The 259310-nt window shown below is 54.2% G+C and overlaps 70 protein-coding genes across 70 annotated transcripts; 33 read left to right on the top strand and 37 right to left on the bottom strand.

The window, feature by feature from the left end:
• Positions 1-718: 718 nt before the first annotated feature.
• BZA05DRAFT_332228 (ThiJ/PfpI family protein) lies at positions 719-1556 on the top strand (the record flags this gene model as incomplete). Its single annotated transcript, XM_051480638.1, has 2 exons — positions 719-1156; positions 1233-1556. 2 exons carry the CDS (start codon positions 719-721, stop codon positions 1554-1556), a joined length of 762 nt encoding a protein of 253 aa, XP_051343123.1.
• A 335-nt stretch (positions 1557-1891) lies between these two features.
• BZA05DRAFT_167395 (uncharacterized protein) lies at positions 1892-3638 on the bottom strand. The gene is made up of 4 exons (XM_051479160.1): positions 3375-3638; positions 3022-3312; positions 2610-2960; positions 1892-2558 (listed from the first exon to the last, which is right to left on the bottom strand). The coding sequence occupies exons 1-4, from the start codon at positions 3460-3462 to the stop codon at positions 1981-1983; spliced, it is 1308 nt and encodes a 435-aa protein (XP_051343122.1). The 5' UTR covers positions 3463-3638; the 3' UTR covers positions 1892-1980.
• Positions 3639-4013: 375 nt separating this feature from the next.
• On the bottom strand, positions 4014-6365 carry BZA05DRAFT_387405 (amino acid/polyamine transporter I). The gene is made up of 8 exons (XM_051482577.1): positions 6009-6365; positions 5775-5951; positions 5716-5722; positions 5502-5663; positions 5167-5444; positions 5040-5115; positions 4374-4977; positions 4014-4315 (listed from the first exon to the last, which is right to left on the bottom strand). Exons 1-8 carry the CDS (start codon positions 6092-6094, stop codon positions 4137-4139), a joined length of 1569 nt encoding a protein of 522 aa, XP_051343121.1. The 5' UTR covers positions 6095-6365; the 3' UTR covers positions 4014-4136.
• A 2408-nt stretch (positions 6366-8773) lies between these two features.
• BZA05DRAFT_348337 (aconitase family-domain-containing protein) lies at positions 8774-11822 on the bottom strand. The gene is made up of 3 exons (XM_051481230.1): positions 11573-11822; positions 10067-11518; positions 8774-10016 (listed from the first exon to the last, which is right to left on the bottom strand). The coding sequence occupies exons 1-3, from the start codon at positions 11630-11632 to the stop codon at positions 9144-9146; spliced, it is 2385 nt and encodes a 794-aa protein (XP_051343120.1). The 5' UTR covers positions 11633-11822; the 3' UTR covers positions 8774-9143.
• A 555-nt stretch (positions 11823-12377) lies between these two features.
• Positions 12378-13608, bottom strand: BZA05DRAFT_387402 (P-loop containing nucleoside triphosphate hydrolase protein). Its single transcript, XM_051482576.1, has 4 exons — positions 13422-13608; positions 13225-13370; positions 12931-13160; positions 12378-12863 (listed from the first exon to the last, which is right to left on the bottom strand). Exons 1-4 carry the CDS (start codon positions 13459-13461, stop codon positions 12575-12577), a joined length of 705 nt encoding a protein of 234 aa, XP_051343119.1. The 5' UTR covers positions 13462-13608; the 3' UTR covers positions 12378-12574.
• A 1085-nt stretch (positions 13609-14693) lies between these two features.
• Positions 14694-17695, top strand: BZA05DRAFT_387399 (uncharacterized protein). Its single transcript, XM_051482575.1, has 8 exons — positions 14694-15066; positions 15123-15265; positions 15317-15610; positions 15666-15854; positions 15906-16069; positions 16125-16832; positions 16891-17279; positions 17338-17695. Exons 1-8 carry the CDS (start codon positions 14791-14793, stop codon positions 17533-17535), a joined length of 2361 nt encoding a protein of 786 aa, XP_051343118.1. The 5' UTR covers positions 14694-14790; the 3' UTR covers positions 17536-17695.
• Positions 17696-18444: 749 nt separating this feature from the next.
• BZA05DRAFT_167292 (uncharacterized protein) lies at positions 18445-21066 on the bottom strand. The gene is made up of 4 exons (XM_051479159.1): positions 20515-21066; positions 20169-20455; positions 19974-20114; positions 18445-19923 (listed from the first exon to the last, which is right to left on the bottom strand). The coding sequence occupies exons 1-4, from the start codon at positions 20749-20751 to the stop codon at positions 18588-18590; spliced, it is 2001 nt and encodes a 666-aa protein (XP_051343117.1). The 5' UTR covers positions 20752-21066; the 3' UTR covers positions 18445-18587.
• A 1597-nt stretch (positions 21067-22663) lies between these two features.
• On the top strand, positions 22664-24193 carry BZA05DRAFT_387389 (zinc knuckle-domain-containing protein). The gene is made up of 3 exons (XM_051482574.1): positions 22664-23095; positions 23238-23466; positions 23525-24193. The coding sequence occupies exons 1-3, from the start codon at positions 23020-23022 to the stop codon at positions 23991-23993; spliced, it is 774 nt and encodes a 257-aa protein (XP_051343116.1). The 5' UTR covers positions 22664-23019; the 3' UTR covers positions 23994-24193.
• Positions 24194-25222, bottom strand: BZA05DRAFT_387387 (cwf18 pre-mRNA splicing factor-domain-containing protein). The gene has a single exon (XM_051482573.1). The coding sequence runs from the start codon at positions 25006-25008 to the stop codon at positions 24418-24420; it is 591 nt and encodes a 196-aa protein (XP_051343115.1). The 5' UTR covers positions 25009-25222; the 3' UTR covers positions 24194-24417.
• BZA05DRAFT_167272 (uncharacterized protein) lies at positions 24709-28028 on the top strand. Its single transcript, XM_051479158.1, has 3 exons — positions 24709-25185; positions 25293-25568; positions 25636-28028. The coding sequence occupies exons 1-3, from the start codon at positions 25110-25112 to the stop codon at positions 27945-27947; spliced, it is 2664 nt and encodes an 887-aa protein (XP_051343114.1). The 5' UTR covers positions 24709-25109; the 3' UTR covers positions 27948-28028.
• Positions 28029-28178: 150 nt separating this feature from the next.
• BZA05DRAFT_441778 (uncharacterized protein) lies at positions 28179-28502 on the bottom strand (the record flags this gene model as incomplete). Its single annotated transcript, XM_051486695.1, has 1 exon — positions 28179-28502. The coding sequence occupies one exon, from the start codon at positions 28500-28502 to the stop codon at positions 28179-28181; it is 324 nt and encodes a 107-aa protein (XP_051343113.1).
• Positions 28503-31430: 2928 nt separating this feature from the next.
• On the bottom strand, positions 31431-34710 carry BZA05DRAFT_460380 (uncharacterized protein). Its single transcript, XM_051487659.1, has 6 exons — positions 34397-34710; positions 34145-34295; positions 33602-34049; positions 32432-33542; positions 31754-32382; positions 31431-31699 (listed from the first exon to the last, which is right to left on the bottom strand). The coding sequence occupies exons 1-6, from the start codon at positions 34466-34468 to the stop codon at positions 31507-31509; spliced, it is 2604 nt and encodes an 867-aa protein (XP_051343112.1). The 5' UTR covers positions 34469-34710; the 3' UTR covers positions 31431-31506.
• A 1508-nt stretch (positions 34711-36218) lies between these two features.
• On the top strand, positions 36219-37375 carry BZA05DRAFT_387379 (Ctr copper transporter family-domain-containing protein). Its single transcript, XM_051482572.1, has 3 exons — positions 36219-36870; positions 36945-37115; positions 37195-37375. Exons 1-2 carry the CDS (start codon positions 36476-36478, stop codon positions 37042-37044), a joined length of 495 nt encoding a protein of 164 aa, XP_051343111.1. The 5' UTR covers positions 36219-36475; the 3' UTR covers positions 37045-37115; positions 37195-37375.
• BZA05DRAFT_387378 (CHAT domain-containing protein) lies at positions 37334-42022 on the bottom strand. The gene is made up of 4 exons (XM_051482571.1): positions 41350-42022; positions 39197-41255; positions 38489-39132; positions 37334-38432 (listed from the first exon to the last, which is right to left on the bottom strand). The coding sequence occupies exons 1-4, from the start codon at positions 41806-41808 to the stop codon at positions 37617-37619; spliced, it is 3978 nt and encodes a 1325-aa protein (XP_051343110.1). The 5' UTR covers positions 41809-42022; the 3' UTR covers positions 37334-37616.
• Positions 42023-42119: 97 nt separating this feature from the next.
• Positions 42120-43584, top strand: BZA05DRAFT_387375 (uncharacterized protein). Its single transcript, XM_051482570.1, has one exon. The coding sequence runs from the start codon at positions 42284-42286 to the stop codon at positions 43385-43387; it is 1104 nt and encodes a 367-aa protein (XP_051343109.1). The 5' UTR covers positions 42120-42283; the 3' UTR covers positions 43388-43584.
• A 464-nt stretch (positions 43585-44048) lies between these two features.
• Positions 44049-44967, top strand: BZA05DRAFT_387374 (ribosomal protein S10 domain-containing protein). Its single transcript, XM_051482569.1, has 4 exons — positions 44049-44095; positions 44183-44337; positions 44432-44597; positions 44659-44967. The coding sequence occupies exons 2-4, from the start codon at positions 44235-44237 to the stop codon at positions 44741-44743; spliced, it is 354 nt and encodes a 117-aa protein (XP_051343108.1). The 5' UTR covers positions 44049-44095; positions 44183-44234; the 3' UTR covers positions 44744-44967.
• Positions 44968-47451: 2484 nt separating this feature from the next.
• BZA05DRAFT_331828 (amino acid transporter) lies at positions 47452-49552 on the bottom strand (the record flags this gene model as incomplete). The annotated part of the gene is made up of 8 exons (XM_051480610.1): positions 47452-48041; positions 48094-48105; positions 48156-48318; positions 48375-48561; positions 48620-48636; positions 48715-48825; positions 48891-48961; positions 49045-49552. The coding sequence occupies 8 exons, from the start codon at positions 49550-49552 to the stop codon at positions 47452-47454; spliced, it is 1659 nt and encodes a 552-aa protein (XP_051343107.1).
• Positions 49553-49921: 369 nt separating this feature from the next.
• Positions 49922-51556, top strand: BZA05DRAFT_167004 (Alpha/Beta hydrolase protein). Its single transcript, XM_051479156.1, has 5 exons — positions 49922-50179; positions 50247-50255; positions 50309-50363; positions 50429-50745; positions 50800-51556. Exons 1-5 carry the CDS (start codon positions 50025-50027, stop codon positions 51272-51274), a joined length of 1011 nt encoding a protein of 336 aa, XP_051343106.1. The 5' UTR covers positions 49922-50024; the 3' UTR covers positions 51275-51556.
• Positions 51443-52385, bottom strand: BZA05DRAFT_332391 (putative methyltransferase-domain-containing protein; the record flags this gene model as incomplete). Its single annotated transcript, XM_051480646.1, has 5 exons — positions 51443-51556; positions 51615-51713; positions 51772-51835; positions 51896-52039; positions 52108-52385. The coding sequence occupies 5 exons, from the start codon at positions 52383-52385 to the stop codon at positions 51443-51445; spliced, it is 699 nt and encodes a 232-aa protein (XP_051343105.1).
• Positions 52386-52450: 65 nt separating this feature from the next.
• BZA05DRAFT_387351 (acyl-CoA N-acyltransferase) lies at positions 52451-53474 on the top strand. The gene has a single exon (XM_051482568.1). The coding sequence runs from the start codon at positions 52573-52575 to the stop codon at positions 53071-53073; it is 501 nt and encodes a 166-aa protein (XP_051343104.1). The 5' UTR covers positions 52451-52572; the 3' UTR covers positions 53074-53474.
• A 1042-nt stretch (positions 53475-54516) lies between these two features.
• BZA05DRAFT_387347 (phosphatase 2C-domain-containing protein) lies at positions 54517-57139 on the top strand. The gene is made up of 7 exons (XM_051482567.1): positions 54517-54926; positions 55187-55499; positions 55591-55664; positions 55723-55807; positions 55864-56070; positions 56123-56383; positions 56444-57139. The coding sequence occupies exons 1-7, from the start codon at positions 54891-54893 to the stop codon at positions 56797-56799; spliced, it is 1332 nt and encodes a 443-aa protein (XP_051343103.1). The 5' UTR covers positions 54517-54890; the 3' UTR covers positions 56800-57139.
• BZA05DRAFT_387346 (putative hydrolase) lies at positions 57140-58518 on the bottom strand. Its single transcript, XM_051482566.1, has 2 exons — positions 58196-58518; positions 57140-58134 (listed from the first exon to the last, which is right to left on the bottom strand). Exons 1-2 carry the CDS (start codon positions 58433-58435, stop codon positions 57280-57282), a joined length of 1095 nt encoding a protein of 364 aa, XP_051343102.1. The 5' UTR covers positions 58436-58518; the 3' UTR covers positions 57140-57279.
• A 5195-nt stretch (positions 58519-63713) lies between these two features.
• Positions 63714-64486, bottom strand: BZA05DRAFT_166924 (phosphatase inhibitor-domain-containing protein). Its single transcript, XM_051479155.1, has 2 exons — positions 64085-64486; positions 63714-63994 (listed from the first exon to the last, which is right to left on the bottom strand). The coding sequence occupies exons 1-2, from the start codon at positions 64299-64301 to the stop codon at positions 63759-63761; spliced, it is 453 nt and encodes a 150-aa protein (XP_051343101.1). The 5' UTR covers positions 64302-64486; the 3' UTR covers positions 63714-63758.
• A 1995-nt stretch (positions 64487-66481) lies between these two features.
• BZA05DRAFT_387336 (uncharacterized protein) lies at positions 66482-67299 on the bottom strand. Its single transcript, XM_051482565.1, has one exon. It carries the CDS (start codon positions 66955-66957, stop codon positions 66694-66696), a length of 264 nt encoding a protein of 87 aa, XP_051343100.1. The 5' UTR covers positions 66958-67299; the 3' UTR covers positions 66482-66693.
• Positions 67300-70644, bottom strand: BZA05DRAFT_368447 (BRO1-like domain-containing protein). The gene is made up of 7 exons (XM_051481585.1): positions 70415-70644; positions 70336-70351; positions 69359-70286; positions 69057-69306; positions 68430-69004; positions 67965-68370; positions 67300-67880 (listed from the first exon to the last, which is right to left on the bottom strand). The coding sequence occupies exons 1-7, from the start codon at positions 70429-70431 to the stop codon at positions 67619-67621; spliced, it is 2454 nt and encodes an 817-aa protein (XP_051343099.1). The 5' UTR covers positions 70432-70644; the 3' UTR covers positions 67300-67618.
• Positions 70645-71097: 453 nt separating this feature from the next.
• On the bottom strand, positions 71098-73123 carry BZA05DRAFT_433761 (uncharacterized protein). The gene is made up of 2 exons (XM_051486279.1): positions 72224-73123; positions 71098-72159 (listed from the first exon to the last, which is right to left on the bottom strand). Exons 1-2 carry the CDS (start codon positions 73057-73059, stop codon positions 71259-71261), a joined length of 1737 nt encoding a protein of 578 aa, XP_051343098.1. The 5' UTR covers positions 73060-73123; the 3' UTR covers positions 71098-71258.
• Positions 73124-74227: 1104 nt separating this feature from the next.
• Positions 74228-74515, top strand: BZA05DRAFT_318583 (ankyrin repeat protein; the record flags this gene model as incomplete). The annotated part of the gene is made up of 1 exon (XM_051480409.1): positions 74228-74515. A coding segment is annotated over one exon (288 nt), but the record flags the coding sequence as incomplete, so codon positions are not given.
• Positions 74516-75447: 932 nt separating this feature from the next.
• On the bottom strand, positions 75448-76035 carry BZA05DRAFT_387329 (uncharacterized protein). The gene has a single exon (XM_051482564.1). It carries the CDS (start codon positions 75938-75940, stop codon positions 75653-75655), a length of 288 nt encoding a protein of 95 aa, XP_051343096.1. The 5' UTR covers positions 75941-76035; the 3' UTR covers positions 75448-75652.
• A 1348-nt stretch (positions 76036-77383) lies between these two features.
• On the bottom strand, positions 77384-79030 carry BZA05DRAFT_424058 (NLI interacting factor-like phosphatase-domain-containing protein; the record flags this gene model as incomplete). Its single annotated transcript, XM_051485898.1, has 4 exons — positions 77384-77526; positions 77630-77858; positions 77990-78327; positions 78361-79030. The coding sequence occupies 4 exons, from the start codon at positions 79028-79030 to the stop codon at positions 77384-77386; spliced, it is 1380 nt and encodes a 459-aa protein (XP_051343095.1).
• A 2368-nt stretch (positions 79031-81398) lies between these two features.
• BZA05DRAFT_387323 (chromosome segregation protein Spc25-domain-containing protein) lies at positions 81399-82486 on the bottom strand. The gene is made up of 4 exons (XM_051482563.1): positions 82134-82486; positions 81857-82069; positions 81601-81798; positions 81399-81539 (listed from the first exon to the last, which is right to left on the bottom strand). Exons 1-4 carry the CDS (start codon positions 82336-82338, stop codon positions 81406-81408), a joined length of 750 nt encoding a protein of 249 aa, XP_051343094.1. The 5' UTR covers positions 82339-82486; the 3' UTR covers positions 81399-81405.
• Positions 82487-82631: 145 nt separating this feature from the next.
• On the top strand, positions 82632-84448 carry BZA05DRAFT_387321 (uncharacterized protein). Its single transcript, XM_051482562.1, has 3 exons — positions 82632-82836; positions 82902-83013; positions 83080-84448. The coding sequence occupies exons 1-3, from the start codon at positions 82728-82730 to the stop codon at positions 84212-84214; spliced, it is 1356 nt and encodes a 451-aa protein (XP_051343093.1). The 5' UTR covers positions 82632-82727; the 3' UTR covers positions 84215-84448.
• A 1192-nt stretch (positions 84449-85640) lies between these two features.
• On the top strand, positions 85641-87040 carry BZA05DRAFT_332197 (thioredoxin-like protein; the record flags this gene model as incomplete). Its single annotated transcript, XM_051480636.1, has 3 exons — positions 85641-85676; positions 86243-86507; positions 86631-87040. Coding segments are annotated over 3 exons (711 nt in total), but the record flags the coding sequence as incomplete, so codon positions are not given.
• A 1447-nt stretch (positions 87041-88487) lies between these two features.
• BZA05DRAFT_387315 (formyl-coenzyme A transferase) lies at positions 88488-90062 on the bottom strand. The gene is made up of 5 exons (XM_051482561.1): positions 89863-90062; positions 89786-89793; positions 89212-89708; positions 88947-89158; positions 88488-88889 (listed from the first exon to the last, which is right to left on the bottom strand). The coding sequence occupies exons 1-5, from the start codon at positions 90040-90042 to the stop codon at positions 88599-88601; spliced, it is 1188 nt and encodes a 395-aa protein (XP_051343091.1). The 5' UTR covers positions 90043-90062; the 3' UTR covers positions 88488-88598.
• Positions 90063-90989: 927 nt separating this feature from the next.
• BZA05DRAFT_471222 (uncharacterized protein) lies at positions 90990-92805 on the bottom strand. Its single transcript, XM_051487947.1, has 3 exons — positions 92334-92805; positions 92121-92256; positions 90990-92067 (listed from the first exon to the last, which is right to left on the bottom strand). The coding sequence occupies exons 1-3, from the start codon at positions 92701-92703 to the stop codon at positions 91431-91433; spliced, it is 1143 nt and encodes a 380-aa protein (XP_051343090.1). The 5' UTR covers positions 92704-92805; the 3' UTR covers positions 90990-91430.
• Positions 92806-96621: 3816 nt separating this feature from the next.
• BZA05DRAFT_387311 (uncharacterized protein) lies at positions 96622-97200 on the bottom strand. The gene is made up of 2 exons (XM_051482560.1): positions 97060-97200; positions 96622-96999 (listed from the first exon to the last, which is right to left on the bottom strand). The coding sequence occupies exons 1-2, from the start codon at positions 97172-97174 to the stop codon at positions 96713-96715; spliced, it is 402 nt and encodes a 133-aa protein (XP_051343089.1). The 5' UTR covers positions 97175-97200; the 3' UTR covers positions 96622-96712.
• A 2189-nt stretch (positions 97201-99389) lies between these two features.
• BZA05DRAFT_166652 (serine/threonine-protein kinase sck1) lies at positions 99390-102361 on the bottom strand. Its single transcript, XM_051479153.1, has 5 exons — positions 102036-102361; positions 101390-101967; positions 101029-101285; positions 100283-100965; positions 99390-100227 (listed from the first exon to the last, which is right to left on the bottom strand). The coding sequence occupies exons 1-5, from the start codon at positions 102186-102188 to the stop codon at positions 99724-99726; spliced, it is 2175 nt and encodes a 724-aa protein (XP_051343088.1). The 5' UTR covers positions 102189-102361; the 3' UTR covers positions 99390-99723.
• Positions 102362-103434: 1073 nt separating this feature from the next.
• BZA05DRAFT_166710 (uncharacterized protein) lies at positions 103435-104788 on the top strand. Its single transcript, XM_051479154.1, has one exon. It carries the CDS (start codon positions 103633-103635, stop codon positions 104686-104688), a length of 1056 nt encoding a protein of 351 aa, XP_051343087.1. The 5' UTR covers positions 103435-103632; the 3' UTR covers positions 104689-104788.
• Positions 104789-106567: 1779 nt separating this feature from the next.
• BZA05DRAFT_315846 (Per1-like protein) lies at positions 106568-107587 on the top strand (the record flags this gene model as incomplete). Its single annotated transcript, XM_051480377.1, has 2 exons — positions 106568-106669; positions 106787-107587. Coding segments are annotated over 2 exons (903 nt in total), but the record flags the coding sequence as incomplete, so codon positions are not given.
• Positions 107588-107836: 249 nt separating this feature from the next.
• On the bottom strand, positions 107837-109605 carry BZA05DRAFT_166640 (uncharacterized protein). Its single transcript, XM_051479152.1, has 3 exons — positions 109440-109605; positions 108862-109377; positions 107837-108809 (listed from the first exon to the last, which is right to left on the bottom strand). Exons 1-3 carry the CDS (start codon positions 109497-109499, stop codon positions 107961-107963), a joined length of 1425 nt encoding a protein of 474 aa, XP_051343085.1. The 5' UTR covers positions 109500-109605; the 3' UTR covers positions 107837-107960.
• A 3184-nt stretch (positions 109606-112789) lies between these two features.
• Positions 112790-114345, bottom strand: BZA05DRAFT_424049 (PLC-like phosphodiesterase; the record flags this gene model as incomplete). The annotated part of the gene is made up of 6 exons (XM_051485897.1): positions 112790-112808; positions 112925-113069; positions 113122-113433; positions 113486-113773; positions 113829-114224; positions 114282-114345. 6 exons carry the CDS (start codon positions 114343-114345, stop codon positions 112790-112792), a joined length of 1224 nt encoding a protein of 407 aa, XP_051343084.1.
• BZA05DRAFT_166573 (uncharacterized protein) lies at positions 114034-115354 on the bottom strand. Its single transcript, XM_051479150.1, has 2 exons — positions 114343-115354; positions 114034-114133 (listed from the first exon to the last, which is right to left on the bottom strand). Exon 1 carries the CDS (start codon positions 115228-115230, stop codon positions 114475-114477), a length of 756 nt encoding a protein of 251 aa, XP_051343083.1. The 5' UTR covers positions 115231-115354; the 3' UTR covers positions 114034-114133; positions 114343-114474.
• BZA05DRAFT_166542 (SUR7/PalI family-domain-containing protein) lies at positions 115257-116635 on the top strand. The gene is made up of 3 exons (XM_051479149.1): positions 115257-115995; positions 116046-116159; positions 116214-116635. The coding sequence occupies exons 1-3, from the start codon at positions 115479-115481 to the stop codon at positions 116540-116542; spliced, it is 960 nt and encodes a 319-aa protein (XP_051343082.1). The 5' UTR covers positions 115257-115478; the 3' UTR covers positions 116543-116635.
• A 1658-nt stretch (positions 116636-118293) lies between these two features.
• Positions 118294-118931, top strand: BZA05DRAFT_332073 (uncharacterized protein; the record flags this gene model as incomplete). Its single annotated transcript, XM_051480625.1, has 3 exons — positions 118294-118550; positions 118620-118707; positions 118761-118931. Coding segments are annotated over 3 exons (516 nt in total), but the record flags the coding sequence as incomplete, so codon positions are not given.
• Positions 118932-119386: 455 nt separating this feature from the next.
• BZA05DRAFT_415799 (uncharacterized protein) lies at positions 119387-120912 on the top strand (the record flags this gene model as incomplete). Its single annotated transcript, XM_051485337.1, has 6 exons — positions 119387-119432; positions 119709-120001; positions 120089-120106; positions 120643-120666; positions 120743-120801; positions 120867-120912. 6 exons carry the CDS (start codon positions 119387-119389, stop codon positions 120910-120912), a joined length of 486 nt encoding a protein of 161 aa, XP_051343080.1.
• Positions 120913-121450: 538 nt separating this feature from the next.
• On the bottom strand, positions 121451-121960 carry BZA05DRAFT_387284 (uncharacterized protein). The gene has a single exon (XM_051482559.1). It carries the CDS (start codon positions 121856-121858, stop codon positions 121598-121600), a length of 261 nt encoding a protein of 86 aa, XP_051343079.1. The 5' UTR covers positions 121859-121960; the 3' UTR covers positions 121451-121597.
• Positions 121961-128389: 6429 nt separating this feature from the next.
• BZA05DRAFT_332170 (RlpA-like double-psi beta-barrel-protein domain-containing protein-containing protein) lies at positions 128390-128826 on the top strand (the record flags this gene model as incomplete). Its single annotated transcript, XM_051480633.1, has 3 exons — positions 128390-128525; positions 128586-128656; positions 128719-128826. Coding segments are annotated over 3 exons (315 nt in total), but the record flags the coding sequence as incomplete, so codon positions are not given.
• A 1328-nt stretch (positions 128827-130154) lies between these two features.
• On the bottom strand, positions 130155-131838 carry BZA05DRAFT_428681 (uncharacterized protein). Its single transcript, XM_051486101.1, has 3 exons — positions 131677-131838; positions 130770-131625; positions 130155-130711 (listed from the first exon to the last, which is right to left on the bottom strand). The coding sequence occupies exons 1-3, from the start codon at positions 131698-131700 to the stop codon at positions 130368-130370; spliced, it is 1224 nt and encodes a 407-aa protein (XP_051343077.1). The 5' UTR covers positions 131701-131838; the 3' UTR covers positions 130155-130367.
• Positions 131839-133139: 1301 nt separating this feature from the next.
• BZA05DRAFT_387276 (CRM1 C terminal-domain-containing protein) lies at positions 133140-137484 on the top strand. Its single transcript, XM_051482558.1, has 10 exons — positions 133140-133673; positions 133741-133770; positions 133823-133895; positions 133973-134044; positions 134103-134812; positions 134868-135203; positions 135256-135960; positions 136014-136836; positions 136893-137061; positions 137113-137484. Exons 1-10 carry the CDS (start codon positions 133605-133607, stop codon positions 137351-137353), a joined length of 3228 nt encoding a protein of 1075 aa, XP_051343076.1. The 5' UTR covers positions 133140-133604; the 3' UTR covers positions 137354-137484.
• Positions 137485-139066, bottom strand: BZA05DRAFT_387274 (mitochondrial 54S ribosomal protein YmL9). The gene is made up of 3 exons (XM_051482557.1): positions 138033-139066; positions 137739-137952; positions 137485-137668 (listed from the first exon to the last, which is right to left on the bottom strand). The coding sequence occupies exons 1-3, from the start codon at positions 138609-138611 to the stop codon at positions 137577-137579; spliced, it is 885 nt and encodes a 294-aa protein (XP_051343075.1). The 5' UTR covers positions 138612-139066; the 3' UTR covers positions 137485-137576.
• Positions 139067-142991: 3925 nt separating this feature from the next.
• On the top strand, positions 142992-145043 carry BZA05DRAFT_332044 (uncharacterized protein; the record flags this gene model as incomplete). The annotated part of the gene is made up of 2 exons (XM_051480622.1): positions 142992-143218; positions 143279-145043. 2 exons carry the CDS (start codon positions 142992-142994, stop codon positions 145041-145043), a joined length of 1992 nt encoding a protein of 663 aa, XP_051343074.1.
• Positions 145044-145557: 514 nt separating this feature from the next.
• BZA05DRAFT_166321 (uncharacterized protein) lies at positions 145558-146897 on the bottom strand. The gene is made up of 3 exons (XM_051479148.1): positions 146182-146897; positions 145988-146106; positions 145558-145891 (listed from the first exon to the last, which is right to left on the bottom strand). The coding sequence occupies exons 1-3, from the start codon at positions 146575-146577 to the stop codon at positions 145681-145683; spliced, it is 726 nt and encodes a 241-aa protein (XP_051343073.1). The 5' UTR covers positions 146578-146897; the 3' UTR covers positions 145558-145680.
• A 3748-nt stretch (positions 146898-150645) lies between these two features.
• BZA05DRAFT_424048 (uncharacterized protein) lies at positions 150646-152139 on the top strand (the record flags this gene model as incomplete). The annotated part of the gene is made up of 2 exons (XM_051485896.1): positions 150646-150670; positions 150824-152139. The coding sequence occupies 2 exons, from the start codon at positions 150646-150648 to the stop codon at positions 152137-152139; spliced, it is 1341 nt and encodes a 446-aa protein (XP_051343072.1).
• A 1512-nt stretch (positions 152140-153651) lies between these two features.
• On the top strand, positions 153652-157732 carry BZA05DRAFT_166245 (ankyrin repeat protein nuc-2). The gene is made up of 8 exons (XM_051479147.1): positions 153652-153832; positions 153916-154078; positions 154183-154233; positions 154338-154544; positions 154625-154642; positions 154729-156928; positions 156999-157153; positions 157210-157732. Coding segments are annotated over exons 1-8 (2955 nt in total). The 5' UTR covers positions 153652-153830; the 3' UTR covers positions 157369-157732.
• BZA05DRAFT_441740 (cytochrome oxidase complex assembly protein 1-domain-containing protein) lies at positions 157599-158333 on the bottom strand (the record flags this gene model as incomplete). The annotated part of the gene is made up of 3 exons (XM_051486694.1): positions 157599-157688; positions 157753-158072; positions 158168-158333. 3 exons carry the CDS (start codon positions 158331-158333, stop codon positions 157599-157601), a joined length of 576 nt encoding a protein of 191 aa, XP_051343070.1.
• Positions 158334-162463: 4130 nt separating this feature from the next.
• On the top strand, positions 162464-165987 carry BZA05DRAFT_166177 (uncharacterized protein). The gene is made up of 10 exons (XM_051479146.1): positions 162464-162643; positions 162762-162787; positions 162883-162921; positions 163014-163119; positions 163200-163333; positions 163404-164694; positions 164764-165057; positions 165114-165251; positions 165306-165701; positions 165757-165987. Exons 1-10 carry the CDS (start codon positions 162627-162629, stop codon positions 165854-165856), a joined length of 2541 nt encoding a protein of 846 aa, XP_051343069.1. The 5' UTR covers positions 162464-162626; the 3' UTR covers positions 165857-165987.
• A 755-nt stretch (positions 165988-166742) lies between these two features.
• BZA05DRAFT_387253 (uncharacterized protein) lies at positions 166743-167844 on the top strand. Its single transcript, XM_051482556.1, has 3 exons — positions 166743-167032; positions 167084-167211; positions 167277-167844. The coding sequence occupies exons 1-3, from the start codon at positions 166950-166952 to the stop codon at positions 167561-167563; spliced, it is 498 nt and encodes a 165-aa protein (XP_051343068.1). The 5' UTR covers positions 166743-166949; the 3' UTR covers positions 167564-167844.
• A 2372-nt stretch (positions 167845-170216) lies between these two features.
• On the top strand, positions 170217-171949 carry BZA05DRAFT_387245 (mitochondrial carrier domain-containing protein). Its single transcript, XM_051482555.1, has 6 exons — positions 170217-170750; positions 170810-170995; positions 171062-171096; positions 171147-171248; positions 171302-171408; positions 171466-171949. The coding sequence occupies exons 1-6, from the start codon at positions 170531-170533 to the stop codon at positions 171572-171574; spliced, it is 759 nt and encodes a 252-aa protein (XP_051343067.1). The 5' UTR covers positions 170217-170530; the 3' UTR covers positions 171575-171949.
• A 359-nt stretch (positions 171950-172308) lies between these two features.
• Positions 172309-174919, top strand: BZA05DRAFT_166040 (uncharacterized protein). Its single transcript, XM_051479145.1, has 4 exons — positions 172309-173470; positions 173538-173642; positions 173702-173827; positions 173902-174919. Exons 1-4 carry the CDS (start codon positions 172451-172453, stop codon positions 174613-174615), a joined length of 1965 nt encoding a protein of 654 aa, XP_051343066.1. The 5' UTR covers positions 172309-172450; the 3' UTR covers positions 174616-174919.
• Positions 174920-175206: 287 nt separating this feature from the next.
• Positions 175207-177556, bottom strand: BZA05DRAFT_428672 (uncharacterized protein; the record flags this gene model as incomplete). The annotated part of the gene is made up of 2 exons (XM_051486100.1): positions 175207-175803; positions 175880-177556. 2 exons carry the CDS (start codon positions 177554-177556, stop codon positions 175321-175323), a joined length of 2160 nt encoding a protein of 719 aa, XP_051343065.1. The 3' UTR covers positions 175207-175320.
• A 170-nt stretch (positions 177557-177726) lies between these two features.
• On the top strand, positions 177727-178901 carry BZA05DRAFT_331976 (formyl transferase; the record flags this gene model as incomplete). The annotated part of the gene is made up of 3 exons (XM_051480615.1): positions 177727-177964; positions 178019-178089; positions 178140-178901. The coding sequence occupies 3 exons, from the start codon at positions 177727-177729 to the stop codon at positions 178899-178901; spliced, it is 1071 nt and encodes a 356-aa protein (XP_051343064.1).
• An 802-nt stretch (positions 178902-179703) lies between these two features.
• Positions 179704-180378, bottom strand: BZA05DRAFT_387235 (uncharacterized protein). Its single transcript, XM_051482554.1, has 2 exons — positions 180347-180378; positions 179704-180256 (listed from the first exon to the last, which is right to left on the bottom strand). The coding sequence occupies exons 1-2, from the start codon at positions 180368-180370 to the stop codon at positions 179816-179818; spliced, it is 465 nt and encodes a 154-aa protein (XP_051343063.1). The 5' UTR covers positions 180371-180378; the 3' UTR covers positions 179704-179815.
• On the top strand, positions 180157-181626 carry BZA05DRAFT_165972 (S-adenosyl-L-methionine-dependent methyltransferase). The gene is made up of 8 exons (XM_051479144.1): positions 180157-180158; positions 180233-180291; positions 180357-180412; positions 180485-180488; positions 180549-180759; positions 180822-180897; positions 180952-181411; positions 181476-181626. Exons 5-8 carry the CDS (start codon positions 180556-180558, stop codon positions 181516-181518), a joined length of 783 nt encoding a protein of 260 aa, XP_051343062.1. The 5' UTR covers positions 180157-180158; positions 180233-180291; positions 180357-180412; positions 180485-180488; positions 180549-180555; the 3' UTR covers positions 181519-181626.
• Position 181627: 1 nt separating this feature from the next.
• BZA05DRAFT_165959 (uncharacterized protein) lies at positions 181628-184449 on the top strand. The gene is made up of 2 exons (XM_051479143.1): positions 181628-183145; positions 183207-184449. The coding sequence occupies exons 1-2, from the start codon at positions 182066-182068 to the stop codon at positions 183960-183962; spliced, it is 1836 nt and encodes a 611-aa protein (XP_051343061.1). The 5' UTR covers positions 181628-182065; the 3' UTR covers positions 183963-184449.
• Positions 184450-192014: 7565 nt separating this feature from the next.
• On the top strand, positions 192015-192465 carry BZA05DRAFT_387223 (uncharacterized protein). The gene has a single exon (XM_051482553.1). The coding sequence runs from the start codon at positions 192145-192147 to the stop codon at positions 192361-192363; it is 219 nt and encodes a 72-aa protein (XP_051343060.1). The 5' UTR covers positions 192015-192144; the 3' UTR covers positions 192364-192465.
• Positions 192466-198209: 5744 nt separating this feature from the next.
• On the bottom strand, positions 198210-199457 carry BZA05DRAFT_387215 (uncharacterized protein). The gene has a single exon (XM_051482552.1). The coding sequence runs from the start codon at positions 199395-199397 to the stop codon at positions 198594-198596; it is 804 nt and encodes a 267-aa protein (XP_051343059.1). The 5' UTR covers positions 199398-199457; the 3' UTR covers positions 198210-198593.
• Positions 199458-202988: 3531 nt separating this feature from the next.
• Positions 202989-203839, bottom strand: BZA05DRAFT_165863 (uncharacterized protein). Its single transcript, XM_051479142.1, has one exon. It carries the CDS (start codon positions 203598-203600, stop codon positions 203139-203141), a length of 462 nt encoding a protein of 153 aa, XP_051343058.1. The 5' UTR covers positions 203601-203839; the 3' UTR covers positions 202989-203138.
• Positions 203840-213214: 9375 nt separating this feature from the next.
• Positions 213215-214068, bottom strand: BZA05DRAFT_387194 (uncharacterized protein). Its single transcript, XM_051482551.1, has 2 exons — positions 213549-214068; positions 213215-213471 (listed from the first exon to the last, which is right to left on the bottom strand). The coding sequence occupies exons 1-2, from the start codon at positions 214060-214062 to the stop codon at positions 213293-213295; spliced, it is 693 nt and encodes a 230-aa protein (XP_051343057.1). The 5' UTR covers positions 214063-214068; the 3' UTR covers positions 213215-213292.
• BZA05DRAFT_387193 (uncharacterized protein) lies at positions 213965-214462 on the top strand. The gene has a single exon (XM_051482550.1). It carries the CDS (start codon positions 214073-214075, stop codon positions 214271-214273), a length of 201 nt encoding a protein of 66 aa, XP_051343056.1. The 5' UTR covers positions 213965-214072; the 3' UTR covers positions 214274-214462.
• Positions 214176-214991, bottom strand: BZA05DRAFT_165765 (uncharacterized protein). Its single transcript, XM_051479141.1, has one exon. The coding sequence runs from the start codon at positions 214898-214900 to the stop codon at positions 214289-214291; it is 612 nt and encodes a 203-aa protein (XP_051343055.1). The 5' UTR covers positions 214901-214991; the 3' UTR covers positions 214176-214288.
• Positions 214992-216632: 1641 nt separating this feature from the next.
• Positions 216633-217093, top strand: BZA05DRAFT_165752 (uncharacterized protein). Its single transcript, XM_051479140.1, has 2 exons — positions 216633-216989; positions 217066-217093. Exon 1 carries the CDS (start codon positions 216733-216735, stop codon positions 216940-216942), a length of 210 nt encoding a protein of 69 aa, XP_051343054.1. The 5' UTR covers positions 216633-216732; the 3' UTR covers positions 216943-216989; positions 217066-217093.
• The last annotated feature ends 42217 nt before the right edge of the window (positions 217094-259310 follow it).

Genomic DNA, 259310 nt, shown 5'->3' with positions numbered 1-259310 from the left:
ACTTCAGCGCCTGTCTCAGACCAACTCTCGGGACATTCACGGCCAGGACATCCACGGCCAGGACATCCACGGCCAGCAGACCCACGGCCAGCAGACCCACGGCCAGGAGATTCGCGCCGAACACCAAGAGAGCGAGCCTCGTCGTATGAATGCGGTCGAAGAGTTCCGTGGCCGGATGGCGAGGATGAGGGGGGACTTCAAGAAAGATTTCGACAAGATGGCCTGAATGAGTAGAGTGAGAGTTGTAGGTTACCACGTCAAATTTCGGAGGAAACGTTCTGTTTGGTTCGATGAGGGACGAAGCGGTTAGAATAGTTCTACGAGTGAAAAATGACAACTGGTTACCTAAAAATTTGCAATGTGGCGTGACGTGACTATGTAGATAAACTGAACCCAGAGTGTACCATGATCTACATCTTCACAAGATAAGACTCGGCCGTGAGTGATAAGCAATGTGAGTGACGTCATGATGTCAATGTCGCGTCCGGCACCGGTGGTCCCGGATCGTCGTGCCAACAGGGTCCTTTCAAGATGTACAATGTATGTATGAACTCATAGCAGCGTAAGAGCTCAGTTTAGTCGGAATATATCTATCACCGACCCCTCTATCCCTCACCACCCGGTATGTACAATCCCTCAATTGATGCCAATCACCTGCATCACTACCCACCTATACAAGACAAACACCACCAAGGACACCACCAACACACCCACCACAATGAGCGCCAAAAAAGTCCTCATCGTCCTCTCCTCTCGCGACAGCATCACGGTGACCAGCTCCGACGGCAGCACACGGCAGCAAGCGACCGGCTTCTTCCTCAAAGAGCTAGCCCAACCGCTCCTCCGGCTCCTCGCGGCAGGCTACACCCCGGTATTTGCCAACGCCGACGGCAGCAAGCCGGCGCTGGACCCGCTGTCCGACAACGCGCTGTGGTTCCTCTCGTTCACCGAGAAGGCGCGCGAGAAGGAGCTGCTCGAGAAGATGGCCGTCGAAAGGAACTTCGCGCAGCCGAAGAGGTTCGCTGAGCTGCGGGATCAGCAGCTGCAGGAGTTTGCGGGCGTGTTTGTGCCTGGTGGACATGCGCCCATGGAGGATCTGGGGGTGGATACGGAGCTGGGGAGGATTATGGGCTGGTTTCATGAGAAGCGTCTGCCGGTATTTGCTTCCTTCCACTTGTTTTTTCTTTTCCTTTTCCCCGTACGGGCGGAAGCTAACGGATCGGACGGTACAGACTGCGGTGATCTGCCATGGCCCCATAGCCCTGCTCTCTGCACACTCCCCCGCCGACCCCGACTCCTTCCCGTACAAGGGATACAAAGTCACGTGCTACTCCAACAAGGAGGAAATCACGAACGAGTTTATGTGGGGTGGGAAGCTACCGCGGTGTGAGGATGCGCTGAAAGAAGTGGGATGCGACGTTGAGACGCCAATGGTACCGCTGATGCCGAAGGTGGTGGTAGACCGCGAGCTCGTGAGTGGCAACGGCCCGACTAGTGCCGATCAACTGGGCGAGAAGTTTGTCGAGATGTTAGAGAAGGGCGTGGGCAATGTTTAAGAGATGGTGGGACTGCGTGGTTGCTACCTGTTGTACGATACCTACTATAAATTGCCGTCAAAATGGCTATGATACTTATTTTGTAACTCGGAACGGATATGGCTGCTCTTACTACAGAAAGGACTCCAACAAGACCATCGCTTCCAAGTCTGGAACTTCTCTCCATTCGTCTTACGCTCATTCCTACTGGAAAACCCCATCGTTCCGATACTCAGATTCGATGCCGAGTGACATCATGTGTATCTAACGATGGGCCGATTTCGCCTCATATCCATGAGAACGTTTGAGAGGATAATCATAGAATTGATGTGCAATCTAGATTGCATTTACCTTGCAAAGTGCCGCTTCGTTGCATTCATTCTCATTATAAACGTAAACGCATTTCATCTAACGTCTTGGTGGCGTCGTATTATAGCCGTAGTAATCAAGACCTTGAGCCCTTAATATTTCTCTTCTGCTTCGGCTCGTCAGGCTCAACATCCTCCATTTCCGAGCCAAGCTCATCCTCAAGGTCGACGCTCTGCTCTCCATCACTCTCCATCTCATGATTCTCATCGGCGTCGGAATCGCTCTCGCTGCCGTCACTCCCGCTCGCACTTCCATCATCGTCTCCATCGGCGTCGGGGACATAGTCCTCCTCCTCCTCGTCTTCAGCATCGTACAGCGCCTTCTCGAGCTCTCCCATCCCACTGCCATCTCCAACTTCGTCGCTGTCGGCTTTCCCGTTGACGTTGAAGTGCTTTGCGCGGCGCGTGTCTGCCATCGATGAGTCGTTGAGCTTTCGCGCCTTGATGTAGGCGTCGATACCAGGATAGTCTTCCTGGTCGATCATTGAGAATTCGAATTCGCCACCGCCACGGTCCTCCTGTACTCGCACCGAGAGGTTGAAGGTCCGCTTTGTGATAGAGGTATAGGAGACGGAGTCGATGTCGCTGAAGGAGAAGTACATGAGCGGTTTCTTGAAAGCCCAGAGGATGCCGCGTTGGAGGAAGAAGAGGTAGCCTAGTATCCATCAGCCTCCATTTCCCGCATCTTTAACGAGACGTATGATACCTTCTTTATTCCCCCGATGCGCCTTAATATGAAACGCCTTCTCGCCCTTCCGATGGCTCTGCACCACCGTTGAGAAGAATACGCCGACCTTGGGCTCCTCAACTGCTGAGATCTTCGACTTACTCGGCTTCAATTGCGCATTGAAAAGATCCACCAGCAGCGTCCGGTACGTTGTAGTATCGTATCCCATCCCCATCGCATCGCCGCTCGCCGTCTTTGGTGCCCCGTCGGGAATCGTAAACACAAGCGCGTCTTTTGTGCTCCCCGGAAGCCCGTCCGCTCCAACAGGGAGCAGGCAGAAGTTCCATTGTCGCATGGCCTTATCAGGAACGGAAAGACAACAGGCGTAGTCTAATCTCATCACCATTAGCCCCTACTCCACCCCCGGAAAGACAGTAGCGTGGGGAGGTACCGATATCATCATATAGCAAACCAAACTCCACATCACCGGCCGCGGTAACGGCATTTACCCCCGCCGTGGTGAAAACGAGGTTGAACTTCTTCCTCTGCGGAACACTGAAGCTAATGCCTTCCACCTTGAGGACTGTCGTCGCCATGGACTGTGCCGGTGGTGCTGGCGAGTCGCGTGGTGTGTCGAGCTTCCGTTTCTTCACTACCGGCTCCGCAGTGTTCGGATCGTTGCGGAGGCTCTGGATATATGCGCCGATGTCAGTGAAGAGGCTGGCGGATTTGGGGTCTTTGGCTGTACGGCGTGCTGTGTTAGCAAGCTTGTGTGGAGGAGGTGGTGGTGCGGGAGGTTGTTACCGATCGCGGCGCGTACGGACGCATTGAGCTTTTGTTGGGATGGCAAAGGGAATGCACTGTCCACCCATGACAAATCTGTGGACGCCATTGCGTATGTGTCGTCGGGTGGGTAAGTTTTTTGAGGGTTTGGTGGAGGTGAGGTGGATAGGAGTGATGTGAGGTGTGGACTGTGGTGGGTAAGGTAGAGGTAAGTTCCGGCGGCATATAGCGGCGGCGGCAGTGAGACGCCTCGTCTCGCGTCCTTGGCGCTGTTAGAGCCACCCGCTGCTACTGTCACTTCTAGGCTCAATTGCATATACCGATAATCTAAGGCTCTGATACGTGTGGTCATTCTGCCTGAGTTTTCTTGGAGCTCTCATTTTGGTTGATGCTTTCATCAGGGGCCACACGAAACCTGGCCCCCACCACACGGGTTTTGCTGGAGATCGGGCCGACGGGGTTCCATTCGGCTTCCATCGGCCAGGGTGAGTCGGCTTCTACTCCATGTCCCGCAACCGCATAAATTCCATCTCCAACCACACGCCACCACCACGGGCCGTTGAGGCTGAATAATAGCTGCGAAATTTCCCGTCCCTACCGAAACTCACTCTTCCGGATATGGATAGAAATGCCTTTTCTGGTATTTATGACTGATGGTAATCACCGTTTTTTCTAGATGAGCTAAGGCCAATTTTTTGACGCGACTGGTCATAAATCATGCAAGTGATATCCCATGCAACCGTGAACGTCGGCCCATTGATCATTACATTCCACCTAAACCCATCAAGCCATCCTAACATCCACCGATGGTTTACCCCCAAAAACCCCTACATCTTGCAACCTCTCCAAATCTTCATCATCAAACACCGGTAGCCGGGGCCCCTTGAATCTCCTCTTCCCATCCAAAAAGTAATCGCCTACGGCAATGATAACAACGATTCCCAATGCCAACACCGTATAATCTACCATCCAATCAGTCGTCTGCAAGTCTTCCATATGCAAAAGAGGAAGATCACTCACTCATCGTCTGCTTCGTAACAGTCGGGCCTCCAGGCGGTAAACAGAATAGCACCGTAGTAACAGCGACGAACGCTACACCGATGAAATTCACCACCCAAGCGACGGGCTCCGGCATTCGGAATGGGCGATTCTTGGGGAGGCGTCTACGACCGCCACACATGTTCACGAACGTGGGGAAGGCATAGCTGATACCCAAACTCACGATACTCGCCGAGACGAGGGCGTTCAATGCTGCCGCACCGGCAAAGAAGAGGAGGCCGTAGATCAATACGACGACATAGGTCACTACTAGCGCGTTAAGTGGGATCCCGAGGCCGGTATGTACGTGTGCGAGCCATGGGGAGAAGGGGAGTCCGCCGTCGCGGGCGAAGGCCCACATCAAGCGCGAGGCGGTGGTCATGATCGCTGTGGTGCCGAGTATCAAACAGAGTGTGGGAAAGGTATTGAGCGTTATTGCACCCTGCTGGGACCCAGTGGCCGAGGTGAGGATGTGCAGAAGGGCGCCTTCGGGTGCGGCGAGGACCGACTCAATTTCGGGTGAGACAAAGAGGAGCGCCATACAGAGACAGAAGCCCGAGATTGTACCGATGATTACTGAGCCAATCTATTCCGGAGTCAGCTGGTGAAAGCAAGGAGGTGGGTGGTGGGGAGGGGGTAGGTGGATACCATTACTCGTGGGACGTTTTTGGAGGGATTTATGATCTCCTCGCAGAGATGGGCGGGGGCGTCGTAGCCTATGAGACTGCACGGTATTAATGAGACCTCATGGCCGAGGAATGACAGAGATACTGACGATAGCGTTCCCTGCAGCAATCCAATCGTCCAGGCAAGGCCTGTTGGCCATTCCGACTTGTTTATGACTCCACCAAAGACGAAGCTTGCGGGCAGATAATTCGGGGCCGCGGAAGCAAGTGCAGACATGGTTATGATCGCGAATCCAACAAGGGACCACACAAGGGCTGTTTTGTTGAGCAAGGGCAATTGGCTGTTGCCGAGGGCGTTGACGCAAAATACGAGGGTCGCGATTCCGGCGTAGATCAAGAACGTGTGCCAAGTTTGGTTAACATATGTCTGAACGGCCACGATTAGCAGTCTTCAGCTCACGAGGCGAATGGGAGGAAGTCGTACAGGATTCATCATGGCCGCCATCCCCTCAATCATGGTCGACGCGAAGCTTGCAGCCATGCCCGTGAGGAATACCCAACCGACCAGATTTACCCACCCACAGATCCATGACAGCAGTGGTGCCCATTCCTGGGACGATACAATCGCAACCCAGTAGTATTGGCCCTGTTCACGTCAGTTTTGAAACTCGCCTACCACACCATATCCGGAATCATACCGCAGCGCTACGCGGATTAGCAAGACTGATCGTAACCAGGGAACCAGCTCGAATCTCACGTAGGATACAGTCCCGCAAACTCGGCCATGCTCGCGGCTAAGCACCCGTTACATATACCCGAAACGACAAGGCCCCATAGCACAACCGAGGGGCCACCCCATGGAAGCGCCAGCGAGAACGACGCTGATAGCGCCGTCCACGTGTTTAGAACGATGAAAGCAAGCCCGAAGAGCGACCTATATCATCAGTAAGGGCTTTCTCCACACCAACACGAGAGTTGGGGGCATGGGCACCATGTCGTGTGTGTTCTCTTGAGCTCCTGCTTATATCCCAGGTTCTTGACCTGCTTCGCATCATCGTCCAGTGTTGTGCTTGACATAATTATTCAGAATTCCGTCGTTCTTCGGACCAAATCGCGTGGAATTCGCAGGATATGGGAAACTGGATACTGACAGCGTCTCCTCCCCCGCTATATATAAGAGCCGTTCATGTGTAGGGCGGACGATGTAGCACAAATGGCATCGAATCCGTGTCGTTGTTTTTGTTATGGCTCTGAACTATGCCGGTACTTTAAGCATAACGCCTTACAGGTGTAAGGAGGACCTCAGACAGCTGTCTCGCAAATATTAGGGTACATACCTACCGATGCAACACGGCCGGGATCTCACGGATCGCCGCGAATACCTGTCCGACCCGTCGGATGGCTGCCTAAGTAGCTTCCGGCCGTATCTGCTATCCACAGGATTGGCAGCTCCCCCGTCTTCTACGTTGCATCACATCGGCGGCTAGCCTTGATATCGCAGAAACGATCATAGGTGGCGGCCGCCGACATGCGTGAATATCACATGCGATGTACCTATAACTACGTCCGGGTCCGGATACGTTCTTGCAGAACAAACAGAGGTAAGGGGCATGAAACAGAAGCGGAGGTTGAAGACCTTGGGCTCGGAGTATGAGCCCTTACATTATGCGTGGCCGCGTGGTTGGGTGTGATATATGGTTGGGGACGCCTAAAACCGGAGTGAATTGCGACATTCATTTGGCTGACAAATCACTCGTGATTAAGTGTGTCTACGCCAAAATGAGGGTCAAGAAGTGCGCCGCAGGCAATTTTTCGAATACAGAGCAAGTAATTTTCGTAATTGTGAAAAATTTTGGGCCATATGGCCCCATTTTTGACCTATTTGCGTGTGTTCTGAGGAGGTTCAAGTCGAATAGCACTCATACGCGAGCTCAGTTGGGGTGAGCAAGGATCAATCGGTGCCAAGGCTCGGGTTATAGCTCATTACCTGTCACTCGTATTACCGCTTTAGGAATTTTAAAAAGCGCTAGAGCCTTAGTGCATGCTATTAATTGCGACATTCCAAAATCCTCCCCATACAAATCAGTTTTTTTCAACCCACTTAAATTAATTCACCACGCTGTTTATTTTTATTCCGCTTCTATAGCGACCCACTTTAACCCTTTCTCTATCGTTTTATAGAGCTCTTTTAATTTTAATGGGTGCTGTGGTTGAGTTAAACCGGGGGTGGAGTTGGGCATTTTTTCACTCTTATTTTAGGTGTCCCCAACCATATTGGAATCAACCATTGTTCTAGGTATTATCCGGTGCTGCCAGTTCATCCGATGAGTTATTACTCTGGGGACGCATTCATGAGTAATCACCTACGTGGGTATCTCTATGTGTAAGTTCCACCGCAGAGTCAGCCTAGACTGCATACATGATACCTGTATCCACAAAAAAAACACTCAGGAACCGAAACAATTAAATATTGCGTTCTGACTCTTGGTGATGTTATGTACCACTACTATGAGCCCCCAGTGAAGAATATAGACTCAGTACACCTAAGCACGAACCCAGCGGCAGCCCGCCGGGTTCCACGGGGAGAAGCAACCAAAAGCCTTACAGCGCACCCATAGTATTGTGCAAGTCCTTGGGTATATCGTTTCAATTCTCCCATAGAAGGCTAGAAATAGATAAGAGGGTATCTACAGTCTCAAGTGCAAATAAAGAACACGGGGCAAGGCTTTCGTTGTATGTGCACAGGCGCGTACACGTACACCTCGCATCGGGGTCAAGTCCAGTGGGAAAGCGGGTATCCGGCATGGCGATCTATCCCTCCTCCCAGCATTCCGGATACCATCATGGCAGACAGACCTCCTTATCGTCCGGCAAAAAATTACCGGTTATGTACGTTCCGCAGGACCGCAGTCCTCGGATGAGGAAGACAAAACTCGGGACAAGCCACCAATCATGAACAGAGACTTGAAAAGAAAAGCCCCAGCGAATAAAGCCCGCACCACGTATTCGTTGCCCTTTCTCTTTTATTTTTTGTTTTCCAATGTGTGAAATGTAGGAGTATTGTGATAGGATACTTGATGCTTATTCGTATCGTCATAGAGTAGGTCCTCTATAGTTATACATGTATGCAGATAATAGCTGACGGTTCGCCATTCGGCTCCCGGCCCCGATCGCCACTCCGGTGCCCGAAGTGTCCTCGGTGCCTCTTGGACCATACATACAAATTTCGCGTAAACCCGAACCCCCGGACGACCCCGAATGCAACCCCCGAGACCCAAACACCACCACCGAAACATTTAAGGCTAAATCCCGAGATTCAACCTCACCTCGTCCTCGTCGTAATTATGCAGGTCCCACCGCTCAATATCCTCGGAAAATATGCCAGTTTTCTCGGCATTCTCTGCATCGCTGGGGTTGTTGACCCCAGGCTCGACTGGCTCGTCGCCTTTCTGCCCAAACTTATGGCTGAGTATATGTACTGAGAACTGCCAAACACTCTGTTCACCCCCAAAGTTTTCCGGAAACTAAAATTGAACAGTACCTACTCGGTGTCCCGGCGGGGAACTGAATTTGGCTCTAAAACTGGAACTGAAAACTGAGGCCATCCAAACGGGCCCTTAACGGTAGCGATGTGCGAAGCGGTGCCCAAGTGGTGCGAGACGAGCATCAACCAGCACGATGCATTCCTCTTGACACCCGAGGGTGTAAATGAAATTTGAATGGTGCATGTTTTCTATTGGAGTGGCAGATGCTATTGTGGAAATATTTGCGTGATACAGACCATGAGAGGAAACTCAATAGCGAGTGATGGGTATGAATGGCCACGAAATGAACCAAGCAATTACACGGCTATCACTCATTGTACTTTCCCAGCAGCTGAATTTACCAGATATTCCTACGCACCGCACCGTATTATCGTACGTGCGTTCTCCACGACACGACACGGACTACATTCATCCATCCATCCACGCAACCCATGATATGAAACAACAATATCTTCACTGAAATGAAAAACCAAACGATTCCCTTTTGAGCACCAAAACCAAACGATTCCAAACATGAGAAAAAAGTTCAAAAGATATTCGCACTTCCTTCCTTCCTTCCACACCCTCCACCGATGCCAGATCTAATCCTTCTTGGAGAGCAGGTTCAGCGCGCTTCCAGCGAGGACATAGCCACTCTGGTCCTTGGAGAAAGTGTGCTTGACGGGAATAGTATGCTTTGATCCGTCACGCTTGGTGAGCTCCAGGGCAACCTCTCCCTTGCCATGGTTCTGGAGCATCTCCAACAGGCCGACGGTAGTAACGCTATCGCAGGCGGCCATGAGGTCGTAGTCCGCCTCGTTGGCGAAGGTCAATGGGACGATGCCCTGCTTCTTGAGGTTGGTCTCGTGGATGCGGGCGAAGGACTTGGCAAGGATGACGCGGCCGCCGAGGTATCGGGGCTGAAGAGCAGCGTGCTCACGCGCGGAGCCCTCGCCGTAGTTGGTCTCGGCGACTACGAGCCACTCCTGGCGTTCGGACTGCCACTTGCGTGCTAGCTCGGGAATGCCCATAGACTTGCCATCGAAGTCGTACGCAACATTCACCTCCTCCGTCTCGGCGTTCATGGCGCCGATCAGGGTGTTGTTTGCAATGTTCTCGAGATGGCCCTTGTATTTGAGCCACGCTCCGGCGGCGGAGATGTGATCGGTCGTGCACTTACCCTTGACCTTGAAGAGGACCTTCAGATCCTTGAGCTCTGAGTTTCCAAAGGGCTTGAAGGGCTCGAGGAGAGCGAGGCGGTTAGATGTGGGAGAAACAACGACGGGGGTCTCGGGAGATGGCTCGATGACGCCAGCGAAAGGAGAAAAGTCTTTGTTTCCGGGAATGAAACCGTTGGAGGGAAGCTCGGGTCCGGTAGGGGGCGAAAACTTGAAAGATCCCCCGTCGGAAGTAGGAATGGAATCGGTGATGGGGTTGAAGGTTGTGCTGCCAGAGTAAATCATGGCGGTGACAAGCTGTGGCTAAATGAGCACTTGAACTGGAAATGGGATAGAAACGAACCTACCTCCGGTGAGGCAAGGAAGTTCATGGTTTCGGGGCTTCCGTCGTTACGGGAACGGAAGTTGCGGTTGTAAGAGGTGAAGATAGCGTTGGTATCGCCCTTCTTCACATCATCCGTTCGCTTCCACTGTCCAATGCAGGGTCCACATGCATTAGCAAGGACAGTTCCTCCAGCCTTCTCAAACACGTTGAGTGTCTGATCTCTCTCCAAAGTAGCACGAATCTGCTCACTTCCGGGAGTGACGAAGAAGTCAGCCTTGGGCTTAAGTCCCGCAGCCTCAGCTTGCTTGACTAGGTGCTCGGCGCGCATCATATCCTGGTAGGAGCTGTTGGTGCAAGAACCAATGAGACCGGCGGAGAGCTTCTCGGGCCAGTTTTGCTCTTTCACGACATCCTTAAACTTGGACAAGGGTGTAGACAAGTCGGGGGTAAAGGGACCGTTGATATGGGGCTCCAGCTCGGAGAGGTTAATGGTGATCACCTCGTCGTACTTGGCGTTCTTATCGGCACGGAGGAAGTTGTGCTGCTTGTTGATATCCTTAGCGGCCTCTGCAACGAATCCACGGTTGGTGGCGTTCAGGTAGGCAATCGTGCTCTCGGTCATCGGGAAGAGTGATGTAGTAGCTCCAACCTCAGCTCCCATGTTGCAGATGGTTCCCATACCGGTTGCACTAAGGGTCTCCACGCCAGGTCCGTGGTACTCAATGATGTATCCGGTACCGCCACGCACGGTCAATCTTCCGGCAAGGTTCAGGATCACATCCTTGGGGGTAGCCCACCCGCTCAACTGTCCCTCAAGTCGAACACCCAAGACTTTGGGCGCCTTCAACTCCCAAGGTGCGTCGACAAGAGCGTCAACGGCGTCTGCACCACCGACACCAATAGCAATAGCACCGAGACCACCTCCATTAGGTGTGTGCGAATCCGTTCCGAGCATCATCAACCCGGGCGCTGCGTAGTTCTCCAGCACAATCTGGTGGATAATTCCTGATCCGGGAGCCCAGAACGCAATACCGTACTTCTTCGCCGCGGATTCTAGGAAGTCAAAAACCTCCTTGTTTCCGGCAATAGACTTGGGCAAGTCGACGTCTGCACCGCGCTCCCCGACAATCATGTGGTCGCAGTGGATCGATGCTGGCACAGCAGTGTTGGGGAGGCCACAGGTCATGAACTGGAGCAGTGCCATCTGCGCAGACGCATCCTGCATAGCTACTCGGTCGACCTTGAGCTTGAGGTAGGCTTCACCACGGATTTTGCCATTGAGACCGCTCAATGCTTCCTCGGGGTTGTCGAGATGCGAGTAGAGGATCTTCTCGGCGAGCGTAAGGCCCTGCCCGGAGCCAAGCACACGGCGGACTTCGGACAGCTTCTCGACGAGCTTCGCGTACGGTGGGCAGACATTGGGGCGGAAGCTGGAGGGAGCAGTAGAAGCTTGTCGCAGGAGATTGTGACTTTTCTACAACGGATTAGCGAGGCTTCAAGCAAATTCAATAGTCAGCAATTTCATTACCGTGAGGCCTCCTCTCCGGCCACTGCGCGCCGCCGCTTGTAATAACCGTGTTGACTGCATCGGGCGATATTGTCCTCAAGGAAGGTACAGAGAAGCGAGGAAGATCCGTGGGCCCTTTTATTAACCTTGTCGGAGTCGGGAGGCGGATGCAATGGCAAAATTTCGGAAGCCCTGGGGGCTGAAATTTTAAGAAATGCCGTTTTGCGAGCAAGGTTATTGGTCCGCCTTCCTAGCGTCGTGGCACATTGCGGGGTTCGGGTCATCATTATTTGTCACTCGCAGTCTCAGGCACGCGAGCAATTTTAATGCTACATAGGAATCTGTGGTATCATACCTCCAGTAGACGAAGAGACGCCCGGATGCCCGGTGCGAATGGTGTCGCTACAAGACCCAGACCGGAGAGCACCTATTCAAGTACTGCCCCGAATGGAAGACCTAACAGAATTAAGATCCTATGGGCAGAGGTTCGGAAGGAGACAGTCAAGGAAAGGATGACTTCCAGATTCGAAACCTCTTCGCGGACGAGCGATGCAGCCAGATCATTCTAGACTTTCTCGCCACCAATGATGTGGACAGGCGGGTCCCGCAGGGCGGTGAGAAAGACGCAGCCAGTGAGGCGTCGGAGTGGGAGTTGAGAGCACGGGAAGAGAGACAGGCGGAGAGGAGGCGAGAGGAGAAGGAGGGCACTGAGGTCGAGGAATCGGGGCCACTCCTGCTGTTTCTCTTCAATGAGCCCGCCTATCAGCTGATCACCAACGCACATAGTTACGGCATTAATAATATTGCTCCCGGCAACAACCATGGTTGGGCAGGTAAGTTCAGCCTGACTAGCAATACCAGACAACGGAGACACGACAACGGGATGGTAAAAGCGTAAGCTTCTCAGAGTTGGTATTTTCCATAGGCAGATAGCCAAATCTAACCCTAACCGCTGAAGCTGATGCACCGAATGAGATCCGCAGATCATGACAGCGAAACACCCTTCATAACCCAATCCCATCCTCAAACTATTGCAGCAAAGCTGAGATCGTTTTTGCTCTCGATCACAATGTCGACTGGCACACGATTCTCCAATAAGAACCGCCCATTGGGTATATCGTTTCCCTCAGCTCGCGCCACTCCATCCTCTAAAGTTGCAGATATTCCCGCCGCAACATGTCGTTTTGCCAGCCTTTGCTTCGCCAGGTTCTCATCGACTTCCACGAACCACCGCATGTCAAACAATGCTGATACAGCAGTCCATTCCTCCGGGGCTGAAAGGGAAAGATAGTTTCCTTCGAACACGAGGATCCTAAAGCCGACGAACATTATTTTCCCGCTCTTTCAGGATGCGCATAGGGCTTTGGGTTGTAGCCTACCTCTGGGTGGGTTTGATAGGAATATCGTTCTCCACCGGATCCTTCACAGCGTGATCGAAGCTCGCTGCATAAATTGTTGGCGGCTCCGTCTCCGATATCGGGGCCTTGCAGGCAACAATGAGTTTTGCAAGGCCAATAGGATCGAAGGTCCAATGTGCTCCGCGACAGTAATGGGCCCGCGCGGGATCTGGCATTGCAGAGAGCTGGGCACGGGTATAATGGTATCCATCCTATAACGCGTGGTCGTCAGCGATGTTTACTTCAGCCAGTTACTTTTGTTTCATATGACCCTACCATCGGAACCATGGCTGCAACTGCTCCTCCGAGCTTCTCGTTCAGCCCTCGGACGACATGAGCTGCCAATGTCGTCTTGCCGCTGCCTGGAATGCCAGCAACGGAAATCAAGAGTCGTTGGTTTGAAGGGATGGACTCGAAGCGGGCTTTTTGGTGGTCAGCGAGAATGAACAGGCAGACTGTCAGCGATCACCTACCGGCAGCTTCTTCGACGAGAGAGTGGGCCTGATCTTGCATATCAATACTGTCTCTGACTGGCAAAGTTGTAGTATCACACGGGAGGTGGCTGATTCTCGGCTAGAGATGTTGATGCGGTGATGAAGCTAATTGACGTTACACCAGACTGGTTCGTGAGGGGTGAAATGCGGGGGTGATCAACGCGGGGGTGGTCAACGCGGGGGTGGTCAACGCGGCCGCCAACCTCTCCGCAACGACCTCCCGTCTGTAGGCGACATCTCGTCAAACCACCCCACGGGTCAGACAGCGTGTGGCACGGCAGCGATTGCGTTCAACCAATCAATCCCATCCATCTCTACCCACCCGAAGATGTGGCTATTTCGGGCACTGGTGGACGACATCGTCCTGATAGCGCCTACTCCAACGCTGCACGGAGCCGGGAGAGCTCTGATTTCCGCATCGTTTTGAAGCTGAGATGCTGCACTTCGGTGCAACCCCTTCCCGACCTGAAGATACTCGATGGGCGACTTTTGAAAGGCATGTCTTACTAGCTCCTACTCCGACGCGGCACGTAACGTATGTAGTCGAGACTCGAGCTAGGATTTTCCCATCAACTTAAGCTGAGATGCTGCACCTCAGCACGGGGACATGTGTTTCATTTGATTGGTCATATTGGGCATCACTTGGGTCGGACTGCATGTTTGAGGCGGACAGAAGAATTCGGCTTCCACAAAAACGATGCACGGCATCGTGATCGAATAGCACTCTACCTAGGAGAAGAACATTTCTCTAGATGCCATCCGGATCAGGCCATTTCATGGTGGGCCATTTTGTGGCAACCAAGGCCTTTTTATTACCCCGCAGTGGCAACGATCCCCGCCAGAAATCCCCAGGGAGGGCGGTTGATCGCCGCCTACGAATACATCCTAGGGCCAACTTTACTTTACGCAGACACTCCTGCAGGTTAGCTATAGCGAGCCAATCGCATCGTCATTCTCGTAGGGCTGAATGTACCTCCACGATAACCCCGAATTCAAAGCGGCCTGGCCGGGCTTCGTACGGCACATCTGCATCGATCCTGCAACCCATCCTAGAGGATTTATCTTCTCTACCATCAGCTGCGGGATTCACTGTCTCGGATTGGTCAATTGTTTCGCTGCGTATGAGCTGCTCCTTCGTGCGCCTGCAATCGGAATCGTGATCAAGTTCAGTCGCCACTTCTTGGATGCCCATCATCATGGTAGTTCCCCCACCACTGTCCACATCATATATAAATATGCCCACCAGATCCCCTTTCATTTACATCCTCAATTCCCCTCAAGGATTCAATCCCATCCTCTCTGATTTCCCAAACAATCCAAAAATCGCAGACAGACCGGTCATTTCACAATGGCCACCAGAAAGATCAACATCACTGGTGTCCAAGGCGGCCGCGGGCAAGGCACCAACAACCAGATGCCAGCCCGCATGGAGATCAACACCTATCTTCAGGATGCGGATCGCAAAACCATCCTTCTCCTCGGCCTTGAGCGCATGCAGGCCCGTCCCCATAGTGATATGAAATCATGGTACCAGATTGCTGGTATTCATGGAAGACCGTACACTGTGTGGGATGGCGAAGGGAGGAACGGGCAGAAGCCGGGTGGATATTGCACCCACAGTAGTGTATATGACCCTTACGCATCATGAAAGTCGTCCATGTAAAGCTTACTCGGTCGCAGGTCCTCTTTCTGTCCTGGCACAGGCCGTACCTGGCCCTGGCGGAGACGGTCTTGTACGAGGACATCCAAACAGCCGTCAAGGCGTTCCCAGCTGGTGCAAAGCGTGATCGTCTGGCAGCCGCAGCTGTGACTTTCAGACTCCCGTGAGTAACTATTCCACGCACCAAGTCGCATCCATCCTTACAAAAAGACAGATACTGGGACTGGGCTTCCAAGCCGGCGATACACCCTCTCATCCTCCAAAAGACGGTTCAAGTTGAGAAGCCCACGGGAACAGTCACCATCCCCAATCCGCTCTACAGCTACAGATTCCAGAATACCAATGACTTCCCCCCCGGGAAGTATAGGAACTGGACGCAGACGTTGCGTCATCCTCTTACGGATTCTTCGATGGAAAGTCAGGACGCGATCCTGACTAATATTAAGACGGATATAGAAAGGAGGGATACGCAAGATCGTTTCGGCGGACGAAGGGGTCCTTGGATCAAGTAGGTGCCATCTGTGATGCACCCTGATAATCATACGATGGCTAACATATTGAAGTCTCCGAGAGAGAATCTGGCATCTTTTGAACGTCGAACAGAACAGGTATCCTACGTATGCAGCCTTCAGCAATGATAGGTGGGTGGTGAACGGCCGCTCCTCCGATTACGACTCCATCGAGTCGGTTCACAACTCGCTCCATGGCATGATTGGAGGGAGTGGACACATGGGCGATCCAGGATATGCTGGGTAGGGTTTCCAGTTCGATATGATGACACCACAGTGCTAATGAGACATCAGCTTTGATCCCATTTTTTGGCTCCACCACTGCAATATCGACCGCATGTGGGCACTATGGCAGGCACTTCACCCTGAAGATGATATGAACTGGGACTTCGGTATCAAAGCCGAGACTGAGCACACATTCCACTGGTGGTCAGGAACTAAAGAGGAAGAAAACACCCGTAAGTAACCCCATATTAGTCCTTTTGATGTCCACAACTGACCTTCACGTCTCAGCACTCGTCCCCTTTCACCGGACTGACAGCGCCTACTGGACATCAAATGACTGCCGCGACTTCAAAACCTTCGGCTATACTTACCCCGAGCTGGCAGATTGGAACGTTCCCAATGTCAGCCGGGCACAGCTCCGTACAAAAGTAGCCGCTTCAGTCAAAACTCTGTACGCAAACCAGACGACTGCCGGCTCGCTCCTGAATGCAGCCCGCTCATCGGCACCGGCGGGAAGCCCATTCATTTCCCTTGCATCTGCCCCCGGCGGCGATATGCCCCCACTCGAGCCCCGGCCAGGAGCTGCAGCCCCAACCGCAGCCTCAACCGCAGCCTCAAACGCAGCCCCGGAAAAACCAAAGAGTGCGCTGCAGGCTGCTGCTGACGCGATTCCCCGTGGCCCAGCTCAAGCGGCCACAACCCCGGCTCCACAGCAGCCCCTTCACGCGGCTGCTGCTCCCTCTGGCTCCACTCCGAGAGCAGGTCCCCACGCCGCCACCGCCGCCTCTCCCGCCAAGACCCATCATTTCGGGGTGCGCGACGTCGCTGCTGCAGTATCGAAGGGGGTGGATGCCGCCACCACCGGCGTAGCCAAGGCAACAGAGGCCGCCAAAGCCGCTGCTCCGCCGCAAGTCCGTGCGGCCATCGAATCCGTTGAGCGGGCCACCTCGGGCCCTCTCAAGGCCGCCGGCGAAGCGATCAAGAAAACCGCCGCTGGTAACTCCGCTCCCCGCTCCCCCTATCCCAAATAAGTATGTAGCTAATACCACCGCAGCCTACGAGCGCAAGGTAATCGAACTCGACGTCCCCATCAGCACGATCGTGAAGAACAACAGCCACCGGGAGTACTTCGCGAACATCCGGGCGCCGAAGTACAGTTTCAACGGGTCGTACGTGGTGCACGTATTCCTTGGTCCGTTCACGGAGGACTACCGACAGCGCCCCTTCGACCCCAACCTCGTCGGCTCCCTCCACGTCTTCGCAAACAACATCGAAACCACCGGCTGCGAGAACTGCAAGAAAAACGCTGAGCAGAATCTCGCCGTCACTGGCTCCGTACCGCTTACGTCTGCACTCTTGGAAAGGATTGCCGAGGTCGGATCACTAGAGCAACAACATGTCGAACCGTATCTTAAGCAGAATCTGCATTGGAGAATTCACCACGTATGTGCCCCCCCTCTCTCCTTAATCCTTACCTCGATAATAATGATACCGCCGGCAGAACGATGAAGCCCACGGCAACGTTGACCGCCGCACCTGCGGCGAGGACCTGAAGGTTGCCGTGACCAGTGTGGTAGTGGAGCACCCCGCCACACCGGACGGAATCCCGATCTATCGAGATTGGAACCCGATCCCTGGTATTACCGAGGGGCGGCCCACCGGTGCTGGGTACGATGACGCTGAGGGATACGAAGGCTGAGGGATGGCGGGTTCGGAGGATGGGGATGGGATGGAGGATGGAATGATGGGATGATGGGATGGGATTGTATACGGATATGAGCGAGAGAAGAGAATATGATATCTAACGAACTTTTGTTTATGTTCATGTGTGCGCAACGAATGGAATGTAATTCACCCTGGTCCGTGGGATGGATGGATGGATGGATGGATGGATGGATGGATGAGGGCTCTGGACTGCTGCAGTGGAGTGCCTACATCCTACCAACCTACCTGCCTAGGTAATCAGTGAATTCCCCATCCTTACATGGCAATACGCATCCCCCGCCCTCCCCCCCTCGCCACAGCACCCCACAGCACCCCACAATGCATCATTCATTCAGCACATCACATCACATCACATCACATCACATCACATCACATCACATCACATCACGATCACAGCTCCAGCTTCCGCATCATCCTCCGCTTCATCCTTCATTTTATCCTCATCCTCATGACATTGCACGTCCCCCATACCTACTACCCCATACTACCCCATACTACCTCTTCATCCTCACGCCACCACTGATCCACAGACCCGACAGAAAAAAAATAAGCAAAAAAACACGTACAACATTTTTCCCCCAACCCCCAACCCCCAACCATCGCCTACTAATCCCCATCCCATCCCATCCCATCCCATCCCATCCCATCCCATCCAGACCCCCCTTTGTGACCGACCTAACTCCCCCAAGACAAGACAAGACAAGAAAGAAAGACAGACAGAAGTACCGGGCACAAAACTAAAAACGAATTACAAGCAAAGAAACAACGAATTGACGAATTGACGAATTGACGACGAAAACACAGCCCCCTCCCATTTTGTTTTTGCTCTGCCCAACCCAACTACGTAAGCTAAACTAATAGCTAAGTACCTACAATGGATAGAAAGAAAGAAAGGAAGGAAAAGAGAATTACGCTATCGTACGGTAGTAGCGGGGGTAGAGGGGAGTAGAGGTATGTAAGTAAGGGTGGTGGTGATAGGTAGGTAGGTAGAAGAAACAAAACGAGTGACGGAAGAAGGGTCCCCATCTACATGCGCATATTCATCCCTCCACCGCCACCACCAGCGGCACCTCCTCCAACCGCACCACCGTTCCATCCCCCGTGCTGGCCACCCCAGGGTCCTCCTGCCGGCCCAAACCCGTTCATACCGCCGTCCATCACGTGGTGTCCCGGCGCACTACTAGAGCGTGGGGCCATGGCGATGCCGCCGTTGAGAGGAGACTGCTGTCCGACGTTTCCCCAGCCCAGGTGAGGCTGCTGCTGCTGCTGCGGCATGCGTTGCGGCGTGGGGCTCACTTGTACGTTGAATGGCATCTGGTGCTGCAGTGGGTAATGCTGTTGCTGCTGCTGAAGAGATCTGTTCACGAGGGAAGGCGAGGTTGCGGGGTTGTTGAATTGCTGTGGTGGCTGCATGTTGTGGTGGGATTGCATGCCGTGCGATGGCTGCATTCCGTGGTGCGGCTGGATGACATGCTGGCTCTGATGCTGTTGGAACCCACTACCACCGGAGCTGTACGAAGATTGCATCATTTGCGGCTGTGGCAGATTCGGGTTGAAACTACGGCTGCTGTGCATGGTCTGTGGAGATTGCGCCGGGTTCGGATAGTAGCTGCTGTTCTGCTGCTGCTGTTGCGGCTGCGGCTGCTGTTGTTGGGGGTAGAGCGGTTGCGCTGTCGGCTGTTGGTGTGTGGGGGGCATTGGGTATCCCATTCCCCGCGTCGTGATCCTGGTATTCATGTTCGGATACGACCTTACAGACGGCAACGTCGAATAAGGTGGTGGACCAGAATGTGGGAACTGCGGCGACGGGGTAAAGTTTGCTGTCGGATTGAATCGCTGCTGAGAGATGTGATTCTGAGGGATCTGTTGCTGCTGCAGCGGCTGGTGCATAGTTGGCTGCATGATTGGTTGCATGTTGGCCATGACAGACATGGTTGGCATTGTCGGCTGCATCGGATCGTGGTAGCCATGGGTAGGAAGATACGGCTGGGTCATCACAGGGAAGAACTGCGAACGTCCGGAGAAGTCGTCATTCTTGTCCTGTCTGCGGGACTTTTCCTGCTTTCCCGGCGGCGGGGTCTCCGGAGGCGATTCCACGAAATCCTTGAAGATTCGAGCTCGGGCCTGTTGGTAAGCAGCCTCCCGCTCTTCCCGGGTGGTCTTTGAGTTCGAGGTGACAACGGAGTTATCGTTGTCGGACGAAGTGTCAGAGCCTGCTTTCCTGGTTTTGGAGGAGCCTCTTGGTGGGGTATCGGATCCACCTCCGCGTCGCATGATCTTGACAGCTGGTATCACACCACTCGAAACTGCCTTCTGGATTTGCTGTGCCGCTACCGGCCAGGCTGAAAGTGAGGTGGTGGGTCTATATTATTCGTCAGCCTTGTAGCATGCGTGAGTTGCTGGATGCCATACATTCGTGCTGCCTCGCCGCGGAACATGCGTACTGACGCGCCGGAAGAGTCGGCCACGTGGGTAAGCCGGTAGTATTCAGCCATCTTGTGCGCCAAAAGACGGTGGTAAGAGTTTATAGGAGGCATGTCAAAAATCTCGCAACTGATAAGCACGTTAGCATGCGGAGTACGTCAAACCCCTGGGCTTTCACCACACTTTTTGTTCTCGATAAACGCAACGATGTCTTTCTCCAGCTTGATCACAAAGATACGGTCTCGTGGATTCTCCAGCGCATCTATCAGACGAGGGTCCGGCTGGTCAACTGGATCGCACAGCATGGTTTGCAGTTGTTGTGTAACGAAGGGTTCCTGCGCTTGAGGCGAGACGACGATGACCGGCGATAACCGATCCGACGTTCCAGAGGACGCACTAGTAGAGTCGCCATTCTGGGACAATATCCGGATGACTGAGGGGATACCGTTCAGTTGACTCGCCGGTGCGTTCTGTGAAAGGCATCAGCTTCGGGTCGAACCTAGAAGAGAGGTGGGAGGTGAGAGCTTACAGTAACTTCATCCAAAGTTACCGCCGAACTGCCCGGAGGTAAAGACGCATCTTCCCGTGTGATGGTATCATCTTTCAAAGTTTGCGGTTTCTCTTTGGCGTCGATTGACAGGATCTCGAGCGCCGATGATATGCCTGTAGCCTCGTCGCCGACAGTTTTGGAGTCTGCGGTAGGTTGAGATATCGGAATGCTAGCAGATACGTCTGGTGTTGCTACAAGAGCTTCTGGGGCCGACATATTATTGCGTAGTGGGGTTGCTTCTGGCGACAGAGCAGGTCGAGGGTGTGTAGATATGCTGGATGGAAGTAGAGGCTCTCTTGTATCCACAGGCTATTCGAGGACGGTGGTGGCGGGTCAGTGGGGGGGCCGATCGGATATGTGGAAGCGGCGAGGGAAAACCGAGCATACCTGAAGACCGTCGGGACGTTGTGCGGGTGGTAATGAAGGCGCAGATTGCAATGGGTAGAAGAAAGGAAGCAGTATGTGGAATCAGACGCCGGTCCCAGAAATCAGGATGAACGAGAACGAAGAACGATTGAAAGGAAGCGATTGGAGAGTGTGAGGCTCTCGAGACATAGTCCTAAACAATAACCACTAACATCTGCGCACGACGGGGGAGCAGGTGGACGTGAGTAGTTGAAAGGCCAGCTAGGCAGGCGGGCGGACGGAGGGGGGCAAGGCTCGACTTGAGTTGGCGCACTTGGGTGGAGTGGAGGTGGTGGCGGAAGGAAGGAGAAAGGATCCGGAGGAGGTGTAGGGCTGTCTGAGTGGCTGTTGGGTTCCTCAGGAGATTCTGCGCGGAGGCGTCAAAGGCGTGGGTGTGTAGGAGCTGGCGACGCACCGAAGCAGCCTTGTGAGGGAAAGATACTACTGTTTCGGGAAGAAAACGCTGTCAGCCGGGTAACTAGCAGTCGTCGGTAGTTCTTGTGCGGGAAGCCGGGGTGAAGATCCAAGAGCTGGCAGAGCAGTTAAATACTCTTTCAAGCAAGGAAAAAGCAGTAAGAAGTAGGGAGGTTTGTCGATTGTTTGATTCGATGTGCTTGAAGAGATGAAAAGAGTAGAGAGACTTCTGGGGGATGTAAGATTCGCAGGACTGAAAGTCTGTTGCCTGATGATATCCTGGCAGCTATGGGGAAGGGAATTTCCGTTTTTATTTTCCGGGGTTTTTTTTATGCGTTTCGCCCTGATCGGCAATCGTGCGAATGTGCCAAGCTCTGAATCTCGACATCAATATCAAAACCGCAGAACCGATTAAATCTGCGATCAAAGGTCAACGTCCCCCGGGTCCATGCTTGTTTGATGGCAGTGAACTATCTCGAGCTTCGGCTATGTACCACTTCCGCCTCAGAATATGATTTACGGACGACTCGCACAACGTACAAAATATACAGACATGACAGTGATCGATTCTCGACGAGACCATAGCCATGAGGCTCAGGGCTCCGGATGTGCTCAGCCGATTCATGGTTGTACTCCTTGCCTGGTTCGTTGTGCATGCTGTGTCTCCTTAAAGACCGACTGGCTGACGGCCGCCACTACTCTAGTTCGAAGAATTCGAACTTCGGATTCATTGTCGTTTGCAGCTGATCTGGAGCTGCCATGGTCTCGACTCTCACCGCCGTTAGTTCACACGAATGACCTATTTCTGCGCGCCGCTGTGTTAGGGCTGACAGTGGATGGTGCACGAAGGGGCATCGATACTGTTGCAGCAGCAGCGGGACAATCAGTCATGCGCAGATCATGTGACGCTCCGAGTGATAGACAATGATTCGGGTGTCATTCCTCGACTGCAATAATCACAGATGCACATCGAGTCCTCCAGCCTTGGCCGATTCTTCCCGCTGGTACTCGGACGTTGAGATCGAGAAAATCTCGCTGCGCCAGTGCCACCGGTTTCTGGTATGCGTCGTAGGGAGGCTCTGCTGTTGCTCCTGCTGGATTGATGTTTATGCGCTAGGGAATGGAGTCTACTTTCCGGGCGGGTTGGCTGACAGCAAACAGACACGAAGTACTCCAGCGCGGCAGGTTCTATCGTAGGGGATTTGCAAGTCAGCCAGCGGAAAACACTGTAATATGATTCGCGAGCGGTGTGGCGATCCTTTCGAATAAAATGAGACAACTCAGTTCAATTCTTCCTGTGCAGAATCGGTGCCAAGTGAATTAAATCGATTTCTTTCTTTGTTGCTCCTCTGTCGTCCTCGTACTCAACACGAGCAGCTTGAATGCGCTTTCTGAAAGTCATTTTCTTCTGACTTCTTCGTCTTTGCTGCAACAACACCACAGCCAAGGCCCTCCGAACAACCCTCTCCCTCCCTCCAACACGCATCAACCCGTCCTCAGAACGTAATAACCGCAACAGTACCAACTCGTCCCTCGCCTGCAGTCAACCCCCCCTAGAACACTCCAACCGTCATCTACCAAGTATCGGTACTTGTAGATACTCGCATCTTCACCACCACCACACGTTCCCAACCGTCACAATTAGTGGCGTCTCCAATACGCCGCATGCATCGCTACCGCCCCTATTCGTCAGCGTCCAAGGCCACACCGACCACCCGTTGCCAGAAATGCCTGAAGCTTGGTAAGTCCTCTCTCGTTTCGCGTCCAGCGAGCGTACATAGGCCCATCCATCTGCAGCCTTATGCGCAGTCCACTTTTTCCTCTGCAACCGCGATCGCCCGCATATTGAAACTCGACTAATCGGCGGTGTGAAAATTACTCAGGCCACTATAGTTACGAATGCAAATCTGTCGCGCAGGAGCGGCCTTACATTTCACGACCGTCACGGACCCAGCAACTCTTCAATCCAAAGCTGCAGACGAAATTGACCGAGGCCGCGCCGCCCAACGAAGTCTCGCTGACCACCAAGAAGGGTGTCGCCGACAGCATACTGAAGCAGAAGGAGGAGGAGCGGGAACGGGAAGGCCGCAGTCGCAAGCGGAGAAGAGACGGGTGAATACAGCTGCCGTCTCATATGTCGCGTGAGATGACGTCGCTAACACCGCCATAGCTCGGCTTCACCACCACCAGGCACTCGCCCCCGCGATCGCTCCTCGTCTGTGAGCTCGTACTCGTCGTACTCGAGTATATCTTCGGGCCGATCGCCGTCGCCACCTGCCCGCTCCCGAGCCGGCAACAATGGACGCGAAGACCGACGCAGGTCCGACAGCTACTCCCGCAGCCCAGACCATGAACGCTCTGTGCGCCGGAAGTTCCGTGACTCACCCAGCCCGGGAATGAGGGGTCGCCGATTGAGTCCTACGGATAGCGTACGGAGGACCAGGAGTGCGTCTAGGCCCCGGAGAGTCAAGGCTACGCCGACAAAGAAGGATGGGAGCGCAAACGGAGGGGCGACCCGGCGAGATCCCAGCCCGCGACCACTACCGCCAGCACCAGTACAACAAGCACCACGGGGAAGGAGTCCCAGTCCGTTCACCCGCCGCCGACTGATGACGGAAGCAATGCAGAGAGGGGTATAGGCCTTAGTCAGCTGTGGCTTTGGTGGGTTCTGTAGTCTTTTTCCTTTGAATGCGTGGGGTTGCGTCTCAGAAGCCTCGCCACTATATAAATTGCTCTTCTGCTCTAAATCGGAGAATGGAGTTTGTTGTATCACTACTTCTGTAAGTTTGCTTGCGTTTTCATTTGTTGCGGGCCGTTTTCGCGAAAAGTGTAGTAAAGCCTCTTTTGTCTGTGTTGTCCGTAAATAATGTACATACAGCAGCAGTCTGCATTTACCCACCTCCAAATGTCCACCTGCCCCGGCAGAAAACGACCCATGAATCGCTAAAACCATGCACAACAAATCCCCTCATGAACAAACAAAAGACCGAATCCGTATGTGTACAAAGAAGCACAAAGAAACGCCAATCCAGACCAACCCAGCCCAGTCCTTCAGTCGACCGCCTATTCCTCCTCGACTTCGCCGTCCAGCTCATCCCCCTCTTTCTCCCTCTCCTCCACCATCTTCGCCAGATTCCCCTCTACCACGTCATCCTCCTCCATACCGCCCTTATCCTTCGCCTTCTCCTCTATGATTCTTGCACGGATCAACTTCGCAATGGCCATATCGGTGCGCTGATCCAGCCGTTCCAGCTTCTTGTCAACATCGCGCTTCAGATCCCAATTCGGCTTCTTGGGTTGCAGATTGAACAGATCAATAGGCTTATCCTCCTTCTCAGCCTCAACACGGTGTTGCCGCGTCTCCTCAGCGATCTTTGCCGCCGCGTCCTCGAGCGTCTCCTGGTTCTCGGTCGGAAGCGACGAGAACCCCATCTTTGGCGCGCGCTCGACGATGTCATAGTTCCGCCCCGACAGCAGGTGCGACACGTCTTTATCGGTCGATTGTTGTTGTGTGGGCGCTCCCAATGCTGTGGGTGCGGAAGCCGACTCGTCGCTGGAGGAGGAGGATGTGGGCGCTTTGCGTTTTAGCGATTTGAGCTGCGAGAGACGCTCTTTTCGCGCGGCGGCGGCGGCATCGAGCGAGGCGGTGGACATGGTGGCTGTATTCGTGGGACGGAGGGGGGTTGTTCGGCTGCGAAAAATATGGAGCTGTTGGTTTCGGTGATGGTGTTGATGTTCTTCCCTTGCAGACCGCGATGCTGATGTTGAGCTTACGAGATCACGTGCGTTCGTGCCGGGTAATCCTTCGGCCGGGACTCTCGGAGCTTTTTGGTGGTTCCTCTTTTTTTCTTTTTTTTTTTTTTGTTTTAACTGGGCCCCGTAAAATTATATACGGCCCTTTCTTCAACCCTTGGATGACGACGCAGCAGGAGCGGCAGCAGCACAGAGCAATTCGGAGCGGCATACATTCTTCTTCTCTCGGATGAAATCGTTCATCCGCTCCACCACCAGCACCAGCACAAATCCCAATGCGGCGGCTACCTTGGCGTTGTGCAGACAGCATGTGCGCCCTCTCGTGCTCACGTTCCTGGCTCCGGCAGTCTATTGCAATGCAACGGCAGCGGCCGCGGCGGTAGCGACACGAGCGTTCTCTGGCAAACCGGCGACGGTGGTGGGGGCGGGCGCTGCGAGGAAGGGCGGGGAGGAGAAATTGCGTATGGCTCCAGAGCTCAAGCGAGGGTGTGCGGGGAATTGTGCTGATTTCAAGGTACCTGCCTGCAGCTCCAGGACCGAGATGGAACAAGCAGGAGCTCAATCGGAGTGGGCGGAAGCTGGTGGAAGGACTACGTTCCCGTCTCGAGTCCGACGTTTCCCGTCTCCGAGACTTCCCCGACGACGAACCCAAGAAGGCGACGGTAGCGGACGAGGGCTATGTCAGGAGGACCGACTTCACGGACGACGAGGTGAGGCAGGCCCATGACCACATGCGGGGGGTTAAGACTAGGCACGAGGAGGAGGATATGGCACTGGCCGCGTTGACACAGCGGAACCGACGGATTCCGAAATACCTCTATGCGGTGGTTCCGGAGGCGCTGCGGGCGGTGGAACGGCAGATACGAAGCATCTCCGACGAGATCGAGATGATGCGCTACCACGAAGACAAGATGAGGGAGCAGAGGCGTGCGGTGCGGCAGTTGCTCGCTGGTGGACGCAGCGTGGAGGCTATCACACAGCAGTACAAGACGGCGACCAAGACGGTGGATGCGATTCCCCACTTCGTCATGGTCATGTCCTACTTGATACATTACCGACGGCTCTTTCGACTCTCCAGCAACGTGCTGGAGGCAATGGGCAAAACTTTGATTCCCGATCCGGTCGATGTTGGGCAGGCATACCATATGCTGGTTAGTGAACGACTGGTGCCGCATGTGGACTGCGATCGCAATAAACAACATCGAAAGGAGATGGAGAAGGCTGCGGCAAGCTGTGCGGAGCTCCTGATGCGGATTCTGGATGTCCGAGCCAACATTAAGCCACTTCGGATACCTCAGATTGTGATCCATACGGTGGTGCAAATGGCGCCGGTTTCGATGATAGCAAACTTCTACATGAAACTGTTGGAAGGCAAGATTAAGGTCAGGGAGTTTACCGGTTTCCACTTTGTCGGGCGCCTAGCACGGCCGGATGAAGAGACGGGTATCTCATTGTGGATGGATGCGTTTACGATTCTGAAGAGCATCCAGTACAGGAATGGCTATCTTTCATCTTTCCAGGCGAGGCACGCAATCTATGGCGTTTTATACCAGGCGATGCGTGCCAACGATCCAGCCACTACGGACGAGATCATGAAGTTCCTGAAAGAGTGTGGGCTGGAGCCGGGAGTAGAGGTCTACAACATGCTCATGGCTCGGGCTGCACAAGAAGCCGACGAAGTGGCATTGCGGAAGTACTTCGATGCGATCACCGAGTATGGCTTCCGACCGTCCATGGTCTCTTACGCCATCTCCCACAGCTTCCACAAGCACCAACGCAACGACCGCGAGCGCGAGGCTGTTATCTCAGACGCACTCGCCCTCGACACCAGTCTCAACCTCTTCCTTGCCACAGACATCCTCCACGCAGCGGTCCTGCAGGAGAAACCATACGACGAGGTCTACCGGCGCTACCGATCGTTCTTCACCACCAAGCTTCTGGAAACCTTCCACATCGCGCCGTCACGAGATGTTCCCGGCGGGACCACCGGCCCGAAGAAGCTCGATCCCGACCACGTCACCCTGGTAGTGATGCTCTCCTCGTACTGCAAGACGGAACGCAACATCGCCAAGATCTGGGATCTCTACAAGCTGTACCAAACCAAACTCTACGACCGCACCGCGCCCAACCGCAAACTCCGCAAACTCCTGCTGCAAGCCGGGTCCCACATCCCGCACACCATCATGCTGGGCCTGGGCAAACGCATCCAGGGCCTGCCCTACGTCGCCGCCGTCCTCGAGGACATGCTCAAGCCCCACGCCGCAGTCGAATCCGACGTCTACTCGTGGTCCATCTTCCTCAACTTCCTGACGCGCGCCGGGAAGATGGAAGAGGCCGAGACGGTCGTGGGGATCATGCGCAGTCGCGGACTGAATCCCAACGCGGTGACCTTCACCACGCTCCTCAACGGCTATGTCCGCTCCAACCTTGCCGAGCAGGCTGAGGAAGTGCTCGATCGCATGGTCGAGGTCGGCGTGGAGACGAATGTCTTTACCTGGACTTCGCTGCTTGCCGGCTACGTCAAGAACGGTGAGAATTGGCAGGCGGGTGACGCCTTCAGAAGGATGCTCGACGCTAGTGTCCAGCCCGATGAGGTCACGCTTCAGGCGGTTAGTGGGATTACTGATAGGGACGCTTTTGAGAAGGGGCTTAGTGGTGAATTGCCGCCGGATCTGGAGGGTGAGGAGGGTGGGCAGGCGGAGGTGCATGGTGAGGAGGAGACTGATGATTGGTTTGGAGAGGAGGGGAAGGAAGGCGTAGTGGAGAAGGGGGAGAAGGAGACTGATGATTGGCGTGGGGGGAAGGGCGAGGAAGGGGTAGTGGAGAAGCCTGAGCTGTAGATATCCTGTGTTTCGTTTTCTGCTTCATTGCTTGTGTCTTCGTGTATATATACCTACATCACCTTTCTTCATCCTCTGTGTATACCAATTCGACTGTACGTATGTAGAATCTCGAATCCATTTGTATCCCCTCTACACCATGCCGTGACCCAGGTAGATCCATGACCATAAGTTATCCCACCATCCTGCTTAACGCCATCTCTGCACCCATTTACCCATCGTCCCATCCCATTATTTCGCCAACTTCCTCCGACACGCCTCAACCAGCGCCCCCAGCTCCTTCCTATCCACGACCGTCTCCTTGCCCTCTACCAGCACTGCCAGAGCGTTTCTCGCACACTCCAGGGCGCCCTCGTAATCCCGCTCGTAGTATTTCCTCTCCGCGTCGGCTTTTGGGTTCGCGGGCACGGCCACGGGGTAGATCACGGGCCGCCATTGAAGCTTTTGCGCTTGGAACTGCGACTCTGATTGCTGAAGCTTCGAGGTGCGCGGGGAGGTCTTGGGGTCGGAGTCGGAGTCGGAGTCGGAGCTGGAGGAGAGGAAGGGGAGGTCCATTGTGAAGTTGACGTGGTGGGGTGGGGTGGCAGGGTGGGATGGTTGGTTGGTGGGAGGCCCTGGCGGGCATGGCGAAACGCGTGAGGCGAAATTTGGGCTGGGCGGTGGTCATGAAACAGCACTCGTGGGGGAACTAGCGCACAAATCCCCGAATGGTGACGATGCCGATCGGCGTCAGATCTCACATCGTCGGATCAAGTCGCCACGGATCTCTGGCGGTGGAAAAGCTTGGGCAGATCACACTTTTTCACTCAAACTTTGTCTCCCCCCCTCCCCCCCCCCCCTCCCCCCCTCGGATTCGCCTGCGCTTATCTATGCAAATCATCGAGGCAAACGCCTTTTTGTGCGATACGAACGTGAGCATCCTGGAGATTTCCAAATGCGTGTTCCACACTTAGAGACTCAGAGTAAGGCTGCGGCAATCCTGTCATGCGAGCTCAGGTCGAGGCTTGGCAGGCGCACACACCAGAAGGAAACGAAGGGTAGGAAGGGCGACCGAAGGGTGGGAATCAACCGACCGATTGTGGCCCCTTCCCCCTTGAGTGCAGAGAGGGCTTCCTTTTCTCCACACCCAAACCCAAACCCAACCCAACCTGACCCAGCCCAACCCAACCCAACCCATCCTATCCTATCCTATCCTATTCCATCCTATCCTTTCCTACACACCTACACACCATACCACATCCCCCGCGACCTCCGACCGACGCCGCACCGCCTATTTTCGTAATTTCTCCCGCACACACGCCCCAATCGCGCTGTCTTCTACGCGACCCACCACCACGACCACCACACACAGCTAGCTACAACACAACCACAACACAATGGGCATCCCGATCTGGCGGCCTCCCTCCCCTCCCAACGAGCCGATCCTCTCTCCCGCCGCCGCGCACCGGCTCGCCGTTCACCGGCGGCACCGGCGCCCGTCCGCACGCGACCGCAACTCTCAAGCCTTCTTCGAGTTCTTCCGACAATCCAGCAGCTCAGCGTCGTCATCGCAGCTGTGGCGCGAACTCAATACGCTGCCGCCGACGGCGCGGCGCGGGGGAGGGGGAGGGCCGCGCCCCGACATCGAAGAGGAGTACCTAGCAGCTGTGGACGAGGCGCGGCGCGCGCCGCACCCGATCGTGCTCCCGCTGCCGATCCCTCCCGAGCGGCGGCAGATGATGCGCGCGCGCGCCGCGAACGTATCCGCCACCTTGCGCCGGGTTCAGCGTCGTGCCGAAGCTGCCGCCGCCGCCGCCGAAGCGGAGGCTGAGGTCGCCGCGGAAACTACGGCGGAGAATGACGATGACGACGAGGAGTCCGAGGGCACCGGCGACGAAAATGCTAGGCCTCGCCCGCCCGCCCCCCCGTCGCAGGCCCAGGCCCAGGCCCTCGCCGCTACAGCTACAGCTACGAGACCCATCCTGAGGTATATGGATGGCCTGGGCGACCGCGAGAGGTCCATTAGGTATTCCTCCACCCTCGTGCACAACGACAGGTACTTCTCCGGCTGACGAGCGTGCCCCCCGCTCCCCCCTGTAGCCCGGATCCGCCAAGTACTTCGTCGTGGGCCGCGCTGCTGCCAGACGATATCGGCTTTGCGACGGCGTGTGATCTGTGGGACGACGAGGACGGCGAGCTGCTCGGCTTCGGATTTGGCATGGGCGCTGGAAGCATTGAGGAGGCGCTTATGGAGTTCCGTAGAAGGCGCGATGCCGTTAGGGGGACTAGGTTGTAGGGCGCCGCGCGGGATGATACCCTGAAGGGTTTGTCTGGGTCTGTCTGGGTCGGGTCTGGGTCGGGTGTGGTTTGGTTTGTTTGAATGGCAAAGTACTTGTGCGTGTTTTTCTCCGGGTGTAAAGTTGGGATTCTTGTTTTCAATGCTTCTTCTCCTTCTTCGTTCGATTTCTACCTTCCTACTCTATGATCATTGACGCTACCTTTTTTGGCTTTTTTGGCTTTTTCTTTTGTTATGACGTTTTTGGTTTTTTTTTTCTTTATTATCCTTTCAATTTTGCATTTTGGCATTATTCTATTTTCTTTTCTTTTGGTTTTTTTTGGCGGCTCCGGTCCTCCGCTCTGAATCTGAATGTTCTAGCTTCGTTACGACAGGAAAAAATCTATGATACAGTTACCTATGTACTCTACTATATCTTTTTTCTCTCCTTCGATTCTAAATACTTCCCCACCTTCCCTTTTGCGCTTCCGTGCTATGGTCGCGGTGCGGTACTGGTGAAGCGAGAAAACTAGAGTGTTTTGTAGTGGGTGGTGATGTGTGCGTGTGTGGTGTGCGTGTGTGGTGTGCGTGTGTGGTGTGCGTGCGCATGTGGATATAGATGTGGGGTTGGAACTTGGAGGCGACGTTAGCTTTAGCTCCCGCAGCAGCGGCAGCGGCGATGGCGGTCTGGGGCAGTGGGGCGCTGGGTTCGGTTGGGGGTTGGCGGGATGCGAAAAGTGGGGGTAGTTAATTATGTGCAGGGTTGGGGCGAAAAAAAGTATTCCGATATCTACGATTCTTTGACGCTTTATTCTGAAGAGGAGGGGGGACTCGATGTCTTTTGGAGATACCTATCACAGCTAGCAGTTATCTCCTCTCGCCATCGTCCAAGGCGAATACATGTGATATCTACATGGGCTGCAGATTCTTTCTGCGTTCCCCACCCCTTCTACTCCCTCATAATGCACCTCGATAACTATTTATATCATACTTGTGCACAGTAGTGTAGACCCGGATGTTGTACCGCTGCCATGCTGCGGTGCAACTCATAGTCGGGACGGGACGAGATACCTCGTTTAGTCACTTCACAGTTTGAATTCACTGTAACTACACAGAATCAACCACGCAACAGACGCAACACTCCATCTATTCAATTCCATTCATCTATCGCCATATCTCAACTCAAAAGAAATGAACGGACAAGTAATGAAAGGAAAATGGGGAGTGAGAAAAAGACGTAAGCAAGTATTAAAAGACTCCCTCATCATGCAATCATGTAAAAAGCAAATTTTCAATCAAACAAACTTAACGGTTATTACCTATAACCAGAGCCATGCGCTTGTAGAATGTGTGAGAGAGCGTGTCGATGTACTTGTTAAACGCCTCGAGATGAGTGAAGTACTTAAATTCATCCTGAGAAAGAACCATCATCAATGCACGACGTATCTTCTGGTTCGGTTGGTCGATGGGGTTCACATCGACGGTCAGAGGGTCCTTACTGTTGGGGGTATTAGCTATGCCCGTTCATTGTGGGAAGGGATGAGAAACTTACTTCAAGATTGGACGCATGAATATCTTGATCTTGAATGGAGAGGAACACATAAGCTCCAAAGCTCTCGCGTCAGGAAGAACGTTGAGCTCAGCGAACTTCGCACTGTCACGTTTGGCATCGTGCTGGGCGCAAACGTTAGAAGCTTTGTTGACGGCCCCTTCATTGGCTTGCCGGGAGAGACGTTCCTTCTCAAGTCGTTCGCTCTCGAGGCGTTTCTTGTCGAGTCGTTCGTTCTCGAGACGTTTCTTGTCGGGTCGTCCGCTCTCGAGGCGATTCTTGTCAAGCTGTTCGCTCTCGAGGCGATTCTTGTCAACTCGTTCCATCTCAAAGAGGACCCTGTGAAGTCGTTGCGTCTCGAGGTGTTCCTTTTCGAGGAGCTCCTTTTCGAGGCGCTCCCTCTCAAAGCGGTCCTTTTCCAGACGTTCCAGACGTTCCTGATATTCTCTCTTCTTTGCGATCTCCAGGGCGGTCTTCTCTTGCTTGGCCTTTTCAAGAGCAGCCTCGGCTTTAAGCTTGGTCAGGCGCAACTTCTCTTGTTGCTCCTTTTCTTGCCTAGCTTTCGCCAGGGCAGCTTCAGCCTCAGCCTTCTGCTTGCGCTCCCTCTCTAGCTTTTCTTTGTACTGGCGTTCCTTTCATGCGTCAGTTAAACCTCGCCATGTAACATGTGGAAGGACCTACCATCTCCGCAACAAGCTGTTCCAAGCAATCTCTAAAGAATAAGAGTTGTGATTTCTTCTGGTCTATGACCTCCTGCTGCTTTTTAAGGCGTTTCTGCCTCTCGGACTTGGACTTCTGGATGTCCTGAAGTTTGGAAGTCAGTCGTTTCTCATCCTTGCGGACGTTGTCGAGCTCATCCTGGTAGATTCTAAGTAACAGGGCAGCACTGCCGACCTCCTCCTCGAGCGATTCGATCCTCGCCCGATGCTCTTCGATCGTCTCTGGATCTCCTTCTTCGACTGCGGGCGTAACAGCTGAGAAAGGAGAGGGAGGCGTCAATTTCGGAACCTCGGGGACGACAGGTTGAATGGCCTTCGGACCAGTAGGTATGCTCTTCGGAACCTCGTGAACAACAGGCTGCATGGCCTTCGGACCAGTAGGTATACCCTTCGGAAGGCCACTATCAATGGCTCGCTTCGAGACTCCAGAAGCGAGAACCACAGGTTCGGGTTTTATTATATCCGGGAGAGCTACAGGGGCATGTCTGGAAGCCTCGAGACCAGCGGATGGTTTGAGAAGTGGTGCATGTATGGAAGCCTCGAGACCAGCAGCTGGTTTAAGAACTGGTACGTGCCTGGAAGCCTCAAGACCACCAGCTTGTTTGAGGGCTGGTGCATGCCTGGAAGCCTCGGGACCGCCGGCTGGTTTGAAAACTGGTGCATGCCTGGAAGCCTCAAAACCACCGGCTGGTTTGAGGGCTGGTGCATGCCTGGAAGCCTCGGGACCGCCAGCTGGTTTGAGAGCTGGTGCATGCCTGGAAGCCTCGGGACCGCCAGCTGGTTTTAGAGCTGGTGCATGCCTGGAAGCCTCGGGACCGCCAGCTGGTTTGAGAGCTGGTGCATGCCTGGAAGCCTCGGGACCGCCAGCTGGTTTGAAAACTGGCGCATGCCTGGAAGCCTCGGAGCCGCCGGCTGGTTTGAGAAATCCAGGAGCAGGCGCCACAGGGTTAGGATGTACCATAGTTACAGGCGTATCCGCGGAAGCCACAAGACCACCCTCCGGTTTGACACTAACGACCTGCTGAAAAAAGTCGTTGTTGTCTTTGTTCACACACAACCGACCAGCCCACCAACTTCAAGGCATTAGCAAAATTCTCACTCAACTGTAGAGCACAAAGGGGGGCCAAATTACTGTTTAACTTGAGCATCCTCAGTACCGTTGGCGGCAGGATCTCTGAGAGCACTAAGCGCAACCATGTCATCCTTCGCACGGACAGTAACCTGGGGACGAACGTGCCGCATAGAGGGATCATTGCTAGTCTTGTGGTTCAGATTAAACATGGCAGGAGCTGGCCGCACAGTCGGTCGAGTCCCCATTCGGATACCGAGAGGTGGTGGTCCAGGATTCCCATTGCCACGACCACGACCACGACCACGTCTACCGGTGCCGGTGTCGGTGTCGGTGTCGGTAACACCGCCATCGCGCCTCGTTGCGGAGAGTGAGCGGGCTCGACGTGGGCGTCCATTCCCATTATTGGCCGCAAAACCGCCACTCGGCTTGAAATTGGTGCCGAAACGATGCATGTGACCGGTTCCGAGGCCATCCTTGCGGTTCTCGTCGAGGCTTGGATCGTAAAGCTCTGTGTTTTTTTATGGCCAGGAGTCAGCATAAACAACATTCACAATCCAAAGCGAAGACACAAAACAGTTAATGCGAAAGTAGGCGGAGACGTACCGCCCCAAGCCGAAACGATGCCCTCGTTCTCCTTGATCTCCCTCAGAGTCTTGCTGTCTTGCCTTCGTGAATCAGGCGCAATATTCACAGGAACTTTCACCAACTTTCCAGATAGCGGCAACGACTCATGACGGTGATTTCCAAGATCATCCTTCATCCACACCAAGTCAGTACATCAACAAAGCGGGAAGGAATGAACACCGCGGCAGGGTTAGGTGCACATCGCAGCGGGGAGCTTTTCAGGACACTTACAAACATGTCATCCTCGTCGTATAACTCAAGACTGAGCTGGGCAGCCCGTACGTCTTGCTTGCCTCTAGCCATGTTGACTTAGAGGAGGTTGTCGTCAGTCGGTGTTGGATGAGTAGAGGGTATTTGAGTAAAGCGAAAGGAAGAGAGTGAAGCGGTTGGTGGAGAGAGAGAGAAAGAGAGAGGGAGCGGAAGGAAGTGATTCATTGAGGGTTGAAAGGGACGCGAGTGGGTTACCGAGTCCTTCCGTTTGTGTTTGTGTGCATCAGCAAGGAGTGACCATCTGTGAACGGTGGATCTTGGCACCGAAAGCTACAACAAAACCGCACGCTACTAGATAGATGGCTTCATTAGTATTAGGATAGGCTGAAGACAGGGGTTCAGCCTTGCTGTGCATTCCTCATAAATTTCTCATTTTTTCTTCAATCCAGCGATTTGATTATCACCACAACCACTGGTCAAGACATTCTATTTCCCTCGAACATGTATTGACATTGTCATCATGATAATTGTGGTAATTGGGACCGTTGGGTGATGAGAGAAAGAGACCCTCTGGCTATCATCAGCCTTATCTTTCAGCGCCAAGATTCAGCCTATCCCAATACTAATGACGTCATCTAGTAGTACAAACCGAACGAGTGACCACCCCGGTGATCGCTCCTTCCTCGAGGATGAGAAGGTGCAGTTTGGGAACCAGTACTCGTATGCCAGACAGGACAATTGATCCATGATGGCACTATCCGGACACTGATAGCAACAAACTACCTAGGCTATCCTCAAGATCGTGCATGAGACCATTTCCTTTCTTGAAGTTCAAATTAACATCTCGCGCGGGCCGTTCATGTCCCATCTACCTACACTGTTTCTTCTCACCGTCTCATAAGGCGACCAAACGCCGTTCAAGTTCCAGATACATATACTTCACTTAGGTCCAATTCCCAGAGGGAAGGATGACCGGTATGTAGTAGTGGACCAGTACCCGCAACACTGACCCTCTTTCTTCACAGCGAAGCCCCCTGCTCTGTTCACCGGTTCACCACTCTTCAGCTGTGTAACTAACTGAGCAGCTTTGAGCTTTCGACCTTCGCGAAGAAGGATCCTATATTGTGTGTACAAAGTAGTCGAACTGTGATCTACTGGGTCCATTTCAGACAAGGCGGGCCATTTGACGCGCGGTAACAACAGGCGCGGTTGGCGCCACAACCCCAACCACAATCCCGCTCTTGTCCCTACATGTTCGATCGGCATAGTGTACTCTACTTCTCTCTCGCGGGCAGGCGAGAGACGCTGATTAGCTAGTGTCGCGGCGGTGGCTCTCTTTGGTGTGGACGTCGTGATCTACTTCGGTCTGTAGATACGTCAATAAAATGAGTTCCCCCCTCATGTTCGATCGGCTGTACATTTGTTGCAGTGCATGAGTATTCCAAAATCGGGGGATGCTGCCTGCGGGAATGGCAGCAACAAATTGGTTCGGATTGTTGTATCATACATATTAGGAGTTTAGGTGTCATACAGCGGCACGAGTCCACCGCCCCCGATGGATGATATCAATGCTTTTAATATCACTCGTTGCCCACCTTTCGGCACCTGGTCCGGATTGGGCCGACTTGATGCATTGCAACAAATCTACGAACTCCACCCATGTACCGGATACATGCGCTTGGTTCATTCTCCGTAGGGCATAACAACACACTTGCCCAACGGATTGAAATGGATGGACAGCTGATAAGTGACTCCGGTTTCCGTATCAACGAAACAGCATAGGTACTTGTAAAGTCAAATCCCGTCGATTCAGATCTTACCAGTGTAAACATCGTAATCAACTAGCAAACCAGCTCACCCAGTACATACGATGTTTAAGCTCTCCAACTTGCTCGCGCGAGTACAGTACTACGGGGAGCAGGTTTTCCCAAATAGGAAACCTTGGCCCAGTTTGCGACCAAACTTTCCTATTATAGTGAACTGCATATAGCACAAAAACCGCCCTCTCCATCTCTGCCCTCTCCATCTCTGCACTCTCCATCTCTGCAATTTCATTTCAGCCCCTCCTCTCCCCATCCTCAGCCCTACTTATTACTCACAATGTCCTGCTGCCACCACTCTCCCTCACCCATTGCTGCGATGGACCACTCCTCGTCCTCCTCCACCCACAGCTGCGGCATGGCCATGACCTTCCAAGTATCGTACGCCAAGATGCCTATCCTCTTCGACTCAGTCGTCCCCCGCAACACCGGCGAATTCATCGGTGCACTGGTGGTGATCTTCCTCTTCTCGGGGCTGCTGCGCAGCCTGATGCTCCTGCGCGTCTGGCTCGAGCAGCACTACTGGTCTCCATCGGCCACGTACAACAAGGAAGCTGCCGGCCAGGATGGGAGGCAGACGTTCAACCTGCCGAGAGAGCTGGCGAGGGCGGGGTTGACCGCTGTCACCGCCACCCTGGGATACGCCGTGATGCTGGTGACTATGACTTTCGTCGTGGTAGGTTCCCTCCCCCCCCCACCCCTCCGGATATAGTTGGCGGGGGTGTAGAGATAGGTAAGCTGACAGAGTAGGGATACTTCTTTGCTGTTATTGCGGGGCTTGCGGCTGCGGAGTTCGCATTTGCACATCTGGTGGGAGGTGAGGGTGGGGCTGCGGGTTGTTGTGGATAGGTCTGTGGTGCGGGTCTTGGGCTGCGAGTGGAAAAGAGTTCGTGAATCGTGTAACTGTTGAGATGATGATGCTGGTTTTGCATCGGTGAATTAAAGAATTTTTTGATCAAGCTCCGTCGATCAAGCACGGAGAAAGATTGGGTGAATCACCAGTATTGAGCGCCTAGCCGGGACTTGTTCTGCCGACTGCATCTTTGTTGCGATTCTCAGTTCAAAATTCACATCATCAAGCCACATCGTCATCCGTCCAAGATGTTGCGCATTGGTCATATTGGTAATATTTGCACGCCTCGAGAATCCTGTTTGTTTTCATACCTATGTACTTCTGCTTCTGTCTGGTATGTCTAGCTGGTCATCCGCTGTGTTTTGCGAATCAACCGAGCAAAATAGGTAAGCTCACCAATATTATTTGTACCTTTCAACGATCTTGACGACAACTACTGTACCTAGTCCTGGAGGCCACCGATCTTGTTATTACTGATTAACAGTTACGTAGGAGCAAGTGTAGCCAAAGACTGTGATTTAGAGAGCGATAAGGGAAACCTAACAGAGCCATCACCGACATCAATATACTACTCCTTCGTGACAATCTCCCACTCCTCGACCTCTCTCGTTCCAAAATCGAACATCCACCACCCCGTAAGTACAAGACTTGCCCAATACAACGGTGGGTTCAGAGCCTCCACCGCACGTTGCTTCGCCTGCGCCGTCTTAGCAGTATTAACCTTCAACGACTTGTCATTCGGCAGCACGGTTCTATCATGCGCCAAAGCGATCACCGCCCGCTGGAATGCCCTTGCCAGATCGATAGTCGTCCTCCCGCCTGAGCTATCGTCTGTCCATCCGTCGTAGAAGTTCAGAGAGAAGCGTTTCCCGACTTGGGTGTCGGTATCCCAAAGTGTCGAGATAGTACTGCTCACGCCGGAATGGAGCAGGGCGGGTACCAATCCCATCACTTCATCCCCAACAGCTTGTCGAGCCAGCCCACTGCTGCAGGCGATCATTGTTAGGTGCGAGCGATTGCCGAAAGCGTGGGAGAAGATCTCCTTTGCCGTGAGAAAGTGCTCGTCCTCGGTATCGCCCGCAAAAGAGAGTTTATGTCCGAGCGGGTGACCATCCTCGGACAACTGGGCGTGGCCGTGGTAGTGTATGAGCTTTGTCGTCTCTGATTTCTCTAGGAACACCTTTTTCGTTGCACTCTCATTCGTCGTAAAGGGAGCCGAAAATGCTTTTGCTAGATCCGCGACATGTCCTCCATCGGTTTTGCCCTCGCTCGGCCGCCAGGGCGCTGTGAAGAATGCCGATGCTCTTGGCAATGGGAGCCCCGATTTCCCCGGCTTCCTAGACAATCCAGCGTACCGCATCACTGCCATGCTTGGAGTATAAACCTGCAGTCTAGTCAATAATCAGAAACACATAAAAAACATGCTCGCACTTCACTTACTACTGGATTACGCTTGATCACGAGCTCTTTGTCGATGCGAAGGGCATGCAGAGGGATTTGACCAAGCACCCGAGTTGGACAGAAGATGAGGACATCGTCTGGATTACTGCATTTCGCCAGCGGTGCTACTAAGGGGTCAAAATTGTGTTGCATGGTTTCCATACTGCTAAGTTTGCCCAGGTTGTGTGGTATAATCTGCTCGACCAATCGCTCGACCTCTCCCAGGGCTAATCCAGTATTGTAGATCTCGGGGGTTCCTTCTGTCCGAGTTGCCACAAGCTGAATACAGGTCGAGAGCCCGTGGTATACGCCATGTCGATCGTCTTGCGGGGCGAACCAATCGACAAACACCACTTTTTGGGCCTCGATACCTGGCGGAACGAGATCGGATAGTTCTTCAAACTTTAGCGGACTACCCTCTCGTAGGGCTACTAAAGCGGCAAGTTTTGGGTGCGTCAGCATCTCCTTTCGGTGCTTTCCCAGGTCAAACATGAGATGGTGGCGATCTGAGCCGTTCGAACTATCGATCGACTCCCGTATTTGACGGTCTTCATCCAGTAGTTTATTTTCTGCAGCTGTCATATCTTGAAGCAGACCTGAAGGGGCGTTTGCGGATAGACTCATCATCTCCGCGAGGCTTCGCGCTATCGTGAGAACAACATAATCAGCAAAAGACGTGAGATCGGACAAAGGAATGGGCTGTATAACCTTTGGCCTTTTGCAGCCACTCCCACAGCTCGACTCTTGCTTCGCGATCATCTTGCTGCAAGCCCGTCCGAAGGACCTTTATTGCGAGCTGTGGAATGGAATCCTTAAACTGTTGGGCAGTAGTTTGCTCTCTCAGACCCAGTTCCTCGACGAGGCCGAGCGTATGAGGAGCGACAAGTCCTGCCCGGGCACTCCCGGCTGATGCATCAAATTGCCTCAATCTCTGCATTGGCTGTAGTTGCCAGTCTGGCTCTGCAATTCCGATTTTATACCGTAAACACGCGAGATCGACCATATTGGGATATATGGCGGCCGAAAACGAGATGTATCCTCTACCATCCTCTGAAAGAAATAGATCTGAACCCTGGTAATTTTGGTGCGCTTCTTCGAGCCGCCGCCGGAAGCTTTCTCGGTCAAGCTCCTCGGGAAAATAATGTAGAGAGAAGTATAGGAAGATCCCTATCATTGTCCTGTATTTCTTGATTCGATCCAGGGCGACATTGTAGCTCGGTCCAAACGAGGCTCCTATTTCGATACACTCCCGGTACGTGGCGATCCCATCGTCCAGAAGTTTCAAGCCCCGAAGCGAATCTGCATCGGTGGCTTCGCTAAGCGTGAATGCCTTCCTCGCGAGGCTTCGAGCTCTTATTTCATGGATCCCGGCAGTCAACTCCTCCCAGGTGGAGGTGCTCAGCGCTTTGTAACGCTCAAGCCAGGAATTGAGGTGCGTCCTGCGGAAGTTCCAGATCGCCGCGGGAACCAGTTCATCCGCTCCGTACACACAGTCATAGAAGTCGGCGAGTGTCATGGAATGCAGAATTCCTGCTAGGTCTTCCTTGACTCCGGGCAGGAATGTGAGGTCATCGCGTCGTTCGTATGCGGCTGGGTGCAGGATCTTCCATAAGTGTTCACTGGTGACGACTCCGTCTGCCAGGTCGGTACGCATGCGTTCCAGCAGCAAAACCAGGGCGTTATCGTTTCCGGATACATTTATGTGTATGTCTTCCCGACGAAGAGCGATTCTGGTCCACTGAAGATTCCATTGATCGGCGTCGTCAAAATGGATCGGTGCGTTGCGGGTAGGGTCCTGCTGAGGCTGTGCAGCTGTTTCTGAGGTGGGTAGATGCGGACGCCACTTTTCCATCTCTTTATGACACAATTCTTGCATATCATCAGACTGCAGGAATGCATAGCCCAAGGAGCACCACTGCCACGCGCTGAACATATATCCCGGTATAGCAAAATTAGGATACCTCCGAAAAAATACGGGAAACCAGTCCAGAGCCGCTGGTAAGGACGGCAGATGTCCGCAGTTGTGAGATACTATTTCTTGTTGATCAGAGAGAAGTGCCTCGAGATGGCCAAATTCATGCCCGTACTGCTGGCGCTCCCTAAACATGTTCATATATGCCTCCATTTTTCCGACGGACAAGGGCTTTCCTGCGCTGTCGATATTAACGGCTTCTTGCAGCGGACTAGCCACTATGAACCACCGAAGGAAGTTGCCAGCCTTTTTGAACAAGGCAAGAAGCCTAGTCCCCTCGGCCCACTTTCGGTCCGCATCGTCACCCGGCATGAGACGAAAGCGGAGCATCGCAATGTTGATCGCATGAGCATTGATCTGTTTCTGCTCCTCATCGAGAACATCCGGAAGCAGTCGGCACAGCCCCTCCGCCTTCACTATCTGCTCAAGGGCTCTCTCGTCCTGCCCTCTCGCGATCAAGGTTTCCGCCAAAACAAACAGTGCGTTCAGGGTGACTCGCAGAAGTACATAATCGCTTGGGGCTGCGGCATAAGCCTTCTCACAAGCATCGATCAGACCGTCCAAAGTTGCTGCACGGGTTGGAATCGGCATGACGGCACGGGCCACTCGAAGGTAGGCGTAAGCTGCCGGGAGGTTGCCCCGAGCAACTAGGGAATTGTACAGATCTGTAACACCCGCCCATGGAATGGCTTCCCCTGATGGCTTGGGAATACTGCCGTGCACGTGCGTGTCAACGTAATTGGAATTCCGGGCCATATTATGGATTGCATGGAGGTATCTCCGCATAGCGCTGACCTTGAAGCGAAAGAACCGTCAGTCACCAATGTTCTAGGGAAAGAGGAATCAGAAGAACCTCCACCGCCCCCAGCAGAGGATAGTCTGAACTAACCTGTATATCCGTATACTCGGCCACCTCAACATTCCCCAGCCACTGTATCATCTCCTTCGCTGCCTCCAAAGTCGGCTTCAACTGCCCCTCACTCCAATACTCCACAGTCGCAAGAAACATCCTCATAAGCACCATCTCACCAGACTTCTTCCGCCAGAACCCCCAGCCTCCCTTCTCCACAGCCGCGAGCGCCCGCCGAAGCACCCCGGCAGCTTGGATGAATTTGCCTTGCCGGAAAAAGACATCTGCGTGCTCGATGGCAACGACGGGCGTGTCCTTCAGTTCCGCGAGGGGGCCGTCATAGATGTAATGGGCGTCAGCGAAAAGACCAAGCTCAGTTAGGTGTATGGCCCGCTCGAGATCCACGATTGATGTTTCGGGGAGGGTTTGATAGAGGGATGTATGGATGCCTTCGTAGCGCGTGTCGGACGGTGCCGGAATGGAGGTTTGTTGGCCCATCCCGAAACTGCAGTATTGATCGGTACCAGGTAATGGCCATCCATGGCTGGTGACCCCTCGTATATGTAGCTGACAGGAAGGCGGGGTACCTATCGGTTGCGCAACACCCTCATCTAGATGTCTTGTTGATGACACCTCGCGAGATGCGTGCGCATTGCAGAAGTGAGCATTCGCAAGTCATACATGGGCCCTTAATAGGTAGCCTATTTCGCGGGGCTGGGGTGGTTGAGTCGTCTGGTGGAACCCGGCTCCGCCCACCTGCCATCTTCGGCCTCCTATCGTGTAGCACACGATAGTAATGGAGCGCGTGAGTCAATTGCGACCGGCTTTCCAATAACCGGCAGTGACCAACCCCATACATAAAGACCCGGTGGACTCCCTAAATGTACCATCTCGTACCATCTCGTACCAGGCCATAACGCTTAAGCTTTCTACCAAACACTTATCCCGGTGCACATCCAAGGACACAATAGCTATGCTCTCTTGGATATTGGGACGCTCCAAGTCCACTGTGATGTCTGGTGCTACCTCTCGAGATCCCGAGGACCCCGAGCTCGAAAGCGACTACCAGCTTCCACCTCCTCCCTACCTAGAGGACGTCGACCCAGACGACCCCTTCGCATCATGGAATCTCATCATCCCCCTCGAACCCACCGGCACCAACAACCTCGGCGGAAGCTCCTTCACGACGATCCGACAAACCTCGTCCGCCACCTCTCAGGAGCCTCCACGGGAGAAAATCATGCATGAAGCCGTCTCCAACCTCCTTTTCCAAGCGCGCATTTCCGGCGCGGTCATGGGCTACTACGGCGGCCAGGAGGCCTGCCTAATCGCCTTCACCTTCTCCTTCCATGCGGAGCTTACTTCGACTCAACTATTGAAGCGCCGAGTGCAGGGCGCGTTCATCCAGATCAGCTTCTCCGACGCCCCCTCCGATGGTAGCGACGGCGACGAGGACTTCAACCCCTTGATCAAAGCGACGTACCCCGACCTCGTCGGGGTGAAGGGGGAGAGTTTCCACATGGGTGTCGAGGAGACAGTTACGAACAAGTTCAGCACGAAGTTGGCGTCGCAGGCGGCAGGTGTGGGCGTGGAGACGGAGATTGGGAGACAAACGACGAAAACGTTTGAGAAGGAGGCGTATGGGTCGGTGACGGGCACGGATCTAACGCCGCACATAGCAAACTTCTCGGTCCGGGAAAACTCGCTTGTGAAAGATGGCGTGCCGCGGGTGTGCTCGGTCGTCGTGGTCGTTGGAGTCACGCCCGGACGTCAGTTTGCAGCGGATGTCGAGGTGCATGCGGATGTGGGGTGGAAATGGAGGGGTATGCTGGGGAAGAAAACGGTGGTGGGGCTGGAGGATTCGCCGGTTTATTTCAACCCAGATATCATCAGGAAGAGGAATCCTGATAGGATGATTAATATTAGGGGTGCGAGTAAGGTGGTGGAGGTACCACCAGAAGAAGATTGGGAAAATAAGCCAACCTCGAAAAACTTCAAACCGGGGCAGGAAAATGTCCTGAAGAAGTATTCTTGTATTGCTTTCAACAATACTACCAAATCATCCGGGAAGTGTTGAGCGAGAGCAAGTGGGTCGCTCACTATGATGGCATATTCTAGTCATTTCTATTGGATTTATGCGCATGTTTGGATGAGAAGACGGCCGAAGAATTTGATTGAAGACGGAGAACTGTATCAGACCCTAAATCCTACAAGTTGGAGAATCATACTGCCGAGTGAGATCGAATGCCTGCGCCGTGACGAATGTCGCTGTCCGTTCGGACCGTCATTTGCCTTGAGCTTGGTCGGACTACTGTCAAGATCGGAACGTGTCAAGTTTCAACACCGGCTGACGAGTGACAGGTGAAAGTGGCCTCCTATGAACTTTTTATGACATTCTCTCTACACCGCTGTCCTGTGATCCAATTTGGGCAACGCACTCGTACCTGCAGATACTCTTCCCGTCTCCCAATCGCTTTGGATCTCATCCAATCCACTCGTCGATCGCGACCTCGGCCCTGCACCAGCGGCACTTAAAGTAAGCTTTCCACACCCTGTCATTTTTCAGCCCCGTTTCGCGCTGGAAACAAGGTTGCGGATGGCATGAGATCTGATAAGATAAGATCTTGCTGGGAAATCTGACTAGCGAAAATTTAGGGCTGAGGGCAAGAGCGCACGGTGGTGCACGTGACCCACAAAGCCGAGTGGGAGTGGTGCGTGAACTTCGACAAAAGTGAAATTCCCATGAGCAAGCGACACCGTTCCAGCGACAACTAACAGCAACCTCGTAAGTCGCCCCCCGTCCCACGCCCTGATGCCCGCCATCACGACCACTGCGAAGACAGCTGCTGACGGATAGCTCGCGAATTCACAGCCTCAACAGTCGAGATTTTCTAGAAATCTTTTCGTCCTCTCACCAAGCCAACATGTCTTACAACAAACCTGAGAAGGGCGAGTTCGGGGAAGGTCCCAAGATCCACCGCATCCGTATCACCTTGACTTCGTGCAAGGTCCAGGCCCTCGAGAAGGGTATGTTCCATCTATCTACCGATCGCTACGGGGGGGAGGAAGGGAGGGAAAGTGGAACAGGAAAGGGAATGCTAAAATCTCGGTCCGAAAATAGTCACCTCCGAGCTCATCGAGCGTGCCAAGAGCAAGTCTCTTCGCGTCAAGGGACCCGTCCGTCTCCCTACCAAGGTCCTCAAGATCACCACCCGCAAGACCCCTTGTGGTGAGGGTTCCAAGACCTGGGACTGCTACGAGATGAGAATCCACAAGCGTCTGATCGAGTACGTCTACTATAACCTTCCCTAGATTCCCAGAGACGGAACGCTGATTGTGTGTGTGTAGCCTTAACGCCCCCACCGAGGTCGTCAAGCAGATCATCATCAACATCGAGGCCGGTGTTGAGGTTGAGGTCACCATCGCTGCTTAAGTGCAGAGTGGTACAGAGTGTGGGGTGGTGGACTCGGTTGGGATCGTTTCGTGTTCGAACTGGGGAAATGAAGGATCGGGCTGCATTTATGGAGTCGGGTTATGAATGAAAACACCATTCGCCACTCGATACAGCTTCTCTCTAATCAAGTGATATCTTACCCATGAGAACTCCATCAAATGTTGCTAGGTACTCAATGGACATATCGAGTGGGTAGATCTTCATTTATGTTCTCGTATTTTGAGTCCAAAGTATGTGGAGAGCAGTACAGACCGAGTACTGCAGCCATTGCAACCAAGACAGGTGATGAACATACTTCGTGCCAAGGTGGCTAGCACCACCATGTCTCAACGATAATTGCCAGCTCAGCGATAGGTGTCCTCGTCCGCCGCAATCCACCCCCCTTTTTCACCACCACAGTCACACACAACCACAACTGAATAATGCCACCAAAGCGGAAATTTGAAGAAGAGTCTTATGAGTCTATTGAGGCTCGGATTCAAGAGGTCCTTGAGATTTTAGAGGAGAGAGGGGAGGAAAAGCCAAACATCGCAGGTACTGCGCGGGAGTTTGAACTTCCACCACAAAGACTACGAGCGAGATGGAACGGTCGACAGTCGAAGAGTGACCGACCAGGAAGTAAGAGAAAGCTTTCAGAAGATCAGGAACTTGCTGTTTGCCTCTATCTGGATCGTTTGGATGCGATGGGGACGTGTGTTCTCAAGAAGATGGTTGCGAGCTGTGCGGACGCGATCCTCGCGCGTGCGCATGAAGACCCCGATACCCAACCACCTGTTGTTTCACAAAACTGGACGAAGCGATTTCTCAAGCGCCATCCCGAATACTTTGTCCGAAAGCAGAACACTACGGATATCTATATCGATATCCCCCGCAAAAAGGCTCACGATCCGGAGGGAGTCCGCAAGTGGTTTGCGGAGTTCAAGAAGATATGTGACCAACGCGGTATTCAGCCTCGAGATATCTACAACTTTGACGAGATTGGTTTCCGCATTGGTACCGCGAAAGATCAGTGGGTTATCACGCGGCAGCGAGACCGTCAAGTATATCCCGGCAGAACGACAAATCGAGAACTCGTCACTGTGTGCGAAACCATCAGCGCTGATGGCGACGCACTACCACCCATGATCATCGTTCGGGAAACCCATCACCAAGGAGAGTGGTACACCAATCTTCCCGACCATTATCTTGTAGGTGTCTCGGATACAGGATCCTCCAACGATGAACACAGCATGGGCTGGCTCGAGCATTTTGATCGGTTCTCAGCTCGGCGATGTCTCGGCGAATATCGGCTTCTCCTCCTTAACGGCGACGGTTCTCACTGCACCGAGGAATTTATTGACTATTGCGATGAGCACAAGATTATTCCTCTCTCCCTACCACCGCACTATTCTCATCTACTACAACCACTGGATGTGGATCTGTTCCAGCTCTACAAGCAGTACCATGTCGAGGCTGTTGAAGCCGCAACACCAACGGGGTTCTTGAAGTACGACAAAATGGAATTTTTCGATGCAATTCCCGATATCCGCTGTCGAACATTCAAGCCTGCGACCATCGTCTCAGCATTCCAGAAAACCGGCCTAGTACCATACAACCCCGAGATAGTACTAGCCAAAATGCGCGAAGCAGCTGCCTCTGTTACCACACCACCTACGACGCCGCCACCCCGGGCCCAGGACACCGAGGCCGAACCGGAAACGCCAAAAACACCGCTCACCGTACGCTCCCTGAAGCGTCGAGCAGAAGAAGTTCTGCTTAATGCAGCTGTTCGCGGCATCTCCCCAAGCTTCCGGCGCAGGATGGAGGCTACCCTCAAAGGAGCGGTGGTGCTAGCGCAGGCTGCAGAGCAAGCTTTTTCTGATCTCGCCGCTGTAACAGCCGCGGAAAGGTCGAGGGATATGCTGGAGCGGAGGGAGGAGGAGGAAGTGGAAAAAATGGAGGCAGCAGGGCGCCGACTCCACGAAGCTTGGAAGCGCGCACAGAAAGCGGAGCGAAAACCCTTCCCGGATGAAGTCAAACGGAGAAGGAAGGAGATGAAGGACTTTTATGCAAAGAGGAAGACAGCCTGGAAGGTTGTTTTTTCAGAGCTCAGAAAGGTTGGAAGAGCGCGAGCGAAGAAGTCCTCTGGTGCGCGCGCTTGTGTTTATTCAAAGAGGAGGGCAACTTGGAAGGTTGTTTTTTCAGAGCTCCAAATGGTTGGAAGAGTGCGAGAGCGAGAGAAGAAGAAGAAATCTCGAGTTCTCCCTTTGTGGTAGAGTTATGGTGGTGGAAGAGGGGAGCGGGTGCGAGCGAGCGGGCTCGTGTAGATAATTGATTTTTTTTGCCTCCACAACGTCGATAGCCTCTCGAATCCGAGTCTCAATAGACTCATAGTGCTCTCCCCCAAATTCCCGCTTTGGTGGCATTATTTAGTTGTGGTTGTGGTGAAAAGCGGGGATGGACTGCGGCGGACGAGGAAATTATCGTTGAGCCGGCAGGAACTCCGTATTGAACTGAGTCGACTCGCCCCAGAATCCAGATATTCCCAAAGTAAATCGCGAGCCATTTTAACCGCGACCTAATTTAATGCCAAAACAAAAGCAAATGCGAACCGAAATAAGCCTTGTCTCGAGTCCGCTGCAACTAACTGTGCTGCGAAAATAACACGAGATATAACATCACCCATCTAGATAGTAGAATACACATATTCACCTACACTTCCCCTCCCCACCTCCTCCATGTATGATCTTGAGAACGCTCTGCACGAGACTGATGACCATAACTAATACTCCAAAGACGGCGACCGCGCCGGCGATGTACGTCTTCCGGCTCTTAGTGGCAAGCTTGATGTAGCACAGCGGCGGGAGTATGTAGGCGAGAGCGCAGGCACTGGTAGCGCCGACGAGCTCAAACACGACGCCGAGGTCGCAAGTGACCAGGGCGACGGACATGGCTGAGACCACAAGTCCCGTCGAGAATATCAGATGCCGCTTCATGCTGAAGGGGGCGTCGGGGTAGAAGTAGGTTTCCATCACCTCGCGGCAGACGAATGCTTCGAGCGGAAGTGTGGTTAGCATGTTTAGGCCGAAGCACAGTCGTGCTACGTTCACCATCCAGTTGTCACTCGGGAAGTTGTTGAGGACATTGCCGGCCGTTTTGTCGCGGAACGTGAGGAAGCCTGATAGCGCCATTAGGAGGCACATCACGCAAGATATGGCGGTACTGTAGTGCGTTACCCGCGCAAAGCGGTCGATTGTGGGGGTTTTGAGGGAGCCATAGATGAGGAGCGAATTATGGTCTGGTTATTGTCAGTAGGAAATCAGAGGAAACGCATCGAGTGGGAGCGGTACGGCAAACGAATGCTGCACATGACGTTAGCTTGTGGGATTGAAACTGTAAGAAGGAGACAAACCAAATGATATAACGCCAATTGCCTGGAAGAAGCCATCGTTTACGGTCAGAAGCGGTAGGGAGAAGTTTCCCCGGTCTGCGGCTGGCACCTGGAACCCTTGCGTTACGACCGTGACAACGATAACAATCATGCTAGCTAGAGCAAAGGCGCTTGCTTTGGCCAACTACCATTGACATTAGTATCCCTTAATTACCGATACGCAGGAATCCACAAACGGACCTTCGCTATGTCTCGATAGAGCGTAAGGGGATACGAGATCCCCAAGGTATAAATCGCGATGACAGCCTTCCGATTGGCGAGCACCCATAGTATCGGTATCTCATTGATTTTCGGGACGACAGCGGTAACGACGTGCGGTATCGAGTCACCGATAATGATGCAGAACGCAATCATGCCTCCGAAGGCACTTCAAAGAATCGTATCAGATATGCCGCTCAACGAAAACATGATGGTAGTTAACTTACAAAGCCCATTGTGCTACCTATCCGCATTTCTTTCGATTCAGCAACTGGATTTTAAGGAAGGACGGAAGGAAAGAAAGAGACAGGAGAAAGTTTACAGATATCGCGATCAGTCCTGGCTTGCCAAAACAGGCTTGCACCGTTGATTGGAACGAATTGGCTCCGCTGAGCTTAGAATTGATGACAATGAGATTGATAGTCCAGTCGACCTGTATAATCCGGACCATCAGTCCGAAATTCCACTGGGAATGTAAATTTGGAGTCCACAACGTACAACAACAGTCAGTGACACCAGGAGGAACACACCAGCGCCGAGCCCGGCCTGCCGGAAAGCATACGGCTGTCCTACAACCAGCAACCCCGTTAGCTTCCCATGCTCCGACCCAGTGTTCCCATCATCCAGGAAGAAACCAGACACATAAACGCACCGATGATTCCCGCGCCGATGATCGAGTTGCTCATATTGACGAATGCCGAAAAGAACCCACTCTTAGGCCTATGGTGCCCCATCAAATCGTCGTCGTCGTCGAGGTCATTAGCGAAAGCCACCGATGGTGCCATCATTCCGGTCAGCAGCGGCGCGCGGCCATCCGCATCATCCGGGCGGGCATAATCATGATTCTCCCAGGCGTCGTCCTCGTCGTCGTCCTCGTCATCCTCGGGCTCAAGCCCAACCGCGGCCTCGACCGTATCATCGTCGAGCGCAAAGCGCACTCTGTTCGGCGTGCGCGGCGTGGTGTTCACGATACTGGCGGTGGTGATGATCGGAGGAGGAGCTACGCGGCTAGAGACGGAGATGTCGGGGCCGCGGGCGACGACCAGGTCGTCATCGGAGTTCGTTGCGGACGATGTGTAAAGGAGCTCATTGCTATTGCGGTTGTTGGTACTACTCTGGCTGTCGAGCGTGGAGATCTGTAGCGCTGGTGAGGAGGGCATTTCAAGTCATCGTCAGGCTTGCTGGCTGTTGTTTCTGTTCGGAGGATGTTTCGCCGCGCCTCTCTCCTGAGAGCTCGCGACTATGCACGGACCCCCACGTCAATGTACCCTGCATGCCAAGACGGTGAGTGATGGGGCGTGTGTCGGACTTTGTTGGCGACGGTGCGGGGCCGCTCAAACCCAAGGCCGTGCTATGGCGGGACCGTAGAAGCCCGTACCGAAACTTCAGGAAGCTTAGCTACAGGGGTCTAGAATCGAATGGTGTAATTAGGCGTAAAGACGTCATTACGTGTAACTTATCTGGGAAATCCACGTGCTCCACCGGGTTTCAGACGGTAAACCACCGACTAGAGGTTGTATGTAAATAATCTCACATGTTTCAATGGGTCCTGTCAAATACCCGACGTCAACCGGTCAGCAGTATATACAGTCTCGGACATTGCTCAGCAGAGCACATTGTCTACACCCTTGAATGATCACAGCCATGTCTTCGGAATTCTTCCCATCCTTCACCAACGTCATCATCCCCGCAAATGACAATGTGCAACTGTTTGCACGGATCCGTGGAATCGACCCTGGAGACAGGAACAAGCCGATTCTGGTTCTGATCCATGGATATCCTCAGTCGTTCGTGCCCCTCTCTACTAGTATACTGACGATTTCACGACCGATTTGAAGCTAAAATTGATGATAGCTCATGGGAGTAAGAGCCCCTACTGCCGCGGCCACCAGACGCCATCTGATACATATCCAAAGGTTCCGCTTTGCTCCACAATATCTTCCGCCGGATCTACCACTGTTCATTCCCGATGTACGTAACATCCGCCACTAGGTACCGTAGGCCAAAGGTAAGCAATGCACAACTGACGCCCTCAGCTCCCTGGCTACGGCGAGAGCACCAAGTCAGTGCCCACGACCGAAACCTCCGCATACTCCAAGCATGCGATCGGGCGTGACATTCTCGACGGGCTAGCCAAATGTCTAGGCTTAGTTGCCGGCGGCGGCGGCCCCAAGCAGAAAGTGATTCTGTGTGGTCACGACCGCGGAGCACGGATCATCCAGCGGATCGCCTTCGATTTCGAGGACTACCCGCTGTTCGATATTCTCGGGATTGTGCTGGGGGATATCGTGCCCATCACTGTACAGTTCCAGTCGTTTGCGAATCCAGTTCATGCGGCTGCGACGTATCATTGGTTGGTGCCACCTGCCCGGAAGGGCAAGCAAGTAAGGTTGCTGAATGAACGTAGGTCGCTCTTGGCTGCACCATATCCTATACCAGAAACTATGATTGAGAAATACGGAGGTCCTGAATGGGTGGGGAACTGCCTCACGGGCTGGGGTGGGACCTCGGAGAAGGGCCGCGCCAATTTCTTGGGTCCGACCGGTGTCGAGGTTTTCAAGCAGCATTTCATCAAACCATCGGTCATTGCGGCGTCCTGCGCCGACTACCGTGCCGCAGCGCATATAGATGCCCAATTGGAGGCAAAAGACCACGAGGAGGGAAAGAGGATCAAGTTCCAAACTTTGGTGGTCTACTCAAAGAAGTATTTGGGTTCGCGTTATGACGTTACGGCTGTGTGGAGGGAATATATGTCGTACAAGGAGCGTCTCACAACATGTGGAATCGAGGAGGTTGGTCATTTTTGCTTTGAAGAAGATCCTATGCCGTGTTATGTGGCTATCACCGACTGGATGCGGGAAGTTCTACGGTTAGATATGTAGGTGCTTTGTAGTATCTCCCACGGTGGACCAATGGAGATAAATGCAAATATGTAGCTGCCCGCCTCGTCATTTCATTCGTCATATCATAAAAGGATGCCTATCTATACTTTTTTTGTCATGATGTACCTGGATATTGTCAGTAGGATAGCTCATGGGAATCGAATCAACCTACAGATGCAGATTCTCCCGAGAAAATGCCGCATATTCAGGCTCCTGTCGGAGCTCAGTGATTTCGTGCATGCTAAAGCGTTTTTTGAGCGTCTTCACAAATTGCATGTCGGCCTATTACACGCCATTGTAAGTATGCATTGAGTGGTAGCTGTCGGTCGACCAAACATACCCTTCTTCGTTGCTTGAAGCAGAAGTAGACGACCGTATTGTCGGAAACTAGAGCTTTTATCGTCTTCTCTAGTAGTGGGAAGGCCGGCTCATAATAGACCTGCATGGCCGTTTAGTTACTGGCAATGGAGTCGGAACGATGTAGGGATATTCGGTACGCAATCCGCGGCGAAGACGATGTCTATCGGTTTAGTAGCTATTACTTCGGGGATGGGATCCTTCCTTCGGAGAAAATGAGCTCACAGAAACAACGAAGCGCCCCCCGGAAGAAGGGTGACTTACCAATCGAGTAGCTCCACCTTGAGCTCGGGCACCTTCTGCAAGCCATTCAGCGCGATGTTCTTGTGTATCAGGTCAATCATCGCGTCCATATCGGTGACGAACAGCTCGCTTCCTTCGAGATCACATCCTGCGGCTACCGCCAGTCTGCGAACACAACGAACAGACAATCAACTCCCGCTCCATGTCGCCCGTGCCGCAACAGAAAGACCCACGAAGTCAACCCGCCTCCAGCACCTAGTTCGAGGATTCGCTTGTTCCGCAATCCGTGGGTACCCATATACATCTTCAAGACATATTTCGTCAGAAGTTCCCCAGCAGGCCATATCTGTCCGCCACAGCCCTTCGCGAGGTCTTCGTGGAGCTTTATTGGCGCGGCGAGAAGTCCTCCAAAGTCCGTTTCCGTATCGCGGGCTTGCATTATCGTTGGATGCGCAACGATGCCATCGAACTGATCGTGCTCCACATCTGAGTTATCATCGAAAAAATTCATATCGGTGGCGTTGTGAGGTTGAGGGTATCGGTGTTGGATTGCGGAAAATGATTGGAGAATGGAGATAACAATGGAGGGGCAGCAAAGTGGGTGGACCCTTGCATCACTGAGCCGCTTAGGTGACACAAATTAGCGAACCACACAAAAGTCTCCCATCTCCGTCAACTTCCGTTACAAGTTCACCGTCATGGCCGAACCAGTCGATTTGGCCAGTCTCACTTTCGCCCGCCTTCCGGGAAAGTCCATTCCCGCCTCCGCCCGCCTGCTAGCCGCCATCAAACAGACCGAGAAACGCACTTTCCCCGGCAACGAAGCCTTCGATTTCGACTCGGAGCTCAAAAAACGCACGACAGTACTCCACTGCGTCTACCACACGAGAGCAGACGGACCCGAACTTTGCGGCTACACCGTTCACATCCGTTCGAAACTGATGACGCGGATCCATAAAGTCTGCGTGGTCGAGCCCTTCCGGGAACAAGGGATTGGAAAGTGGATGGTGGGTATGGTTCTGAAGGAATTGAAGAAGGCGGCGGCGGAGAATGTTGATCTTTGGGTGGATACGACGAGGGTGTCGGCAAGGAGGCTTTATGAAGCTTGCGGATTCAAGGAGGTGCAGATAGTGAGGAATTACTACTCTCCTGGACGAGATGGAATACGGATGGAGAGAAATCTCGAGGTGGACGCTTGAGACGGGAGGCTTTATGTGACGAAGATGTGACCTGCCATTGCTTCTGGGCCTCTGCCGATGGTATCAGGCCGTGCCGCAACCATCTCAGCCGTCGTCATGTCTAGTTGACGTACAAACCCTGTATGTGCCGACGGCCTCAAAGAAAGCCAAAGCATCCAGGGGGAAATTTAGGTGAGGCGGTCGATGAGGTATGTTTCCGGATGAGGACAAAGACAGAAGCTTTCAAGACATGCACTGATTGGACTGGTCAGAGGCTGGAGCTCTCTATGGACATTCATCCGCGGAGCCGAGACCAAGCTTTGTGATGGCCAGCGGAAGGTCTCCGTGAATGCTGCGTAACCTTTTAATCAGGAAGTGGTCATCTATTGAGAGAAATAAATGAGTGGAGTCGTTATTCTGGGAAGAATTTGCATTAGTTGAGAGGGGATATCACGGATGTACCTCGACGGCTTGCTACGTGGGCAAACACAATTGCGGTGTATATGCCGGCAAGGATTCGGCACTCCGCGACTTGCAAAGCTCGTCGTTGTGCGAGGCATGCGGGCACGAATGAGGCAAGTGTCGACGTGCTGCGGAGCAGAGTCGAAGAACTCTGGGTGGCGGCGTCTAAAGGAGCCGAGCGCACGTAACTACATCGCTACCTGCGTACCGCTTCTCGTCGGGAGCAGCAGCTGCGTCCTCGAGTGCGAGTATTCGCAGTCTTCCTCCTCGATTCGCGCGCTTACTTGCTTCCTATGCACGACGAAAACCTACTCTTCCGGGCGGTAGCCTTTACTGCCGGCGTGGATGTCAGTGGCTGAGTGGAGGCCTCGCTTCAGCCCACACGACAGCCAACCTATCTGGTCCAAAGCACGCGTGCATGGCGTTCTAGCCCTCCTTGTCGGCGCCCTCTCGAACCGCCGGCTATGATTGGTGTCACTGGTGCTGGTAATCGCGGGGTTAGTGGGATCTTCGCCATCTTCGCCACGCATTCTTGATTGACAGATCTCACGAGAGTCTCGTGCGGGCAGACGGGAAGGCAAAAAGCAACGACCCGAATACCGGCGAGAAGAGCCAGAGTGACTCCTTGTGAACTCCCGGGACTCTGCTCAGGAGTATTCTGCCGTGCTACGACATGTGATATTCTGATAGGTATTCCGGGCCATCGAGAAGCCAGCCTGCATGGAAGGAAGTCTTTGCTCGGGTGTGTTCTCTGACCACTTTGCGAACAGGACGATGGGTCTTCGTAATTCAAACCCGCATCCTCTGTAGACTCCGTAAGAATCCAGAGAACTGACTTGATCGAAGTCAATCAAAAAGAAAGAAAAGCAATAGTTGGTTCTTAGGTACGCAAGGAGTCAGCAAAGTCAAATCATTCGAAGAGTTCTCCTCGTGTACACACTGGTGACTGGACATGTAAAATAAGTGCCATAGAAAGCCCCTCCTTCCCTCATCCAAGTTCCCCCGCAGCCGCCGCAACAGGTAGCAACCACCAAAAAACCACGCTAACCCAAACCTGCAACATCAAGAGAACTCGTTCTCTGCCTCCCCTCCCTCCTCCCTCCTACTCTCCTTCCTCCTCCTTTCACAAATCAGAAGAAGCTCGGATTGGTCTATCTAGGACCTTCAGCTTCAGCTTCACCTCCCCCTCCCCGTGCCTCTCAACCATCATCCTTCCTTTCTTCCCCCCTCCCAACCCCGATAACCGCGCATCTCTGTTCTCGTCTTGCCCCACCCCACACCCCGCAACCAAACTAACTGCGACAACCCAACTTCGAGCACCAACCTGCGGTGTCGTCCCATCCTATCTCGAATAACTAGGCTTCACCAGCCTCATCATGGGACAGACCCTCTCTGAACCGGTCGTTGAGAAGGTATGTGGATGCTTGGCAGTTGCTGCTTTCTTTTGCTTCGTGGAGCTACCCTCCTCACCCCCCGTCGAGTGCGATTTCACGATGAGCTGGATGCTCTGTCGCAACCTATCGTTATCATCAACTCTTCCGCTTATCCTACCCGGCGTTATCGTCCAACGATTCTGCGGCAGAATTTTCCCCCAGAAATATTAGCGCGATGATGTTCATTCCTCCTGGATTGCAACGCGGTTGGCTAATTCGTTGCGTGTGTGTGATTCCAGTTCTCCGACACCGGCGCGGATGAGCGACTCATCTACGGCCTCTCTAGCATGCAGGGATGGCGTATCTCGATGGAAGACGCCCATGCTGCCATCCTCGACCTCCAGAACAGCGATTCGCCGCAGCGGCCGACAACGGCTGAGGAGCGCTTGAGCTTCTTTGGTGTTTACGACGGACACGGTGGTGATAAGGTAGCCATCTTCAGTGGAGAGAACATACACAAGATTCTCGCCAAACAGGCTGCTTTCGCCGCCGGAGACTTCGAGCAAGCTCTCAAGGACGCGTTCTTGGCTACCGATAGAGCTATCCTGCAAGGTACGGTGGTCACGCGGGGACGTTGGCGGTGGCGATGGTCACGGATGCGGAGTTGATGTGAAGAATCTTGTCTGATTTGGTGTTTCAAAAGATGCCCGCTACGAGGACGAGGTCTCGGGCTGTACCGCTTCGGCCGCCTTGATCACGAACACCAAAATATACGTTGTATGTTTGCTTCCGACATTCTCAATGGCTCGATTCATGGATGCTTACCGTAATGCAGGCCAACGCCGGTGATTCGAGGACCGTCTTGGGTGTCAAGGGAAGAGCTAAGCCTCTGTCTTTCGACCACAAACCCCAAAACGAAGGTGCGGACATCGCGAGCAGCAGATACCGGACATTCTTGCTGACGACATAACTACAGGCGAGAAAGCTCGGATAACGGCCGCTGGCGGTTTCGTGGACTTTGGTCGTGTTAACGGCAACCTCGCGCTGTCCCGTGCTATCGGTGATTTCGAGTTCAAGAAGAGTGCCAAGCTCCCCCCGGAGGAGCAGATCGTCACCGCGTACCCCGATGTGATGATCCACGATATCGCGGACGACGACGAGTTCTTGGTTGTTGCCTGTGACGGTAGGTTTCCCGATTACTGACTGCCAGCCATCCCGTGCTAAAATGCATCTAGGTATCTGGGATTGCCAGTCTTCCCAAGCCGTCATCGAATTTGTGCGCAGGGGGATTGCGGAGAGACAGGAGCTCCACAAGATCTGTGAGAACCTCATGGACAATTGTCTTTCCAATAATAGCGAAACTGGAGGTGTTGGCTGCGACAACATGACCATGGCTATCATCGGCCTTCTCCGGGGCAAGACCAAGGAGCAGTGGTACGACATGATTTGTAAGCGCGTTGCCGACGGTGACGGACCGTGTGCTCCGCCCGAATATGGTGAGTGATCCTCTTTCCGCCGATTCAAGCACTGGATACTGATGGTTTTTTTTGCCACAGCCGAATCCCGTGGACCACGCAAACAAGGCGGGTTCTCAGGCGACAGCCCAGATGAGTTCGACGACGAGGAGGAAGAAAAGGCCGGAGTCATCCGCTCGGCGTTACGCTCTGGACGTGTAATTGTGCTGGGAGATGGCAGTGAGGTACTCACCTCAGACTCTGCTACCGATGAAGAGTATGATGACGAACAGTTTTCCCAGGGTGAGAAAGACGACGAAGCCTTGGCGAAGGCCCCCAAGACCAAGACGGAGGATGTCGAGATGAAGGACGCCGCTGTCACGAAACCCACCGAAAATGACAGCGAAAAGACGGCAAGCACCAAGGAAGCCGAGACCAAGCAGGTTGGGTCCGCATAAGTAATTTCTGGGTGTCTGTGGCTTTTTCTCGTGTTGGCACTGTTTGAATCCGGCTTTCTTTTCTGTGTGTTTTTTTCCTCCTTTCTGTGGTTTTACTGCGCCAGACAAGTGGATACTTCTTAGGTGTTGGTGTGGTGTGTGGAAGGGGCCTACACATTCTTGATGAATTCTGCAAGCAATGATGATTTAAACGTGGGAAAGTCACAGGTAGCGGTGTTGTGCCGTGCAAAGTGATGGATAGCGAGTTAGAATCCGAAGCGTTCCTCCGTCTGTTTCAGTAGGTGCTGGTCACCGAACAAAAAGCGGTGATTCAGGTTCTGTCTGGTCTAATGGTCTGACACATAATTTCCTGATGGACGTGGCCGAGTAACTGGTTTATTGGGCCGTGATTCATGCCGTATCTATGTAATTCGATTCTCTTCGGATTGATAGTCTATGTAGTTCTCCGTACCTTTTATCGAACGAATCCCGTCATTTCATCTATGGCTCATCCAACTTCTCTCCCATCCCGAACAGCTTCACCGTATTTCTCCACGCCGCCTCAACCACCTCTCTAACTTCAATGCCCTTGACTGCGGCCACGACGACAGCCACGTCCCTGATAGCGGCAGGCTCATTCCTTCCCTTGACCAACCTTCCCTCCACCCACCTTTCCTTCTTCACCGCCGGTGCGCCCACCAATGGGTCCAACCCCTTCAGGAACTTTGCGCTCGCATGGCTAGGTCTGATCTCGCACCAGGGCCCATCCGTCTCCAGCAGAAGGAACTCTAGGGGACACTCCTTGACGACTTCCAGGTTCTCCTCCGTCTTCAGCGAGCAGCCATTGATTCCCACATACAGGCCTTTGTCCACGAGCCTCCGCAGCTCCTCCACAGTGCCCGTAAAGCTATGCACAACTCCGCCCTTGAGCCTTCCCAGACGGGGGAACAGCTCCTTCTCGAAATCCTCCGCGGCGGCTCTCGAGTGCAGAAACAGCGGCTTCCCCACCATCTCCGCCACATCCAGCTGTCTGGCGAACCACTTCCTCTGGACATCCATAGGACACAGCATGAGGCGATCATAGTCGAGTCCGATCTCGCCGAACGCCGCCACGCCCTCGTGCATCGCCAGCTCCTGCAGCTCCTCCAGGTACTTCTCGGCGGCCGCCTCGTCGTCGCCAAACTTCCCCGCGCTGCATGGGTGCACCCCCGCCGTCGCCCAGATGTACCCCGCGTGCTCCTCCGCCAGTGACAGCGCCCGGCGCGACTCCTCCACGTCGCTGCCGGTCACCAGAAGCTTGCGGCAGCCTGTGGCGCGCGCCCGCGAGATCACTCCGGAAAGGTCCGAGGCGTGGACCTACCCCCCCCGTACACCCGTCAGCTACCTAGGTACGAGTAGGACAAGAGGCGGGCCCAACCTGGCGCCCGTGGTACACCCCCGTGAAGATCGGGTCCGTAAGGTTTATCCCGATGTCGATGTAGCGCGGCTCGTATGCGTGCGCATCCGTGGTCGAGGAGGAGACCGAGGACGCGGGCGTGTCGGCCATGGCTGATATCGCTGATAGGGCGCGGGACAACGGCAGTCGCTGTCGCTGGGTGAGGCGTGGACGGCGGAGAAGAAGCGACCCGAGGGAGCGTGGAAATGGCACGGTAAGCATAGGACAGGGAAGGAAGCTCAGTATCTAATGACCCCCCCAAACCCCCACACACACGAATGGGTAAGGTTACCACCAAACCCACCAACGGAACGCGGCTGAAAACTTGACAGGGTTTATTTCTATGGACGCCCCTGCTAACTACGTAGGGCTGAGGCTGAGACCATGGTTGACGAACTGACGAATTACACGGGAATGATTGGAAAACACTTTTTGTGGTGAGTGTCAGGTGCCTAATCAGGCGTAACTACTCTATGTTGGGTGGGGGAGGGCAATGGTGGTGGGAAGATGCCTCGGTGCATGGGATATCACTCGTGGTTGCAGCCTGTTCCATTTCATCATCCCGCCTGACTCGGTGTGCCTACGATCCTCGGGTGGAGGAAATGTTTACTTCTTCGTGGCCGGTCAGGCGGAGGGCCAGCGAGACGAGGCGAGGCGAGGTCACTACATATCCGCTGATGGGGAGTGCAGACAGCCTATAGGGTCGGGAAGAGGGAGTGTACCGTATTTACATCACCAAAGCCTAGGGTACCTGGATAGAATACGCCTACTACCTATACCCATGAAGTTGCCGGTGATTCGTTTGTACATACGTACAAGTTACAACACCCATCCAGATCCGCAAGTGTCATTTTTCGGCCCTGCCCATGACACGGGGGACTTGGGTACTTGGGCATGTACTTGGTTACCTACCCTTGGCTACCTACGTGTTCGGTGTTGGCCCGGTCCGGCACGGCAGGTGCACGCCATCGAGCACCAAGCACCCGGAACCCGAACGTTCGCACGTGGCCCGTGCGTACTAGTCTTTACTCCGACTCCCGAGGCCGGGGACGCGGACGCCCTGCAAGCTGCAGGCTGCACGGGGCGGGTATTCTACCGGTTATCTAGATGTACTTAGCCACTGCGTTTTTGAAGTTTGCGAACTGCCAGGCTGCTGGGGACTGCCCTGGGGACTGCCCTGGGGACTGTCAAGATCTCTGATCGGTCCTCTCGCGGCCTCGTTCTTGATTGAATGCCGCGGCCCGCTACACGATGCAGCGATGTTTTGGGATCAGGAGGGTGCTTTCGTTTCCTATTATTATTATTGTCATACGCTTTTGGTTGCTGGGAGTATGGGAGTACGTCGGAGAAGGTTCGAATGCTGTGCTGGAAACTCCGTTACAGACTGTGGTAGTAGTTGCTTGGTTTCCCTGGGTCAGTACAAGTTCGTCCTCGCAAGAAACGATAACCTAGATCTTGGCTACCTGTGGGCCTTGATCTATTATTTATCAGTCGAATTGAAGAAAGAAAGAAAACACTCGGTGAAGGCGATGCTTCGTCCTCGTTCCTTGCCTATCGAATTCAGAGCCTTTTTTGTTTAATCATCATATCATTCGACCTTACTAGATCATGATCATGACTGTATTACATATCCGGTTCCACTCCCACTATCCCATCGAATTCAGCGCAGCCCCGTCCTTCCGAACGAGTGACAAGCATGAAAAATTGTCACTATCACAGTTCGTCACTCGGGAATATGTTTACTCATGGCTGACTTTCTTGCATGCCCGGATCTACCCAGGGATAGTTACGATACTACCACCGGCAAAAGGAATTCTCTCACGGTAGGTGGATGGATACCTAGCACTTGTGCCCAGAGAGGGCGGCATCCGTACTCTACAATCTCTCGAAGCGGCGACGTTCCGCTCCGCTGTGCCTGTCTAGCATCCGCCCGAATCCCGACAAAATTACAATCCGCGCACGCCACTAACCGCATTCATGCATGCTTATCTTTTTCCTTCCTTCCTTCCTTCCTTCCAGACTCAACGGGTCCAGGACGCCCTCGGAGACGCATAGCTGCATAGCTGCATAGCGGCATAGCGGCAGCGCGGCAGCGCGGACCGGACCGACTAATCCGTGGATCTGGACTAGATCCGGAAGCGGTCCGGTGCGACGCAAAAGAAACCCCCACCCCCCCCCCCCCCTCGGCCGTCCGCGAAACGTCCATTGGATTGGATGGACAGCTGTCACCGTCAACAGCTAGACAGCCCGACAGCCGTCGTATCGTCCGCAGATTTCGTCCGCAGATTTCGTCCGCAGATTTCGTCCGCAGATTTCGTCCGCAGATTTCGTCCGCAGATTTCGTCCGCAGATACGGGCTCATCTATATAGGTAGTAGGTATTAGGTAGTAGGTACGCACATAGGTACGCACATGCCTGCCGGCCTGACGGCCCCGTATCATGTATATAAGCAAAGCACGCCCTCCAATCCAATCCAATCCAATCCAATCAAAGACGTCGAATCAACCCAGGGCCAGCCAGTGAGCCGGAGGAGCTCCGGGATTGGATGCCCTGTATTGGTGCCTGTGCCTGATGTTATGCATAGCATAAATATCCCATTGATATCACATCTCGTCCGGCGGCGGCGGGACGGGGACGGGGACGGAATAGCCCTCATACGTACTTCCGCTCCCCCTTCGTATGTCCCTCCTCCCTCCCTTGAGAACCAACCGAGCTGGGGCGGGATTGATATGTTTCAGCCACCACTAATTGTCCAACCGGAACAACGCACATCATCTTCAGGCGGACGGGGGGACGTAGGACGTGGACGGGCTGACGACGGCGCGCGGCGGCGCGGGGGCGGGGGGGGGGGCAAAGAAAACTCTTCCAAAAAACACATTGCAGAAAGGATGGAAGGAAGGAAGCGGCGTCCCGGACTTCCCAACAGCCAACAGACAGACAGGCAGACAGACAGATAGACAGAAATTGATCTGTTTATGTTTATCTCTTGCCTGCCTATGTTTCGGTGGCCCATACCTAAGTGCATGCAGATTCCAGACTTCCGCCGACGGGGGGAGGTGGGGGGGTCTATGGACGGATCGGGGTGGTGGGAGGGGTGGTGGGAGGGGGTGGGTGAGGGAAGTCTGTGGGTGTGCTGAGACGCTGGACGCTGGGGTCGGTGTGTTGGTGTGTCGGTGTGTTGGTGTGTCGGTGTGTGTGGATGGATGGGCCGTATGTGAGGGTGAGGCAATTGCAATTCCCCGTTGAAGATAAAGCTTCACAGTTGCTCACCCCTACCAGCACCACCACCACCGGCAGCACCACCGATGAATAAACAACAAAAATCACCACCACCACCACCCACCCGCCCCGCCACACCCACGTCCACACCCACCCATAGTTACTTACCCACCATCAATCTGCACGTCTGCAGACCGATCTCACACCCACACGTCCGATCTGTTCAACCGCGCCCTGCATAGCAGTTAACCACCTATCTACATATCTCGCACACCTGGCAGGTACTCTAGGTGGGGCGCATCTAGCAGTATCTACATAATGTACCTAGTATCTACTCTAGTATCTCCCTAGTATATATCTACACACCTACATGCACGCACATCCGAGCACTTCTCTCGCCTCACTGGAACTACTGGGGCTAACTTAACTACCGATATCTCGCATCCATCACCACCACCAGCACTACCACCACCACCACCACCACCACCACCACCACGACACCTGGGAAGTGATAATGCGCGCAGCCCCCCTCCCCTCCCCTCCCCTCCCCCTCCCACCGGCGGAAGTACAGTACGGTACCCGCCTGGACGTAGTACGTATCTAGTATGTATCTAGTTAGAGTGTCTGTATATCTGCAGACGTCGCTGAACTTTCCGAGCACTGCTGGTGGGGGTGGTGGCAGACGCCAATCTCAATCAATTTCAATCTGCGGTGGATGGCCGGTGGGTTAAGGTATGGTAGACTGTCGGGTTGGTTGGAGATTTGGAGAAGGTATCATAGTAAGAGTATATGTACTGTAGTGCTAAGCTACGATACATGGCAGCTCCGAGACTCCGGCTGTCTGCCTGCATACATTGTATATATGTGCTCTCGTATGTACGGTACGAGTGCACATAAGTAACTGTACAGTAACTACAGTACAGTACCTTACGCAGCAGCAGCAGCACGGCCTTGAAGGCCGTCAATCATCAATCGTCGGGCAACGTCGGGGGTCGGGGGAGGGCGGAACGACCTCCACCACCACCACCACCACCACCACCACCACCACCACCACCACCACCACCAGTGATCACCACAAGCACAAGCACAACGTCTTACAGCCCACGCAGCCCACGCAGCTGCGTACGGCACCTCCCATTGCCTGGAGATTAGGCATGTATACCGTCCAACCAGCGTCCAACCACGTCCCTCCCACCCTCCGTCCTCCGTCGTCCACTGTCGTCGTCGAACAACGTCCCCAATCCCCGGTTAACCCATACCATCCCCCCCTCCTTCAAAAGAAAAAAAAATCCGAAAGGGAAGGGGAGAAAAAATAATGTATCCAGTGGTAGTGGGAATCTACGGTAGATACCACACACACACACATGGACGGACACACTCGCTTTTCGCGGGTTCGGGTTTTGCTTTGTTTCGTGTTCTTGTTCCGTTCCTGTCCTGTTTCGTGGCCCTGTTTCGTGCCCCCCTGTGGAGCCCCCAGGGGGATAGTTTTTCCGAAGGACGCAATCCCGGAGGTGGTGGTATGTAGAGAGGCACACAGGAAGTTCTCGGACGCTGACGCTGGACGCCGACACTGGACGGTGGACGCTGGACGTTTCGTGCGTGCAAGTGGGGAAGAAATATATAACCAACCCCCCTCACCCATCCCTCACCTTGCCCCCCCCATCCCTCCCACGCTGACATACGACCCACGCCGACCCCCCCACATTTTCGGATGCAGGTTTAAAGGGGGGCTTGCACAATGCAGACAGCTATGGTAGAAGCCGACATGACGATGTTTGGACGTGACCATGATGGAACTACACTATGTAATTGTACACTAGAAAAAGTATGGGGAAACTGTAATGCGAGTCGGGAGGAATCACATTATCTTTTTCGAGAATTAGAGTTTTTTTCCTTCTTTCTTTTTCTTTCTTCGCGAATTGCTGCTCTCACAATACGGAGAACTCCGGACGAGAGAAACATAGATGGAACACCATATGGTAAAAATCGATACATGAGAACGACATTCTGTGTGGAGAACGAATCACTCCTAAGAATAAAGAGCGAATGCGATACCTGCAAACCAAGCTCGCAAAGACCCAAGCAAGCAAGAATAAAAAGGAACCCAAAGAAACAAAGCCAGCCCAATGATGATGTGATACCCCTAGAAAGCAATCCCATGAAGAAAGAAAAAAAAGAAAGAAAAAAAAGAGGTATCCCGAAAAAACCCAAACCCGAACCTGAACCGAAGAAATGAAAGAAAGAAAGAAACACTCCATATTTCCAGCTTCTAGTATAGAGCAGTCTTAACCCGGATCACCAGATCCCATCGAATCTTCCCGTCCGACTATGTCTGCCTCTTCAGGCCGGAACTAGGTTTTGGCATCTTCTCGTAGGCGTTCTTGCGTCGAACACTGGCTTTCTTGTGGCCGTGTCCGCGTCCGCCGCAACGACTGTGGTTGTGGTTGTGATGATTGTGATTTGCACTGTCGTCGCTCTCGTCGCTACTGCTCTCGTCGCTGCTGGAGTCCTCTTCGCTCGAGCTCTCGTCGTAGGCTCGGGGGCGTGCGTAGATGCAGCAGACTAAGACAACGTGTCAGTCGTGATCGCGATCGCGGGTATGTGGTCTGGGGTGTGAAGTGTGGGGAGGGGGGAGTAGGAGAGGGTGCATACCTTTTGATGATTTCTTTCCCATGCCTTCGTTGTCCACGACGTCTTGATCCCATCGTACACGGCGATCCTCGATCGGCCCTCCGCGCAGCCGCAACGTGCCATCGGGGGAACGAAGCGACGGCTGCAAATTCGGGGATGTCTGCGTGGTCGAGACGGACGAGACACCAGTTGCCACAGCGGCGCGGCGCTCGACGGGGGATGAAGGTGAGAGAAGCATTGCTGATGATGATGAGGAAGAGGTAGCTGTCGGTTGATGATGCTAAGGTATGTAGGATGTATGTCGCTGCTTTGTTTCTAGGGACTGACAGGCAGGCAGAACAGAGGGGGATCGGGGCGATTGTAGGGAATCGGGGATGTGTTCTTGTGGGCCTTGGTTGGGGGTGCGCGGGGGGGGTTATAAACGACTTTTTTTTCTTTCTTTCGGCGAACCTTTGACTTTGAGTGAGTTGAGGATTTTTTAATGAAGAAGCAAAGTGGGTAAGGTAAGTGAATGAGTGCTGAGTGCTCGGTGGTAGCGGTAGCAGCGGAGCAGCAGCGGCAGCAGCAGCGGTAGGTAGTAGTAGTGTGTCTTCACTTAGGGATGTACACCTAGGTCGGGTAGGAGCATGTACGACGAGGGATGTTTGTGTGTGTGGAGAGGGGACGGGCTAGGTAGGGATGTTTGTGCGAAGCAAGTGGTCGGGGATTATGCTGCGGATGAATGACGATGATGTAGTTCTTTCGACGGGTGGTGGTCAGGTAGGTAGGGAGATGGACAGACAGAAGAGATAGGTCGTATTTTGGTCTTTGGGGGAGGGGAATTTGGAGAAATCGTACCGGTGGATGTGGGAGAGAAGCGGAGCAGCAGAGCAGCAGAAAGAGGAGTCGAGGTGGGTGACGAGAGTGTTGTGCGGAGGAGTTGGGGATGATTGGGCGGACGACGGTGACTGGGCTGGTTGTCTCTGCCGTCTTTGCTCTTGTTGACGGCACCGGTCACGAACTTGGTCGCCGGAAGAGGCGACTTACAATCGATCGGATTGATAAGATAAGATAAGATAAGATGGAGAAGCACAACAACAACGATCAGAGGAGCTTTGGAGAGAGCTCTCGGTCGTCGCCGCCGCAGAACCACACGACCACTCACTCCACCAACCATCCCACCTCGAACAGCCGACTTTACCACCACCCCCACCCCCACCTCCTCCACCACCAAGACCACCACCAAGACCACCACCATCGACACCACCGCCACCGCCATCAACATTCCCGACCACAGTGATCACCGCACACCACACTCACACCGCTCTACCCCAACCCTAATATACGTATTGAGATTGAGAGGTCAGAACAACGCGACCTTCAGAGAAAGGACAGACAGACAGATACCGTAGAAAGACAGACAGACCGACTGACTGACAGTGAGACAGATTGATTACCACTTCATGTGGTTAGCGAGAAATGACGTTTTGTCCTCTCCTCCTCCTCCCCTCTCGGGCCAGCTTCAGCAAGACGAGCAGCTCACAAACCCATAGCTCACAACCAAGCAACCCCGCAAGGAAAAGTCACCCCTCCATCGCTACCCACATATAAAACCAGAACAATCTGCTCCCAAAACACAACACCCTCTCGCGACCCGTCCGATCGTACTGTCGACTCCCGATCGACCCACCCCTGCCTCATCTCTGCCTGCGTGCAGCACACACGCTCGAGGCGCGCAGCAGCTGCGAGCTACATGGAGTGTAGGCGGAGCACTCTAAGTACGGTACAGACTCAATTCTGCTTCTACAGTACGGTGCAGCCCCGGCAACGCGTGGATTGGGTGGTGAGCAAGTGGTTCGCGTTTTTTGTGATATCACCATCTTGAGACACCGGACAGCCTCTCCTCCGCACTGGGCAACTTCTCACTACTACTATACATACTCTACAGCTCCCTATCTATCTACATACATTCATACATTCATACCCAATCTATATTCCCTCGGCTCAAACGTGCATGGAAAAGAAAATAAACGCCTTGAGGACAGGGCGCCCGCCGTGCATGGCATGAGATGGAACTCTCCTCCTGGCTCAAAGGAGAGGCCGGTGGCGGTGACGCCTCCACTCTTTGGACCGAATCTCATTTGCATACCGGGTTGGGTTCGGAGTCGCGAGGAAGAGCAGCTGTAGCCGTGGACAAGAGGCAGGCACGTCTGACGACGGCCACTCTAGAGTACCTACACACTCTATCCACTCATATGTTTGGAGCAGTTATCTGTCCTCCGAGACCCGACATGGACAGCAGCCACCGGCAGACCGGAGACGTATGTATGTGTCTTCTCTAAACATCACAGCAAGCACCTCGAGCACCTTAAAACTACGTACTAGAGCAACATTAGCACGCCCAGTGTCCACGTCCATCCAAAGTCGACATCCGAAGAGCGCATAAACCCCCATTGCCACGCGAGACCGGACAGGAGCCGATATCTACCACTGTCATTCGCTACTCCCCCTCCCTCCCCCCCACCCTCCTCCCTTCCTCCGTTCCTGTCTCTCTTTCTCACCGCTCGTTCCTTGTCTCGTCCCTCCGTCCATAGGCCACCGCACCGGATAAGCATTACCACCTCTCCGCGCAAAGCGAGACTCGACTCCAATCATCCATGATTCATCACCAAGGAAGGGGACGCCACACACCATCCGCGCCGTATTGTTCCGGGACCACCCCCCCTAGTTACCAAGCGATATGCACGCCATCTTGACATCGCATCTCGGCAGGCAACCCACTCATAATCCATCCTTTTCCTCGATCGCTCGCTCGCAACCCTACACCCCCCCCCCTCCACCTCCACGCCTAAATTGCACTTGCAAACCACCACTAGGTACAAACAAACACCGGCACTGGGGAGAATACCTATCATACAAACAAACAAACACAAAAAAAAAGAACAAATCGATCGACAAACTTGCGACCCACAACTAACCCGGGACTGAAACGAAACGAATGAATGGCCCGATTTCGATCGTATCTACACTACTCTACCCTTGATGTATGTACTGCCGAGAATCCCTAATCGTGGAGAAAGAGAAAAAAAGCGGCAAGGCGGGTCGACGGGCGGAAGGGACGATTGTTCGGTTGGGCTGGTTGAGTAGTTTTTTTTTGTTTGGGTGGGTTCGTTTCAGTTTCAGTTTCACATGTGCAAGTAAGATGGGGGTGGGACGAGACGAGTACCTAATGACGATCATATTCAATCAATCATGCAATCATGCAATCGTGTCTTGCGCGTATGATATGTAAAAACAAAACGGTTTGAATATAGAACACCTATGTAGAAAGGAAAGGGAAACTTAATTCTCTTCTCTCCTCTTCTTTCTTCAGCAACAGTCTATCTACCTACTCTAGAGAAGAAGTATGCATAGATTATGGGAATTTGGGTTGCATTTTTTTTGACATCCTTCTGCTTCTCGGATTCTTCCTCCGCATCATCCATCCATCTACGATGTGATATCACAAACCATCACTCGTGTTCCCCGATAACGATGATTAAACAAACAAACAAACAAACAAACAAGGCCGATGTCTTATCGAGCGGGCGGCGGCCCACCGAACCGTAGTGGAGTGCTGGAGTCACCTTTCCACAATCCCGGCGTCGGCACGACGGGCTGCAGAGGAGTTGCTGGTACGCTCCGGGCTGGCCTCGGCTGCTGCTGCGGCATCGGGGTCTGCGGGGTCTGTTGCTGCTGCTGCTGCTGGTGGTGAAGTAGTTGCGGGGGTAGCTGCTGGGGTGGAGGGTTGCCGAGCGGAGTTGAGATACGCATATTGTGCAACGAGGTGGTGATCCCACTATATATATATGCGGCGTCATCAGCCAGTCATTTCCTAACGCAACGCAAACCTGACATGTGAAATAGGTTAGCAAGTACTCACACCTCGAGCTGGCCCGCCTCGACGCGTCGCTGGTAGACAAAATGTTTGCACTCGTCCCGTAGCCGGCCGAGGTGCTTTGCAAGGTCGTTGTAGAATTTGCGCCCGCCGTCGAGGTTGCCCATCAGCTCTTTGTACTTGAAGTGGCCGTTCTCGAGCGTCTGGATCGCCGTCTCGCGCTCCGCTAGTGAGGAGTCCATCCGTCTGCATGCTAGGAACGACGAGTTTGCTTCGCGGAGTCGCTGGATTAGCTCTTCTTGCTCCGAGGACTCCTGCGCGAGGAGCTGTTTGTCAGTGTTGTAGCGTGTTTCGAGACGGCTGTTGAACAGCGGCTCGAAATCGGCTGCTTCGACCTTTCGCAGTGGGTTTTCTCGTTCCAGACGGCCTGTTTCAGCGAGGATGGCAGTGGCTGTTTTCTGTCAGTACTTCATCAAACGCAAACAAAGGACGAGAAATGAAGAGACTTACTGATATCATCTGCCTTAGCCTTCTGCCGCAGGGCCTCCACCTTTCTCCGACGGCGAGACTCGAGCCTCGATACCTCGTTCATGCACTGTCGCAGCTTCCCAACCTCACGATCGACCCTCGGCGTTAACGTGGCTCGCGAGGAGTTAGGCACATACTCCTCTAGGTCATGGATTTCGCCCCCAAGCAATCTCATGACTGACTCAAACTCGACGAGTCTTCCGCGCACCAGTCTATCCGAGTCTCCAGCGCTTTCGAGGTAGCCCTTGTATTCCTGAACTTGCTGCGCCAACTTTGCCGCCGCGACCTTGGACGGCTGCCGGTTCCAGCGATCTGTACCGTGCTTCGCACGCAGCTTTTCGTCTTCGGATGCTTCGGTTTGGAGAAGATCGCTGGCTTCTTGGTGCATGCCTATGTTGTTGCTGCGGAGCTTGTCGATGTCGCGGATTGAGGCGAGCAGCTTTTCGACACCGCCTTGCTGCCGGACCTCCTCCGCGTGTGCTACGATCCCGGGAGGAAGACCAAGCGGCTTCTCCAGTGCCTGTAGGGACCCAGGAAGGTTTAGGGATTGTAATACGCTACGACGGTTCGTTAGCTACCCTTCGACACATCGATGTAGGGAATGCTTACTCGTGGAGCTTCGCTGTGAGAGACTCCAGCTCGTCGATTATGGTGTTGTTGACCAGCCGGTCTCGCCTTTCAGCGTATATATTGGCGGCAACATGCACGGCAAATGGTACGAGCTTCGCAAACAGTGGTGCTCCATAAGGACCTGTATCCGAGAGCATACTGGTGCCTTCCGAAACCTCCTTAGGTATCTTCGAAGACACCATCGAAGCTCTAGATATTCTCGGAAGTGATGCTGCCGGTGGCACCAGACCTAACTCCGTCAGCCATCACGTTTGCCAGTTCCCCGCAGCATGTAGAATTACATAGATAAATCATGTCATTGTCTTTCTCCGCGCCCTTCAGCACACTCGTAACTTTCTCCTTCAATTCCATCAGATCTCCCAAGACCTGCTTGTTCAGATACCGTCCCTGTGCGAGTGCTTCATTGGTGCAATCCAGGGAGTCCTTCAGCCTCGCCACCTCCTCGCCGTACTTCGACCTCTCCAAGCAATCGCAAGCCTGTCTGTACTGAGCCGCCGCCGCAAAATGGTAATGTTTGGCGTTCATATGATGAATCCACTCTGAGCGGACACTCGACGACTTCGTCCCAAACTCGGCCGCAGCATCAAAGTAGTCCGACACACTGGCTGCAAGCCGAGCAACCACTGAATCCTTATTTTTATCCTGCACCGCCTTGAGCCAGAAGCACTCCTGCGCTTGCGCCAGCATCAGCTGTTCCAGACATGCTAGCGTCATCGCGTCCATGTCCTCGGGCGGTGTGCTGCGGAGCTCGGGTATGACGGATTCGCGCAGGTATTTCAGGACTCCGGCGGCAGCGCAGTAGTAGTTACACGCCGTTTTCACGCCAGCAGCGGATGCGCCGCGGCGCGAGGTAGTTGCCAGCTGCGAGTATAGAGAAGCAAGATTGTACAGGGTGTTTGCGCGTTCGAATTGTAGGTTGTTCTGTGTCACGGGTTTGCTGGTGTTGTAGCCCAGGGCCGGATACCAGGTGAAATCGGCGCCGATGTCTATTGGGAACTTTCCGCCGATCCACTGGAGCTGTGCTGCGTACTCGGCGAGCTTCCGGATACCGCTCTGGTGGGGTTCTTGGACATTGATCGCGTCGGCACGTAGTTGGTCGATCGCCGCGAGGTCCGCCGAGAACATGTCCGGGTGTTGGTCATATTTGGTAGATATGTATTGCTGTACGGCGTTGGCAAGCTCGAGAGGACTCGACTGGCGGAATGGGATCTAGGACTTCGTCAGTCGCCGGCAATCGAGTGTGTGGAGTATAAGTTACGTCAAGTATAGGCGCGCTACAATGAATGTTGGTCAGAGACGATACTATGCGCGGGAGGGAGGGAAAGTTTGATGCTCACGAAGTCATATTGGCCATAAGAGAGGACCAAATATCAGCAGGAATGCAGGGGGAGACGTGAAACTTGGCGTCTGTTCGGAATGGTAGAATCTAGATAGCTTGCAGCGGGTACCTGATCTCGTGGATAGAAGGTGGTGGGGGAAATGTTAGTGGGGTCATGGATTGCGACACGAACGTCATCGGCACTGATACATGCACGTGATATGGAGCTCTACCTATCCGATCATGAACTCTGATTCAAAGAGTAACATCATGATGAACCAAAGCTATCAAAAATTCTTTAACTCTCCCTATGATACGTGATATGGTTACTAAAGAGCGGTTACTAAAGAGCGGTTACTAAAGAGCGCATCCAATCTACACATAGACCCAGGTTCAATCAATGAAGCACAAGACCACTGGCGAATCATTCATGGTGTCGGGGAACTCTAGATCCAACGACTCACTGCTTGGACAATTCGACCAACCGGTCGATGCGAGACTTGTATGAGTATAGATATCTCGACTCTTGTTGAGCCCTACGGTACGGCGGTGATTGGGGCTTTTCAGCCGCGACGCGGAAATATTTACTTTAACACTCTTGAAGATCAAGCCGAACGCTTCCACATCCTACTCATCACTAGCACTCGGATACTAGCAGTAACTACGAGTGAGTAACCAGGAACTGGAAGAGGATCTCTGACTGTCTCGACTAACAATGGTGCACTTTCTCTTGAAAATTAGACTAATACTACGCAAAACATGTAAATCACTATCCGGTCTTCCATTACTTCTCGCAGAATCCAGCGCCCCTTCCTCGACTCTTCCCTTCCCTTTCCTTCTTGATACATACTTCAAATATACGGTCAAGCAAATTCATCCTTCGTCCCCTTCTGCCTTGTGTTCATCATCCAATGGACGACGGTCCCATCCCATCTCTCGACCACCAGCGCCCTCCGCAGCAGAAAGCAGCCCCCACCCCTGCGGTCTCTCCTAACGCCACTCGCAAAAGCCATCTTCACGACGTTCTCCTCTTCACCCACAAACACCGCCTTGATGTGAGTACCGTCGCTGCTGCTGTTCGCGCTAACGCAGAAGCATGAAGCTGCACTATCCGGCTCAAAGCACAGAGCTGTGCGTTTCAGCTTGAAGTAGTAGATGTAGATTCTATCCGTCGTGGAGCCGGGGCGCCGATAGCGGACGGCTACGAAGTAGCTGCTGTAGTCGGCGTGCTCCTGCGTGCCGGATCCCCATGTCGTGCTGACGATATCACGGATGGTCGAGTCTTCTTCGTTCGACGGCGGAGAAAGCTCCAGGAACGAGCCGGCCTCGGAGATCTCCTCATCGGCTTTCAGGCGCCATTGGGCTTCGGGGTATCGTGGTGGGTAACCACTGGCGAGGGAGGTGGAGAGGACGACTGTTAGCTTCTGGCTGTCGTGGTGGTGAAGGATATAGGCTGTTTCCGCGGGCGAGGTCGGGCTATGCGGATAGCTGTGATCTATGGAGATCACGTGGGGTGCGCCGAATAAAGGGGAGAGTTGGAGGTGCTCTGGGATGGACTGCCTTTCGGAAGACCAGGGGACCAGGAGGGTATCTGAGCCAGGGAGGATCAATGGGACGCATGAGGTGATCGGGGGAATCGGGTAGATTTGGGAGTAAAAGATGGTGCGGAGGGGAGTGGCCGTTGGAATCCACAGGGTATGGTTCGCCCGGAGGAGAGGGACCGTACTCCCACAGCCACTGCTGCCGGATTCCAAGTGGTAAACGCTGGGGTATATCAGTCCAGTCCAGCTATGTACGATAGTCCCCCCTCCCCAAGAATGGTACTTACACCGCTCCAGCCTCACACAGGAAAGCCACCTGAGCTCCCACCGGCGATATCGCCACGTCAATGACCTTCCGCGTGTGCGCAGCGCGCTCTTGCGTGTGAATATTCATGCACGGCTCCCTGATATCACAACGTAATTCTAGGGTAGAAGATGGCCTCAGATACGACTGCTTGATGAGCACATTCGCACTCCCATCCTCTCCCAATAACACGCCGACAAACGTCACATTCCAATGCCGCGGCCATCTCGGGTGGACGATGTCCTGTGCGTAGAAAGCCGTCAAGCGGGGAATCTCTGTGATGCCGTCGTAACATTCTATCGGCGCTGTAGAGACTTGGCAGATTTTGCTGCCAGAAGACGCGAAAGAGAATGTCTCGAATATTGATACTTCTGACACGCTTGCCGTAGGGAAATCCTCAGATATTGATCCTCGTCGCGCAAAGTGGTCGCCGGTTTTGGAGAGGAAGATATCTACCCGTTGTAGTGCCGGCATGGGTGTTTGTCCCTCCGGCGGAACGAAAGGCAGCGCTATGATCGACCGGTAGAAGGGTGCGAGTCCCTGCAAGCACTTCTGGTAGAAGTTTAGGTCCCGAGTGATCACGGCGAAGAGCTGCGGCTTCAGTTGGGAGAGTGGGCTTTTCTCCTGTGCAACAACGATTTCCCCGCAATGCCGGCGGAACAGTGACGCTTCTTCGGTAGCTGCCATCCAGCCGCGACATGTTCGCCGGCAGGCGTGAAAGTCCTCGGGCCGGAGGCCTTGGGTGAAGATTTCATGGAGGAGCTCGAGTGGGAGGCGGTGAATATAGGCTTGCGATTCGACCTTTCTGGGGGACGACATTTCTGCTCGGTACTTACTTCCTCATGTATGAGACATCTTTCTAGATGGATGCAACTCAGCCGTTCTTATTCCAACCTCGTGCGGCTCGGCGCTTTCCAACGGTCAGGCCGACAAATGCACTGCTCAAGGCGCGAGGCACATGTCACACATATGCACTTATGTAAGCCCTTCATGAACACCTCTCATGCCCGCACATGGCCCCACGGGCATATCTAATCCCCACGTACTCCTCTTGCTGGATACCCAACAGGTGCTCAGCCTTAATCCCTACGATAGCTAATGCAACTAGTTAATCTGGCACAGCCGTTTGGGAATATATGCACCCATGATCGGCGCTTCGCTTCGCTTCGTGAGGCTGTTGCGTGGGGCCAGGTATACGCATGGGATGACACTTGACACCCGCAGTGAGCCGCAGTGGCTGCCTACGGCCTCTTCGAAGATATAGAGGCGCAATCCCACGCTGAAAATTCAGTTTTCATAGCGATACACCTCCACGCCTTTCCCAACTGTTGACATGGCCTGCCAGCGATCGAACTGCCAAGATCAAGTTGCTATACTCGGTGAACGAAGTCCGGTAGGTTCTCAGCCAGATTGTGGATAAGGAGATAGTTATACGGCCTCTGACGTCGCGGCTCAGAATCGAAATCCCGACTCTCCAAGATTCGCGTCGCAGGAATGCCGCCATATCAGACCACAGGGCTGTCGGCCGATACCAGACAGTCTCAACGATCTCGCCCCGGAGCTGCTCCTCGACATCGCCGAGTACCTCAGTGCATGGGACGTCCTCTCCCTACGGCTAACCTGCATCCATCTCTCGGCACTCCTCGAGTCCACCCTCTCCAAGCTCGGAATCTGGTTCCACTTCCCCAGCACAGGTGACAAAGTGCTAGAATGGGCGAGCGAGAAAGGAATGGCCTATGTCGAGCGCGGGCTCCTCAACCCCGGCGACAAAACATCGGTGGAATACGACGGCGAAGGGATGGGGCCATTACATTACGCCGCCGCACACGGGAACACCCATATCGCGCAGCGGTTACTCGACAGCGGCGAAGATGCCGACAAGATGTCTTCCGTGAAGGGGATGACCGCGCTGCATATCGCCGCCACCCCGCAGATGGCACTGCTGCTGATTTTGCATGGTGCGGATGTGGCGGCGCAGAATGCCGGCGGGCAGCCGCCGCTCCATGTGGCTTGTAAGGCGGGCCGGACGGAAGTAGTGCGTGTGCTACTTGAACACGGCACTGCGGTGGTGGCAATGCACCGGGATAGCCGCGGGAAGTCGGCGCTCGATCTCGCCGCTGCTGCTGGCTCGGTGGAGGTGGTGCGGCTGTTCCTAGAGACCGGATTCCATGTGCGCCTGTGGGGCAGTGAGGAGCAGACAAGGTATCCGCTGCACATTGCGTGTGTAAGGAATGATGCAGAAGTGGTTAGGGAGCTCCTTAGGTATTGGGCGGATCTGGCGATCAGGATGAGCGCCTGGCATTTGGCGGTGAGGTGGGGGATTAAGGACGCTGCGATGGTGCTGCTGAAACATGGGGTAGAAGTTAGTGGGACTGTGAAGAACACGCTAGCTACGTGGGGTTGTCTTTGACGGACTCTGAAGGAGCGCTTTTTGGATTTCTGGATGTTTGTCTTGTAGATTTTGGACTTTCTCCGCTCGGTCGTAGCGAGCGATAGGGGGCTAAGTGTGATATTTTCACCAGGCTAATACAGGGAGGGCTTATGGCATTGAGTCCCGTCGAATGCGAACTGCTATATATTTTCAGTGTTCGATACGGGGCTGAACAGATCCGAGCGATATATGACTATAGAAATGGTCTTGGGCTTGGACTCACGCATCAATCGACCTCCAATTTCAATCTCAAATCTCGAACTCCCCCCACAACCAATCCGCACGAGAGTCATCCAGATATGGGTTATGAGCTCGGGTTTCATGGTCACCATCGCTATCTGCACCATCTAGGCCCTCCAGACAAAGTACGCAATCCCTCTGCCGAACTGCCTGGTCAATCATTTTGATATGGACGCACTGGCAATGGTAAGTCTATATCCAATGTAAGGCCACCTCCTGCCGTGAAGGCGGTAGGCCGGCCATCCTCAAACAATCCTTCCAACAAAAACAACAACCAGCAGGAACCGTTCACGAGGCTTGCTCAAACGCAGATCCTCTCACACTCTACCAGTAAGATGAAACACCAGCAGCCTCCAAGTTTCAACCATCGGACTTGATTATCCAATATAGGATCATCCACCGCCAACGGGCCTTCTGTACACTGCCGATCACCCGCTGCCCAGTGCCCAGTGCATGGAGCATTTTCATCCGCAGCCGTCCAAGCTTCATGGTTCGCTTCACAAGTTAAAAGGGAAATGGAAAGAAAGGAAGTGGGTGTGAGAGACCATTATATATCATTAACAATTAAACGCCCAAGAATAACCAAGCCCCCACATACACGTTCGTAGGTATCCTCATACCATTCCCCGGGTATGTCGCTAACAAATGCTCAATGCTCCAACGCTCAATGCAGTGCCCACCGACAAAAGAAATCTGCAATCCACCTCCGTCCCCAATGCCGTCCCTCAATGCCTATCGCACCTAGTACGTCTTACACCCCGCATTTGCCGGATAATCGCACACCCAAGTACTGGGGGAGAAGTGGAGTCCAACAGGGCAGTTGAACTTGACGGGGCCGCTGTGATCGCAGATGTAGAAGACGTTGCAGTCTGCCGTGTCGGAGAGGAACGGGGTCGGGCTGTGGTCGTAGACCTGTGGGCACGTGCCCGAGGGCCCGCCGGAGCGAGCGTTCACCTCTGGGCTGGCGGCGGCGAGCGAGATGCGGGAGATGAGGATGGGGAGGAGGGGGAGGAGGGTGGTGAATTGCATTTTTTAGGTTGGGGGGTTGGTTGTGAGGAGGTTGAGGAGGAGGAGGTGGTGGTTTTGGATGTTTGGATGTTTGGATGTGGTGGATGAGGATGAGGATGAGAACGATATGGACGGGAGACTGGAGACTGGAGACTTCTTTATACCTACCATATCACCCCCCCCCCCCGGCCTTCACCATCGCTGCCAGTACCGAGATAACAATAGTGTAGGTAGTAGGTAGCTAGCCAAAGATCCGTTCCTGGTGAGAGAGACCAAAAGCCCCCAATCTGACCATCAGTGATCACCATGATAATGTGACTGTAGATACCTCATCCTCCAGCGTCGACGCTGCGCTCACTGCTCACTGCTCAGTCGGCCAATGAACACCGCGGTAGCACAAGATCTGGAGACAATAATAGCTACTAAATCGGTGTCTGGTAGGCTGATACACTGGTACACTGGTATTAGCCTCATATGTATATACTCGGAATAGTAGCAGGGATGACATGACATGATATGGGGCTGAGGCTGGGGCTGGGGCTGAGTGGGCACTGGGTACCCTCCCGTATTTACTACCTACCTCAGAGTAACTACGCTGCACCGCAACTTCTGCGCGAGGTTTGGAGCTTCTATTGGGCACTGTGGTTGAACCATTCAGGACCGGTTCAAACTTCAAACTTCACCGCAAGAGTAGGATAAACACTGTGATCCAAGTAGCAATATATAGGCAAGATGAACATATTAGGTAACTATTCCAGGCAGAAAAGCATCCCGTCAGGTACGTACCGCAGCCAAGGCATATACTGGTCGTATAAAGTGTTCTTTCAGTGCCGTATGTGCCGTCATATCGTGACAGCAGCTATCTACATAGAAAACCCACTCTTCGCATCAGGCCAACCGAGTGATACCAAATGAACGCCTCCATCATTCGCCATCAATGGGCCTAGGTAACTGCACCGGCACTCGTACAAACCGTATATATTCACTACATACCCCATACATACTTATTCGCCAAGATCAGAATTAACTACATAGCTAGAGTAAGTAGACAGAACTAAGTAAAGTAAAGTAAAGTAAAGTAAAGTAAAGTAAAGTAAAGTAAAGTAAAGTAAAGTAAAGTTATCCAACGCAATTACAAAAAAAAACACAGCATAAGCATAAGCATGAGCACGAGCATGAGCATGAGCATGAGCATGAGCATGAGCATGAGCATGAGCATGAGCATGAGCATGAGCATGAGCATGAGCATGAGCATGAGCATGAGCATGAGCATGAGCATGAGCATGAGCATGAGCATAAGCATAAGCACACCTCAAGAGTCAAGACCCCCTCCCCTTCCCCCCGCAACTCCGACCATAATAGAACTGAAACTGAAAAGAAGTATATCCCCCCACCACCGCTAAGAAATGAAGAAAAAAAAGAATTAATCGACGCAGACAGACAGACAGATGGAAGGTAAATGGATTAGGATGGTGATTCTCCCATCCGCAGTGCGAGCAATGCTCGTACGTCCGCTACGTATTGTAGTGCCTGCAGCAGCGGGATCAGGTGGAGGAGGTCGATATCCGTTGGGTCATTGATCCAACCCTCGATGGGGATGGCGTTGTCTACACGAGCCCTTCGTAAGCCATGCGGTAGGAGGGGAGGGGAGGGGAGGGGAGGAGGAGGAGGAGGAGGAGAAGGAGGAGGAGAAGTATAAAGGGTATGTACCTTCGTGGAAGATATAGCTCATCGGGGAGTTATCAATGATCATGACCTTTGAAAGATCCGGCTCTACGGTAGCCAAGTCTTTAATGTACGCTCCGTTTCTATTTGTACAGTGCTGGCGATAATATCGTCCGCTGAAATACTTGCGGTCTTGCTCCAACCAGTCTATCACGGGATCTGCATATTCTTGCACTGATGCGGTAAATACAACTAGATTGTACCACTGAGCTACCTTTGTGATTCGCGCGCGAAGAAGGGAAAAGGAGCGCAGTCAGTCAGTCCCATCACCAAAACAAGAAGCTTATGAATGGATGGGGGGGGGGGGGGGGGGGTGGGGGTGTTGGGGCTGGATGTGGTATTTACCTTTCGGAGGAATTCGTCGCAATATGGTCGTTTGTGGACGTAATACAAAATGGCATGTTGCCGGTCCAATTTTACCTCCACCATGTGGCCCGACGACATCCGGCTGCCCTTCGCTAGCGAATGGATCAGGGTTTCGTCAAGATCCAGTATCAGAGTTTTGGTCGACGGTTTTCGCGAGAGTAGAGGGACCGGGGGACCGGCAGCGCGCGGGTATTTGGTGAGTCGAAGGCTAGGCGACGGGGATGTCGGTGATTTCACGGACGACGAAGCTTTGTTCTTCTGCGTCTCTTCGTTGTATAGCCGTATTCGTATCGACCGTCTGGGCGATATGTCCTCCACTGTCGATAACGGTGATGAAAATTTCGTATCACCTCCGCCGCCGCCGAATGACTTTGCGCGGTGATGCGAGGTCGTACCGGAAGACATTATTTCGGGTATAGGATCGTCGGCTGAAGCGGAAATGTGCTCTTGTAACGATATCTCCGGAATGGCCCCGAGCTTCTTGTTTCCGTCCTTCCCCAAAGATCGCAGCACTAATCCCGCCGCCCTCCGAAACGGCATCAATGGCGAGAACACTCCCTCGTCGTCGTACACGCAAGCTACCAGCCAATGCGTAGACGTTGCAATCGTCGATATGATCCACCGCACAGCACCAAACCAGGGGCTCAACATGGCCAGATATATTCGTTCCCCGACCGACATGTGCATGTGGCCTCTCAACCCCCCCACTCCCCCTCCACTGCCGCCCCCTCTCCCATTATGCCATACCCTCGTGTCGTCATGCATCCTCCCTCCTCCTGCTCCTCCTCCGACTTCCCGTTCCGCCTCGCTTTCCCCGTCATCCTCGATGCACCTCCCATCCTCTTCTTCCTCCTCCACAACGGTTTGATTACCGAAGAACGACTCGGCGCCAGCATGACGTGTTCGGAGGAGCTCGGTCGGGCGGTGCTCCTGATGAAAGGCGTTGGTCTGGGGTGTTGGAGGCGGGGTATTTCCGATGACCTTGTTGACCCTTGAAGAGAGTATGCTGAGAGAGTTCATCGTTCACCTCCGCAGCTCCATAGACCGTGGGGAGCTCAACCTTTAGGGACTTGTTTCTTCCGGAACGTGCAGTCGACGCTCGTTTTCCCTCCTGTTCCTCCTCTGCCGCGACGTAGTTGTGGTTTTAGAAGGCGCGGGGGAGGCGTTTGGGTGCGACGGGCTTCGCAGGATTCGAGCTCTTTGTTTGCTTGTTCGTTCGTTCGCGGTCGTGGCGGATGCGTTGGTGGGTGATGGGAAGTGGTACTGCAGGCGCGGCGGGCGGGCGTGATCCCAGGGCGCGGCGGCGGCCGAGAAAGCGATTGCCGATTAGCTACCTACCTAGCTGAACAATGAAATGCGGTGGTGTGTATGTAGTGGACACCGACGCGGACGGCGATGACGACGACGAGGAGGACGGGTGGAGCACTCGAAGTGCTGGCGCGGATATCCGAAGGCTCGTAGTGGGTGGAGGTTTGGTTGGTGAGTGTTGGGACATGGCACGGAAGAGAGTCGGAGTGGACTTGCCGAATAGATTGTCGGGGATCGTTCCAGCGCCGCTGATGGTGTGTCACCCTGTGGTTGTGTCACAGCCGGCTACTCTTTTATTGTACATCTAGAGTAGAAGCTGCTTTGCGCTTTGGATCCAGAACATCTTCAACCACGGGAGAGCAGGCAGAGGGCACTGGTGAATTCGAGAGAGTGACAGCAGGATATAATCGTGCACCATCCAATCCAGTGCCTGGTAAGACCCTTTGCATGCATCATCAAGTCTGTTCCACAACAAGACAGCTACGGTATGTACTCTACACATCCCCGTTTTGATACTCTTCACGTCGCGGTTGGCGGCTCTGCGCTCCAATCAATGTGTTCATATTGCCTAGGAGCACGTGGCATAGCTCGATGGCGTCCACATGGTTCGAGACGACGAAAGTATGTGAATAAATAGTGTATGTAGGTGCTATATAGAGAGCTGTTGAGCTGTACGCACGGTGTACGTGGTACATTGTACTTGTGTATAAATATGAAGCTACCGACATGCATGCATTTCGGATACTTGTCTGTCCGGCCGTTCTCTCGACGATAGTTACGCAAGTATGGACTGCGAAGATATGTGTCCTCAAAGTTCAAACCTCGGATGTGGGGTTGAAGCGGGTTGCTGATCTCGAGGTTGGTCTTTGTGGGGTGCTCCGCAAAAGCTGCAAGCATGGGACAGACTGCTGGGATGGATCATTAGCCAGTCAATATAGTAGTTAGCCAGAAGGCCCGAGTCAATTCCCAGGTAGATATTGACGGGGCGAGTCAATAATTTCTGACCGATTTAAAAAACACCTCTGTTCCACTCTCAAGCCTCGAGGGTTCATCACCACTTATCGCATCAATTCACCGAGTGAATCCCTCGCACCACGATGAAATCCGAGTTCCAGCCACCAAAATCTATTCCAAACAACCAACAGAAGCATCCAAGCACACACCCACCTTTTCGCATCTGTATTTGCATCTACAAAAACAACGGCATTGAATTATCGGCACTTCAACCGCCGACCAGAACCACCAGGTTGGATTTTAACTACATACCTCATACCCAGGTGAAACTTTGAACCTGGGCTGTTGACCGGATATTCGACGCATCGTGGTTTCCCAAGGGAAGGACCGGGAGTGGGAGGCTCAGCTCCGGTGATCGGATTGCTGTAATCCTGGGAGACGAGCATCACCGACGTACATACTGGTAATCTTTCGACCATAGGAAGTTGAGCTTCGGTATGGTACCTAGGTTCCTCGTTCCAGCAATCCGGGCGATATTCTAGCGCCTTTGATACTATGGACATTGGACTGGACCTGAAGCCTTCCGAAGGTCTGCGCAGCTTTTGCATCGATAATCATAGCATGTACCTACCTTGTACTCGCACAATCAAGTGTTTCTCGGTCACCGGCCGGTAACAGTACATACGGTACGGGGCGGTAACCTGTTCAACATCCAGAGGGAAGTATGTAGTTCAAACTTCAAAGCTCAATCCCACATCAGTCTGTTTTTGATGCCGTAGGTTGACGGACTGGAATTGAATTGAATTGTCGGATTCGTTTGTTTAGTAAAGTTGAGTGGGTGAAGATGATATTGGGGGCATTCGTTCAGCTACCTACACAAAGGGTGCGGGTGCTATGACTACTGCTGCTGGAATTAGAATGGATGTCTTGTTAGATACTCGTAGATAGATATTCCATCTTGGTTCGTCGTTTGGCTTCACTACTGCATCCCTTATGGTTTTTGGAAACGGGACATCGAGAGGATTGCCCGATGTGCTCTAGAAATGGGTCGCATCCAGTCACAGACAATGATGATGGTGATGTATAGATGAATTGCGATGAATTGCGTGCTTCCCACCCCCCCACCCCCCCACTCAAGCCCCCGTAGCATTGGCTTTGAACAGTTTCCTCATATCCTTCAAGAACCCGGCAAACTCCCTCGTCTCGTTCAACTTGTCGGCAACGCGGCCCACATCTTCCATGTCCAGGCGTGGCCGGCATTGTACGACTACAATTCATGGTCAGATACGAGATGGCGACACCGGGTGGTTGGTGTGTGGGCAACGTACCTTCGTAGTCCCTCTTGACCATACTCACCACGAACCAAGACTCGACATCTGGTTCGCTGAGGTGGGTAAACGTGATCTTGAGGTGATCGGCGACCCCGGCTCCGTCAATGCGCATTCCCAAGTGGTCTTCCCAGAACACGAGCTCGGGAACGTTCTTGGCTTGTTGCTGGGTCAGGGCTTGTCGTTGCGCGGCACGGACTGGATGTACGCGATCAGCACCAAACCTCCACGGACATCTGACGTCTGGTCTGCTCACTTGCGCGCTTCTTCTCGATAGCCAGCTTAACCTCCTCGATCTGCGCCTGCAACGCCTCCTTCTGCTCCTCCTTGACCCTGCGCTTCCGATCAATATCGGCGATGGCGTTTTCGGCCTCCAGCAGCTCGGCGGTATCGCGCTTGACCTGCTCCTTGATCTCCTGTTCCTTGGTAACATAGAAGTCGCGATCCTCGCGCAGCGCACGGGCATTATCTACAGTCTGGTCGTCAGCGCCCATCGCTCCTGTGGGGTGCGCGGGGCGGGGTGGGTGGGGTACCTTTGAACTCCAGCATGCTCTTGGCATAGTCGTTCTTGTCCTCGAGGATGCGCTTGCGGCCCTGCTTGATGAACTCGTCGAAGCGCACGGTGAACGCCATCATCCGCTCCTTGAGGTCGTCGAAGCCGAATTCGATTTCGGGGAGTTGCGCGGCCATCGAGGTGGTGGTCGTCGGCGGAGGCGAGGATCGCGGTTCAACGGACATCGCGGATGGTGGGGGGTGGATGCGTTATATGGGGGGTATGTGGGGCGGGATAACAAAGAGTCCGTTGAAGCCGTGGAATGTCGGATGTGTCTGTGTGATAATATGGTGGTGGTGTTGGTGGTGTTGGTTCCTCGCTGATGTGTTTGTTGCTTTCCACAAAGAGATGAGAGAGTCCGTTACGACAGCAACGCGGTGTTCGGCAGGTTCCGAGACTGCTTACTAGCGTGTACCACCATGGAAGCTCGCGCATCTAGATTTCAAGGTAGATGAAGGTAGAGTAACTTCCTTCACTCACCAACTCGGACGCGAACGAAACCCCACGACCCCTCTACCCCCCGCACTCGTACACACTCCACACCACACTTCGCAGCGACTCTCATCTATTCAGCATGAGCGGCTTCCAAGACGTCCGCGATGTCATGGACATCACCGGTCCTGTCGAGGGCCTTCCGCGCCCACCACCGGCAAAGAAACAGAAGACAGTGGAAAAGCGACCAGGTGTGTGCCTGCCTCTCCTTCCAGAGTTCCCTTAGTCGCAGAGCTCTGTTAACATAGGAGAACAGACGGTATCACTCGCGAGCTGTTCGCGCTCCTGGGAGAGAACCCACCTCCAGTTGCCATCGTCGAGAATAAGTTCAAAGAGAAGCCGCGGTGGATGGGAAAGGCGAATCCATGGTGAGCGACATTCCGCATTGGGGGGAGGGACAGACAGAACTAAGGGGTGGCTTTTGTCTTGCGTAGGGTGTGGAAAGGCTTCCAGAATCCTGCTCGCGGCGACGACCTGGTGCTCCACCACTGGGAGCGCAAATCCGACAGCCCGGGCGACGTCGTTTACAAGTTCAGCAAGTTCAATGTTAAGGTCGACGTGCCCGAGTACACCAATGGCGAATACGAGGTTCTCAAGAACGACGATTGGACGAAGGACGAGACTGACTACCTCTTCGCGCTGTGCCGCGAGTACGACCTGCGCTTCCCGATCATCTGGGATCGCTACGAGTGGCCGGATAAGAAGCGCAGCCAGGAAGATCTAAAGGCGAGGTACTACTTGGTCTGTCGCGTATTGATGGAACTGCGGACTCCCATGGGGCAAATGACGCCCGAGGAGATCAGCACATTCAACCTCATGAATTTCGACAAGGAGCGGGAAGTGATGCGCAAGGCGATGGCTGAGCGACAGTTCAACAAGACTGAGGAGGAGTTCAAGGAGGAAGAGATGTTGTTGGCGGAGCTCAAGAGGATCGTTGGCAATCAGGAACGCATGTTCGAGGAGCGCCGGGATCTTTTCCAGCGCCTCAACTTCCCGCCGACGACCGGATCCATCGCGCCATATACCGGCAGCCAGGGCCTCACGCACCTGCGCGATCTGATGCTCTCGAGCTCGGACAAGAACAAAAAGAGGAAGTCGATCGCATTGGGACAGGCCAATGGCGCCGGCGGCAACAGCGCAGAGACTGCTCAACCGACTCCGACATCTGCCAACTCAATTGACAGGAGCGCTATCGGCGGCGGCGGCGCCGGTGGCAGTGGACCGGGAAACACCAAGGAGCGGGAAAGTAAAGAAGTCAAGCGCAGAAAGCTGTCGAAAGAAGAAGAGGCCATGTACGGAGTTTCCAACCACGACAAACTGGCGTCGGGCGTCAAGCTGCGCTCGGGCATGGTCGCCAGCAACGTCAAGGGAGCGACCGCCACCAAGGTCGCGAACGCGCTAGCGCAGATGGGCATCGGCAATCTGACGATGCCCACGGCCAAAACGGTGCAGAAGTACGAGCAGCTTCAGAGCTCGGTGGGTGTGCTCCTCGATACAAGGAAGCTCGTGGATAAAATGGAGCAGGAGGCGCGGGTCCTCAAGGCTCAGCTGGAACTCAGGGAGAACTGAGAAGGGTATTCGTTCCTCTACTTGGCGTTGGTTCTTTTTGGTCTGTGGTTGTCTTTGTGATTGGGGTGGAAACGTATCTTCAAATCTCTTGCTTCGGTGTTGTTCCTCTCGAGTATTTTTTTAGTTTTTTTTTCTTTTCGAATTTCTTGTGTTGGGATCACGTAATATCACCATCACCATCACTCTTTTTCTTCTTCTTTTCTTCTTCATCTTCTTCATCTTCTTCATCTTCTTACTATCATCATTCCTCATGTTATGTTTCCTTTGTTATTTACGGTTGGAATGGAATGGGAATCATGGAATTATGGAATTGTCAGGCCTGGGGGGTCGGGCGTGTTGGGGTTGGGTTTGTGTTCGTTACATGCAAAGTGTTGGCTGATGCACTTCACCTGACGTTTTCGAGTTCCATTATCAAGTGTAGTGCAAGTATCAGCACCAACCACCACTGCCCATCGATACATAGCCGCCGCAGCAGCAGCAGCGTACTTATGTAGAGCCAGAAATGAAGGGTTTTTGTTGATAGACTGACTGAGTCCTGACGTGCCGGATTCTTTCGGCGGGGAGACTATACCAGCCAGCCAGTGTAGCCAGTGTAGCCACTCGCGTTCCTTCCCCAGACCACGACCGGACGAGATGAGAAAAAACCGGTTTCGATTGCGACTGCGATTTTGATTTTGAGTTCATATCCGCAGCCTGACTTTTACATACGAGTGATCATGATTCATGCTCGGGCCGGAGTGTGTGCTGCCCATTGCCCACCGCCCAGCCTGCCTGGCCATAACTGTCCTCCAGCCAGGCAGTCAGCCAGCCTGTCAACTTCAATGCCAGCTTCCGCTACCGGCACGGTAGAGGTGGATATGAGATGTAGCATACGAGGCCTGCTAGGCAGGAGAGAGAGGGGGAAAAGGAAAGAAAACGCATGAGCATGCTCTAGGTACGGCAGATACGTAGATGTGCGCAGTGTGGAATCGAAGCGAAAGCGAGCCCCGGCCTGCTGGTTATGTGGTTGGTTATGTGGTTATGTAGTTGCTTACATACCGCACGCGAAAACGGGCGAAGAGGGACTGCGAGTCTGGGGGAATGGGCGTCTGAGGGAATGGACGATGGAGATGGAGTGAGTGGGAAGAAGCGCGACGGGCGGAGGGAGCGCCAGAAGAGTGCAGTCACTTTTCCTCAGTAACTAGAGGCTCGTTCCAGGAGAGCGCACGAGAGTCGCAATGGATGATGAAGGGATGGACGGGGGCAGGAGCGAGGACAGCGGCAGCGCTCAGGGCACGCACGCAAATCCGCAATTCTGGGTGTCAACACTGGCAACAACAGCAGCAGCAGCAAAAGCAGCACCAGCACCGGCAGCACCAGCACCAGCAGCAGCCATCACGTACAGTGCAGCAGTGGTAAGGTAAGGTAGGAGGAATATCGATTCTGCCCACCACCACAACCACCACCACCAACCAACCAGCAAGTATAAATTCCCTCACAACGCACGCGTCCTTACTCAATCCCCCCCAAACTTCGTCTGCCTGCTCTCTCGCTCCTCCTCCTCCGAACCCCCTCCCCGCCGCCGCCTTCTCTCTGCACCCCTCCGTGTTGTAGTATCGTATCGTATCCTACCCTTCACGCGCACACATCCCCCATCCCCCTTTTATCACCCTCCCACTCCACCCACACACACACACACACACACACACAATGTCGGCCCCTCCAGTCGTCCTCCGCCGCAGTGCGCGCAATTCAGCCAAGAGGACTTCGCCGACAGCGGAGGCCACCACAGCAGCAGAGCCCGAGGTCGTCGCGCCCGCGCCCAAGAAGAAGCGCACTACTCCCGCCGCCCCCAAGGACGTGGAGGAGAAGAAGAAGGAGAAGAAGCCCGCTGCCGAGAAGAAGGCTCCTGCCGAGAAGAAGGCTCCTGCCGAGAAGAAGGCTCCTGCCGAGAAGAAGGCTCCTGCCGAGAAGAAGGCTCCTGCCGAGAAGAAGGCTCCTGCCGAGAAGAAGGCTCCCGCCGTCAAGAAGGCTGCCTCCGCTGTCAAGAAGGCTGTCGCTGCTGTCGTCCCAGCCTCCGTCGCGCCCGCTACCGAGGAAAAGCCCGCGACCGCCGATGAGGAGCCCGCTGCCGCCGCCGTCGCCCCAGCCACCTCTGCTGCTGCTGCCCCGGCCGCTGTCGCGGAGTTGAATGAGGGCGATTCTATCCCTGACGATCTTCCCGAGATCCAGACCCATACCGGCGAAACCACCACTATCAGCGCGCTCGTCGCCGCCTCGGAAAAGGGCATTGTAATCTTCGCATACCCCAAGGGTACATGATCCCATCCCCCCCACAAATCCTCTCGTTCCATACACACACACCCACACCCACACACACACACATACACATACACACACACATATATATGTAACCCTGCTAACACCCACTCCCCAGCCTCCACGCCCGGTTGCACGACGCAAGCGTGTGCGTTCCGCGACAGCACCGCGCAATTCCGCGGGCTCGGCTACGCGGTCTACGGGCTGTCTGGCGACAGTCCCAGCGCCAACGAAAAGTTCCACACCAAGCAGAACCTGGCCGACATCCAGCTGCTGTGCGACGCGAAGTACGAGCTGCACGCGCGCCTCGGCGTCAAGAAGGCGGGCGCCGCCAAGGGCACCGTTCGCAGCGTCGTGGTCATCCAGAAGGCCGTCGACGCCACCCAGAAGGCTACCGTGCTCAAGAGGGCCCCCGCTAATCCCGCCCAGAGCGTCGATGTCGCCCTCAAGGCTATCAACGCCGCCACTGCTGCTGTCGCTGCGACAGCTGAGAACAAGGAGGATGAGGACGCCGAGATGAAGGATTAGAAGAAGGGGAAAAAATTGGCTGCTTTGACTTTTTTTCTTCTTTTCTGTTGTTGGCTGGGCTTGGCTTGGTGGATGGAGAGACGTACACACACTCATACGCTCACATCAATCAATCAATCATCCCCAATTCCCTTCCCGTAGTAACTTTTTGTTGTGTTCTTTTTTTTTCCGTTCCGTTCGGGAGTGTTGGTTTTTTTTGGTCTTGGTCTTGGTTCTTGGTCTTGGTCTGTTTTGGTTTTGTTGTCACGTAGCAAGAGGGAAATCAAACATCACTTTGGAACATGCATTGACCTTTGAGTTTGGCTTTGGAACTTGGAACATTGGCTTTAGAACTTTGGTACTGACATTAATCGAAATTGGCTTTGACATTGGCTTTGATGTTGACTTTGTCATTGACTTCGACTTTGACATTGACATTGACTTTCGACACCGAGAACGGGAACGGCAAAGAGGAATGCATGCTTGGAATCCAATCTTCCCCCCCTCCCTCCATCCCTTCCTCCCTTCGATCGAGAGTGAGAGTGAGAGTAAGTGAGTGAGGGAAGGAGGGAAGGAAGGAAGGAAGGAGCCGGTGTATCGACCGCTGCACATTGTACCGAAGTTCCCATCGAAAGGCGAGCATCAAAAGGCGAGCATCAAAAGGCGAGCATCGAAAGGCGAGCATCGGGCGGGGAGGAGCCTGACCACCGGAGGCAGGGAGCAGGCGGTAGCGGGGAGGCGGTAGCGGTAGGCAGCAGTATGAGCGGTTGAACCACCGCGGTTACCAGCCGCTGGAGCCTGGTGACGAAGCCTGGCGAGGAAGCTGTGGATCTGCGGGATTTGATGAGTGCTCACACGCCTAGCTGGCTGGCTGGCTGGCTGGCTGGCTGGCTCTTGATACGCGGTACAGCGGCACAGCGGGGGGTTGCGTACTTACACATACACCCAATACACTACACACATACTTACCAAGAGGTATCTAGCCAAGTAGCTGTGCTGCAAGTCCCCGCCGCCAGGTGGTGGAGAGCCAAAATCCCGGCAGTGAGTGATGCCTTGTGACGCCCTACCTGCCGCTGCGGTTCCGGTCGACGGCCGTGTGCACTGAGCGTGGGTTCGCCTGCGAGCTCATCTAGCTCCGCGGCTGGGTGTTATTTTCCTGCTACTGGATACTGTGCGGGCCCTGCAGCGCTGTGTGCCGTGCGTGGCTGTGTGTCGTGCGTGCCATGAGGTCACGGACTCGACTGGAATGGCATGGAGGCATGTCTTCTGCTGCTGCTGCTGCTGCGTCACTTGGGCGTTGGGCTGGGTGTGCATAAGGGTTACATACACTGTAGGTGAGGAGTTTGCGCAGGCTGGAACTAGAACTGTCGGCAGGTGTTGTTTCTACATATTAGATGGCTTTGGGACACGGTGAATGATATCGTATCGTTAACGTCAATCACTGGTAAACACCACGGCTTTGGCTCTGGTTGGAACTTGGAACTATATCTTGAGCGAGCACGAGCAGCGCATGTACCGTCTTATCTACGGATGAGCGACAGCATAAATTGTACCTTCGAGCTTGCCGATCCACGCCATATTAAGCAACAACGCCCTCCCCCCTCAACTCCGCAATCTCCTCCTCGCCCAACCCCAACTCCCGCAGCACCTCATCCGTGTGCTGCCCCAATGTCGGCGGCGGCGTTCGGATCCCCGGCGTCGCCTCCGAGTACTTGACGGGAGTATTGACCAGCCGTATGGGCCCAATGGTGGGGTGCTCGACCGTCTGCACCATCCCGCGTGCGCGCACGTGTTCGTGCGCCAGCGTTGTCTGTATATCGTTGATAGGCGCGTAGGGCATGCCGCAGCCTTCGAGGATTTGGAGCCATTCCTTTGAAATCGTTAGCAGGGGAAGGCGGGGGGGCAGATGGGAGGAGGAGGGAGGAACCTGGGTGGTTTTTGTTTTCATGATGTCGCCGATCATGAGAACAAGGACCTTACGGTTCTGAACACGCATGGTGTTGGTGACGAAGCGGGGATCGGCCGTCCACTGCGGCTGGCCAATCTTCGTGCACAGAACGCCGTAGAGGCGGTCGTTGCCGCCGCCGAGGAGGATCGAGCCATCCTTCGTCGGGAATGCTTCGTAAGGTACGATGGACGCTTCCCCCGCAAATCAGTCTTCCTGCTCTGGCCGGACGGGAGAGAAAACCCACGGTGCGCAGTCCCAAACCTCCCCCCATCCTTCTCCCCCGATATCAGCGCGGAGCTGGCAATATTTGCCAGAGTGGCGACCTGGCAGTCGCTGAGCGCCACATCTATATGCTGTCCGCGGCCCGTCACGCCGCGCGCAATAAGCGCCGCCATGATGGAATTACTCGCCCACAAACCTGTGGTCATGTCTGTCACCGCGACGCCCACCTTTACCGGCGGGCCATCGGCCTCGCCCGTGATGTGCATCAGCCCGAACTCGGCCTCAACCATGACGTCGTAGCCGGCGCGGGCGGCGTACGGGCCTGTCTGCCCATAGCCCGTGATGGAGGTGTAGATCAGTCGCGGGTTGGCGGCGGAGAGCGAGGCGTAGTCCAGCCCGTATCGCGCCAGTGTGCCAGGGAGGTAGTTCTCGACTAGGATGTCAGACTGGGCCGCGAGCTGCCGCAGGATCTCTTGTCCCCGTGCGTGCTTGAACGATATGCCGATCGATTTTTTGTTCCTGCCCTCCCATCATCCTACTCAGCCCTCCCATCCCTCCGTCCCTCTCTCCGTCCCTCTCGCCTTCCTCGCGCTCACCGGTTTGCCTGCAACCCATCCATCAGCACGATCTCCCCACCCTCTCTCTCCCCCCGGAAACAGACGGGGGGCCATACACATAAAAAATACGCACTCTCCCCCCTTCCGCCCTCGCCATCGCCATCCTTTGTCTCAGCGAACGGCGGCCCCCAAGCGCGCGTGTCATCGCCAGTAACGGGGTGCTCAGTCTTGACGACTGTAGCGCCGAGGTCGCCCAGGATCTGCGTGCAGTACGGGCCGGCCAGGACGCGGGTCATGTCCAGGACTGTCAGGCCGGCGAGGGGGAGGGCGCCGCTGCTGGGGCTGGGGGGGACGGCGGCAGCGGCGGTGGAGTAGCTGCGGCCATAGCGGGAGATGCGGGGTATTAGCTGGCGGATCATCGCGGCGGCGGCGGCGGTTGGTTTATGGGGTGGAGAAGTGCGCGGGGAGGGGGAGGGTGCTGTGAGATGGAAAGCACCCCCACCCCCCCCCCCCCCCCCCCCCCATTGTCTCGCCCGGCCGATGGGCCGAGGTAACAGCTCTGCGATGGAGGGGAGCTAGGTACGGAGACAAGCTTTTTGCAGCACATCATAAGACGGCACGGCGGCATGGGGTGGACTGGAGTAGCTTTTTTCGGTAAAATAAGCATCCCGGTCCCTGCATGGCGAGATGATCAGTCGTCACCACGGTGATGGTCGATACATACCCAAAGACCGAGTATGTAAATAGAAGTCTCCAATGCGCCGGCCGGCTGCGGCAAAGAAACGACCGGTGAACTGAACTGAACTTGTCGATGCCAAGTGAGAATGTTCCTTCCTTTACAGTTCCCCTTAACATGTGAAGTGAGCCGTGAAGCTTGAACGGCTGCGGACGAAAATGCCCCATGCACTGTGCATTATGCAGCGAGTGATCTGCTGTGTACGGAAGGCCCGTTGGCGGCGGATGATCCCATAGTTAATGGATGATCATGCCCGCTGGTTAGGACTCGGGAAGCTGCCGATGTTTCACCTCACCGGTAGAGCGCGAGAGGATTCTGTTTGAGCAAGCCAGCCTATTCACACTCACTTGCTACGGCTTGATGGATACCATACATTATGAGTGTCTTCGCTCACCCACTTCCTCCTCCTCTTCTAGCGGGTACCGAGTATGCTGGCTTCCATATCTCGGCTCCCATCATCCACCCGCCTTTGCGCTTTACGGGCGTGCCGGTTGGCTGGTCACTATTGCCGTATCAGGGCCCCAAAAACCCGTACTTTTGCCGTATTACTTCCATCTTCTTCATGATCGATATGGCATGTAGTATTACCACAGTTTTCCCCTTCCTTGGACTATACAGACTACAGTAAACATCATACTCGAGGCCTACCTATCCCCCGCCCACAACAACATCATCATCATCATCATTAATATGTATACCACCAAATAAATCGGCGATAACTACCGTACATCATGTCATCGCTCATATCGGTACAAACATTACACAAACATGACCCAACCCAACCTCATAAACACGAAAGAAAGAAAAAAAGAAAAGAAAAAGAGACCAAATCAAAACGCCCAAAACTCCAAACCAACTCCTGTTCCGACTCCACTCCAATGCCAACTCCGCAAGCCCATGCCCCAGCAAAAAAGAAAAGAAAAGAAAAGAAAAAAGCCCAATGTTATGTTATACTCTCACAGCCGGCCCCGGAGACATCGGCGACAACGGCGACAGCGGCAGCGGGATCTCCGCGGGCGAGGACTCGACTTCATAGCTGATCCTGCGCATGATGATGAGTCTTCCCTCGTCCTCCTCCCCGTCGGGCATCCAGCCATCCGCCTGCTCCTCCTCCGGGTCCTCGTCCTCATCCTCCCCGCGCCCTCGCTCCATCGTATTCCTCGCGCTAGCGTTCGTAGTAACAGTGTGCGTGGTGCTGCGCTTACTCTCGCCGCGCATTCTCCTCAGCTCTCTCTTTCTATAGAGCACTGCCTTCAGACTCGGCAGGGAGACCGCGCACACGGCCACCGAGAGCTCGACACACGCGAGCAGCTCGGCAAGCTGGATGAATGAGTAGTAGACCAGCAGGTGCGAGCGGAACTTTATGTGCAGTGCGCAGCACGTCGCCGTGGTCGCGATCGTGGCCAGCCCTAGGAACAGAAGGAAGAGGATTGCGTACTTCTCGCGCGGTGGCACCTGGATGTAGTAGAATATCACCAGAGGGATCGCGAGTACCAATATGTCGGACGTGATGTTCGTGATCGCGTAGATGCTGATGCTGAGCACGTGCGTGAAGGGCGTGCAGTGGTGTTGCGGGGTGCGTGCCCTGGGTGAGGATGAGCAAATGCAGTCGGGGGAGAGGAGAGGAGAGGAGGGTACCATTGGTTTCCGAAGATACGGCCGCACCACAGGGCGTGCGTCAGGATCAACACGAGGTAGGAGACGACCAGGTACGCGATGGTGCCATACAGCAGTTTCTTAGTGGTGGCATTCAGATGTCGTTTCAGATTGAAGTCTGTCCGATCGTTCGTTCATCAGCTTTCACTCGCTTTACATCCACACTCTCTCGGGCTCGGGTGAGGGTAAACCCACACATAGCCACAAAGCTAGCCTTACAGAGCCACAGCCCCGTGGGGACGATATAGCTGTGGAGTATCGTCGCCTCCTTGAGCGGCTGACCCAGGGCGCGCAGCGGCGGCACCCTCCGCCGTCCCGTGGCCACGTCCGGATCCGGCACTCGGTCCATATACAGCACTCGCCGTCTCGACCGGTAGAACGTCATGCCGCAGGCGATCGCGAAGAAGAGATAGCACGTTATTGCGAACATCAGCGATATCACGCTGGAGGCGAGGTAGCCGCTGCGGAGGTACCGCGACGTGTCGAAGTAGATGCGCAGCGAGAGCAGGATCGTCGGCAGCAGGAAGAACAGGATCAGCACCGCGAGCCAGGCGTCTTCCGTCATTTCGAGGTTCGGGTTGTATTTTGTCTTTTTTTATTTTCTGTATTTCTTTTCGTGTCTGCACTTGTATGATGTGCAGCTTTGGGTGGGGGCGGGGGGGAGGACCGGCGCGAGCGCGCGGGCGGGTGGGGCGGGCGAGGCGGGCAGGCGGGCAGGCAGGCGGGCGGGCGGGTCGTGCAGCGGTGCGGGGGATGGAGGTCTCAGCGCACGGGGCAAGAATAAACCAGGGACGAGGTGGACAGCGGTGACGTTATGTATACGGCTTCGACAATAAAGAGCTGAAGCTCGAGAACCGAACCGACTCGAAGAGGGGGTGGTGATGGGGGGGGGGGGGGGGGGGGGCGGGAAGGGCCAGCCATGATATACCAGCAGCAGCACTGCATCGCCGGCGAGGCCTCCCATCACAGACATCCCTCATCCCCCATCCCCCCTCCCTCTATCCAGCTGTCCGGCTGTCCGGCTGTCCAACCAGCCAGCCAGCCAGCCAGCCAGCTAAAGTTCTCACCCACTTGCTTGACGGGCACGACGGGCGCAGTGTGTGATGTGTGATGTGTGACGTGCTTACGGAGTACGCATGCGACGCACGCGAGGCGGGTCCGAAAAGCCAGTCAGTCAAGTCAGTCAAGTCAGTCAGCCACGAATCCCGAATTGCGGGTTGTGGTTGGCGCACTGGGCTTGCATTGTTTTCGCCGTCATGTCACACGACATCGCCCTATCGCGTCCGGTCCAGTTGTCGTGCAGGAGGGCCAGCGGTCGGGCAAAATTACTCATGGATGGGTGGGAGGGCTGGGGAGGCGGTGGTGGTGGATGGTGGATTGTGAATGGTGGATGGGTTGTGGGTGGTGGGTGGTGGTGAGGTTCAACGAGCATTGAGCATTGGAGCTGCCAGCCTGCCATTGTAGAATGTGGGATCGGCGTCCTGCGATGCGTGCCCGGAAATAGAACGATACTTGCAACTTGAGTCTTGCAATCCCCATTCACTCTGAACCCACTCTAAACCTCCATCTTCATAATCCCCCTCCCACACCCACCAAAAAAAAGAATAATCTGTCTTTGATGATTACCGAACATATCCCGGAACTGACTTTGAAGATAGAGTACTTCATACTTTAGGTGCTTGGATACTATACCAGTCGACGTCCCGACGTGCCCAGAGGGCCCGCTCCGTACGGTGGGCTTGTCCGCTCCAGGAGGAGGAGGATGAGTGCCAACCTACCGAGCAGGTGTAAGTCCGAGTCTTGAAGTTGAAGATTCTCCAGAGCACTGCCAGCCAGTCAGTCATTCAGTCAGCCAGTCAGCCAGTACGAAGCAGATACTAGCAGTTATGTACCAGTACATGCTTACTTATGCCCCCCTCCCCCCTCCCAGCAGAACTTATATAATAGGCAGAGCATACAGCACCCAAGGGCCAAGCTACCCCGTGGCGATCGCCACGGTGCGGACTCCGAAGATCAACCCATCAAGTTTCAACCCATCGGGAGGACTCGGCCATCTCGTGCGAGAACACCGTCATCCGCACGGGTGAAGCTCGGCGGCTCCGTGCGAACGCGGCCTTGGGAGATCCATTTTCTTCCGGGCAGTCGAGTCGAGAGAGAGAGAGAGCGCGAGATGTTCCGGGCCTACATGCTGGGCACGTTCGACGAGACGAGACGGCGTCACGAGGACGGGGCGGGGTGGGGCGGAATGATCGCCGCTTGTAACTAGAGCTACCCAGCTGAGCGCCGCAGCGCCGGCAGTCGACCCGTTCTGTTGGAACCTGGAGTCTTGGATATCTAGACCCAAGAGTGGCGTGACAGGACCATGTAGCTACATACTCTGTCACCTGTAGCGCACGCCGCAGCGACTGCACGGTGCACAGTGCACAGACACTGCACAGTCAGCGATCCCGCCCCCGTCACCCCGCTGCTGGCGAGAAACATGCACACATGCACAGATTGTGCCTAGATGGCATGTACTCCATGGTATGATAGAGTACATACTCGGGCTCCCCAGAGTCCCAGAGTCCCAGAGTCCCAGAGTCCCAGAGTCCCAGAGTCCCAGAGTCCCAGAGTCCCAGACGTGTCTTTGATTGCCGAACACTGGCATTGCATCACCAGCCCCTTGAGTCCTTGGCCGCAGAGTAGAGTAGGCGAGGCGCCTGCGGTTTTTAGGATCTCGCTTGGACTAGGTACATACCGGTAGTGTTCGCCGTCCGTGGGGAGCACAATATCAACATCAACACCGACCATCTCATCTCATTTCATTTCATTTCCGTTTCTTTTCCGTCTTCTTTCTTTCTTTCTTTCTTGCAAGGCGTCGTGCACGGTCGGCTCTACTCCGGTATAACTACGTGTGCATGCATACGGTACATACATACGACTGGAATGTGCCGAGAAGGAAGGAATGCCGAGCAGGAAAGAAGGCCGCGAAGGAACGAAGGCCGCGAAGGAACGAAGGCCGCGAAGGAACGAAGGCCGCGAAGGAACGAAGGCCGCGAAGGAACGAAGGCCGGCCGGCTGGGAGCCTGTGCTGTGTGCCAACGACCAGCGGCCAGAAACCAGCGGCCAGCCCTGATCTGCACAGTGCACACTGCACTGCCTGCGCACGTCGGGGCGGTGTTCGGTGTTCGGTGTTCGGTGTTCGTTCACAGCGCTCAGCGCTCAGCTCGGGTAGAGTCGGGTGCGTACATGCATTGTGTCGTATGTATCGTATGTATCGCAGCTATTCAACACAGGAGCCTAGAGGAGGAGAGTCCGAAGTCCGCTTCCAGGTATGTAGAGTATGCACTCGCACAATTTGAGTAGCCGGGCTGTGCCCGTAGGCTGTATGTAGGCTGCATGTAGGCTCTGGCTCTGGGGCGGCCGTTGCGATTGCGATTGATGCACTTAACCAACGGTTAACCGTGTTTGCTTTTGGGGGGTTTTGTTTACGTAGGTAAGCAGGTCTTCCGGGTCTGCCTGGCCTGACCTGACCTGTCAAACGGCGTAGAGAACATGCTGACGCCTGACGGCCCCACGGGGAGGCGAAACGGCAGCCCTCAGCAGGGTGCGGATGTTCTGCACTTGTTGGGTTGTTTCCTGGCCTGTTAACTTCGGTGTGACCTGTCCTCGATGGTTCCTGGTCGTGGTGCCAGAGCGTTATGTATCAGTACATACAAATATGCCTGTGGCGGTTGCATACGGTATAGGCATTCTCTACCTATACCTCGATTGCTTACAAGAAAGGCACCAGAATAGCAGTCTCGGCCTTCAGGCTCCACTGCTCATGAAGGCTCCGATGTCCATCCCGGCCCGGTCCAGAGCCATACAGAGATCAATTGTCCAGCTCGTTCGTTCGTCCGTCCGTCCGTTGGTAACGTCTCCATCTCACCTGCCTACGTAGGTACTGTAGGTAGTACATATATCTCCTTTTCCCCGACCGTTCCAACCGCGCCGACGGAGGGCCTGAAGTCCGGGGATAGCCACGGTAGCCACAGTTATAGCTCGGATACCTGCCTGCTTACCTATCTGCTTACCCTACGCGGAGATATAGGTACTCTGGATGTTTATGCAGTCAGCCGGGAGCCTGGGAGAGCCGGGTGAGGACTCCCCTCCCCCAGCGCATGATTGGCGATTGGCGATGGCACTTATCCCCACTCCACCCCTCATAAGCTTACCGTTTCATCGCTCCGTATAATTTCGACGTTGTTTCTTCATCGATAGCATAGCGTGCTATCGTGAGCGGCCGCGGCCGCCAACTGTGAATACCGAGCGAGATACTGTGAACACCGAGCGAGATACTGTGAGGCGGGGAGCTGTTCGGGAAGTTGAAGCTAAAGAAAGCGTACCGATATGGCAAGTGAACGGTTACCTGGGCCGAATGGGCAATTTACCTCCATGGTGCTGAGGGAGGTGGCGGGTGGGCCGACTGAACCGATACTGCAGGCTCATCCAGTCGGTATTTAGCTAGGTGTGAGTGCCACCCAGCCGGCGATGATATCGTCCAGACTCCAGCCCGGTTTCTCATACCAGGCGTGCGGTCCGGGTATAGAATCTCAGGTACAACGGTCAACCGTACACAGAGAACATACCGCCGCAAAAAGTCGCCATATCTGCTGCTCCTGGTGGATCTTCAGGTACTCGACGCCGTTGCTGGGGGAGATGCGGACGAGAGTGGCCAAGTGGCTACAGCCTACAGGATAGGCCTTGAATCCTGGAGCCACGATATATATGATCTTCCGACCCGCGCCGAACGAATGAACTACGGAGATTTCATGCGTATTGCAGGAACTCAACGGACGATATTGGGGACGGGATCTCTGTTTTTGCCCCGAGGTATCATGTATGTAGTGGATAACAGGCAAGCCAACAGACGTTGATCGGAATTTGACGTAAATAATAGATACGGCACATTCCACAACTCCGCCGGCGGCCGACAATAAAATGAACTTCAATGCGGTTGGAGGAACGGTAGGTAGTCGCCGTTCCCTTGTTCGTGTCTTCATACATATAGTCATTTTGATTCGGGCAAGTTGATAGATCGTTAGTCAGAAGAAGTGATGATGGGAGGAGCTTCCTACAGGCAACGGGCCAGCGCTCGTAAAAGATGATTGACCTCAAGAGCGGGAGGTGGATGAGATAACCAGCCGCCGTGGTCCTCGTGACTCGTGAGGATAGAGCTTTGACGAAGGAGACACATGCTACACAACTCAAGTCTCAGTACATAGCTCTACCGGCTCCATCGATCGAGTCCATCGTCTTAAGCCGCACCCGATCCTGCATCGTATGTAAGCATCGACGTTCAACACCCTTGAGGATATGTTCGTTGACCGGTCCGCAGACATGCCAGGATATCGTGTGCCTGCTCACTCGGACGACTTTACAAACAGAAGCAGCACCCAGCTAGCTACTGCTCTCCCAAAGAACATTAAGATTGACGTTTCCACCCACAGCTGGGTGGTTTACCGTTTATACACTCCAAGAGCCCCATTCAACTCATTCAACGCACGCCAGCTCCAAGTTCCAAGTCTCCAACAGGCGGCTCCACAGCTGAGTCCATTTGTGAGTCTTGAGGAATCTCCCAGCTCCATTCGCGGCTTCTAAGTTCCAATACCTAACCTTCAGCACTCAGTTCCCAACCCACATCCTCATATTTATCAATTACCAGCTGGTCTGTCCCCACGCTCGACAGCTTATGCATATGTAGAGTACAGATCATGATCCGATAGAGCTGATCTAGGTACCGTAGGTATGCTGCAATTGTTACCGTACTCGGAGCTGCCTATCCGTAGGACCCCTCAAAGAAGACGATCATTAAAAAAACAAAAAAAGCAATGTATCTACATGTTCAGCTCCGCCTTCTCCGCGATCCCCGTACCCATCCATGGCTGCGAATCTGCGATGCGCGTGCCCCGGGCCGGCCCTCACGAGATCGACTCGCCGGTTTTTTGCGGCTGTAGGGCTGAGGGCTGAGGGCCGTACGTCTGCCAGAGGCAGCTGAAGGGTCCGACAAGACTATCTATAATCATGTCATGGAAAGGTGCAGACGATAGACCCTTTTATCAAAACGTAGATGGTTATGGGAGGGTGGGAGGGTGGCCACTGTCGACGCTGAAGCCGAAATGTTCCCCGCACCATAGGCGGTCACTCGTCACAACTGCCCCAAATCAAAAATCCGTCAATCGGGAGCCCACGAGCCACGGCCCGTCACCCATCGCCCGACAAACCACCCGCCGTCAACCGACCTGCCTCTGCCTCTGCCTCTGCCTCTGCCTCTTGCAAGTTGCGCGGCCGTACCGACGACCGTGTGCGACAATAGGTAAATTGACCTTCTCTCTCTCTCGCTCTCTCTGGCGCCTGCTTCTGGTACATAACAGTACAGTACATAACAGCCCCAAGATGTACATACCGGTATCAAAGCCGAATGCTGCGATGAATAAACCAAAAGATATCGACAATCTCAGCCGAAAGCCTTAGAGTGACGGCCATCCGTCGTCCGTCGTCCGCCCGACTGTAGTCGTAAAGTACACACAGCAGTACCGGTATCTACCGCTCCCACGAGCGACTCCGGAGCGGGTATACCCGCCGCCGCCAAACGCCAATCACCCTACCGCGCCCCATCCCCACCCTACCCCATTCCCCCTCCCCCCATCCACCTCTCCTCCTCGCCCCATCTCTCCATCTCCCCTCACCCCTTCCTCCTCCCTTCCCCCTTTGAGCCCAATCGATTCCCGATTCCCGATTCCAATTGCACGCCAAAGCCAAACCGTCCCTTCCCCATTAAACCCCCGCGAACCGACCAGCCACGAGACCGATGACGCCCCCTTCCCCATCCCTTCCCCCGCCCAACTGGCGGAGCCCGATTCGAAACGGAATCCCTAGTTACTCCCCCTACACCCCACAGTCTTACATCCCGTACAACCCTTACGCCCCCTCCACCCCCGCAGTCCCCCGCACTCTCCACAGTCCCCCCGCAATCCATCTACAGGAGCGGTCTAACCAGAGTCCAACCAGAGTCTAGACGGGGAAAAAGCGGGGTCAAGTCGAGTCAAGTTAACCGTTAATTGCAATTGAGTGTGGCGATAATACCCACGTCTACGTATGACGGGTCCACCACACCGCTCATCCACCGCTCATTCATGCCCATGCCCATGCCATGCAATATCGTCATACCGCGTCACTCCCTTCTTTGCTTTGTTTGGTAGTTACTCAGGTAGGCATCGGCGTCATTCGGGTAAAACAATCTTCAAAATCACATTTCAAATTTCATGTTGTCATGCATAACTACCATGCCATCCCGGGTCCCCTACGGTACTACGGCTATCGTCACAAACTATTAACCATACAATCCCCAATCCCATCAAATACACAAGTCGATGCACATCGACTTATCCGTACGTACGGTAATTTTTTTGAATACCTGATACCAAAGAATAGCTCGTACGAGAATGAAAAGAAGAAGAGAAGAAAGAAAAGAAAAATCGAGATCAAGAGAGAAAAAAAATCCATAGAGCGAACGTATTTCACATATCCCGTCCCATTCCGTACCGAACCGAACCGGATCAGATCAGATCTCCATCCCTCCGTTCCCAAAGACGCCCCCCTCGTCGTCTCCGGTGCGCATAACACCGCTCATGCGATGGTTCCCGCCTCTTGATGAGTCGTAGTGCGATCTGCTGTCGCAACGCTCGTCCCAGTGGTCTTCCGAGTCCTCGTCCATAGGCTCCAATTCGTCCCGGCCCGAGAAGTGGTCGTCTATGCTGCTCTCGTCGACGAATGTGAAGCCGCGGAAGTTGGCCTGCATGCCGGGACTCAGTGGGGTGCTGGCGGGCATGTTGGCCGAGGCGAGGGCGGCGGCGCGAGCGTTCAGTGAGCCGGTCATTGGAGCGTTGGTGAATTCTGGATCGAAGTTTGAGGTATCGGTTTCGGAGCTGAGCGTGGGCTTGAACGGTGGCACCACGTTCTTGCGCTGTAGTTGTACCCAATCCACGTCAGCGAAGAAGGGATGCTCTCGTAGCTCTTTCGCATCGTAGGTCGCTCCCAGACGATGTCTCGGATTCCGGTTAAGCAACTAAATGATCGAGTCAACCAAAACCTCCCATTTACACGCGGCAGCAGCAACTTACCCCTTTGACAAAGTTGCGGCCCTCCAGACTCAATGCGTCCCGTGGAAACCTGACTTTTCCAAACGCGATGTTCTTATACATCTGCTGGGTATCGTCGGCGTAAAACGGGCTCCATCCGCAACACATCTCAAACACCAGTACGCCCAACGACCAGAAGTCAACCATCTTAGTGTATCCCTGATCGTCCAGCAGCACCTCCGGTGCCAGGTACTCTGTGGTTCCGCAGAACGTGTTGGTGGTGGCGTTAGCCGCCAAGTTCGCCTTCGACAGTCCAAAGTCACACAATGCAATGTGGCCGTTGGCGTCCAGCAAGATGTTTTCCGGCTTGAGATCTCGGTAGACGATGTCGTGGTTGTGCAGGTGCTCCAATGCCAATATCAACTCGGCGATATAGAACTTTGCGCGGTCTTCCTTGAACCTACCCTCCTTCTGCAGGTGCCAGAACAACTCTCCGCCGGACATGTAGTCCGTCACCAGGTACAAGTCCGTGGGCGTCTGGAACGAGAACTTGAGGCCAACAATGAAGGGTGAGTCGGTAGTAGCCGTCCGAACGAGGATATTCCGCTCGCCTAACGTGTGCGCCACCTCCTTCTTCTGGACGATAACCTTCTTCGACAGAACCTTCATAGCGTATATCCGGTCCGTATCCTTCTTGCGGACCTGGTACACCTGTCCAAAGGTACCTGCAGAACACAAAAGGTCAGAGAGATGCGCGCAGCAGTTGGATGGGAAAGGGGGAGAACTACCCTTGCCAATCAAACGCAGAACCTCGAAATCTTCGGGTCCATAATGCTTCTTACTGGTCCTCTCGAAGCTTATCTGCAGCTTAATCTCTCCCGTCACATTCTCATTGGGCGTCCGTGCCTGCAGCGAAAACCAACCGTCCATAACCGGTTGTGAATGGTTTAGCAACGGACAGACTCGCACGTGTCCCAGGAAGTACTCCTGATTCGAGCGATCGTACAACGATACGTCGAGCTCGGAATGATCGCCGAGGACGTCACTAAAGTTGTGGAGTTAGCTTATGGATGCTCCCCCGAACCGGCGACGAAGAATAACAGCTGAATACTGCACAGTGCAGCCACAACGGAACGGGCGTGCACTTACAATACGGCATTGTGGTCCCATTTCGGATTCGTTGAGCCGGCGCCCGAGGTCGGGCCGTTCTTCTGTCCTTGCATCTCCGAGAGACTGGTGCTCGAGCTCTGGCGGCTGGTCATAGGGATCGCAATGCTCCTGCCCACGCCGCTCGGCGACGACGCCTTCCCGTTGCTGCTGTGCCGAGGACTCTTGTCTCCCCCGTGTCCCTCGGCTGCATCGAATGACCGTCGTGGGCCCTGAGATATAAACTCGTTGCTCTCGAACGTGCAAACGACGTAGGGATATTTGCTGGGGACCAGATCCCTTGCCTCTATGATCTTGACTATTAACTTGCCTCTGGGCGGACCGACTGGCGGGTTTGTCGGGGAGGGCGAGGGGGTGGCCCTGACCGCCGGACTCTTGACCCTCTCCTCAGCTGCTGCTCCTACTCCTCCCCCTCCTCCTACTCCTCCTCCCGCTGTTGTGGCTCCTCCTCCCACTGTTCCTACTACTCCACCTCCCACTGCTGTGACTCCGTTCAACGCGCTACCAGCAGAGGTGGTACCCCGCGGCGTTGCTGGAGGTGTATCTTTCGCCCCCAGTAACTCGGAAGTAACGTCAGTACGATTTGCTACGATAATCCTTTCCAAAACGACGCTGTGCTGCAGCTAACCTGATGAAAGCCATGGGATATTCCGGGCAGTCTCTTATCCAGTCCACTCGGGTTGGGGGTTGTTTGTCCACTCGACGCCTCCTCCTCGTCCGTCCTAATATCCCACGAACCGAGGAAGTCAGCCTTGCGCTTTGCCCCGAAAATTCCGAGCATTTCGAACTCGAGACAAGAAATCGGTGATGAAAAAGAAGAATATTTAATTGGAAGGTATAGTTGGACATATTATTGGCAAGGGAAGAAAAGAAGGACCAAGGGTATATGTAGATACGCCTCTCTCGGTCCGAGGCGAGTGGTGAGTGGTTGCTGGCTAATGGATGTTCCATGTGTGAGGTAACCACTTTCTCCCCACCGACATCATCATCATCGCCGCCGCACACGACGGAACATCCATCATCACCACAACCACCGCCGCCATTGCCGCCACCGCCACCATCGCCGCCGCCACCGTACCGGTGGCGCGAACCAAACATTGCCCCGTACCTTTGTCCTGCAACTGCCCTCAACATATCCGATGCATTCGACGCCGCGTGCGGAGGCAATTGTGGCCGCGGTGCAGCGAGAGCGTTCGAATGCGTGGTCGCGGTAGTGGTAGTCGCACCGTTGCTCGGGGCGCAGACGGGAGTCGATTGCGTGCGAAGGCTAGGAGAGTGCTGCCGCGAGCTCGGGGGCGAATGGATATCCGCCGACAGAGGAGTACCCCGGGGGGTATGGTCATCGACGGGAGTGGTAGGAGCCGTAGCGGATGAGCGCTGCGAAAGAGGGGTGTTGGAGGTCGACACGGTGGGGGAGGGAACCGCGGAGGATGCTGCTGTGTTATTCCCACTTCGGAAAAAGTTTACGTTAAACCCTGGAACGACCATGATCGGAGATTCGGAGCGAAGCGCTGTCAGCCGCTGCTACTGCTACTGTTGCTGCTTGCACGTTGCTTCTCTGTTGCTTCACTGCCGCGGCGAAGTATGAGTGTTGCGATGCCGGCCGTCGAGGGGGGTGGGGGAATAAGACGCAGAATCCAGAGTCGGCCGTAGGGTGAGAGCAGTTGTCGCCACTATCGGAATTGCCGCGGTTCTGGGTTTGACGGGGGACTGGCGGTGGAAACTCCGTCGAGTAACTATCGATTTACCGTTTGTGGGGGGGAGGGGGGGGGGTATGTAGGTTGGTTGGTTGGCAGTTGGGTAAGGTTCCGATGACTTAGCAAGGAAAGTACTTTTTTTTTCTTCCGCTGGGGTGGGTTTGCCGTGATATAGAAATTCCGGGGATTCTGTCAAATGGCAAGTGGCCGTAAGATCTGGGAGTGCGTCGATCCTATGTATGTTTAGTCGATGCGTCGTGAGACAAAGCGTTCTGCCCTTGTGTGGGGGAGGATGGCTGGGCTTTTTGTGCTGGGGGGGGGGGGGAGTTGTGGTGGGAGAGGGAAGGGTGGGGAGGGTTATTGGGATCGTGGGATGTTCCGGGTAGCACAGAGCAATGGGCGAAAGGGCGGTTAGCTATACGATGCAGACTTCGCAGGTCGAGTCGTATGGAGCCGAATGTATGTAAAAGGAAGATGTGAAATGCAAGAGGCAAGTACCGAAGTATATGTGGCCAGGTGGAAAGTGTGATGTGTGATGTGCGCTGTGTAGTGAGTGTTTGGCCGGCTGTCAATTCGAATTCCGGTCTGCGGTCTGCGGCGGCGGTGGCAGGCAAGCAGACAGGCTGCAGAGTATGTTATGTCGTATATGTGTCGACGATTTGTGTGTCGGTGTGTCCGTCTGTGTGTCTGTGTGAGTGTCTGTGTGAGTGCGAGTGTGTGTGTGTTCGATATTGGGAATCCGTCTCGACCGGGCTTAAATTTTGCAGTCGGATTCGAGGGCAGAACAGGCAGAAGAGGGGCAGGCCGAGCGAACTGGTTGGCGGGTGGAGAAGGGAGGGAGGAGGGGGGGAAGAGGAAAAAGAAAGTGTTGGCAGGACAAGCCGACACGAAGGATTTGAAGAGAAGGATGAGCGGAGTCTGGATCTGGGACTAATGGTCTCGTGTCGCAGCAGCAGACGGACGACTAGACGGAGTAACCAAGTAACCAAGTATCTTGGGATGTATGTAACCACTCCGCAGACCCATGGACGACACTTTGGATACCAGTGGGATCAGGACGAGCGGAGGGAGGAGGGGAGGCTGGCTCGCTGGGTGGCCGGCTGGGTGACTCGGAAAGAGTGTCCAAGTCCTCACTCACCTCCTACTTGCTTACCTGTGGAGTCGCGCGCATTGACTTGCCCGGCTGCTGGCCGTGTCCCCAGGTCCTACACAGTACAGTCAGAACTGTCTCTGCGCCGTAACTTTGCTCGGCTGCGACTCACCCGTTTTCATGTATCTAATCGCTCACTCGCCAACGGTCTCGTCACTCGTCGCTCACAGGTGTGTACATATCAAACATACGACCGAGTAAGAGGAGAGTACGACAGTGCGTCTGCAAACCGGCCAGAGACGCTCGGAAGCAGGGACTTTGTTCCTTTCTTCTTCTTCTTCTTCTTCTTCTTCTTCTTCTTCTTCTTCTTCTTCTTCTTCTTCTTCTCTGCGGCGGCGGCAGACACGGCATGGCATGGCATCTCTTCGCTCATCGATCCATCCAACCATCCATCCGCACATCGATATCAATACAAACCGAGTCCACCTGGTTAGCGGGACAACAAGCATCGCGCAACAGGGAACAAGTTGTACTCTGCGTGTTCTTTGCATGTATTGTATGTACATGGTTACCGGTAATACTCTACTCCAGAATAATGTATGTACATGCCCAAGTGAGCATGTACTCATGCGAGTGCGTGGGTAGCTGTATGATGTACACATGATTTCTGTATGATGGAGTCGGTACACAGTCATCATATCATACGGTACCTCTCCGAGCAACCACGCTGCGACAAGTGTGTTCTTACGAGAGCTCCCATCTAATCTGATCTCACAGATGATTCGGCCTAAATTCCCTAGATACTCGAACGGTCGAGCTCCTCGCTGGATGGACGACTTGATGGTCTCTCCCACCAGCGCCCATACCTTGACTGCACGACGCAGACGTCTTCGCTGTTCTGCAGGGCCACTCCAACCTACAGTACCGGTATAGTAGGTACATATCATACATAGCACTGCATGAAATCATGTCCCAGCAATCAATCAAAGGTCAATCAATCGCATCAATCGCACGTCTCGTCTCGTTTCGTTGAAGAAAAGAAGTCGGAGAGCTCTAGCAGATAACTGTCCCGATAGCGGTTTGGCCGTATCTTTCGTCTCGGGACGTCAATCGACATCCTCTTACTTCAGTCAGACAAGTACTTTGGCATGTATGTAAGTTAAGCCCTCAATCGAGTCGATCTGACCAGCCACCCAGTCCACAGCGCTGCCTTCCTTGATTCTTCTTCTTCTGACCAGTGCGGGGCAAAGGTAGTCGGGAAGATGTGGAGGTGGTGCCCGCGCACAACTTCTGTTTGATTCATGTCTCACTCGCCATCAAGCCGCGAACCCGCCCCCGCCCCCTCCCTCCCCTCCCTCCACCCAGAGATCCCATCGCATGCGCCTTCCGTGACAAGCTGCAAGGAAGAGCCCGTCCGTCCACAGTGACAACAACAACAACACAGGGACGATGTCATCCTGCAGCAACTGCCGTTCGCGAAGGAGAGGAAGAAGAAGCAGAAGAATCAGTAGAAGAAGAATGGCGGCAACACACACACACGTGCGGGGGAAGAACGGGAGCCAACTCGAGGAATGCAAAATAAACCCCCGAACAGCGGCAAAGATCTAGAGTGCGAGATCGGAGCAAGCAAAGGTGAGCAAAGCAAACGTTGAGCTTATGATGATGGCGATCAAGGATTTCCGCGCATTACATCCATAGATGTATCTGAGTACATACATCCACTCATCGTCCCGAGACCCAAAGTGAACCGAGCCGAGTCCCCCAGTCGTGTCCAGTCGAATCGTGTCATGTCAAAACTTTCACGTCGAGTCTGATTCGATGACGACGTCGCGGGATTTCGTCGGGCCAGAAGAAGCGCGATTTCTCCGTGTCACCTTACCTCACCCTCGCCCTCACCGACGCCCCCCCTTCCCCCATCGGTCGCTGAGTAAGCCGTGACAGCGGCTGCCACCACCACCGCCTCCTCCCGAAAGAAAAAAAATCCAACGGATGGAAGAAGGAAAGAAGGAAGGAGGAGGAGGGGGAAAAACTCCCGAATGAAACTCCCGATCGATTTACCCTGCCTGTGGCACCAATCGCAACCCCATTTGTACTCTACATACTCACCCTGGAGAAAGACAGACAAGGACAAACAAAAGAAGGACAGTGTATGTGTGAACCGTGAAGGGGGGAGAGAGACACGACAAGACAAGACGATAACACCCAACCCCAACCCCAAACCACACCTGCGCCGCCGTCCACCATCCAAACAACAAAACCCACTCTGCGCTGCACCGGCCAACCGGTTCGCTCCGCCCACCCACCCTCGCTCCCCCCCTCCCTCCCTCCCTGCGGCCCGCCGTTCCAGTCTCCACCATGACGTCGACGTCGCGACTGGCGGTGCTCCTGCTCAGCCTGCTCGTCCTCGTCCTGTTCACCACCGACGTGCTGGCGTCGCGCGGCGATAAGCTGCCGGAGTTCAAAGCATGTGTCGAGGTAAGCCAGCTCTAGGTAGCTCAGCTCAGCACCCCTCCCCCCCGTACCGTCTCTTGGCCGGCGCGCTGTCCGTCCGTCAGTCCGTCCTCGAAAGCTGATTCACATCCCCATCCACAGACCTGTATCGAGACCGAATGCCTCCTCCCCAACACGCTGCCACTGCACCTGCGCCTGCTCCTGTGGACCTGTCCCAGCAACTGCGACTACATCTGCCAGCGGACCATCACACAGTCACGGCTCCATTCCGGCCAATCCATCGAGCAATTCCACGGCAAATGGCCATTCCAGCGTCTCCTCGGGCTCCAAGAGCCCTTCAGCGTATTGTTCTCGCTCCTCAACGGCTACGCGCACCTGCGCGGTCTCTGCCAACTCCGGCGCGAGCTCCCGCCCTCGCACCCCATGACGCGCTACTATATCCTCTTCTCGTACGTCGGCCTGGGCACATGGACGTGCAGCGCCCTGTTCCACGCGCGCGACACAGTTCTGACCGAGCGGCTGGACTACTTCGGCGCGGGGGCCAACGTGCTGTACGGGCTATACTACGCGCCAGTGCGAGTGCTGCGTTTGTGGCGACCACGGTTCCGGCGCGGCGTGCGCGCCTGGGGCTGGACGTGCATTGCAGCCTACGCCGCGCACGTATATTACCTGCAGTTCGTCCGCTGGGACTACACGTACAACATGGCGGCGAACGTGGTCGTCGGCGCCGCAATGAATGTCCTCTGGACTTACTTCTCGGTCACGCAATATAGCAGGCATAAGCGCTTCTGGGCCGCCTGGCCGGGACTGATTGTGACCTGGCTCATCATGGCCATGAGTCTTGAGCTACTGGATTTTCCGCCGGTCGCGGACGCCATCGATGCGCATGCGCTGTGGCATGCCGCCACTATTATACCCGCTATGTGGTGGTATAGGTTCCTTATTCGTGATGCGAGGTTGGCTGTGGACGATGATATTGCTAGGGTTAAGGCGTAGTGGGGGAAGGGGACACGGTGTTGGGTTTTGTTTGGAGATTGGGGGGTAATGTGCGACGGGGAGAGGGTGGGTCGGTTCGGGATTTAGAAAGATCTGATGAAATACCCTCTACAGTCTACAGAGTGGTGCGGTAATAATAGATGTGTTGACGTTGGGATGTAAATGCGAGGTTTACGGCCGATATCACGCGCTTCCTCGCAATCACTCGCAACCAAGAAAGCCTTCAAATCTGGTATTCAAGCTTCAACCGCGCCAGACAGACGAGCCACAGACAAACAGCCTGTATCTACCCAGCATCGTACCCATTTTCCGTCTTCGCCTAGTACTGCGCGACAATCTCCGCGACCAACCTGGCCAGCTCCTCCGCCTCGCCCCTCTCCGCCGCCTCACTATAGACCCTCACGGCGTCCTCGGTACCACTGGCTCTGGCGAACGCACGGCCCTGCTTATACTTGCCGACCAGGGCATCGATCTTCTCCTGGACGCCGACAGGCTCGAGCAGCTTCCTCTCTGCGTCGGTGGTGAGGAACACGGTCCTATCCGTCACCTCAACGCGGACCAGTCTGTTGGGGAGATCCGTGTACGTGCCGTCCCACTCCTTAGGTCCCCAGCGCTTGTGGGCCAGGATCACCTCGACCATCAACAGGTCCGACAGGGCGTCGCCGACGGTCTGGTTGATCAGGTCGACGAGCGCCTTGAGGCTCTCGAGGGCTACCGCCTGCGCGGGAGACTCGGGCGTGTGCTCGGCGATGTCTTGGAGGGCGCCTTTGGAGAAGATGACGGTGCCGTGGCCGTTGGCTTCGAAGTACACGCCCACGTCGAATTTGAGAGCGGCGTGGTGGAGGTGTTTTACGCCGGTGGGTGTGCAGACGACGGGGAGGCCGAGCGTCTTGGTGATGTAAGAGGTCGACGAGCCGTTGGCATAGGCAGTCTGCACCACTCCGATGCGGAGCGACGTTAGGCCTGCGGCTTTGGTGAGATCGCCGATGAAACTGGCGGCAAGAGTGGCGATCTTGTCGCCATCCAGCAGCCGGAAGTTGCCATCGCTGTCGTTGAAGTAGTAGATTATGCGGTCGGCGTCACCGTCGAGGGAAGCGCAGCGGGCCAGAGGTGCGACGTGGGATGCAGGTGGGAGACGCTGCTGGGTCTTGACAAAATCTGCTCCACACTATTGAAATGGTCAATGTTGTGCAGATGTGAACAATAGCCACGGGAAATACCTGGTAGTTGAGCTTCGACGGCTGGTCGATATGATCGTTGATCACAGCACAATCCAACAAATCCGCCCCAATGGTCTCTACAAGACGCCGCAGTTTCGGCGCACCGACACCATTCGCACAATCCACCGTGACCTGTCCCAAGCTGGGGACCCTCTTCATGAGCTTCTTGTACGCCTCTGCCAGCTTGTTGTAATAGCCCTGTTCCGTGGCCTCTCCATACGCCTCCTCCGTGCCTTCCGTGTTGATGCACCGCACCAAGTAGTGCAACTGCGGTGTCGTCAAGATTCCATGATCAACAAACTCCGTATCGGTAGCCTTGAGCGCGTCTGTAAGGGACTCGACAAGGGCAGGCCCCGACTCCCGGGTATCCCTCGCGAAGATGACCTTGGGGGTGATCTCGGTGCTGATTTTCAGCTGTGCAGCGAGTTTCTCGTACTCCTCGAAGAGCTGCTCGTCGGTGGATGCGTTGGCCAAAGTCGTTGCGTAGACTTCCCAGGCAGCCTCCAGCATCTCGCCCTGTCCATCCATCAGTACCAGTCGTAACACATCGCCGGACGTCCATGTTGCAATAGACATACCATGGGGTCAACGAGTTTTACGCCGTTGTCTTCGGGGACATTGTGCGAGGCCGTGATCATTATACCGATGGTCTTCCCCTGGAACTTCTGCGACCGCAGGGCCGCCAGGAGCCCCACGCGGTACACGACGGAGTCGAGGAGATTTCTGGTGACATCACCTTCAGCATTAGGATGTGTGTGGAGGAGGCTAGTAGGAAGAGGTGGCCTACGCTTTCATGCGAAACTATATTGAACGAAACGAACAGGGTCAGCAACTTTTTTTTTTTGGCAGATAGAATGGTTTGGTTTGGACCCTGGGCTCTGGGCTCTGGGCTCTGGTACTCACCCCAGCGGTTCCGTATGAAAACTTCCTATCCTCGGGCTTCGGGTGCCGCTGGGAAGCTTCGACGATGGGACTCATGCTTGATGGATTGAATGGAAGTGGATGCTGTCGATGAAGGAGCGCCGATTGTCGTAACTGTAGCTGATTTACGCGGACCTACGTGATATAGATTCAATGTCGGGCAGATTGCTCGGGAAAGATAGTAACGATGAAGCAATCGAACGATTAGTTTGATGGAAGGCAGAGTTGGGTATGGAAGTTCTTCAGAGAGGTTGAAGGAGAGGTGAGGGAGCTGTCAGTGGGGGGTCATGTCAACACTCTACCTGCACCCTAAGCATCCATGTCGCTCGCCGAAATGTATCCAATTGCGGCGTCTCACGTGCAGGTGTGGGTTACACGGCTGAATTCTCGGAAGCCTTAAATCTCCCCCTCCATTGACCGCCCTAATGAGAGAGGTATTTTGATGCGCATATTCTGTGGAGAAGGCACGGAGGCAGGGAAAGACCAGGATCATTGCCACGTGCACTGTGCGGTCGCCGTCGTACGGGCTATCCTTTCTCCTTGCCTGTGCCGTTAACCCGAATCCTCGGTCATTGGGCCTTTTTAAATTCGGCGATGAAAGCTCAAAGCACAGGTGTTGCGCGGCTGAGAGGAGCTCGGTGCCAAGTGCTACAGCTGTATGGAATCGAGGCTGCGGTGCGCTCATGGGTATCGAGCCCGCGGCCAGCGGTCCGGGACAGCCGGGTGGAAAAGGATACGTAATCTGCCATGATCTACTAAGGTCAAATGCAACGATGATTAAACAAAGGTACTCTACATTCTCGGTGGACTTAATTGTGACGGATCAATTTTCCCGTGATGACGAGGGCGAGTGCTGCACTGTGAGGCGGTCTGCCGTTACGCAACGGTATGTACTTGAGTACATACACTTTACATCCTATGATCAGAACGGACCACTGCGATTGGACTGGTAGTAATGTGGCCGGCGGAAATACTGGGCCAACCACTCTTTTGATCATCCCTACACAACCGCAACGCTCAACTCAACTCAACTCAATTCCCACTACACTCGATGGGTCTTCGGGCATTTTCACGAGTGCGGCTTTTAACACATCACGCCTACGGAACGTACCCTTCTGTCGCCAACAAGCCATTGCAGCTCGGTCTGAGACTCTGAGCTGCAACAACCTCAACGGCACCCCCGAAGCACCCCCGGAACAAGTAAGCACACCAGCTTTGTGCTAGGCGCGGCAGCCTGGACGTCCCAAGAGCACGGCACGCAGCCCACTCTCTCGAGTGCAATGTATCATGCGATCCTCAAATGGATATCCACCGATCATGAGCGACGCTTGGTGGTGTGAAGGTCGTTGCCGTGAAGTCTGGGCGATGAGACTACCTATCTCAACGCTTTACCGGAGAGCTGACAACGAGGTGCGCTGATCACAGCTTCATACGACGAGTTTAGACAGCTTGACTCCATGGTGCAAAGCACAGTTGCAAAAGGAGCTGAGGGCAGGGAGCTTTCCTGAAGAATTTGTGGCAACACGATTGAACAACTGTGCTATATAAGCACTCATCCCTAGGGCTGTTGGCCTACCATCAATCACCGCTGATCAGTAATGACTACCGTGGACCGGCATCATAATTAGTCTTATCCACCACAATGATCCGCAGCCCGTCCAGTCCACCGCATCGAAGGGCTACCAGTGTTGGACCTATGGCTATGGGTCACACTGGGGTGTGAAGAGCGTCAAGTTTACTGCTGAAACATCACTCGAATCGCCGCTCAATCTCTACGCCTCTTATCCACTCACGAGGTAAGTTGGACAGTACGAACGAGTAAATATTTCGATTAAGTGGCCACAGTTTATTCAACGACTGCACGGAGTTCAAAGCACATACTCTCATAACCAAAAGAGAGAGACATCGAACCAATTATTGTCGCGTACGGAACTCCCATGGCTTTTTGTTTTTGTTTCATCATCGTAGCATTCGACCTTTGCAGATCATGGCTGTGTAAACGTCCGGTCCCCCCTCACTGTCTCTGACCGCTAGCCGCGAGCCCGATGTGGGTTCCCTATTGCCCTCCGCCCGGCAGGAACTCCCACGGCCGAAGGCGCGGGTATGATTTACTCTAGATAGCCTTCTGCGAGTGATATTACATGACACGATTTTGATGTCCATGGCCCAACAATACCCCCGAATGTAAAAAGCAAGCGCCATTAGCACTCCGCATAACGTTCCAAGCCCTGCAGCACCCAACCGCCAGACTTGCAGGATGAAAGATGAATGATGAATGAACCAGCAACATACAAGTGTCAAGGGGGGCATTCCAATTTCCACGAGCTCGAGTACGTAGATGAGCGTACGAACTCGAGTGATAGGACAGGCTGGCATAGGTAGGGAGCCAAGTGTTGTTGAGAGAACCAGGAGCAACCTATTCTGCACGCACATGGTCGAATGGATACCGACTTAGAAGGCGTAGATATCGGACAGCTCTGATGTGTGCTCGTTGCGAGCACTGGCAGTCTTTTTGTTTAATCGTTCATTCATTGCTTGCGACCTATAAAGATCATGGCAATATACACACTCCTCCTCCGCCTTCTCCTCCTCGCTGGTGGGTCTAGCTAGTGAAGCAATGCCCCCTCTTCAACTGTAGAACCTCAAGGCCAGGCGCTTGCGGGATTGGGGGGCTTGGGTCGGGGTCGGGCCTGGTACCTAGCAAGGTTTCCGGCAGTGCCAATGTGCCAATACTTCTTGTTGGCGACTCTCGCGACAACCCCATGCTTTGGCCTCCTTCTCCTTCCCCTTGGCGTCCGTAGTTCCGCGCTTCAGGTGAGTGAATGAGGGAGGGATGGAGGTGGCAGCGGTCTGGTTGCGCAGCGGTCGAGGTACTACATAGCGGGTCCCCTCCACGCCGGGCATTGGCAGGCAGAGTTCACGGTTTACACTCTTCGACGTTCGTCTTATGCGCGGGCGACAGTTTATGACCACCCCATCTCATGAATACAAGCATGTTTGCATTGCTTTACGACTCGGCGACAATACTACACAGTGTGTATTTACAGTACTCCAAAACTCCGCAAAAGTGCACTAAACCAAAACAAAAGCGGCCAAAAACAGTGTCGCCTCCGCAAGTAACAGCATGGGACTCGCCAGGTACATGCTGAGTGCGGCAGACTTGACCTTTCCGCAGCAGCCACCGGGATAGGTCACGCCATTCGCTTTCGCGGCGACTTCGAATACACTGCCGTTGCCGGCATCGTAGAAATCTACCAGCAAGAAGTTGGGCGGCCGCGTCCACATCACTGCGAAGGTTAGTGAGAGAGAGGAGAGAGAGGAAGAGGAAGAGCAGCGTACCTTCGCAATTCTCCGATTGCAGCCCCAAAGATCCATACCCATCCACGCCGTTCGTCTGGTTGATAGCGATAGTGTTTGGCACGAGGGCGACCGTCCCGAACGCGGTGAACTCGACGTTCAGGTTGTGGTTTGCCATGTACATCTTTCTGGCGGCTTCGGTGGCATTTTGGTCTGGCGGGCGGTCGACATTGCACGGAAAGTCCTGGTTCGTCTGCGAGAACGGTGTTTCCCACATGTAGGTGAACTCGTCGAGGAGATATGGAACCTTGTTCTCGTCCGCTTTGTAGTCGACGAAGATGATTGCCCTTTTGCCTGGATGTATCGTCAGCAGCTGACTTGGAGGCGAGAGACAGGGCAGGCAAACCTTTCAAGATCAACTCCGACAGTGTCGGCCACTCATTGTACGCAATCGTGCGGTTGTCGGGCACATAGGCGAGCTTCGATAATCCCGAGTCTTCGACGGGGGCCACGAAGTCATCGATCGCATCGAAACCACCGTTGCCGATCAATATCGTGACGATTTCGTAAGGATGCGCCATGAGCCAATCGTACACTCGCTTCAGATAGTCCTCTACCGTTCCCGCATTCAACAGATCGCAACTGGTGTGGCAGTAATACATTGTTCCGTTTGCCTTGTGAGCTTGTCCTTGCACTTCCCTCATTCATCAGCGAAGAAGTAGAGTGGGGTGGTGGGGGGGACAGCGTACACATTCTCACGCCATCATTCAACTGCGCAACCACATCCAGCCGCTGATTCGACGCTGCGTTGTTTTGCCGTACGAATGGCGAGTTGTGCGTGCCGACGTAGGTGATGTTCCCATACGATCGTGTACAGAACTCGACGTAGAGGTTGCACGGCTGCGTGTTTACCGGGCCGGGAGGCTCAGTGGTCGTCGGCTCGTCATCGGAGGAACTGCTCGCGCCGCTGGCGCTGACGATGATCTCGGTCTCATTACCGCTGGCGGTCGGCGTGGGCGTGGGCTCGTCGTCGGCGGTGTCACTGTTGGTTCCGCTTAGTACTAGCTCAGCTACCGTTGTTGTTCTTGTTCTTGTGCTTGTGGTGGTCAAGTGGGTGGAGGAGGAGGCGGGTATGTCGCCAGATGCTGCGCCAGAGACGTTGTCATCCTCGCGCGTGGTCGTTGTTTGGGCGAAAGCAATACTGAAGCAGCAGGATAGAAGCAGGGCGAGAAGCACGCGCGCGAAAAGTGGTCGAGATCTCACCATCCTGAAGCTCCACATGTGGTTGTGATGGTTGGGTCGTCGGTGGAGGCAGTAGAGGAGGAGCTCATGCGTATGCCTGCTTCTTGTTCTTGTTCTTCTTCCCAGAACCTTTTTACTAACCCGGTACCTACTTTAATTGTGGAAAAAAGGTCCATGCAGCAGCGGTGCAGTCCGGCCATGTGACGATCGACAGTAAATCTGCGCTGGCGCAAGGAGGATCGAGTGCTGGCTGTGTAGGGATGATTCCGGAGATTGTTCCACACTATGGCTGCAGAGCAGTTGCGCAACGGGCGGTCTTTGAGCCAGGTCTGAGGTCTCGGAAGCCATGCCGAGAGCGCTTCCTTCGGCTTTGGTTGGTCGTGCTGCGGAAGGGCAAGTGCTGACCCTTGGCGCCGGGACTGCAGACTGTGAGTTAGTGGCCGCCGCATCCTGCGCGCTGTCGTCATCCAAACAGTTCAAAACGTCAACCAGCTCGCCCTCCACAGCACTGGCACCACTACGGCTCTCTGCACTTCCGAATTCCCGTTTCATGCCCAGGGTGGCGAAGCCGGATACCCTTGCCGCCGCGGCCGATCCGAGCCATGGCGCGGTAGTAGCTGCCATCGAGACACGCGATTGGATGACGGAGGGACCCCGTACGAGATGTTCCCGGCTCCGGCTTGGTCCTTGCTTTGCTTTGCTTGCGTGGTGACAAACCCGAAGGGCGCACGGCGGACAAGCCGCAGCGCCCCAACATACCAAGTCTTGCCGTCTCAATTTTCGCTCTCGAGCCTGCTGCTGCGGTTTCGAGCTCAACCCAAAACCATGGCGTATACGTAACGACCTTCCGGAGGACGAGGGAGGACTGGAGAGCGCGAGAGAGGTCGAGGGGCCAGGAGAGAGGGGCATAGGGCTCGATTAAAAGTACGAGTAATCACAACGAAACAATCGAGCTTACATATGATACCTACCTTGATGCCTTCTCCCGCTCGCCGGCAATCCTTACCTACCCAAACCTATCTGCACCGTGCTCCTTGACCTCTCTCTTCACCGACCCATATTTTTTATACCCTACCACGTCTTCGAATCCTCGGGAATAGCGGGGCTGCCGGAGAGCAAAAGGAGAGCTTACAACACCTTCGCGACACCGATCACTGATGTTTGATTTTGGCTGGCGAAATAAAGGGACACTCACCACCCTACGGGAGAAAACACCTCCCTCGACGCCCCTCAGCTCCTCCGTTACACCTCCAGGGACATCGCCTCCGCCCTCGGCCTCTCTCGATGATGCTGCAGCCATCACCGCCTCCTCCACATCTCGAAAACCACGATGCCGCGACCCATATGTCATCATCGCCCAGTCCAGCACTCTCCTAGCAATAATCTTCCAGCTCATCGTGTTCCTGGGGAACATTCGCAACACCAATGCGCTGACGGATATCTACTTCCTCAAGATTGACGTCTCGCAGGTGATACCGCGGAGCTACCCTAACGCCGTGCTTGTCAACTCGATAGCACAGACTTTGGGACTGAGGGGGTTCTATCAGGTTGGACTGTGGAATTACTGCGAGGGGTATCAGGGCGAGGGTGTTACGTATTGTGGCAGTCCGAAGGCGCTGTATAGCTTTGATCCAGTGACTATATTGCTGTCACAGCTGCTGGAGGGGGCGACGAGTATGCTGCCTTATCCCTCTATATTTGAACGTTGCTGATGGATGATGCAGTTGCTATTCCGGCGGATATATCTGATGCCCTCGACATGGCCCGAAAAGCCAGTCACTGGATGTTTGCCAGCTTCTTTGTAGGAATAAGCTTTCTGCTGGTGTCGTTCCTCATCGGTACTTCCTCTTCCCCCGCCTCTCTTCCCCCGCCTCCCTACTGACCCCTTACAGGCTGGCTCGGCCACCTTACCCGCCGCACCGCCTTCACAGTCACCTTGATCTCCGTCATCGCCGGCCTCTTCACCACCATTGGCGCCGGTCTATCGACGATCCTCTACTCGCAGTTTCAGGGCGTATTTGAGAGCAGTCCGGAATTCAATATTCGCGCGAACATGGGACAGCAGATGTATGCATTTGTGTGGCTCGCGGCTGGCTTCGCGATTTTGGCGGCGGTGGTGAATGTGTGGGCTTGCTGGCGAGGGTGGATCTGTAGGCGGTTAGCGTGGTGTCGGGGAAAGTGTGTGAGCGTACTTGGGAAAGCAAGGAGTATGAGGAGGTAATTTTGAGGGTACCGGAGGCTGTAGTCTGTTTGGTTGTGCATAGAGTAGTCTGGTAAATACCAAGTGTGTGAATAGAACCCACCGATCAGATCCTTGTTGCCGAATACTCCGTGACCATGCCGTCGGAATCCGTTGGCTGGCTACTCCAAAAGTCCTGTAGAAATCGATTCTCAACTGAAGTCGAATCGAGTGATACAACATGCGCTTATCGAATTCTGAATGCGGGAAGCTGCATGAATTTGTGCACTTCTCCGGCTATCACTCGTTTTGGTGGTTCGCACAAATTAAATGGTGCTGTGCTGGTCATGCATGATCACCGGCCGCAATCCACATCTAGATATGAGGATCTCCAATAGACAGACAGACACGTTTCCTGCTCTGTAGAGCTTTCTCTCTCCCCTCCCTACTGGCACACTGAATATACATGATGGTACACGCCCAACTTCAAGTGCTTTGGTGGGTGCGAAGGTATCTTTCTCGTTACACACATGCCAGAATAGATACCGAATCAGTAAAGGCTGACATGGGGCGGAGCTCAAGCAGTGATCCAGTTGGCCTCGCCGGTTGTGATTACGAGCTTCTCTTGCTGCTCCTGGGTACTATCAGTTGTAGAACAGATCGGGGAGTGCGGTCAATGAGCGTCGAGCGAGTGATGACGAGAAACCCCTTGTCGAGTGCTAGAGCAACTGACTAACCCAGGTTGACATGAGTCACAGACGTACCTGAGTACATACTCGTGTAAGCACCCGGTCTTCAGGTGTGGTTGGAGCTCGCCCATCCTTCAGAATTCAATACATAAGTTGGAGTAGCCATTTGACCCCGAGCTCTTTGTCTCGTCACGTCCCTACCTAGAAAGTTCCGAATTCAAAGTGTACATCATAAGTCTTGGCAGCAGGGATTATTTGCGCGCACTCTTTCGAGTTTCTCTTGTCGCCTCACCTCACCGCGACAAACCCAACTTCACTTCTCTGCCACCCAACAACGACCACCACCACGACCACCACCACGACCACCACGACCACCACGACCTGCTCAACCATTACGATCGGAGGTAATATCGGGCCGCTGCTACCCGCTGGTTTCCCCGCGAATAGAGAATTCAAGGTACGTGCTTCTCTCTGAGGAAGCGTCGGCGCCAGGGTGAGCTGGGTGGAGAAGCAAGCGCCGGCAGCGTCATTTTCGAAATTAGTTGGTTGGCTAGTCTGATGCTGACTTTTCGCGTCGCGTGTTCCGTTCGCTCTCGCAGTTTCCCACCACACACAGCAATCAATAATCCCACTCTCCGGAACCGGCAAACCTACCTATCTCCCACGCACATAAACACATACCGCAAGAAGAAATGGCAGCAACATCCGAGGAACAGCCGGTTGTCAAGTCGGAGGAGCAGCAGCAGCAGGAGCAGGAAGTGAAGATCGAGGACGACCAGATGAATGAGGAAGAGGGTGTCGAGAATGAGGATGAGGTATGGGAAGCCTGCTTATTTCCTGGGAAGAGGAGGAGGATGAGGATGAGAGGATGAGTTGGAGGGGGCGCGCGCGAGCAAAACCACGTCGAAATCCCCCACGAAGAGTCATCGATCGTTCGCTCGCTGCCTGCCAGCCAGCCAAATCCTCCATCCAACCTACCCACACCCGCCGTTCTTCTTGTTGCGAAACGTTTCCGCGTTCGGGGCGTGGGGAGAGATTGAAAGAGAGAAAGAATAGGAAAAGCTGATGATCTCGGGGGCGCGCGAGCCTCAACGGTTTATCTAGGAGGAAATCTCGGCCATGAAAAGAAGAGTCGCGGAGATGGAAGCCGAGGCGCAGAAGCTGAGGGAGATGCAAGCCAATCTCGACAAGGAACAGAACGACCTGCGTGAAGACAAGGAGGACATCGACGGTCGGAGTATCTTTGTCGGCAACGTTGACTACGACGCAAGCCCCGAGGAGATCCAGGCTCACTTTCAGAGCTGCGGATCCATCAACCGCGTTACCATCCTGCTTGATAAGCACACAGGACATCCTAAGGGGTATGACTGCCGCTCGCTGACCGGGAATATGTGTGTGAATGTGGCGGGCTGATGTGTGTGTCCATCTAGGTACGCTTACGTCGAGTTCTCAGAGCCAAACCTAGTCGCTCAAGCACTCGTTCTGAACGAGAGTATTTTCCGCGGCCGCTCGCTGAAGGTATGGGTATCGCGTCCCGCTATAATTCTCACTCGTTGACATGTAGTGCACAGGTCGTCCCGAAGCGTACGAACGTTCCAGGCATGTCCCGTGGTCGAGGCCGCGGTGGCCCTCCTAGGGGTCGGGGCGGCTACCCTCCTCCATACCGTGGCGGCTACGCTCCCCGCGGCGGCGCGTACCGGGGCGGATACAGAGGACGTGGAAGAGGTTACGCGCCATACTGAGCGCCGTCGCCCATGTTGCGGATCAGATTGATTAGGATGATGAGTTTGGGACCGGGAGTGTTGAAGACTGTTTGACCAGAAAAAAAATGAACATTCCCTTTTTTATGTTTCTATGTTCTATCTTTCTTCTCTTTTTTTTTGTCATTGCAGCAGCAGATCATGATGTACAGTAAACGGGTGCGCGATGCGCATCTATGCGCAAATTTCTTGGAGGACCACAGTGCTGGTATGTAGAGGAATCATGTCCCTACCTACAAGGCCATAGTATTTTCCTGCCCGAATCGATATCACGATCTATCTCTCCAACAGTCCCTCCCTCTATCATAACCACTGAGAAGTGGCCACGGTGTAGCTCAAGTTCATGTGTTGACTCGGCCGTGCCAACCCAACCCATCCATCACCGGACCGGGTACAACTGCCCATATGTACTCTACGGGTACCTACCCGAGTGATGCATGCGCATGCTGCTGCTGCTGCTGCTGCTGATGCTGCAGGTGATGAGTGAGTGAGTGAGTGACTCGAACGGAATACTGCCTGGATACCTAAAGTATGGAGGTAGAGGCGGTTACACCGTGATCGCGTGCAATTATCCAGCCTCTTCATGCTCCTCATCGCGTGAGTGCACGCGAGGGACACGAGGGATGGGATGGGCGGGATGAGACGCTGTTGATAAGAACGGAGGCTGCTGCTGCGGCGGGTGTGGAGAGCATTGATCCATCATCTATCACTGAGCATCTACGAGCAGCCAGCCTGAGCGCGATCGACGACCCACAGCAGCAATCACAGCAACCACAGCCCGTACGTACCGCACCGCCAACCCAACCCCGATGCGAACCCGCCCGCCGCCCCGTCCTGCATCCCCGACGACGAAATGCCAACCCCTATCCCCGTGCTCGCTGCGGGAAGACGACGACTGGACCGACCTCGCCCCCGGGCCCTCCCGCCTCCCCGCCCGCACCGACGAGGAACCCATCCCCACCCCGCGCGAACTCGCCGAGCTCGCGCAGCTCCTCGGCGCACCAGAGGATCCGCGCATGAAGCGCTGGGCGGCGTGGGCGGGGTTCGCGAAGGTACGTTTAATTCCTCCAGTGTAGATGTACTCCGGGTGGAGGGGGAGAGGCGGGGGATGAGGAGGGATGAATGAGGAGGGCTAACAGGTGTTGGAGGAAGTAGAGGTGGGTTAATGGCCTTGCGGGTATTGGTGGGTTGGCGGGGGTTGTGTGATATTTCATACGCCTGGAGGCGCGGTGAGTGCGGAGGGTGAGGTAATGAGGGACAGATGAGGAGGATACCGCCAGACGGCGGTGGTGCTGGTGCTGGTGCTGCTGGTGCTGGCGGCGGATCTGCGAGTGTGGCTCACGAGCGCACGGCCTCGCGCCAGCCCACCCGCTCACTCGTGACCACCACCACCAGCAGTACTCGACACGTGAAACGCAAAACGAAGAGTCACGCGGATGTCGTGCTTCGTGGTCTGGGTTCTGGGGCAGAGCTGATACTCTAGGTATTGATACATGTATTCGTGCGAGATCTTGTACATATACTTGCCCTTCTACATACACTCTCTTTCCTGTTGTTTGGATAGGTAGAGCATCATCGATCTCTGGTCACGAGCTCCCCCCCGTCCCGTGGCCTAACCACAGTACATATATCACAACCCTCACTTGCCCCTCGAGTGACCGCCCATGCATTCGTACCTGCGTCCGCCTGTCAGCCGGTCAGCCGGTCGGAGGAGTGGGTGCGTGCAGAGAACGCAGGAATTCCAAATCCATGAGCAGAGGAGCAGAGGAGCAGGTAGGTACGCACGTCACCAGGCACCAGGCAACAGGTGCACCGAGCAGGCCCTCTCTCGGCCGACTACGCAGGTACACAGGTACGTATGTTGGTAGCCGTCTGCAGTGTGCGTTTGGAGGAACACTGCGCTGCGCTGTGCTGTAGGTACTCTGCTGTGCGGTACTCGAGCTCGAGCTCGTGGTACCTATAGAGCTGAGTACGTACCAGGCGAAAGCAGTGAGCAGTGGCGTAGGAGTAGAACTCTGTCTCGTTGTCTCTCTACCTCGTTGTCTCGCTGTCTCTCTATCTCGCTGTAGGAATGTAGTAGTTCCAGACTTCCAAACCTCCAGACTTCCAGTGTAGGTATGCGGAACGGTGCGGGAAGTAATATGTAGGGACAATGCGATCAGCCCGCGGACCGCGGTGCACTGGCATTAACCAACCAACCAAACAGCACTTTATACATTCTTCATACGTATGGGTATTCCTTTCATTTCAGCTCCGTCCCGTCTCGCTCTGACTGACTGTGACGTTGGGTGTCAATGTGTCATATCCAATCAAATCAAATCCAGCAGGCACGCACGTGTGCCGAGAGGAGTGGGAGGGGGGGGAGCGGGAGGATGATGAGGAGGAGGGGAACAAAGAGAGGGGATGGAATGGAAGCACTGGAAGCATTGGTACCAGCACTTGTACTTGTGTCTCTCCTTCCCTCCCTTCCCGCATCGATCCAGCCCATTCAGTGCCGACGAGAGACATACAGAGACATACAGAGACATACAGAGACATACAGAGACATACAGAGACATACAGAGACAAGCGTGTGTACGCCACCGACCACCGAACCTGCGGAAACGCTAGTGGGAAGAGAGAGGGAGAGGAAGACATGTACCTATCACTCAGCACCGAAGGCGAAGTACCGACGATCTAGACCCCTTCGTCCCCGCCGAGGAGAGAAACGTACCTATCATACTCGTCGTGCGAGTAAAGAAGCAAAGTACCGAAGAAATCTTGTCCGCGCAATCGAGCATCGAGCGAGTAGGAACCGTACCTACCGCACTCGCTACTCGGCTGAGTAAGATCTCGGGGGAATCGGGGAAACGGGGAATCGAGGGAAGAGGGAGAGAGGAAGAGAGGAGGAGGAGGAGGAGGAGGAACATGTGGTCGAGATCGAGCACGCCACCGATAGGCGTGTAGTTGTACCGGTATATCCGTCCAGTCGGTACCTTGTACCTATTATACAGAGGCTGTGACAATCCCGAGTTTCGGAAGCGGCGAGGGGCAGAGAGACATGTGCCTGGTATCATATGTATGGATGTACACGCCATCCACCCAGCGCAGAGGTTCCAGTAGAGTAGGTACCTGAGTACTGGTATGCTACATACCGAGACCATCCATCCATCGAGCAACTAGCCAACCAACCAACCAACCAACCAACCATCCATCCAACTACCGAGGCCGTACCGAAGACGTAGGAAGAATGTACTCAGACACGTGTACATGGTAGGTACCTACGGTCCTACGGTACGCTGAGCTCTCCCATCCCCCTCCCAGACTCGCAGTTCCAGTTCCAGCATGCGAGCTGGTGTTCCTGTTCCATAGAGTGCTCTACACATGTTGCCATTCGAGCCATTCGAGTCAACTATTACTCCATAGCACAAAATCATCACACCCATGCAGCAACGCAGCAACGCAGCAACGCAGCAACGCAAGGCAAAGATAAGAAAATCTTCTTTCTGTTTCTATTTCTGTTTTTGTTTTTGTTTTTGTTTTTCCTCCAATCCAACCCATCCTACCGTACCTACCCCACCGTATTATTTGTTTATTTTCTCGAGAATCGAGAGCGGGGAACCTAGGCCAAACGGACAGACACCTCCACCTCCACCTCCACCTCCACCTCCAGCCGCACGTACGCACGCGCATCATCCTGCGCATGAAAGTTCAAAGGTTTCACCGTGGATATATTCCGGCCGGCCGTGTCGACTGTCGATCGTTTGCTTCCGGGGTTTGGGTTTGGGTGATTGGGCGATTGGGGGATCGGGCGAGTTGCGCAGGCTCGAGAGTTCGAGGGTTCGAGGCGAGACGTGCGAAACGTGCGAGCTCGATTGCGAGCTTGATTGCGAAACTGTGAGACTGCGTGCTCGGGCTATCATAGGTAAAGTAGAATAGGTACTAGGAGTAGGAGTAGCGAGCGAGCGACAAACGATATCGATAGAGTATCGATATCGTAAGTGCTCTACCGTACCTATTGCGGGCATGTAGGTAATAGGTATGATAGAAAAACATGGAGTAATAAGTGCAAGCCTTAACTAATGGAGGGATAGATAGATGGAATCCCATGGATGGATGCGATGGATAGATGGATGCGATAGATGCGAGCAGCGATGGGCGGTGCCTGACTCTACTCCACTCTAGGTACTCTAGGGCTGTACTCTACTCTACTCTAGATACCGTACATAAGCCTTCTCTGGAGTTCGCACTCCTCCAATCGGTTATGATAGAGTTGATAGAGTAGAGTACTACATACAACGAGTCCACTGGCGAGTCGCTCGCCAACTTCCTAGGACCTAGGTGATCGATCCCCTCGGGCCCTCGCCTCGCCTCCAAGCTTTCATTCCGTAGCCCGTGGGTACCCGAATGCGCTTTCCTGGCGATCAATGATCATCGAGCCAACGAGAAAGAGTAAAGAAAAATCTTCACTCTTGGCCCTGTACTTGCACCATTTCGACGCTCGATGTGCAAATATCATATACCTACATGATACACCGGTACCTAGAGTATCTAGAGCATCTATCTACTATGATACCTCATCGCTGACGAAGATCAGTCTCAGTCTCAGATCCACGCCTCAGCCTTCAGCTTCGGGTTTTTCTTGACCTTCCTTCAAGTTTCCTTTAACCTTCTTCCTTCCCTCCCCCTCCCCGCCCAGGCCCCAATTGGGCACAACCAGCCGAAGCGGCCGCCACATCCACGCCCACGCCCACGCCCACGCCTTCCAAGCGTCATTCGCCTCCAACCAGCCGGGGCCGGTGCCGGGGCGACTGCAGTCACCGGAAGAATTTTTTCTTTCGTTCTTCCTTCCTTGATTTCCACGCACAGCACATCACAGTAGATACATACAGCACATGCAGACATGCAGGAACCGGTACGGTAGAGTACGGCCGGTGCGGGATTTTCCCGTAGATGTGCAGCCAAAGTACTCTACATACATAAAGTACTAGGTCAAAAGTTTTTGTACAGGGGCCGTTTTACACCAAAAATGCCCATTTTCAAGCAACAAAACCCTCCCTTCACGTGGCGGCAAAAAATCGAGTCTTTCACAGAAGCTTTAGAATCGCAAGATGCATCACATGGACGAATTCTGGCGACTTTTGCTTCGGATTGGTGGCGCATGGGTTGGTGTTGTGCACAGGTTGGAGAGTGATTTCAGATTTTGTATGGGGCCCCCATACAAAATTATTGCGTGAAAACCAGTTTCACCACTAACTTTTCTCCCATACGGCATTACTCAACCACCACCAGTTAGAATTATGTGCCGATTTCAATGGAAGTTCTCTACCTGACTTGGAAGACCTTCCAATGGTCCACATATTTTTATACTACCTTATGGTTGCTGTATCGATGGCGGGAAATGACCTACCTCGGTGAAAGGGAAATCCGCCAAGCCACCCTACTTCGCACAAAATAATCAGCCTAGCGAGCTGGAGGTCTCGTTGCAGCTTTATTAGTATGTATTCATGATATTCGCCAATTACTACTACCATATAATGCGTGGTTGTTGTGTTAGAGAGATATATGTCTGTGGTGTGGTGGCGCTGTTGGGGAGGTGTACAAAAACTTTTGACCTGGTACTTTACATGTACACGAGTACACGAGTACATAGGCCTGGCTGTATAGCCGTATGTAGCCTGTAAGGCTGTAGATAGGGCTCCTCTCCAAAATTCGGGAATATAGATGAGCACCTAGATAGCACGGGTTAACTATGGGGAGTGGGGACGGCAAATCAAACAATGCCACGCGCGGTGGCTCCGAACTCGGGCTCGAACTCGAAGGGTCCGCTACCGGTAGGTACATGCGGCGGCGGGGAGGATTACGGTGATCTACTGGGACACACACTGGGAGTCTGGGAGTCTGGGAGGGGGACAGGCGCGCGGTAGGATTGGCTATGTATCTAGCAGATTCAAGACTCCAGAGGAGGGTCGGTGGTCGGTGTCTCTGAGGGATGGCGATACGTTGGCTACATGTAGCGATACGTTGGAACTTGGTATGATGGAGGCGAGAGAAACACGGGGACACGACACGGGGACACGGGGACTGGAGAACGCATGTGGACGCAGCAGTGCGTAGAGTTCGTAGGTACTTTGTAAGTGAGTGGGGGGTGGATAGTAGTAGTAGATACTTCTGAAGCCCAGGCTCCACCGAACCCACCGAAGCCACTGAAGGCTTACGTCGTCGTCGACGGCACAGAGTACGGTAGCTAGAGGTACATACCAGTAGAGCACGGTACCTACGTAGCCGATGCGATGAAGCAAGACTCCAGAGTCCAGAGGAGAAGAGAGACAAGGAAGAAACCTGCGAGAGGGGACCACGTACATAACGCGATGCAGCAGCAGATGTGCTGTGCAGATATGTAGAGCAGAGCAGAGTGGAGTGGAGTGGAGAAGAGTAGAGTATGTAGAGTATGTAAGCATGCAACCAGAGGTTCGTGATTAGGTTGGGGGGGGGGGATGATGATTACTTCGATGGATGGATCGACTGCGAAGACACGGTTGGGCTGGGCTGGGCTCGGCTCGGCTGGGCTGGGGGAGTGGGGTCTGGTTGGGATTGGTTGGGCTGGGACTGGGACTGGGACTGGGCTGGGGCTGTTCAGTACGCTTCTATGGAGTAGGTGTAGTACTGAGCACTGGCTAGCCTTCTGCGCCTTTTTTTTCATCTTTTTTTCATCTGTGTTTTTCGGTGGAGGCGAGGCGAGGCGAAAATGGATGCGGTCGGATAGAATAGAGTACTTTCTGTACCAAGGTAAGCGCATAGAAACATGCGGGCCTCTCTCGACGCCTCTCCTCCTGAGCGTCTGCCCATCCATTCTATATAGTAGTGCCTATTACCCTGCAGTGCACTCTGCCTCTCCATGCGCTCTCCCTGTGGAATACCGGTAGGTCATATATATTATTGAATAGTCATTGCTCCATAATCATCAGCATCATCCTCTGCCGGAGCATCCGCATCTCTGGGGTTGCCTCTTCGCTCTTCTGTGGTGGTGGTGGCTGCTGGCTCGCATCGCAACAATTTGTCGGGTCTCTTAGGACCATCTACTTTTAGTCAAACTCAGGTACCCGTACTCTATTCTACGGCCCAAGGGTGTCGCAAAGTTTGGGCGGTTCCCTGGTAATCGAGCCCAGTGCGGTAAGGCGTGCTCAGGAACAGCCGCTGCACCCTGCAGCGGCACTGCAACTTCGAGTCTAGCGGCACTGACACCACACCCTCTCGCACTTTGTTGCGTCGACACCGCGGCGCAGGAACGGAAACGTGAACGGAACGGAAACAGGCGGATGGACAGTAGAGTAGGACGAGAAGTGGAGGGGAGGGGAGGAGGAGAATGAGGGGAAGAATGAGGGGGGGAGGGGGAGGGGGAGGGGGAGGGGGAGGGGAGGAGGAGGGGAGGAGGATGGACGAAACAACTCACGACGCATACGGGAATAGATTGAAGTGGGCAGCACACCGAAGGCAGCAGCAGATTCCGCATACCAAAGGCAAAGGCAGCAACAGATCTCGCATACCAAAGGCAAACAAAGGCAGCAACACATCCAGCGGCGAGTGCTCACACATGCCTGCCTCGTCCGAGCGGAGCGCATGGGACGCCTTCTAGCGCTTCGCTGGATAGATTGCATCGGGTGCTTGTCGCTTCAGCCTTCAGCTGCTCTGCTAATCTACCGGTGTCGACCACTATACCGTGCACTCTATCGTCAGTTGGGATCTCCAGGAACCGGAACTCTACCATGACAGCTAGCAGTCGAGATTCAGACATGCGCTACACGGCCTATCTCCTCGTGATGCTCTATCTGCTCCGGCCTCGGACGTTCGGACATGAAGCGAAGCAGATCCCCAGAGCTCAAGCCCTCGCGATCATCAACATCATCGTCATCATAATCATCCGGATGGTTGGCCGCCGAGCCCGAGGGGAGAGCGAAAGGGATGGTGGGAGGGAGGGAGTGCGAGACGGTGCGAGAGTCTAACTCGTGAAGGCTCAGCACAAATCTCCCGGCTCCCCCCCCCCCGCCCGCCCGGCAGTGCTGCGGCTATTCCTGAATGGCCACCTCCCAGCTCGTACTTGCTCGTACTTGCTCTTGTTGGTGATGGTCTGTGGCGTCGAACCACAATCCCCCCTGCCACCCCTACCCCCCCGTGGGACTGGTCAGTTGGTGAGCCCCCATTGGGCTCCAGCCCGCCAAGCTGATTCCTGCCCTCAAAACCAACCCAGTCCTCGCTTTTCTGCCGCATCTCACCCACTCTCTCTCTCTATCCCTCCCCACGGTCATTCCTTTGAACCTCACACCCCACGTTCTGCACGCTCTCAGTGCAAGCAAGGATTTTTCAATCCCTCCATCCATCCCCGCTGCTTCTATCGATTGCATCTTGCCTCCGGTCCGCCTCCTTCAGGTCCAGAACAACACGCAGATAAAAAGCAACCTATCAAAACCAGCTTCTACAGCACATCCCCACCGCACAGCAAATCGGAGCAACTTCCTTCAGCTCTCCAACCACATCACTCCTTCAAGTCTCGAAGACTTCCGACCCATTGTATATCAATCTACAACCCCTCGACGGATAAAAGAAGAATCGAAGCAACGCAACACTCACAGCTGTTCCCAGTAACCTGCTCGCTCTCACTCACTCGGATAACCTCTTTCATCCCCAAGTCAATCCTTACATCCACCAAAAATGAAGACGCAAACTCTTTTCCTGATGGCCTCCGCCCTCTGCGGTGTCCTCGCTGCGCCCATCCGCGAGCGGGAAGCAAGGGTCGTCACAGTATACGAGAATGTGGTGCACGTGGTCACCGTCACTAGCACCTACTACGTGAAGGCCACGGTGAAGCCCACTCGGAAGATGACTGCGACGCTCACCTCGTCCACCGAGGAGTACCTCGAGGAGGAGGAGACCACATCCACAACCACCACTCCCACCCCCACCCCCACCACAACCTTCACTTCAACCGAGGAGACGTCCACCAGCACCACCAGCGTTGAGGAACCCACGACCACATACACTCCGGAGCCTACCTCAACGTACGTATCCCCAGAACCCACCGAAACCGAAGCTCCCGAAGAGGAGGAGCCGGAAGCTCCCGAAGAGGAGGAAATTGTTACGCCGACATCAACTTACACTCCCCCGACCAGCACTCCTAAGCCTGAGCCTACAACCGAGGCGCCCGAGCCAGAGACCACTCCTGAGCCCACTCCTGAGCCAGAGACCACTCCCGAGCCAGAGACCACTCCCGAGCCAGAGACCACTCCTGAGCCTGTGGCCACTCCTGAGCCCGAGCCCACATTGACTACGTATGTGCATCCTCGGTCCTCAGTCCGAGCTCGGCTCCCCGTGCCTTTCTCTTTTTTATATACCACCGCATATGTTTTTCGAGACCAATTGCTGACAAGCCTGCGCGCTTTAGCCCTCTGACCGGCGGCACCGATGGTAAGGCCACTTACTACGACACTGGTATGGGATCTTGCGGCCAGGAGCACACCGACTCTGAGCTTGTCGTCGCCATCTCCAAGGAGATCATGATGAAATACGACACTGGAAACCCCAACAACAACCCGCTTTGTGGTTAGTGCCTTTCCCCATCAATCCCCGCCCTTCGTACACCGGTATCTGACAAACAAACAGGAAAGCGCATCAAGTGCACTCGCGGAGGAAAGGAGGTCATCGCCACCGTCGTCGACACATGTCCTGGCTGCGTGAGTTTTTTCTCTCTTTGTTTATACCCTCACCACCCAAACCTCTATCTAACACCTATCAGACTCCGGACCACGTCGACCTTTCTCGGGCCGCCTTCGGTGACCTTGGCGACTTCGCTGAGGGCAACATCTCCATCACTTGGGCCTGGTTGGACCCCATCGACGAGTAAGCAACTCGGATCATCTGCGATGATTCTGTTGTTTTCCTGTTTAGAGTATCATTTCTTACTTTTACCTTACTCTTGTTTATAAGTCGATGATCTACGTGTGATTTCTGAATAATGGCTGGCCAGCTACTTCTAAGTTGGAGTTTCTCTTTATTTTTATATTTCTTATTATCTTTCCTCTCTTATGTTTTTTCCTTTCGGTTCCCCGAGGGGAAGACTGGGAATATCTACCCGGGTCGGCGTTTAACTAGAACTGAACTGGGCCTTTTGAGAAGGGAGGAGGGAGGTAGGAAGGAAGGAGCGAGGGGAAGGAGAAGGAGATGGGTTTCATGAAGTTTTACGGCCGCTGGTTTGATGATGGGGTTTTGGGGGGAAGAAAAAGGAGAAGGCTCTGGGAGCCTATGGTGTGTTGTACTCTAGGTACTCTACTCATTCGGAAGAAGGGGGGAATACGGTCGGTATGTTCGAGCAATTTATATACAATTGAATCATAGAATGCTTGCTTCCTCAATGTATTAGTGCATTTCCTGTTGGATATATACTTCGCGGTTGAAGGTTGAACCACCTCCTTCTCCGGTCCAGATGGATGGGAGCAATGGGGGAGCAACGGGGACGGGGTGACGGTCTCCTTTTCATGAACACACGACCCGTGTATTCACTGAAGGAAGGAAGGACGACGGACCAACAGAACTCATCACCCACCTAGATATATACCAAGTACACCTGTAGATATAGCCCAACCCAAGTTCCAACAGACTGAAAAGCAACAAAGGGGAAATCTCATTTCCCAGCTCTATTCCGCCTCGGCCGGTCCGTACTTGGCGGGGGAATCCTTAGTCTATAGTAGCGGGTCCAATTTTAATTTCCCGGCTTTCTCCAGACTCCGGTGTGGAGGTCCACCTTCCGCATCGACAGCTAGGTAGGTATAGGAACTAGGCATGGCGGGGAATCGCCGAGGTGGAGGTGGAGGTGGAGATGGCGAGGCGGTTGGATGGTGTGGGCTTGGGGATGATGAGAGTTAGTTGCGCTGCGGGGTGGTAGGTATGCGACTGGGCTGGGCTGTGATGGGCTGTGAGTGATGGGAGTGGTTCTTCAGACGTCTGGTTAGTGGCTTGTGGCTTGTGCTGTGGCTACTGTCTACATATACTGGTGACGACGAGTGAGCACTGAGGGATGGATCATGGCGGACTCCAGGCGGAGGGATGTTGCGATTAAGGTTTCCCCACTTACTCATGTAGAGTATGTAGGATCGCGCTTGACAGTGGTAGTGGTAGGTGGGGTACATAAACGGGATGGCAAACGGTACATACTTGCATAGCATAGGTAAAGCGAAATGGCAGGTAAACGGCAGGTAAACGGCAGGTAAACGGCAGGTAAACGGCAGGTAAACGGCAGGCTTGACAAATACGATATAGTAAAACTCACTACTTTGCAGGCGGAAAGAAGAAGAAGAAGGAACAAGCACTCAACGGTAAGAAGTAAGCGTAAGGTAAGGTGAGCACGAGACTCGATTCACTTCCCACTAACCAACCGCGTCCTCCCAGCTACGGATTCTTAGTAACCCCCGTCTCCTGCGGCCCAGTAACACTGATCGGCTTCTTGACATTCTTCTCCTCGCTCTCCTTGATGAGGCCGTCTTTCTCATCATCGCTGTCCTCGAGACTGAAGGGGTCTTTGTGCAGTGGCTCTGCGTCGACGCTCTTGAGCGGCTCCCATTTGCTGTTTCCCGCGGGAGAAGACCGGTTGCCTGTCGCGCTAGCTGGCCGGTAGAGGTCGTCGTCGTTGGTGCTGTCGATCATGGTCGGACGGTCCTCGAACGACACGCGGCGGCCGGTGGTCGCCGAGGGCTGGAATAGGTTGGGGTTGGCTTTGGGGCGGCGGGGGGCGGCTACACAGAGGTGAATTTTAGTGGGGTGATATGATAGGGGGCGAGAGGATGGACGTACATTCGGTGTTGTCTTTCAGGCTCAAGTGCGTGAAGTCATCCGACAGCACTTTGGGATCCGCATCGTATCCGTCCCGTGAGCGTCTCGGGGCGTCATACGAGCCACCGGCACCATACTGGCGTCTATTTCCCGTCCGCGCATACTGGCCACTGGTGCGCTGCGGAGGACTCTGCTCGCCGTGTGCCCTGCCCATGGATCCCTCGGGCTGATCCTCGCCATCGATCTTCTTCCTGAACTCATCAAACCACCCGGTGACCTTCGCCTGGGTCTCGAGGAATCCCTTCTTGATGTTCTCCTTGATGACGGGCAGATCCTCCTCAAAGAAGCTGGGACGGTCCCGGTCGTCGTTGGTGTAGTACTCATCATCGCTCTCATCGTTCGGATGTCTCCTCAGCGGCTGCTTCCCTCCGGTATTCGCCCTACGCACGCCGCCCATTCCCGCGTTAAGATGCTGCCTCGGCGCGGGCGCACCAAAGTGCTCCTGCAGCTGGCGGGCATACAGCGCATCAGCGTCGAGCTGGTTCTGTGGCGTGGAAGTGGACGTGTGCTGCTGGGCGCGTGGGCGCGGGGGCTGCGGCGGCGGTGCCTCCTCGACCACCGCAGACGGGTCGCTCATGCTCAGCAGCGCGTTGAAGGCGGGCTCGAGGTCGCCGCGCGACGCAACGAGCACCGCCCGCACTACCGCCGCATCGATGTTCGGGAATGCTTCGATCAGCGTCGCTTGGTTCTGCGAGTTCGGCGACAGCGGCCGCGTGGGCTGGGTGGGCGCCGCGAGTGGCGTAGACGCCTTCGGCGGTGGTGGGAGTGGGGTCGCGGAGGTTCCGGCGGGTGGGCTGGCGACGGGCGCCGCGGGAAGCTGCGAGAGGTCAGTTCGGCCCGGAACGGATCCGTGAGCGGGTGAGCGTACGTCTACTGGATTGTCGGCTGACATGTTGGGCTGTGCTATGCTATCGAGTGCTGTTGGTTGGTGGAAAAGGGGATGTGGATGGAGATGGAGGTGGTGGGGGAGGGCGGGGCGTCTGGTGGTGGTGGAGGTGGCTGCGGTGGGAGGGAAATGATTGGTGTGAGCTATGAGCTTCTATTTCACGTGCTCCCATTAAAAGAATGGCCGCGCACGCACCGCCACTTTGGACAGGCCAGGAGACAACTTACAATACAATTGCCTCCTCTCCTACCACCACCATGCACATAAAAAAATACAGATACGTAATCATGTCCTCCAGCAGAAACAGTAAAACGCCATCGTAGAAACTCTCCCATACACCGAGAAGCTCCGTGAGAACGTGAGCTTTCTATGCTGCATTAGCCACACCAAATGTTAGCGAGTGCGGAGGAGGCGAATGTGTCAAACAGGCTACTGTTAGGCAGGCCAGCAGATAGCTGGAGAATTTAGAGAGACTACATGGCGTGGAATGCTGTCGCCTTGCTATTGTGACGTGCGCATATCTGGGTAGAGCGCGAAGATATTGGTGCATTCGTGCTGAGAGACGATATGAAGAGGAGAGAAAGAAAGCAAATTTTGAAGCTCCCCCATGGCTTACCGTCCCGCCATGACGCTGTCTCAGATCGGTGCAGCTCCTAAAGAGCCCCTCATCGCTTTTGTCTTGGTTCGCTGGTTGCTCTGTAGGAGAGTTGCGTGTAGGAAGAGAATGAAGTGAACATATTCAAGCAACCGGGGCGTTAAGCCTGATACATAATAGATTTTCTGTGGCTCTTTCCGGTCTTTGATATTTTTCCTTCAACTTCAGCTTTCAACCCGTGCTTTCAACTTCGGCTTTCAACTTCGACTATCTGAAGAGGACTTAAGAGCTTGTCGATATTCGTGCCAAATCCTTCGAAACTAATCGTCAAGACTTTTTATTTTTGTTTTATTTACGTGGTCGTTAATCGCGTGCGACCCAGTTGGACCGTGGCGATGCACTCCCCGTCCTGTCTACGATACCAGTCCTCAATATTTTCGGTTAATCATTGAGTGCTTGCGGCTATCTGGATCATACCGATCCTAAAGACAAACATGTCATCGTGAGATGGGGACCGGGCAGACCGAGTGATAATCCGTATCATTGAATGCCCACATGGGTGCTGGTAAGCGCGGAACGGCGGCTCACTCACAAGGATCAAATCTCCGAACGGAGGCATGATCAAACTTAATACTCACGAGATACATAAGCCGCAGCACCGGAAGTCCGGGAACGCAAAAGCTATGAAGAGATGCCCTCCTCACTGCATTTCTCATCTTCTTCTATCAAAGGGAACCTGCAGCGTGATGTAAGTTGCTGTTGCGATCAATGGAGTCGATGTATGGTTCCAGGGGTAGTCACGCTATTGGACAGTCGGACTTGTTTCTTCGTGTTTCTCCGATCTGTGTCTCGATGCCAAGTCTCTCTTCATAGCCTCCGGACTCTGATGTTCGGACGGGTAACAGACGGCTAACATGCGGCTCTGGGCGCTACCGTCCAGACCTCTCTAGTGAGCGGCAACGCCTCCAATCCCGTCATATCTACACGAACGCGAAGCCAAGTACATACCCTACTCCTCTACACCTTCTGCATCTCCATCGCCCAGCAAGTTGCTCTGCAAGCTCAACCGAAAAAAATCTCCCTCTTCTCTCCACATATACCGTGTTCTACATCGTAAAGACGCACAACTTACAACAACCCCCCAGTCTCAGTTCCTCCGCGACTTACCCCGCCATACACCGATAACCCCGCCGTTGCCTTAGCAACAACAACCACCTGTCGCTGCTGATTCTCCGCATTTCCCCCCGCCTCGCGAGAGTCTGCAAATCACATAGTCTTCTCCGCTTCAAAGGGGTCCTCCGATCGAAACAGTATAATGGCTGCTCTGTCTATCGAGGAATTGGACAAGCATGTCCGCCAGTTCTACGAGGGCGCTGGCCAGGAGGTAACAACCGCTCACGTCCAGCGACTCCACTTGGTCGCAATCTGCTGATCACCGTATGGCCTTCCAGAGAATAAACGCCCAGCAACTCTTGAATCAGGTATGCCTTCTGGAGCTGCGCAGAAGCTGTCGGTGGGTACTAACAAGACCAGTTCCGAGAAAATCCCGACTCTTGGATCCTCGTCGATAAGATTCTGGAGACTGCCAGCTATCCCCAGACCAAATGTACCGCATATCACCGCCCCCCTCCAACTGTCCTTTGAATTTGTTCTCTGCTGCGTCTGGTGCTAATTCGATCCCAGTCCTCGGATTACAGGTCTTGGATACCGTGATTCAGACCAGGTGGAAGGTGCTTCCTAAGGAACAGCGGCAGGGTGAGTTCATCATGCAACGAACGCGGATCACTGGAAACAGTTCGTGCTGACAGAATAGGTATACGGAACTTCGTCGTGGGCTTCATCATTCAGGCCTCTTCTACCGCGGACAGCCTACATCAGCAGCGCCTGCTGATCAACAAGTTGAATCTTGTCCTTGTCTCGATCCTCAAACAGGATTGGCCGCACGACTGGCCAGACTTCATCAATGAAATCATCAGCTCCTGCCGAACGAACTTCTCGATCTGCGAAAACAACATGGCTATCCTCCGGTTGCTTTCCGAGGAGGTGTTTGACTTTTCGGCAGAACAGATGACACAAGCAAAGACTAAAAACCTCAAAACGACAATGTGTCAGGAGTTCTCGTCGATTTTCCAGCTTTGTTCCGAGGTGCTGTCTATGGCCGAACAGCCGAGTCTGGTGAAGGCTACGCTGGAGACTTTACTGCGATTCCTCAATTGGATCCCACTGGGCTACATTTTCGAAACCAACATCATCGACACCCTCCGCTCACGTTTTCTGGAACAACCGGAGTTCAGAAACGTCACCATGAAGTGCCTAACTGAGATCGGTGGCCTTCAGGTTAAGCAGTTCGAGTACGACGATAAGCTCGTACAAATGTTCACGACGGTCATGACTAGCGTATCGAACATAATACCGCTCACGACCGATTTGAGGTCCATATACCACACCAGCAACAGCAGGGATCAAGAGTTCATCCAGAACCTTGCGCTGTTCCTCTGCAACTACTTCACCGTTCATGTACAGGTAAGAGGAGCCGGACTATCTATCCCCTATAGGCGCCTACTGACGATTTGAGCAGCTCATCGAGAAACTCGCTAACAAGGATTATCTCGCGCATGCTCACTTCTATCTGATCCGGATTTCTCAGATTGAGGACCGTGAGATCTTCAAGATCTGCCTGGAGTATTGGAATAAGTTGGTGCAAGAGCTCTATGAAGAGATGCAAAATATCCCAATGACCGACGTGAATCCATTGCTCGGCATGCGAGAGATGATCTCCGGTGGTATCGCTGGCGGCGGCGGAGCCATGCACCCCAACATGCACGCCAACTTTCCATTGCGGAAGCATTTGTACCACGATGTGCTCACCAACCTTCGCCAGGTCATGATCGAGCGGATGGTCAAGCCCGAAGAGGTATGAAGATTGTTTGCATCTTGGGTAGCCTTGCTGACCAGAGTGAAACTAGGTCTTAATTGTCGAAAACGACGAGGGAGAGATCGTACGTGAGTTTGTCAAGGAGAGCGACACCATCCAGCTCTACAAGGCGACCAGGGAATGCCTCGTCTATCTTACGCACTTGGATGTCATCGACACAGAGGCTATCATGTCGGAGAAGCTTGCCAAGCAGGTGGACGGCTCCGAGTGGTCGTGGGCCAACTGCAACACCCTCTGCTGGGCTATCGGATCCATTTCAGGAGCCATGAACGAGGAGACCGAAAAGCGCTTTCTGGTCACCGTCATCAAGGATCTCCTAGGCTTGACCGAGATGAAGCGTGGAAAGGACAACAAGGCCGTGGTGGCCTCGAATATCATGTACATTGTTGGGCAATACCCGCGGTTCCTGAAGGCTCACTGGAAGTTCTTGAAGACCGTGGTCAACAAGCTATTCGAATTCATGCACGAAACCCACGAAGGTGTCCAGGACATGGCCTGTGATACGTTCATCAAGATTGCGCAGAAATGCAGACGCCATTTCGTCGCACTTCAGCCAGGCGAGACAGAACCGTTCATCGACGAAATTGTGCGAAACATGCAGCGCATAACTTGCGACCTTTCACCGCAGCAGGTTCACACGTTCTACGAAGCGTGTGGATATATGATTAATGCCCAGGGACAGCCTGGAATTCAGGAGAGACTGATTTCCGACCTCATGCTCCTCCCCAACCAAGCGGTATGCCCCTACTACTGATATCAGATCCCGGTCAATACTAACTTTTCCATCAGTGGGATCAAATCATACAGGAGGCCGCACAGAACCCCAGCATTCTCGAGAATACTGAAACAGTCAAGATCATCGGGAACATCATGAAGACTAATGTCTCGGCCTGCACGTCGGTCGGCACCTACTTCTACCCGCAGATCGGGCGCATCTACATGGATATGCTTTCTATGTATCGTGCAGTGAGCCAGATGGTGTCCGAGGGCATCGCAAGGGATGGACCTGTAGCTCCCAAGATGCCTCGTATTCGTGGACTCCGCACTGTCAAAAAGGAGATTCTCAAGTTGATCGAGATTTACGTCCAGAAAGCAGATGACCTTGAGATGGTGAACAATAACATCGTACCGCCGCTTCTGGATGCCGTTCTCGTTGACTACAACCGCAACGTACCGGATGCACGAGACGCGGAGGTTCTGAACGTTATGTCCACCATCATCAGCAAGCTTCAGCAGTTAATGGAGGACAAGATCCCAATCATCATGGAGAATGTCTTTGAGTGTACCCTAGAGATGATCAACAAAGATTTCTCCGAATATCCAGAACACCGAGTGGAGTTCTTCAAGCTGTTGCGGGCGATCAATCTGAGTTGTTTCCAGGCATTGCTCAAGCTGGACGGCCGGCAGTTCAAGTTCGTCATTGACGCTTGTCTTTGGGCGAGTAAGCATGACAATCGTGAGGTGGAATCGGCCGGTCTCAACATGTGTATCGAATTGATCAACAACATTGCTGAAACGGACGTGCAGACTGCGGGTAGCTTCTTCCAGCAGTTCTTCATTCCGATCCTGCAGGATATCTTCTTCGTCTTGACCGACGCCGACCACAAAGCGGGTAAGCTTCGCTCCAGTGATTGTGGGTATTTTGGGCACGGCTAACACACCTACCAGGCTTCAAGCTTCAGGCTTTGTTGCTTTCGCGCATGTTCTACTTTGTGGACTCGGGCAAGGTCCAGGCGCCGCTCTACACTGACCAGGTCCCCGCTGGAACGTCCAACTCGCAATTCCTGCGAGAGTACGTTGCCTCCCTGCTGATGAGCGCATTCTCGCACCTCCAGCCGTACGTATTCTCAGTGCTACTGGTTCCGGATAGATGCTAACCGGTTGACAGGAACCAAGTGAAGTCCTTTGTTGACGGGCTGTTTGCGCTGAACAACGACTTGGTCAAGTTCAAGCTGAATCTGCGTGACTTCCTGATCCAGCTCAAGGAGTTCTCCGCCGGAGACAACACTGAGTTGTTTGCTGAAGACAGAGAGATCGCTGCGGAAGAGGCACGCAGGGCTGAGAGGGAGAAGGCTGCGCGGGTTGGTGGTCTGATCAAGCCCAGTGAGATGGACGACGTGGAACTGTAGGGTGGGCTCAAGGAAGGGATGGCGATCGGTAATATTTCTTTTTTTGTATGATACAGTGAATTTACCGCGTATATCTGCATCGCAAATCGAAATTCAGAAGTCGTTCAAACACTACAGAATCCGTGATTTTTACGCTGCAAATACTACATTGTGACAGGTTTGTAAGGGATTATTTCCGCGTTCGATTGTGACATTACACGTTATTGTACAAGGGTCGCTCGGGTCATGAAGTCTCCGCCGCAACCGCCACGGGCATAGGCTTCTTGATGGCATCCTGTAGCTCAACCACACAGCCCTTCGGCCCACTCACCGCTCCTACACGCACGTCATGTTAGTCCGGCATACCTCCGCAGTCACACCGTGTTGCCGTGGTGGTAGAACGTACCGTTGACGATGACAATACCGAGCTCCGGCTCGACCTGGAGAACCTTCAAGTTCTGAACCGTATGCTGCTGACCACCCATACGTCCAGCCATACGCTTTCCCGGCAGTACACGGGAACCTCCTCCCTGCGACTGACCGGCCGAACCCATCGCTCTGTGGGTGAGCGAGTTACCATGCGACGCGGGCTGTCCACTCCATCCCCAACGTTTCATACCCTGCGCGCATCACCATCATCAGCACACTTATCCACCACCACCCCACACCCCGCCCACGCCACACGAAGAGGTAGACCTACACCCGCAAACCCTTTCCCCTTCGAATTCGCGCGGACATCCACAAACTGGCCTACAGTAAAATGATCTGCGGTAATGATAGTTCCGGGCTGCAGCAGGCCCTCCTTATCTCGTACCCTAAACTCGCGCAGCGTCTTTTTCGGGGAAACCTCGCAGGCCTCGAAGTGGCCCAGCATGGGCCGGGTGACGTTCTTGGGATTGCGCCAACCAAGACCCACCTGCACAGCCCAGTACCCGTGCGTATCCCGCTCCTTCACGGCGGTCACTTGTACTCGGTCGAGCTGCAGGACTGTGCATGGAATTCGCTCCCCCGTGGAAGTGTAGAGGGCGGTCATACCGGTCTTGTAGGCGAGTGCGCCGGTGCGCGCGGGGAGTTGCCGCCGGAGGAGTGCCGCTGCCCGTGAGGCTTCGAGAAGGACGGGGGAGCCGGAGGAGGAAATGCGCTTGGGGCGCAGGCCGAAGGGCGGGGCGGGTGTGGTCGTGAAGGGTTGTGTGCGCGCGACGGTGAAGGCGGGGAGGGGCGCACGGACAAGGGCCAGTGGCCGGAGCACGGCGGCGAGGAGGGGGTTCGACGGCGGCATTAGGTCGGTGGTGCTGCGGTCGTTGCGGCTACCTATGGGTGCTGAGGAGTGGAAGTTTTGGGATTAGATGGAAGGGGTAGGGTAACTGACGTGGTGGGGGGCGAGGGGTAGATGCGGCGCTACTGGTGGCAGCTGGGTGGTTACTCAGCTGGCGCTCTGGAGATCAAAGGGAACCACCTATTAGAGTATATAGATCGGGTTTCGCAATTGATAAAGTCTCATTCGTTCTATTGTGCTCCACCGGCCAGCTGTTCTAAAACTCGTCGAGTCACTCTCCACACAATAGGTTGGTTTGGCGATTCCACAGTTTAAAACTTCGGTGAGTCGTGGCCGACGACAACCGGCAATTCCATGCATTCCGCATTCCGCAATCCCACTATATATGCTTCAGCTACAGGAAGCAGGCAATCCGGGCATTGCTATATCCAGTATTCAAAAAGGATTGCAGAGTCGTGACTCCATCAATGTTATTAACTTCCATCGGTGGATTTATCGATAACCATGACCCTCCGTCTCTCGTCAAAAACAGGCCAAGAGAGAAGATTCAAGACATTCCTCGCGAACCAAAGATCCAAGATCGGTATGTACCATGTGGGATATGCAAAGCCGTTTAAAACAACGGGTGGGTACCGTGAGAACGAATACCTATATGAGTGATGGAATCACGCAGTATCACTCCGTCAACCAGGCTGGAATGGCTGGAATGGCTGGAATGGCTGGAATGGCTAGCCGAGCCCGAGCTGCTCGAGGCACGGCTGTGACGGCGGGATGGGAAACAGCCGACAGAGGTGTCAACTGTCAACTCGATGAGATGTGCAGAAATCCGAAAGGCACATATGCACATACTGGTACCTGAGTACCTACCTAGGTGACGTTCAAGCTTATGTGCATAACTACATACAAAAAATAAAGTCTTCCTGCATACTTTGTACATGCGCACCCCACAGTCTACAGATCTATGATCTATGAGTTTCAGCGATTAGTTATACGTCCTGCCCTTCCCCATTTCCGCGCGGATCCTGTCGATTCTCTGGAGTCTGGCGAAGGTTGTCGATCAGACAGTTTCCTAGCATAGGTAAATTATCACCGCCTCCTCACATTCCAGCTCGTACCCGGGAATCGGCTGTGGGTGGTTCGTTGATTTAGATACCGGTACTAGGAATGTAGAGGGGAGTAACCACAGCGAATCAGAGAGCTGTTGGACTGGTGGGAGTGGTGGGAGTGATGATGCATAGGGTACTTCAGCCTCACCGACCAACCGACCAACCAATCGATCCCCAGGTCGTCAGTTCCGGCGCTTCCAGAAGTTATGCACATACATGTGTACACACGTCAGGTGGTCATGGCCTGCATAAGTGCCTACAACACCTACAGTACATACAGTAGCAAAAAGTGGGTACGCTTCGCCCCGAGCTCGTCGGTATATCATATCGACGGAGGGTGGAATCACCGCGGGGCGGGCGGGACGGTCGGTTGACGTTCTGCGCGGCTGCATCTGGCATCTGGCATCTGCTTGGAAGTTGGCCGGCTGGTTGGTTGGTTATCCGTTAGAGTAAGTACTATACTCGTATCGAATTGACTTTTGCGCAATCCAGCGGTGGTTGGATCGAGTGATGGCTCCGGTCGGAGCGAAAGCGGTCCCCGGCGTTGGTCCTCGGCGTTAGAACTTGGAACCTTGAACTTGGAACCTGGAACTTGGAGGGGAGGAGAAGGGGCGGTGTTTATCCACAACTTTCAAGTCCGAAAGTCCGGTGTGAGCAGAAAGGACCGTGTCCATTCGAAGCTCACTCAGTGGGTCCGAAAGTTCGGTGTAAAGTAAACAATACTATACAAAGTCCGTTCGGAATTTGAATCCCATATGCAGTATTTGTCAAGTCCGAAAGCCGCAGTGCTGATGCGTTAGATATACTGATATACCTACGGCGTCTCGAGTAGGATTATGTGTATCGGAATCTAGAATATAGGTAGAACTATTGATCCCAAGCTGGGACTTTGACGACTGGGGCCGTAACATAATAATGGGATTCAGGTATTCCCATCCAATTCCTCGAGTGTGATCATGCGTAACGGAATCCAGAGTATAGGTACCGTAGAAGGAATGACCGGGGGCCACAACACAGAAATGGTAGGTACTGGTAACTATTCCCATCCAGCTCCTCGAGTTGCAATCACGCTCCCGAGTCCCGTCACCCAGCAAGTGTTGGCCCATATATCCGGCAGGTAACTACCAGTATAGAGTGGGTACTTGGTAGATAAACATGAATTCGACTGTGCTCCCACAGCATGGCTCGTTTATGCTCATACCTTCATAGATGAATAGATTGTATGTATGCGCCATGCTTGGAGTTCATCTCAAAAATCACATTGGCGCTGGGTGGGCCCGTATCACGCACAGCACATCACAGCCCAGCACAGCCCAGCGCACGCGTTTCAGACCACCTTCGCAGTGCACAGTGCGAGTACCCACCGACCGCGACGCAGGTGAAGGTGAAGGTGAAGGTGAAGGTTACCCAAGGCGATATCTATCTCTGGAGAGTTTACATAGATACCTTCGCAGTAGGTGGTTACTGCACCGGGCTCACGACATCAACGTCGCAATGGCGAGAATAGGTAGCAACAGAAGTGTTATTACTGCAGTGCTATTACCAGCAGTTACCGACCGACAAACATCGTGCACTTCTCGTTTCGCCGTTTCGCCGGTTCGCCGTTTCGTCGCGCGTGCCTCTGCCTGTGCGCCCTTTGCCACCTCTTCATCGAATCCAGCCTCCCCTTCCGCGTCACGATGATACACCCGCATGCTCCACCATTTCATATCTATCGAATCCCCCCCCCACCCGCACCCACATAAGAGACCTTTGACCGCAATTTCCGATGTGGTGGCCACCGAGCACCAGGGTCCCCGATCGAGGCTGGGGAGGGGTCCGCATAGATACTAGTAACAACCCCTGGACATTTCTCTCTTGCTTTCCCTCTCTCTCTGTTTTCGCCATCGACGGTTTGACCCTCTCTCTCTTTCCCTCCCTCCCTCGTCCTCCTTCATCTTTTGGGATTAAGGGGTAGCGCAGATGCGATTGGCTGAGCGCGCACCCGCCTATGCCCAGACGGGACAGGCGTTTAAACGCTCTCGGTGCAGCGTTGCACCTTCAGGCTTCAGGGCGTGGGTGAAGTGAGATGGCGGCGCAAGGATGCCTTCCCTTCTGTCAGATGTGGTACCTGGCATAAGGTAGGCAGAGCAGATGCTCGGGTGAAGTGCCTGCGTGGGCCAGGGCTATGGGAAGGACGGAGGGAGCGAGGAGGGAGGAGGGAGCGAGGATGGGATTGGGTGAAGGATGAGGGAAGGATGAGGGAAGGATTGAGGGAAGGATTGAGGGAGGGGGATGGGTGCTCGCATGTCTTCGCCGGCTGCTGTGGCTGGCTGGCTCGTTCGTGGTGGTGCACATATACACATACATGCCAAAGTAACCACCGGCCGACCGACTGACCCGATAGTACTGCCACTACCATCGTTTTGGCGATAGATCCAACTAACCCGCGAAGAGTAAACGCCTTCCTCGTCCTCCTCCTTTCCCCGTTTCCTATCCTTTCTGGTGTGGTTAGAGCGCATTTCACGCCCACTCTACTTCACTTCCATCCCACTCTCCCGCCCACCCACCCCCCTTCTTTCCTCCTCCCCCCCCTCCCCTCCCCTCCCCTCCCCTCCTCCTCCCCTTCCTCCTCCTCACTCCGTCCCGACCTCACCACTCCCGTGTCCGAAATCTCGTGGGCCCCATCTTCCGATCTATCTGTTGCTGCCCCCTCTCGGTCAGTTGAGATACATCAAGTCATTCTTTGAAACCCGCCCGTCAGACTTCGAACGCCAGGAGACCCGGTCTTCAGTCACTCTTTTACTGCTTGCTTGCTTGTTACATGCCCATATACATACTACCACCACCGCTACTACTACAATCACGATCTTTGCTTTGAGAAATAATACCTGCTGCGTTTTTGGCCTCGTCGACATTGGATAGCTCCAACACTACCTCCTACCCACACGACTCACGCCTCAACTAATACCAAACAACATCAACAACCACAACAACAATACCGACACGCCACAATAAACAACATCAACAACAGCAACAATTCCTACAATTCCAACATTGTGGCTTTGCGCCGAGCGACTCGCGAATCCCGAACCATTCACGCTTTCAACGCCATCGACCATCTCACGACATTCGACATCGAGGCCGTTCCGTAATCATTGCCAAATCTGTAGGTTCATTCCTCGGGACCTCCTGAATTCCCGATCACTCGTCTCCACCCCCCTCCCCCATCAGCCGAACTGGAGCGCTTCGAAGGTTGGCTTGGCTAAGCTCCTTGGCAATAGCTTGATCATACACCATGTCTCGGCACGTACGCGACATCAAATGGCATCACCATCGCATAGCGCGCAGAGGTCCTGTTGAGGACCCTACTCCCGTGTTGGAGAGCGTTGATGATATCTGGACGCAGAGCAATATACTGCATGCGCGTGCGGCTACGTCCACATGTAAAGCAGGGGATGATTCGCCGGAATGTGAACTGCCTGCTGGTGCTGCCAGCAAGCTTCCCCTGATATTGGGTGCAGCGTAAGTTGGAGTATGGAGAAAAAAATTTATGTTTTATCGTTGCTGACGGATGGTTTGCAGTGTTCCCATATTAGTGGCTGTGGTGGTCTTGTTGTTTCTGCATCGCCGACACATGCGAAAACTCAAGGAGGAGGAACAGACGGATAAGACCAAGAGCATGGACTTTGGCATGGGCAATTCTCATGCGAGAATGGCTTCGCTCAATGGAGGGGAGAAGATGGGCAGTCGCAGTCGTAAACAGATGTCGATGGACTTGGATACCGTAATCTCGCCCTACCTGATGCCGAACGGACTCAACGGTTCCCACGACACCCTGCATTCCATCTCCCGTACGGTTCACAGCGTCGAGGACCGTTACGGTCTTCCCTCCGAGACCACCCCGCGATCGCCCCGAACCGCAGCCCGCCAACGGGACTCGTCCATGTACACCCGCTCGACCAGACAGGATGACAGCCCGGACGGATCTCGGTCCGACATGGATTTTGGCCTTCTCAACGGTGCCCAAAAGATGCCGACTTCTTCTCCTCCTCGTGGTTCTTCCCTCGGTCGCTCGATTTCGCCCGTTCCTCAGATTGCATTCCCCCCACGCGCCAAATCTCCCGAATTCCGAGGCAATCCCCAGGAACGCCCTGGTCCTGGAGTTCCCTCGGCTCTCAAAGTCGGCAGTGCTGTCTCCTCCTCGGAACGCAGCGGATCACCATTCGCTGACCCCATCATCACCCCACCCACGGACAACAACAGGCCTAATTCCGACGCACCTAGCGAATATGGAGGAGAAGGAATTCAGTTCAGATTCTCCGACGCTTCAATCGACGAGCAAGTCAAGAAACAACCAGTGCAATCGAAGCCCCCTACTGATGCCCGCAAGAGTCTGGCTCCTGCTGCTATGGATGGACGCAGACTCTCTATGGGCTCTAGACCGTTGCCTCCGGATGCGAACCCCGAGGACACTGCTGAGGAGCGTGCCATGCGTATCAGGTCCTTCTACAAGGAATACTTTTCTGGCGACGAAATCACTGCTGATGCACCTCCCATGCCTGCACCCCCGGCCAGATATCAGGATGAATACCGCCAAGAGTTCAACTCCAACGGTTTTGATGACACTACCGTCTTTGATTCGGAGACGGGTCGTTTCATCGTGCCTGGGTCCAAGCCATTCGCCGAGCCAGTAACCCGCCGTGCCATGACTCCTCCTCCCCGTGCGCCGCCGCGCTTCATGGGTCCGGCCGCCGGTGGACCTGGATCTCGTTCTCGTGCTGGCTCAGCTGCTGGTGGACGCATGCCCCCACCAGGTCCTCGTAGTTTCTCCTCCGCCAGTGGGCATCCCGGACAACAGCAGCCAAGACGGCCGATGGCGCCCCCAAAGCCCCTCAACGTTATGCCCACACCATCGATGCTCAACGAAGATGCCTTCAACTCACCGCACATGTTTGCGCCCCCTGTGCGTGTCCCTCGCGAGGAGTCGGACTTCGACAGCGGTCGTGGAGGACTCCGCCCGTACTCGCCCGCATTCTCACCGCACGTGCCGCTCGCCTCGGCGTTCGAGGACCTGCCATCCATGCCCAGTCCCCACGCGCTCCGCAAGTCGACTGCCTTCACGGCGCTTGACTTTGCGCCGCCCAAGAAATTCAAGAATGAGGGTGAGATGAGTGATGCCGGCAGCATCCACAGCACTCGAAGTGGTGTCTCGCAACAGCACACAGACAACATTCGGAACGGTGCATACCGCGTCTCGCGTCTCCCGACGGACGTAGTACCATTGAAGGACGACATGACGGCGGGTCTCAGGCCGACATGGGATCTTGGATATGGAAAGAGCGGATAAAAGGAGGGTTCATTCAGATAGACAATAATATGGACAAGACGATAGCTGTATGAATGTATTTCCTTTCTACATAGTCGGTTGTCCATTTCTGCATATGTTTTTTTCGTTTCGTTTCTCACTTTTTTGCTCGGGTGTACTTAGTCGCGTTCCTGTTTCTGTCAATATCCACGATGTGTGTTTGTGTGTTTGTGAGTGTAAGTGTGTGTGTCTGTGTAAGTGTGTGTGTTTTGTACGTTTGGTTCTTAGAAATATTCACGGGGTTATTTTTCTTTTCTTTTCTTCTCATTTTCCTTTTCTTTTTTTCTCATTTTCCTTTCGAGTTTAATCATTTTGGGCGTACTATGTATGAAGCGGTTGGTCGGTTAGGCGGTGTGTTAAGTAGAGTAGGGTAAGTGAACAAATTAACTTTGTCCCTTTTCTTTTCTTTGCTTGCCTTTTCTTGCCTTGCCTGTGTTTTCTTGCCTGTGGTTTTTTTGTTGTTTGTTTTGCTTTTGTATTTGCGGAGGGCGAGGGGGAAGGAGGATATGTAAATGTCAGTAGGAAGTAGGAAGGGGAAGTGGGAAGTAGCATAGCATACATAAAGTAAAAATCAATATCGTAACGGTACAAAGAAGTAGGAAACGAAATGCATGAAGTTCTAGTTTTCTTCTCTTCTTTTTCTTTCTCGTTCTTGTCTGTCTTTTCGTTCGTTTCTTTTCCTTTTCTTTTCTCGTTCGTTTCTTCGTTTCTTGCTGCGTGCTGTTCCTGCGTGATGCACTGATTTGATGCACATGAGAGTGCTGCACTGATGCTGCCCCTGAGCCGGGTTGGTTTCGGTTTTGGAAGTGGGTTTGACAAGGTCCGTTAGTCTGTAGTTTCTAGTTAGCGGGCGGGAGAGGGAGGGGAGGGGTCCACGTGAGCATGGGCCGCAGTTACAAACATGGGGGACGGGGGGAGAGGAGGACTGATCTGGTGCGGTTTTCCGAAACGTGTGAAGGTGTGTATGTAGGGGAGTAGGAGAGAAAAAGGGAAAGGGAAAGAAGAGGGAAGGGAAGGCAAGGGAATGGAAGGGAAGGAAAGCGGACTCGGTAACAGTCAGTTAGGTACGGTCTGTCAGGTACGAACAGGTACGTCGTCAGGTATGGGGTCTGGTACATACGGTCAGGTACGCTGGTATGGTCAGGTACGCAGGTACGCCGCGCGCCGTTGCCACTGCTACTGCTACTGATGTGTACCCCGTGACGTCCAACTTGCCTCTGCACCGCGCGGCTTTCAGATTGCGAGGAAAGGAGTCAATGAGCTGAAAGGCTATGGCTGAAATTCGCGTGAGTCTGGAGGTCGCTGAACCACGTATTGTACAGAACACTCGATCACATGATTCGCGTGCCCATTCTGTTCTGTTCTGCTGCGATGCAGTTCTTTGCTGGTAACGAGAGATTCGCATCGATGCGTATCCTCCAGATTGTCGAAATGATTTCGGTTCAACGAGATGTTGGTGGGCCCTGGGGAGAGGGGAAGGGGATGAACGTCGGTGATGCGAAACGAGGGAGCACATGTAATACACTACCTAGCTGGCTGCTGGCTGCTGGAAGGCTGGAGGAAGGCTGGCTGGAGGATGTGATGCCGCCGGGAGTAGTTGTGCTGCGTTGATAGACGGAGAAACATCACTCCCGGCCGAGCTCTTTCCACCATGCTCCCCCACCCCACAGCACTCGCCACAGAATATGCCGTTTTGTCCAATGGCAATGTCAATGGAACCACCGTGCTGGCGGACGTTATCTTCGAGACATATATGCCGTGTCGGTGCGGCAGCTTGTGCATATATACCCCACATGTCCGCACCTTCCGGTGAGGGAGTGTTGGCCACGAGGAGCTGGTACATTCAAATATCTCCTCGGGCGAGGAAGTGGTAGCTATTGGGGGATTGCGACATTGGGGAATTGTATGTACTGGTAACTTGTGGAGGCTGCGCGAGAAGGTATCACCGTACCACCTGCGGCAATGAAACATTGCTATGGCTTATATACTGGCGTCCAGTGCCTTCCATCAATTGATTGGAGCTCCGCAGTCGCAGTTGTCGGTATGTAGGTACTCCATCGACGATTCTCCTCGGGTGTGCGGTGAGTCCGATACCTAGAGAACATACATGTCCCCCGCGTGCCTGCCAACTGGAGACTGCAATGCTCCAGTGCTTCTCACCATGTAGATTCTTCGAGGAGGAAGATCGTCCCGAGGTGTTGGACCACACCGAGATAAAACTCGGCGGGTCGTCCTATGTAGCCTAGGAACGAGCAATACCTACTACTATACATAGCGACTACCGCCGAGAGTCCAAGATTGAACCACCAACCGACAGACCGAAAGCCGCCTCTCAAGCCCCAAGTCCCGAGCAGAGTTCGCTGTTGCGGCACGTTTTCGGGTCGGCAGATGTAGGTATCGACTGGCTTGCTGCTTGAGTTCCAAGGATACCACCAGAGGTACGGTCGTTGTATGCCATACATACATAGCTGGACGTTCCTTCTGGCGCCCCAGTGCCCCGATTCCCGGTATGTATGTTTGTAGATACCTTGGCCTGGTCGCTTGCTGGCAGCTGGCTTGCCTACCCCTCGCGCGTTTCCCTCCCTCCTGATTAGAGACAATATCTCATCCCGCCGAGCCAGCAGATGGCGATCCTCTCAGCCATGGCACGGGAGATCTTCTGCAACAGATCGGGCAATTGGATAGCAGTGTCGATGGTGTTTTGTGATCGTCTGGACTCTGGACGCGGGAGCTCGTCCATCTGATAGGTACGCAGCTTTCGCTATCGATGATTTGGGGTCCGCGATTTGAAGCTTGATGCCAACGGCTGGAGACTAGGTAGGTAGAGGACAGTGCAGTGTTCGTCAACAGCCCGGTTGACCATGTAGGGGGTATCACAATGGATTTCTCCGGTGGGCTCAAGGTACTCTAGAGCACCGGATCCTCTGCCAAATACTGAGTTAACAGTTAGTTAACTGGTATTCGTTGGTTTTGGGTTACCTATATCCTCCGGTAGAAACCGTGCCCCGCACTTTATCACTTACCTACCGGTCGGTACTCTACATGCCTGTGCCCTTCTGGTCTGGGTTTCCTTTTGGTTGCGATCTTGTTTCCTTTTTCTCCTCCTCTTATGTAAAGTATGCATAGCTGAATCGATTTCGTCAGTGTCGATTCGTTGTTGACAGTTGTGGGTTGGGCTTGAACTCCCGTTGTTTGCTTTTGCGATGTGTCGATCCTGTGGTATGTGTGTACGCACGTACGAGCGAGGCATGTATGATGAAGACGAGAACGCAATGCAGATGCAGCCGTGACTCGTGAGGCTGAAGAACGGCGCTGTCAGACCAGCGCGCAGTGTTCTCCTCCGACTCGAGTCCATATGTACCGGTAAATCTCCTCCCAGAGCCAACGGCCCAACAGTGTAGCCGTCACACAACTCCCACTCGACAATTCTCCTCACATAGAGCACCTAGAGTAGTATGTGGAGCCAACAATGTAGCCGTCACACAATTCCAGTCTCCAGCTCGAGTCGATAATCCTCCTCCTGTATGCAGGCTGTACTTACCTAGTAGAGCCAGCAATGTAGCCGTCAGTGGTCACGCAACTCCATACCCGTCCGGTCGCACCGACTATGCGCGACTCGAAAGGCGACTGCGGTCATCTTTGAAGGCTTCCTATATGTAGGTGCCAATCAGTCATCGTGAAGTCTACCGACAGAACGTGTGCTGAATAAGAGCCAGTTACTCTGCATACCGTTCAGTGGTGGCCTTTGGGCTTCAGGCTTCAGCCATTACTTGGTTACATAGCACAACCACCCCATCTTGACGGTTCGTCATGTAACTACCGTATATACAAACTCGCATATGCACCGATTGAGAGATTCCAACATTTTGAGCGGTCGGTCAGTCGGTTCTCCTCACTGCTCAGCAGAGCCCCTCCGCACCAACCACCGTACCTACCGTACTCCAATCCTCATCAGGCTCTCAAAAAGACCACTCTCTGTAAAAAAATTCGGACAGTAGGCCAAGGATCCACAACAGGCAAGTTCAGCTCCTCCAGCTCACCCCGACCACAGCGCGTCGATGTTTCCGGCTCTGATGTCTGTGATGCCATGCCTACATACGAAAAATAGAAAAACCGAAATAATGAAACACCGGAAATAGATGGTGCCCACTGCCGGACCCTGCGCAGCTGCATCCTGCGCTTGCCATAAATAGAGCGGCGGCGACTCGCGAGTGATGGCGTGTGCGCCAGATGCGTGCGTAATCTCTCGTGAGCGAGTGTGGGGGCCGAGCTCTGCCTGCGACTCACGGGTGCGCTTGTGCGTGATGCGGCAGACCGGATGGGACGGGCTGGCTGGCTGGCACGCTGGCTGCGAGGACGTCCGTGGAGAGGGGGGGAGGACGGGGACGGGGAGAGGAATTGAATTTTGAATTGACCGTGACGGGGTGGGCGGTTTGCAAATGAACGAGCGTGGGATGGCATGGCATGGCATGGCAAACTGCATGGGAACATGGGAATTTCGGAGGGGGGCAGCCGCCGCCGCCGTACAGTACTCACGCTTCCTTCCTCGCTTGCTTGCTGCTCTCTTTCGCTCTCGTCGCTTTCGCCCGTTGCTATCGTTAAGCCTGTCTCGTTTTGCTCGTCAGGACAGTAGCTTCGCTCGGCGGGCATGGTGCTGTATTTATTTTATTTTATTTTGCCTATTCGTTCCGAGCGCTTTTGATGCCTTCGCCTCGCCTTCCACCGATATCGTGAGCAGTACGTGAGGGAGCGAGGGAGAGTGGGAGGGAGAGTGGGAGAGTGGGAGGGCGAGAGTGGGAACACGCACTTCTATCCGAAGGCTTCCGCTGCCCCGTTTCGATACGAACGAATCGATGGTTAGCCACAGCGGACAAGAGTGAGTAACTCATGTAGAGTATGTACGGTACTCCCAAACGACGACGAAAACACCACGCGACGTGTCGGTGGTGAGGTCAGGCTGAAGAAAACAAGCAAAGCCCGAGCAGCAGTAACAGCAGCAGCACAGCATGATCGTCGGGGAAGGCTCCAGGGTACATAGACTGGAATGAGTGTCTGAAACCAAACCCGAACTGCCTCCTCCTTCTATTCTTCTTCTCTCCCTCTTCCTATGTAATTCTCACGTCCTACTACATCCTACCACACAATACGGTAATCCGTCATCTACCGTATTTCCTCCTCGCTGACCACTGCCACAATCACCACCACCACCACCCCTTACCACTACTTGCCACACAAAACTCCCCTTCCTTCAAACACCCCCCCAATCCCCCCACCCCCCAGTAGAGCACACCCCGTACCCTTATCCAACCACCATCTGCCTGCTCGTTAAATGCCCCTACACCCCCCAACGCCCGAATATCCAAACTCCTTGGGCCTCCTATACTAGGTAAAATTTACAAATCCCAGAAGACTGCGCATCTTTGCGTCAGGTCTCTCCTGTCCATCCAGAGCAGTTTCTTGCTCCTCACACTCATTCATTCTTTCTTTCCATTCATACCCCCCCATTCCCCTTCTTCTCGACCGCCCTGCCCTGCCCTCGCTCGCTCGCTCGCTCGATCCGAGCGCATGTTAAAAAACTGCAAAAATGTCCGCCGTACCCAATCCTTCCCGTAAGTAACCTGTTCGCTCCTCTGCCCACATAACCTCATTCCCCCCCCTCCCGACCCCCCTCCCGACCCTACCCCAAGTTTGATCGACGGCCACCATATATACGGCACCAGGCTATCGAAAATGACCCGTACTGAACTGATTTCGTCCCTCAGTCCCCGCCGACACGGCCAACCCGGTCGTGTCCGTTCCAGCAACCACCGATGTCCCGACGACCGTAGCTCCTCCGGCAACAACTGAGGCAGCCACGACCGCCCCTCCTACTACGGAAGCCACCACGGCACCGACCACCGAGCCTACTACGGCCCCGACGACGGAACCCACGACGGCCCCGACGACGGCTCCCACTACCACCCCGCCCGCCGCCGAAACTCCTGTTACTACACCACCGGTCGATGCTACCACCCAGCCGACGACGGCTCCAACGGTTCCCACGACGGCTCCGGTGGGTCAGGACACGATCGTGATCACTACCTCGGCCGATGGTTCGACAATCTTTCTGACATCGACGTCGATCGCGACGCCGACAACCGACGTGGCTGCGGCACCGGGGACCGCGACGCCTGTGGCATCCTCGAGCACTTCAACGGGTGCCGATGCGTCTAGCGCACCTAGTACCGGCGGCGGTGGATCGAGTGGTGGATTGACAGGCACGACCAAGATTGTGGTTGCTGTCGTGGTACCGATCATCGGTGTCGCGCTGATCGCGATCGTCCTGCTGTTCCTGTGGAAGAAGCGCCGAAGGGATAAGGAGAACTCGGAGATGCGGAGGAAGGAGGTCGAGGATTATGGATACAACCCTAATTCTGCTCCGGCCGCCGCAGTGGGTGGCACGAGCAGCAATGGCGACGAATTGCCGTACGAGATGGCCGAGAATACGGTCGGATACCGTGGGTGGGGCTCGACCAGGAAGGCTTCGAACATGGGTTCTTCGATGCCGTCAAGTGTTGGAACCGCTCAGCCCATGTCGCCCGCGTTCCCCGAGGGCGTGCACCACCAGGACAACTACAATGGATTCCCAACATCTCCCACGGCCTCGAACTATCCTGTTGGCACGGCGCCCAGCGATGGCGGAATGTCGAATGCGCCCCTGATCACCACACCGCCCGGTTATCGCCCGGAGTCAACCGACTCGAGCGTGGTCGCCGCGATGACGGGACCGCAAACAGCGAACAACCCAGGAATCCGCCGTGGAATCTCGAACGCCTCCTCCAACTACTCTGTGCAATCCGTCTCCGACCAATCCGACGTCGGAATGCCTCCTGGCCCATACGATTCGCACTACTACGGTGCCGATGGAGCCTACGAGGATCCGCACAATTATTCCGCGCGATTCGATAACGGCCAGGACTACACGCAGTATCCCCCGGTCATCAGGGAGGTGCAGGCTAGACGGAACACGCAGATAGAGACTCCCACCAACACGCACTTCCCGCAGCAGGGAAACAGTGGAATCGCGCAAAATTTCTAGTTCGGTTCAGGACGACCCCCCTAAAAGCGAAGTGGACGAAAGCGAGAGGATTCGCATGATTTGTATATGGAAGATTCTACGGACGGACGGACACGGGGTTTGTTTTGGGAGAGAGGGATGGGGATCGATTGGGGATCGATTCGGGGCCGGTATGATATCAGGTGTTTTTTCGTTTTTTGTTTCTTTATATCTTTGGGTTTTGTTGTCAGTTGATTATTATTTTTTCCCCCCTCCCCCTGCCATCATTTGTTTTCATTTTCATTTTTTTTTTCTCCGTCGAGTTTTTTCAACACAATACCCTCATAATCCAGTCGTTGTTAGTAGAAAACTCCCTTTTTTTGTGTGTGTGTTTTGCTTTGATACCTTCCTTCCACGGTTGTTTCTTTTCGTCTCTTTTTCTTTTCTCTTTTCTTTTCTTTTTCTTCTTTTTTTGTCACCCTATCTTGTCTGGCTCTTACATCGCGCGCGTGTGGTGGTGTGGTGGTGGAGTTTCAGTTCCGTTCTCTCTAACTAGCTCCGGGTCTTGATACTTGTGTCAAGTTGATATCTGGGAAATTTTTCGGTCGTTTCGTCTCGTCTGGGGCGGTGGGGTTTGTGGGTTTGTGGGTTGATTTGATTGTTCTTGTGGGTCCGTGCTATGGAAGACGGATGGGCGGGGGTTAAGAAGGGGAGGGAAGGGGGAGGGGAGGGGAGGTGAGAGCTTATGAGGCGTGAATTGGAGCTGTATGTACTTCGCGTAATGGAAAATCACCACCGAAAAAGAGAGAAAAAAGATGGGGAATAGAATGAAGTACTCGGCCGTTTTCATGAGAGAGAGGGAGCACTGCTTGTTGCATACGGTCTGTCTGAAGTCTGGACTATGGTTTTGGCCTCAGTCCGAGTGTCAAGACTCAACGGCGCGAGTGACATTCCATGTGTCAATCCACAGCAGCCCTGTCGCTTATCTGCCGAGCACGAGCAGATCGTTCCACACATATCTAGGCGCACAAAAAAACGAGCACTCTGTCTGGGCCGGTTGTATGGCCGGTTGTATGGCCGCGCCCGCACGTCTTTCTTTGCTCTCTCTCACCAGTGCCCACACAGCCAACCAGCAACCAGCACCATCCCTACCTCACCGTTGGTAGTTACCCACACACGTGCGGCCATGATTGGTTATTGCATGAACTGTGTACAATAGAGTATCTACCACCACCACCACCACCACTGTCAGCAGCAGCCCACCAGCAGCGGCAGTACGACGACGACCACCAGAAGCAGCAGAACCACCACCGCCGCCGAAAGCACAAAGAGCACCCACCGGCCTGGATATCGCCACATACATACATAGATTGAAGCGGAGACCAGTAGCGTGTACGGATGAACAATAGTCTCAATAGTCTCCACCCATCCACCCAGCCATCATCCACCCATCGGACCCCGCAGCTGCCCCACCTGTTGCCTCCCTCCCTCCATACGTATACCACCACCACCGACGGACCTACAGAGAGAGAGAGAGAGTCGTAGCAGAAGAGAGACCGACCCATTTCTTGGCCGCCGTCGCTTCTTCCCTTGCATTCACATCCACCCATCTCCGCCCGGCCATTCCGTCGGCCCCTCGCACTTCGCCCTTCGCACACACACAACCACACACACACGCCCGCACGCGGCACTGTCCACAGTGACCCCCGGCGCGCCCACCACGACCACTACCGATGTACGTCTTCCGCCGCCTCCTGCTTCCCCATCCTCCTCCCCCTCCTACCCCCCCAAACCTCCCAGAAACTCACGCTCCCCCAGGAAGTTCGGCAAAACAATCGCCAAGCGGCAGCTGGATGTGCCCGACTATGCGGCGAGCTTCGTCAACTACAAGGGGCTCAAGAAGCTGATCAAGTCCCTGGCGACGAACGGCGCGGGCGCGGCCGCTGGCGCGACGAATAAGGCTACGTTTTTTTTCAGATTGGTTGGTTCCCTGGCGCGTGGTGGTGGGGGAAGGGGAAGGGGAAGGGTGGGGGAAGGGGAGGGATAAGGAAAGAGGGCTGATGTGTTATCGGGTTGCGTCTATAGGAGAGGGAGCTGGAGAAGGTCAATGCCTTTTACTTGCAGAAGGAAGCGGAGGTAGGTGATATTGCTTGGTGATGGGGTGGACGGGGAAGTGGGGGGGGGGGGGGGGGGGGGGGGGGGAGGGGGAGGGCTGGGCTGGGCTGGGCTAACACCAGCAGCTGAAACTCCGGCTCAAAACGCTTGTCGACAAGAAGAAGCTGATACAGTCACGCGGGGGGAACAATTCGAAGGTGTCGACGAGCTCGAAGGTGTCGACGACGTACATCACGCTGCGCGAGGGCTTCCAGCAGTTCGAGCACGACCTGAGCAAGCTCCAGCAGTTCGTCGAGATCAATGCGACCGCGTTCTCAAAGATTCTGAAAAAGGTGTGGTGCTGCTGCGCTGGTGCCTGCTGGCTGGTGCCGGGTGTTAGTTATAATAGTTGCCTGACTGACGGGAAGAGTAGTGGGATAAATCTTCGAAGGTACGCGCGCACATGATGGGGTGGAAGAGCTGGTGGTGGTGGCGGAGGGAGGGGACGCAAGCTCACAGATATTCACCGAGGTGTAGTCGAGGACAAAGGAGTTGTATATCTCCCGGGCGGTCGAGGTCCAGCCGTGTTTTAACCGCGAGGTGATCTCGGAGCTGTCGGATCAGGCCACGACGAGTCTCTTGGAACTCGAGGCGTGGGCGGAGGGCATCAACATTGAGTTTACGCAGAAGGTCACCGAGACCAATCGCCGCGATCCGCAGGAGGAGGAGAGTGCGGCGGACGATGAGATTCGCGGCGCGGTTCTCTCGGAGAACATGGTGGTGCTCAAGGAGTGGGTCAGCAGGTTGAAGCAGCAGACGGAGGCGTCGGAGAAGGCGTCGGAGAAGGTGACGGCCATCTTCCTGGCCCTGATAGGGGATGCCTCGGAGACGAGTCTGAACGTGCTGATCGACTCCGGCTTCATCAATTTCCATGCCGAGGACGAGATCAACGAGAGGAATTGTCTCCACGAGGCGGCCATCGCGGGGAAGCTGTGCGTGCTGAAGGTCGGCGTGGATAACGGCGTGGATGTGGGACGGCCGGATGTCTACGGCAGGATTCCGCTCCACTATGCGGCGATGCGCGGAAGGGTCGAGATGATCCAGCTACTGCTCTCGGTCAAGCCGACAACGGTCGATGTGATGGATCACGACAACTTCACATCCCTCATACATGCCATCTCACACAACCAGGAGGAGTGCGTGCGCCAGCTGATCTTGTCGAATGCGCGGATAGACCCCCGGCACGAACAGGACTTTATCCCGTTGAACCTCGCCTGCCAGTACGGGTTCGAGGAGATAACGAGTATCCTCCTCGAGAACGGCGCATCTCTCTTGCCCGATGCCGAGGGACTGTTCCCACAGCATCTGATCGCCCGCTCCGGCCGCTCGATACAGCTTCTTCTGATGCTGCAGAAGTACGGCGGGAATCTCAACGAGCACGACAAACTGTTCCAATGGACACCCATCTTCCACGCCGCCAGCGAAGGCCACCTGAACTGTCTGCAGACGTTGCTGGATTGCGGCGCGCATCCGGATGTTTTGGATGAGAAAGGGCTGTCCGCGATGTATTACGCCGCGTGGGAAGGACATCTGGATTGCATGCATGTGCTCTCGAGCGCGGGACGGGGTCTTGGTGTAGTGGGTGTAGTTGGGCCGGCAGCACCACTGTCTAGGCCATCGCCGCTCTCTGTGACTTCTACGCCGGCGGGATTGATGGCGCTGGATCCGGATGGAATCCCAGACCTGTCATTGCCGCCGCCGATCCTACCGCTGCGTCGGTACGGCCACAACTTCCTGGAGAACAAGACGCTGGTGCAGCTCTCGTTCGAGGAGATGGGTGCGGAAGCGGTGCACTTCGAACAGGATGGTAAATACCCGGCGGCGCGACTCACAATATCCTCCAAGTCGTCGGATCTGATCCCGCGTAACCTTCTGCTCCCGCTCAACGAGGATTCGCGGTTCATCTCGTTCCAGATCGACACGTTGGATGCGTTCGCGATCGATTTCGACATCTTCCCCACTTTCGGTTCCAAAGTGCTCGCGCGCACTATCGCCCTGGCAGATACATTCCGCAATAAGAACTCCGGCCAGTGTGTTCTCCCGCTCTTCGATACGAGGCTCCGCGCTATCGGCCGGATCTCGTTCGAATACCGGATTATCAAGCCATTCCAAGGGACGCCGCTCGAGATCACGCATTTCGCCACGTACTGGAAAGCAACCAGCCAGTTCGACCAGCACTCGAGCGCGCTGATCACCGGTTCCTCACTCGCGGGAGAGTACCTCCGACTGCACGTCCAACTGACCAGCGACTCGGTGCCAGTGCTGTACCCGCACACCTCGATATCCATCAACGGGCTGGACGTTCCCGTGCGGCACATATCGTACGCGCAGTTCCAGGCGCAAACCAAATCCCACCAAGACCCGGAGGCCATCTGGTCCGCGCTGTCGACGACCACCACACTAGCGGAAGCCTATAATCTCCTGGCGAAATCGTTCCTGTCGCTCTCTGGCGCACTCGACCGACTGCTGCCAAGTGTCCATATCGACCTCAATATCATCCGCCCTGCATCTGAGAGCCAGAGCCAGAATGTTAACCACTTTGTGGATGCGATATTAAACACCGTTTTCGATCATGCAAGGAAGCTGAAGCAGACCTCGCCCGATCTGACGAGAAGCATCGTCTTCTCCAGCAGTGATATGAACGTTTGTACTGCGCTGAATTGGAAACAACCGAATTGTGAGTACTCCGATGGGGATGGGGGATTAGAGAGGAGGACGGAAGGGTGGGTGGCTGATTGTTGAAACAGATCCGGTGCTGTTTTCGAACGATACTGCAAAGCGTGTGCTGGACATCTTTGATCCCTCGGTCGACGGCGTAAGCAGTAGTTGCTCGGTCAAGGATGCCGTACGATTCGCGAGCGGGAATAATCTTATGGGGTTGATATGTCCCTCCAGCCTACTGGTATTTCCTCCTACTTTTCCGTTTTGACACACAACACTGACAATTGGACGTATTAGGACATGGTGCCGGCACTCGCACAAAGCATCAAAGCCTCCGGCCTCGTCCTGGTAGCGCAGGAGAGCGAGGGCGGGAGCTCGACGCTACTGAATACGGGCGTTGATGGAGTCCTCACGAAGGATGGCGTGCTAAAGTTCGAGGAGACGATTGATATGTGATGTTTTTTTAGTTTTTTTTCTTTCTCTTTTTTGTGTCGTCTGTTTCTTTTTTCTTCTTTTACTGTACTTGTGATCCATTCGCACGAAAAGAACGCTTTTTTTGTTTCTTGCTGTAGATAATTTACAAGACCCCCCCTCAATTCCCGCTCCCCTCATACCTACGTCTATTATACACCCATCCCGTGCTGTGCTGTGCTGTGATTATCGGGTGGTGGTCGTCGTCTAGTCGTCTAATCGGATTTGGGAAGAACCGGCGCATCCTCGAGCAGGATGAGTTTCCGTCCGTCCTGCATGGTGAGATACCACTCCTCAGTCGCAAACTATTTTGCCCATTAAATTAGCCTTCGTCCCCCCTCCCTCCCCTCGTCCGCTGGATAAACTCACCACGCCCCTCCGCCCCTTCCTAGTGCTCCTAAACCTCACCACCCCCTCCACGCCCTTCCTGCCCTTGACGGAGTACTGAATATCGATAACACCATGCAGCTGATCGATCCCGCCCCACACGATCGGGAAAGCAGAGGCGAACGCGATCTCGTCGCCCAGCTCCGCCCGCGCCCGCGGGTGCACCCGGAGACTGTACAGTGTGCTGGCTACGACGGAGGAGGACAGCTTTTGGTAGTTGAAGATTCCCCATGCGCTGCCCGCGACGGCGACGATGAATATGGGGATCGTGCTCAGGCGGAGGAGGCGCGAGCGGGCTATGTCTACGGCGGGGGTTAGCGATTGTGGGCGGGAGGGGGGGTGGGGGCGGGGGGAGGGGGAGCGGGCGAAGGGGACGGGGGAAAGAAGGCGGGAATACCGGGAAGTGCCCGGTTTGCGACCCGCGAGGTCAACGGGTTCCCGCCGGTGCGGGGGTGCACCGGCGTGTTGCGGGGGATTGAGAGTGTTGCGTTGGTCCGGCGCGGGGCGGACGCGGGGGCGCGCACGGCGGCAGTAAAGGTGGGGAGGCGGAGGCGGGGGGGCATTATCGTCTTTGTCGTCGTTGTGGTTGGGTGTTGGGTGGTGGTCGTGGGCGGGATGGGGGTCGTGGTGTTGATAGAGGTGAAGTATTGAGGTGTGGTGTTGAGGTGAGGTGTGGTGTGGTGTGACGTAGAGGGGTTACAATGTTGCAACGTTATGTGCATAGAGCGGTGGTCCGTGTAACCACCTACCTAGCCACCTGGTGGGGTGGTAACTGGTGGGCTTTCCCGACGAGCTATCTATGACTGATATGCATAGACGCTCGTGCAGCTCTATTTACATAAAGTACCTATTGGGCTGCGGAGAACGAGAGCACTTCAGGTACGGGGTTTGTTTCAACGACAGTTGTTGCGGCTACGGAATGCCAGGCGGCGGAAATGGAACTGAGAGGTCGTTTGGGGGCTCTACCTCGCTTTCTCGTCGATGTTTGAGGTTGCGGGAGCGCCGGTGGGCGGTGGGCACTGGGGGGTAACTAAAAGGCGGTGAATAGACACGGGAAATCATAGATTGTCACCCATTTGTTGGACGTATGGTGGTTGTGGCAGTGCTTTGCTCTACTCTAGACAGCTAACCGTAGTCCAAGGGGGATGTGAATATCATAGTGCTATGTACCATTCTTTGGCCGTGCCATAGCATCAACACGATCACAATACGAGGTATGTATCTTGATGCCGTGATCCAATACTACAAAAAGGCTTCAGTCCACCGGAGCGCCGGTGGGTGTCACGCCGGAGATTCCATAGACAATCAACCCATTCTGCCTCACTCCAACCTGCTCATCTACAAAAACCCAATGTTCATCCAAAAGGCTACATTCTACCGGCATTTCGCAAGCAACTGCTCACCGCCCCGCTCGCCACAGTACCGTACTACCCTCAATTGAAGGGATCCGTCCAGCGGGAAACTGTTTCTAACCCCCGCTTAACTACCCACGTTGTTGGTCTGGTGCCGCGGACCGTTTGATTCCACGTCGTATGTAGAGCAGAGAATAATGGCCGTCTCGGACTTTGCATTGATGATCGATGTCTTGTCAAGTTGTCAACAACCGAAGGTTCCCCGCATGGGCATTGGAATGACATAAGTACCTTACCACCATCCAGCACCGTGATGATTGATCCCCCCACTGGGCGGACTGGCGAATTGGCAGTCATCACCAGCTACTTCGGATTAATAGGTATACATCCACCAACCTTCCGGTTCCTGAGTCCTCCGCCCCACTGAGGATCCCGGGTAAACACGATAGGTAGTCAACTAGGCGGGAATTATGGTTTGTATTCGAGAGCGTCGATCTCAAAGTACCTAACCGTCATGATGGGCGGAGACCGCTTTCCTCCGCAGTCTCCTGGAAAGCTGGAAATCTCCCAGACTCGCATGTTGCATGCAAGGCCGAATCCCCCCCCGAAGGCTGGCGGAAAGCAGGCGATGGTCCATCAGCTGCTAATAGATTATAGGACCCACGTGAAAGCCTCCGCCTAGGATTGGCCGGCCCGTGAAGAAGCTACCTACTTCTGGAGAACTACTATCCAGCATGCTGCTGCTGCCGAGGCTGAGACGGTAGAGTCGTAGGTATGTGTGCTGGTGGGGATGTAATCTGGATGACCGCCACGGGCCATGGTTGTCGTGAGGATGCGAGCTTCAGCTTTTGTGAAAGGGTATGAGGTATGTAAGAGCGTGGACTGCGGCTTATATCTGGATTGTACGGTACTTGGGTATGAGGTATGATATGTGCTTACTCACGCAGCATACACCTAAACCCGTCGGGCAAACATACGCCACAACGGGCCATCTACGGGATGTAGGTATCAGACATAAAAGCCGTTTGCTAATTCCTGTTCGGCTCTCCAATTATTATTGGTGAGATTGCCGTTCTCTCATACAAATTATTACCCAGTCAGCACATACTTACATACGGTAAGGTCATCAGGCTTAGTGAGGTACTTATTTGTCATGAATTTTTGCTGACGGCTACCTACTATGGCAAAAAACGGGTAGAAATTGACATCGAATTGACACCATGTCTGAAATGTATTTGGGTGATGAGCTATTGAACGCCAAATACACAGACAGAAGGAATGAGGAAACGCACGGTGGTGGGTTGGGATTATCCAATTGCCTCAAAATCGGTATTTATGATGATTGTGGCGTCAGAATCATGCACCAAGTAGCCACAGGAAGCCCTACAAGATGAAAGTATGTTGAAGGTATGTACTATGGCGGATGGACCATACACTTTCCATACCGGTGGCTGACGTTGTTGGGGCTGGTGAACGTGCCACATTTATACCTGGTTCGATGTCCCTTCAACTGCCTTCTTTGAGGATTCGAAATGTGTAGAGCAAAAGGGCCGGGGTCGTTTGCTGGGCTTGTTCAGCAGAGCATGTAGAGCAAATGGCGGGTCAGCACTTGACCTATCTCAGCAAGTACACACCGTACCGTAGATGCTAGATCTGTGAGTGAGGATCCATGAGCTTGTTTGTCTTGGCCCACTCCACAGCTTCACCAGAACGGATCTCCAAGCAGAAACACTTGGCGCTCCAAGGTGCGCTTGCTCCAGCGAAAGGAGAGTTCGGACATTTTCCATTCCGACTCCAGGATACGAAGCGTTTCCAAGCCTCGGCCGGCGATCAGCGTATCCGAAGTCGTCATTGTCGTTACCTGCACTGAGGCCTTTCCATGATACACGCAGACGCTTGCTTTGTATCCAAGGGGACTCCAGCCATAGGTCGGTAAGGACCGCTACCGATTTGGCCGCGTATCCGGCACTGGCGACATCCGCTGCTGGGCCGAGAGTGGGAATGCTTATGGGAGGCAGTGCCACGGCACTTAGCCGGCACGTCCGGTCCATTCTGTGGCCGGAGATGAGAAAGAAAGAAAGTAAGTGTTACGTATAGCCTTCCTCAGCCACTTTCGCCCTTTAGGTTGAAGTTGCCAGTGATTCTTCGAGGCATGTAGAATACTCTGGGTACTTGTAACCTGCTCACGCCGACATTCCTCCGAATTTCCGCTTCAGCTGGACCACTGCATGATGGTTTCGTTCGGCTGCTTCGAATCCCCAGGCCTCCAACGGCAACGTGATCGAGGGCTGAAACGCATGACACTGGGCAGCGGGAATGGTGTTTGAAAGTAGCCACGCAAGAGGGCTCGACTGCGGACTGTACTCGTACGTAACCAACTAGCCGTAGAGTAGGCTCCGTCAGCTACCTGGTTCCAGACAGATCGTGCCGGGGATAGTTACGATGCTACTTATTCCATAGCAAAGAGCCTCTTCCTCCACCACGTACCACATGCAGCCGCTCTTTGTCTCTCCTTTCTTCCCCGCGACGACCCGCTGAGAGGCTGAGACCACTCTTGGGGTCCCCCACCTCCACGTGACACGGTTGGCTAAGCCTCATGAACCGCTGACAAACACATTAACCCCGTACAAACAAGCCACATCTGTGCTCAGTCTGTGATGAAGGGCTTTCAGTCCTGTTTCCCGTTCACCTCCCACATAAACACTGCGGTGCCGTAACCCGTCCCCACCGTGTAGCTCTGCCACTCCTCCCGCACCTCGTCTTGATATATACTGCGCTCAGCATATACCGGCTCGTGTATGGACGCAGTAAGTGCATCTACCCAGGGCTTCTTCTACTGAACAGTGTCCACTGTCGCCTTCCACTTGACGCCGCCCCCTGTTCGTCCGCGACTCAAGCAGCATCCCCCAAACGCCGGGACCCCTCAGCAACAAGGTGGCGGTTCACCCTCCACCACCTCCACCTCTCCACAGCATAGAATAGAGAACAATCCTTATTTGCACCGCTCACGTCAACCACCCCCAACCTGTAAAGTACGCAGCGACGACATACTCTACAACACCTCCGCGGCTGAAACTCCTTCGAACACCGTCGCCCAACCTCCTCCCCGTGCAATACACAGATCGGACGGCGAACAGTCCGCTCTTCTCTGCCGCTTCGCTTCCTTCTTTCCCCCATCCCCCATAGAAGGCCACTTACCTACTCCTCCCCCGGTCGATTCCGAGCTTGCTGCTGCTGCGGCGAAACCACTCTTAGCACTGCCACTCCTGACGTACGCTGAGAGTCCATCCGCTCTGACACACGCAGCTCCTCGCACCCACCTCCCTCCAACCACTACCACCGTAACGCATACCCCCCCCATCCCCCTCTCCCACCCTAGCTGCTGTGCTGCTGTAGAGCAGTTGTGGTTCGCAGAAGTCCTCCGCCCGCTCCGCAGGCGCCTCTCCTAATCCTTTACACCTCACACGAGCCTCGTGGAAACTCCAGCGAACCGACCAACCTACGATGGCCGACCCTATCACGTACGTTGTTGCATGCCCGCCCGCCGTCATCGTCCCTTTGTCAAGCGTGGATTTTTTTTTACACATGAATAGACGGAACGAAATCCATCATTGCACATAGCTAACAGAGCGTTTATAGGGGCTTGCGCAAGATCAGAATTACAGGTACGTTTCAGTGCCCCCCTCCCCCCCTCACCCCGCGCTTTCGCCCATCGTGAATCGTGGGTCAATAACAGAGGTTAACTTTTTGGTGCACATAGTTATTGCGGCCGATGGACTCTACAAGCGCGACATTTTGAGTGAGTTCTCCATCTTAGCATACCAAGACCTGTTCTGCGATCGGGGGTGTGAGCGCGAAAGCGAATTCGATGCTTACTGTCGGCGCCATTAGGGTTCCCCGATCCGTTCGCCGTGGTTACAGTCGACGGAGAGCAGACGCACACAACGTCAGTGATACGGAAGACACTGAACCCGTATTGGAATGAGTCCTTTGACATGTATTGTGCTCCCCATCTCCGTGGGCTCAAGTCCTGTTCCGCATAGTTGGCTAACGGCGGCGGTGGTGGTGGTGATTTAGTCATGTAACCGAGTCCTCGATCATTGCCGTCCAAATCTTCGACCAGAAGAAGTTCAAGAAGAAGGACCAGGGCTTCCTTGGAGTTATCAATATAAGAGTTGGAGATGTGCTGGCACTGCAAGTTGACGGAGAAGGTGGGCCATCCTATGCGCTGGGAGGCGGGTCGGTTTTTTTTAAGAACCGAGAGTCTAATGAAGGTGTTAGAAATGCTCACGCGCGACCTCAAAAAGTCGAACGAGAACCTGGTCGTACACGGGAAACTGATTGTGAATCTCTCCACCAACACAGTTGCGCCGATCAGACAACCTGCGGCGAACCGTCCGACGCAAAACCTGGCCTTGCCCAGCTCGAGTAGCAACGGATTACCTTCGCCGGCGAACGGTTCACTATACAGCGCGGATGTAGGGTCACAGCTCTCGGTGGCAGCGGCAAGCCCAGCTACCTCTCGGATCCCGCCAAAACCCAACTTCCCCGGGCAACCTCCGCAACAGCCTCAGCCACAACAACCTCAGCTACAAATGATTACCGGACAACCGCCCTCTATCTCCCAACAACCACAACTGCAACCGGGAGCTCTCGTGGTCCAACCAGCTGCTACTGCAACGAACGGCTCCCGTGCTAACATGAGCTCCTTCGAAGATTCGCAGGGAAGGCTACCAGCAGGATGGGAGAGGAGGCAGGACAACCTGGGACGGACGTACTATGTTGACCACAACACGCGAACCACTACTTGGAACCGACCATCAACCACCTACAGCGAGAGTGACCAGCGTGCTGCTGTCCAGCAGAATACCGATGCTGAACGCGTGCGACACAACAACCGGATGCTGCCAGTGGAGGACCGGACTGGTGCCAATTCACCGACACCTTCTACATCGACGCAGTCGGACCCGCACCAAGTGCCCAGCGGACCGTCGCCTCCGCCCTCCAGCGGCGCAACTTCGATGTTGGCATCTGGCGCAACGACGGCGGGCACTGGTGAACTTCCTCCGGGTTGGGAGCAGAGACATACTCCTGAGGGTAGGATGTACTTTGTGGACCACAACACTCGGACCACAACATGGGTAGACCCGCGTAGGCAGCAGTACATCCGCATGTATGGTAACAATGCCTCGGGCCAGAGTATTCAGCAGCAGCCTGTCTCGCAGTTAGGTCCTTTGCCGAGTGGATGGGAGATGAGGTTAACGAACACGGCGCGTGTGTATTTCGTGGATCACAATACCAAGACCACCACGTGGGACGACCCCCGACTTCCGTCCTCGCTGGACCAGAACGTTCCTCAGTACAAGCGTGACTTCAGGCGGAAGCTCATCTATTTCCGATCCCAGCCTGCTCTGCGAATATTGTCTGGCCAGTGCCACGTCAAAGTTCGCAGGAATCATATCTTCGAGGATTCATACGCGGAGGTTATGAGGCAGACACCGCAGGAACTGAAGAAGAGGCTAATGGTCAAATTCGATGGAGAAGATGGTTTGGATTATGGTGGATTATCACGGTATGTAAAAACACAGCGATGTTTGCATGTAGATCTGAAAGTCGTTTGCTAATTTTCGGGTGGCTGCAGAGAGTTCTTTTTCCTCCTATCGCATGAGATGTTTAACCCGTTCTACTGCCTGTTTGAATATTCCGCCCACGATAATTACACGCTTCAGATCAACCCCCACTCTGGCATCAACCCGGAACATCTGAACTACTTCAAGTTCATTGGCCGAGTTGTCGGATTGGCCATCTTCCACAGGCGTTTCTTGGACGCGTTCTTCATCGGGGCTTTCTACAAGATGATTCTGCGGAAGAAGGTCGTTCTGGCGGATATGGAGGGTGTCGACGCAGATTTCCACCGCAATCTCACATGGATGTTGTAAGTTTCGTCCTCCGTCGGTTTAGTTGCACGCTTGCTCACTCGGTGTTACTTAGGGAAAATGACATCACCGATGTGCTGGATCTTACCTTCTCCACAGAGGACAGTCGATTCGGAGAGACCGTTACTATCGACCTGAAGCCCGGTGGTCAGGAGATGGAGGTGACGAACGATAACAAGGGTGAATACGTCGAGTAAGTGGAGGTCACAATCACTCGGTCTGCGTGCATTCTGACTCGGTTCTCTAGGCTCATCACAAAGTGGCGGATCGAACGTCGGGTGGAAGATCAATTCAAGGCGTTTATCGAAGGTTTCCACGACCTTATTCCCGCGGATCTGATCACCGTGTTCGACGAAAGGGAGTTGGAGCTGTTGATTGGTGGTATTGCGGATATCGATGTGGATGACTGGAAGAAGCACACCGACTACCGTGGATACACCGAGACGGACGAGGTTATCGTGCACTTTTGGAAGTGCGTCAGGAGTTGGGATGGAGAGCAAAAGTCTCGACTGTTGCAGTTCACGACTGGTACCTCGCGTATCCCTGTCAACGGTTTCAAAGATCTGCAGGGAAGCGATGGGCCCAGACGGTTCACCATAGAGAAGGCCGGAGAGCCGGGACAGCTGCCAAAATCTCACACCTGGTTAGTCATTCCATCCAAAGGTCCACAATCACTGGCTAACGTATATTGCGAACAGTTTCAACCGGTTAGATTTGCCTCCATACAAATCCTTCGAGGCCCTACAAAACAAGTTGTCGATGGCGGTAGAAGAGACCATGGGTTTTGGACAGGAGTGATCGTGATCGGTTTGACTATCGGCAGCAACAGTAGTCGTAGTATAGTTCATTCGATTCCACATGGGTGTTGCGTTTTTTATTTTTCATCTTCTTTTTTCCCCTGACTTTCTTTGATTTTTTTCTATCGGTATTCCTTTTTCTTTTTTTGTATCTCGATGGAGTCAAACGTGCGAGCTTAACTCACTTCTTTCTGTTTGGTCTTCTGCCTTTGCCCGGAGTGTGTGTATCTTTTCACCACACGGATGTAACAACCACGAACTGATGATACATTCCGTTAATGCGCATGTGTGTGTCGGGAAGGCAAGGGAAAGGGAGCGAAGGGGCACGAATGTTTTTCCTTACGGATCGTTCTGGAGGCCATTTGTTTGGAGTGAGCAGAGGACGGGACGGGGGGCTGGGGAAGCAGTGGGGTGCAGCGTCTTTTCCCTATGGAATATAATCTCTGGCCATCTGCCATATATTGGATCGTTTCGAATTTCGGGAGGCTGGGCTGGCGAAGCGCATCGTGAAGGTCATATGCATAGAGTACATGGTGGTGGTGGTCGGACGGGGGAGTCGGGACCTGCCTCATTGGGGCACTAAAAATAAGCAACTGCCAGTGGTTCCGCTCGCCGCCGCGGATCTTTCGGTTCGTCCTCACCCTGCGTTTCGCAGGCCACCACCAGACCACGAACGTTGAGGCGAATGATTTCTGGATTGGACGGTGCTGAGTGTAGGATTCGGATCGTCAGCTTGAGGATTCGAGCATTGAGTGGGCAAGGACAGAGAGGTGAGTGCAAATCCAACAGACAATTTGATTCGCCCTTCAATCTTGCCCGAATAGGAGCGGCGGCTTCTCCGGTTCGGTCCTAGCCCGCTGGATTGTCCGGGGTAGTGTTCCCGTTCGTTCGTTATCCAACCCACGTTTAAATACACCCCCCTTCCCTCCCTCCCCGTCTTGACCCCTTCTCTCCCTGCTTCTCTTTCTTCTCCAGCTACCTCGTTGAAAACACTCGCTCGTACCGTACTCATTCGCTCATAGTACTCTACTCCCTTTTAATACCTACAAAATAATACTTCCTCACCCCCTTCACAACAAACAAACCAAACGACCATGCGTTCCACCGCCGTCTTCGCCTTCGCCATCCTCTCGGCCGCCACTCAGGTCGCCGCGCAGGCCAAGTGCAGTGCCCAGAAGTACTTCTACCTCTCCTCCTCCCTTACATACGCGTGCTGATATGTAAAAAGCATTGTGGATACCTGCGTCAAGACCTACCAGCCTCGTCTCGAGAAGTGCGCCGGCAACGACTGGGAGTGCTACTGCCAGGAGGCGCGCAACGTCCGCACATGCTACAACAACTGCCCCGACACCAGTGGTACGTCCATCCTTCCCTCCCCTGCACCTCCCCCCAGCGGCCTCCTACTAACACGGTAAATACAGACACGTCCGGCATCGACAGCCAGGTCACCGCCTGGTGCAACGCATTCTCCGCGACCCTCCCGACCACCACCTCCGCCATCGTCGTCCCCAGCGGCAGCGGTAGCTCCACGGCCACGGGCAGCTCCACGAGTGGTACCTCTGGAGCTGGTGCTGGAAGCTCGATTAGGGCTTCTGCCGCCTCGGCGAGTGCCTCCGCCAGCGCTGACAGTGCGGCGGGTGCGGTCGGGGTGGTCAAGGGTATGGGTTTGGCGGTGGGATTGGTCGTTGTTGCTGGTGCTTTCTTGTAGACGGGGAGGGATGAGGAGGGATGATGGGGGATGAGAGAGAGGGGAGGATTGATACCATGAGAGCGGGTGTAATGCATGTGATTCCGTGAGATTCTGTGAGGTGGTCGTGATGATTGATCTGGTGACTGGCGTGATGTGATGTAATCACGAATGAGGGTCACCCCGGTGTAGATCTTGCCGTAGCTTAGGTGTGCACTCTTTGAGAAGGTGCAACCGTAGCTCTATAAGAGAGAGACGTGATACGTAAAAGTGATAGAGCAGAGTGCTGGGTTGTGAGTGAGGATTCAGCCAACCGATGACATCTACAAGTGTTCTCTCCCTCCAGTGGAACACACAAAGATCTCGTCACAAGTCACCATCCGAGTGTTTACCCCCTTCACCGCAAGAGAGTGCTAGCATTGATGCGTACCTGCTGCACGACTCCCCATTTCTCACGATCGGAAGACTGAGTTACAACGACCGTGAAGTTCTGATGCGAAGCATAAGGGCGTTTCCGTCTAGACAATAGCAACAGATTCGATTGGAATAGATATATCTTCCCCTTGGAAGCGGGAGCTGTAGTACCTGTAGGGTTTATGTTCATGAAATTGGGTTGTCTCTATGATCGCACTACTAATTGTGCAAATGGTCACTGTAGAGCTGCGGACTGGGGGATTCCATGGGTCGTATTTCATTGCGTTCCTCCGGTGGATGTAGCATAGGTACTCTCGTGATATTGGCTGCTGCTGCTGAATACCTTAATCCCACCAGACTTAGGGCATTGCCTGTGCCGATCCAAGCACTAGGTACTGTACTCTACATCTAGTTACAGTTATCTAATCAGATGAAATGAAGCCCGAAGACCATCGATGAGCTAGGTACAAACGGGCGTCGTTTACATATCATACTCCATATATACCGGCCCGTAACGGCATGGGATCATGGATGGGGGATATGATACCCAGGATAGCCGTGGGGAAAAAGAACTGCGGTGGCAAAGCTGCACGGAATCGGCAGCCATCTTGTGCTCGTGCTTTCTTGCTCCTCCTGGTCGCCTGCGGTCTGCTCAAACATCTGCCGACGCATGTAGGTAGGAATGCGCGCATCAGATTCACCCCAGCGGGTTGCGGACTATTTGAGACAGGCTGCTGCCTATGATACAGTTGCGGTTTCGGAACTTGAGATCTGTGGATCCATCCCATGTTGGGCATACCGGTACACCTGGGCGCACTCGTACATAAATGCTTAGGTATAGGGCAGTCAAGCACTTCCGCATGTCCAAGCTTGCGAACCTCCCACTCCCATTGAAGTGAGTGCGGAGAAATCGCGGGCTTCATTCGTCTCTCCGTGACGTCGCCACGCACTCGCAAGCAGGGCGGGGGCGGCATGCCATGCCATGCCTTTCAACCAATGCCCAGCATTGATAAGAGACCCCTGCACGCACACAGCGATGCAGATCTCTGTATCTAGCAGCAGACGTTCGTTTCCTTCCCTTTGCTGCTGCTTATGCTTAGGTGCTGTGCCGAAGCTTACTTTTCTGGGCTCTGGAGAAGGTTACTCTGAGTAACTAAAGGACGCTGAGCTGGGCCTTGAGGCTTTCATGGGACTTTGCAGTTTCTCGCCTATTTCTTGTTCCCACAACTGCGGGCTGGCTTGCTTCGACATCCTGCTCACTCATCTTCTGTCCCCACCCTCTCTCCCCTCGCCCCCCCTCGCCCCCAATCCTTCCCTCCCTTCCTTCCTTGTTCCCGCCAGTCGGCCTCATCGTTCAGAGGCTTTCACCTCGTCACGATTCACGGCACACACAGGGCCACTGCGAAGTCAGCGAATACCCCTCTCAGCAGCATCGGTGTGCACAGCACTAAGCTCCGGAGAAAAGAGCGACATAGAGGGGCAAAAAGCTAGACAGGAAAGGAAAAGATTGAGAGAGAGAGAAAGAAAGAGAGAGAGAGAAAGAAAGAGAGGGAGGAGAGCCAAAAGACAGTTCAGCAGCCAAAAGACAAAAGACAATCGAGCAGACAGCTAGATCGTTTCCCGTCCACTCTCCAGCGCCGAATACCCGCAGTCTACCCGACCTCGGAGGCCACCCTTTATACACATACATCCGGCTGGTCTGATTGACTGCATACAACTCTCCCACTTGCGTTGCGGGCGGGTGTCAATGGAACCTCACGTTTGTCCATCACACTCTACGCGCATACCATCTTCCCTTACGCACCGACGTCAGATCTGAACGCGGCATTCCCGCTTTTGGGCCACCATCCCCACAATCGAATCGTTAGCTGCCAACCCCGACACCTCCGATCCGTTTCTAGACACCCCTCTATCTCAATCTCTACCACTATCTGCTTGTGCCGCCCCCTCCCTATCCCCGCCCCCGCCAAACCGCCATGCCGGAACCTCACGATATGGCCTCTACGGCTGCCCCCACCCCCGCTACACCGCCGACCCCACAGCCATCGTCGTCGAGGATGAGGAACAACATGCTGTCTGCTCGTAATGGGATCCTCTCGCCCGCTCAGCAGCTGGCCAAAGAGTACCGGACAGAGATTGCTGCTAGCGCCTCCAGCTGTGTCTCAACGTTCATCGCGGTAAGCCCGCCCCGCTGGCATTATCCTGCGTCCATCGTCACGACATGCTGACCAAGTCTTTTCGTCCAGTTTCCACTGGACTCGGTTAAGACCCGGATGCAGACGTGAGTTTTCGGTTCATTCGGCCATTCCGCACTCGCGACTGTGCGTGGCGGGGCAGGTTGGAATGGGTGAGCTGACATGTGACGTGTTTGTGTGCGCCAGGTACAAGTTTCGCAGCTTCTGGGATTGTGTTACGCAGACCAAGAACACGGAGGGAATGCGAGGATTCTGGCGGGGTATGCGCCATCATGCTTCGATTATTTTGCGGCCCGGGTTTTTGTTGCCAATGGGTTGGGCGGGAGGGGTTGTTGCTTCTCGGGAAACCCGTTGCTGATGGATCCAATCTTTTGGGCGCATGTCGACAGGTAGTCTCGCTCCCCTAGCGTCTGTCACTTTGGTCCGCACCGTATCGTTTTCGATCTATTCCAAGTCGAAGCAGGTCTATGCGGAGATGCTGAAGCCGGTTCTCGGCCCGAGATTGATCTCGACCCCGAATACGCCGCCGAAGCCGTGTAATCCGATCTACTGGTTCCTCTCGGGAGCGACCGCGGGCGGGGCGATAACGTTCATAGCCTGTGCGTGTTCCCGCGCTGCTGCTGTGTACCGAGGATAGCCGAGGGCTGACGTAGCTTAGGCCCTTTTGAGTTCACGAAGCTGTCCGCGCAGATTGAGCTGTTTATGCTTCGTTCGAAACGCTCGAGCCTCGACGACCCGAGCCATATCAGGAAGTACAAGCACAAAGGCACTCTTGAGGGCGCAAAGGATATCGTTAGGGCTAGGGGATTACTGGGGCTGTATTCCGGATTCCATCTACACTTTAGTACGTCTCTTGGGAATCCCTCGCGGTTCCGAACCTTCGTACTGACATGATTGCGCCGTGTACTAGTCCGTGACAGTCTTGGAACGGCAATGTATTTTACTGTACGTTGAATACCGCTGCTTCTGAACATTCCAAGACTGACCATTGCCAGTTTTACGAGACGGGTAAGGCGATGTTTTCTTCTCCGGAAGGGCCGAGCACATTGGGAATCGCCGTTTCTGGTGGATTGTGCGGACTTCTTTCCTGGGTTTTGGTATGAGCTCCGACATTGGTGGCCCCGATGATCAATTGCTGATGCCGTGCCAGATATATCCCATCGATTCCGCCAAATCGATATACCAGAGGGATGTCTTGACGCACCCGCCGGGAAAGCCTTTGCCTAAGAGGCCGTTCAGGTTCTTCAACAGGCGGATGTAGGTTCCTCTGTGTGACCCATCCGGCAATCAGATAGCTGACCATCCCTCGCGCAGGTACCGTGGTCTCGGCGTGTCGATGACTCGTTCTTGTATCCTCAATGCTGTGTTCTTTAGCAGCTACGAGTACATCAAAGGCAGCGTCAACACCTTTGTAGACGAGTGAAGCCAGCAGGGCTCCGTTTTCTTTTTATTCCATCTAACTTGTTACCTGATCTCATTTCTTAGGCGCTCGGAGTGTCATTTGGTTACGCCTTGATTCGTTATGGACAATTGGGTCCAGGTGGGTATTATTTTTTATTTTTTTTGGAGGGGAGGGGAAGGGGTGAGGAGAGGGTTTTTGGTTTCCTAATCATTTGGTTTCATCTTTGTACAATATCATTATTACGACCGATACGCGCAAATGGTGGTTACAACACTTCCAGCTGCTGTCTGCCGAAGTGGGCTTTCGTCCATTGTTCGAATTGTCAGATTTGAAATGTGGGATTGCCGACTTCATTATCAACCCCAGTTAGTTAGTCCCAGCCCTCACGTGAGTCGGGAATGCCAAAGATTAGCGTGCCGAATCCCGTGAGAGAGCTTGGTAACCATTGGTGTGATGTGAGAGAATTAAGATACGCGACGAGAAGAACGGAAAAAATTGCCGTGGGTTGACAGATTCTGCTAAATACGCACCTATGGAGGTACATGTCTGGAGTTCCCCACTGCAGTCAGGACTCGGGCTCGGGTAGGTGACATTCAACACGAGGGCAGGCATTTGAAAGCACTTGGAAAGTATATCTAACCAGCTTTATACCTCTCTCTCTCAGTCTTGAGCTAGGGTAAGCAAGTCACTGCTCGCATCGCTCGCCTTGCTTGTTTTGTGATTCACAGCACAGCACACAGCACATCGCACGGGTGGTATCTGCTATAGTTACTCCTCTCAAGTCTCCACTACCTTCCTCGGAACTCCCTCAGCCTCTCGCCACCCCCTCGCTCGTCCGCTCATTCACCAATATAACCCACCCGCCTGCCCCCGCACAGCAGCAGCATCGCTCGCCCGATGGCCACATACGCAACCAGGCTTACCACGGCCTTCGGAGCAGGCGTAGACCGAGTTCGCCGCTGGTCCCAGGGATCCGCACAAGATGACCAGCAGCACCCGAACCACCCGCAGCGCCGATTCGCCACCACTCCCGGCGACCTCGACGAAGTCGACGACGATGCCATCTCGGACTCTCCACCACCACGCTCGCCCGTGCCCGCCCACCCACCCCTCGCATCCGTGCCCGAAGGTACCTACGTCAGACCGCGAGGAGACGAGGCTTCCGAGCAGACGCTCGCCACGATCACCACCAGCACTAGCACCAGCAGCGGGGCCCACCTCATAGCAGTTCCGGACGCCATCGCCGCTCCGCCCGTGATGTCCCCCCCGGAAGGCGGCCCGTCGAACACTCTCCCGTCTCCCGTGCCAGCGAGCACGGGCGGCTCCTTGCTGCCCGCGCGAGCCTCGGGGCTGCCCGAAGACGACGGGCAGCGGCAGCTGCGGCAGAAGCTGTCCGACATCACGCAATCCGGCTTGCCTGAGCGCGACCGCGCACGGAAGATGCACCAGATCATGACGGAGAAGTGGCATCAGTCGCGGGCGGCGCAGGTGGTGGGGCTGCAGCAGGTCGGCGGCGGTGGAGGCGGCGGTGAGGTAGCGCCTGCGTCGCCGACGGCGACAAGGCTCGAGATGTTGGGTGATCCAGATCCCTCCGATAAGAAGAATCCGTACAAACTCCTCCAGGGCGACGCGAGGAAGACGTACTACTCCGGCCCGAACCCGCCGGCGCCGGAAGAGGAGGACGGTGTGCCCCCGAGAGTGCTGGGGTGCTCGCATTATCGCAGAGGTGTTAGGCTGCAGTGCTCTACGTGTGAGCGCTGGCACACGTGCAGGTTCTGTCACGACGAGAATGAGGACCATGCCCTGGTCAGGAGGGAAACGAAGAATATGCTGTGCATGCATTGTGGACGCCCGCAGCCGGCGCAGCAGGACTGTAGGTTCTGCGGCGTCAGGAGTGCGAAGTATTACTGCGATAAGGTGGGTTTGGGCCGCTGTTCCGGTGCTTCTTGGGGTGTGGAACTGACAGGTGCCGGGGGTTGTTCAGTGCAAATTGTGGGATGACGATCCGCAAAAGAGTATATATCACTGTAACGACTGTGGTATATGTAGGATTGGGCAAGGGTTGGGAAAGGACTTTTTCCACTGCAAGGTGCGTATCTTCACCAGATCACGGTGTAGCTCGACGCGTGTGCTAATGATGCGTACTAGAAATGCGGTGTATGCATGTCGATAGCTCTCGAGAACTCCCACCGATGCATAGAACGTTCTACAGAATGCGATTGCCCCATATGTGGAGAGTTCATGTTCACTTCAACACTAACAGTAGTCTTTATGGTTCGTCTGTCCCATCATCATCATCATCATCATCATCATCATCCGATCATGAGTTCCATAGCTGATAGTTTCAGACCTGCGGCCACTCAATCCATCACAAATGCTACTACGAGCACATGAAGAACTCCTACCGGTGTCCGACCTGCGCGCGAACCATAATCAACATGGAGTCCCAATTCCGCGCACTCGACATCGAGATCGAGAACCAACCGTTACCATCGCCATACTCTGCCTGGCGCTGCCTGATCAGCTGCAACGACTGCTCGGCCAAGTCCAACGTGCAATTCCACTTTCTCGGGCAGAAATGCGACAACTGCTCGTCGTACAACACCTCGCAGGTCCGCATCATCCGCCCCGAAGACGAGGGCGCCCCCATCGCCGCAATCGACGTGCCTACAGATCCACAACCGATCTCGCGCACCGGCCTCGAGAGAATGCGAAGCCTGTCAGTCCTCCCTGTATTGAACTCGCCGCCCCGCGCTGCGTCAACGGAACATGGCAATGCCGTTGTCCCCGGCGCCGATGGCGCGGCCATCCAGAATGCGAACCGTGCTCTTGCCGCGGCGGACGAGGCGATACAGATTGCTAGTGGCCTGGGAGATAGAGACGGCGCGCCGATTATCGACGATGGCTGGGAAAGCGAGAATAGCGCGGACTTTATAGATGAGGAGGAGGAGGATGGTAGTCAGGATGGTAGTGATGGTAGTGACGTCGACGATGAGGACGAAGACGACGACGACGATGACGAGGAGTTTGAGGAGCTGATTAATCTCAGGGGACACATATAACTCAACACCCATTACACCGTTATTGTTTGTCTTTTGTCCTGCTGCATTGGGGTTTTCTTTTGTTTCCGGCTTCATCATTTTGATTTTTCCTTTCGTTTTCCTTTCGTTTTCTCGGGCATATACCAAGCTTCATCATTGTTGTCCGCATGGTTTTGGTATGGGTTTGGTTTGGTTTTGATTCGTGTTTTCTGTTTCTTGTTTGGATGCTGGGCGGTCTCTGTAAGGTCTGGTTAGTCACTCATACACTCTCACTCACTCAACTCACTTTTCAGATCTTTTGACGGGGGGGGCACAAATGTTGCTGTTGTTGCTGCTGTCGCTGTTGCTGTTGTCGTTGTTGTCGCTGGGGTTTTGGCGTTCCTTTGTCACTCTCTTTTTGCTTCTTGTTGACTGGGTTTATGGTGTGGAGAAGATATGAGGTGTGGATTGGATTGGATTTGGTGGAGGGGGGGTAAGAGTGGTGTGCTGGTGGTCTGTTGACACCTGTTTTCGAGCTGTTTCGAGCTGTTTTGATCGGTGACGTGCAATGGGGGTGCAACGGGGGCGGTGTGAATGTATGTAATGGCCATTATGTAGCAGTAGGTACATAAGCTACGGTAACTAGCCCATGTTTCTAGAAGCTCGAGTTATATGTAATCCTTTCCATGTCATCTCATCTCGCCGTGCCAGTGCCAGTGCGTCCATCATTTCTCTATCTGTGCACCACTATTTCTCTGCACCGTCCCGTATCTCCAGCCCCTCAAAGTACCTCTTAACATCGACCGCCGCCCCCGCACCGACGTCGACGCCGCCGGCGCCCGCAGCCTTCCCCTCGCCCGCGCGCCGCACCACCAACCCCTCGCCGCCCTCAAACTTGCACCAGTTTATCCACCACCCGCGCACACTGCGCACACTGCGCTCCCTGTCTCCGCGCTCCTGCAGCATCGACAGGATCACGGTGTGCACGTGCAGCGCGTCTGCGCGGCTCCAGCCCGGCAGCTCGTGCAGCGGGTCCGGGATCGGCGGGAGGTTGGTGTACACGCTCCCCTGCGTGAGGAGGAGGTTGTACGGAGCTTTTGTCGCAGCGCTGGAGACGGGGAGTGACGAGAGGAGAGGTGTTAGTTGGTGGTGCAGCGAGCGGTAGAAACTTGGGCTGCTGAGGATGCGAGAGTGTGGCGCGAAGAGGAAGGCGAAGATGAAGGGTTTGTTCTAAGGATGTTAGCTGGAACGGAGGTGGAGGTGGAGGTGGAGGTGGGAGGTGGGAGGGCGGGCGAAGGGGGTGTACCGTGTAGACTACTAATTTGAATTCGGACAGTGGGTGTGGTACGGCGTTTTCTGCTTCTTCGCTGTCGCTGGGCGGAGTACGCGGGAGCCAGACGGTGCGGGAGGTGATCCGTCCGGATGAGTCCTCGTGATCGTCATCGATGTCCTCCAGTTCCAGGTCGCCTTGGAAGCCGATTAGGAATGCGCCACGGCGTTTCTTTTCGGACTCGGTTGTGCTAGTGGCGGGAGCAGATGCGTCGCCGAAGACACTGTCTGTGTCTCCTCCGTCGCCGGCTTCGGAGGGCGCCGAGGTCGAGCCGGATTGAACCCGGCTGCTCCAGCCGAAGGTTAGCAGGTTGAGGATCTTGCCGTTGGCGGCACTGAGGTTGCGGAAGCGGAGGGAGCTATCGTCACACGCTGCCGGCTGTAGTGGTGGTGGGTCATCGGCTGGCGGCGGAGCATCCGGCGGAGAACTCGGAGTTGCAGCCTCTAGAGCTGCGTCGGGTGATATAGGCGATGAGGGTTGGACTTCGGGGCTTTCTGGTTCGTTCCTCCCTAGCCCCGAATTCGTCGGCTTTGGTCCGTCTTCCCGTGCGTGTCGTATGGTGGAGGTACTCCGTCTGGGTGAGCTCTCGCCGGAGGACACGCCGAGGCGGGAATTGTCACGGGGTCGTTTCCGCCTGCGTTTCCGCCGTACTCCATTACCAGTGACAACATAGGTCTCCTCCGCCTTCTCGTATAGTTCGCTCAGATAGCTGGCTACGTCGTTCACTTCGACCGCACCGATGCCTTTGAACACGCAGCCATCCGATGGCATCAGTACTGGTGGTAGATCTTCCGTGTTCTTGTTTGGGTCTTTCGTTGAACTGCTGTCGCTCCTCCTGTGGGGATTCCAGAACCAGAACGGTGAGCCGCTCTTCGTCCTTGTCGGTGACGCATCCTCGGGAGCCGCTTCCACCTCGCGCTCCCCAAACCTCGACACAACCATATCCACCAGTCCATGCGCGCTCTCCTTCCGTATCCACCCCTCCATAAACTCCTTCTCCTGCCGTCCAATCTCCTCCTTCCCCAGCCTCCCACCCGCCATATTGACCGTCTTCTCAGCAAGCATATCGATGACCGGCGAGCCATGGAGCACCACCTCCCACCTCACCCACGCCCAACGCAACCAAAACTTTTCCACGCGCTTACAAAACGCCGCCCTCTCCAGCTTCTCCCACCCCATCTGGAACCTGCCATAAAGAAACCGGTACTGCGAGTACGCTCGTTTGATCTGTGCGACGAGTAGCTGCGTCGGTGCGACCTCTCGCGAGCTCCACTCCTGGGTCGGCGGCTGCACCGTCGGATTATGTAAACATGTCAAGTCGATAGCCGCGTGGATCCACCAGCCGTCCTCGAGCTCGAGTGTTACGACGCGCGATCGCTGCGTCTCGACAGAGGTGCAGTTATCGGTGCTCGAGAAGCCGCGTGCGAACTCGGCGATGCCTTGCGCGAGTCCGATCTGTCGAAGCTTGTCGTTCGTGCTGATCGCGGCATTCCCACGGCGGGATGTGTAGAATATTAGCTGGTTGTGCAGCGTCGAGTCGGTGCTGCCGAGGGATGGGTTGTAGATTGCGAGTGAACTGAGGCTGGCGGGAGTTACGGTTGGGACGAGCGATGAGGGGAGGGGTGGCGGCGCGGAGATGGAGGGCGAGGCCATGGAGGTGGTGGTGAGGTTGATGGTGGGATTGGCAGCTAGTGGCTGGGATAACCCAACTGATGATGTATGCGGGGAGGGGCAGTCATAGGTGGGGCAGTAGCCGCTGCGGATGACATTGCACTGAATTGCCCCCATCAACGGAGCGACAGGCAGGCACCACTTGAAGAAGAATGGCAACACTGAGTCGGTTTCTGCGGCTACGACCGCTCCCCTCTTCTTTCTGGCAATACTCGACGCCAAAGCTGCCCCCATTACGAATCCTCTTCGCCGGCTCAGACAACTTCAGCGCGACATCCCTTTCGGCTCTCCACCAAGCACATGTCACCGACCCTTCCCTGATCGGATCAATTGACGTTCTCTGCCGCGAAGACGGACGCACCGGCCGGAAACGCGACATCCTTAAAGAAGGTACGTACGCGCCATTTCTTCTGAATCTATGTTGAAGCAGAACTGATCTTGCAGTTCCCATCAAGGCGGTAGCACAGAACCTTGGACTGCCCCTCCACACCATATCTTCCTTCAAAGATTTCCAGGTACCATCATCCATTCCACGTTGAGCGCACTCGGTTAACATCCACCACAGCTGTCCACATCATCGTTCGATCTCATCATAGCCGTCTCCTTTGGCCTCTTCATCCCCGCCAGCATCATCACCAGCCTCCCTTACGGCGGACTGAATGTGCACCCGTCCCTCCTGCCCCGCTACCGCGGCGCAGCACCTATCCAGCGGACGCTCTTGAACCACGATGCCGAAACCGGCGTTACGATCCAAACTCTCGACACCAAGCGCTTCGACCACGGCGCAATCCTGATGCAGTCGTCACCGCCCGTTAAGATCTATCCGCGAACCAGCTACCACGCACTACACGACAAGCTTGCCGTCCGCGGAGCAGAAATGCTCGTTGAGACGTTGCGACGGCAGCTATTCGTCCCGCCGATCTCGGCGGTTCAGAATACGTACGAGGCTTCACTCGCGCCCAAGATCACACCGGAGGATGCACACATCGACTGGGCCGCGTGGGGGGCCGATGAGATGGAGCTCCGCGCTGAGATGCTGGGTGAGGTGTGGACCGAGTTGGGGTACGAAATGGAACAGCCCGATGTACCGCGAAAACGCGCGATCCTCTATGACATCAAAGCTCTGGATTTCACGCCCGAGCTGGATATACCCGTCGGTTGCTTCCGATACCTCAAGAGGGAGTACCAGGAGATGATGGTGCTCAAATGTAAAGATGGGGAGTGGGTGCGTGTAGGCGCCGTCAAGGTCGAGGGGAAGAGGGTGGTTGAGGGGGGAACATGGATTAGGAGTCTACAGAAGCGGGGTATCGGGAGAAGGTTTTACTAGAGTCGCTACGCCACGTTCGTAGTTCTCACGATACCTACCGGGCTCTAGATGGGATTCGAGATGTGCGCATGATGTGGGCTGGACATGGATGCTTAACCCAAATCAGTGGCGGGAAGGCCGATACGGGTATTCCACGGCGGACGGCGCATAGGTATCTCGGTCCACTACAGAGGGAAAAGCATGCATAAAGTTGCCGGAGCCCCGCTAGTCTATGTGGTGGTGCTGTTGTTGTTGTTGGTGTTGTTGGTCACGATACATACAGATACTGTACGTAGTGTGCTAGTTATCATGTACTCTTCGTATTCCTTCTGTAACCTTTTCGTGTTGAGGTTATGCAGCGTCAAAGATCGTCGCCATTCCCCCTCCACTCCACTCCGTCCAGGTCAGGTCATTCGACTCGCGCTTCGGCCCTTCCGTCCCCCATCTTAGTTACCGAGCCCAAAACCAAGACCAAGCTTGCGGATAGCCCCACAGACAGCCACCCACACGGCTGCAGACACACGAGACGAGACTCGCTTTCTTAGCCAGTGAATGCAGCTTACCGGGCCGTACGCAGCCAGTCCATGGAAAGATGTCTCGAAGCCCACGCCCCCCACAAGTTATCCTGTCACTGGTTCTCTGCCTGGAATAAGGCGCCGTTTACCGCCGGAAAACCGACGCGGACGAGGGCTTCCGGAGCTTTTCCGTGACTCGACGGGAGCTTTGGCTTCAGTGTGCTCTAGGGCAGAATCTCCATGTGCCTAAGGGTAGTGAACTTGCTATGCCCCTTGTCCGGCTAGCTGCCACGTCCTATTTGTTTGTGGCAGGAGTCGGGCCTTGTGCTGCATGAATCTTGAAAATGGGTGGTGGGTCTGGATACGGGCGTTGCATGCCTACTGTAGGGAGATCCCACCGTATCACATTGAGAACTTCTGTCACCGATCAAGGAATCGCCCAGCGGAGATTGCCCATTGGGGCAGCTTGCAGTTCCTGGCCGTGCTACTCATCGAGGGGATGCGACTACATAAGACTGCTATGGACCGAAATTTTGATCTGTGAACGAACGCACTACTAGTAACATATCCACGGCTTCCCAAACCACCACCACCACGATTCGAGGAGAAGATGTCTAACGTACAAGCAAAAATCGAGGTTGATCCTGCCATCGTATGTTCCCCCACTATCCCACTATACTGTCGCATCGATGGGATGGACGAGCTGACTCGACTGCGACTCGAAGCTGGCAGATGAGGGTGTAGATGATTACGAGTCCTCGGGGTATATCCCACCTTCCATCTATTTGCATTCGTTTCGAAGATGCACTCGTCGAACCGGGACTGACACCGTGATAGATACGACACCAGCACCGCCAGTCTGTCGTCGTCGATTAACGAATATGTCTTTGAGAATGGTACGCTCCGGGCTGGTGCCTATGAAATGGAGGGATGGAGGGAGGTTGCTGACAGTGGATGAAAGGCCGTCGTTACCATGCCTACTTCGGCACCGACAAGAATCTACACCCTACTGATGAGGTATGTTTGCGATGGGCTGGAGTCGTCGTGGTGGATGATCCAATTACTGACGCAGCTCACAGGTAGAACAAGACCGGTACATACACCTCCCGTCCGTCCCTGCGCCTCCTTCCCCGTACTGACGGGCACACTATAGCCTCGACATGCACCACGAGATCATGCTCGGCCTCCTCAAGGGTGAGCTCCACGCGGCGCCTCTTGAAGACCCCCAGCGGATCCTCGACGTCGGTACCGGAACGGGTCTCTGGGCGATCGATGCGGCAGACAAATATCCCATGGCCGAGGTCATCGGCACGGATCTGAGCCCGATCCAGCCTACCTGGGTGCCGCCGAACTGCAAATTCGAGGTCAGTCCGGAAGTGGGGGTGCGTTGGGAGGCAAGTGCGCTGATGAGAGATCGAAAGAACAGGTCGACGATGCGGCACAGCCATGGACGTTTAGAGATAATTCCTTCGATTTCGTCCACTGCCGGAATATTTCCCAGGGTTCGCCCCCATACTGTCTCTCTCCTGTGGTGCACCGACTGACATGACGGAAAGGAATCGAGAACTGGCCCAAATTCATGAGTGAGGTCTACCGCTGCACCGTGCCGGGCGGATACGCCGAACTCGCCGAAGTCGGCCTTGAGGGGAAATGCGACGACGGCACCATGGCCGACGACCACCCCATCAAGGTTCACCTCGCGCTCTGCGGCAAAGCTATGGAGAAGATCAATCGGCCAGGCCCGAAGCGCGACGTAATGATTTCGTACCTAGAGAATGCCGGCTTTGTCGATGTCCAGGCGTTCACTTATAAGCAGCCCATCGGACCCTGGCCCAAGGAGAAGCGGCTGAAGCAGATTGGTGCTATGCTGCTCATGAATGCGCGGACTGCGTTCCATGCGTATGGAATGGCCGCGTTTACCAGGATCCTTGAGATGGACCCCGTGGAGGCGGAAAAGCTATGTGAAGCCGCCTATACCTCTGCACTCAACAAGAACAATCATGTGTACAATGAGTTGTAAGTTCCCATGTTGACCCTGGAGTGGCCGTGATGACGATGGGCTGACATTGAGATCGTGCAGCTTCGTGGTGTATGGACGTAAACCGGCGGCGGATGAGGAGTAGTTAGTGGTGGACTGGCGTTTCTGGATGAAGGAACTCACTTTCTTTGCTTTTTCATTGGGCATGTGCTCTGTAATCCAAATAAAGAACTTTTTATGGCAAATGATCTGCTTTGTAGGCCGAGCCGGTTGTGCACTTTTCCTACATACCTGTGCATCATGAACTTCATTCAACCATCCGAGTCTACCACCGACTTCATCAACAGTCAGCGTAGGTAGTCCATTCACAGACAGAATGCACTGGGGATAGAGTAACTAAAGTAATCATCGTCGAGCGACGCTCCTCCACTCGCTTTCCAAAACGAACGCCTCAAAAACCCCTTCAGCAAATAAGTGCCCGAGTGATGTCTCATGAGCCACTCGCCCAGTTGGCAGTTGGCAGTTGCCGGTGCAACCCAAACCGGCGCTTTGTTTACTTCGCACCCCACCACCACACGTCTCCCCCCTATTTTCACCACCACCTCCACCACCACTACCCCTAACAAAACCCACCTACTCTACACGTTCCTTTACCACCTCACGCAGCAATAACCACAATTCGAACACACACGATGGGCCGCGTAACTCGCTCCAGCAAGAAGGCAGCCGCCGAGGCGTCGGTAGAGCCGGTTGATACCCCTGAGCTGCACGCAGAGCAGGAGCGGGAAGAGGAGCAGTGGGAGGAGGACCAGCAGGACGAGCAGTTGGAGCAAGAGCAAGAAGAGGAGGGCGTGACGAGACGCGCTCCGAGCGCGCGGAAGGCGAAAGATGCGAAGACTCCGGCAAAGAAGGGGAAGAAACGCGGCAAGAAGGGGAAGAACGCGAAGGCTGCGGACGAGGAGGCTGTCGAGTCGGAGGTGAAGGCGGATGAGGACGAGGATGCACAGGGCGCACAGGATGCGTCTGCGGAAACCCGGGAGGAAGAGATGCACGAGGAAAACGGGGAGGACGCGTCTGATATCCCTGTTTTCGCTTCTGAGGCCCCTGTTACTGCTTCTGAGACGTCGGTTGAGGTTGATCACGAGGACGATGCGAGTGTTACTGAACCGGTCGAAGAGGAGTCGGGGATGGTCGTGGAAGATGTCGTCGACGATGTGGAGGAGAAAGTCGAAGAAGCGACCGTCTCGGTCACCGTCACCGAGCCGGAAAGCGACGCCGAGTCCGAACACGAAGAACCAGCAACCGTCACCGTCGCCGAGGTCGAGGCAGTCACCACCCCCGCCGAAGATCACGGGCGCGACCAGGGCGACGACGACATCAGTGCCGAACTCCAGCTGATGGCGGACGAGATGCACGGGAAGGTCGATGAGGCGGCTGTCGACGCCGAGTTGGAGCAGATGGCCGATGAGGCGAGGCCGCAGACTCCCGAGAGACCGCAGGTCATAACGGTTGCGAAGACGCCAAAGTTTGATCCTACTGTTCACATGAACGAGGAAGACTATGAGGATGTGGGGAACGATAGTTTCGACCGACTTGTCTCGCCGAAGAAGTCAGCTGCTCCATCGAAGCCGGTTTCGAAGCCGCGAACCGTCGTCGCCGCCGCTACAAAGGTAGCAGCCAAAACTACGACTACCGTAAAGTCGAAGGATGAGAAGCCAAAGACTGGAAAGACTTTAATGGCTCCGCCCAAGACGACAACTGTGGTCAAGAGGGTAAGCTCGCTAGTCAAGTGTGGATTGATTTGGTATTTCCGAGCCTAACGTTTGTACGTAGGCCGCGCGACCCAAATCAACACTTGCCGTCCGCGACGCGCCCAAGTTGGCAAAGCGGATGGCATCTACATCTTCCCTGAATTCGTCGAATGCTGCCGCTCCTGGCAAGGCCAGCGTGAAGCCACGTGCAGCCTCCTCGGGCTCGCAGAACTCGCAAGAGTCCACCGTCGTGATTCCCCACAGCAAGCCGCGCGCAATTGGCCTCTCATTTCCGGCTCCTCCCCCACCAGCCAAGTCGACTAAACCACCCACCAAGGCCACGTTCGAGCTTCCGGGTGAGGCGTTCCAGCGCAAGATTAAGGCCCAGAAGGAAGAGAGACAGAAGCGCATGGAAGAGGAAGAGAAGAAACGCCGTGAGTTCAAGGCCCGACCAGCCCCGAAGACCACGTACAAGCCTGTCGTCACAGCGAAGACCGGCGGGCCTGCACGCGAATCCCTCGCCAGTATCTCGAGCTCCCGACGCAATGCGCCGGAAGTCGCGGGTGGGGAAAAGACGGAAACCAAACCTGCTCCACAGAAGTACACTGTCCCCCCAGCGAGGAAGCCTGTCGCAGCTGGAACGATCAGACCACCTCCAAAGGAGGAAGCTCCGCTCGATCGTGTTGCCCAAGCGCAGGCTGTCCTCAAGGCGCGGAAGGATGCGGCGGAGAGAGGAAGGCAGACTGTCAAGATGTGGGCTGAGAGTCAGAAGCAGAAGGAGGACAGAGCCAAGGCTGCTGCTGCTGCAACTGCTACCGCTCCGCCAGCTACTGCATGAGTGTCTCGATTACCTATATACTTCAGTTAGCTCTGTTTGTCGGTGTGTGAACGAGGATGTGGGACGGTGGGCTATTCTGCATTCTCGACTACGATGTACATTACTACTACTCCTTTCTTCCATCCACTGCTCGTGGGATGTTCAGTTTAGTTTATCTTTTCAGTGGGAGTCGCCCGGTAGTTCTGGTTTTTTTATTTGTGAATCTCCTGCCGAGCAAGCTCGCTGTACTTTACTCTTTTATTCTGTATTTCACTTGAGTGCTTACTTTCTTACCTTCTTACTTACCATCTATTTGTGATTATTTTCTTTGGCACGTCGGTTTCATGGACGAAATGCGATGTGCGGGACGAGCGCTGATACCTCTTTCCATTACAATTTACTCATGTTTCATTGTTTCGTCTACTTTACTTTACTTTCTTTGCTTCGGACCTGCGGTCGTGCCGTGGTTCACGTATTTATATAGTCTCCAATGACATCAATGATTAAGTCTCATTCGCGACTTCTACAGCGGAGCGACGTTTCGGCAGCTGGGCTGGGTGTCCACCCGCTGCTAAGAGCGGTCCATGATTTACGATGCCAACAACCGCAAATACTCATACTCCACACAGCACTCAGCACAGAAGTATAGTACAGCATCCAAGTCATCGGCTGCATATCTGTTCCGGAATTGCAGCTTGCTGAAGGCATTGCGGGTTGGGTTACCTTCATGAACAGGGGAGGGGGACTGCCCCTATTTACTTACATTATCACTCGATGCAGCGATTGTCGTTGTCGTTGTGGTATCATAGGTACTCGCAACTGAGGTGCCATCTGGAATACCAAAGCCTTCTCGTCGGCTGTAGAATCCCACGGCGGACGGATTGCCGTCCCCTACATTCCGGAGTATTCGCCAACCTCGATGTACCACATGTGCTGCCGTCCCGCCGATGCCATGAATGCCTCCTGCTACAGGCTACAGTCAGTTTGGTGATGTTCTGAAGATGTGCTTATATATACACCGGAGCACCGACCTAGCCGGCACGCACTCATTCGGCGTCCGTCAAGCGGAGGGTGCGTGGTTCCACACTGTGTATGTACGAGTAATCTTACTCTACATGGCTTTACTTTTACTTTACATTTACCATACCTTAGGTACTTCACTCTTGTTATTCTCGTATGTGGGAATTGTAGGTATGGGGTGGCTTGAGCCCACCCCCCCCCCCCCCCCCCCCCCCCCCGGTTTTGAATGCGGCCTGAACGTTGGTGATTCATACAATACAGCGGTGCTCGGCAGAATCCCACGGGCCATAGCTTGTCAAAACACAACGGTCCGGCCCAGCCCGGGACGGCGAGAAGTACTTGTAACCTCCGGTATACAGTAGCAGGTAGTGATTGTGGCCAGTGTACCTAGTAGTCACCAAGTTTAGGCGGAACAGTGCTCCCGATAGTCCAGTCCGGAGTGGACTGACCGCATCAGCCCAGTCCAGTCCAGCCTACAAACTGGGAGAATGGTTTGAATTCAGTCCGTCCAAGAAATTTGCCGCCTCGGACTGACAGACTGCGACTTCTGAAATTTGTGGGTCGACCTCAATGTCCGGCATAGGTACGTGATCTCCATCGCTCTGCATTCCGGCATAAAAATTTGAATACTTTTGAGAGCAATGGAGTACATACGAAACTCGAATGGATTGGTTTGGCTGGGCAGACTGGTGCAGCCTGCGGGTTTGGAAGGACGAATACAGCGGGCCAGTGGCTTCAGGGCTTCAGGGCTTTGCAACGTCAAGGGGGAGTTGATGCCGATGGAGTAGGTAGGTAGATGCACCGTCTACATACCGCGAAGATAGAGAGCAGATGGGGCCGCAAGCTCCGTACATACACTACCTACAACGTGTTGAGCATCGAGATATGATGGAGGTTTTCCAGCAGGAACCACCGCCTTCATGTGATTCCATTGACAATGTGGTCCAGCAAGTACTGGGCGAGTGCATTACATGAGCCTACCTGGCTGGAAAGATCTTGCCAGAATCTCGCCAGAATCTTGCCAGAATGGCCCTCGAGTATTTGAGCATTCCCGCCATGGGCGCAGAGCGGGAATGAAATGATCTTGTACCTAGCTGATACGAAGGGCGATATCAGGGAGATGAAGACTACCTATGCTCAATGCACTGTGCGAGGAGGATCTGCAATGACTGTACCATATACGTGTAAAAAAGTTCGTTACTGGTCTCAAACATTTGGATTCAAGGTATCAGTCCACCCAGTCCAGTCCATCCAGTCTATTGCAGTCCGTCCAGCCCCATCAGTTGGGCAGAATACCCAGTCTAGTCCATACCTCCAGCCGGACTGAACTGGACTATCGGAGGCACTAACCTGGCAGAACACACGCCATTTTCCCCGAAGACGGGCGGTGTGTTCCGTGCTGAAGCATATTGGAGGGCGACGGCAGGCCGACGATAGTTCGACGATAGTCCGAGGCATAGATATCTACCATTGATGGGAGTGGGTTACCAGTGTACTACAACTCGGCCCAGGTGAACGAGTTACGAGCAGGAAGAGGTAGGTATGACCGTATGCTCCCCACCGCCACGGAAGCATCTCAATCTCGTGCTACCCGTCCCCCTCCCTCCAGGCCGCGCCGTACTCACGACGGTAGGTGGAGAGTTGGAAGGCTGAGCGAGCGGACTTTCGATACTCTAAGCAAACCACGCCCGCCCAGTGGACTGTGCACGTCTTGGTCCGCGCGAGACGGGGTCAGCAAGGCAGGCAGGCTAATCGCACGGCATCCAGTCGTTTCTCGATTCTTGCTGCTCGCCTTGGGTACACGACCCGTGCAAGGCTGGCAACGTTTCGGCCATCTGGCCGGGCTCGACTCTCGAGGAGATAATGCTAGCATACTTACATGTGTAGAGAGTATACTGCACGTCCGGCGAGCGGACACGAAACGCGCAGGTGGACTATAGTGTCGTGTAGACTAGAGCACCTATGTAGCGACCACGCCGACAGCTGTGCGTGCTTTGGCTGGCGCAGCAAGCTCACGTATCATATCTTAGTTGTATCCAGCGGCGTGGCCGTGTGGATGCTGGGGTTTCCATCCCCGACGATGGCGGTGACGGTGACGGTGACGACGACGGTTGAGATTGTTGTTCGTGCGTGTGGACGGTGGACATGGTATTTCGGCGATACTGCACTTCACTGCTGCGGAATCTACTATACCTACCATAGGTACTCCCTCATGTTTGAGCTTTGTGACAGAATATATATCGGCACATATACAAGTATATGACGAATAATCTACGCTCCCCACCACGGCGTCACGAACCACGATCACCACAACATTCTTTTTCAAGGTTTGTATGAAAACCTTGAAATTGCAGACCCACCTATCTGTCCGAAATCTATGTACCGTACTACCTACCGTGACCAACTCCGCAAGACCTTGAGGCTATAGGTACCTACTATCATAGGTAGGTAGACTGTAGTACACCGTGACAAGTTGAACGCGCAGATTCCACAGTCGATCCCCCGGATTCCCGGAACGCCGTTGGATTTTGCGGCGGGGGCGGGGGGTTCGGTGACGATACTACTATACTATATACCTACCCAGGTGGGTGGTAGGTATACTGTTTGTTCGACCGGTTTAACTACCACCTGGTATATAGACGATGTCATAATTCATTGCGCAAACCACTTCTTACATACACGTGAAGGGTTTCAACTTTCAAGAGCCCCCCCCCCCCCCCCCCCTCCTCCGCGCGCGCTGGAGATCTTGTCCCGGCAGCGAGTGAACATGTATCGGCTGCTCAGAGCTGTTTTGTTCCACGGCTTTCTGCCGGTGCTCGAGTCGCTACTCTGTCTAGAGTACTCCTGGTGTGTTTCGGTGTGGGTTCGATGTAGGATTGGATGCTACTACTAGATTGTAGGTAGTATTCGTTGTTTATGTCGATATGCTCATACTACTAGTAGTATACCTGCGCTACATTGCACGGCCAGGCTGGGTCTTCCATTTACATTTCCGCGTCGCCCACAGTGCGGTAGTTACCTAGTAATGGAACACGCGCGCGCGCTATGTTGATTTTCAGGACGGAACAGAGCACTTCCTCCAGCAAAGGCGTGTCCCTCGCGGGGCCACTGCAATCACTCGGCTACTAGGTACCTAGCTGAGTATCTAGAAGGCAACTACTCGCGTCCGCACGACGTCGACATCGACGTCGACGCGGACGCCGTCAGCTATCATAGTACTCTATGTACCTAATGTATACCTGTATGTAGCCAGATCATTGCTGGCAATCTACATAGGTATCCCCCCCGGTCGCCCCGCCAATCCCCATCGCTCCTCGGTACAACCGATGCGGTGTTTAGAGTACCTAGGTAGATCTCTGACGGTGGACGACGTGCTTCTTGCGTGCTGGTGCGTGGGCGCTCGTGTATGTATATATGTACAATACTCTGCATAGCCGTTAATTTCCCGCGTCTTCGCCTTCGCCTTTGACCGATATCATAGCGAGAGAGGGAGGGAGAGATAGCCTGTATAGTAGATAACAGCGGGGGCGCCGGTAGTTGTGAGTTGGGTGGTTCGAGTCCAGTCCCGCATGGAGTGATGGAGTGATAGCCCATGACCGCCCTCTTCCTCGACCTCCTCCTCCTCTTTGTCGCCAATCGTCCGGATCGCATGGCAGTTGGTTGGCAGGGTGAGTGGAGTGGGAAACCGATCGCTACCTCTGTCTCCGATCCGGAGGGAGGTAGGTAGAGCGAGGCTTCTTATATAAATATATAGAGTTGATAAACACCGGTAGGTCGGTATGTAGAGTATGTGTGTATAGTGGAGCGGTTTACGTCCGGTGTATTTCCGGTCGGTTGGGTCAAATGGTGTTCGGGAGGGGGAGGGGGGGGCGGGAGGGGGGGAGAGCCGTGTGTGGGTGGGCGGGTACTATGCGTTATCTGGGAGGGGGGGCGGCGGAGCACGGACGCGTCTGGAGACTTCCGCGTCTCATGCTCGTGCTCATGCACGTCCCTATCTCCTGGGAAGGAATCTGGAACGTTGGGCCCTTCTTTTTACTTTTTTTTTTCATTCTTTTTTCCTTCTAGAGTCGAGATGTCGTCGATAAGCCAGAGGTGCGGTGAGACGGGCGACGGGACTGGGGGAGGAGAGAGATACTCATGGGCCGGAAGCGGCGGCGCGCATGAAGCGGTCGATGGCCGATGAAGTGGTACCGATTCCGGCATGGGCGTACGTAGAGGATGTAGAGTACCAACATGTGGCCGGGCGATAACTATTACCGCATGCTAGTCCTGCGGCGAACTGGAGTCTGGTGAGAGAGACAGAAAGAGACAGAGAGAGACACTGGTCGTGCCGACTTCCCTCTTCGCTTCCAACGGCGTCATGGGAGGGCGAGGCCTGTGTGGATCAGGATTGAAACTCGAGAGCAGCAGAGCGTTATCGCAGAGCATCTAGAGTGCGGTGATTTCTAACCGCCGCAAGACCAGACCGCGATCGTGTGCCGTCACTGCGATTTCGTCGTCGGCGCGGGGGCGGCCCCGTGCTGTACTGTAGATATGGGGTGCGTAGAGTAGGTACTCTACATACAGAGGCAGATTTCTATGCCGCACCTACTATCTCTCGAGTACATACCACATGTACCACTACTATATACCGGTACTACACTGTAGATAGTTGGAGCACGCACCGCAGAACAGAGTGGCTACTCTAGGGTACACACCCAAGAATCTGCTTATCTAAAGTAGAGTACTATACCCAACAGCGATCCGATCACCGCCCATCGTGCGAGAATAAAGTTTTCGTTTTTGTGTTTTGTGTTTGTTTTGTTTCGACATACACCTCGAGTTTGTAGATTAAGTACATACATGCTAACGTCAACCTGCTTCTGCATGACGCCCTACGGACGCTGTGGCGACGGACCCGGTAACGTAGAGGACGGTAGGTAGTAGGGGGATACGGTAGTAGGTAGGTGGGAAGGTAGGTAGCTCTCACTCTTCCATAATCGTCACGTCTCGGTGCGACCCCACCAAGTTCCAATATGTGGGGATGGATGGCTGGAGGGATGGCCTGGAGAAGATGAGCTGCTGCTGCTGCTGCTGCTGCTGCTGCATGCACTGCACTGCGGGGAATATCCGTCCCCGGACAGGCCATCTGGGGCTCAGCCGTATCTACGCTACGAACGTCTGAGGGTGAGTGGGGGGTGGGAAGAGGCCAGGAGAACAAGGAGAGTATATACGAGGACCCTTCTTTTCCCCCTTTCACTCGGATCTAACGATGGGATACATTACATACGTGCTGCAAGGGTCGTTGGCCGTCGTCGTCGTCGTCATGGATTTCCGCCGTCGTCGTCGAAGAGGCATCATCTGCCTACAGATAGATAGTGGGCTGGGCTGGGCTGGGCTGGGCTGCGCCGCCTGCACCGCCCATCACTCGAGCTTGTCTGTCTGCGCGATGATCCGTACGTACCGCGCCCTCGTGATCGCGGAAGACAAAATCCCGTACTCCAACAACGACGTACCGACATACGTAGGAGGGTCGCATAACTACGTGCCTGCTGGCTGGGCATAAGGGAAAAAGCATCGTTTCCCTTACCTACGTCAGGGCGCCCCACAGACGTCCGTCCCGGCGTCCCCACACTCACACGAACGGAGGTCACATCTCAGGCTCTCCCGCCCATCTTTAACCCCAGCAGAAATACGTACGTACGTAGCTCGGTATGTGTGTATGTACGGATCCATCCCGTTCATGTAAACTCGTCACTTTTGTTCAGCTCAGCTCATCGTAAAAAAAAGCAGAAGAAAAAAGGTGTTGCATATGCCAACATGCACACCCTATCCTATCCTATCCTGATGGATGGATGAGTGGATCAGTGGATGAGACATACATCACGTGTGTGGTATCTAGGTATGAAGCAATTACTCAAGAGTAGGCAAGACATGCGGCCCCAATCGGCTGCGAGTGAGTGAGGAAAAGCAAAAAAGCAAAAAGAAAACATGGAGAAAAAAAGTCAGTGGCAAATGGGAGGGGAGATGAGGAATCGCCTTTTCCGGAGGATGTGAGACGAGCTGAGACAAGTGGGACGCTGGGAGCGGAGCGGAGAATCAGGGACCCAAACCAGACTTCGATGGGCGCGGGGTAACAGTTGTGTATGATAGGATCATGGGAGTGCGATAATTGTGACAGACGTACGCCGTACTCTACAGCAACTACTCCAACTATTATGTACGCCCCCAGGCGCAACACCGTTAACGGTCTTGTTTTATGTCGATGATTCGTTGTGTCGCAGACAAGACAAGCGCTGCCCTGGTTTTTCCGGAGGGAGGTGGCGACGAATGACTGGCCAGGTGGACGCCATTTCCATCATAGAAGACATACATACGGTAGGTAGGTAACAGGGCTCACCAGGACAGAAACGGCTTTCGTTCGAAGGTGCGACCTTGTAAGTTGTTGGTACGGTCAGCCAGCCAGCATCGTCAGTTCTTGCAGGCTTCTCGGACTTTTTCTTTGAAGCAGACTCAGGGCAAACGCAACCTTGAACAGTGATCGTACAATGAGCAGAGCGGCGGGGGCGGAACTGCGGACGTGCAGGCACTGCCACCACCGCCGCCGCCGCCTGCAGATCAGAACCTAGAGTGTCCATTGGAACAAGCCTTTCAGAACGGGCCTCTTCCCGCCTTTAGGTAAACGCCAAGAGCTACCATCCAATTATCGATAAGGAAGATCTGCGTTTCGGGTGGTGGTGGTGTCGTCTCCGGCCTATGTAGGTACATATCATATCAGGCATCAGGTAGAGTGGAGGAAATCCCGCTTTGCTCGAACGGTGTAGAGTGCTGTAGAGTAGTTAGGCACTCTATATCAAGGTTGCGGTAAGATTCGTAGATCCTCGAGTCCTGGACGCACATGGACAAGGAGTCTGAGTGCTTACCATTACTTAATCTTTGTCGACAGAAATATCCATAGCACCTAGGTAAGTCCTAGGTATGTGCATCCTCTGGAGTCTGCACTGGACAAGGAGCCTTGGGTTCAACTTTCGTCCAACGAACGAACGGACGATGTTCTCGGAAGGTTTTTGCTGGTCAACTTTCAAGCAGAAGGAAGGTACATGCCTGCCTGCCTACTACTTATTGCCTACTACCTACTATCTAAATACCGTACAGGCTTCAGACACTGAGACAGATTGCGGATGCCTGTACGGAGCATGTATGTATGAAATGGTTGGCAAGTTCTACCAGCTGGCTGCACACTACTAGTATTCTGAGGCATTTGCTGAGTGTTGGCCCGACAGACGGACAGATGAATGGAAAGACAGACAGCCTTACGGCTGGCTGCATTGCTGCATTGCTGCACTGCTCAAGGCGAATCCTTGCGTCGCGCAGACAAAAACGCAGCAGCAGCGTGTTTTCTTGTCGAAGTAGGAGTATGTAGGTCTTCGGAGTAGTGTACCGTACCTAGCCGTACTTTTCGTTGCTTCTTCCTTCAATTTTACTTTTCCCTCCAGAGGAGAATAGGATTTCATTCAATGTCGTGCCTTGGCCTACCTATACCTAGTATGTACCCATCGTGATTCGTTACGCAGGATCAGGATCGAAAGAGTCGAAAAACTACCGTATGATACCTACATACCGGGAAGTCGACGACGACGACGATGATCGCGTCCTGGCCTCGTCGCGGGGCCATAGCTTCCGGTGAAAATACATCTGTACATTTGTAAGGACATACCTACAGAGGTAGCTGCTACACTGCACCGCCGCAACGATTGCCTCGGCATGCCAAGTTGCCTGCTCGCTCGCTCGCACGTAGGTATGATACTGTGGTTACCAGTTTACCAGCTTACCAGTTACCAGTTAAGATACCAGTTACGATACCAGCAGTTAGTAGTACCGCAGTGGCCACTGACCGACTGACCGACTGATTGACCGCACATCCGGCTGGCGTAGAATCCTCGGGTACTGACGGACCACATCCAGACCGTGGTCCGTCTCCAAGCCATCCATGATCCATCCACGATCCATCCAGCCAGCCAGACCGTCTCCAAGCCATCGATCCAGCCAACCAGCCAACCAGCCAGGCGGAACGCAACGCTACGGTTCGATTCGGTAATTCTTACTTTTTTCAGGTTCAGGTTCAGGTTCAAGAAGTTCACGATAGTTACCTGGATCCCACTTACCTCACAGCCCCAGCCCCAGGCGCAGACGACGTCGTCGTTGTGAAGTTTTACACGCAAAAACCCAAAGAAAAAGGAAATAAAGAAGAAAGAAAAAAGCAGGATGATCACCCCCCTCCCCCCCTCCCCCCCCCCCCCCCCGGGCCCCCGCACTTTCGGAGATCTGCCTCCCTTCCTTCCGCTCGCCGGATTGGCGGCATGGCCCCAACCAACCCAACTAACTAAATGTCCCGCGCGCGCGCGCTCGCTCGCGCCACAGTCTTCCTGGAAGGAGGAAGGAGGAAAATACTCTATGTATGCAGATGGGTCTGCTGACTTCCGCAAATCCCCCGCAACAAGAACCTTATTCTATATACACATACTTGCTCGCGGTATGTGTGTAGGTATGTATGGGGTATGTATGGGGTATGTATGTACTCGGATGTAAGGGTAAGTGCTGCCTCACCAGTTTTTCCCCATACAACCTAGTCACAATCACTCACTCATTTGTTCGCATTTGGCTTAGTGTGTTCATAATATAGACTAGTGCTTATAATTTGTAATGGTGGTGAGGCACCACTTATTGGCAACTCCTGGTACATATGTGCATACCTGCGATTCGACCGTGTGCTGTGTGCTCTGTGCATAACACCAATGACCGGTATACCTACTGCTAGTATGGCTGCCCCATCATTGGTAGGTACATGGGATGGATGGACAGTGGGGCCCGTGTAGGGATTCGTGTTGGAGCGGATACAAATCCGAGAATTCTGCTCGTGTATCTACCTAAGCAAAGTACTCACATATGTACGGGGTCTGAGAGGTGACAGGTGTTCGTGAGCTAGGTAGGTACATACTTGGGTAGATGGGTAGATGGGTGGATAGGTTCGTAGGCAAGATGGTAGGGTCCGTGAATTACATAGGTACTCTGACCGAGTGGAGCAGTGACTACCGGCGAAAAGAACGATTCGACACACAACCGGAGAAAACCACCGTGGAGTTAAGAAGAAAAGAAAGAAAAAAAGAGGCTTGAAGTGATGTGTGATCCCCTAAGCCTCGTTCTAGGTTCAGGTTCAGGTCCAGGCCTCAAGGACGACAGGAAAGTGCAAATGTTTGGGGTAAACAGATTTGCAACGACTCTCGGTATCTACGAGCCTTCCCCGCTTTTCCTATGTATATACATATGTGTGTATGTAACGAATCTTCAAGCCGCCCGTCGGTACCGGCTGTCGTCGGGAGGAATTCTCGGTATCTAGCCCACCTAAAGTGCTCTAATGCAACCCCCCCCCCCCCCCCGAGTACCAATCCACCGGTCTGGGATGGGGACCGTCCTGTCCGTCGGTGACTGGCGCTGCTTTCCCTCCCTCCCTCCCTCCCCACTCCGCCTAGGTAGCTTACATATTTGGCCGCCGTCGCTTGTTAGCTGAAGATGCCTAGCTCATCAACGTTAGCATCGTCCGCTTGTCTTCTTCCTCTTGCTCTTCTTCTTCTTCATGTTTCGCTGGGTGGCCGACGGAGCTACCTACATATGACACCTAGTGCTCCACATAGCGGCCAAACCCAAAGTTACCCGGTCGAAGCCGCGCGATCGTGACAATCGCCGCCAAGTTGCCGGGGTATAGCGTACAATCCATAGCGTAGGCAGGAAGGCTCGTCCGTCGATTTCATCGGGATGGCAAGATCGTGGAACAGCTGGCCGGCCCCGCCATGCCCCGGCTGGTTGGTTGGTCTGGTTGGCTGGTCGCTGGCCTCGTTGGTCTGTGTAACCGACTTGGCGAGGCGACCGACACACTCACGGGACAAGCGAGAAGAGGGAGAAAAGGGGAGGAAGAGAAGCGGCTAACCAAGTCAGTGGTTACGAAGAAAGCTGCTTAGGTACGCTTGTGGGCGTGTGTGTGTCACCACTGTTGAATCTTCTCGTGCCTGGCCTGGCGACGGCTACTTACTTGCACAGTCGGGGTCCGCCGACGATAGCATGACGTGTTTGGATGTGAAGGCGGGTTCTCCAGCAACGTTCTTCTTCGATTATTACTACTATGCTACTCTTACTCACTGATCGTGGGCGTAGGCCGAGCGTCGTAACGTAACACTTGGTATGATATATGTCCGGATTGGCCAAGACCAAATTGCAGTGACTTCTCCCTCCCCGCACGTGGCCGGATCCACGGCAACGTAGCGCAAACTCCAGAGTTCAAGCAAAAAAAAAAAAACGTGACGTCTGCCCACGGCGTCCTGAAACGGCGGTGGTGGTTCGGAGAGTCAGAGACATCGACAACCGTTCTGGTCTGGCCGCTGGCGAGTGGTGCCGACGTATATCATCGTATGGAGCGTTCATACATATCGCATGGGAATCGATCGTGTCTCGGTCGCGCAGGGGAGGAGGGGGGAAGGTTGTCGATGCGCTTGCGGCTTGGGGGCCAATGCCCGTGTTGCTGGCTGGCCTGGCGCGGCCGGAAGCACCACCCGCGGCGGCCAGGCGGACAGCGAGAGACAGTACGACGGCCAACGGACATCGGACAACGAAGAGGGCATCCGCTGTATGACGCGGCAGTTCCTGTGCGGTGTTGTGCGGTGCGGGTATCGGACAGACATCGGGTATCGAGCATCGGGCATCGTCTCCGCTGGCTCTAGAGTTTACACCACTACATACCACCATCAATCGTGACGTCTCGTCTCGTTTCGTTTCGAGAAACGGAACAAACAGACAAACAACCACATCGGGCGATCGAACGGGTTGGCACTACTACCACCACCACCACCACTACTACTACGATTACCACCTTCCTCGCGAATGGGGATATCGATCCGGAGAATTCCCACTTGGTTTATTCTGGAGTACACTTCACCATCCCTCCTTCCTCGTGAATGGGGACATCGATCCGGAGAATTCCCACTTCGTTTTCACTCTGCTAGGTCGGACATACCTAGTGCCGTACACCTCATTCATCCCTCTCTACCCGCTCCCGAATAGTTTAGAGTAGGTATCATAGGTAGAAACTACTTCCTCAGAACTCTTCCGCCTTCCAGAGTCAACTAGGTACATACCTACTCCAGACAGAGCCCCCCTTCATCTAGAGTACCCACATATAGCACTTTGTATACATATGTTCGGTTGCCTGCAGATCCGGAAACAAGGGATAGCCTGCTGTCTTGTCGAATTTGCGTGCAAATCATACATATGCATGTTGTTACATAGTTTAGGTACCGCAGTCCATCTCCGCATCATACGTGTATAGAGTGGGTAGTAGTGGTAGGTAGTAGTGGTAGTAGCAGTAGTATCGCCGTCCTCGAACAGAAACACAGCAAAGCGAAACAATCGAATTGGATCCCCATTCTTCCAGTTCATATTCCTCCTCGTCCTCGGCTCATGTCCAATCTCCATGTGTTCCGATAGAGTGTCGATGCTCCTGCTGAGGTATATACACAGTCTCGACCAGCTGGCGGGGATGCTTGCTACTATACACACCCTCTGGACGGCACGGTTCGGTAACTACGGTAACTACGGATGGTCAGTCGGTCGGTAATCTGATTTCGAGATCCTGGGTAACATGTCAGACGCGCAGCCATCTCAACGCTTGGCTCTTGTCTTGACACAGCTGCACAGCATGCGTCGTGGACTGGAAGAGGGAGCGAGGGGGAGGGGGAGGGGGAGAGGGAGGGGGACAGCACTGCAGTCTGCAGCTGCCTGCTCCATGTCATATGTGGATACTCTACCTGCAAGCACACAACTCAATTCCTCTAGATCTCTTCTCTCTGCTCGCTCTCTCTGCCGAGAGAAGCAAAAAAAGAAAAAAGAAACGGACGGCGGAGTTACACCTGCCTACCGAGCCCTAAGAAGGAAGGCAGCCAGAGTAGAGTGCTGTAGGAAACGGCATCTCAAACGGGTAGTTATTCTTGTTCGTTTGTAACTTCTAATTTGTATTCCCCAAACCGAGGAGCGCGCTTTAGTGGCCGTGTAGACAGCAGCGAGCGAGGGAGAAAAGTCCGTTGTTTTCGCTCGCTGCTGCTGCTATTACAAACTGCTGCTACTGCTGCTTCTGCTGCGTTGTTCCTGATGCTAAAGTGCTCTACGGTACTCTAGAGTACCCGGCGCCCGCATACTCTGGGTAGTCTACATACCGCATCCCTCCAAGCACCACCAGCACCAGCACCAGCACCAGCACCAGCACCAGCACCCAAAACAACAAACCGCAGGCGGCAGCTACCGTACTGACTACTCTACGCACAAGCCCCCTCTGTCCCCTCGATCTTCGCCCGTTCATGGTCGGAAGGGGTAAACAGAACAGAACAGAACATCAAGCCCGCCTATGTATGCCCATTCCTCACGTGGAGCTATGTACCCAAGTAGAACAGTGTGGTGTGGAAGCCGTAGTGCAGTTGTAGAAACACGTGTCCGGAAGAAGGAAACCCTATCCGTGCACAGCTCCATGTCAGGTCAAGTTAAGTTTCAACGCTTCTCGAATCTCGGATACACTTTCTTTCGCAACGACACACGGCAAGTGCGAGCGAGCGGCCCAGCGAGCTTGGCCGAATGGGAGCCCGACGGTGCTGCAACGCTGCGCCGTGATGAGACAAGCGCTCGTCGGCTCGGCTCCGCCAATATATACAATACAGTTTCAGTGTCGCTGCTGCTGCAATGCTGCATCAAGCATCAAACATCGATTTTCACGCATCACGAGATGATCGTATATGCACGGGTTTGCTTTGCTTCCTGTCCCCTGCGACCTGCGAGCTGGGCGTGAGGCGAGGGACTCAAGGTGCTGCCTCATGTGCTGCTTCATGTGTACATGTGTACTAGGTAAACCTACGTTCTGCTTTGCTCGGGAAGAAGCATGTTGATGGAGTTAGACCGCCGGTACTCTGCTCTAGAGGAACTTTGTGATCATCACGCTTCACCCGTCGTGTCCTGCACCGCAAAGGCAAGCCAAGCCACGCCGAGCCGAGCCGAGCCGCCGCCCGAGCCTGAGCCTGAGCCTGAGCCTGAGCGGGAACGGACGACTCTGAGGCCACCAAACATTCGTTCCCATCTCTCTCGGATAGTGCCGGCGGGATGTGAAGAGACGGTGGGTGGGGGGGGCAAATGGGGTAAGGACGGCGGGGGCGGGGGGCGGGTGAGGGGCAGAGAGGGGACCGGCGGGGACCGTGCCCGTGCAGCGTACGGCCGCCGTGGTGCGGACCTTAACCTCTTCCATGGGAGGCGTGCCGGTGCCAGTGCCAGTGCCATGGGCCCCCCGTCTGCCCGCCTGTCCACCCGCCCGTCCGTCCCGCCCGCCGCCGCCGGACAGACAGCTGCCGTGCTGTCGCGTCGATTCATCGTGCCATGTACTATACTTTGTAGGTATAGTAGGTACTTGGCTGGTACCTACAAACTCCTACTCCTATGCTGGACCTGTATATACTCTATGTGTACATAGCTTGGAGACCGCAGTGGTAGTCGCAGGCCCGAGCTCCAACTCGAGGTCGAGCTCGAGCTCGAACTCGAACTCGAACACGGGCAGCAGCGGCAGCCGCATTAGTACGACGTACGTACGTGTGTAGGAGGATGGCTTGCGGTGCGGATGAGGCGCCACAGCAAATGCAACTCCCGAGATGCGGCATCTGCGTTCTCAACACGAACGCCCTGTGGAGAGTGAGGGGTGAAGGTGCAAAAGATGGCGCTTCCCGCGGTGACGGCGGCGGCGGCGGCGGAGGCTGCTGAGGCGGTGGAGATGTCGGGGGCGGCATTGAGTGAAAATCTGTTGAATTGACATGTTCCCCAGATCCGCTCGGAATACCAGATCGGATTGCGACACTCACACATAACATCACTCGTGCTTTTCGAAACGTGCGAAACGTTCGCAAAAGGGCATATTTTCGTACACCTAAGACAACTAACTACCGCAGCCAGGTACCATATGTACCGTACGTAAGCAGTCAATGGAATGGAAAAGCTTCGCATTCCACCGATACATACCTTGATAGGTACATCGGCAATTCGCTGGAGCCTGGCAAAGGGAAAAAAGGCAAAAGGCAGAAGGCAAAAAGTCGTGGTGGCTCGATGGGCTTGCGCCATGCGGAGTGGATACCCAGGTGTCGTTCGCTCGTCAGTTGACACACTACCACCACCACCACCACCTCCGGCGCGGCGAGGCGCGGCATCTGTTTGTCGCATTTGTTTGCTTGCACCCACGGACCCGGAGCGCAGTATTGGTATTTTTCCGAAGCAACTACTGCCAACTACTCTAGTGATGGTACGGGCGGGGTCCAACATACGACATCGACTGACTGACCGCCGGCCCGTGAGGTGAGTGGTGACGTTTGCATTCCATTTCCCCATTCCCACATTGCTTTACCGTTGCATAATGAAACTTCACTTTTTTTTTTCTTCTTTTTTTTTCGTTCCGGTTGACGATCATCTTGTTGAGACATGCGTGCGTGCGTGCGTGCGTGCGTGCGTGCGTGTGTGTGGGGCGGTGTGGTGTGAGACTGTGAGTTGAGTTGAGTTTTTTTCCTTCTCTCTTCCTCACAGGTTACAGCTGTGCTGTATCCGTACGTAGAGATACGTACTCTACGTGCCCCTTACTGCTCGCAGCCGCCATGCATTTCCCCATCCATCTCCCATTCAATTGCCATCTCAGCCCAGCCCATCGAATCAAATCAAATCAAACGCATCCCTACGTACGTATCATACGGAGGATCGCCTGTGCAGGAGCGCGAGCGAGGGAGGGAGCGAGGGAGCGAGGGAGCGCATTTGCCACTCGACTCTCCAGCCAACCAGCCAACCAGCCAAAGAAAAGTTTTTTTTTCCTCTTCCGTCCAATTCATCTATCTCGCGCGGGTCCGGAGGGGAGCCGGGTGAGTGAGTGAGCTGTCACGACTCACGACTCGCGAACCATCTGCGGCCTGCGGCGGATTTCGGAATTCGGAATTCGGAATTCGAGCTCCGGAGGAGTCATACCGCGAAGAAGAGAATTTTTTCTTTCTTTTCTGTTGTGTGTCTGGGCTGGGTCGATCTCCGGGACCGTGACTCGATCTCCGTGACTCGATCTCCGTCACATCCGTAAATCCGCCAATCCCCCGTCCCTCCCTTTCAATTCAAGGGCCAAACCTGCGTTGCGCTGCGTTTCCGCTCCCCGACAACCAGCCCACTGGCTGTTGACTGCTGGCTGCTATGCATGTACGGAGGAGGGAGGGACATGCATTGCGGTGATCACCCGGCGGCGGCGGGCGGCTTGACGGTCTCCGTCGAATGAACAACTTGTGCGTCGTGCCGCTGCCCGCGGGCCCGGTCCAGAACGGATTGAGTTGTGGGTTGTGGGGGGTGGAGAAGATTCCAGTGGCTTCTGTGGATACCCGTGCAAAAAAACGTTGAATTGAACCGCGCCGATAGTTACGGTACATACACAGTCGGCCCAGATACGGCTGTCGCTTTCGCTGGCCCTGTCTCAGTCTCAGCCAAACTCGAAGTCTCAGTCGAGTGGGTAGTTGAGAGAATTTGCTCATCCCTCACCTCCGCCCGCTGCTTGGTCAGACGGTCGACTTGGCCCGCAGTTGGCGGTGACGGAGTGCCTACATTCCTGTCGGTGTTGTGTTTACTAAGGCTATGACGACTGGTCACGGTGGTGGGCACGTGCTGATGCGTAGTGGGGCGTGGGAGGATCAATGGCAGCCGTAATACTGTCATCTGCCATCGAGCGAGCGGTCATCGTGAAACTCGGGTGCATCGAGACATCCAAGTTCCAAGTGCGAGCACGTGGGGCTCAGGATGTGGCTCGGTCACGTGAGTGAGTGAGTGAGTGAGCATTTAATATCACGTGCAACCCGGGCCCCGCGTCCACGGGGGAGGTGAAAGCTCGAAGAAAAAATACCGCCATGTGCATCCGCACTGCTCAGGCAGGCACGGCGGTAAGTGTGTAGATCTCCAATCATGACCACCACGGTGCCTGTCCGCCGTCCACGCCTTCCCTCCTCCACGCCCTCCAGGCCGCCCTCCCCTCCCCCTCCCCCTCCGCTATTTACGTCGAGTACTCTACTCTATCCATCCTCGCTCTGAGTAACTAGAGTACTCTAAATACTCCAGTAGTAGTAGTCTCTCTAGCGGCCGCGCTGCCGCGTTTCGTTTCATAACAGTATTCCATCTAACCGTCGATCGATCGCAAGTTTCGCAACACACACACACACACACACATACACACGGGAAACGACAACACCTCCGACCCCCGACCCCGACCCCGACCACGAACCCCAGAAAACCTCAGCGAATAGGATCGTTTCGTGAACACACATGGAACGGCTGGTTACACACGTCATTGGGCGTCGTTTCCCCTGGGTGTGTGTGGGAGGGAGGGAGGTGGGTTGGTTGGTAGGGCCTTGTTTCGGGCCTCTCCAGTGACTGTCAGAGACGAACCGGCGGGTCTACTCTATGTACTCTATGTTCTCTACATACCTATCATATCACATATGGAGTAGAGTAGAGTACTTTCTCATGTACGTGTGAGCGGGTTTTTCGTGGGAAAAAAACGTCGTTACTAGTAGTAGGTAGTAGTTGTGGTTGTTCTTCTTCTACTTCTTTCTTTTTTTGTTCTTTTTCTTTCGTTTTTTACTTCCTTTTTTGTTTTGTTTTGTTCTTTGCGTGCGGAATGGGATACTGTACTTCAATGTGGATTTTATTCCGTTTTGCTTTTCTCGGTTTCTGTGGATTTTCTTCTTCTTCTTTTTCTTCTTTGCTTCCTTTTCGGTTTTTTTGGTCGTGTATGTAAGAGAAGAAAAGAAAAGAAAAGATGGAAAAAGGAGGGCTCGGAACGGAATACTTGTCCCAACTGAAGTAGATATCTACGAGCATCAAGTACCGGGGAGAGCTCTCTCTCTGCGGTTGGCTGGCTGCCAGTCAGATCGCCAGTCGGTTGGTCAATTGGGCCCATCGTCGCAGGCGATTACTGGCCTACCGATTTCCTCCACCGTACTCCACCGCCCTCTACCGTACTCTACTCTAGTTACTCTAGAACTATATCTCAATCCGCCATTCACCAATCGTCGTCCCACCTCACCTCACCTCACAGCTGGTGCGCTGCGCACATGAAGAGTTTTTGCGAGTTTTTGCGAGTTTTTGCGAGTTTTTGCGTTGCCCTGCCCATCCAGTCCTGCCTTGCCCGTCCATTCATCCTGCGCCTTGCGTCTCTGGCTGTCTCGAAAATTTTCATGTCTTGCAAGTTCTGCGAGAATTTTTTGTATGTACAGCCTGTAAATGAATGTCCCATCTCAATTCCTAACGCCCAATTAGTATCCTATCGCATTTCATTCCGTAAGGAGTCATAATGCGTAGTATCGTCGGAAAAGAAAAGAGAGAAAAAAAGTATTATGTACATACCGGTGAGCAATGCGGCAATTATATGACGGAGAAAGTGAACACAAGTTACGTGTTTGGTATCGAAAGACGACGACGAGAACACTGGAATCAAAGACGATGAACGAGGACGGACGGCAAGAGACTTTTTTGTGTGTGCGAGACAACCATTGCCGGCAGAAAAGGCAAATTGATATTCGAGACGAAGAAACCCCAGCCAAAAACCCAACAATAACACCGACCCAGATACACAGATGCTATGATACAACAGAGCAAGAGATGAAATCAGTAATAAAAAAAAAGAGTAAAAAAAAGACACAATGCGCCCATGATCCCGACAAATCTTCCCTAAACCACAACAGGTATTTGAGAAAGAAAAGTAAAATAAAGAAGAAAAAAAGAAGCACTTTTAAAAGTTCGTACCCTCCCCAGTGATATGCATATAGAACCGAAAAGTGAAAGAGTATGGGAAAAAGAAGACCGCCCCCCTCCCCCGTCCCCAACCAACTTTTCTTTTTTTTTTGCTCGCGACCGACCGACGGAAAGTAGTGGTGCGGAGGAGGTGGTGTGTGGAGAGAGGATGTCGAAAAAGATCCTTTTTTTGTATCAAAAAACCGTGGGTTGCAATATGTGCCAAAGAAGTAGAAAAGATTCCGAAATGCCGTTGCCAGATAGATATGAGAGATGATGATGATGCGATTCGTAAAGTACAATTGGGCGTGAGAAGGAGAAGATTTATACAACGGTCATGCGTCGTTTCCAGTCCCGGATGTGGTCGAAGGAGCCGGCGTATTCCCGGAGCTCGTTCTTGACCTTGTCCGAGAGTGCTGCGGGTTCGCTGCGACCGTGGCTATGTAACGACGAGAGGGATGACCGAGAAGGCGAGCTGTACAAGCTTCGCTCGCCGGACTGCTGTGTTGTTGAGTAGTTGGGGTACAATGAGGTGGGACTTCGTACGGATGGCGAGTAGGCAGCGGATGACTGATGTGTGGACGAGGAGAAGTTCAATGCCGGAGGAAGGTAGAAGCCGGAGCCGGAGCCAGTCTGTGAAGTGGTCGATGCGTACGAGGAGGGAGCAGAGTAAGCCGACGCCCGTTCGAGGTCGGCCAGTCGGCAGGATTGTGAGCAGTAGGCGCCATGGTCGGACTGCGAGATCTGGCGATCGCAGGACAGGCAGAATTCATGAGACCAATCCATTTCGATAGTGTGTCGGGGAGGGTTCGGTTTGGGTGGAGGTGATAGTAGTAGTAGCAGTAGTAGTAGTGGCCGATGTCAAGGTCTGGTAGGAGATATTTCGGTCTTCTTGTTTTCGAGATGTGGATGCACGGCGGTGTGTTTGGGGAGTGGTTGTGGGTGGAGGTTGTTGGTTGTGGTTGTTATTGCGAAGCTGGCCAGAGAGGATTGGAGTGAAGATGTAGTAGGGGGAAGGAGGAGGAGGTTTATATCTGAATGATGGTGGTCGAGGTGGAGATGTTTTTTTTCTTTCTTTCTGAGGAGCTGGTGAGAGTGGAGGGCTGCCCAGAAGGAGGGGAGCAGCTGGTTATATTTACTTTAGGCGGAGAGCACTCCAGGAGCGTGAGTGGTGTGCGCGGGTGAGCACGACAATGCAGGTAGCATTGCACCGTAGCGCACTAGAGACCAGCTAGGTAGAGCAGAGTTCCCTCCGGACGGCCAGTCAGCTAAACGAGCACTCGCAGTAGTAGTCAGAGCAGCAGCAGCGAGAGAGAGACGAACGACGGGGCAGGTGTAGAGGGAGAGAGGATTGACCGGGGGGTGGAGTCAAGGTCCGGGGGTGTGCTTCTTCCCACCACCACCAGCAGCAGCAGCAGCACCACCACCCAGCAGCACCACCACCACCTCCACCACCACCCATCGTCGTGCCCCCCCTGTCGTGCAGTGTCCACTCTAGTTGCTTTCCTCTAGCACGTCTTCAAGTGAGGTGGGTGTCGACAGTTCGGTTTAGTTTGGTTTCGCTCACTTTAGTTTTTCTTGGTGGCTCTGCTTTCGTCGCTAGGCATGAGTGGTTTAGCGTGTGGACCGTTGAGGGTGCGAGCAAGGAAAATGACGTTTGGGCCAATCAGCAGCTGCAGGGGCCAGTGGTGGTGGTTGTGGTGATGGTGGTGGTGTAAGAGGAGAGCGAGGGGCAGACACCCCATCATCGACACCGACACCGACCCTGACGCCGACATCGACCACCGACATCGACCACCACCGACCAAGGCCCTGGTGAGTGCCCGCGCATTTATTCCGTTGCAAAAATAATCATGGCGATGAGGAAGGCACTCGTATATACTCTACGTACCCACGCGGAACGAGGGCAAAGGCATTCACTACATGGGAGAGGGAGTGTGTGGTGGTGGTTATGGTGCTGCTGCTGCTGCTGCTGCTGCTGGTGGTGGTGGTGGTGGTGGTGGTGGGGAAGTGCGCATCCTGGTTCGGGGCGTCGTCGTCGTTGACCACCATTCCTGTTTGATGCCCCGTTGCGAGCGAGTGAGCTTCGAGCCCAGCTATGGGAGATGGCTGCAGAGGCACAGGCAAAAAGGGAGCATTCACGATGATCGTTGGAGGCGCGATGGCGGTGGTGTGGTCGTCGTGGTGATGGTGGTGGCCCTGCTGCCGCGCCGTAGGATACCGTACTCTGGTTAGCACCATAGGAGCACACTCCTCCAGCCGGACATCAGGAGAGTCGCGGTGGTGGTGGTGGTGGTGGTGGCGCAAAGAGGAGCGAGGAAGTGGAAAGGTAGGCGATCCTCACACTTTCCTTAGACCCTGCCTTCCTACACTCACGAGCCACCATCACATCTGCTCTACGCAAATCCAATTGCCGGTCGAGCCTCGATCCGTACGCCGTGGAGCAGATAGGAGTCCAAGCCTCGATACGCCATGCAGCAGATACGGTAAAAGGCTGAGCCTCGATACGCCGTGGAGCGGATAGGAGCCTTCTCCTGATGCCAGCCAATTTTTTCTCACTCGCGACCCCAGAAAGACCTCGGAGCCTTGTCACAAGCGCCAACTGAAGCTCTGCCCCGTGGCCTTCGTGAAAGAAAAGAATGTGCTGTCGATCCTTCAGGTAGCCACTTCCAATTTCTTCAAGCCACCCGTCGCCACTCGTCGCCACTCGCTTCTTGCTTTTCTCTTCGCCTCTCTTCGCCTCTGGCCTCTGGCCTCTCGCCTGCCAGACGACCCCAAACCCTCGGACCCCATGGTGCCTGGCCCGGTCGAACGTCGGCCTGGTGCGGACCTCATCACCGTGTGGCTGCGCGCTACTCTCGTCTCGCTGTCCCTTTTTTTTTGTTTGTCCTGACGATGGCCTGTCTCACTTTCTACGAGACCTTTCTCCATGGATGCCCCTCACACACCGCGGGTGGCTTGTGCGCGCGCAACGACGTCACCAAGCTCTCATTGTATCGTAGCCGCCCCTCCCCCCGCCATGCGTGTATACCTGTACCAGTCCCCGACGAATGCTTGAAACCGACGAGACGGGAGACACGTTAGATGGACACCGGCCGATGCTGGTTGACGGAATGTGACGGACTCTATGGATGCACATGACCACAATCCACACTCGAAGAGCCTCAGCCCTGTCGATGGGCTCAGCCGGATTCGTCTCCGAGTCACGAACGGAGATTCACAGCCACATTCTCGCCACATTCCATTCCATGAGTCCGCGGCACACAGCGTTTAGAGCTTTGGGAAACCTCGCTTGAAGGATTCCGGAGGTACTATGACTACGGAATGTGCTGTTGGTACTTCCAGGCGCAGGCTGACATACCGAGAATTGATGCATCATCAAGTGACTCTAGCCTGGGGACACATTGGAATCATCGAGCCCGCAGGGTGCCGGAAAACGCTGTGCTCGCGAATTGGACGTCCGGAATGCCACCGCCGGCGTTGTCTTCGGCACAGACGGTGACGGCGGTAGCATCGTCTCGGTGACTTGCTCCTCCACTGCGAGGTTGACCCCACCATCTGAATCCCGACCAGTAGCCCTATTGGGCCGACTTATAGTACTATGGAGTACATCCTTCCTCCCGCTCCCGCCTGACTCTATCCATATGTAGAGGCATCCCGGAGCCGCCGGGTACATATGACTAATATCGAGACGTGCCAGCAGATGAAGCCGCGGAACTAACCAAGTGGTAGCTACTGAGTAGCTGGCTGGGCAAAGAAATCTGATGCTAGCGGCATGGTGGGGAATGGGCGACAGATGAATGCAATTGCATGACTCGTCGGGCTCCTAGAAAGTGACCAGTTGGCCGGCATTGATAGTTAGATAACCATCATGAAAAATTGACACCGACGGCAATCGAAGTCCTTCCCCGAGTCTTGAGAAGAAATTTTGCTTTCAGGCGCAGGGAGCCTCACTCTACCTACTATACGTACTATGTACCTACATGACCTTCAACCGCGGCGAATGTCGTTTAAAGGCTAAGAGACGCAAGTCCCCCTTTCCGGCCGTCAAACAATACTCCGGATGCCGTACTAAACATACGGTACAGCATGTACTTTACTGCTGCGCACACTACACATACCCTTTTGCCATCGCCAAATCTTATACCATCAACGGAACCTGGTATGTACGCAGCGGATTCTTCCTCTTTTGAGCACCTCTTCCATCTGACTTGCATAACCATCAGCCTTCCCTGTGCCTGGAGAGCGCGCACACACACACCAGGCAGAAGGAAGAAGAAGAACGAAAAAACAAAAACCGAAAACGAAAAACAAAAGGGGTGATCGTTTGCGCACATCACATATGATTCCGTCGGTTCGATTTATCTGTCAGCTTGGCAGAAATTTTTCTGGGCTCGCAGCCGCGAAACACTTTTATGACTGATACGATGTTCTCTAAACGACCGTGCACTCACTCACACATCCACACACACACTCACACAACATACGACCAGTTGCCCTCTCTGGAATATTTGTTGCGGATACAGCGACTGCTCGATGGCTGACTGGTGAGACATGACATGGCAGCCCTCCCTCCCCCTCCACCCTCCCCCCTACACAAACGACGCGAATCTTCAGACGAACCGTGTCCGTTAGCCTGTCCGATTCACATAATTTTACTTTTTTTGTTTTGTTTTTGTTTTTGTTTTTTATTTTTTCCCGTGGTCGGGCCCTTCCCTTCCCTTCGCTTTGAGGGAAACCACACTTCGAACGAACATTGAAGTCGTCGGATTCACAGCGATGAATTCTCTCCCAGCCCCAACGCTCCCGAGCCGCTGCGCGGGCTCGAAACACGACGTAAAGGTTGGGCATCGCATACCGGTATCGCCTCAACCACTGCCGCCGTGGAAGCTGCCAGAAGATAGCGATGGCCTGCATAAAGTGGAGCATCGAATCGTACGCGCAGCAGCAGCAGCAGCATTCAGGTTTCTTGTCGTCGGTCCATCCAGTGTTCGAGGCCTGTGCATACGTCCGCCTGCTATAGAACAGAGTACCTATCTACATACTTCATACCAGCGCCGCGCCGCTGCCATGTAGAGTATGTAGAGTACTCTACGACCTCATCATTCAAGAGGGAGGGAAAAAAGAAAAGCTTAGGATCGGCGTGCCACGATTTAGGACCCTCTCCGGAATCGAAAATCACGAACTATGCTTCTTGGGAAGGAAGGAAGGTTTGTCTTGTCTGTCTGGCCCCCACCACCTGCCTGTCTGTTGGCCGCGTTTCTGTGCCTCTTCCCTGCACGATCTCCGGTCCGAATTGAAAGAATCAGGTTGTATGTACTGGTAGGTGTTAGGTGCTGGGTATCGTATGGACGAAATGAAAAGCTGAATTTCAATGGGTTTTTTACTTTTTCATTCATTGCTTTCACTCAGCCTCCAGCATCTATCATACTCCACCGTAGAGTCGATAGAGTATGTACGGACGATTGCCAGCAATCTAAAGAAGATTTTGGCGCGGGGTAGAGTAGAGTGGTTACTAACCTACCGGTGAGACATCGGCTGTGGACTCCTCCAGTGCAGAGATGACGGGAAGGGCAGCAGAAACGCAGCAGAAATTTGAGATGCTCCCTCCCCTTCTCTCTCTCTTTGGATAGTATGGGATGGGATGGGATGGGATGCGAACTGCGAACTGCGAACAACTGCCTGCCTGCCTGCCGGCCTGCCCCTCGCTCGCTCGCTACCAAGCGGCGGCCCCGCGGCCAAGCTTTCGCAGTTGCTTGGTTACCCCTGCTGCATGTCGCGCAGCGCCGCAGCGGCGTCGCTCCCCCCGGAAACCAGACCTGCCGTTCTGTTCTGTTCTGTTCTGCTCTCTGGACTCTGGAGTTGGGCTGGCCGGCCTTCCTCATTCTCCTCCTCCTCCTCATTCGAAGTTGGTATGCATACTCTACAGACACTCACTTCAGGTCTGTGTGTAGGATGAGATCCCGCGGAGTTGCTCAGTAGACTACCTACCATAGAAAGCAATACCTACGCAAGCCTTGGGAATATATGGTAGTATCATATGTAGTAGTGGCATACCCACCCACCACCGCCCGAACGTCAAAGTTCGAACAACGGACGAAATCGAGATGGCGAGCGAGCACGACGGTCGACGGTCGACAGGGACCGCGAACGCCGACGAGTGGCGACGAGTGGCGGCGAGAGGCGACGAGATTGCAGGTCTTGTTAGATAGGGGAATGAAACTCAAGTGCTGGTACACTGTCTACATTTGGCGGTTGATCGTCACTGCACTGAGTGTCGTGGAACGTGGGTGGATGGTCTGGCCTGGTCGTCTTTTGTCGCCATCATCGAGGGTGGTTGTGGGTTTACCCACTCGGTGGTCCACCCACGAGCTTCTGCGGCAAGCCTTTTTTTTTCAACGTGCGTCGTGACTTGTGTATCTACACACGGGTGGTGTCTACCATCTGGTGTGTACCTATCCTACCTATTCCCTATTCCCTTCCTTACCCCTCAACAGTTGACCATCCATCCATCCACCCACCCAGGTACTCTAGATACCTGAGGTCGAATCCGATATGATATATGACAGGTCACCATCTCCTACCGTCTCGCTCTCCCACCGTCTCCTACCGTCTACCGTATGCGGGTGAGGATGAGTAGGTATGTATGTATGATGCATCCTTCAAAGTCCAAACGCGCGGTCGCCATGTAGTTAGTAAGTAGATATGCATGTGAGCAGCGAGAAGTGAGCAGTGAGAACCCTGGTGGGAGCCGTGAAGGGATGGGGAGGCCTCAACGGCTGGATGGGCTGGCATGAAGATGTCATGAAATGTCCAGCCGGCCAACTTGTCAAGTACTCGACCGAGAAGGGCGCACCGTGAGTCCTTGACCGTTGCTCATGAGACCGTTCACGAGGTGCTCTACTCCAGAGGTAGAGTACCCATAGTCATCGTAGGAGGAAGGCGCGGGGGAACTGGGGGGGGGCAAGGGGGACTGAGGGGGGACAGAGGGGGGCTCGTGTCTGCGCAGCGTGCGCGATCCGTGATGATCGCGTATCTCTTATTTCCTAACATACATTACTAGTGGGTACATTAGCTAGCGCTTCCCCACATCACACCAGCCACTGCCAACTGCTAACTAACTGCTCTAGTCAAGATCGTTACATATGATATCTCCTTTCTACAGCTTCCCCTGGAGGGATGGAGGGCCCAGGGAGGGAGCACCCCCCCTCTCCATGTCTGTCTGTCTCTAGTGCCGCCCGTGCCGAGACCTCAAGCGTCAATACTGTATTGCACAAATACCGTACATATGTCGCGGGAGCCAGAGGCGGCACTGCGGCAGCAGGCAGGCAGGTAGGTACATAGGCAGGCAAGGGGAATGGGATGGGAAGGGATGGGATGGAAGGGAATGACAGGTCTTGGCCGCGACGGCTGGTTCTATATACATATGTTTGTACAAAGGGAGGTGATATGGCCGAGGACGATGCCGAAGTTTGGATTTGGCTTGGATCAGGTTTGCATCGGGTTTGGATGTCCGTTGAGGGGTGATCTTGACGGAGACTACCCAGGGGACTACGGAGACTACTGTACTCTACGGAGACTACCATGGAGGCTACCGTACGGAGGCTATGGTGGTGGGTGGATAGGGTAGATCACGATCAGCGCTGAGAGTAGAAGTGAGAGTGGGAGTAGCAGTAGAGTAGGCGTAGGAGAATCTAGCAGTGGGAGTGGAGTCTTCTCGAATGAACCTCCGAGTACCAAGTACTCTACTGCTCTTCTAGCACTAGGTGCCGTACTCTGCCAAATAGGTAGCTCAAGGTAGAGTATCGAGATAGTTAGTCACAACGGTGCCCTCTCCTTACTCCAGAATAGTATATAGATACAGACACATGTCGGAGCAAACACACGGGGGGAAGCCCTGCGGCTTCAGCCTTTGTTCACGGCATCGTCCACGGAGCCTCTCCGTGACGGAGCAGAAGGAGGAGGAGTACATATAAGGAGGAAGACCACCTAGCCCTTGAACAGAGTAGCTCCGCACGCAGAGGGTATCGCATCCGCTTCCTCCTCCGCCTCCGGAGTCCGAACCTTTGAATCACGGGCCACGAGCGTCGGGCGTCAGCCGTCGGGCGTCGGGCATCGAAACGGACGCTCACTCAACTCTAACCACTGTGCTAGTATTCTGCCAAGTCGTAGGGTCTACATCTACTCTAAAATCCTGGGCACCAGGCAGCGGGCAATTTTTGCGGGCTTTCCAGATCCAACGTAGCGGGGGGATGGTTCCAAAAGTAAAACACTGAGGCGAGGCAGGATGCAATGCAATGCTGAACCTCAGCCTCCGTACGTGCCGATCAGATCAGTTGGGAGTGGGACCGTTCTTGACGGATCGGAGCTACGCGAGAAGGGGGGTGGTATGGTGGTGTGTGGTGGTGTGTGTGATGTGGTAAGCCGCCGCCGATATCAGAGAGACATACAGACCAAAAGACAGACAGATACCTGGAGTCCCAGACAGCCGCCCGATCCTCCTGGAAACACTGTGCTCCCCGACAATCATGAGACACGGTACTCATCTACTACTAGTATAGTTTAATCGCTCGTTCGTCCAACCTACATATCCAACTGATGACCTCAGGTCAGGTCGTGCCCGTCTGGTGGAGACAACTTGAATGAAACACCCTGGGCAGTGGGAACGTTGCACATGCAAGATCGCTCTCCATCTCCCCCCTCCATCTCCATTTCCCCCCACGCCCACGGTCCGCAATCTATACTCTAAAATGGAACCGACTAGGGAGGAATTGTAGGTAGAGCATGTGTGGTGTGTATGTAGCTGGTGGCCAATCGTCGGTACAGATGTATAAAGATAGATGAAGATTCATAGATAGGGACGACCGAGTCTGTACTCTAGGGAGTTGCGTGGGGGGTACATCCACCCACCCACCCATCCATCCATCCACCAGCGATATCGAAATCGATATCGTCAATCCATCCATCTCATCGTCATTCCCTTCTTCGGACCAAAGCCCTGCAGGCTGCATCACGCCCCGAAAAAAACCAAAAAAAAAACCTTGGAGGGGTGGACAGGATCGCTAAAAATCTCCGGCAGTGGACGAACTGTGATGTTCCCCTCCTCTCATCGATGGTCCGGTGGACGCCATCGTTGATCCGCTGCGGTCTGCCCGGAACTGCGTGGTTGCCGGTCCTCGCAAAGTATGTGTGTACAATACCATCCATAGCATCGATATCCGTCACGATGGCCGTTGAGTCTTGACTTGGCTTCACTTGACTTGACAGGAAACGGCCCCTGTGAGATCACGGTTTCCCTCCTGCAGTCAGTTCGCCGATAGCGACAGGTAGAGCGGGTACACACATGCCTACGTGCCGCACCACGACGACGACGGAATCAATCGCCATCCGTGTGTCATCCGACATCCGCCAGATCGATAATCGACTCTACATATGATACGATTTTCTGCCTCACCTTTTTCGGGAGGGTTCGGTTTGTTTGGTTTGGTTTGGATCTGGGTGGACGGATTGGGCTCGAGAGGACAGGATAGAGTATTGTACAATGCATAGAGTGCTAACCACAATACAGTAGTATATAGTAGATATCGGAGTGTCGTAACGAGGCTATGTAACTCCCTACCTAGCACGCCTCGAATTCACGGGCTCACGATATCTACATACGTGGGGTCGTGACAGCTGCGATCAGAGAAGGATTCTGGAACGTTACCTATCTCCTTGCCCCCGCCCCGCCCCATGCCACCCGGTTCCTCCCTTTCCCGAGATTCTACTAGTTAGCGGGTGCATAGCGGCCCGAACGACCTCGTCTCGTCGCGGCTCGAAACGCGTGGGACCACTGCGACGTGGGATGTACCCGAGGACCCCCCCACGCTTGCGGCTTGACGACGCGAAACTCCATCGCTTAAGAAATCGGAACCGTATGTATGTATCTACATAGGCGTAGATATGTACCGTATCAATCAAGTTTAGACCGTCGTGAGAAGGCGTGCGAAAGGTGGACAATATCACTCACCACCGGGGCGACGTTGCGCTAACCGCACGTGGAATGGCGCGTTTCGCAACGGTTGGTGGTGCTGGTGGTGGTGATGGTGGTGGTGGTGGTGGGGTCACTCTGTTACGATTGCAACATTCGCTGCATACATTTCATCACAATGTCGCCAGAGCTGCTGCTGTTGCGGCGGCGGTGATGGTGGCGGCAGCTATCAACGCAGGTACGACACGGCACGATGCGATTGGATAGCTTACAGTGCAATAATCGCTGGCTGGTGGGGAGACTTGCACAGAGCAGGTGCAGAGGGGGGGGGGGTTATCGTCCATATTGCGACCTCATCGCACAGGCAGCAGGGTGCAGAGGGTTATTCTCCATATTGCGATCTCATCGCACAAACAGGTTCCTCGATATTACGACTTCACTGCACTTTCCAACCCCATTTTCGGGTTCGCAACTGCACTGCGGTCCACCTCCACCTCCACCTCCACCATCATGCGCCGTGTACTGCCGCACTGCCGCCCAGCGCCGGCGCCTGCGCCGAGGATCGCTGGGACGAGACGAGGCTGTCGGTTGCGCGTCGCATTTCTCGCGGAATGTCTGTCGGCATCGCGATTCGTAGCTGCCCGAATGCGCTCGAGATTGGTGTTGCGCCGACACACACACAGAGAGGTATGCAAGTACTTGCTATACTCACTCTGCCCGGGTGTCGTGTGTGCGAGTGCGAGATTGACGCGCAAGGGCTGTAGATGCACCACTAGCAGATACATAACATTCAACTGCTAGTATCCGTTTGCCCCTCCACTGCGCGCACATCACAGCACTCCACAGCACTCTGCGTTCCCTTCCGCTTCGGTGGTGGGCACGACGACGGCGACGATGGCGACGACTCCTGTCTCCTGTCTCCTTTCGAAGGGGGGGCGAAACAGTCGCCATCCGCAAACGGAGGCGGCTGCATACGACGGCCCTCCCTCCACTCGGCCGCATCTGCATCTCCATCATGTCGTGCATGAAGGGGAAACCTTTCAACCTGCCGAGGCGTTGTGCGAAAAATAAAGTGAGAAGGCAGGCAGGCAGATAGGCAGGCAGGTGGGAAGGTAAAGACGGCAAGTACCTTTTCTGGATTGCACTGTTGTTCTTTTTGTTGTTTTTGTTGTTGTTGGGGCGCGGTTTTCCTTTTTTCCTTTTTTGTTTCTTTTCTTTCTTTTCTTTTCTTTCTTTTCTTTTCTCTCTTTGGGAACGCGCGCTCCTACTCACCCACATAGAGACTATTATGGAGTACTACCACTCCTACATATCAATGGCGCTTTGGCTGGGCACAATAATAGCTGGCTGGTTGGGGGCACACATCCTCGGTCCGCAGGCAGGAATTACCATATTCTACTCTGGGAGTCTGGGAGTATTGTGTGTTGTGTTGTGTTCTAACTTCTGTTGGGGCGAAGTTACTCGGTCGTTCCCACCGTCCTTCCATTGATGCATCCTTCGTCTGTCAGAATCTCTTTTCCTGACTGCACCGGTTCGGTGAAGTGATCTTGACAGCGATAGTTTTTCCTCTTCTTCTTCTTCTTCTTTTCCTGGACGGTTTGATTTGGTTGGTTGGTTGGTAGGTTACATACTTCCTATGTACCCGAGCCTGTTGCTTTGAACTTTTGGTTAGCTGGCTGGTTGGTTGGCTGGTTAACTGTAAGGGGATAGACAGTCTTCCCCGCGTTCTCACCCGGAGTCTTGGGCCACGGGTTACAACTTCCCATACACCAGCTCTGTCCGTCGTCGTGTGCTCTCTCTTTGGTCCGGTACACAGGGGTGCGTGAAGTGTGTGTGTGTGTGTGTGTGGGCGCCCCCCCCAGATTTCCGTGATGCAGAGTTTTACGGATGCAGAAGGAATGAGGGACTTAACGGTTATTCCTGTGTAGGGCTCGCAGGCTCGTGAGAAAACTCGAGTACGGGAGGTATATATGGCAGGTAACTTTGGCGGTAATAGAAACTGCGACTGCGACTCTGAGACTCTGCGACTCCTCGGCGAAGGGCGAGGGCTGGGTGCGCCGCGATGCTTGCTTGCTGCTTGCTGCTGGATCATAAGGCGTTTGCGATGAGACGGCATCGTGTATGTGCGTCTGTGTGTGTGTTGAGTATGTGTGTGTGTGTGTGTGTGTGTGTGTGTGTGTGTGTGTGCAGCATGCTGTGTATGTGTGTAGATAATTATTCTTCTGCTGTCTCAGGTGGACTTCGTGATCAGGGTACGGTAGAGCATCTGTGAATGTAACTTTCCACTAAGGTGCGTGGATGGATGTCGGGGGTAAACAGATCTCGCTCGTTCCCGCGGCGGGGAGACTGCCCGGCCGATACTCCACCTATGGTTGGGGACTCCTGGAGCCGATGGGGTGGGACATTCGTGGAAAAATCGAATTTTATTACAAAACGGGTAATAAATAGTGATTTTTGAGATTTTTTTGGCAAAAATAGGCATATTTAATTGCATTTTACGCCTATTTGGTCCATATTTTAGCCTAAAAAGGTCCTCAGCTGACCTGACCGAGCTGCCGATGGTCCAGATATACTCACCAAGGCTTTTGTAATATAAAACTATAGCTAGCGACTACCTAATCCGGAAGTTTCAGGGATTCTCGCGGGGGACATTGGGGAGCGCCTAACAAAAATGCTTCTTTTCTAAATGCTAAGAAAAATCAACCACGCTTTCTAAAATTAAAAGCTCGTTATTTCATGCTTCTACACACCTCTATCTATCGATTAATAACGAGTTTTTGTTCAAAAAAAAACTTTTTGGTGGAGGAGATAGGTGTTAAAGTTGGGGGTGTTTTTCCATCGGTTATAGGCGTCCCCAACCATACCCCGGCCGTTGATACTCAATCTGGATTCTGCTCACGAGAAGGAGAGAAAGAGAGAGAGAGAATGAGGGATCCAGAACGTCCTGCACGATCCAGCTGAAGGAAAAAATCTGCTCCCACGCCTCCGTGACCGAGAGAGAGAGAGACATCATCAACTTTTTTTCCTGTCTTGCTCGTTCGCTGACGGACCGCCGATGCGAATTGTCTCGCCCTTAGGCTTCACGTCATCGTCCGGCACGGGTATTTTTTATCGCTCGCTTGGCTAACGAACTTCGTCGTCGGGGGATCAGTCCCATGACCGTGCTGCCTGCCACTGACCACTGACTGCCCACTGACTTCCCCATCCACCAAAGCCGCCGTCTTCCCACGTACTCCACGTATCATACGTATCGTGAGTATGTACTTACAGCATGTACCTACTCGCTGCCCGGTCTCTCGAGTGGATCCTACGAAAACTTCTTTCTCGGTAGAGTTTACTTTTCCTTTCTTTTCTTTCCCTTTCTTTCTTTCCTTTTCTTTTCTTTCCCTCCCCCCCCTCCCCCGTCGTCGACGGTCCAGGATGGAAGGTAAGTACGGTATCTATGGGATATGGGGGAGCATTCCCCCTTCCCCAGACAGACAGACAGAAAAAGAAAAAAAAAACTATGTACGGCCACGGTAGGTATGTATGTGAGAAAGTTTAAGCAACGTGAAGCACTCTATCTACTATGTAAACTATAGATTTCGCCGTATCGTCAGCACGACCCTGTCCTTCGAGAGCGAGAGAGGGAGAGAACTTGCCGGGCCCAAACAGAACAGAACGATGCGAACAAACAATTGGGTAGGTGTGTAGATGCGTATCACGCCTGGCCCCCAAACTTAAACATATACCCATACACATGCGCATACCCCATACTCAACCTACCCACCCCCCCAAAATCCCCGCGTCGTCGCTCCATACTGTACTCACTCGGCAATCAACTGGAAACGAACGCCGTGGGGGGTGATGATGATGATAGTGGTGGTGGAACGTCGAAGGTGTCCATCTACACACTTCATCATGCCCACTCTATTCTACTAGTTATTCCCCGCTGACTGTTGTGTGGTGATGGAAGCTCGGATCCGTAGCGTGGCGGCGGATGTAGCGGCGGTGGCGGCGGTGGGGCTGTGCATGTTTCCCTCGTCTCGTCTCTTCGGCTGCGATCATTCCCAGCCATACGTATCAGATATGTACTACGTTTACACTTTTTTTTCTCTTGTAGCTCCGTTCAAGCGGTTGTTGACTCCCTGGCTGGTTGGCTGGCTGTTGGCGGATTGAGGCAGCGGCTCCCTCACCTCACTGAGTCATGGACTCACGGACTGGAGGTTAGTTCCATGGAGACGTTTTCCTGCCTGCCTGCCACGGATCATGAAGCTAGAGCTGAGTACATAAAACTTGTAGCTTCTCTACCTAGTTCACGATGGTACGGTATGTATCGTACTCTACATAGACACGAGTACGTGGCCAACCAACCAACATCCAACATCCAACTTCATCGCGATCATCACCCTCGCCAATAACCGCAAGTCCGCAGCCCGGTCGGGTCGGGCTCACTCCGTCCAAGGAATCTTACCGCAGCCGCCTCGTTAAGTAAGTTCGAGAAAAAAACCGGAAACGATGACGTCGCACAACCTTGAACCAGCTCTATTTTTCTATTTTTTTTTCTATTTAACTTTTTGATGGACGACGTCGACGCGGACGGGCGCCGGGCGGTAGAGAGGCGGGCGGGGTTCCTGGCGCCGATATTACACACATACATAGACCGAAACCCGGCTGGCTGGCGTGTGTGCCGCTACTTCCGAATCTGAATCCGAGGTCGTCGAGAACTCGTGGGTTTGCTGATCACGCACCCCCCTCCCCCACCCACAGAAAGAAATTCCCAGAGCAACGTCATCAACCCGATGACACCAATCACGAGCGATCACACAAGACGATCTACGGTACCCACGCCTGGCTGCCCTGTACGGTGAGGTGAGGGGAACCCGGAGGGGTATTGTCACAAGGCTTTTGTAACCTACCTACTCGAGACTTTGTGATTGCTTCATCATCATGGCATTTGACCTTTCAGATGGCTATAGAGTACCTACTCGAGACTGTGCAGGAATGGAGAATGAAGAATGAAGAATGATATCCCATGATTACAGCAGCTGCGGAAGTTTTCCGAGCATGAATATATAGCATCCATAGCATCCGGTACCGGTACCGGCAGTGTCCATGGCGTTCAAGGCATCCGGTACCTAGCGGGTGGCACGATGTTCACCCATGTGTTTGAAGTTTTTGCCGCTGAACTGAACCACAACTCAAGCCCTAAGGCTTAAGCCGGTAGGATTCCACGGCAGGGGACGCCAAAGCGGAAACGTCGGACCAGCTCGTCTCCGGGAAAGCAGTGGCAGGCTCGGGCTAGGACCGTGGAGTATATACGGTCGTACTAGTATGCACGGCGATTGCTCGCTCCATAAAAACGTGAGCGGAAGTATTGCGCTCTAGGTACTCTAGTGGGCACTGGGAGGAGGAGGAAGAAGTCATTCTCGACCTGCCTGCGGTTTCCTCCTGCTGCCGCCCAGCATAAGTACGTATCCTCACGCCGCTCCCCACCCAGCAGCTAGGTAGGTAGTCCGCTTATGTAGGAAGTTCCGCTCTCCAGACACGCCGGCCTTTGCCTCTGCATTTGCGTTCCCCCAACCACCGAGCCCTGCAGCAGCCCTAATGGTCTCGAAATATACCATGGTAGATACTACAAGTATACAAGCCTACAACCTCTGCTAGGTAGTACCACGGCGCTCTGACGGCCAGCTAACGGCTAACTTCAGTGCAAGCATCACCAAACATCTGAAATCACTCGCGACGATAAGACAAGACATATGTCTTACACCGCCGAATTCCCAGAACAGTTCTAATGTAATAAAGTGAGTACAGGGGGAAAGTACTATACCACTCGGCCAAAAGATACTTTGATGGCTGAAGGCCATCATCCCAGTAGCTACTTAAGGCAAGGATTTCTGAACTGTGACAGTATCCCCTCTTTGGGGCTTACTCCAGGAAGCCTTCAAGTAGTTAACCCCCAGTGAGTGATATTTAATGATAAATATCTTCAACCATCACTCAATGTAAGCCATGCAGCGGCAGCAGCAGGAAGTAACTGCTCACAGTGAGAATTGAACTCATGACCTTGGCAGCCATCGAAATGTAATAAAGTACATTCGGAAAGTACTTTATCAGTCAACCAAAAGGTATCTTGATAGCAGAAGGCCATCATCCCAGTTGTCATGGCTCGCGGCTGAATGACGAAGGAATGGCCGGCGCAAGGGCCGGAAAAGTTGGGAGGCAGTGCACCAGCAGTGCAAGGATGAGTCGCAGAGGATGAGGGCTGTGTGCAGGAAGCAGGAGTAGCGCGGCTGCGCAGGGTGTGAGTCATGAAAGTGGGGTACTGACAAGGTGGATTTGTCAGTGTCTGGCACACACCCACGGTCATTGTCAGGTTGCGGAAAGAAGTGGAGGATTTCCTATATAAACGGGCCGTTGCCCCTCTGTATTTAGTTCTTCACGCAACAACTTGTTAATTCAATCACTGTTACCTCTGTCCTTGCCTCGGCTGCCGTCTGCGCCGTAGTCCTTGTCCCTACCTCTGTTCTCAGTTGCCGTCTGCACTGAGCCCCGCCTTACCTTGTCCTCTGAACCCGTCTTGCCTCTGCCGAACCCAGAACCCGATCCCCCGCCCAGCTTGGCTACCTGGAGCCTTGCCTGACTGTGCCATTACACTTTGTTGCGTCCCCTATCTCTCCACCTAGCGAATTACGATGGCCACCAACACTCAAGTACCTGGCGCCCCCCAGCAGGAGGAAGTACCGGTGGCACCGCCCTTCTACCGAGAAATTCCCGCCGCCATCTACGAACAACTCGAAATCATTGTCAATCACGATGCACCCGTTGATGATGCAACCCTGATGGAGTTGTACAATGGATTCAGAATCCTCGGCCGCGCAATCACCCTGTCCCCAATAGCAGTAGCAACCTGGCGATTCGATGACCTTGAAAAACAACTTGCGGACGCCCTCCGTATTGCCAACCGCCTCGCCACCGTCGACGCCCAACCTCAAAGCCGCGCTGAGCGTGTCCCAGAGCCCGCCATGTTGGACGGAACACGCGACAAACTGGAAGGGTTCGTTGCCCAACTTCGACTCAAGCTATACAGCGGCCCAGCACGTTTCCCAACTTCAGCACTCCGAATGGCCTATGCCTTCAACCGCTGAGAAAGTCGCGCCCAAGCACAGCTCCTGCCGTACATCGAGAACCACGACATCACCCTCACCGACGCTGATGCGATCATCACACTCCTGAACAACGCGTTTGGTGACCACGACCCAGGGGCTACCGCTCGAGCCAAGCTGCACCACCTGAAACAGGGCAATAAGGAGTTCACCTCCTACTTTGCGGAATTCCAGAGGCTTGTCTCCAAACTCAATTGAGACGAGCATGCGAAACTTGACGCGCTGCGAGAAGGAGTATCTATCGAACTTGTGACACCCCGATAGATATGGGAGGTCACGACGGTCGCAAGAGATGTGATTAGATAGTCCGGGTGATTAGAATAGAGTTGCGAGACGAAAGGATAGTTAGAAGCGATCAAGGACAAGATAGGAAGGAGGAAGCAAACGGATTCCAGAGTCTAGACAGTGATCGGAGTTGCGGGAGATCGGGATAACAGTCCAGAGGACTTTGAGATCTCCGTTCATAGGGCCCCGCAGTAGGAACTCTGATCCAGGGAAAAACTGTTATGACGAGAGAATCAAACATCGACCTATGGGGGCAGAGAACTTCAGGCGAAGAACTCTGCCGGCGCATGAGGGAGATAATTGCTCGGGAACTCCGATCTATCTTGGGCGCGTGGTGTTTACCACCTGCCTAGTCGAGAAGACTATCCGAAGAGAGCTGACGGAGACTCAAGGCTAGTCCACGGAACTCCGATGCAAAGGAAGCAACGGAGCTACGTCAGGCCGCACTCTAGAGGAATCACGTGCTGAGGATCGGTGTGACTCCCCGATAGGTATCGGAGGTCATGACGGTCGCGAGAGATGTGATTAGATAGTCCGGGTGATTAGAATAGAGTTGCGAGCCGAAAGGATAGTTAGAAGCGATCAAGGACAAGATAGGAAGGAGGAAGCAAACGGATTCCAGAGTCTAGACAGTGATCGGAGATGCGGGAGATCGGGGTAACAGTCCAGAGGACTTTGAGATCTCCGTTCATAGGGCCCCGCAGTAGGAACTCCGATCCAGGGAAAAACTGTTATGACGAGAGAATTGAACATCGATCGATGGGGGCAGAGAACTTTGAGCGAAGAACTCTGCCGGTGCATGAGGGAGATAATTGCTCGGAAACTCCGATCTATCTTGGGCGCATGGTGTTTACCACCCTAGTCGGGAAGACTATCCGAAGAGAGCTGACGACGACTCAAGGCTGGTCCACGGAACTCCGATGCAAAGGAAGCAACGGAGCTACGTCAGGCCGCACTCTAGAGGAATCACGTGCTGAGGATCGGGACAACTATAAGTCGAACCGAGCGGGCAACTGAACCAAAACACAAATCATCGCACCGAACAAACCATCGAACAAACACCCTTAAGATTATTCCGTTGTGAATTATCGAAATTCATGACTTTTATTCTACACTCGATATTACCATAGTCTCCGACGACGCAAACTAGTTCCAGTCTCACACTTTAATCTTAAGGTTACAGTCACCGATTTCTATCGAAATGTCCTCCTCAAACCTCGACATGCTCCGCCTCGAACTTCCTCAGACCCTGAGCAATGCGCTGGTTAGCATCCCGCAAGCATCCGAAACCGTCGAAGTACGAAACCCGGCAGCCTGGCTCAGGCTGATGAACCACCAATACCAAACGGCACAAAGAGACCTGCGCCAACTTTACCAAGCATGCGATCATAAGTTCAACGAAGAGGACTCACGAATGCAGGAGATCAGAAGGAACTACGAACAACTCTGCAATGGGGTCAAGTATGTATACAACCTCCACGCTCACAATGCCGAAATGAATACAGAATGGCTTCGAACCGAGCTGTCAACGGTAGCGAACGCGACGCACGCCCTGAGCAGCGACGTGTGGGCAGTCGTTAGACAACGCAACCAGAAAGACGAAGACAAATGTGAGCTGCAAAGCGTCGCAAACGCTCGCCTACAAGACGCCATCGTGTTCCTCGAAACGGCGCAAGTCGAACAACGCAGGGAGCAAGCGGTGTATAACCGCAATGTGGAAATATGGGCAGGGAAACAGGAAGAGAAGGCGGAATACCTCTACAAAGAGCAACAGCGAATCAAGGAAAAAATCGCTCGAGCGGAGAAAAAATTGAAGGCTGTAGAGGTAAGGACAGGGAAGGCGAAGGAAAAGGCCCCAGAGTGGGTGAACACCACCCCAAGAGGAGGATCGAGGGCAGAAAGATCAGCAACAAGGGAAACTCCGGCTGGTGCAGGAATGTTCCCTCCTCCTCCACCCCTAAGACGTCCGGTGACTAATCTTAGAGGTGATCCGTCGGATGAGGAACCATCGGATGATGACGATTGCATCCCTTTGCCGCGTCGTTCCCCGCCCCGTCACCGAAACGCTCCGCTACCAAGAGAAGACAACGAAGACGAAGAGAGTCGCTTCGCTCGGATCATTGCTGCTGCCGTCTCGGCATCGAACCCAAGGGCCATCAAGCTTAAAATGAAAGAGCCCAAACCGTTCGATGGCAAGCAAAGGACAGCCTTCCGTCCATGGTGGGACTCAGTCGAAGAATATTTTGAGTTCCACCCAGAGGCAAACGAGCAGCAGAAGATAGCGCGGGTGGGATCCCGACTGGAAGGAACAGCGGCAGAATGGCATCAGGCCCGTCGAAAAAGCCTGAGGCAGCTACACTTGGAAGATACGTGGCAGGCGTACCAAGAGGCACTCAAGGAGGCGTACCGCAACACGCAGGAGGGAGCGAACGCATTAAGAAGGATGTGGGCCCTCAAATACAAAGGAGACATCCAGGTTTACATGACCTCCTTCCGATCGGTTAACATGATCGCTCGCGCCACCGGGGAACCGCTACAAGACATAGTCAACCAGGCCATGACCACCGACATCGTTGACATGTGCTTCAACCTGCACACCGAGCCCTACGAAGACGATGAGGACTTCTTGGAAACGGTGCTCAAGGCTGGCAACCATGTGGAATGCTGGGACGCGCTGAAAAAGGCAAGGGCAATGAGGAAAGGGGGATCGGGTAGCCAGGGTTCCGGCGGCGACCGGAAGGGACCTGGCAACGGCTGGCAGGGCCAAGGAAAGGGCAGAGACCCTGGGGGCCGCAAGGAAAGCGGGGAGTCCCCGGAGGGCCGAAAGGCCAAGGAAGCAACAGGAGTCAGGAAGGGAAGGACAAGGGAAGGGGACATCTACGCGGAAGCCAAGGAGGCTCTGGTAGCCAGGGTTCCGGCGGCGACCGGAAGGGACCTGGCAACGGCCGGCAGGGCCAAGGAAAGGGCAGAGACCCTGGGGGCCGCAAGGAAAGCGGGGAGTCCCCGGAGGGCCGAAAGGCCAAGGAAGCAACAGGAGTCAGGAAGGGAAGGACAAGGGAAGGGGACATCTACGCGGAAGCCAAGGAGGCTCTGGTAGGGGTTCCTCAGAAGGATATTGATGCCCACAAAGCATCCAAATGCGACTGTTCGCGTTGCGGACGAGATGGCCACCGAACCTTCCAATGCTACGCCTGGAAAACAGTCGCCGGTATCGAACTCCCGGAGAGTCCAAAGGTGTCGACCGTGATAAAGAGAAAACAGGACACCCAGGATGCCGAACCCACTCGACCGAGGTCTAAGCAACACAAGGCTACGGCGGTTGTGGTGGAGGATGAAGCAATGACGGAGGTACCTCCATTCTGGGAGAGGAATGAGAGCGAGCGGGAGGATTTTTGAGCGGCCCCAGCACTCCGCAGACTGGACGGCCAAGTGTATATGTTTGCGGAACGAAGAGACCACGGCCTCAGGATATCGACAGCAAATCCAGAGATAAGCGAAGACGAACGGACCAACCTATTTCCACCAGTCCAACCGCGCCGAGCGCCTCAGGGTGTGAGCCCCCAAAACCTGTCAGTGGACCACGACTAATCATACAAAATGATGCTCCTCTGGTCTGAGCAGAAGCGACGACGGATCCGAGTACTCCTCGACACAGGATGTGCGATTCCGATCATCAAACGAAGCCTTGCACGAGAACTTGGGTTGCCCCTCATTCAACGACCCAAGCCGGTGGAAATCAAGGACTTCCACGGAACCATAGTGGAAGGAGCCGGGGAATATTTTACAATGCCGATGCTCCTCCAACACCGAAGACACTACACCAACGAAACCTTCGAAGTGGCTCCCTTGGACGACTGCGGTGCCTACCTCCCGTATTGGTGGATGGCTAAGCATGAACCGACAGGGTTGTGGGAGAATGAAGCACAGAAAATTCGCTTCACCAGCACCCGATGCAAGGAACAATGCACCTTGCAACAAGCAACCAGCTTTCCGATGGAACTTGACACGTCTGTCATTCACAATTCGGAGGCTCGCATTATTGGATACGTCTCAGCTGGCCCGGAATCAGATCCACCCATAAATCTGCTTCCGGAGAAGTTCAGACGATATGCCAACATCATGAGCAAGGAAGCAGCCGATAAGCTTCCCGACCACAACTCCTACGACCACGCAATCGATCTCAAGGAAGGAGAGACTCCTCCATGGGGTCCTATCTATGCGCTGTCAGAGAAAGAACTTGAGGCCCTCAGGGAGTGGCTCAAGGAGATGCTCCAGACAGGCAAGATTCGAAGATCCAAATCACCAGCCGGGGCGCCCCATATTATTTGTACCAAAGGCGCACGGCAGGGGTCTCCAATTGTGTGTCGACTATCGCGGTATCAACAAGATTACCGTAGCCAATCGCTACCCACTTCCGATCATGGCAGAGTTGCAAGACCGAGTCCGGGGTGCGAAAGTCTTGACCAAGATTGATCTGAAGAATGGCTATCACCTTATCCGCATCAAGGAAGGTGACGAGTGGAAGACGGGTTTCCGCTGTCAATACAGACTATTTGAGTTTTTGGTCACGCCGTTTGGGCTGACCAGCGCTCCAGCGACGTTTCAGGACATGATTAACCACATATTTCGGGATATGTTGGACCTGGGACTGGTCGCGTACATCGATGACCTCCTCATCTATGCGAAGACGCAGGAGGAGCATGACACGATAGTCATCGAGGTACTAAAGAGGTTGGAAGAAAATCAGTTGGCAATCTCACCAGAGAAGTGTGTCTGGTCGACAGGGAGAGTCGAGTTCCTAGGATACGTGATATCCCAAGATGGAATTGAGATGGCTAAGGACAAGGTGGAATCTGTGCTCTCGTGGGAGGCGCCGCGGTCGCTCAAGGAAGTACAAGCCTTTCTTGGGTTCCACAATTTTTACAGGCGCTTCATCAAGGATTTCTCAAAGATCACGAGACCCTTGACCGAGAGCAAGAAAGAAAAAGGGAAAGATTGGAGATGGACAGGGGAGATGGAACTGGCATTCGAAGAGCTGAAGTCTAGGTTCACCACGGCAACGATTCTAGGGCACTGCAACCCAGAACTACCTGTCGTGGTGGAATCCGACGCTTCAGACTTCGTGTTGGGCGCAGTCCTTTCTCAAAGTGCAGAGAATGGGAAGTTACACCCGTTTGCGTTCCACTCAAGAAAGTTTACCCCAGCCGAAATCAACTTCGAGATTCACGATAAGAAACTACTCGCGATAGTAGACTCTTTCAAACGCTGGCGGCAATACCTCGAGGGAGCAAAACACCAGATCCAGGTGTACAGCGACCACCAGAACCTTGAGTACTTCACAACCACGAAAGTACTCAATCGACAGCAGGCGAGATGAGCACAAGAACTCGCTGGCATCAACTTCAAAATCTACTACCGGCCCGGCAGCCAGAACGGCAAACCTGACGCATTATCCAGGCGCCCGGAGTACCGCCCTGAAAAAGGGGGGGTGGAGATCAGCTGATTACGACGATCCTGCATAAATCACACTTTGCAGGCGACGATTCGAGAGTTTCATCAATCAGCACCGGAGGCGAGAGCACCGTGTTTCTGGTTTCGTCAACTCGGCTACATTCAATCCCCGTACCAAAGTGGAATGAAGAATTTCTGGGTTGGGTCAGGAAGGCATGAAAGGAAGATACTGGGTATCAGGTGGCTGTGAGCAGCATCAAGGACACGAACGAGGGCGCCGCTCAGAAGGACACTGAGTTGGAGGGCTGAAAGGCCTGGGAACTGGCCGCCGAGAGTAGGGACACCGCCAGGATGGGTCGAAAAGCCAGGATTTTGAGGATGAAAGAATGGTGCCTGTTGTAACGGCACGGTCGGGCAAGGCTCCAGGTAGCGAAGTCGGGCTGGGGATCGGGTTCTGGGTTCGGTAGGGGCAAGACGGGTACAGGAGACAAGGTGAGGCAGGGCTCAGTGCAGACGGCAACTGAGAACAGAGGCAGGGACAAGGACTACGGCGCAGACGGCAGCCGAGGCAAGGACAGAGGTAACAGTGATTGAATTAACAAGTTGTTGCGTGAAGAACTAAATACAGAGGGGCAACGGCCCGTTTATATAGAAAATCCTCCACTTCTTCCCGCAACCTGACAATGACCGTGGGCGTGTGCCAGACCCTGAGAAATCCACCTTGCCAGTACCCCACTTCCGTGACTCACACCCTGCGCAGCCGCACTACCCCTGCTTCCTGCACACAGCCCCAATATCCTGCGACTCATTACTGCGCTATCCCTGCTCCCTGCACACAGCCCCAAATCCTCTGCGACTCATCCTTGCACTGCCGGTGCACTGCCTCTGCACTGCCCCCCAATTCTCCCGGTCCTTGTGCCGACCCTCCCTTCGTCATTCCGTCGTGAGCCGTGACACCTGTATAGGAAAGAAAGGCTATGGGTACCAGACGGCAAGGAACTCGTCAGACCCATCCTCGAGTCGGAACACGATACGAAAGTCGCGGGGCATATGGGCCAGGACAAGACTATCGAACTTATCCGGCGCAATTTCTGGTGGCCAAAGATGGACCAGCAGATTATAGACTTCCTCCGGAGTTGCGCGCAGTGTCAGAAGGACAAAGCAACAAGGCACCAGCCGTATGGACTACTCAATCCTCTCGCGTTACCATACACCCATGGCAATCAATAGCCATGAACTTCATTACCGACCTACCGGAATCCAACGGATGCGACCAGCTATGGGTGGTCGTCGACTGCTTCACCAAGATGGCGCATTTCATCCCCCTACCTAAGGATGGAAAGATAGCCGAGGATCTCGCAAAGATTTTTGCCCGCGAGATATGGCGCTTTCACGGATTACCAGCAGACATAGTGTCGGATCGAGACTCACGGTTTACCTCGGGTACATGGAAAGAATTCATCCGGCTGCTAGGCATTAAGCCCCGGATGTCAACAGCGTTCCACCCACAGATGGATGGACAAACGGAACGCCTCAACCAGACGATCGAAGCATACCTCCGCTCCTTCGTCAACTACGAACAGAACGATTGGGTGAATCTCCTACCGATGGCTGAGTTTGCCTACAACAACTCGGTTACACCGGCAACCGGAATGTCGCCCTTCTATGCGAATTTTGGATACCACCCTTCGGCGACAAACCCTGCTGCGGCAAATTCTCTCAACCCCGCCAGCAAGGTCTACGCTCACTGGATGCATACAGTCCACGAGGAAAATATCAAGACCCTCGAACGAACGCGCGAACGAATGCGCAAGTATGCAGATCAACATCGTCAGGAGGCACCGGCTTATCAAGTAGGAGACTTGGTAATGCTCAACGGGCGGAACATTCAAACCCGCCGACCCTCGCGGAAGTTGGACCACAAGAACCATGGTCCCTTCCAAATCGAGAAGACCGTATCGCCGCTCGCTGTCAAGCTCACTCTGCCAAGGAAGTGGAAGATTCATAATGTCTTGCACGTCTCGCTCGTTGAACCGTTCCGAGCCGGCACCCGAGTACCACCGGATCCCTCTCAAATCTTACGAGAGGCCGATGATGTGTAAGGCAATGAAGAATACAACGTCGATGAGGTTATGGGCAGCTCGAAGAAAGGTCGACGAGTGCTCTACCTCGTGAAATGGCTCAACTACCCCGAACGACGGGACTGGACGAACGAGCCATTCGACAACTTCTCAGTAGGCGGTCGGGAAAAGCTACACGAGTTTCATCGCAATAATCCCGATGCGCCGAGGGACTACCGGCTTACAGATGAGTAAGAGTTTTTTCCCATGTGGTTTTCTCGAACTCGGGCAGTGTAAGACTGGAACGATTACGATCGTCGGAGTCAATTGATAGGATAAAATAAAGATGAAAATAGAAAGTTTTCTTTCTTTCACAAACGGAATAATCTTAAGGGGTAGTGTCGATGGTTTTCTGGTTGCTGATTCTGATGATGAATCTTTCGCCGTGTCGTCGGAAGTCTATATAGTTGGGTGATTTGATCGAGTCACGTGCCAGCCGTTGCCGTAGCTTGCTGCCGGATTGAAGCCCGAGCGTGAAAACTCTGCACTTGGTCGGAGACTTCCTGCGCCATGTCATCAGAGTCCCTGTAAACTTTCAGGATAGTTTATACAAACTAGGGAGGTATGGCGCACCAATCCTTACCCGAGCATAGTCCGGTTTCAGCTATCTCCCCGCTGGGCAACGGCTGCGCCTTTCGGCACGGCTCTTATTTGCTTAAGACGCCAGAAGAGGGGCAACACTCGTCATAGTGGTTTTTCTCCGATCAGAGTTTCCTCTGCGCTTGTTCCGCGATTCGCCTGCCTCAAGTCAAGGATGACTGTATCGGACTTTTCGTGCGTATCGCTGCGCCTCTGATCCCACCTAGACTCTGGTCCCGTTTGCTTCCTTCCTTCCTATCTCGTCTCTGACTAGCTACGACTAATCTAAAGGTTTTCTCCTGCTCCCCGATCCATCTAACTATTTTTCCCAAACTTCTGTTGGTAAGAAGCCGGACCCCGAAGCCGGGCCGACTGCGACCAGAGTGTCACACCAACTCCCCTCTCAAATGCTTTCGTCCCGAAGCGCGCGGAGTTCCATCTAGTTTATATACGGTGAATGCCGTCCTCCAACCCCTGCATCCTACTATCGCTCGACTCAAGAGAAAAACCCAGTGGGAAAACACTCCCAGTCTTCTGTGAGCCGATAGTCCCTCGGTGCATCCGGATTCTTGCGGTGGAATTCCCGCAGTTTCTCCCGACCACATACTGAAAAGTTGTCGAAAGGCTTGTGAGTCCAATCCCGTTTGCTGGGATAGTTGAGAGGTTTCACGAGGTAGAGTACGCGCCGTCCTTTCTTGGTGCCACCCATAACCTCCTCGACATCGTATTCCTCATTGATCTCGACGTCATCCGCTTCCCGGAGTATTTTCGACGGGTCAGGGAGATCTCGGTTGCCTGCTCGGTAGGGTTCGACAAGCGAGACACGGAAGACATTGTGTATCTTCCATTTCCGCGGTAGCGTGAGCTTGACGGCTAGGGGGGAAACGATCTTCCCGATTTGGAACGGGCCATGATTTTTGTGGTCCAGTTTCCTCAAGGGGCGACGGGTTTGTATGTTCCGTCCGCTGAGCATTACCAGGTCTCCTACCTGATAAGCGGGGGCCTCTTGGCGGCGTTAGTCGGCGTAGCGGCGCATGCGTTCCTGTGTTTGCTCAAGACACTTGATGGTCTCCTTGTGCACACTCTGCATCTAGTGCGCATAGACCGTGCTGACGGGGTTGAGGGGGTCCGTCGCAGCAGGTCCGCTAGCTGTTGGGTGGACTCCGTAGTGATCGTAGAACGGCGAGAATTTAGTAGCCGTGGTGACTGAGTTATTGTAGGCAAACTCAGCCATGGGGAGAAGGCTAACCCAGTCGTCTTGGTCTTTGTTGACGAAGGAGCGGAGATATGCTTCGATCGTCTGGTTCAGGCGTTCTGTTTGCCCGTCTGTTTGGGGGTGAAACGCCGTAGACATCCTTGCCTTGATGCCTAAAAGTTTCATAAATTCCTTTCACGTATCCGACGTGAAGCGGGAACATCTGTCCGATACGATATCCGAGGTGGGCTGTGGAAGCGCCAGATTTCGCGGGCAAAGATCTTCGCGAGGTCGCTGGCCGTGTTGTCGTCTTTTCGTAGAGGAATGAAATGCGCCATCTTGATGAATCGGTCGATGACTACCCAGAGTTGGTTGCATTCCTCGGACTCGGGTAGATCAGTTATGAAGTCCATAGCGATGGATTGCCATGGAGCGTACGGCAGTTCGAGGGGGTTTAGGAGTCCATAGGTTTGGTGTCGCCCTGTCTTGTTTTTTTGACATTCAGGACAGCCCCACACGAAGTCGATGATGGCTTCGTCCATTGTTGGCCACCAAAAGTTGTGTCGAATCAACTCGATCGTTTTGCCCTGGCCCATATGGCCGGCGAGTTTGGTATCGTGTTCTTACTCCAGGATCTGCTGGATCAGACCTTTGTTGTTCGGTATCCACAACTTCTCCTTCCGGTACACACATCCATCTTCCACACTCAGTATCCTAGCCTTTCGGCTCATCCGTTCAGAGTCTCTGCTGCGAACGGCATCCTCCTTGACCTTGCAGTCATTCGGCACGGAATTCCCACGTGCCGCTACCTCCTTAGCCTTTCCGGTATTCGGCTCTTGTTCCTCAGAAGCCGCTTCACCAACGCTTTTGATAGCTTTCTCCCACTCAGCGTCAGATCCTCCCTTCTCGCGCACCAACTCCAAAAATTCCGAAGACCATTTCCGTGTTGGGGTAGAGGTTAGCCGTACCGACGAGATCATAAACGAGGTACCGTGTCCAGCCGTACTGATTGAAGAGACATTGTTCTTTCCTGCAGAGTGTTTGTCGTGCAGGATCGTCGTGATTGGTTGATCCTCACCCCCCCTTTTTCAGGGCGGTATTCAGGGCGCCGGGAAAGAGCATCAGGTTTTCCATTCTGGTTTCCAGGTCGGTAGTAGATCTTGAAATCAATGCCGGCGAGCTCCTGTGCCCATCGTGCCTGGCGTCGATTGAGTACTTTTGTGGTTGTGAAGTACTCGAGGTTCTGGTGGTCGCTAAAGACTTGCACTTGATGCTGTGCACCTTCGAGGTATCGTCTCCAGTGCTTGAAAGCGTCGACAATGGCAAGTAGCTCTTTGTCGTGGATTTCGAAGTTGATTTCTGCGGGAGAGAATTTCCTCGAATAGTAGGCAACAGGGTGCAGTCTTCCTTCTTCATCCTTCTGGGATAGGACGGCACCGAGGGCAAAATCCGATGCGTCTCTTTCAACGATAACTGGTTCATTGGGTTGGAAGTGGGCCAGTATCGGAGCGGTAGTGAAGCGTTTCTTCAGATCGTCAAAGGATTCCTGCATCTCGGGCGTCCATTGCCAACCCTTCTTATCGCCTTTCGTAGACACCGTCAACGGGCGCGCGACCCTCGCGTAGCCCTTGATAAAGCGGCGATAGAAGTTAGCAAAGCCCAGAAAGGATTGAACGTCTCGCAGGGACCGGGGTACTTCCCACTCAAGCACACTTTCCAATTTGTCCCCTGCCATCTTGATTGCTTCTCGGCCCACTATGTAGCCGAGAAATAAGACCTCATGCTTCCTCCACTCGCATTTTTCCGCTGATACGGCAAGTTTGTTAGCCGTCAGACGTTGCAGGATTTCTTTGACTATTTCATCATGCTCCGCCCTGGTAGAGGCGTAGATGAGAAGATCGTCAATATAGGCAACGAGGACAAGATCAATCATATCCCGGAAGATATGATTAATCATGTCCTGGAAGGTAGCAGGTGCGTTGGACAGCCCAAACGGCATAACGAGAAATTTGTAGAGGCCATAACGTGTTCGGAATGCTGTCTTCCACTCGTCCCCTTCTTTGATGCGTACCAGGTGATACCCATTCTTCAGGTCAATCTTGGTGAAGAACTGTGCTCCACGGATCCTGTCTTGTAGTTCAGACATAAGTGGGAGTGGGTATCGATTGGCGATAGTGACGCAGTTGAGTCCTCGATAGTCGACACAAAGGCGAAGACCACGTCCATGGGCTTTCGGGACGAAGAGAATGGGGGCTTCTGCGCTGGAGGTGGACCGGCGTATCTTTCCGGTCCGTAGCATGTTCTTCAACCATTCTCGGAGGGTTTCGAGCTCTGCTTCCGAGAGGTCATAGATCGGACCCCAAGGAAGTGTGGTATCTTCCTTGAGCCGGATCTCGTGGCCGTAGGAGCGGTGTTCCGGAAGTGCATCTGCGGCTTCTTTTCCCATGATATCAAGAAAGTCGCGCAATTCTTCTGGTATCTGTTCCAAGGGGTCCGTCGCCAGCTCAACGGCCGCGACGTATCCTATTACCCCAGCGTCCGGATTGTTTGCAATCTCCAGGTCATAGCTTAGGGGAAACTCCGTCGCTGTGTGCTTGGTGCAGTTCTTCAAACAGGAGGGGCTGTTGAAGCGGAGTTCGGGGGTGTCCCAAGCACCTTGTGGGGTGTGCTTGGCTATCCACCAGTAGGGGAGGAACGCGTCCACTCCCGGTTCGAGGGAGGTCATCTCGAAGACTTCTTGGGAGTAGTGGTTCCGGTGTTGGAGGAGAAGGGGCATTGTATAATATTGGCCGCTTTCTTTGATGGTTTCGCCGGTAAAGCCACGCAACCTGACGGCTTGTTCGTGCTTCTGCCAGGGAATTTTTAACCGCAACGATAGGGAGGAGTCCAGGAGTGGGGTAGAACAGCCGGTGTCTAGTAACACTCGGATTCGGCTTTGTTGTTTGTTGCCCCAGTGTAACATCATCTCCACTATCGGTCGGTTTCCGTTTCTTGGCTTGGGCGCGGACGTAGCGGTTGTGCGTCTTCGCTTATCCCGTTCGTTTTTTTCGGGTTCGGGGCCCAGTCGTTTTCTGGATGTGCCGCATATATACATCGTGGTCTTAGGCTGCGGCGTGCCTTGACCTAACAAAAATCCTGCTCCTCGTCCGAACCTTCCGCCCAGACGGGAGGGGCATCTCTCATGGCCTCGTCCCTCATATCCACTGCAGCGGTTTTGGGTGCCTTGGATTTTGGTGGTTCCGACGAGTCATTTGCGCCGCGCTTTCGCTTGTTTGCGCCTGCGACCTTTCGTGGGGCTGGGGGAAGTTGGGTGTTACCGACCGTCTTCGCTGCATAGCAGGCAAGCGCTCGGTGTCCTTCTCTTCCACATCTCATGCAGCCACCGGACTTCTTGTGGGCATCTATTTCCTGCTGAGGGACCCCATCCAATGCTGCCTTCATCCCATCCCAGATCCCCTCCTCTTTACCTGTCCGTGAACCGGACTGACCACCTCGGCTCGAATCTCCCGTCGGCCGGTGGTCCTCCTTTTCTTTCCCTGGCTTTTCAGCCCCTTGCCAGATTCCTTCGAGCTACCACTCAAACTCTGGCCACCCGATCCACCCCTCTCTTTTGATTTCAGCAGCGCCTTCTTGCGCTCCACGTGCCGTCCTGCTTCGTAGGCCGCGTGTAGGAACGGCTCGTCTTCTCAAAAGATTCCCGCATTTTGGGCAAAGCGCATATCGATGATATCAGCAGGCATGGCTTTATCGATCATGTCCTGCAAGGCTTCTCCAGTGACTTGAGCGTGGAGATTCAACGCTCTGAATGAGGTGAGGTATGATTTGATATCTCCCTTGTAACGAAGGGTCCACATCTTGTCCAATGCCTCTCCGGCCTCACGGGGGTCCAGGTATTCTTCCTGAATAGCGTCTGCGTACGCTTGCCAGGTGTCCCGTTGTCGGAACGTCCTTCGCCGTGCCTGGTGCCATTCCAGTGCCGCATGGGTAAGCAATGTGCCTATCCACACGATGCGCTGGCGGTCCTCGGTCCGTGGATAGAAGTCAAGGTATTCTTCCACCGCGTCCCACCAAGGGCGGAAGGGGGTGGTAGGCTTCCCGTCAAAGCTCTTTGGATTGCTGAGACGGAGCTTTTGCACTTCTTCTTGGGAAGCTCTGAATGCTTCCGAGAGAACTCTAGCGAAGCGACGTTTGTCAGTCTCGTTAGGTTCGGGAGATGCGCGAGTCTCCCTCGGTCGGCGTGGAGGAGGGCTTGATGAATGCCTGTTGTCTTCGTCCATCGGGTCGTTGTCCGATGGCGGCCCACCTGGGGGAATTACTGGAGGTCTCGGGGGGATTGGGGGTGCTCCTCCTCCTCCGGTGCCACTACTCTGAGGTGGTGGATGAGAGTCCGTTGACTCAGATCTTCGCGGGCTCCTGTGGGCCCACGGGGGTGCAGCGCCGCGGGGTGCCCGGCCGCGAAGGGAGACTTCTCGGGTTGCCCTTTTTGTTTTGGCTAATGCGTCTGCGAGTTTCTTCTGTTCTGACGCGAGCCGAGCTGTCTCCGCTTCCTACTGTGCTGCCCATCTTTCCAGGTTTTGTCGGTACTGGGCCTGCTCCCGTTGGCGTTCGAGATCTGCCGTCTGGAGGAATACCATCGCGTCTTTCATGCGTGCATTCGCTTCTTCCTGGATGAAGATTCGCCGTGTGGCATCGTTCGTTTTTTCAGTGATCATTTCCCAGACATTGCTACTGAAGGCCTGCGCCGCGTTCGCGATTGCGGATAGCTCCGTGCGCAACCATTCTTGTTGGACCGTTGCGTCTGAGTTCTGGAGGTCGAACAGGTACTGGCAACTGCGATAGAGTGCCTCATAGTTTTGTTCGATTTCTCGCATTCGTCGGTTCCCGTGGTCGAAGGTTTTGTCACAGGCGACGTAGAGGGATCGGAGGTCCCTTTGCGCCGTGCGAGGGAGGTTGATCATCATCCGGACCCAGTCTGCGAGGCTACGAACTTCGACTGTTGAGTTATCAATAGAGGTATCATTGATGACCGCTTGGAGAGATCGTGGGCGCTCCAGCCAGAGTATATCCACGTTGGAGGAGGGTGCGGCAATCGGTCTGGAGGGGGAGCCCATTTCGTAGGTGGTAATTCTTTAGAAAAGGATCGATTTTTCTTAAGATTATAGTGTGAGACTGGAACGATTACGGTCGTCGGAGTCGATTGATAGAATGGGGTTTAGAATGAAAATAGATAGCCTTCTTTTCACAAGCGGAATAATCTTAAGGGGTAGTGTCGATGGTTTTCTGGTTGCTGATTCTGATGATGAATCTTTCGCCATGTCGTCGGAAGTCTATATAGTTGGGTGATATGGTCGGGTCACGTGCCAGCCGTTGCCGTAGCTTGTTGCCGGATTGAAGCCCGAACATGAAATCTCTGCACTTGGTGCGGAGACTTCCTGCGCCATGTCATCAGGGTCGCCGTAAGCTTTCAGGATAGTTTATACTAACTAGGCAGGTATGGCGCACCAATTCTTACCCGAGCATAGTCCGGTGCCAGCTATCTCTTCGCTGGGCAACGGCTGCGCCTTTCCGCACGGCTCTTATTTGCTTGGGACGCGAGAAGAGGGGCAACACTCGTCATAGTGGTTTTTCTCCGATCAGAGTTTTCTCTGCGCTTGTTCGCGATTCGCCTGCCTCAAGTGGAGCATGACTGTATCGGACTTTTCGTGCGCATCGCTGCGCCTCTGATCCCACCTAGACTCTGGTTCCGTTTGCTTCCTTCCTTCCTATCTCGTCTCCGACTAGCTACGACTAATCTAAAGGTTTTCCTCCTGCTCCCCGATCTATCTAACTATTTTTGCCGAACTTCCGTTGGTAAGAAGCCGAACCCTGAAGCCGGGCCAACTGCGACCAGGGTGTCACACCCGTGGTCTAAGAACCAGCGACGACGGATTCGTGTACTCGTCGACACAGGATGTGCCATACCAATCATGAAACGAAGCCTTGCACGACAAATTGGGTTGGCCATCATTTGTAACGGCACGGTCGGGCAAGACTCCAGGTAGCGAAGCCGGGCTGGGGATCGCGTTCTGGGTTCGGTATCGGCAAGACGGGTTCAGGGGACAAGGTCAGGCGGGGCTCAGTGCAGACGGCAACTGAGAACAGAGGGAGGGACAAGGACTACGGCGCAGACGGTAGCCGAGGCAAGGACAGAGGTAACAGTAATTGAATTAACAAGTTGTTGCGTGAAGAACTAAATACAGAGGGGCGACACCCCGTTCATAAAGAAAAACCTCCACTGCTTCCCGCAACCTGACAATGACTGTGGGCGTGTGCCAGACCCTGAGAAATCCACCTTGCCAGTACCCTGCTTCTGTGACTCATACCCTGCGCAGCCCCACGACCCCTGCTTCCTGCACACAGCCCCAGTCCCCTGCGGCTCATTACTGCGCTATCCCTGCTCCCTGCGCACAGCCCCCAATCCTCTGCAGCTCATCCTGCACTGCCGCTGCACTGCCTGTGCACTGCCTCCCAACTGTCACGATCCTTGCGCCAACCCTCCCTTTGTCATTCCGTCGCGGGCTGTGACATCATTCAACGACTTAAGCCGGTGGAGATCAACGACTTCCACGGAACCATAGTCGAAGGAGCCGGAGAATATTATACAATGCCGATGCTCCTCTTACACCGGAGACACTACGCCAACGAAACCTTCGAAGTGGCTCCCTTGGACGGCTGCGACACCTACCTCCCATATTGATGGATGGCTAAGCATGAACCAGCCGGGTTCTGGAACAATGACGCCCAGAAAATCAGCTTCACCAGTGCCCAATGCAAGGAACAATGCGCCCTGCGTCAAGCGACCAGGTTTCTGATGGAATTGACTCGTCTGTCATTCACAATCCGGATGCTCGCGTTATCGGATACGTCTCAGCCGGCCCAGAATCAGATGTCGTGAAGACTTTCGGAAGAGAGCTGACCATGACTTAAGGCTAGTGTGACACCCTGATCGCTGCCGGCTGGACTTCAGGGTCCGGCTTTTTACCAACGGAAGTTCGGGAAAAATAGTTAGATTGATCCGGGAGCAGGAGAAAACCTTTAGATTAGTCGTAGCTAGTGAGAGACTTGATAGGAAGGAGGGAAGCAAACGGAACCAGAGTCTAGGTGGGATCAGTGGCGCAGCGATACGCACGAAAAGTCCGAGATATCATGGCAAAAGAAGCCGCAGATGCACTTCCGGAACACCGCTCCTACAGCCACGAGATCCGGCTCAAGGAAGATACCACACCTCCTTGGGGTCCGATCTATGCCATCTCGGAAGCAGAGCTCAAAGCCCTCTGAGAATGGTTGAAGGACATGCTACGGACAGGAAAGATACGTCGGTCCACCACCAGAGCGGGAGCCCCCATTTTCTTCGTCCCGAAAGCACATGGACGTGGTCTTCGCCTTTGCGTCGACTATCGAGGACTCAACCACATCACTATCGCCAATCGATACCCACTTCCCCTCATGTCTCAGGTACAAGACAGGATCCGTGGAGCACAGTTCTTCACCACGATTGACCTGAAGAATGGGTGTCACCTGGTACGCATCAAGTGTCACGGCTCACCACGGAACGTTTGAGGAAGAGTCGGAATAGGGGCCGGAAGGCAGCGCAGCGGCTGCGCAGGGGGCTGCGCAGGCGGCAATGCAGGAATGAGATGGAGGAATTGGGGCTGTGTGTTGGAGACAGGGGTAGCGCGGCAGCGCAGGCTGTGAGTCACTGGAGCGGGCTATCGGCGAGGAGGATTTCTCAGGGTGTGGCACACGCCCACGGTCATTGTCAGGTTGCGGGAAAAGTGGAGGATTTCCTATATAAACGGGCCGGCGCCCCTCTGTACTTAGTTCTTCACGCAACAACTTGTTAATTCAACCACTGTTACCTCTGTCCTTGCCTCAGCTGCCGTCTGCGCCGTAGTCCTTGTCCCTGCCTCTGTCCTCAGTTGCCGTCTGCACTCAGCCCTGCCACACCTTGTCCCCTGAACCCGTCTTGCCTCTGCCGAACCCAGAACCTGATCCCCAGCCCGACTTCGCTAACTGGAGCCTTGCCCGACCGTGCCGTTACACTTTGTTGCGTCGCCCATCTCTCCACCTAGCGAAAAACCATGGCCACCAACACCCCAGCACTAGACCTTCCCCAGCAGGAGGAAGTACCGGTGGCACCACCCTACTACCGAGAAATTCCCGCCGCCATCTACGAACAACTCGAAATCATCGTTAACCATGATACACCCGCCGAGAATGCGGCCCTGAAAGGGTTGTATAACCAATTCAAAATCATCGCATGCGCAATTACCCAGTCCCCCACAGCAGCACCAGCCTGGCGAGTAGACGACCTCGAAGAACAACTTGCCAACTCCCGTCGCATCGCTAACCGACTTGCCATCCTGGCAACTCAACCCCAGGGCCGTGCAGAACCTGTCCCGGAACCTGCCATGTTCGACGGCACCAGGGAAAAGCTTGAGGGATTCGTTGTGACACCCCGACAGCTATCGAAGGACACGACGGTCGCAAGAGATGTAATTAGATAGTTCGGGTGATTAGAATAGAGTTGCGAGACGAACGGATAGTTAGAAGCGATCGAGGACAAGATACGAAGGAGGGAGCAAACGGATTCCAGAGTCTAGACAGTGATCGGAGATGCGGGAGATCGGGATAACAGTCCAGAGGACTTTGAGATCTCCGATCATAGGGCCCCGCAGTAGGAACTCCGATCCAGGGAAAAACTGTTATGACGAGAGAATCAAACATCGACCGATGGGGGCAGACAACTTCGAGCGAAGAACTCTGCCGGCGCATGAGGGAGATAATTGCTCGGAAACTCCGATCTATCTTGGGCGCGTGGTGTTTACCACCTGCCTTGTCGAGAAGACTATCCGAAGAGAGCTGACGACGACTCGAGGCTAGGCCACGGAACTCCGATGCAAAGGAAGCAACGGAGCTACGTTAGGCCGCACTCTAGAGGAATCACGTGCTGAGGATCGGAACCACTATAAGTCAAACCGAGCAGGCAAACCGAACCCAACAACAATCATCGCACCAAACAAACCATCGAAGAAACACCCTTAAGATTATTCCGTTCTGAATTATCGAAATCCCTGACTTTTATTCTATCCTCGACTTTACTATTGACTCCGACGAGACAAACCCGTCCCAGTCTCACACTATAATCTTAAAGGTTACAGTCACCGATTTCTATCGAAATGTCCTCCTCAAACCTCGACATGCTCCGCCTCGAACTTCCTCAGACCCTAAGCAATGCGCTCGTTAGCATTCCGCAAGCATCCGAAACTGTCGAAGTACAAAACCCAGCAGCTTGGCTCAGGCTGATGAACCACCAATACCAAACGGCACAAAGAGACCTGCGCCAACTTTACCAAGCATGCGATCAGATGTTCAACGAACAGGACTCCAGAATGCAGGAAATCGGAAGGAACTACGAACAACTCTGCGATGGGGTCAAGTATGTGTACAACCTCTACGCTCACAATGCCGAAATGAATACAGAATGGCTTCGCACCGAGCTGTCAACGGTAGCGAACGCAACGCACGCCCTGAGCAGCGACGTATGGGCAGTCATTTGAGAACGTAACCAGAAAGATGAAGACAACCGCGAGTTGCGAAGCGTCGCAAACGCTCGGCTACAAAACGCCATCGTGTTCCTCGAAACGGCGCAAGTCGAACAACGCAGGGAGCAAGCGGTGTACAACCGCAACGTGGAAATTTGGGCAGGGAAACAGGAAGAGAAGGCAGAGTACCTCTACAAGGAGCAACAGCGAATCAAGGAAAAAATCGCTGCAGCAGAGAAAAAATTGAAGGCTGTAGAGGTAAAGACAGGGAAGGCGAAGGAAAAGGCCCCAGAGTGGGTGAACACCACCCCAAGAGGAGGATCGAGGGCAGAAAGATCAGCAACAAGGGAAACTCCGGCAGTTGCAGGAATGTTCCCTCCTCCTCCACCCCTAAGACGTCCGGTGACTAATCTTGGAGGTGAGCCCTCGGATGAGGAACCATCGGATGATGACGATTGCATCCCTTTGCCGCGTCGTTCCCCGCCCCGTCACCGACACGCTCCGCTACCAAGAGAAGACGGCGAAGACGAAGAGAGTCGCTTCGCTCGGATAATCGCTGCTGCCGTCTCCGCATCGAACCCGAGGGCCATCAAGCTTAAAATGAAAGAGCCCAAACCGTTCGATGGCAAGCAAAGGACAGCCTTCCGTCCATGGTGGGACTCAGTCGAAGAATATTTTGAGTTCCACCCAGAGGCAAACGAGCAGCAGAAGATAGCGCGGGTGGGATCCCGACTGGAAGGAACAGCGGCAGAATGGCATCAGGCCCGTCGAAAAAGCCTGAGGCAGCTACACTTGGAAGATACCTGGCGGGCGTACCAAGAGGCACTCAAGGAGGCGTACCGCGACACGCAGGAAGGAGCGAACGCATTAAGAAGGATGTGGGCCCTCGAATACAAAGGAGACATTCAGGCTTACATGACCTCCTTCCGATCGCTCAACATGATCGCTCCCGCCATCGGCGAACCGCTACAAGACATAGTCAACCAGGCCATGACTACCGACATCGTCAATATGTGCTTCAACCAGCACACCGAACCCTACGAAGACGATGAAGACTTCCTGGAAACGGTGCTCAGGGCTGGCAACCATGTGGAACGACGGGACGCGCTGAAAAAGGCAAAGGCAATGAGGAAAGGGGAATCGGGTAGCCAGGGTTCCGGCGGCGACCGGAAGGGACCTGGCAACGGCCGGCAGGGCCAAGGAAAGGGAAGAGACCCCGGGGGCCGCAAGGAAAGCGGGGAGTCCCCGGAGGGCCGAAAGGCCAAGGAAGCAACAGGAGTAAGAAAGGGAAGGACAAGGGAAGGGGACATCTACGCAGGAGCAAAGGAGGCTCTGGTAGGGGTTCCCCAGAAGGAGATCGATGCCCACAAAGCATCCAAATGCGACTGTTCGCGTTGCGGACGAGATGGCCACCGACCTTCCAATGCTACGCCAGAAAAACAGTCGCGGGTACCGAACTCCCCGAGAGTCCAAAGGTGTCATCCGTGACAAAGAGAAAGCGGGACACCCAGGATGCCGAACCCACTCGACCGAGGTCCAAGCAACACAAGGCTGCGGCGGTTGTGGTGGAGGATGAAGCAATGACGGAGGTCCCTCCATTCTGGGAAAGGAATGAGAGTGAGCCAGAGGATTTTTGAGCGGCCCCAGCACTCCGCAGACTGGACGGCCAAGTGTATATGTTTGCGGAACGAAGAGACCACGGCCTCAGGATATCGACAGCGAATCCAGAGATAAGCGAAGACGAACGGACCAACCTATTTCTACGAGTCCAACCGCGCCGAGCGCCTCAGGGTGTGAGCCCCCAAAACCTGTCAGCGGACCACGACCAATCATAGAAATGATGCTCCTCTGGTCTGAGCACAAGCGACGACGGATCCGAGTACTCCTCGACACAGGATGTGCCATTCCATTCATCAAACGAAGCCTTGCACGAGAACTTGGGTTGCCCCTCATCCAACGGCCCAAGCCGGTGGAAATCGAGGACTTCCACGGAACCATAGTGGATGGAGCGGGGAATATTATACAATGCCGATGCTCCTCCAACACCGGAGACACTACACCAACGAAACCTTCGAAGTGGCTCCCTTGGACGACTGCGATGCCTACCTCCCGTATTGGTGGATGGCTAAGCATGAACCGACAGGGTTGTGGGAGAAAGAAGCACAGAAAATTCGCTTCACCAGCACCCGATGCAAGGAACAATGCACCTTGCAACAAGCAACCAGCTTTCCGATGGAACTTGACACGTCTGTCATTCACAATTCGGAGGCTCGCATTATTGGATACGTCTCAGCTGGCCCGGAATCAGATCCACCCATAAATCTGCTTCCGGAGAAGTTCAGACGATATGCCAACATCATGAGCAAGGAAGCAGCCGATAAGCTTCCCGACCACAACTCCTACGACCACGCAATCGATCTCAAGGAAGGAGAGACTCCTCCATGGGGTCCTATCTATGCGCTGTCAGAGAAAGAACTTGAGGCCCTCAGTGTGTGGCTCAAGGAGATGCTCCAGACAGGCAAGATACGAAGATCCAAATCACCAGCCGGGGCGCCGATATTATTTGTACCAAAGGCGCACGGCAGGGGTCTCCGATTGTGTGTCGACTATCGCGGTATCAACAAGATTACCGTAGTCAATCGCTACCCACTCCCGATCATGGCAGAGTTGCAAGACCGAGTCAGGGGTGCGAAAGTCTTCACCAAGATTGATCTGAAGAATGGCTATCACCTTATCCACATCAAGGAAGGTGACGAGTGGAAGACGGCTTTCCGCTGTCGATACGGACTGTTTGCGTTTTTGGTCATGCCGTTTGGGCTGACCAGCGCTCCAGCGACGTTTCAGGACATGATTAACCACATATTTCGGGATATGTTGGACCTGGGACTGGCCGCGTACATCGATGACCTCCTCATCTATGCGAAGACGCAGGAGGAGCATGACACGATAGTCATCGAGGTACTAAAGAGGTTGGAAGAAAATCAGTTGGCAATCTCACCAGAGAAGTGTGTCTGGTCGACAGGGAGAGTCGAGTTCCTAGGATACGTGATATCCCAAGATGGAATTGAGATGGCTAAGGACAAGCTGGAATCTGTGCTCTCGTGGGAGGCGCCGCGGTCGCTCAAGGAAGTACAAGCCTTTCTTGGGTTCCACAATTTTTACAGGCGCTTCATCAAGGATTTCTCAAAGATCACGAGACCCTTGACCGAGAGCAAGAAAGAAAAAGGGAAAGATTGGAGATGGACAGGGGAGATGGAACTGGCATTCGAAGAGCTGAAGTCTAGGTTCACCACGGCAACGATTCTAGGGCACTGCAACCCAGAACTACCTGTCGTGGTGGAATCCGACGCTTCAGACTTCGTGTTGGGCGCAGTCCTTTCTCAAAGTGCAGAGAATGGGAAGTTACACCCGTTTGCGTTCCACTCAAGAAAGTTTACCCCAGCCGAAATCAACTTCGAGATTCACGATAAGGAACTACTCGCGATAGTAGACTCTTTCAAACGCTGGCGGCAATACTTCGAGGGAGCAAAACACCAGATCCAGGTGTACAGCGACCACCAGAACCTTGAGTACTTCACAACCACGAAAGTACTCAATCGACGGCAGGCGAGATGGGCACAAGAACTCGCTGGCATCGACTTCAAAATCTACTACCGGCCCGGCAGCCAGAATGGCCAGCCTGACGCATTATCCAGGCGCCCGGAGTACCGCCCTGAAAAAAGGGGGGGGTGAAGATCAGCCGATTACGACGATCCTGCATAAATCACACTTTGCAGGCGACGATTCGAGAGTTTCATAAATCAACACCAGAGGCGAAAGCACCGTGTTCCTGGTTTCGTCAACTCGGCTACATTCAATCCCCGTGCCAAAGTGGAATGAAGAATTTCTCGGTTGGGTCAGGAAGGTAGGAAAGAAAGATGCTGGGTATCAGGAGGCTCTGAGTAGCATCAAGGATACGAACGAGGACGCGGCTCAGAAGGACACTGAGTCGGAGGGCCGAAAGGCCTGGGAACTGGCCGCCGAGAGTAGGGACTCCGGCAGGATGGGTCGAAAGGCCAGGATTTTGAGGATGGAAGAGGGGTGCCTGTATAGGAAAGAAAGGCTATGGGTACCAGAAGACAAGGAACTCGTCAGACACATCCTCGAGCCGGAACACGATACCAAAGTCGCGGGGCATATGGGCCAGGACAAGACTATCGAACTCATCCGACGCAATTTCAACTTGAGTACTTCACAACTACGAAAGTACTCGATCGACGGCAGGCGAGATGGGCACAAGAACTAGCTGGCATCGACTTCAAAATCTACTACGGGCCCGCAGCCAGAACGGCAAGCCTGACACATTATCCAGGCGCCCGGAGTACCGCCCTGAAAAAGGGGGGGGTGAAGATCAGCCGATTACAATGATCCTGCATAAATCACACTTTGCAGGCGACGATTTGAGAGTTTCATCAATCAGCACCGGAGGCGAGAGCACCGTGTTCCTGGCTTCGTCAACTCGGCTACATTCAATCCCCGTGCCAAAGTGGAATGAAGAATTTCTCATTTGGGTCAGGAAGGCAGGAAAGGAAGATGCTGGGTATCAGGAGGCTCTGAGTAGCATCAAGGACACGAACGAGGACGCGGCTCAGAAGGACACTGAGTCGGAGGGCAGCAAGGCCTGGGAACTGGCCGCCAAGAGTAGGGACTGTGGCAGGATGGGTCGAAAGGCCAGGATTTTGAGGATGGAGGAGGGGTGCCTGTATAGGAAAGAAAGGCTATGGGTACCAAACGACAAGGAACTCGTCAGACACATCCTCGAGTCGGAAGACGATATGAAAGTCGCAGGGCATATGCGCCAGGACAAGACTATCGAACTTATCCGGCGCAATTTCTGGTGGCCGAAGATGGACGAGAAGATTATAGACTTCGTCCGGAGTTGCGCGCAGTGTTAGAAGGACGAAGCAACTAGGCATCAGCCGTATGGACTACTCAATCACCTCGAGTTACCATACACCCCATGGCAATCTTTAGCCATGGACTTCATTACCGACCCACCAGAATCCAACGGATGCGACCAGCTATGGGTGGTCGTCGACCGCTTCACCAGGATGGCGCATTTCATCCCCCTACCTAAGGATGGAAAGATAGCCAAGGATCTCGCGAAGATTTTTGCCCGCGAGATATGGCGCTTTCACAGATTACCAGCAGGCATAGTGTCGGATCGAGACTCACGGTTTACCTCGGGTACATGGAAAGAATTCATCCGGCTGCTAGGCATTAAGCCCCGGATGTCAACAGCGTTCCACCCACAGACGGATGGACAAAACGAACGCCTCAACCAGACGATCGAAGCATACCTCCGCTCCTTCGTCAACTACGAACAGAACGATTGGGTGAATCTCCTACCGATGGCTGAGTTTGCCTACAACAACTCGGTTACATCGGCAACCGGAATGTCGCCCTTCTATGCGAATTTCGGATACCACCCGTCGGCGACAAACCCTGCTGCGGCAAATTCTCTCAACCCCGCCAGCAAGGTCTACGCTCACTGGATGCATACAGTCCACGAGGAAAACATCAAGACCCTCGAACGAACGCGCGAACGAATGCGCAAGTATGCAGATCAACATCGTCAGGAGGCACCGGCTTATCAAGTAGGAGACTTGGTAATGCTCAATGGGCGGAACATTCAAACCCGCCGACCCTCGCGGAAGTTGGACCACAAGAACCATGGTCCCTTTCAAATCGAGAAGATCGTATCGCCGCTCGCTGTCAAGCTCACTCTGCCAAGGAAGTGGAAGATTCATAATGTCTTGCACGTCTCGCTCGTTGAACCGTTCGGAGCCGGCACCCGAGTACCACCGGATCCCTCTCAAATCTTACGAGAGGCCGATGATGTGAAAGGCAATGAAGAATACAACGTCGATGAGGTTATGGGCAGCTCGAAGAAAGGTCGACGAGTGCTCTACCTCGTGAAATGGCTCAACTACCCCGAACGACGGGACTGGACGAACGAGCCATTCGACAACTTCTCAGTAGGCGGTCGGGAAAAGCTACGCGAGTTTCATCGCAAAAATCCCGATGCGCCGAGGGACTACCGGCTCACAGATGAGTAAGAGTTTTTTCCCACGTGGTTTTCTCGAACTTGGGCAGGTAGTAGGATGAAGGGGATGGAGGACTTCATCCACAGCTATCAAAGTTAGGATAAAGGCGAGGACTTGGGTGCTTCGGGCCAAAGCCTCGTGGGAGGGGAGATGGTGTGACACCCCGATAGGCATCGGAGGTCACGACGGTCGCGAGAGATGTGATTAGATAGTTCGGGTGATCAGAATAGACTTGCGAACCGAAAGGATAGTTAGAAGCGATCAAGGACAAGATAGGAAGGAGGGAGCAAACGGATTCCAGAGTCTAGACAGTGATCGGAGATGCAGCAGATCGGGATAACAGTCCAGAGGACTTTGAGATCTCCGTTCATAGGGCCCCGCAGTAGGAACTCCGATCCAGGGAAAAACTGTTATGACGAGAGAATCGAACATCGACCTATGGGGGCAGACAACTTCGAGCAAAGAACTCTGCCGGCGCATGAGGGAGATAATTGCTCAGAAACTCCGATCTATCTTAGGCGCGTGGTGTTTACCACTTGCCTAGTCGAGAACACTATCCGAAGAGAGCTGACGACGACTCAAGGCTAGTCCACGGAACTCCGATGCAAAGGAAGCAACGGAGCTACGTCAGGCCGCACTCTAGAGGAATCACGTGCTGAGGATCGGGACGACTATAAGTCGAACCGAGCGTGCAACCGAACAAACTACAATCATCGCACCGAACAAACCATCGAACAAACACCCTTAAGATTATTCCGTTGTGAATTATCGAAATCCCTGACTTTTATTCTATCCTCGATATTACCATAGACTCCGACGACACGAACCCGTCCCAGTCTCACACCGAGAGACCCAGTCGCAAGCTGGAAAACAAACACCATGGTCCGTACCGCGTGATACGGACAATCGGAAGCCACGCCTACAAGTTGGACATCCCAGACGCCGTTCTGAAGCACCGAACATTTCCTGTATTCCTCCTTCATGCCTGGGCTGACGATCCCTTTCCTGGACAAATTACACCGCCACCACTTCCGGTAATCGTGTACGACCAAGAAGAATGGGAGGTCGAAGAGGTTCTCTACTGCCGGGACCTCACGGGCAAACTCCAGTACCTGGTGAAATGGAGAGGCTACGCGGGCACCAACATGGGAACCAGAGGAGAACCTTACCGAGGTACAAGCTGTGAACGATTTCCATTGGGGGCTGTGTGCAGGGAGCAGAAATAGCGCAGTAATGAGTCGCAGGAGATTGGGGCTGTGTGCAGGAAGCAAGGGTAGTGCGGCTGCGCAGGGTATGAGTCACGGAAGTGGGGTACTGGCAAGGTGGATTTCTCAGGGTCTGGCACACGCCCACGGTCATTGCCAGGTTGCGGGATGAAGTGGAGGATTTCCTATATAAACGGGCCGTTGCCCCTCTGTATTTAGTTCTTCACGCAACAACTTGTTAATTCAACCACTGTTACCTCTGTCCTTGCCTCGGCTGCCGTCTGCGCCGTAGTGCTTCTCCCTGCCTCTGTTCTCAGTTGGCGTCTGCACTGAGCCCTGCCGCACCTTGTCCCCTGAACCCGTCTTGCCTCTGCGGAACCCTGAACCCGATCCCCAGCCCGGCTTCGCTACCTGAAGCCTTGCCCGACCGTGCCGTTACAGGTGGACACGAACTGGGTTGGCCTTGGGCAAGAGGAGTCGGGAAGACAGAACAAGACGGAACACACTGTAGACGGTAACTGAGAAACAAGGGAGGAGACAGGAACTACGGCGTAGATGGCAGCCCAGGCAAGGACATAGGTAACAGTTGTGGAATCAACAAGTTGTTGCGTGAAGAACTAAATAGAGAGGGGCAACGGCCCGTTTATATAGGAAATCCTCCACTTCTTCCCGCAACCTGGCAATCACCGTGGGCGTGTGCCAGACCCTGAGAAATCCACCTTGCCAGTACCCTGCTTCCGTGACTCATACCCTGTGTAGCCACACTACCCCTGCTTCCTGCACACAGCCCCAATCCCCTGCGGCTCATTACTGCACTATCCCTGCTCCCTGCACACAGCCTCCAATCCTCTGCGACTCATCCTTGCACTGCCGGTGCACTGCCTTTGCACTGCCCCCAACTCTCCCGATCCTTGTGCCGACCCTCCCTTCGTCGTTCCGTCGCGAGCCGTGACAGTAGTCCCTCCTAAGGCTCGAGTTCCCACCAGAGCAAGTTGACTGGTCCAGGCTGCATGGGGTATCGTCGATGGAAATCGTTCACAGCTTGTACCTCGGTAAGGTTCTCCTCTGGTTCCCATGTTGGTGCCGCGTAGCCTCTCCATTTCACCAGGTACTGGAGTTTGCCCCTGAGGTTCCGGCTGTCGAGGACCTCTTCAACCTCCCATTCTTCTTGGTTGTCCAAGTATATAGAAAATTCTCCACATCTTCGAGCAACCTGACTATGACTATGGGCGTGTGCTAGAACCTGACAATCAACTTTGTGTGACACCCCGATCGACGCTCGCGAAATCACAGCAAGAGTGGTTTATTCAGAAGTGATTGAAACACAAGAATAAATAGTCATAGCATAGAGACAAGTTGGGCAGGAGTGAGCAAATGTGAGACTGGAACGAGTTCAGGACGTCGGAATTAATGGTATTATCGAGTATAGAATAAAAGTCAGGGATTTCGATAATTCACAACGGAATAATCTTAAGGGTGTTTCTTTCAATGTTGTTGCGCTGTGCGTCGATGACTTGTCCTCGCGAGCTTCGTTCGGCTTATACGATCCAGGACTGTCACGGCTCGCGATGGAATGACGAAGGGAGGGTCGGCACAAGGACCGGGAGAGTTGGGGGGCAGTGCAGAGGCAGTGCACCGGCAGTGCAAGGATGAGTCGCAGAGGATTTGGGGCTGTGTGCAGGGAGCAGGGATAGCGCAGCAATGAGTCGCAGGAGATTGGGGCTGTGTGCAGGAAACAGGGGTAGTGCGGCTGCGCAGGGTATGAGTCACGGAAGTGGGGTACTGGCAAGGTGGATTTCTCAGGGTCTGGCACACGCCCACGGTCATTGTCAGGTTGCGGGAAGAAGTGGAGGATTTTCTATATAAACGGGCCGTTGCCCCTCTGTATTTAGTTCTTCACGCAACAACTTGTTAATTCAACCACTGTTACCTCTGTCCTTGCCTCGGCTGCCGTCTGCGCCGTAGTCCTTGTCCCTACCTCTGTTCTCAGTTGCCGTCTGCACTGAGTCCTGCCTCACCTTGTCCCCTGAACTCGTCTTGCCTCTACCGAACCCAGAACCCGATCCCCAGCCCAACTTCGCTACCTGGAGCCTTGCCCGACCGTGCCGTTACACTTTGTTGCGTCCCCTATTTCTCCACCTAGCGAACTACCATGGCCACCAACACTCAGGTACCTGGCGTCCCCCAGCAGGACGAAGTACCAGTGGCACCCCCCTTCTACCGAGAAATTCCTGCCGCTATCTACGAACAACTCGAGATCATCGTCAATCATGATGTACCCGCCGATGATGCAACCCTGATGGGGTTGTACAATGAATTCAGAATCCTCGCCCGCGCAATCACCCAGTTCCCAATAGCCGTACCGACCTGGCGATTCGACGACCTCGAAGAACAACTTGCTGACGCCCGCCGCATCGCCAACCGCCTCGCAACCGTCGAAACCCAACCTCAAAGCCGCGCTGAGCGTGTCCCAGAGCCAGCCATGTTCGACGGAACACGCAAGAAACTGGAAGGGTGCGTTGCGCAACTTGGACTCAAGCTGTACAGCGACCCAGCCCGTTTCCCAACTCCAGCACTCCGAATAGCCTATGCCTTCAACCGCTTGGAAGGCCGCGCCCAAGCCCAGATCCTGCCGTACATCGAGAATCACAACATCACCCTCACCGACGCTGATGCGATCATCACACTCCTGAACAACGCATTTGGTGACCCTGACCCAGCGGCCACCGCTCGAGCCAAGCTACACCACCTGAAACAAGGCAATAAGGAGTTCACCTCCTACTTTGTGGAATTCCAGATGCTTGTCTCCAAGCTCAATTGGGACGAGCATGCGAAACTTGACGCGCTGCGAGAAGGAGTATCCATCGAACTCCACTGGCAACTTGTGGGCCGTACTCAGGGACTCAACTACGATGAGTTTGTGGCCCTCTGTCAACGCCTTGACTCCGAGCTGCGTGCCCTCCAACTTCGTGAGGGACGCCGCACCACCAACCCCCCTCGGCAGAGAAGCGCCATACACCCGACGGCGCCGCTCAGGCACACCACCCACAACACCATGCCCGCGACGACCACTGCCACAGGAACGGCCCCCGGAGCCATGGACTTGAGTGCCAATAGCCGCAGGATCCCAGACCAAGAGCATGCTGCCCGGCTCCGCGAAGGCCGCTGCCTGTACTGTGGGGGAAGTGGCCACATGGGCAGGCACTGCCCCAACAAGAACCGAAATCCGTTCCAAGCAGCTGTTGCCCGGTTGGAGTCAGCCCAGCCCACCAACACCACCCCGACTCACACCTATCACAACTGCAATCAGGATTGCGGCGAGACCTCCCAGCAGTCGGGAAAAGCCTAGACCAACAACACCTTGATGGCACTGTTGTTGGTCGTACCCAGGATAAGTCTTTGTCTCCTATGTCCCCTATTTTTCGTTTGTCTAGTCTCTCAGTGTCAGGAATGGTTGTGGAAGAATCATCAATGGAAGGAAAACATCTTGTTGTATTGTGTAACCTTTCGTTTGGTGACAAAACTATTGCCACGCATGCGCTGATCGACTCTGGGGCAACCGGAATTGCATTTGTAGACAAAGACTTCGCCCGCCATCACCACCTACCCCTCGTACCCCTGAAATCCCCGCGAAGTCTCGAAGTCATCGATGGCCGTCCCATCGAGTCAGGCAACATCACACATGTTGCCACCACCACCCTGTCCATACAGGAACACCACGAGGAAATCCCTATGTTTGTCACCAAACTAGGCCACTACCCTGTTGTACTCGGAATCCCCTGGATGGACCTCCACGATGTGGCCATCCGGTTCAGCTCCCGAACCCTCACCTTCGGCTCCCAATACTGCACAGCCAATTGCAATGCGGTGCCCACAGTTGCACATGGAATCACCACCGACCCGCCTGACGTATCCACCTACGCTCTCGCGTCAAAAGCAGCTCAGCAAGAGCCAGCGGTAAGCGCGGGGGCCGGCAACATCGTGGCCCGCTACATTACGTCTCCCCCAAGGAAGAATCACCAAGAATGCACTAACCTTTCAAGGGAAAGCACAGTCAGAATCTCAGCCTTACAGATGGAGTCATTCCAAGAACTGGTCAACAAGGAAAGCCTCACGATTCTCAACACCACGCTTGCCGAGGTCAACGGCGCACTGGAAGGAAACAAGGACCCCACGGCACATATCCCTCACGAATACCACGAGTTCCTACCGCTATTCTCTGAAGCCCTTGCCCAGAACTTGCCCCCGCACCGACACTACGGCCATAAGATTCCACTCAAGGAGGGATTTACGCCCCCATACGGACCCCTGTACTCACTTTCGAAAACGGAGCTTGTTGCACTGAAGGAATGGCTTGACGACAACCTCAGCAAAGGTTTCATCCGTGCCTCTTCCTCTCCAGCAGCATCGCCAATCCTGTTTGTCAAGAAATCGGACGGCTCCCTACGCCTGTGTGTGGATTACAGGGGCCTGAACGAAGGAACAATCAAGAACAGGTACCCACTCCCACTCCTCCAAGAAACTCTGATGCGGCTATCCGGGGCAAAATACTTCACCTACCCTGGATATCCGCTGGTGCCTACAACCTTGTGCGGATGGCGGAAGGAGAAGAGTGGAAAACTGCCTTCCGGACACGCTATGGGCTCTTCGAATCCCTCGTCATGCCCTTCGGCCTCACCAACGCCCCTGCCGACTTCCAAGCTCTGATCAACGATGTGCTACGCCCGTTCCTCGACGACTTCTGTACCGCATTCATCGATGACGTCTTCATTTACAGCGGATCCTTAGATGAACACCGGAAACATGTCAGGAAAGTACTTCAGGCCTTATCAGCAGCCGGTCTACATCTCAAACCCGAAAAATGTCATTTCCACCAGACCGAAGTCAAGTATTTGGGACTGATCATTACAACAAACGGGATCAAGATGGACCCAGCGAAAGTCTCCTGCATACTGGAATGGGAGGAGCCGAGTACCGTCACCGATGTGCAATGCTTTCTGGGATTTGCGAACTTCTACCGGCGATTCATCCAAGACTATTCCAAGGTGGTATCCCCACTGACAGCATTGACCAAGAAGGAGGATGGAAAGTATGTTTCCTTCGTGTGTGGACCGGAACAGCAGAAAGCATTCGACGAAGTAAAAACAGCATTCACCTCGGCCCCGATCCTCCGGCACTTCGACTACGATCGGCAGATAGTAGTGGAAACTGACGCCTCCGACTACGTCTCTGCCGGAGTCCTATCTCAGTACGACGACGAGGGAATCCTGCACCCAGTGGCATTCTATTCCAAGAAACACTCACCGGCAGAATGCAACTACGAGATCTATGACAAAGAACTCCTTGCAATCATCCGCGCCTTTGAGGAGTGGAGACCACATCTGGAGGGCGCTCCTCACCCCATTCAAGTCCTAAGCGACCACAAGAATCTGGAGTATTTCATGACAACGAAACTACTCAACCGACGACAAGCGCGATGGTCAGAGTTCCTTTCCCGTTTCCATTTCAAATTTGTCTACCGACCAGGCAAAGCGGGAGGAAAACCGGATGCACTGACCAGGAGGTCAGGAGACCTCCCTAAAGAAGGGGATGAAAGACTGCTCGCCAACCAGCAGGCAGTCCTGAAACCGGACAACCTACCGGAAGAACTCCAGTTGGCAGCAACCAACACACCCGAACAAGACCGTCCCCTCGTCACGTCACTGATAACAGAAGGCTACGACATAGACCCCGTCCCAAATCGAATCCTCGAGCTACTCCGAAATGGTACACGCCACTCGAAGGAGATCTCCTTGGCCGAATGCCGTGAAGTCAACGGGCGACTGATCTACCGAGACTGCCTCTATGTTCCAGAGTACGACCGACTCCGACTACGACTGATCCAGGACCACCACGGCCCACCGACCATGGGGCACCCAGGGCGCGCAAAAACCCTGGAACTACTTGCTCGAAGGTACTACTGGCCACAGATGCGAAAGGACGTTGACCAGTTTGTCCGAAACTGCCACACCTGCCGATGAACCAAGGCCACCCGGCACGCACCCTATGGTGTCCTGCGCCCCCTCCCAGTACCCGAGAAGCCATGGCAACACATCTCAGTCGACTTTGTCACTGGCTTACCGGCCTCAAAGGGGTTTGACGCCATCTGTGTTTTTGTTGACCGACTGACCAAGCAACGCCATCTCCTACCATGTACCACGACCATCACCTCAGAAGGACTGGCCGAGCTGTTCTGCGACCGGATCTTCAGGTACCACGGGTTGCCAGAAACCATCGTCTCGGATAGGGGTCCCCAGTTTGCCTCGAGATTCTGGAAACACCTATGCTCATGCCTCAAGATCGAGCCACGCCTGTCAACTGCCTTCCACCCCCAGACCGACGGCCAAACCGAACGGATGAACGCCGTCATGGAACAGCACCTCCGCGCGTACGTCAGCTACCTCCAGGATGACTGGGTCGACTACCTCTTCTTGGCCGAATTCGCTGGCAACAACCAGGTCTCCGACACGACTACCCTGTCCCCATTCTTCGCTAACCTAGGATACCACCCACGGTGTGACTTTGAGCTGGATATCCGTGTCGACACCAAGGAGGAACATCAAGCTCAGAGTGCAGCAGAACGGTTGCATCAAATCCACGACGTCGCCCGCAGCCAAATGCGGTATGCCCAGGTACGGCAACAGGACGACTCCGACCGACACCGAACCCCTGCGCCAGCGTTCCAACCAGGCGACAAGGTATGGGTGGATGGTCGGAACTGGCGCACCGTGAGACCCAGTCGCAAGCTGGAAAACAAACACCATGGTCCCTACCGTGTGATTCGGACAATCGGAACCCACGCCTACGAATTGAACATCCCGGACACCGTTCAGAAGCACCGAACATTTCCTGTATCCCTCCTTCATGCCTCCGCTGACGATCCCTTCCCTGGACAAATTCCACCGCCACCACTTCCGGTAATCGTGGACGACCAAGAAGAATGGGAGGTTGAAGAGGTCCTCGACAGCCGGAACCTCAGGGGCAAACTCCAGTACCTGGTAAAATGGAGAGGCTACGCGGCACCAACATGGGAACCAGAGGAGAACCTTACCGAAGTACACGCTGTGGACGACTTCCATCGACGATACCCCATGCAGCCTGGACCAGTCGAACTTGCTCTCGTGGGAACTCGAGCCTTAGGAGGGACTACTGTCACGGCTCGCGATGGAATGACGAAGGGAGGGTCGGCACAAGGATCGGGAGGGTTGGGGGGCAGTGCAGAGGCAGTGCACCGGCAGTGCAAGGATGAGTCCGCAGAGGATTGGGGGCTGTGTGCAGGGAGCAGGGATAGCGCAGCAATGAGCCGCAGGAGATTGGGGCTGGCTGCAGGAAGCAGGGGTAGTGCAGCTGCGCAGGGTATGAGTCACGGAAGTGGGGTACTGGCAAGGTGGATTATTCAGGGTCTGGCACACCCCCACGGTCATTGTCAGGTTGCGGGAAGAAGTGGAGGATTTCCTATATAAACGGGCCGTTGCCCCTCTGTATTTAGTTCTTCACGCAACAACGTGTTAATTCAATCACTGGTACCTCTGTCCTTGCCTCGGCTGCCGTTTGCGCCGTAGTCCTTGTCCCTGCCTCTGTTCTCAGTTGCCGTCTCCACTGAGCCCTGCCTCACCTTGTCCTCTGAACCCGTCTTGCCTTTGCCGAACCTAGAACCCGATTACCAGCCCGGCTTCGCTACCTGGAGCCTTGCCCGACCGTGCTGTTACACTTTGTTGCGTCGCCTATCTCTCCACCTAGCGAAGAACCATGGCCACCAACAATCCAGCACCACACCCTCCCCAGCAGGAGGAAGTACTGGTGGCACCCCCCTACTATCGAGAAATTCCTGCCACCATCTACGAACAACTTGGGATCATCGTCAACCAGGACTCCCCCGCCGACGTTGCGACTCTGTTGGGGTTGTATGACCAGTTCCAAATCATAGGCCGTGCAATCACCCAATCCCCCACAGCAGCACCCACCTGGCGAGTAGACGACCTCGAAGAACAACTTGCCAACTCCCGCCGTATCGTCAACCGTCTCGCCACACAAGAAACCCAACCCCAGGGCCGCGCCGAGCGCATCCCAGAGCCAGCCATGTTCCATGGCATTCGAGAGAATCTTGAAGGGTTCGTTGCCCAGCTTCGACTCAAACTGTACAGTGACCCTACCTGTTTCCTGTCCGCAGCACTCAGAATGGCCTACACCTTGAACCGTCTCAAACGCCTGCCCAAGCCCGGATACTGCCGTATATCCAGAACAACCTGATCAGCTTGAGCTACGCCGATGCCATGGTCACCAATCTCGAAAACTCCTTTGGCGATCCCGACCCAGCGGCCACGGCACGCGTCGAACTCCACCGCCTCAAGCAAGGGAACAAGGACTTTACGTCTTACTTTGCAGAGTTTCAAAGGCCTGTGTCCAAGCTGAACAGGGACGAACATGCCAAACTCGACGCACTCCGCGAAGGAGTCTCCATCGAGCTCCACCGACAACTGGTGGGCCGCACTCAGGGACTCACCTACAACCAGTTCGTGGCTCTCTGCCAGAGCCTCGATTCCGAGCTACGTGCCCTCCAACTCCGTGAAGGCCGCCGCAACCCCCCGCGACAAAACCCCACCCCGCAACCCCCAGCTCCGCCGAGGAATCAAACGCCATAACAGTACACCACCGGCAACCACTGCAACCGGAACAGCCCCAGGGGCTATGGACCTCAGCGCGAACAGTCGCAAGATCTCTGATCAAGAACGAGCTGCGCGTCTCCGCGAGGGTCGCTGCCTATACTGTGGAGGCAGTGGCCACATGGCCCGACACTGCCCGAACAAGAATCGGAACCCTTTCCGTGCCGCAGCTGCACAGCTGACGCACGAGCAACCTGGAACCCTGACCACCCGACCACCCATACCACAATTGCAACCAGAATTGTGGCGACAACCAAGGGACAGTCGGGAAAAGCCTAGACCAACAACTGCTTGATGGCACCGTTGTTGGTCGTACCCAGGATAAGTCTTTTTCTCCCTTTTCTACTCATTATCGTTTGTCCAATTTGTCAGTGTCTGGGATGGTAGTGGAGGAATCATCAATGGAAGGAAAACATCTCGTTGTACTATGTAACCTTTCGTTTGGTGACAAAACCATTGCCACGCATGCGCTGATCGATTGTGGAGCAACCGGAATCGCCTTTGTAGACAAAGACTTCGCCCGCCATCACAACCTACCCCTTGTACCCCTTGAATCCCCGCGCGCCCTTGAGGTCATCGACGGCCGCCCCATCGAGTCCGGCGACATCACACACGTTGCCACCACCACCCTGTCAATTCAAGAGCACCACGAAGAACTCCCGATGTTCGTCACCAAACTGGGGCACTACCCAATCGTACTCGGAATTCCCTGGATGGACCTACACGACGTGGCCATCCGATTCAGCTCACGCACCCTCACCTTTGGTTCCCAATATTGCACTGCACACTGCAATACGGTACCCACAGTAGCCCACGGTATCACCACAGACCCACCGGAACTACCTTACGCTCTCGCACCAAACGTAGCTCTGGAGGAGCCAGCGGTAAGCGCGGGGGCCGGCGACATCGTGGCCCGATACGTTACGTCTCCCCAGATCAATGAACACCAGCAGGATGCTAACCAGAGAAAACCCACGGTCAGAATCTCAGCCCTCCGAATGAAGTCTTTCCAGCAGATGGCAGGAAAGGAGAACCTCACCATCTTCACCACGACCCTGAGGGAGATCAATGAAGTTCTATCTGAAGAAAAACAGAGCTCAACCGCCCACATTCCCCCCGAATATCACGAATTTCTCCACCTCTTCTCCGAAAGGTTGGCGCAGAACCTACCACCCCATCGGCAATACGACCACAAGATCCCACTAAAGGAAGGATTTGTGCCCCCTTACGGACCCCTCTATTCGCTCTCGAAAACCGAGCTGGTCGCACTCAAGGAATGGCTTGACGACAATCTGAGCAAGGGATTTATCGTGCGTCCTCATCACCAGCGGCATCACCGATCCTGTTTGTCAAAAAATCGGACGGCTCCTTGCGACTGTGTGTGGACTATCGAGGCCTGAACGAAGGAACCATCAAGAACCGCTACCCACTTCCCTGCTCCAGGAAACCTTGATGCGACTGTCCGGTGCAAAGTATTTTACAACACTGGATATCCGCGGTGCTTACAACCTGGTACGAATGGCAGAAGGGGAGGAATGGAAACGGCCTTCCGGACCCGCTACGGACTTTTCGAATCATTGGTAATGCCTTTCGGGCTAACCAACGCGCCAGCCGACTTCCAAGCCCTGATCAACGACGTTTTACGACCGTTCCTGGACGACTTCTGTACCGCCTTCCTAGATGACGTCTTTATCTACAGCGCGTCACTGGAAGAACACCGAAAACAGGTCACCAAGGTGCTACGCGCCCTTTCATCGGCCGGACTGCACTTAAAACCGGAGAAATGCCACTTCCACCAGACGGAGGTCAAATACCTGGGCCTGATCATAACCACGGAGGGTATTAAAATGGATCCTGCCAAAGTCTCTTGCGTACTCGAATGGGAAAAACCGACGACGGTAACGGATGTGCAATGTTTCTTGGGCTTTGCGAACTTCTACCGACGCTTTATCCAGGACTACTCTAAGGTGGTATCTCCCCTGACGGCAATGACAAAAAGGAAAATGGGAAGTACGTCCCCTTCGAATGGGGTATTGACCAACAGCAAGCCTTCGACACTCTCAAGACTGCCTTCACTAGCGCCCCGATCCTCCGACATTTCGACTACGACCGAGAAATAGTGGTGGAAACTGATGCCTCGGATTACGTATCGGCCGGTATCCTCTCCCAGTACGACGACGATGGAATCTTGCATCCAGTTGCCTTCTATTCAAAGAAACACTCCCCGGCGGAATGCAATTACGAAATCTACGACAAAGAATTGTTGGCGATTGTTCGAGCCTTTGAGCATGGAGACCACACCTTGAAGGAGCTGCGCACCCGATCCAAGTGCTGAACAAACATAAGAACTTGAAATACTTCATGTCAATCAAGTTGCTCAACTGCCGGCAAGCACGATGGTCGGAATTCCTGTCCCGTTTCGACTTCAAAATCGTCCATCGACCTGGTAAAGCAGGAGGGAAACCGGATGCATTGACAAGGAGGTCAGGAGACCTCCCTAAGGAGGGGGATGAAAGACTGCTGGCGAACCAACAAGCAGTCCTCAAGCACCAAAACCTGCCGGAAGAATTGAGATTGTCAGCGACTAACCCGCTGGAAGTACCCCGTCCCGCACTCTCTACCCTGATAACCTAAGCATATCAGGCAGATCCACGGCCGAAGAAGATCCTCCAACTGCTCAGACACCGAACACGCCACTCGAAGGACATCTCGCTCGCTGACTGCAGCAAAGTCAACGGACAATTACATTACCGCGATTGCTTCTACGTTCCTGAACACGACCCACACAGACTTCGCCTGATCCAGGACCACCGCAGCGCACCTGCTATGGGCCATCCCGGAAGCGCACAAACCTTGGAACTCCTGGCCCGGAACTACTACTGGCCCCACATGCGGAAGGACGTTGAGAGATTCGTGAGAAACTGCCACACTTGCAGACGGACCAAAGCAACAAGAAACGCCCCCTGCGGTGTGCTCCGCCCACTCCCAGTACCTGAGAAACCCTGGCAACATATCTCCGTCGACTTCGTCACCGGGCTTCCTCACTCAAAAGGATTCAATGCCATTTGCGTATTTGTGGACCGCCTCACCAGGCGACGACACCTGCTCCCCTGCAACACGACCATCACCTCTGAGGGACTCGCCGAACTATTCTGCGATCAGATCTTCAGATACCACGGACTACCCGACACCATCGTATCGGACCGGGGCCCCCAGTTTGCCTCACGATTTTGGAAACATCTATGCTCTTGCCTCAAGATCGACGCACGGCTCTCCACGGCGTTCCACCCGCAGACAGACGGTCAAACAGAGAGGATGAATGCGGTAATGGAACAACACCTCCGGGCATACGTGAGCTACCTGCAGGACGACTGGGTCGACTACCTATTCTTAGCAGAGTTCGCTGGCAACAACCAGACATCCGACACCACTACCCTGTCCCCGTTTTTTGCTAACCTAGGCTACCACCCCCGTTGCGACTTCGAGCTTGACATCCGAACCGACACGAACGAAGAGCGACAGGCGCAGACAGCGGCTAGAGCGACTCCAACAGATCCACGACGTTGCCCGAAGTGAGATGCGCTACGCCCAAGCACGGCAGCAGGACAACACGGACCGGCACCGAAGCAAACGGAACCAGAGTCTAGGTGGGATCGGAGGCGCAGCGATACGCACGAAAAGTCCGATACAGTCATGCTTGACTTGAGGCAGGCGAATCGCGAAACAAGCGCAGAGAAACTCTGATCGGAGACAAACCACTATGACGAGTGTTGCCCCTCTTCTCGCGTCTTAAGCAAATAAGAGCCGTGCCGAAAGGCGCAGCCGTTGCCCAGCGAAAGATAGCTGAAACCGGACTATGCTCGGGTAAGGATTGGTGCGCCATACCTGCCTAGTTTGTATAAACTATCCTGAAGGCTTACGACGACTCTGATGACATGGCGGAGAAAGTCTCCTGCACCAAGTGCAGAGATTTCACGCCAGGGTTTCCATCCGGCAACAAGCTACGGCAACGGCTGGCACGTGACTCGATCAAATCACCCAACTATATAGACTTCCGACGACACGGCAAAAGATTCATCATGACAATCAGCAACCAGAAAACCATCGACACTACCCCTTAAGATTATTCCGCTTGTGAAAGAAAGAATACTATCTATCTTCATTCTTATCC

Source organism: Tricharina praecox, assembly GCF_024521635.1.
Source record: "Tricharina praecox strain CBS 144465 chromosome Unknown BZA05scaffold_3, whole genome shotgun sequence".
Lineage (NCBI taxonomy): Eukaryota > Fungi > Ascomycota > Pezizomycetes > Pezizales > Pyronemataceae > Tricharina > Tricharina praecox.
The sequence above is the reverse complement of the archived record's forward strand: the minus strand, read 5'-3'. Positions and strand labels throughout refer to the sequence as shown.

Coding starts and splice junctions, on each gene's coding strand:
- BZA05DRAFT_167292 (XM_051479159.1), bottom strand. CDS start 20,751: ATGTCGGCCCCAGAAGCTCTTGTAGCAACACCAGACGTATCTGCTAGC. Junction 20,115..20,168: donor GCGTTTATCGAGAACAAAAA/GTGTGGTGAAAG, acceptor CGTGCTTATCAG/TTGCGAGATTTTTGACATGC. Junction 19,924..19,973: donor CGCGGCGAGGCAGCACGAAT/GTATGGCATCCA, acceptor CGAATAATATAG/ACCCACCACCTCACTTTCAG.
- BZA05DRAFT_387311 (XM_051482560.1), bottom strand. CDS start 97,174: ATGACTATATGTATGAAGACACGAACAAGGGAACGGCGACTACCTACC. Junction 97,000..97,059: donor AGTTGTGGAATGTGCCGTAT/CTATTATTTACG, acceptor TCCACTACATAC/ATGATACCTCGGGGCAAAAA.
- BZA05DRAFT_428681 (XM_051486101.1), bottom strand. CDS start 131,700: ATGTCAGCCGACAATCCAGTAGAC. Junction 131,626..131,676: donor CAGCCGACAATCCAGTAGAC/GTACGCTCACCC, acceptor GACCTCTCGCAG/CTTCCCGCGGCGCCCGTCGC. Junction 130,712..130,769: donor CCTGAAAGACAACACCGAAT/GTACGTCCATCC, acceptor ACCTCTGTGTAG/CCGCCCCCCGCCGCCCCAAA.
- BZA05DRAFT_166177 (XM_051479146.1), top strand. Junction 162,788..162,882: donor GCGCAAGATCAGAATTACAG/GTACGTTTCAGT, acceptor TGGTGCACATAG/TTATTGCGGCCGATGGACTC. Junction 162,922..163,013: donor CTACAAGCGCGACATTTTGA/GTGAGTTCTCCA, acceptor CGGCGCCATTAG/GGTTCCCCGATCCGTTCGCC.
- BZA05DRAFT_387405 (XM_051482577.1), bottom strand. CDS start 6,094: ATGTCAAGCACAACACTGGACGATGATGCGAAGCAGGTCAAGAACCTG. Junction 5,952..6,008: donor AAGAGAACACACACGACATG/GTGCCCATGCCC, acceptor CTGATGATATAG/GTCGCTCTTCGGGCTTGCTT. Junction 4,978..5,039: donor AAAACGTCCCACGAGTAATG/GTATCCACCTAC, acceptor ACTCCGGAATAG/ATTGGCTCAGTAATCATCGG.
- BZA05DRAFT_387321 (XM_051482562.1), top strand. CDS start 82,728: ATGAGCGGCTTCCAAGACGTCCGCGATGTCATGGACATCACCGGTCCT. Junction 82,837..82,901: donor GACAGTGGAAAAGCGACCAG/GTGTGTGCCTGC, acceptor ATAGGAGAACAG/ACGGTATCACTCGCGAGCTG. Junction 83,014..83,079: donor ATGGGAAAGGCGAATCCATG/GTGAGCGACATT, acceptor TGTCTTGCGTAG/GGTGTGGAAAGGCTTCCAGA.
- BZA05DRAFT_387351 (XM_051482568.1), top strand. CDS start 52,573: ATGGCCGAACCAGTCGATTTGGCCAGTCTCACTTTCGCCCGCCTTCCG.
- BZA05DRAFT_387387 (XM_051482573.1), bottom strand. CDS start 25,008: ATGTCCACCGCCTCGCTCGATGCCGCCGCCGCCGCGCGAAAAGAGCGT.
- BZA05DRAFT_387315 (XM_051482561.1), bottom strand. CDS start 90,042: ATGACCCGCGTCCTGGCCGGCCCGTACTGCACGCAGATCCTGGGCGAC. Junction 89,159..89,211: donor GAGGTTTGGGACTGCGCACC/GTGGGTTTTCTC, acceptor TTGCGGGGGAAG/CGTCCATCGTACCTTACGAA. Junction 88,890..88,946: donor TGAAAACAAAAACCACCCAG/GTTCCTCCCTCC, acceptor ACGATTTCAAAG/GAATGGCTCCAAATCCTCGA.
- BZA05DRAFT_166321 (XM_051479148.1), bottom strand. CDS start 146,577: ATGTGCTCCCTCGTTTCGCATCACCGACGTTCATCCCCTTCCCCTCTC. Junction 146,107..146,181: donor CCATACCAGCGTACCTGACC/GTATGTACCAGA, acceptor ACTGTTACCGAG/TCCGCTTTCCTTCCCTTCCA. Junction 145,892..145,987: donor CGGAAAACCGCACCAGATCA/GTCCTCCTCTCC, acceptor TAGAAACTACAG/ACTAACGGACCTTGTCAAAC.
- BZA05DRAFT_387274 (XM_051482557.1), bottom strand. CDS start 138,611: ATGCCGCCGTCGAACCCCCTCCTCGCCGCCGTGCTCCGGCCACTGGCC. Junction 137,953..138,032: donor AGGGGAAAGGGTTTGCGGGT/GTAGGTCTACCT, acceptor TGATGCGCGCAG/GGTATGAAACGTTGGGGATG. Junction 137,669..137,738: donor CGGTATTGTCATCGTCAACG/GTACGTTCTACC, acceptor ACGTGCGTGTAG/GAGCGGTGAGTGGGCCGAAG.
- BZA05DRAFT_387399 (XM_051482575.1), top strand. CDS start 14,791: ATGGCCACCAGAAAGATCAACATCACTGGTGTCCAAGGCGGCCGCGGG. Junction 15,855..15,905: donor GGCGATCCAGGATATGCTGG/GTAGGGTTTCCA, acceptor ATGAGACATCAG/CTTTGATCCCATTTTTTGGC. Junction 17,280..17,337: donor TGCATTGGAGAATTCACCAC/GTATGTGCCCCC, acceptor TACCGCCGGCAG/AACGATGAAGCCCACGGCAA.
- BZA05DRAFT_165765 (XM_051479141.1), bottom strand. CDS start 214,900: ATGCCGTCTCATCGCAAACGCCTTATGATCCAGCAGCAAGCAGCAAGC.
- BZA05DRAFT_387346 (XM_051482566.1), bottom strand. CDS start 58,435: ATGCTTACCGTGCCATTTCCACGCTCCCTCGGGTCGCTTCTTCTCCGC. Junction 58,135..58,195: donor GGGTGTACCACGGGCGCCAG/GTTGGGCCCGCC, acceptor CGGGGGGGGTAG/GTCCACGCCTCGGACCTTTC.
- BZA05DRAFT_460380 (XM_051487659.1), bottom strand. CDS start 34,468: ATGGCTAGAGGCAAGCAAGACGTACGGGCTGCCCAGCTCAGTCTTGAG. Junction 34,050..34,144: donor CATCGTTTCGGCTTGGGGCG/GTACGTCTCCGC, acceptor AAAAAAACACAG/AGCTTTACGATCCAAGCCTC. Junction 32,383..32,431: donor AACAGCTTGTTGCGGAGATG/GTAGGTCCTTCC, acceptor GACGCATGAAAG/GAACGCCAGTACAAAGAAAA.
- BZA05DRAFT_387215 (XM_051482552.1), bottom strand. CDS start 199,397: ATGGGGAAATGGAATGCAAACGTCACCACTCACCTCACGGGCCGGCGG.
- BZA05DRAFT_166245 (XM_051479147.1), top strand. Junction 154,079..154,182: donor CTACGTTTTTTTTCAGATTG/GTTGGTTCCCTG, acceptor TTGCGTCTATAG/GAGAGGGAGCTGGAGAAGGT. Junction 154,234..154,337: donor ACTTGCAGAAGGAAGCGGAG/GTAGGTGATATT, acceptor TAACACCAGCAG/CTGAAACTCCGGCTCAAAAC.
- BZA05DRAFT_165863 (XM_051479142.1), bottom strand. CDS start 203,600: ATGGATTGGTCTCATGAATTCTGCCTGTCCTGCGATCGCCAGATCTCG.
- BZA05DRAFT_165752 (XM_051479140.1), top strand. CDS start 216,733: ATGGAAGCTCGGATCCGTAGCGTGGCGGCGGATGTAGCGGCGGTGGCG.
- BZA05DRAFT_387329 (XM_051482564.1), bottom strand. CDS start 75,940: ATGCAATTCACCACCCTCCTCCCCCTCCTCCCCATCCTCATCTCCCGC.
- BZA05DRAFT_166652 (XM_051479153.1), bottom strand. CDS start 102,188: ATGCTCGGAATTTTCGGGGCAAAGCGCAAGGCTGACTTCCTCGGTTCG. Junction 101,286..101,389: donor TGGGACCACAATGCCGTATT/GTAAGTGCACGC, acceptor CCACAACTTTAG/TGACGTCCTCGGCGATCATT. Junction 100,228..100,282: donor GCCGCAACTTTGTCAAAGGG/GTAAGTTGCTGC, acceptor TCGATCATTTAG/TTGCTTAACCGGAATCCGAG.
- BZA05DRAFT_387402 (XM_051482576.1), bottom strand. CDS start 13,461: ATGCAAGATCAGGCCCACTCTCTCGTCGAAGAAGCTGCCG. Junction 13,371..13,421: donor TCTCGTCGAAGAAGCTGCCG/GTAGGTGATCGC, acceptor ACCACCAAAAAG/CCCGCTTCGAGTCCATCCCT. Junction 13,161..13,224: donor TTGCAGCCATGGTTCCGATG/GTAGGGTCATAT, acceptor CACGCGTTATAG/GATGGATACCATTATACCCG.
- BZA05DRAFT_387253 (XM_051482556.1), top strand. CDS start 166,950: ATGCGTTCCACCGCCGTCTTCGCCTTCGCCATCCTCTCGGCCGCCACT. Junction 167,033..167,083: donor GCCAAGTGCAGTGCCCAGAA/GTACTTCTACCT, acceptor ATATGTAAAAAG/CATTGTGGATACCTGCGTCA. Junction 167,212..167,276: donor CAACTGCCCCGACACCAGTG/GTACGTCCATCC, acceptor CGGTAAATACAG/ACACGTCCGGCATCGACAGC.
- BZA05DRAFT_348337 (XM_051481230.1), bottom strand. CDS start 11,632: ATGCAGTCAACACGGTTATTACAAGCGGCGGCGCGCAGTGGCCGGAGA. Junction 11,519..11,572: donor GCCGGAGAGGAGGCCTCACG/GTAATGAAATTG, acceptor AATCCGTTGTAG/AAAAGTCACAATCTCCTGCG. Junction 10,017..10,066: donor ACTTCCTTGCCTCACCGGAG/GTAGGTTCGTTT, acceptor ATTTAGCCACAG/CTTGTCACCGCCATGATTTA.
- BZA05DRAFT_387389 (XM_051482574.1), top strand. CDS start 23,020: ATGCATCGCTACCGCCCCTATTCGTCAGCGTCCAAGGCCACACCGACC. Junction 23,096..23,237: donor CCAGAAATGCCTGAAGCTTG/GTAAGTCCTCTC, acceptor AAAATTACTCAG/GCCACTATAGTTACGAATGC. Junction 23,467..23,524: donor CGCAAGCGGAGAAGAGACGG/GTGAATACAGCT, acceptor ACACCGCCATAG/CTCGGCTTCACCACCACCAG.
- BZA05DRAFT_387347 (XM_051482567.1), top strand. CDS start 54,891: ATGGGACAGACCCTCTCTGAACCGGTCGTTGAGAAG. Junction 54,927..55,186: donor CTGAACCGGTCGTTGAGAAG/GTATGTGGATGC, acceptor GTGTGATTCCAG/TTCTCCGACACCGGCGCGGA. Junction 56,071..56,122: donor CTTGGTTGTTGCCTGTGACG/GTAGGTTTCCCG, acceptor AAATGCATCTAG/GTATCTGGGATTGCCAGTCT.
- BZA05DRAFT_387245 (XM_051482555.1), top strand. CDS start 170,531: ATGTCGACAGGTAGTCTCGCTCCCCTAGCGTCTGTCACTTTGGTCCGC. Junction 171,249..171,301: donor GACTTCTTTCCTGGGTTTTG/GTATGAGCTCCG, acceptor ATGCCGTGCCAG/ATATATCCCATCGATTCCGC. Junction 171,409..171,465: donor AGGTTCTTCAACAGGCGGAT/GTAGGTTCCTCT, acceptor TCCCTCGCGCAG/GTACCGTGGTCTCGGCGTGT.
- BZA05DRAFT_387374 (XM_051482569.1), top strand. CDS start 44,235: ATGTCTTACAACAAACCTGAGAAGGGCGAGTTCGGGGAAGGTCCCAAG. Junction 44,338..44,431: donor GGTCCAGGCCCTCGAGAAGG/GTATGTTCCATC, acceptor GTCCGAAAATAG/TCACCTCCGAGCTCATCGAG. Junction 44,598..44,658: donor ATCCACAAGCGTCTGATCGA/GTACGTCTACTA, acceptor GTGTGTGTGTAG/CCTTAACGCCCCCACCGAGG.
- BZA05DRAFT_387323 (XM_051482563.1), bottom strand. CDS start 82,338: ATGTCCGTTGAACCGCGATCCTCGCCTCCGCCGACGACCACCACCTCG. Junction 82,070..82,133: donor GAGCATGCTGGAGTTCAAAG/GTACCCCACCCA, acceptor ACCAGACTGTAG/ATAATGCCCGTGCGCTGCGC. Junction 81,799..81,856: donor TATCGAGAAGAAGCGCGCAA/GTGAGCAGACCA, acceptor GCGTACATCCAG/TCCGTGCCGCGCAACGACAA.
- BZA05DRAFT_387235 (XM_051482554.1), bottom strand. CDS start 180,370: ATGGTAACGACGGCCTTTCATCCA. Junction 180,257..180,346: donor TAACGACGGCCTTTCATCCA/CTGTCAGCAACC, acceptor ATCGACGACGAC/AGACTGGCGGTGCTGGTGTC.
- BZA05DRAFT_167395 (XM_051479160.1), bottom strand. CDS start 3,462: ATGGCGTCCACAGATTTGTCATGGGTGGACAGTGCATTCCCTTTGCCA. Junction 3,313..3,374: donor GTCCGTACGCGCCGCGATCG/GTAACAACCTCC, acceptor CACGCCGTACAG/CCAAAGACCCCAAATCCGCC. Junction 2,961..3,021: donor TTTGCTATATGATGATATCG/GTACCTCCCCAC, acceptor TGATGAGATTAG/ACTACGCCTGTTGTCTTTCC.
- BZA05DRAFT_433761 (XM_051486279.1), bottom strand. CDS start 73,059: ATGTCGTCCCCCAGAAAGGTCGAATCGCAAGCCTATATTCACCGCCTC. Junction 72,160..72,223: donor CTGTGTGAGGCTGGAGCGGT/GTAAGTACCATT, acceptor GATATACCCCAG/CGTTTACCACTTGGAATCCG.
- BZA05DRAFT_166640 (XM_051479152.1), bottom strand. CDS start 109,499: ATGATCACGGCCTCGCACAATGTCCCCGAAGACAACGGCGTAAAACTC. Junction 109,378..109,439: donor TAAAACTCGTTGACCCCATG/GTATGTCTATTG, acceptor ATGGATGGACAG/GGCGAGATGCTGGAGGCTGC. Junction 108,810..108,861: donor CGTCGAAGCTCAACTACCAG/GTATTTCCCGTG, acceptor CCATTTCAATAG/TGTGGAGCAGATTTTGTCAA.
- BZA05DRAFT_166924 (XM_051479155.1), bottom strand. CDS start 64,301: ATGCTTCTCTCACCTTCATCCCCCGTCGAGCGCCGCGCCGCTGTGGCA. Junction 63,995..64,084: donor GGGAAAGAAATCATCAAAAG/GTATGCACCCTC, acceptor ACGTTGTCTTAG/TCTGCTGCATCTACGCACGC.
- BZA05DRAFT_166573 (XM_051479150.1), bottom strand. CDS start 115,230: ATGCCCCTCTCTCCTGGCCCCTCGACCTCTCTCGCGCTCTCCAGTCCT.
- BZA05DRAFT_471222 (XM_051487947.1), bottom strand. CDS start 92,703: ATGACGGAAGACGCCTGGCTCGCGGTGCTGATCCTGTTCTTCCTGCTG. Junction 92,257..92,333: donor GGCTAGCTTTGTGGCTATGT/GTGGGTTTACCC, acceptor ACGATCGGACAG/ACTTCAATCTGAAACGACAT. Junction 92,068..92,120: donor CGTATCTTCGGAAACCAATG/GTACCCTCCTCT, acceptor ATCCTCACCCAG/GGCACGCACCCCGCAACACC.
- BZA05DRAFT_387336 (XM_051482565.1), bottom strand. CDS start 66,957: ATGATAGGTATTCTCCCCAGTGCCGGTGTTTGTTTGTACCTAGTGGTG.
- BZA05DRAFT_166710 (XM_051479154.1), top strand. CDS start 103,633: ATGTGTGATGTGCGCTGTGTAGTGAGTGTTTGGCCGGCTGTCAATTCG.
- BZA05DRAFT_387193 (XM_051482550.1), top strand. CDS start 214,073: ATGGAGTACTACCACTCCTACATATCAATGGCGCTTTGGCTGGGCACA.
- BZA05DRAFT_387276 (XM_051482558.1), top strand. CDS start 133,605: ATGGCTGCTCTGTCTATCGAGGAATTGGACAAGCATGTCCGCCAGTTC. Junction 136,837..136,892: donor CGACGCCGACCACAAAGCGG/GTAAGCTTCGCT, acceptor CACACCTACCAG/GCTTCAAGCTTCAGGCTTTG. Junction 137,062..137,112: donor GCATTCTCGCACCTCCAGCC/GTACGTATTCTC, acceptor ACCGGTTGACAG/GAACCAAGTGAAGTCCTTTG.
- BZA05DRAFT_165972 (XM_051479144.1), top strand. CDS start 180,556: ATGCACCACGAGATCATGCTCGGCCTCCTCAAGGGTGAGCTCCACGCG. Junction 180,760..180,821: donor CGCCGAACTGCAAATTCGAG/GTCAGTCCGGAA, acceptor TCGAAAGAACAG/GTCGACGATGCGGCACAGCC. Junction 181,412..181,475: donor AATCATGTGTACAATGAGTT/GTAAGTTCCCAT, acceptor GAGATCGTGCAG/CTTCGTGGTGTATGGACGTA.
- BZA05DRAFT_165959 (XM_051479143.1), top strand. CDS start 182,066: ATGGGCCGCGTAACTCGCTCCAGCAAGAAGGCAGCCGCCGAGGCGTCG. Junction 183,146..183,206: donor CGACAACTGTGGTCAAGAGG/GTAAGCTCGCTA, acceptor GTTTGTACGTAG/GCCGCGCGACCCAAATCAAC.
- BZA05DRAFT_387223 (XM_051482553.1), top strand. CDS start 192,145: ATGAAATGGTTGGCAAGTTCTACCAGCTGGCTGCACACTACTAGTATT.
- BZA05DRAFT_387284 (XM_051482559.1), bottom strand. CDS start 121,858: ATGTTCCTCCTCCTCCTCCTCCTCCTCTCTTCCTCTCTCCCTCTTCCC.
- BZA05DRAFT_167004 (XM_051479156.1), top strand. CDS start 50,025: ATGATCACAGCCATGTCTTCGGAATTCTTCCCATCCTTCACCAACGTC. Junction 50,364..50,428: donor TACCACTGTTCATTCCCGAT/GTACGTAACATC, acceptor TGACGCCCTCAG/CTCCCTGGCTACGGCGAGAG. Junction 50,746..50,799: donor GCGGCTGCGACGTATCATTG/GTTGGTGCCACC, acceptor GAATGAACGTAG/GTCGCTCTTGGCTGCACCAT.
- BZA05DRAFT_387378 (XM_051482571.1), bottom strand. CDS start 41,808: ATGGGCCAACAAACCTCCATTCCGGCACCGTCCGACACGCGCTACGAA. Junction 39,133..39,196: donor GTGGCTGCAAAAGGCCAAAG/GTTATACAGCCC, acceptor TTCTCACGATAG/CGCGAAGCCTCGCGGAGATG. Junction 38,433..38,488: donor TGATCAAGCGTAATCCAGTA/GTAAGTGAAGTG, acceptor ACTAGACTGCAG/GTTTATACTCCAAGCATGGC.
- BZA05DRAFT_387379 (XM_051482572.1), top strand. CDS start 36,476: ATGTCCTGCTGCCACCACTCTCCCTCACCCATTGCTGCGATGGACCAC. Junction 36,871..36,944: donor GTGACTATGACTTTCGTCGT/GGTAGGTTCCCT, acceptor GCTGACAGAGTA/GGGATACTTCTTTGCTGTTA.
- BZA05DRAFT_387194 (XM_051482551.1), bottom strand. CDS start 214,062: ATGTGGGTGAGTAGGAGCGCGCGTTCCCAAAGAGAGAAAAGAAAAGAA. Junction 213,472..213,548: donor TGTATCTGCTAGTGGTGCAT/CTACAGCCCTTG, acceptor GTACTTGCATAC/CTCTCTGTGTGTGTGTCGGC.
- BZA05DRAFT_387375 (XM_051482570.1), top strand. CDS start 42,284: ATGCTCTCTTGGATATTGGGACGCTCCAAGTCCACTGTGATGTCTGGT.
- BZA05DRAFT_167272 (XM_051479158.1), top strand. CDS start 25,110: ATGCTGATGTTGAGCTTACGAGATCACGTGCGTTCGTGCCGGGTAATC. Junction 25,186..25,292: donor GGGACTCTCGGAGCTTTTTG/GTGGTTCCTCTT, acceptor CAGGAGCGGCAG/CAGCACAGAGCAATTCGGAG. Junction 25,569..25,635: donor GGGCGGGGAGGAGAAATTGC/GTATGGCTCCAG, acceptor ACCTGCCTGCAG/CTCCAGGACCGAGATGGAAC.
- BZA05DRAFT_166040 (XM_051479145.1), top strand. CDS start 172,451: ATGGCCACATACGCAACCAGGCTTACCACGGCCTTCGGAGCAGGCGTA. Junction 173,471..173,537: donor CGAAGTATTACTGCGATAAG/GTGGGTTTGGGC, acceptor GGGGTTGTTCAG/TGCAAATTGTGGGATGACGA. Junction 173,828..173,901: donor CACTAACAGTAGTCTTTATG/GTTCGTCTGTCC, acceptor TGATAGTTTCAG/ACCTGCGGCCACTCAATCCA.
- BZA05DRAFT_166542 (XM_051479149.1), top strand. CDS start 115,479: ATGTTTGATTTTGGCTGGCGAAATAAAGGGACACTCACCACCCTACGG. Junction 115,996..116,045: donor GCTGCTGGAGGGGGCGACGA/GTATGCTGCCTT, acceptor TGGATGATGCAG/TTGCTATTCCGGCGGATATA. Junction 116,160..116,213: donor GCTGGTGTCGTTCCTCATCG/GTACTTCCTCTT, acceptor GACCCCTTACAG/GCTGGCTCGGCCACCTTACC.
- BZA05DRAFT_368447 (XM_051481585.1), bottom strand. Junction 68,371..68,429: donor GGCTAAGGCAGATGATATCA/GTAAGTCTCTTC, acceptor GACAGAAAACAG/CCACTGCCATCCTCGCTGAA. Junction 67,881..67,964: donor GAGGCGGGCCAGCTCGAGGT/GTGAGTACTTGC, acceptor ATATATATATAG/TGGGATCACCACCTCGTTGC.